At 42.3% G+C, this 288,358-nt stretch overlaps 6 protein-coding genes, 1 long non-coding RNA gene and 3 other non-coding genes across 15 annotated transcripts in view; 2 read left to right on the top strand and 8 right to left on the bottom strand.

The window, feature by feature from the left end:
• The window catches only part of LOC115101095 (torsin-1A-like), a 17,886-nt gene extending 16,040 nt beyond the window's left edge, over window positions 1-1,846 (bottom strand). Inside the window, exon 1 of the mRNA XM_065004742.1 lies at window positions 1,551-1,846. Coding sequence (XP_064860814.1) covers window positions 1,551-1,734 — 184 coding nt within the window. The 5' untranslated portion in view covers window positions 1,735-1,846. The remainder of the gene's footprint in view (window positions 1-1,550) is intronic.
• A 109,614-nt stretch (window positions 1,847-111,460) lies between these two features.
• On the top strand, window positions 111,461-141,091 carry LOC115101091 (epidermal growth factor-like protein 7). Its single transcript, XM_029620274.2, has 9 exons — window positions 111,461-111,682; window positions 124,057-124,316; window positions 125,190-125,315; window positions 134,856-134,968; window positions 135,052-135,147; window positions 135,243-135,464; window positions 138,550-138,608; window positions 138,945-139,107; window positions 139,586-141,091. The coding sequence occupies exons 2-9, from the start codon at window positions 124,237-124,239 to the stop codon at window positions 139,603-139,605; spliced, it is 879 nt and encodes a 292-aa protein (XP_029476134.1). The 5' UTR covers window positions 111,461-111,682; window positions 124,057-124,236; the 3' UTR covers window positions 139,606-141,091.
• Window positions 141,092-142,031: 940 nt separating this feature from the next.
• On the bottom strand, window positions 142,032-167,426 carry LOC115101090 (1-acyl-sn-glycerol-3-phosphate acyltransferase alpha-like). The gene is made up of 6 exons (XM_029620273.2): window positions 166,977-167,426; window positions 156,403-156,536; window positions 150,054-150,229; window positions 148,531-148,626; window positions 147,652-147,724; window positions 142,032-147,476 (listed from the first exon to the last, which is right to left on the bottom strand). The coding sequence occupies exons 1-6, from the start codon at window positions 167,150-167,152 to the stop codon at window positions 147,310-147,312; spliced, it is 822 nt and encodes a 273-aa protein (XP_029476133.1). The 5' UTR covers window positions 167,153-167,426; the 3' UTR covers window positions 142,032-147,309.
• Window positions 167,427-172,089: 4,663 nt separating this feature from the next.
• On the top strand, window positions 172,090-207,572 carry LOC115101087 (divergent protein kinase domain 1B-like). Of its 4 annotated transcripts, none has more exons than XM_065004740.1 (7): window positions 172,090-172,167; window positions 174,328-174,462; window positions 195,331-195,438; window positions 195,860-196,036; window positions 197,747-197,973; window positions 203,447-203,588; window positions 206,176-207,572. In XM_065004740.1, exons 2-7 carry the CDS (start codon window positions 174,406-174,408, stop codon window positions 206,617-206,619), a joined length of 1,155 nt encoding a protein of 384 aa, XP_064860812.1. In that variant the 5' UTR covers window positions 172,090-172,167; window positions 174,328-174,405; the 3' UTR covers window positions 206,620-207,572. The 4 variants fall into 4 exon arrangements, with proteins under 4 accessions (XP_064860812.1, XP_029476130.1, XP_029476131.2 ...); XM_029620270.1 differs by lacking the exon at window positions 172,090-172,167 and adding an exon at window positions 172,473-172,589; XM_029620271.2 differs by lacking the exon at window positions 172,090-172,167 and adding an exon at window positions 172,502-173,141.
• Window positions 207,573-208,478: 906 nt separating this feature from the next.
• LOC115101089 (uncharacterized) lies at window positions 208,479-214,725 on the bottom strand. Of its 2 annotated transcripts, none has more exons than XR_010459900.1 (8): window positions 214,658-214,725; window positions 213,717-213,842; window positions 212,722-212,795; window positions 212,329-212,458; window positions 211,358-211,432; window positions 210,972-211,103; window positions 209,239-209,278; window positions 208,479-208,805 (listed from the first exon to the last, which is right to left on the bottom strand). It is a non-coding gene; the product is annotated as an uncharacterized LOC115101089 (long non-coding RNA). The 2 variants fall into 2 exon arrangements; XR_003859253.2 differs by having other exon boundaries at window positions 210,972-211,074.
• Window positions 209,053-209,182, bottom strand: LOC115101502 (small nucleolar RNA SNORA17). The gene has a single exon (XR_003859306.2). It is a non-coding gene; the product is annotated as a small nucleolar RNA SNORA17 (small nucleolar RNA).
• LOC115101501 (small nucleolar RNA SNORA17) lies at window positions 211,170-211,301 on the bottom strand. Its single transcript, XR_003859305.1, has one exon. It is a non-coding gene; the product is annotated as a small nucleolar RNA SNORA17 (small nucleolar RNA).
• LOC115101503 (small nucleolar RNA SNORA17) lies at window positions 212,534-212,665 on the bottom strand. The gene has a single exon (XR_003859307.1). It is a non-coding gene; the product is annotated as a small nucleolar RNA SNORA17 (small nucleolar RNA).
• Window positions 214,726-216,545: 1,820 nt separating the features above from the next.
• LOC115147000 (small ribosomal subunit protein uS2m-like) lies at window positions 216,546-223,796 on the bottom strand. The gene is made up of 4 exons (XM_029688989.2): window positions 223,712-223,796; window positions 218,170-218,283; window positions 217,900-218,029; window positions 216,546-217,663 (listed from the first exon to the last, which is right to left on the bottom strand). Exons 1-4 carry the CDS (start codon window positions 223,734-223,736, stop codon window positions 217,114-217,116), a joined length of 819 nt encoding a protein of 272 aa, XP_029544849.2. The 5' UTR covers window positions 223,737-223,796; the 3' UTR covers window positions 216,546-217,113.
• A 5,046-nt stretch (window positions 223,797-228,842) lies between these two features.
• On the bottom strand, window positions 228,843-240,820 carry ppp1r26 (protein phosphatase 1, regulatory subunit 26). 2 transcript variants are annotated; one of them, XM_029620269.2, is made up of 5 exons: window positions 240,656-240,820; window positions 234,056-237,786; window positions 229,812-229,932; window positions 229,526-229,578; window positions 228,847-229,266 (listed from the first exon to the last, which is right to left on the bottom strand). In XM_029620269.2, the coding sequence occupies exons 2-5, from the start codon at window positions 237,754-237,756 to the stop codon at window positions 229,242-229,244; spliced, it is 3,900 nt and encodes a 1,299-aa protein (XP_029476129.2). In that variant the 5' UTR covers window positions 237,757-237,786; window positions 240,656-240,820; the 3' UTR covers window positions 228,847-229,241. The 2 variants fall into 2 exon arrangements, with proteins under 2 accessions (XP_029476128.2, XP_029476129.2); XM_029620268.2 differs by having other exon boundaries at window positions 228,843-229,578.
• Between the last annotated feature and the right edge of the window lie 47,538 nt (window positions 240,821-288,358).

The following is a 288,358-nucleotide window of genomic DNA, read 5'->3' as shown; positions in this document are numbered from 1 at the left end:
TAGACTATTTTATACAATGTCTCAAGTTTGCTAGTGTAACAGTATAGACTTTACGCCCGTCCCCTCGCCCCGACCTGGGCGCGAACCAGGGACGCTCTGCACACGTCAACAGTCACCCTGGAAGCATCGTTACCCATCGCTCCACAAAAGCCGTGGCCCTTGCAGAGCAAGGGGAACCACTACTTCAAGGTCTCAGAATAAGTGACGTCACCGATTGAAACGCCACTAGCGCTGAATATCTAGCAATTTCACATCGGCTACACTAGCACGAGTTTGACAGTTGACAGTTGATACAACGTTTCAAAATCGTTGCAGACAAGCCATTCGTAGCCAGTGTAATTTATAGGATATTTATTTGTATTTTCTACCTGCCGGCTGTAATGTTTGTATGTGTTGGCTTTATGTAGGTTATTATTACATAGTTGGCAAATGGAAATAAAAGTAACTTTTAGATTTGTATAATTTTCATTTAGATTTAGATAGAATGTAAATTAACCACAGACAATGATTTTGAGATACAAAGACTATAATAAATTAAATGAACCTGTTCCACAAAATTGTATATGAAAATCATAACTGGCACGGAAATTGGTAGAAATGGTAGGATAAATTGGCACTCCAAATGGAGAAGGTTGCCGACCGCTGGTATAGTCTATTACCGGCAACTTCAGGAGCATAACAGCAGAATCTGTGAAAGTCAGCAGGAGAAGGCGGGTCAGGAACAGGTTTTTTTTCTTCTGGTTAGGCTATCTTGGTCTCCGGCTCCCTTTGAGTCATTTGTGTGTCTTTTGTTTAATCAAACAGTGTGCTAAAAGCAGCTGACTAGTTCAGTACTTACAGTTGATTTTATTAACACTCATAGGGTGTGTCTATATATGGAAAAATACACGTTTAAAACATTTATTAATAGATTGCTCAAAAGAAAATACTACTCTTGGTTTATCGGGACCGGTCCTAGTAGAAATGCAGTAAATGAGCTATAAATGCCCAAAACCATTCTGAGGGAGGACCCCCTCTATGGTTATGTCCCCCCCACTTCTAAAACCAAAGTTGCACCTGATGTAAAAACTACAAGAGGCACTGATTCAGTTGTTCCTAACTCACTTCCGAGTAGAAATGCAGTAAATGAGCTATAGATGCCCAAAACCATTCTGAGGGAGGACCCCCTCTATGTTTATGTCCCCCCCCACTTCTAAAACCAAAGTTGCACCCGATGTAAAAACTATAAGAGGCACTGATTCAGTTGTTCCTAACTCACTTCACAACTTATATGCAGCCTATAGATATAAACTGCACAAGACTGAAACATTTATGGATTTAAGGTATCGTTTTCTCAAGCCGCCCGCCTACCACCCGAACTTCCTCCACACAATATTTAACGATCCTAAAGTCAACTCTCGTTTTCTAAAGTAGGCCAGCGGTATATTGGTGGAGATCGATAAGCAATTGAAAGATTAAAACGCAAAAGGACTGACTGTGTCTACACGATCAAATAGCCTAAGTAAACCACATTAACACATCAACCATTTAATATTTAGCTGTGCACATACCTGTTGAATTAAAAGTAATCCATTTTGAATCGCAACTTTCACCATATACATAATTGTACATTTTCCGCCCCACTGCTGTAAATCCCAAACCGACAAATGTGGTTGAGATTGGTTCGAACGCGTTCACAAAAACATTCGATATCAAGACATAAAATACAAAAAAGGTTTTGTATGTTGCTTTCATTTTCACTTCAAATAAACATGTAGTTAGCTACCAAGTTTGTCATTTCGGAGTGCAAAGACGTTAGAAAGAATGCAAAACAGCTATTTCCCCCTACGTATTCATTATGCGACACCAACACATCAAAAACTAATCTGTAGCAAAATTGTCGTCACCAGGTATAATCCTGCGTTTACATACTAGTCATGGGTCAAATCATTCTGCTGGTGTGTTGACACTTATTCACAAGTTTAAAGGTGACATTCTAGAATCCACATCTTCACAAGAGGGCAGATGGGTCATTGTAACTGTTAAACTTGACAATGCTATTTTCATCATCTGTAATGTATACGGACATAACTCACATGCTCCCTTTTTACCCAATGTACCAGGAAAGTACAGGATTTACACAACAAATACTCTGAGGCTTTTCTAATTATTTCAGGGGATTTTAATGAAACACCTGATGTATCTGCTGATCGTTTTCCTCCTAGAACGAGTAAGAACTTTCAAAATAGTAACATTATCATTACATTATGCAAGGATCTCTGTGTTGAGGATGGCTGGCGTTATTTCAATCCGGATGCTAAGGGATATACCTGGACCAACAAAACTATGTCACGTAAATCCAGAATAGATTTATTCCTAATTTCCCCTTTTTTGTTACAATTTGTTACAGATGTAGATCATCACTTGATTTCCCTAAATTTACAAGCTACTAAAAAATCAAAAGGTACTCAGTGATATTGGAAATTAAACAATACACTTCTTAAAGATACTGATCTCATTGAAAACATCAAATCATTAGCTAAAGATATTTTTGCTAGAAAAGACTTGGGTCATGGAAGTCGATGGGAATTTTTAAAATATAAAGTCAGAGCGGTAGCCATTAAACGCGCCAAAGATGTGATGCAATTAAAGAACAATAGAGAAAAGGAGATGATGAGCAAGCTTGACAGTTTTCTAAAGAAATATATTCTATCTGAAGAAGAGGAGTCTGTGTTCAGGTCTTTACAACTAGAATTAGAACAGACTTACACGAATCTGGCAAAGGGCGCCTTTGTAAGGTCAAGAGCCAAATGGATTGAAGAGGGGGAAAAAAACACTAGTTACTTTTTTGCACTTGAAAAGAGAAACTACAAAAAACTACAACTGCACTCAAAATGAACTATGTTTTATGCAAAGATCCCATTACAATATCATCATTTGTCAATTCATTTTATGTAAACCTTTACAACTCTCAATCTCAGGAAGATGGTTGTGAAAGTTACATTTGCCACATTCAGAATTGTGTCCCTGTAATTGAGGATGATTTCCACTCAGTTTGCGATTCACCTGTGTCAATTGGAGAAATTAGAGAGGCTCTGAAAAAGGGAAATCCCCTGGCCCTGATGGCCTGTCAGTTTAATTCTATAGACAGTTTTGGGAGTTACTAGAAGACCCGATTTTCAATATGTTTCAAGATTGCATTAAAAAAGGGAAAATGGTCACTATGAAACAGGGCCTTATTTCACTGATTCCGAAGCCTGATAAAGACCCTTCTCTCATTGACAATTGGAGACCAATTACCTTATTAAATACTGATTACAAATTGATTGCTCTGCTTTATGCCAAAAGATTAAAGAAATGAATAGATACCATTATAAATGAAACTCAAACAGGATTTATGAAGTGCTGTCACATAAGCTCTAACATTCGTTTAGTCTTGGACCTTGTAGATTATTCAGATGCAATTGACTCAGATGCGGTTGTCCTATTTCTGGACTTCTGTAAAGCCTTTGACACAATTGAACATGAATTTCTCTTTAGGTCTCTTAAACTTTTTGGATTTGGTGAACATTTTATTAAAGTAATTTGCATGTTTTACAAAGATATAAATAGTTCTGTGCTACTAAACCTTAATACTTCCAAAATATTTAGTATCAACAGAAGTGTACGACAGGGATGCCCAATTTCGCAATTTTTATTCATTTTGGTTGTGGAACTTCTATCTCTAGATATTCTGAATGATGCAAATGTGTATGGCTTAACCATTTTAACAAAGAAATTAAAATTTCCCAACTGGCTGATGATACTACTCTTTTCTTAAGAGACAAAGACCAGGTCACACATGCCCTTAATGCTATAACTGCATTTTCTATTTGCATCAGGATTAAAACTGAATGTTTCTAAATGTGAAATCTTATGTTTATTTAACTCTGATGATAAAGAAATTGAAAATATTCCTGTAAAGGACTGTGTTAAATATTTAGGAATACATCTGTCAAAAAACCACTTAGTCAGACAACATTTGAATTTCTCTCCTAAAATTAAGAGAACTAAAAATATATTTAATAATTGGCTACAAAGAGATCTTTCTATACTTGGGAGTACTTCTGTCCAAGGCAGAGGGACTGTCTCATTTTGTGTACCCCTCATTATCGTTATGTGTAAATCCAGCTACTTGTAAAGAGATCAATAAGACCTTTCTTGACTTCATCTGGAAAAATAAATCTCACAAACTAAAGAAATATGTCCTTTCTAACCAAAGAGCTGAAGGCGGTCTAGAAATGTTGGACTTTGTTGACATAAATAACACTTTCATGATAAACTGGTTGAAAAAATGTTTGCTCGATACTGATTCAATATGGTATTTCATTCCAAATAATGTGTTTAATAAATTGGGAGGTCTTCAATTTTTACTGAAATGTAATTATATTCCTGAAAAATTACCTGCTAAATTGGCTACGTTTAACCAACAAGCTTTACTGGCCTGGAAAATATGTTTCCTGCACAATTTTTCCCCTCATAAAGCTCTTTTGTGGAATAATTCAGACATAACTGTAAGGAATAAGTATTGTTCTACCCCAGCTGGCATGAGAGGAATATTGACTTTGTCCTTGATATTTTCGACAACAAGGGTAATATTCTCACATATGAACAATTTATAACATTGAAAGAGTTTCCAATACCTTTCAGAGAGTTTATTTCTGTGATCAGAGCTGTTCCCAGTGGTCTAACTACACTTATGAAAAGTCATCTTAATTTTGGGAATGATCACAAAGTTTATCCAGAACTCAGATTGGAAGGCGTGGGCTTACTTGAGAAATCTTGTTGTAATAAATATATAAGACAAATTCTTCATTCACAAAACCAACTTACACCGAGAGGAAAGTTTTTCTGGAACATGCTTATTCCTGACATGCATGGTTAAGACCTTACAAATACTGTATACCAAACAAAGTTAAGGAAGTGCACTTCAACATTTTGCATAAGATATATCCATGTAATTCTATGATGTCCAAATTTGTGGCTATTGATGATATCTGCGTTTTCTGTGAAAAAGAAGGTGAGAATCTGTCTCACTTGTTCTTTGAATGTAAATTTGTCTGAATTTTGGGAAAACCTTGCAAAGTACTTATTTACCATTATGAACACTGCCTATAATGTTAACATAAAATATATAATATGTTACTATTGCAATGATAACAAAACCACTGAAATGATTATTCTTGTTGCCAAATACTTTATGCACAAACAAAAATTCCAAAATTCTATACCAAAATTACAAATTTTACTGATTGAATTTAATTATCTTATTAAAACACCAACCCTAGTGAATAACAAAACTTTTTTTTTCATGAATCATTATAATAAGATATTTTCAGAGTGAATATAATTGCACTTAAATTGTTTCTTTTTTGTATATTATTTCTATTTTTTGTATGTTTGAGCAATGTTAATACCTGTGTTTGGTTTCCTAGACATGTTTGATGTAGCAATGTAAGTGGATTTTTGTATTATGAATAATAAAATAATAATAAATAAAATAAAATAAAAAAATACTAGTCGTAACTAAGAAATTCTGATTATTTGAATTGCCAGCTTGTATAGTTATATACGTGTAGCTTTCAATGAGACAAGTTGGGCATTTCCGAGTTCACTAGTTCCTACTAGCATTTGAGAACGGCATAACAAATGGCTAAATCCCACCTATTTATACAATTTCCACACCGATAACCCTATAACTAACCTGAAATGAAGACATTTTATTTATGAATTTTTACGATATAGCCCATTTTGCTGGTTGTCACTCATTACCCCACAGCCAGAAAAGGGATCGCATTCAACATCGGCTACGTTAGACTATGGTTTGTCACATGGATGTCATTCGGCATTTCAAAGTTAAAACAGCTAATTATATTCAAAAGCACACAATGTTAAGGGCCAGAGGTGTTCCGGCTGAGCCAGAGAGATGCAAGTAGCTAAGGAAGGACCACAATACATTTACTTACTACAAACGAGGATATGTTAAAAGAAACTAAAGCTGCAATGCCATTAATACATCTAGGAAATACCCCCCAAAATAAACCTTACCACACCGATACTAAATGTTCATATTACCTGCTGTTTTTAGGAGATCCTCTCTGGTATACAACATTCGTGAAAATAGTAAAACACATACCAACCGCTATGCTGGTACTGATGGGTTCAATCGTCGCAGTGATGTTCAACAACAGAAACCCCGGCAGAAAACTGTCGCATCTTTGACAGTGTTTACGAGCTAGCTAGCTGTGTATATTTACCTAAACAAACTTGATTGCAGACTAGGTTAAGTAAAATTAGATACAAAATGGTATCAAAGAATACAGACAACACCACCTGAGCGAGCCACAACTCTGTGGTTTGAGCTTCTTCTATGATATAATGGCGGTCCGTGTATGCCGCCACCTGCTGTAGTGTGTAGTCAATCACGATTTACAACATTTCTAAATCCTCCTTCCTAAATCAGTACTTTTGAGAAAATACAAAAGAGCCCTACTAGCATACCCTCCCCCATATCCTCCACACACTGGAGGGCTACTATTATCGGCAACAGTTCAACCGAGTATACCGAAAGTTAATCTCTTAATCTTCTACATATCTGCACATTAAATTCAGGAATGTAAACGCCTGCTCCTGTGCGCCCACTATCTGGGTCCTTGGATCCATCTGTGAAAAGAGGTAAAAAAGGCTAGAAACTTCTACCAATGTAATTGTTAACCAGTTTCCCTATATCACTGACTTCTGACCAATCTTTCCTCTTCTCTACCAAGGTTAGATCAACAACAGGATCTGGGAGTAACTATGGAATAATATCTCCTATCACCACAGAAGGGCCAACCTCCAAGTCCCTCAAACCACTCTCATGAGCAAGCTGTATCACATCCCAGCCGTGATTGGGAGTCCCATAGGGCGGTGCAGAATTGGCCCAGTGTCGTCCGGGTTAGGGTTTGGCCGGGGTAGGCCGTCATTGTAAATAAGATTTGTTCTTAACTGACTTGTCTAGTTAAATAAAAAAGCTTTTCAACTGTCCAACCAAAACCACTACCTTGTCTACTAGTATGTTCCCAACCATCATCTTGAACAGTAGCAGTGGGATTGCACAACCTCAGCCTCTCAACATAAGCCAATAAGCTAATGACCATTTTTTATGCCGTATATCCAAAGCCATCTCACCTGCCTCCACTAGTAAGGCACATACAGATGTTGATGTAAATGCACCAATGCATATCCTTAAGCTATACACTGGATTTTGTCCAGCTTCTGAAGCAAAATCTTCAGCGCTGTTCCATAAACTATACACCCGTAATCAATTGTCGTCCTGATCAGAGCTCTATAAATATCAATCAACGATTGTCTGTCGGCACCCCATTCATAACCAGAGACCGAGCGCATAAGATTCATCACCTTCTTACACTTTGTTTCAACATTGACAGTATCTTTCCATTTATATCACTCATTGAAACAATAGATCCAAATATTTGTACTTAGAAACCATCCTTATAGGCTGTCCATACAGAAACAACTGTATATTATCTGAAACTTTCTTATTCAAGAAGAACATAAAAGACTTTGCCACTGACAATTTAAAACCCCAGTCAATCAACCATCTTTGAACATCCACTATAGCTTGTTGAATAGATTTGATGACATGAGAAACATTCCTTCCCCCCCAAATAGCCACATCAGAATATAGGGAAGCCCCAATACCTCTACCTACATTCGAAAACACATTGTTAATCATAATGTTGAAGAAAATAGGACTGATAGCACTGCCTTGAGGAATACCATTGCCAACTCCATAGGCATCAAACAAAACTGCTCCAATTTTAACTTGAAAAGAGTGGTTACATAAGGCCATAGCCCAGTTATATAATCTCTCACCAATACCAATTCTTTCCATCTTATATAGTAGGCCTTTTCTCCACATAGTGGCATAAACCTTTTCAATGTAAAAAAAGACAGTAGCCATTACTTCTTTCATGACCAGAGTTTTTTCAAATTCATTGCTCACCTTTACTAATGCATCCAAAGTAGATCTACCTTTATGGAATCCACTTTGACATTGACTCAATAAACCTCTATGTTCCAGGAAATATGACAATCTACTGACTATCATCTTTTCCATCAGTTTACACAAGTTAGAGGTCAGTGCTATTGTTCTATAAATATCAGCACATGAAGGGTCCTTACCAGGCTTTACAAAAGGATGAGAAGGATGAGTACAACCCCAAGAACACCATCCCAACCGTGAAGCATGGAGGTGGAAACATCATTCTTTGGGGATGTTTTTCTGCAAAGGAGACAGGACGACTGCACCGTATTGAGGGGAGGATGGATGGGGCCATGTGTTGCGAGATCTTGGCCAACAACCTTCCCTCAGTAAGAGCATTGAAGATGGGTCGTGGCAGGGTCTTCCAGCATGACAACGACCCAAAACACACAGCAAGGGCAACTAAGGAGTGGCTCCGTAAGAAGCATCTCAAGGTCCTGGAGTGGCCTAGCCAGTCTCCAGACCTGAACCCAAACCCAGCTGAAAGTTCGTATTGCCCAGGGACAGCCCCGAAAACTGAAGGATCTGGAGAAGGTCTGTATGGAGGAGTGGGCCAAAATCCCTGCTGCAATGTGTGCAAACCTGGTCAAGAACTACAGGAAACATATGATCTCTGTAATTGCAAACTAAGGTTTCTGTACCAAATATTAAGTTCTGCTTTTCTGATGTATCAAATACTTATGTCATGGAATAAAATGCAAATTAATTACTTAATTAATTACTTAATCATACAATGTGATTTTCTGGATTTTTGTTTTAGATTTCGCCTCACTGTATATCCACAGCCTTTTAAGGCTCAACGCACCTCATGTATGGTGAAAACAGCATCCAAAGAAGAGTCAACAGTATCTCTTTTCTTATACACATTAACATGACCATTTAAAATCTCACACCTGCGTTGCTTAAATACTTCATCCAAAGTAACCCAACTACAGTATGTACCCTAGCAAATGTATTCCCTAACAAGTCAGCTTTTTCTTTATCAGTTACGGACATTTTTTGACCCACAACCATAAATGGAATTCGAGTGGACTTGCTTCTTCCAATCATTTTATTCAACATAGACCATAAATCTATCAGCTCAGTACCCTTGCCTATTGTAAAGCAAAACTGTCTCCGTGCATTTCTCTTGACAGACTTAATGACCCTACATACTAGAGGAAATCGACTAGATTCTCAGGAGTCATATTCCTACGCAACACTCTTTAAGCCCTATTTCTTTCTCGACTAGCACTCTTCAGTCCACCAAGGAATCAACTTCCTTTTCTCACCCACTTCACTCATTGGTACATATACATTCGCAGTACTCAATATCAGAGGTCACAGAGGCAGCACATACATCAACTAGCCTCTCTAAAGACAACTGTCCAATAGACTTTAAGCAATTATCTCCAAACTTTTCCCAGTCTGCTTCATGAAAGCCCCATCTTCTGAATGGTACCCTATCTGGAATAGTAACATCAAAGATCATGGTACACCAAATCTGGAAATGATCACTTCCAACAGTAGAATAATTCATTACATTACATTCACACAAAGATGCAATAGAGTTAGAAGCCGTTATATGAGGTCCAGGCAGGATGCAACCCCTCTAACAACATCAACTCTTGTACCACATCCATCTTTAAGACATACAAATGCTCTTGTTTCCATCATATCTTCCACTGTCACGTTCTGACCTTTATTTCCTTTGTTTTGTCATTATTTAGTATGGTCAGGGCGTGAGTTGGGTGGGCAGTCTATGTTTGTTTTTCTATGTTTTGGGGTATTTCTATGTTTCGGCCTAGTATGGTTCTCAATCAGAGGCAGGTGTCATTAGTTGTCTCTGATTGAGAATCATACTTAGGTAGCCTGGGTTTCACTGTGTGTTTGTGGGTGATTGTTCCTGTCTCTGTGTTTTGCACCAGATAGGGCTGTTTTTGGTTTTCCACGTTTATTGTTTTGTAGTGTTCATGTTTATCTGTTTTCATTAAACATGGATCGCAATAGCCACGCCGCATTTTGGTCTGACTCTCCTTCACATACAGAAAACCCTGACATCCACAATAGTACGATTAGCATCTGTATGTGTGCTTCCCCATAAACTACTATGTGCATTAAAGTCGCTGCACATACCTCTCTAGAGCCCAACTCTCCTGATATTTCATCAAACACCTCTAATGATAGTTGACGACAAGGGTGGTAAAAAATGGTGTAACTTAATATTACTACCTGCACTGTAGATTTCCACCATTGAGCATTCATATTCAGATGGGACAGTTATATTACGATATACAAGACTTTCCCTTATGAACGTAGCACACCCACCACCCTGTTTAGCTGATCTATCAGAGCTGATTGAACAATAACCTGGAATAAAAAAATCTAGATGTTTCTTGAACACATATCACATCAAGTTTGATCTCTAAATCTATTACATATTTCTTAAACTCCTGACAGTTAGCAATAAGGCGTCTGGAATTCCACTGAAGGATAACAAAAATCATGACTCTAATGATCATCATACTGAGACATTCCCTCATTAGTATTATTAGGAGTCAACATATCAACAATCATGGCGATAGTAACATCTGTTACTCTTAAAAACTCTGTTGCTGCTACCACAATGATCTTCAACTTGGCAGTTATTTTTTCCACAAACACAGTCAGGTCTCCTTTCTTCCGGCGCCGACAGAGATGGCCCGCCTCGCTTCGCGTTCCTAGGAAACTATGCAGTTTTTTGTTTTTTTACGTGTTATTTCTTACATTAGTACCCCAGGTCATCTTAGGTTTCATTACATACAGTCGAGAAGAACTACTGAAAATAAGATCAGCGTCAACTCACCATCAGTACGACCAAGAATATGTTTTCCGCAACGCGGATCCTGTGTTCTGCCTTACAAACAGGACAACGGAATGGATCGCATGCAGCGACCCAAGAAAACAACTCCGAAAAAGAGGGAAACGTAGCGGTCTTCTGGTCAGACTCCGGACAAGGGCACATCGCGCACCACTCCCCAGCATTCTTCTTGCCAATGTCCAGTCTCTTGACAACAAGGTTGATGAAATCCGAGCAAGGGTAGCATTCCAGAGGGACATCAGAGACTGCAACGTTCTCTGCTTCACGGAAACATGGCTTACTGGGAAGACGCTATCCGATGCGGTGCAGCCAACGGGTTTCTCCACGCATCGCGCCGACAGAAACAAACATCTTTCTGGTAAGAAGAGTGGCGGGGCGTATGCCTCATGACTAACGAGACATGGTGTGATGAAGGAAACATACAGGAACTCAAATCCTTCTGTTCACCTGATTTAGAATTCCTCACAATCAAATGTAGACCGCATTATCTTCCAAGAGAATTCTCTTCGATTATAATCACAGCCGTATATATCCCCCCCCAAGCAGACACATCGATGGCTCTGAACGAACTTTATTTAACTCTTTGCAAACTGGAAACCATTTATCCGGAGGCTGCATTCATTGTAGCTGGGGATTTTAACAAAGCTAATCTGAAAACAAGACTCCCTAAATTTTATCAGCATATCGATTGCGCAACCAGGGGTGGTAAAACCTTGGATCATTGTTACTCTAACTTCCGCGATGCATATAAGGCCCTGCCCCGACCCCCTTTCGGAAAAGCTGACCACGACTCCATTTTGTTGATCCCTGCCTACAGGCAGAAACTTAAACAAGAGGCTCCCACGCTGAGGTCTGTCCAACGCTGGTCAGACCAAGCTGACTCCACACTCCAAGACTGCTTCCATCACGTGGACTGGGACATGTTTCGTATTGCGTCAGATAAAAATATTGACGAATACGCTGATTCGGTGTGCGAGTTCATTAGAACGTGCGTTGAAGATGTCGTTCCCATAGCAACGATAAAAACATTCCCTAACCAGAAACCGTGGATTGATGGCAGCATTCGCGTGAAACTGAAAGCGAACCACTGCTTTTAATCAGGGCAAGGTGTCTGGCAACATGACCGAATACAAACAGTGCAGCTATTCCCTCCGCAAGGCTATTAAACAAGCTAAGCATCAGTACAGAGACAAAGTAGAATCTCAATTCAACGGCTCAGACACAAGAGGCATGTGGCAGGGTCTACAGTCAATCACGGACTACAAGAAGAAACCCAGCCCAGTCACGGACCAGGATGTCTTGCTCCCAGGCAGACTAAATAACTTTTTTGCCCGCTTTGAGGACAATACAGTGCCACTGACACGGCCTGCAACGAAAACATGCGGTCTCTCCTTCACTGCAGCCGAGGTGAGTAAGACATTTAAACGTGTTAACCCTCACAAGGCTGCAGGCCCAGACGGCATCCCCAGCCGCGCCCTCAGAGCATGCGCAGACCAGCTGGCCGGTGTGTTTACGGACATATTCAATCAATCCCTATACCAGTCTGCTGTTCCCACATGCTTCAAGAGGGCCACCATTGTTCCTGTTCCCAAGAAAGCTAAGGTAACTGAGCTAAACGACTACCGCCCGTAGCACTCACTTCCGTCATCATGAAGTGCTTTGAGAGACTAGTCAAGGACCATATCACCTCCACCCTACCTGACACCTAGACCCACTCCAATTTGCTTACCGCCCAAATAGGTCCACAGACGATGCAATCTCAACCACACTGCACACTGCCCTAACCCACCTGGACAAGAGGAATACCTATGTGAGAATGCTGTTCATCGACTACAGCTCGGCATTCAACACCATAGTACCCTCCAAGCTCGTCATCAAGCTCGAGACCCTGGGTCTCGACCCCGCCCTGTGCAACTGGGTACTGGACTTCCTGACGGGCCGCCCCCAGGTGGTGAGGGTAGGCAACAACATCTCCTCCCCGCTGATCCTCAACACGGGGCCCCCACAGGGTGCGTTCTGAGCCCTCTCCTGTACTCCCTGTTCACCCACGACTGCGTGGCCACGCACGCCTCAACTCAATCATCAAGTTTGCGGACGACACAACAGTGGTAGGCTTGATTACCAACAACGACGAGACGGCCTACAGGGAGGAGGTGAGGGCCCTCGGAGTATGGTGTCAGGAAAATAACCTCACACTCAACGTCAACAAAACGAAGGAGATGATTGTGGACTTCAGGAAACAGCAGAGGGAACACCCCCCTATCCACATCGATGGAACAGTAGTGGAGAGGGTAGAAAGTTTTAAGTTCCTCGGCATACACATCACAGACAAACTGAATTGGTCCACTCACACTGACAGCGTCGTGAAGAAGGCGCAGCAGCGCCTCTTCAACCTCAGGAGGCTGAAGAAATTCGGCTTGTCACCAAAAGCACTCACAAACTTCTACAGATGCACAATCGAGAGCATCCTGGCGGGCTGTATCACCGCCTGGTACAGCAACTGCTCCGCCCTCAACCGTAAGGCTCTCCAGAGGGTAGTGAGGTCTGCACAACGCATCACCGGGGGCAAACTACCTGCCCTCCAGGACACCTACACCACCCGATGTTACAGGAAGGCCATAAAGATCATCAAGGACATCAACCACCCGAACCACTGCCTGTTCACCCCGCTATCATCCAGAAGGCGAGGTCAGTACAGGTGCATCAAAGCTGGGACCGAGAGACTGAAAAACAGCTTCTATCTCAAGGCCATCAGATTGTTAAACAGCCACCACTAACATTGAGTGGCTGCTGCCAACACACTGTCATTGACACTGACCCAACTCCAGCCACTTTAATAATGGGAATTGATGGGAAATGATGTAAATATATCACTAGCCACTTTAAACAATGCTACCTTATATAATGTTACTTACCCTACATTATTCATCTCATATGCATACGTATATACTGTACTCTACATCATCGACTGCATCCTTATGTAATACATGTATCACTAGCCACTTTAACTATGCCACTTTGTTTACTTTGTCTACATACTCATCTCATATGTATATACTGTACTCGATACCATCTACTGTATGCTGCTCTGTACCATCACTCATTCATATATCCTTATGTACATATTCTTTATCCCCTTACACTGTGTATAAGACAGTAGTTTTGGAATTGTTAGTTAGATTACTTGTTGGTTATCACTGCATTGTCGGAACTAGAAGCACAAGCATTTCGCTACACTCGCATTAACATCTGCTAACCATGTGTATGTGACAAATACAATTTGATTTGATTTGATTTGATCATCTTTCCAATGAAGGCTATAAAGTCAATCTGATTAACTATTAAGGTGTCCTTTGAAACAACACATTTGCGAGAGCAAGATTTCTGAACAGGTCTTGTATCCGTGTCTGGACCAACATGCGCAACATTTCCTACAGTAGGTCCACTTATTCCAGGAGTAACCCTGATATCTCCATCATTCTGCCTTGCAGTCTCTGCATAAGAGACATTATGAGTGATTTTATATGTTTTTACTCTTTCTGCACCTGGCATCCACCAAATGCTGCACTGTGTTCCCCCCCACAATTACTACATTTAACTTTGACATGGTTCCCACGTTCACCATAATCATGTTCCCCTCCACACTTGGCACATCTTTTCTTTCCTTTGCACAGATCCGCTACATGTCCCATTCTTTGGTATTTAAAACACCTTAATAGAGGTGGGACACTCTCTAACAGTGAAAGGCAGAAAGCCCATCTGTGCTTTCTTAGGTACAGCCTTCTCAAACATGAATAATACTGACAGACTTTAACTTCTCTGCCCTTCTTTCTTACTGAAAAACCTTTTAGCTCAAGGCGGAGCTAGCATGTTGGAGTGAACGGCTGTGCGTGAGAGGCTCCTGCAACTTTTTTTGCGAAATAATCTAATTTAACCTACTTTATGGCACTTTTTACAACAAATGTTTCTTTCTAATACAAGATTGTAACTTTTTATATGAAAATGCAGAGTAATAAGCGACCAAAGGACAATAAATCCACAGTGGAGGCCTACTCCCCACTAAACAACGAGACGGACATGGCGGGAGGCACCTGCAACAACGTGACACTTACAGAACTTACCCGGGCTTTGGGGGAGCTACGTGTTGCTATAGCTGAGGATCTTAAGGCCACTATTGCTGAACTGGACACCAAAATCGAGAGCATCATTCGAACGGTCGCTTCGCATGGCCAGAGTATTGTGGACCTTGAGAAAGCTTCTGAATTCAACGCTGGTAGGATCGACGAGTTAGAGAAGCTATGCACGTCATTGCAAGATAGTGTGCAGAGGCTTTCTGTGAAAGTGGTAGACCTGGAGGGCCGATCCAGACGTAATAACATTTGCGTTGTTGGTCTGGCAGAGGGGGTAGAGGCGGGCTCTCGCCCCACCGACTTCTTCGCCAAGCTATTGAAGGATGCAATGGGATCGGATGTTTTGGATTCGGATCCCCAGCTGGACCGCGCACATCGCTCCCTTGTCCCAGTGCCTGGACCGGGCCAACGTCCTCGCCCAGTAATCATCTGTTGTCACAGTTTCAAGACCAAGGATCTTATCCTGCGTGAAGCTCGAATGAGGGGCAACCTGTCACATAAAGAGCATCCATTCCGTGTATATGAGGATTATGCGCCCGATGTGGCAAAGCATCGCGCCGACTACAGAGATGTCATGACCAAACTCTACAAACTCCATCTTCGCCCAGCCTTACTCTTCCCTGCAAGACTAAGAATTACCCCGCCATCCGGTGAGAAGATTTGGCTCTCCTGGTTTTGGACGCAGAGAAGTTTATCCGGGGATATACACCAATCCCCCGTACAGGTTAGAGTGCCTTGTCATTGCGTGTTAGGGTCTGCTCATGGACTCGAATCCATACTATACCATATTGGGTGAAACCTTATTAAACGGGCTCAACAAGGGCTACCGAACATGTAAGACGCTGAGCCGACCAATGGATGGCGGTCAGAGCTCTCATTTAACGTTAAATTCACTTTCATCCCGGCTGTGCTCAGAGCTATGCATATTTTTACTTCCAGGTTTGATCACTGACACCTTCGGATGGATATACTTATATTCCCCCACTTTTGTTTTGTTTCGTTATTTATTTTACAATCCTTACATTATTCTTACTACCATACCATTTATTTATTGCTTGCAGGGGACTGGGGGTGATGGTTGGGAAGGGGCAGACGCAGACACCTGGTTAGCAAGTTGATGTTTTGTGCCGTTCTGCCTTTGTCTAGCCGTGGGCAGATGTGTATATTTATATTTTGTGTATATTTTAAATCAGTGTAGATTGTTATTCTGGGGTATGAATGTTTGTATGTGTATATGTGCATGTGGATGTATATACATATTCTTTAAATATATATTTTTATATATGATTTTTTTTTTATGTGTGTGTGTGTGTGTGTATGTATGTATGTGTGTATGTGTATATATGTGCATGTATGTGTATGTGTGTATGCATGTGTGTGTATATATATATATATTTTTTTTTATAAAAAAAAAAATTATGGGGGGAACGTTTAATTTAGCAAATCCTTGTTCCGATCTCCTGACCCACAGTATGTAAAGGTACGGCTGACTATGTCGGTTGCGGATGGTTTATTTTTTGACCGGCAGTGCTTAGCAATATAATCTTGAGGCTATATCTTGCTTATCTCTGGGATTGACCCAGGATGACGCTTAAATGCGCAATATGTTTAAGTTGCAACTTATTCTGTTTAGGTTTATTAGATGCCAACTGAACACTTTATTCGCGGGAGCCTCCTCAGTTCATATGTTAGTAGAAGTTCTAGGATAGTGAGAGGTGAACATATAGTTGGGATTTTATTTTTGTTTAACCTCTTGTTCGAGGTCGCGCAGTGCTTTTTTGGCATCGGCCAGACAATGTGTTTATTATTTTTATATTTCCTTTTTTTTCTCCCGTTTGTGCATGCCTGTTAATGTGGGTTGATGGGGGGGGGGTAAGTGTTGGGGAAATTAGGGGAACAGGGTGGGAAGTAAAGGTGCTGGCAGGGGGAGGGGTGGGTTGGATATTGCTCGGGTGTAGGTGCTACATATGCTGATCGTGATGGTTTGGTGCGCTTTCTTACCTTTTTATCAAGTTACATGGTATGCAGGCCACCATAGGAACTACAAATGAGAGGAGGGTGGGGCTTACATTCACTTCCTGGAATGTCAAGGGTTGAAACGAACCAATGAAGAGAGGCAAGGTCCTAGCCCACTTGAAAGCACTCTCGTCTGATATTATATTTTTGCAAGAAACCCATCTGAAGAATAACTCTCATAGCAGACTTAAGTGTAGGTGGGTGGGGCAAGTGTATCACTCTAACTTCTCTGCCAAAACGAGAGGCACCGCGATTCTGGTATGGAACGGAATTCCCCTTTCTACATAAAACCACTATTGCGGATAAAGAGGGTCGGTATGTGATCGTAATAGGAGAAATCCACTCTACCTCAGTAACTCTACTAAATATCTATGGGCCAAACATTGATAACCCCTCTTATTTCAAAAGAGTCCTTGCCCTGATTCCAGATATCTCCCATACTAACCTGGTCATTGGAGGGGACCTTAACTGTGTGCTAGACCAGTATTTGGATAGATCCTCTACCCGGCGAACCCCTACCTCCTATTCAAGCGAATTCTTGAATACCTACATAAAAAATTCGAACTTATTTGATATATGGAGGATCGCTAACCCTACGGGTAGGGAATACTCCTTTTACTCTCATGTTCACAATGTTTACACTCGAATTGACTACTTTTTGTTGGATGCTAGACTACTCCCCTATACCTGTAATGTGAGGTATCATGATATTATAATCTCGGACCGCAGTCCACTCACCTTCTCCCTGAGATTGGGTGACATTGTACCAAACGAGAGGGTCTGGAGGTTGAATCCTCAGCTCCTCACAGAACCAACATTCTGTGAATATCTTAAAGACCAAATTACATTTTTCTTTGATACCAATGACAACACAGAGACCTCCCCAGCATTATTGTGGGAAACACTGAAGGCTTATCTGAGAGGCTGTATCATCTCCTTTCAGGCTGCCAGGAGTAGGCAAAACAGAAGAAAACTGGAAGAACTGGAGGGACAAATTCACTTACTGGATAGGGAGAATGCTAGCCACCCATCTATGGAGAAACATAAAAAAATTACCTCTTTAAAATTTGAATATAATCAGATTCTCTCAGCTAAAATTGCTAAATCTTTTCTCTATGCCAAGCAAAAATATTTTGAGTTTGGTGACAAAGCACACAAATTACTCGCCAGACAACTTCGAAAAAATGTGAGTGACCGAATGATTCACAAAGTTAAATCTGCATCTGGGGAATTACTCTCTTCCCCCAAAGACATCAATGACAGATTCCGTCAGTTTTATGAGACTCTATATACATCTAAAGCGGATCATAACCCCCTAATTATGCAAACATTTTTGAAGGACTGCCCTGAACCAGGAAGATTCTAACTTCCTGAATAAGGAAATATCTCTTGATGAAATTCGAGAAACAATTAAATCTCTAAAGAGTGGCAAGACCCCGGGCCCAGATGGATACCCTGGTGAATTCTATAAAACATTCAGCAACATGCTCTCTCCCTACCTGCACAAAATGTTGGTTCAGGCCAATGAGGATGGAGCTCTCCCTTCTACTTTGGATGAAGCGTTCATTACAGTTATACATAAGAAGGGTAAAGATCCAGAAGAGGTAGGGTCATACAGACCAATATCTCTCCTTAATACAGACCAAAAGATTTTAGCAAAAACGCTGGCTAACAGGCTTAGCACTTTAATTGGCAAATTGGTCCATTCGGATCAGACCGGCTTTATCCCTAACAGAAACTCATTCTTCAATCTCAGGCGCCTCTTCAATATTATGTATTCTCAGAGGTTACCCAACGTGGACCTTGCCGTCATATCTCTTGACGCCGAAAAGGCCTTTGACCAAGTTGAGAGGCCCTATCTATTCAAGGTCCTACAGAAATGTAATATTGGAGATGAGTTCATAAATTGGATCCAGCTTTTATATAGGAACCCCTGTGCCAGAATACTCACTAACCAATCATTGTCGCCCCGATTTAACCTTAACAGGGGGACAAGGCAGGGTTGTGCGCTGTCTCCTATGCTCTTCGCCCTAATTATCGAACCGCTCGCTCAGACGATTAGATCTCATGTAGCAATACACGGCTATAATACTAAAGATACTCTAAATAAGATTTCCCTATACGCAGATGACATCCTCCTCTATGTAACAGAACCCCAGGCTAGTATCCCAGCTATTCTTGATGTGATCAATTTGTTTGGTACCTTCTCGGGATACAGAGTAAATTGGAACAAGAGTGAATTAATGCCCATACGGTCGCAAAACACCTCCTGGCTAGAACATCTCCCATCTTCAGAAAAATTTACCTACCTAGGAATTGTAGTTACCAAACAATACTCCTTACTATTTAAAGAGAATTTCCCCTCTCTGATACAAAAACTCAAAGCAAACATACTATTTTGGAGAACTCTCCCAATTTCTCTGCTCGGAAGAATTAATGCCATTAAAATGGTCTTCCTCCCACAACTGCTCTACCTATATCAGAACATCCCAGTATTCATACCTAAATCCTTTCATAAACAACTGGACTCAATTATCAATCCTTTCATCTGGGATTATAAAACACACAGGATAGGTAAAAAACACCTCTGTAAATCCAAGATGGAAGGAGGATTGTCTCTCCCAAATTGTATATTTTATTACTGGGCCGCTAACCTCCGCGTTGTTACGTTTCTGCTGGATGACGCACTTCCGGCATCCAGCTGGCTTACTATGGAGCGTGAGGAGTGTCACCCCTTCTCTATTGGCGCTGTGATTTTGTCGCCTGTCAATCTGGAGATGTCACTTTATTGTAACAATCCTATTATACATAGCACAGTCCGAATCTGGAAGCAAATTAAAGTCCACTTTGAGCTTAGACCAATGTCATTCATGCTCCCTGTCGCCAGGAATCCCTCCTTTGCCCCTTCTAACCTTGATAACACCTTTGAGCAATGGGGAGAGCTGGGCATCTTCCCTCTACGTGTCCTTGTTTTGTATGTCGTGTATTGTATTATTTGTTTTGGGCCCAGAACTCTGGGTCTTGTTGTTCCTGTATGCTCTTTTATGTTTAGATAAGAATTGTATACCTGTCTTGTATACCTATACACCATTCTTGTGTGTGTTTAATAAAAAATATTTGAAGAAAAACCTTTTAGCTTCAACCACTATGCCCCCGCCTCTGCATTTATATAATCTATAGACAGACAGTAGAACCCCAGAAATGACTGTACCCAACCACCATCGCCCGTTTGACGTGTGGTGCAATCGTATTCGCCCTTTGACTTTAGCCACCGCCCCAACTCGAATTTTCAGAAAACATACGGCGGCCATGACACTTTCCCCGCATCCTATCATTGTTTACATCACACGGAGAGATAGTTACAGAGTAAGTATATTGTGTAAGCTTGCATGAAATCGATTGTAATGTTATTGCTACATCTGTGAAGTCTTAAGAACGGAAAAGCTCATTGTAAACATTATTATACAGTGTGATCTCTGGTGTCAACTACCTATGATGCACGTACAGTAGCATTGGTTTCGGCATCGGTAGCTAACTTTACCAGTTGAAACAGCCACCGCTTGTCTGCATTTTCAATCATATTTTTACAATTGTGGGGTTTTGAAAATATGCTTGGCCTAACATGAGGGTGTCTATGTGTGTTAGAAGTAACATTTTGCGACATATGGTGTGACTAGCGGAAAGGCTATGGCTAACCTTGGGTGTTATCATGAGTTGTGGGGGACACATACAGAGCATATTGTTACGAAAACAAACAGTCTTTTGTTAGACATGAACAATAACCAGATGTGTGATAACGGTATCTAGGGTATGAGCGGATAGATATTCTACACAGCAACAGTTACATCTATCAACTGGAGTGCCTGGGGGCTGGGACCATCCTGTGCGCCAACGATAGGCTGAGTGAGTTTAAACCACGCCCAGTCTCTACTCTGACAGGCCAGCTCGGAAGCAGGAACTACTTCTGTCAGAGTATTAAAGAAGATACCGTTAGGGTGTTGGCCAGTTCTCTGTTCTGCCCTGCGTGGTATTACAGCGAACCCGTATATATGAAAATTGCATTTACCAGTTATTGCTTAAGTTAATAAAAAGTGTTAATAGAATAAAATCGATGTTTCTGAAATTCACTCTCTAACCTGAAACCAGATTCAAATTGACGCAACCCCTTAGACAATCGTATCTATTTTAATGCACACTATTGCTTAAATTCGTGCTTTGTTTTATGGTATAAGACATCTGTGAAGTTGTTATAGTTGTGAGATCATGTGCATGTGACGCAGGCTACAGTACAGTAATGTTATCATGCTACAGTAGTTTATTTTCTGTTCCAGTGTATGTGGCAGTATCAGTCATGTATTAGCTAATTACCTAATATGGTGTTTGGTAGGCATTGAATTCCCTTGACATTCTGCAAACATGAATACTTTACAGTAAGGAATGATCTGCATTGCGTTAGTCTTACTATTTGCCCGTTAAATCTCACATGCATTGAATGCTAAACAACTTTACCACATGCTTTCCATAAATGCAGTGTGTACTTTGCAAAGATGAAAGCCCTTCCATGATGACACTCCCGTCCTGTATCTGTCATATAGGCCTATGCATTCTTTGTCCTATAGCTAGCTAACTAAATCTAGTAGCTGTCACTTACCATCCATGCTGCTGCTTGGCTGTAGATTTGCTCTCATGGTGTTGAGAATGATTAATACTGTAGCTGTCACTTATGTATTCTCTGTATGTATTATGTATGAACCCTTGGACGTACAAGTACCTCCAGTGCTCGCTCCTGCCTCACGGCAGGCCTGCCCTGGGTGATCTACCCCAGGCTTCTGTCTTTCCCCCGGTGGGGTGAAGACTAGCAGAAGAGGGCGATGTCCTTCTTGCCTCAGAAAGTGCTAGGGTGAGTTTTTCTATAATAAACGTTAAGCATAGAAATTGTAATTGAATATTTGCTAATATTGGGTTGACTATAAGTAGTTTAACACTCTCTCCCTCTCTCAACAAGCATCAGCAGGGGTGGATTGGCTTGACGCTCTTGACCAGGAGCAGCATGGGGAGTTCACAATTCAGCACTGACTTGCTTGAGAGACACCAGACCAACGTTGTTCCAGTGTGAACTGGCGGCCAGCAGTGGATTGCCCGACCTCCTTCTTTGCATATCCACTGTTCCTCTGGATGCCCCTGTGTATGTAGGCATTTAAGCTGACATGCCCCCAGCCTGGGTGAGGGCACAATTCATCACAGACTTGCTTGAAACACCAGACTAACGATGGTCCAGTGTCCAGTGTTGTTTTCCACATTTTGTACAGGTGTGGCATGTGGTGTGAGCTGATGTTCAATGTTCCCCTCCTGTGAAAATGTACAGTTATTTATTTTTGCAGACTTAAATAAATAGTTTTTTAAAAATTAATTACATTTCCGTCCAGTTTTTGGTCACAAGGCACCTGTCACTAATTTCGTTTTTTTTAAAGAAGGGGGATACTAGTCAGTTGTACAACTGAAATGTGTATTCCGCATTTAACCCGACCCCTCTGAATCAGAAAGGTGCAGGGGGCTGCCTTAATTAACATCCAGGTCCAGGGAACAGTTGGGCAGTATTTTGATGTTTGGATGAAAAAGGTGCCCAAAGTAAACTGCCTATTTCTCAGGCCCAGAAGCTAGAATATGCATATAATTAGATAGAAAACACTCTAAAGTTTCCAAAACTGTCAAAATATTGTCTGTGAGTATAACAGAACCGATATTGCAGGCGAAAACCTGAGGAAAATCCAACCAGGAAGTGCTGTTTTTCTGAAACCTCTCTTTTCCATTGCAAGCCTATCCTCCATTTAAAGGGATATCAACCATATTCCTTTCCCTATGGCTTCCACAAGGTGTGAACAGTCTTTAGACATAGTTTCAGGCTTTTATTCTGAAAAATGAGCAAGAATGATCACATCGCGTCAGTGGATAGCTAGGTGTCTCCAGATTTGTGCATGCGTGAGCGCCTGTAGCGAGACCTTTTCTCTCTGTCTCTCCTATTGAAAAGGCTACCGTCCGGTTGAAATATTATCGATAATTTATTCTAAAAACAACCTGAGGATTGATTAAAAAAATATTGACACGTTTCTACGAACTTTATGGATACTATTTGGAATTTTCGTCTGCCCGTCGTGACCGCACGAGCCTGTGGATTACTAAACAAAACGTGCCAACCAAATGGAGGTTTTTGTATATAAAAAGAATCTTCATCGAACAAAACAAACATTTATTGTGTAACTGGGAGTCTCGTGATTGCAAACATACGAAGATCATCAAAGGTAAGCGATGAATTGTATTGCTTTTCTGACTTTCGTGATCAATCTACTCTGCTGCTAGCTGTTTGTAATGTTTTGTCTGCTGAGAGCTGTCCTCACATAATCGCATGGTTTGCTTTCACCGTAAAGATTTTTTGAAATCTGACATGCCAGATGGATTAACAACAAACTAAGCTGTGTTTTGGTATATTGCAGTTGTGATTTCATGAAAATTAAATATTTTTAGTCATTTAATTTGATTTTGGCGCTCTGCAATTCACCGGATGTTGACGAAAATGATCCCGCTAAAGGGATCGGTGCGCCAAGAGGCTCTTGCTCAGGGGCAGAACAAGAGATTTTACCTTGGGGATTCGATCCAGCAACCTTTCAGTCACTGGCCCAACACTCTTAACCACTAGGCTACCTGCCGGTGTTTATCTGACTAGATATCTGACTATCTGACTAGACTAGAGTCTTCAACTCAACCTTACCTATTCTAATTTCTCCTAGCTGACCAATGTTGTTAACAAACATAATAAATGTAATATATCTATGCAGGGGGAGACATAATTATTATATATATATATATATATTGATTTTCTACATGTAAAAACAGTAAACTCAGTTATCAAGGTTTAAAGGGGCCAATATGACAGAATGTTTTATCACAAACAAATGTGCCACTCCTATCCAGAATATTAGGCTATTTCCTGGTATAGGGTTCTATGATTGGTTTACTTCATGTTTGTTTGATAAAAAAAAAGATTTAAAAAAGAGACAGAACTATTTAAGTCTTTAGAAAGAATATATAATAAAAGCTATGGTTGATACTACTTTTTAATCGATAGACCTACCAGAAGAGGGCATCATTGTATTGTAGAGAGTAAATGGCTTGCCTTACCTTCTCAATGGGAATTATCCTGCTGCACTACAGCCACCTTTTTAAAGTCTACAAAATCACCTATACTACACTCTTTACATTCACTATACAGTGCTTTCATAAAGTATTTTGTTACGTTACAGCCTTATTCTAAAATGGATGGGGGGGGGGGGGGAGTCCTTAGCAATCTACACACAATACCCCATTATGACAAAGCAAAAATAGGTTGTTAGAAATGTTTGCAAATATATTAAAAATGTAAAATATAAATACCTTAAGTATTCAGAGCCTTTGCTATGAGACTCGAAGTTGAGCTCAGGTGCATCCTGTTTCAATTGATCATCCTTGAAATGTTTCTACAACTTGATTGGAGTCCACCTGTGGTAAATTCAATTGATTGGACAAGATTTGGAAAGGCACACACCAGTCTATATAAGGTTCCACAGTTGACAGTGCATGTCAGAGCAAAATCCAAGCCATGAGGTTGAAGAAATTGTCCGTAGAGCTCCGAGACAGGATTGTGTCGAGGCACAAATCTGGGGAAGGATACCAAATAATTTCTGCAGCGGTGAAGGTCCCCAAGAACACAGTGGCCTCCATCATTCTTAAATTGAAGACGTTTGGAACCACCAAGACTCTTCCTAGAGCTGGCTGCCTGGCCAAACTGAGCAATTGGGGGAGAAGGGCATTGGTCAGGGAGGTGACCAAGAGCCCGATGGTCACTCTGACAGCTCATGAGTTCCTCTGTGGAGATGGGAGAACCTTCCAGAAAGACATCCATCTCTGTAGCACTCCACCAATCAGGCCTTTATGGTAGAGTGGCCAAACGGAAGCCACTCTTCAGTAAAATGCACATGACATCCTGCTTGCAGTTTGCCAAAAGGTACCTAAAGACTATCAGACCATGAGAAACAAGATTCTCTGGTCGGATGTAACCAAGATTGAACACTTTGGCCTGAATGCCAAGCATCACGTCTGGAGGAAACCCGGTACCATCCCTACGGTGAAGCATGGTGGTGGCAGCATCATGCTGTGGGGATGTTTTTCAGCGGCGGGGACTGGGAGACTAGTCAGGATTGAGGCAAAGATGAACAAAGCAAAGTACAGAGAGACCATTGATGAAAACCTGTTCCAGAGTGCTCAGGACCTCAGACTGGTTCACCTTCCAACAGGACAACGACCATATACACATAGCCAAGACAACGCAGGAGTGGCTTCGGAACAACTCTCTGAGTGTCCTTGAGTGGCCCAGCCAGAGCCCAGACTAGAACCTGATCGAACATCTCTGGAGGGACCTGAAAATAGCTGTGCAGCAATGCTCCCCATCCAACCTGACAGAGTTTGAGAGCATCTGCAGAGAGAAATGGGAGAAATTTCCCAAATATAGAAGTGCCAAGCTTGTAGCGTCATACCCAAGAAGACTCAAGGCTGTAATCGCTGCCAAAGGTGCTTCAACAAAGTACTGAGTAAAGGGTCTGAGTACTTATATAAATGTCATATTTCAGTTTTTAGTAAACATTTCTAAAAACCTGTTTTTGCTTTGTCATTATGTTGTATTGTGTGTAGATTGATGGGGGAGGAAATGTAATCAATTTTAAAATTAAGGCTGTAACTTAACAAAATGTGGAAAAGGTCCAGGGGTCTGAATACTTTCCGAAGGCACTTTATATTCATTTGTATGTCATGAATCTTTAAGTTTGTTTGCCGTTATGTGCCTCGGTTTTCAGAATGTAAAGGTGCCCACTAGAGGTCAATGTATTGGAAGTCCAGAGTGGACACATGAATAAATAAATTCCCTCGTTGTGTCGAGATCCTAACTTATTATTTATTTCATGACCACGACATAACAAAAGTTGTTTGTTGAGATCACGAGATAAACTCTATATATCGGTGGAGCGGTATTGATAATAGAGTGACAGTATGGCTGAGGTAGCAGAGCTCATGGTGGATCAGCATATACGTTTCTGTTGATTGCTACACTAAGGGATGGTACATTTCATGTTAAGATCATGCTTTAATTTGTGTTTGGAGCTCATTATCAGTTTATAAATTAGAATGTTGGCAAGCTAAATGTCCCCTACCTTGAGCTAAGAGCTTGTGGGGCATTTAAGCCCTCATGGGGCATTTAAGACCTGAACAATGCCTGACAAGCAGCACTGTCTCCCAGGCTATGCAGGCTATGCACTAAACAAACAGGTGGTAGATGTTTTCAGCCCTCTGTACGTGCTATGTGCCGTCTTTACATGAATTACCTAGTGGGGAAGCAACCATGAACAGCCATCCATGAGATGTCTTTCTGTTTGTTTGTGATGTCGTGGTGATTGAACTTTAACCATACCTGTTGCGTGTCTATGGCTGAGCTGACTCTCAGGTGGGCCATGATGTCCTTGTACATCCAGGATGCCAGCCTCAACCGTGGGCAGATCTGACCTGAAGGCAAAATCGTTCCACGTCTTGTACACTGGTGGGGGGTCCCAGCAATAGGGTACAGTGTGGTCGATGGTGCTGAGTCCCAGGGTTCTGAGGATAGGAGTTGCAAAGTACCGTTCAAATTACCTGGCTTTCCTGTCTGTCTTGTGGATGTTGGTGACCAAGTTGGATAGTCCTTGTGCCTTAATGATGTTAAGGATGTCCACCCAGTCTCAACTGCTTTGTGCAGGGTGTTGTGCTTGAATTGCTCAATCTGGCTCCCCCAGACAAAGGTGAGCATCATATGTTCGATTTTCTTGCTGGTCGCTCTCTCCGGGGGAAACAACCTGCCTAGGTACAGTAGAATGAGGAGAACGATTGCCCGTCATTGTGAGGGACCGTGCATTCCATTCGTAGATCTTCTGTTGGACATGGTGGATGGTCTCGTCCCAGCTGACGGAGCCATCTCCATCCCTCTGACCCCAAGCAGCTTTATGGTCTCTGTTTTGACAGGGAAAGAGTTGGTGAGAGAGTCTCATGCCAGTCCTGTGACAGGTACAGTTCACTCTTAACCCTGTTGATGAGGGCACCAGTGGCTGCATAGTAGTCTTCCACCACTTTTCCATAAAGAGACATGTGTTTTTCTACATCATAATGCACATAGTGTGACCTTTGGTAGGTTGGCTGCTGGTAGGCTTTAGCAGCAGACAGCAAAGCCAAGTCAGTCCCTTGCTCATGGTTCACTTCTCACAGGGTAAGTGAAATGATAGGCTACAATGACTTTGCTCATGGTCCACATCAAAAATGACATGTAACAACCCCCTGAGTTCACCAAACACGAAACCCCAATACAAATGTAACAACAGCACAACAAAATAGATCAACAAGTTCCTTGAATTTTCTTTTGCGGGTGCCTGTTCATTATAGGATAGACACTTATGGTTTAGCTGCACCAATCAAAGCAGTGAAGGAAGTAGTGAAGCAAGACTTTAGTGGTCAAAACCATTCATCTTGGGGCAACGGGGGAAGCAGGGTTGCAAAATGCAATCATATCACACAATTATACAATTTATAAAATGGTCATATATATTTTTTAATACGGACAAGCTAAAAAATGTCCTAAAATGATCACATTTTCTGGTAAAAAAGTGGAGCTGCAACTTTGCACCCTGTATTTTAATTTGCTCCATGGCTCAGGCGTACAAGTACAGGCTATGCCGAAAAGCTGTTTAGCTCAGTCGTGACTGGCAAAGAGGAAGAACTTTGCAGGTGTTTCTTTTTGTTCTTTTTTAAAATCATGCTTGTGGGAGGTAACATTAAAATAAAACCCAGCACTGAAAATAAAAGTAGACTGAAATGTATTAGCATGTCATATCGTAGAGGAAACACAGCAGAGCTGCATAAAAAAAATCAGAAGTCCCCAATTTGAATTTCCCACTTCAATTCCAGCTATAAATGAAAGACGTTGTCTTTCAGTTGAAACATGTATATTTCTGTTCTTGTGGGCTTTAAAGAGGATTAAATAGCATCCACTGGCCCTTGTGAAATGTCCCCTTGTTTACATGCTAACACTGCGCTCTGAAGTTTTGGGATTACCTTTACAGTGGTTATGACATGTTTTAACATAAAGTCAGAGAACATTGAAAGCGGTGGTTCAAGTTACACCAACAACTAAAAAAAGTATCACTCAAACATGAGTTTTGGTCTAATTGGTTCCATGTCTTGGTTGATTCCAAACTTCTCCCATTTAACAATGATGGAGGTGTTCTCGGGGACCTTCAATGCTGGAGATATGTTTTGGTATCCTTCCCCAGATCTGTGCCTCGACACAATCCTGTCTCGGAGCTCTACGGACAATTCCTTCAACCTCATGACTTGGTTTTTGCTCTGACATGCACTGTCAACTGTGGGACCTTATATAGACAGGTGTGTGCCTTTCCAAACCATGTCCAATCAATTGAATTTACCACAGGTGGACTCCAGTCAAGTTGTAGAAACATCTCACGGATGATCAATGGAAACAGGATGCACCTGAGCTCGACTTTGAGTCTCATAGCAAAGGGTCTGAAAACTTATGCAGTTAAGGTATTTCAGTTTTTTAAATTTGGAATACATTTGCAAACATTTCTAAAGACCTGTTTTCACTTTGTCATTATGGGGTATTGTGTGTAGATTGATGAGGCAAAAAAACTATTTAATCAATTTTAGAATAAGACTGTAACGTAACAAAATGTGGAAAAAGGGAAGAGGTCTGAATACTTTCCGAATGCACTGTATATCAACTATCCGTGGTCTGAGCATCTTATCAGTTACTGTTACGTGCTTCCTTTTTTGCTGTGAAAACCTTTTTTTTTGCTGTCAAAAACTATGAATCTATGGCATTATTTAGGATAGAAGCTTATACTTTACTAAATAAAACAAATTGTTTGAACAACAATGTGCAGAAAGTGTGGTGTCACAAATATTTTCAAATGAATATGCTTCCACCGGGATTCAACATTGTAAGTACGGTGTCAAGTAGAGGTCGGTGTCTGAAAGCAACTTGGAATCGAGGAAAGCCCCGGAACCACTGCAAAATCAGTGAAAAACCACTTGATCTAACAAAGCTTTGGACGTCATTGATCACATGATAATGTTATGTTGAAACAAGCATCAGTACACTGCATCAGAGCATCGGAGCTATAGTACAACGGTCTGATTTGTCTAATCTTAGCAATTTCTTCTTAGCTAGCTACATAGTCGTCGTTGTATCAAAGATAATTGCGTAATTATCGTATTTCGTCGTCTCCTATCTGCCCAACACGTTCACCGTCTACCGTAGCACTGTAGTAACTATCACACTCAACTGAACGAATTGATTAGTGTAGTATTAGCTAGCTACATAGTTGTCTTTGCTGTCTTCGTATCCAAGATAATTGTGTAGTTTAGAGTGTGTAGTCTTAGAGTGATTATCTTAATTCACCGAGGTTAGCTAGCCAGCTATTTTGTCGTCCTTAACGTAGGAGACACTCCTAGCTAGCCAATAGCCAGCCAACGTCTACTGAATAGAACTTTCGCATTCCAGTCGCATTCCGCTTCGCTCCACAGGTAGTATCACATTTTCATTTAATTTCATTACAGTCCCAACGGTGTGATTTGTTTGATCGTAGCTAGCTACATAGCCGTCTTTGTTTCAAAGATAATTGTGTAGTCTAGAGCGATTTTCTAGGTTAGCTAGCCAGCTATTGTCGTTCTCCTAACGCAACGTAACGTAACCAACACTGCTAGCTAGCCAGCTAGCTCCCGAAAAGCAGCATTGTAGAAACTTCACACTCAACGGTACGACTTGATTAGGGTAGTGTCAACAACGCAGCTAGCCTACCCCAGCAGTACTGTATCATTTTAATCATTTTAGTCAATTAGATTCTTGCTACGTAAGCTTAACTTTCTGAACATTCGAGACGTGTAGTCCACTTGTCATTCCAATCTCCTCTGCATTAGCGTAGCCTCTTCTCTAGCCTGTCAACTATGTGTCTGTCTATCCCTGTTCTCTCCTCTCTGCACAGACCATACAAACGCTCCACACCGCGTGGCCGCGGCCACCCTAATCTGGTGGTCCCAGCGCGCACGACCCACGTGGAGTTCCAGGTCTCCGGTAGCCTCTGGAACTGCCGATCTGCGGCCAACAAGGCAGAGTTCATCTCAGCCTATGCCTCCCTCCAGTCCCTCGACTTCTTGGCTCTGACGGAAACATGGATCACCACAGACAACACCGCTACTCCTACTGCTCTCTCTTCGTCCGCCCACGTGCTCTCGCACACCCCGAGAGCTTCTGGTCAGCGGGGTGGTGGCACCGGGATCCTCATCTCTCCCAAGTGGTCATTCTCTCTTTCTCCCCTTACCCATCTGTCTATCGCCTCCTTTGAATTCCATGCTGTCACAGTTACCAGCCCTTTCAAGCTTAACATCCTTATCATTTATCGCCCTCCAGGTTCCCTCGGAGAGTTCATCAATGAGCTTGATGCCTTGATAAGCTCCTTTCCTGAGGACGGCTCACCTCTCACAGTTCTGGGCGACTTTAACCTCCCCACGTCTACCTTTGACTCATTCCTCTCTGCCTCCTTCTTTCCACTCCTCTCCTCTTTTGACCTCACCCTCTCACCTTCCCCCCTACTCACAAGGCAGGCAATACGCTCGACCTCATCTTTACTAGATGCTGTTCCTCCACTAACCTCATTGCAACTCCCCTCCAAGTCTCCGACCACTACCTTGTATCCTTTTCCCTCTCGCTCTCATCCAACACTTCCCACACTGCCCCTACTCGGATGGTATCGCGCCGTCCCAACCTTCGCTCTCTCTCCCCGCTACTCTCTCCTCTTCCATCCTATCATCTCTTCCCTCTGCTCAAACCTTCTCCAACCTATCTCCTGATTCTGCCTCCTCAACCCTCCTCTCCTCCCTTTCTGCATCCTTTGACTCTCTATGTCCCCTATCCTCCAGGCCGGCTCAGTCCTCCCCTTCCGCTCCGTGGCTCGACGACTCATTGCGAGCTCACAGAACAGGGCTCCGGGCAGCCGAGCGGAAATGGAGGAAAATCTCGCCTCCCTGCGGACCTGGCATCCTTTCACTCCCTCCTCTCTACATTTTCCTCCTCTGTCTCTGCTGCTAAAGCCACTTTCTACCACTCTAAATTCCAAGCATCTGCCTCTAACCCTAGGAAGCTCTTTGCCACCTTCTCCTCCCTCTTGAATCCTCCCCCCCCTCCTCCTCTCTGCAGATGACTTCGTCAACCATTTTGAAAAGAATGTCGACGACATCCGATCCTCGTTTGCTAAGTCAAACGACACCGCTGGTTCTGCTCACACTGCCCTACCCTGTGCTCTGACCTCTTTCTCCCCTCTCTCTCCAGATGACATCTCGCGTCTTGTGACGGCCGGCCGCCCAACAACCTGCCCGCTTGACCCTATCCCCTCCTCTCTTCTCCAGACCATCTCCGGTGACCTTCTCCCTTACCTCACCTCGCTCATCAACTCATCCCTGACCGCTGGCTACGTCCCTCCCGTCTTCAAGAGAGCGAGAGTTGCACCCCTTCTGAAAAAAACCTACACTCGATCCCTCCGATGTCAACAACTACAGACCAGTATCCCTTCTTTCTTTTCTCTCCAAAACTCTTGAACGTGCCGTCCTTGGCCAGCTCTCCCGCTATCTCTCTCAGAATGACCTTCTTGATCCAAATCAGTCAGGTTTCAAGACTAGTCATTCAACTGAGACTGCTCTTCTCTGTATCACAGAGGCGCTCCGCACTGCTAAAGCTAACTCTCTCTCCTCTGCTCTCATCCTTCTAGACCTATCGGCTGCCTTCGATACTGTGAACCATCAGATCCTCCTCTCCACCCTCTCCGAGTTGGGCATCTCCGGCGCGGCCCACGCTTGGATTGCGTCCTACCTGACAGGTCGCTCCTACCAGGTGGCGTGGCGAGAATCCGTCTCCTCACCACGTGCTCTCACCACTGGTGTCCCCAGGGCTCTGTTCTAGGCCCTCTCCTATTCTCGCTATACACCAAGTCACTTGGCTCTGTCATAACCTCACATGGTCTCTCCTATCATTGCTATGCAGACGACACACAATTAATCTTCTCCTTTCCCCCTTCTGACGACCAGGTGGCGAATCGCATCTCTGCATGTCTGGCAGACATATCAGTGTGGATGACGGATCATCACCTCAAGCTGAACCTCGGCAAGACGGAGCTGCTCTTCCTCCCGGGAAGGACTGCCCGTTCCATGATCTCGCCATCACGGTTGACAACTCCATTGTGTCCTCGTCCCAGAGCGCTAAGAACCTTGGCGTGATCCTGGACAACACCCTGTCGTTCTCAAATAACATCAAGGCGGTGGCCCGTTCCTGTAGGTTCATGCTCTACAACATCCGCAGAGTACGACCCTGCCTCACACAGGAAGCGGCGCAGGTCCTAATCCAGGCACTTGTCATCTCCCGTCTGGATTACTGCAACTCGCTGTTGGCTGGGCTCCCTGCCTGTGCCATTAAACCCCTACAACTCATCCAGAACGCCGCAGCCCGTCTGGTGTTCAACCTTCCCAAGTTCTCTCACGTCACCCCGCTCCTCCGCTCTCTCCACTGGCTTCCAGTTGAAGCTCGCATCCGCTACAAGACCATGGTGCTTGCCTACGGAGCTGTGAGGGGAACGGCACCTCAGTACCTCCAGGCTCTGATCAGGCCCTACACCCAAACAAGGGCACTGCGTTCATCCACCTCTGGCCTGCTCGCCTCCCTACCACTGAGGAAGTACAGTTCCCGCTCAGCCCAGTCAAAACTGTTCGCTGCTCTGGCCCCCCAATGGTGGAACAAACTCCCTCACGACGCCAGGACAGCGGAGTCAATCACCACCTTCCGGAGACACCTGAAACCCCACCTCTTTAAAGAATACCTAGGATAGGATAAAGTAATCCTTCTCACCCCCCCCCCCTCCCCCCCTTAAAAGACCTAGATGCACTATTGTAAAGTGGCTGTTCCACTGGATGTCATAAGGTGAAAGCACCAATTTGTAAGTCGCTCTGGATAAGAGCGTCTGCTAAATGACTTAAATGTAAATGTAAATGTATCATACGTCCCATTACTCAAATTTTGTCCAGTAGGTTTTCTCAAGGAAAACTCCCCCACTGCTATGTCAAAGATAATACATCTAAAGTATTTATAACAAAGTATACTATCACATTTTTTAATATATGTGTGTGAGAGAGAGAGAGAGAGAGAGAGAGAAAATGTGATCACAGTCACACTGAATTGTGAGCACAAATTTCATATATTTTTTCAAATGTTAAAAAACAGAGCATTTTCATTATTGAAAAAGAAAACCTGTTGTTTGACTAAGCTTACAGCAGTCAGAGTTGTGTTGAGTAATAATCTAGGTGAGGGCAGTCACCGTTTGTTCAGTCTGCTTCATAAAGCTTAGCCAACATTCCCATGTCCACAGAACGAGACCCAGCTTTAACGTGGTGGCAGTAAAGTTGTAACTATAATGACTACATGTCATCAATATTGTACTTTCTTTCCACCACAATTTTTCTTTTCGGCAAATACTTTATCAGGACTAGGGAGCAGTTTCTAAAACAAGCTCTAAGGTATTGAGAAAGTCCTAAGCTTACTGATAAATGTTTATGATTGATGACACAAATAAAGGGGGAGAAGCAGTGAAGAGAGGAAGGGGACTTTCATGTGAGTCATTTTACAGAAAAAGGTGTGTGTGTGATCTATGATATTATTCATACTCAACCAATGAAATAGGTAAATATTATACACTGAGTGCACAAAACATTAGGAACCCCTTCCTAATATTGAGTTGCACCCCCTTTTGCCCTCAGAACAGCCTCAATTAGTCGGGGCTTGGACTACAAGGTGTCGAAAGCGTTCCACAGGGATGTTGGTCCATGTTGATTTCAATGCTTTCCACTGTTGTGTCAAGTTGGCTGGATGTCCTTTGGGTGGTGGACCATTCTTGATACACACAGGAAACTGTTGAGCATGAAAATCCCAGCAGCGTTGCAGTTCGGTGTGCCTGGCATCGACTAACATACCTCGTTCAAAGGCACTTAAATATTTTGTCTTGCCCATTCACCCTCTCAATGGCGTTCGTACACATGTCTCAATTGTCTCAAAGCTTAAAAATCCTTCTTTAACCTGTCTTCTCCCCTTCATCTACATTGATTGAAGTGGATTTAACAGGTGACATCAATAATGTATCATAGCTTGTACCTGGATTCACCTGGTCAGTCTATGTCATGGAAAGACATAGATGGCGCTGAAGAACATGGCTGACGTTTCACATTCTCCCAACCAATTGTGCAATTTTGTTATTTTTGTTTTGCGTTTTGTGTAACTTTAAAAAAAAAAAAACGTATTGCTCCTACCGTCTCTTATGACCGAAAATAACTTCTGGACATCAGAAAAGCAATTACTCACCACAGACTGTGAGAAATGTTTCCTTTAACGAGTCTGGCGAGAAGGATATCCTGCTCTCACCGGAACAGGCCCAGATCCATGCCTTTTGTGTGAAGAAAAGACGTCGGAAAAGGGGATGCAGATCGGGGATCCTTCTGAGAAGCGAGCGAGTAAACTCCCAATGCCTTCCATTCTCCTTGCTAACGTACATAAAATTGATGACCAAGATTAATAAAATTGATGACCAATATTAAGATTATCCTACCAACGGGACATTAAAAACTGTAACATCTTATGTTTCACTGAGACGTGGCTGAACGAAGAAACTGACAATATAGAGCTGGCGGGATTTTCCATGCACCGGCAGAACAGAGACGCTACCACTGGTAAGACGAGGGGTGGGGGTGTGTGACTTTTTGTCAATAACAGCTGGTGCACGATGTCTAATATTAAAGAGGTCTCGAAGTATTGCTCGCCTGAGGTAGACCTTATGATGAGTTGTCGACCACACGACCTACCAAGAGAGTTCTCATCTGTATTATTCGAAGCTGTCTATTTACCACCACAAAGCGAGGCTGGCACTAAGACTGCTCTCAACCAACTCTATAAGGCAAGCAAAAAAGAAAATGCTCACCCAGATGTGGCACCCCTAGTGGCTGGGGACTTTACTGCAGGCACATTTAAATCAGTTTTACCAAATTTTTACCAGCATGTCACATGTGCTACCAGGAAAAAATAAATCCTAGACCACCTTTACTCCACAATTCTATCCTCCTGATTCCTGCTTACAAGCAAAAACTAAAGAAAGAAGTACCAGTGACTCGCTCAATACAGAAGTGGTCAGATGAGGCGGATGCTACACTACAGGACTGTTTTGCTAGCACAGACTGGAATAAGTCACAGAAATACACAGCCATTTTTCCAGCCAAAGAGAGGAGTCACAAAAAGCACAAATAGAGATAAAATGAATCACTAACCTTTGATGATCTTCATCAGATGACACTCATAGAACTTCATGTTACACAATACATGTATGTTTTGTTCGTTAAAGTGCATATTTATATCAAAAATCTCATTTTACATTGGTGCGTTACGTTCAGTAGTTCTAAAACGTGGTGATTGTGCAGAGAGCAACATAAATTTACAGAAATACTCATCATAAATGTTGCTGAAAATACAAGTGTTATACATGCAATTAGTGATATACTTCTCCTTAACGCAACCGCTGTGTCAGATTTTTTTTAAACGTTACGGACAAAGCAAACCATGCAATAATCATAGACAGGGTTCAGACAACAAAGCAGCCAAAAAGATATCCGCCATATTGTGTAGTCAACATAAGTCAGAAATAGCATTAAATATTCAACTACCTTTGATGAGCTGCATCAGAATGCACTTCCAGGAATCCCAGTTCCACAATAAATGTTTTTATCGATAAAGTTCATCATTTATGTCCAAATAGCTTCTTTTGTTAGGGAGTTTGTTAAACAAATCTAAACGCGCGTTCAGGTCCAGCCGAACGTCGGACGAAAAGTTCAAAAAGTTATATTACAGATAGAAAAACCTTGTCAAACTAAGTATAGAATCAATCTTTAGGATGTTTTTATCATAAATCTTCAATAATGTTCCAACCGGAGAATTTCATTTTCTGTAGAAAAGCATTGGAACAAGAGCAAACTCTCTCGTGACCACGCCTCACGAGCTGTGGCACTCTGCCAGACACCTGGCTCAATCCCCTCTCATTCTCTCTCCCTTCATAGTAGAAGCCTGCAAGTTCTAAAGACTGTTGACATCTAGTGGAAGCCTTAGGAAGTGCAATATGACCCCATTTACACTGTATATTGGAATGGCAAAGAATTGTAAAACTACAAGCCTCAGATTTCCCACATCCTGGTTGGATTTTTCTCAGGTTTTCACCTGCCATATGAGTTCTGTTATACTCACAGACATCATTCAAACAGTTTTAGAAACTTCTGAGTGTTTTCTATCCAATACTACTAATAATATGCATATATTAGCATCTGGGACAGAGTAGCAGGCAATTTACTCTGGGCACCTTATTCATCCAAGCTACTCAATACTGCCCCCCTGTCACCAAGAAGTTAAGATTGAATCCTTCTACACCGGCTCTGACGCTCGTCAGATGTGGCGCGAGCCTACCAGATGAGCCTTTTATGCTTGCTTCGAGGCAAACAACACTGAAGCATGTAGGAGAGCACCAGCTGTTCTGGATGACTGTGTGATAACGCTCTTGGTAGCCGATGTGAACAAAACCTATAGGGGGCAGTATTTTCACTTTTGAATAAATAGTGTGCCCAATTTCAACTTCCTGCTACTCATGCCAAGAATATAAGATATGCATATTATTAGTAGATTTGGATAGAAGTTTCTAAAACTGTTTGAATCATGTCTGTGAGTATAACAGAACTTAATGGAGCAGGCAAAACCCAGAGGAATAACCGTTTTTCTTTTATTTGAGGTCTCTGTCTGTTGACTGATATTTCTTAGGAACTTGTTTTCAGTTCCTACCGCTTCCACTGGATGTCACCAGTCTTTGGAATTTGGTTGAGGTTATTCATTTGTGCAATGAAGAAGTAGGGCCATCCTGGAAAAGGGTAACGCAGTTGAGAATTGGCCAAGACTTGAAAAGTAGTGTTAGTTTCCTCTCGTCCTCTTTTGAAAACAGATAGACCCGTCTTCAATTTGATTGATTATTAACGATTAAAAATACCTAAAGTTGTATTACAAAAGTAGTTTGAAATATTTTGGCAAAGTTTCTAGGCAACTTTTGAAATATTTTGTAGTGACGTTATGCATTTTGCAAGCTGTTTTTTCTGGATCAAACGCGTCAAATAAATTGACATTTTGGATATGTATGGACGGAATTAATCGAACAAAAGGACCAATTGTGATGTTTATAGAACATATTGGAGTGCCAACAAAAGAAGCTTGTCAAAGGTAAGGCATGTTTTATATTTTATTTCTACGTTTTGTGTAGCGCCTGCAGGGTTGAAATATGCTACCCTCTTTGTTTACTGTTGTGCTATCATCAGATAATAGCTTCTTATGCTTTCGCCGAAAAGCCTTTTAAAAATCTGACATGTTGGCTGGATTCACAACGAGTGTAGCTTTAATTGAGTATCTTACTGTCACGACTCCGACCGACGGTGGCTCCCCTTCCCGTTCGGGTGGCGCTCGGCGCTCGTCGTCGCCGGCCTACTAGCTGCCACTGATTCTTTCCTACCCCTCCTTATGTGTTTATTGAGTACACCTGTTTTGAGTTGGGTATAATTAGTGAGGCTTTATTAGTCAGCCGGCCCGCCTGGTTCTTTTTGCGGGATTGATTATTGTGACCTTCTGTTTTGTATGTAGAGGAACGTGTTTGTTCCTGGTCATATATTTTGGTTGTGAGCACCCTGTGTTGCGTTTTTTGGACATTAAAGAGCACAGCATCGCACTCTGTTTCCTGCGTCTGACTCCACACCCGCGTTACACTTACATGTGTGATTTAATGAAAGTTTGATTTTTATATCAATTTATTTGAATTTGCCGCGCTGCATTTTCCCTGGTTTTTGGCCAAGTGGGACGCAAGCGTCCCCTATACCATAAGAAGTTAAACAGGTCAACATTCACAAAGCCGCTGGTCCAGACGGATTACCAGGACGTGTACTCAAAGCATGCGCGGACCAACTGTCAAGTGTCTTCACTGACATTTTCAACCTCTCCCTGACCGAGTCTGTAATACCTACATGTTTCAAGCAGACCACCATCGTCCCTGTGCCCAAGGAAGCGAAGGTAGCCTGCCTAACTGATTACCGCCCTGTGGCACTCACGTCGGTAGCCATGCTTTGAAAGGCTGGTCATGGCTCACATCAACAGCATCCTCCCGGACACCCTAGATCCACTCCAATTTGCATCCCGCACGTCTCTCTTGCACTCCACACTGCCCTTTCCCACCTGGACAAAAGGAACACCTATGTGAGAATGCTGTTCATCGGCTACAGCTCAGCGTTCAACACCATAGTGCCCACGAAGCTCATCACTAAGCTAAGGACTCTGGGACTAAACACCTCCCTCTGCAACTGGATCCTGGACTTCCTGATGGGCCGCTCCCAGGTGGTAAGAGTAGGCAACAACACGTTTGTTACGCTGATGCTTAACACTGGGGCCCCTCAGGGGTGTGTACTTAGTCCCATCCTGTATTCCCTGTTCACCTACAACTGCATGGCCCAACACGACTCCAACACCATCATTAAGTTTGCTGACAACACAGCCTGATCACAGAGAATGATGAGACGGCCTAAAGGGAGGAGGTCAGAGAACTGGCAGTGTCGTGCCAGGACAACAACCTCTCCCTCAATGTGAGCAAGACAAAGGAGCTGATCGTGGACTACAGGAAAAGGCGGGCCGAACAGGCCCTCATTAACATCTACGGGGCTGTAGAGGAGCGGATCGAGAGTTTCAAGTTCCTTGCTGTCCACATCACCAACAAACTATCATGGTCCAAACATATCAAGACAGTTGTGAAGAGGGCACGACAAAACCTTTCCCCCTCAGGAGACTGAAGATTTGGCATAGACCCCCAGATCCTCAAAAGGTTCTACAGGTGCACCATCGAGAGGATCCTGACCGGTTGCATCACCGTCTGGTATGGCAACTGCTCGGCAACCGCTCCGGCAATCACCGGAGCGCCAAGTCTAGGACCAAAAGTCTCAACAGCTTCTACCCCCAAGCCAATAGACTGCTGAACAATTCATGAAAATCGTCAACGGACAATTTACATTGGGGGGCATTGACCATTTCACGGTAAAGTCTACACTTGTTGTATTCGGCGCATGTGGCAAATAAGGTTGGATTTGATTTGACTAATGTTTTGTACTCAGTGTATGTAACACAAAATCATGTATTTGTGTATGTTGGGGACGTACATCCAACTACCTGTGCAAAACATGTATATGCCTCTATACAAATTGTATATGCATGTGTACAGTATGTGTGAGTAGATATGCATGTGTGTGTTTTAGCATGTGTACACATCTGTGTGACACTCATCTCATCTTTGTCACTGCTGTTGAGAGGTGGGGTGGCCCGTCATCAATCAACAGAATGAGAGCAGATGCAGAGACAAGACTGGAACCTGATGCCAGAGTGTCCAGAGTGTCCCTTCCTCTTCAGGGCCATGCCACCAACGACGTCCACCTCCCTCCCTCCTGTCACTGCACCAACCACAACAGTGACGATCCTCTCCCACTCTAGCGCCTCCTGGGATGGTCTAGTGGTGGTCTACCACAGTCTCGTGTCCCTGGTTGTCGGTCACACCACCGCAGAGAGAGAGAGGTGTGTGTGTGTGTGTGTGTGTGTGTGTGTGTGTGTGTGTGTGTGTGTGTGTGTGTGTGTGTGTGTGTGTGTGTGTGTGTGTGGGTGGGTGCGTGCGTGCGTACGTACGTAAATGAGTGAAATGAGGGTTGTTCTGGTTGTCTGTCACACCACAGCACAGAACACAGGAAGAAGGAAACCAGGGGAATCACTCAAACCAGACAGAGTAGAGCAGCCCTTTACAAAACTTAAACCACACTGACCTTAGACTGACTCCAAATGACTCACCAGATGTTTACTATGTTGGCCCTCTTCAAACTTTAGGTTTGTTGAAACTCAATGATAGATGACGGCACTAGAGTGTGTGTGTGTGTGTGTGTGTGTGTGTGTGTGTGTGTGTGTGTGTGTGTGTGTGTGTGTGTGTGTGTGTGTGTGTGTGTGTGTGTGTGTGTGTGTGTGTATTTGAGACCCATTCAAGTCCTACCTGAGACCATTATGACTGAGGACACATTAACAAAGATGTGCTATTGAATCAGACATAACAAGACTATTGTGGGCAAGGGGAATCGCGTTTGATGTTTTTGACTCTTCACTTTGATATCTTAGGGTTTATCCTCCTGTTCATGTTTTGGAGAAAGATTGGGTCATATTTCTGTTTTGTTACTTTAATATTAAAAGGTAATGTTCTTGTCTTGTTTTATTCCGTACCAATAACATTGCCCTGCTCGTGACCCCTTCATCTTTGACTTAATTTCCCCCTCTGGCCATTCGGATCAAGCCCATCTATTTTAAGAGAGAGAGGAGAGAGAAAGATAATGGTTTGGTTTATAGAAACCAAATGTTCCATCCCCTCCCATTCTATCCACCCTCTTCCCTCTCTGTCTGCCCTCTCCAACCCCGCACCTCAACCAGCGCTTGGTCCACATTAGCTGGGCCTGAGGTGAGGATGCTGATACTCATACTGATTTTTACTAAGGAATGTGAAGTAGGATGTGTGGAATAAATATAGACATAACAATAAAAAGTTTAAGTGGTGAAAAGAGACGGGGGGGGCAGATACAGGCAAGCTGGCCAATGTTACTGGACTGACATCCAATAAATCTTACAATATGGTCAGAACATGCAGCAAAGCAGCACAATTGTGACAATAATGTACTAAAAAGGTTTGGTATGTAGTTGAATCAGACCCTTGGGGTCCCTGACTGACTGCTATGGCAGGTGAACTGGCTGTTTGTTACACAATCTGTCTGTTCATAGATCAGTGTGCTATTTAATCAGCTGATGTATGACAGGTGAACAACAGAGCCAGAGAGATTAATCAGGATCAGCCAGGTTACCCTTCGGCAGCCCTGGAACACCCTGACTCCCACCCACTGGGCGAAAAGGGTCCATATCAGGGGATATCTTTACATGACATATTTTCGATATTCTAGAGAAAATAGACCACTTGCAATGCATATTTTGAGTTTTGTGAATATGCACCATATCCATGACAAATTTTGAATCGAGATTTGTCTTTTATGATACTGGGATTACTCCGAATATCACACATGGACATTTCCTATGGTCGGATATGGACTCATTTATTATCCTGAGATATGTGACATATTTTTCTCTCTCTTCATGTTGACAAATACTGTGTGCATCAGCAGATCTGTGTTTTCTCAGCACATTTCTCAGCACATTCCAGATATGCTTATCTTGGCTGAGGTCCATATCCGGATCTAGATATGCCTTTTGATATGCTGAAAATAAGGACGGTTTCTGATGCATTTCTGAGACTTTCAGCACATGCTCAATAATTTGACAAATATGAAATCCATATTTTCCTTTCATGCACAAATCTTTTTTGGATTCCCTCTGGATATATGGCCGGATATTGACTCAATAGATATCCTTAGGTAGGACTATGTATGTGGACATCTTATTTTGTCTATATGATGACAAATACTGACAGTAAGCATACACAGTATATTTTCTCCGCACATATACAATGCATATGCTCTTGACTGATGTCCATGTCAGGATCTTGATACACTTTTTGATATGCTAAATAAAGACAATTTCTGATGCTTATTTGAGGACATACTCAATAATATATCCAACCCATATCATTCTTTCAATCACTAGCTATAATTTTTGTATTCCCTCTGCATAAAGGTGATCGCCTTGCAACAAGAATCACGTATTTTAGAATTTGAGCACCACAAATGAGTGTGTAGCTGACAACTGGAGACACAAAGAAGTGAGAAGATGTTCGGAAAAGACCTAAAAGAAGTTAACACTAAAGTGAGAAGCTAATTTGAGAGGTTTTATTTATCTTAGTAACTAGAATCAAGAATGTTAGCTAGCTAATTTAGCCAGCAGCCAGTAGGGCTAGCTAGACTTGATAGGGGGTGAAAGCTAACTGGTAGCCTAATTTAGCTAGCTAACAAATAACAAAATTGCCTTTCCTTCAGCGAAACGTTTTTACCCCCTAACAAGCCTCGAGGTAACAGCTAATGTTTTAAAACGTTTAGGCGTATTTTGAATTACTGGTTAATATAAGCTAGCTAACTAGCAACTCGGCTAGCTAGCTAGCTTGTTATACTTAGTTTTCTCGTCATGAATGAAGCAGGTAACGTAAACTCGTACATCGCTTTGGTCCGTACAATTGCCCCAAAAACGTAATACTTCCAGAGATCAACTGTAATGTTAATAGCACAATTTCTCCCCTTTCCAACAGAATCAATTACATGACCTAAACACTGCCCGTTTCTGCATAATTCAAGAAGACAATGAGCCTCGTCGGGTCTTTTTAAAAATGGCAGGTGGGGAAGCGAAACGAATGCGTGATAGTGAGAAGGAGAGATGTTGTGTGGGAAAATTGCTTTTTTTTCACTCGATCTGTCCAACTTATCACCTTATCGCCTCTAAAATGTAAATAAAACAATATAAAGAGTTTATACAATGTGTCATTTACATACCTATTTGAAGGTTTGTGTCGCAGTTGAATCGGGTTTTTAGGGCGGTGCTAAAAGTGATCTTAGAAGTTAACAGCGGCTTTGAGAATGATGATCGCATGCAATGATGATGCAAAAAATGACTAGGTATCCCCCATTACCTCCGTCACTGTCCATTTTCTGTTTTTAAACGATGAGAGAAGTGCTATACCTGGTGGAGAGAGATTGTAAGACAGAAATAGTTGCTTTATGCGTGCTGTACGTTATGGTATGACACGTCACGACGTAACGGAGGGTCCGTTTTTTAAAAACTTTTCTCCAATACTTTAGAGCCATTACCATTTGGATCAACGCTTAAATAGAAATGTAGTTCACACCCCCGATTTTGAAGTCAACACAGTCGCTACAGTCCCATTAGTTTTTTTTATAGCCTCGTTTGAATGTTGCATTTGCGCACATTTGTACGGAATAGGGTGAGTTTACGTTAGAGTAGCTACCTTGTGGTATGGTTATGTGAAATGACAATATTTTCTTGGAGTATCGACACAATTTTGATTCATGATATGCATTGACAGTTTGTAGTAAATCGCAGACTGACACTACCACCACGTTGGGTCTGGACTGTGAGGGACCCCACTGACAACCCAATCTGCCAATAGTGTGTAATTGCAGCCTGCTATTCGGAGTGTTCCTGCATGTGGTCATTCCTGCATCTATTCCTTATATCTAATAACATGTAAGATATCCGGAAATATATAGATAGATAAAGATATCCCCTGATATTGACCCTTTTCACCTAACTACCTGCCTCTCTTCTGCCTCCTCCCTGCCTCCCTGGCAGTCCCTCTGGTATCTGGCCTGGCTGAAAATCTGTCAACAACAGAGGACATCTCTGCCTGGTGAGGGAAGAAGCCAAACAAAGGGGCATGGAGTTTTCTGCTGTTTCGGGTGTTTGCTCTTCCTCCCCGCATGCGTGTGTGTGTGTTCGTTATGTTTCAGGATCAGCGCCGTTCCTTCGAGGGCCCTGGGTGTGGCTCCTGGGGGGTGGGGTAATGAGGGCTGTGGCCCTTGACAAAGCACAGGCCTTCTTGCAGGCAGAGATAAGACGAGAGAAAGAGAGGGATTTGGGTTTCCATTGATAGAGTGGGGAGATGTGAGAAAACAAAGAAGGCTTGAAAGCTGAGAGGGCACATCCCAGTACACACTCCTCTCCGCGCTACCTTCATTCCCCTGTCCCAGACCCATCGACTCTTGGCACCCAAAGGGATCTGTACAAACACTTCTGCCAGATTTGTAAAATAAACACCCGCACTTCTCTTTTTTCTCTCTCTCAAGGAGGTCATTGAGCGACAGATTTTCAGGAGGAGGAAAAATACAGTGAAACAAGATTTGCCATCATCAGGGAATGTTTCTGGTGTGTTTTTCAGTGTTTTGTTTGTTATTTTCTTGTCAGAGCAGCCCAAGAGGTATTATTGCTATTTTTTTAATAGCCACAATTATCATGACCAAAGGCATCGACATGGCAACTCAGTAACTCATGTTCAGCATTTTGACTTGGTCTGAACACAACAACATGTTTTACATTAATGCCTTACGGTCTTTCTATATATTTTAATCCTAGTTCCCGCTTCCATTTCAGTCTTAGTTCATTTCAGGTTTTGTTACTGGCAATGGAGAAATCCATTTGTGTCACCAAAACATGTGCCACAACAACAGCAAATAAAATAAGTTTGTAACAAAATAGATATCAAAAACATCTGGGAGTCATTACATGAGAACACAAACGCGGAACCTGGAATGTGTGTGTGCTTTTGAATGTGTGTGTGCCAGTCCAATCACAACAATTTTGTCTCAGTCCAATCACGACCTCCTGGACAGTAGTAAGTCTCCTCAGAGGAAGGGGAGGACCATCCTACTCAGTGAATTTCTGAAAAAATCCCCTTTAAAATAACTAAATATATTCATATGTCAATCAATACTGATTTAAAAAAAACATGTTTTTGCAATATTGGCCTACAGTTGTCTCAGCAGCACCCTCTAGCACCATGGTGTAGCCGCAGGGCAGCTATTTTCCGTCCTCTGGCTACATTGACTTCAATACAAAACCTAGGAGGCTTATGCTCCTCACCCCTTCTATACACCTACATTGTAACTATGACACCTTCCGGAGGATGTCCTCCAACCATTCAAAGCTTTTGCAGTACGAACTAACATCTTGTCAATCCAATCAAAGGATCAGAGAATGAACCTAGTTCTTCGTATGTGTGATTTAGAAGCTTGGTGAGTTGGTGACAATGTTGGATTGATTGAAGTTGAGATAGTAAATAGTGAAAGTGATCATTTATTTCAATTTTCCTTGCTAACAATTTTCCTTGCTTAACTAACTTAACTTAACTCTAACGACAATGTAGTGGATTTTTTTTGTTGAAAAACCCTTTCATTGCCCACATCAGGTTCAATCTTCTGGGAAAAAGTCGCTTCGATAATGTAATGGACAAAGGTCTGCATATTCAAACTGTGCAACACAACGACAAGGTAAGAAGTAACAGATTTTCTCAAGCAGCTTGTCGACACTACTGCAATTTTGGGCATGTAAGAGTTGGCTTTTTAGGGGGCACGGTGAGAGGGAAAGTTATTCTGTATGTAGAGTCAATCACATTATTACACATTAATGTGATTTTACTCCTTGCTTGAACTAACGCATTCATAGCTATTTTGTCTAACTCTGTTGTGTTATTGTTTTTTGGCCTTCCCAGTCAAATCCTGTCCTGCCCTTAGTGGAAGAGTTGAGCTCTTCTCCAACACCATCCATCTATAATAAAACTGTCCTGCACTGAAGCCTCTGAACACCTCAACCCCTTTCCTGCACTGAAATCAAGCCTCTGAATACCTCAACCCATACCTCATACCCTCCTTCAATCACTGCTGTAATCCCTTCCCAGCACTGTGTAAGTAGACCCCTCATGTTTGGATAAATACCATAGCAGACTAGCAGCTAACACAATCTAATTATTACATATACACATCAATGATTTTACTCTTTGCTTGGACTAACTCATTCTTAGCTCATCTGTCTAAATGTGCTGTGTTCAGGGGTAAAAAAAACTAAAAACATTCACAATCTTTGCGTTCTGAGCAGAACTCCTTTCCAACCAGTTCAAACCCCCTAAAAGTTACGGTTCATATACCTTCATTAAGTTCATTTTTTAACCTGTGAAATCAACATTGTTTTTACATTCAACTAATTAATTTACTCCACCAATTTGCGCCGATAGTGCAGCTTGCTGTGGAACGGGTAAAATAGTTGTTTACATGTTTGTGCAGGCATGTAAGTGCATGCGCGAGATGCAACTGAAATTTCCCAGGTAGGGAGCGAGCGAGAGAAAGGGGTGTGCATGGAGGGGGCTTGGCTTGAAGCGCTGAACATCACGACTTGAAATGGAATATGTTTATGCTATAACTAGCATTATAACTGCACTGAATTACAGAATAATATAGTAGAAATGTTTTATATTTCTGAACAAAAAAATAACATTATTAACCGGTTCTCACGATTTGATCACTTTTGTTCCGGTTTCTGTTTCCGTTCCTCAATTTTATTTGGTTTTTGGTTCTGTTCTCTGAACCGGTTCCAATCCCTGGTTGAGTTATGGATTTCACTGCCCTCAGTGAATGAGTTGAGCTCTTCTCCAAAACCCTCCAGCCATGATGAGCCTGTCCTGCACTGAAGCCTCTAACCACCTCAACTAATACCTCGTACCCTCATTCAATCACTGCTGTGATACTTTCCCAACACAGTGTAAGGTATCCCTCATTTCCATTCCCCATTATATTTTACTATAAATGTTATTAAATATTTTAGGTTAAAATCATTTGTATTTGACGATATTTGAAACACTCTTTGACGTCTCTGTGCGGTCCGCGCCTATACCGTGGGTCTCTCATCCTCCTCAACTTTTCAAATCCCCAGTCCTCAGCTCTCTCTTTTGATGTGTGTGTGTGTGTGTGTGTGTGTGTGTGTGTGTGTGTGTGTGTGTGTGTGTGTGTGTGTGTGTGTGTGTGTGTGTGTGTGTGTGTGTGTGTGTGTGTGTGTGTGTGCGTGTGTGTGCGTGTGTATTGTGTTTGTGTAGAGACAGGGTGGCAGTGCCTTCTGCTCAATCAGCTCATTTTCAGATGTTTGGTAATCTGACACTTCACAGGGATTACACAGGGTCAGATGTTAGAGTGTATACGTATTAGGGAGGAACCCTAGAGATAATCCCACAATATCAACTGGCTTTACAGCTAATCACCCAATAAAGACTCATCTGGTGATAATGCATCTCTGTGATGTGACTTTTGCTTTGGAATAAAACATCAGCATCCATCTCTCATCTCGAATGACATAATTCTACAGTATATAGTCTTACTCAGCGTCAGATATAAACGCTGATATACAGCAAGCCTGTAATCGGTGAATTATGTGTGTCGTTTTACGAGAGAGGCTTCTTTCTTTGGCTAGGCTACAGTGTAGTAACAAAACCCGCCTAGTCCAACAGGTCAGGGCATCCTTTCAATAATAATAATAATAATAATAATAACATTATTTGAGCCAGTGTTCTGAATCAGTGTGTCCCAAATGGTCAATGGTCAATGGCGCTCGGTGCTGTGGAATGGAAGATGGCATCTCTGAAGGCTTCATGTTCTTAGAAGGACAGAGGACAGGTCAGCTACTAATCTTAGTTTAAACAGAGGCCACTGCCACTACAAAGCAGGGGCTGACCCCAGCTCCCCCTCTTTTCTCCTGGGTTAGCCCTAGCCTTACACTCCTTTACCCCCACCACCCCCTATCAGCCCAGCACCCCGCTCTTTTGAGAGTAAACCCAGGGCTAAAGCACATTCCTGTGCAGTCAATAATTAGGGAATCTGCCAAAAGAAGGCAAAAGGCAAAAGAAGATGGAGTGAGAGTGAAAAGGAGTAAATCGACCGAGAATAACTCTCTCCATCACGTTATCACTTGTTGTACTTGTAGATCCTCTCCCCCTCCCTGTTCATATACCGTACTGCCTCCCCTCTTGGTTAAATGTAAACATGTTTAAGAGGGGTTGGTGTTTGGCTGTGGATCTGCTTCGTAACAGTGGTCCCCTCTAACTGTAATGGCAACTCCCTGAAGGAGTGTACAGCTGGTGTACAGCTGTCTTCCCCACTTCTGCTCTCCATAACATAACTATGTATCCATACTCTTTCTCTCCCTGTCTTTCTCTTTCTCTCCCTCTCTCTCCTACAGTATGACTGTAAGTTACAATTATTCATCATGCCATACTAACAAAGGCCACCACTCTCAACGGTGAAACCCAAGCTGTCACCAACAGCACGACAGGCAGAGGCTCCTTCCCACACAGGGTATCTTACACATTCTGTCTTAGAAACGTGATCCACCCTTAGACTCAGGTCTGAGAGCATACCTCAGCTGGGGAACTACAATGGATCAAAAGAGAGAGGAAAGGAGACAACAGGTGATACTAAGTCTCGCTGTATCCCTACCCCCTCCCAAGACTACTTAGCTACAGGGATTACTCATCCTACCCCTTCAATGCACTTTACCCCCTTTTACCAAAGTGCTTGGGAATTGCAAGGGTGCACCGTGTTGCGAGTTTACAGTAGTAATAGTTTACAGACTGTACAGTACCTTAAGTCCTTACCCTTCAACACCAGCAGAGGGAATTTAATGATTTTCTACAGGCATGTCCACAGATGAAATACGCCACATGCATGCGCTCTCACACACACACACACACACACACACACATTCCATATCATTGTCAGAGCTGTGAGCTCATCAAAGGATATATTGGCATGGGAGCTGTTAGGCCCGAGACAAAGTAGATGCGACCCAGTCGTTCTAAATGTTCCATTGCCATACTGGCTGGCAACATTATTATCCCTTGCTTGCTAGCTAGCCAACTACTGCTAACTTACAGTCACGTCAGAATAACAGCAAAGTAGCTGCATTTGCATTTGCTTAAGCTGTTTTATAGTGGCCTTTATTTGGATACATCCATAACAATGAGCAAATGAGGCACGATTTCGCCTGGCATAGAACATTTGCACACTCGTCAGGACACTGTTGTTCAGAGGAGCTAGCCAACAATACAGCTAACACATTCACTTCAAACTGAAGCTGGAAAGACTGCAAAACTAGCTGCACTTCGCTTTGTTTGACCTTTTTTTAGCTGTCATTTCTTTGAATATGATGCCAGCTGATTCATGACTGGCTGAGAAAGGCTGCCTGTCGCTGATTGAGAACCATACCCGGCCAAAACAAAGAAATACAAAAACATAGAAAAAGGCACATAGAATGCCCACCCAAATCACACTCTGACCAAACCAAAATAGAGACGTAAAAAGCTCTAAGGTCAGGGCGTGACAGGAGATCGAATTTTAATATTGAAACAATGTTGCAAATGTCAAGGTTTATACACATATTTCCACTGTTGAAACTACATGTTAGTCTAAACAAAATGTGAGATAATGGCTAGAGGTTTTTATAGTGGAGATCAAGTTTATAAATTGCTTGGCTGGGCTGATGAGACTGATTGGAATAGGGTAAATAGGCATTTTAACATCATACATTTCGCCGGTGATAACTTGTATAATAGACATCGGCTTGAATGAGGTTTTATCCAATCAGTATTCAGGATTAGACCCACCTGTTGTATGAAATGGCATAACACAACACATTACATAAACTGGAATGACACCCCACAAATGGTTGCACAAAAAGAGCTCTGCGCAAACCTCGGCCAAAAATATTCGAATGAGTCGCTCCCCTACATTTGAATTGTCACAAAAGAGCAAATAACCCTTTTGAGAACTTTAAAGAAACATTGAAGAGCTCAAAGGTTTCTTTGAGTCATTATGGTTCCACATAGAACCATCACCCTTTCCAAATAACTATTTTTTTGTGAGTAGCCACCGTTACAATACTGTGAAACATATGGGACTACTATATACCAATTCAACAATCGAGAGAACTACTGACCTAATCATAGGGGCTACGACACAGCTGGCTGAGAGACACGGCTCAGAGAGGAAGGAAGTGTCGATTCGACACAGATAACCTGGAACACCTGTTCTGTTATCTATTATATGTGTACTGTAATAGACCAACATCCACTGTCCACAGCACAGTAAGGGCTGGAGCCTACCAAATTCCATTGTGTGTGTGTGTGCGTGTGTGTTTGTGACGCATGCATGCACACGCAAGTATAGTTATCTAATGTAATGTCTATCAGGCTTATGACCAATGGTTAAGACTTACTGAATACTTATGGGGCTAGATCGTATTCCTACCCACATGACCTGACAAGGAAAAACTCCAGGCCCTACTCATAAACATAAAGAGTTAACTGACCATTAAAACCTCACCGCTATTCCACTACTTGGCCCTATCTGATCCTACCCCAGGCCGACATTCTGGGAGGAATGGGACGATATCGTTCAGCACACCTTGTAAATCCTCTGCAATAAAATCTCGTACACCCAAATACTTCTCTCCAGCTGCCACCACAACAACTATTTTCTGTGATTTACGTTCCATTTTTTGCGGTACAGTTGACAACCTTGGCTATGAACACTAAGAAGCTAACTTTACTGGAACACATGTTATTCCTATTGACCTCGGCCTACTCACAGGGATCTTCTTAGGACAGAGAGAGAGAGAATAGACAATACACATCACGACAACACATGACTATATATAGGGCAGCGTTTCCCGAACTCGGTCCTCGGGACCCCAAGGGGTGCACGTTTTGTTTTTTGCCCTAACACTACACAGCTGATTCAAATGATAAAAGCTTGATGATTAGTTGATTATTGAATCAGCTGTGTAGCGCTAGGGCAAAAAAAACAAATGTGCACCCCTTGGGGTACCGAGGACCGAGTTTGGGAAACCCTGATATAGGGAAACGTTCTCCAAGCTGTTCCATTGAATCATAATGAGCTACTTTATATTAAAACGTAAACATCCACCAATACCCAAAGTCTATATTAACGCCTCTAGTTAGGAAGTGACCCAACATCCTGCTCCTTTTCCTCTTCCTCCTCTTTTTCAGTCTTCCTCTCTCGGGGTGAGAGCTGCCCATGAAGAGAATTCAGACCAGGGACAGGAAGGTCTAGGGGGTAGGGGTCAAAGAGGAGTAGTGAGGGTGTTAGAGCTTCAACAAAATAAAAAAAATTGTGCTGTACCATACAGTACACCAAGTTTACAGTTTCTCAAATAGTCGGCTAAAGCCTAGTTTGTGGTTAGAAAAATTTGATCTATATGGCGTTTCACAAGGACTTTTAAAAATGCTTTAGGTTGGTCACAAAGAAAACAAGTTTTGAAACCACTATGATATTATTGTCCTATAGTACTATATAGTTGTGGTTTGGGAGCCGCTATACTATAGAAGCCTTTATTTCATCCCTTTACATAAATTGGACTCTGGTGATATCATTAAAAGCACTGGTGATGTCATTAAAAGCACTCTGTTTTCCAAGAGAGCCAACCACAGGGAGCAGAGAGAACACATGGTGAGAGCGATCGATATGACTGGTCTGACAGCTATAAAGCTCCGTTAGGGAGCTACACTATAATGTTCAGGTTGGGTGGCAGCCAAAGCCCCTTTCCATAACTCAGGAAGGATGCCAACACCAGACCAGTTTCAGGGTCCATTTGCTTGTAGTAATTACTTATTTTTATGATTACAGTAATGGCCATAAAACCATGTTACTGTGTTTCTGGAAGACAATAAATCACTCTTTAAACACAGAGGTCAGGGTTCTAAGATGGCGCCGGAGAGGATGGCTGCTGTTTTATTGGCTCTTAACCAACCGTGCTATTTTTTAAAAAAGTGCATTGTTTGTATCTTATTTTGTACATAACATTGCTTCTACCATGTCTTAAAGAGCTTCTGGACATCAGAACAGCGATTACTCACCTCGAATTGGACGAAGAATTTTTCTTTCATGAGTCGGACGGGAATGATATACTCCAAACACCCGAACTGTCCCTCATCCTCGTCATTTGCTGGAGAAAGAAACTAAGATTTTGTGGAAAGAGATCGGGGTGTGAGGATCAGGCAACGAGTGGCTAACCTGCCTTTGCCATCCGTACTGTTAGCCAACGTTCAATCGCTGAAAAATAAATGGGACAAACTGAAACCACATATATCCTACAAAATTTGAGTGTAAAGAGCCATAAGCCAATATCATGTAAAGGTACACTGTGCAGAAACGCCATTTCCTGGTTGCTAAAATTCAAATACAATTCTAATTCTAAAACAAGCATACCATCTAAACATCTTTCAATATTGTATTTTCAGCTGTTTGAAGCTGGTGTATGAAACTGAAAATAAAAGACCAAAAACAAAACTGAAAGGGCAAATTCAAACATGTTCTACTTCATATTCATCATCGCCACACAACTCCAACATCAACATATGTGAAAATAGTGCGTTTCTATGTTTTGTAGTAAAAAAGATAGAGGAAGGTAAATGTTTCTAATGACATGATCAACCAATTAGTAGGCAATTAGTAGACAATGCATACTCACAATTGGTCAAAATCACACGATGCACACCGTTGATGTCATTGGAAGTACTTATCTTCCTCTATCTTTTTTAACTACAAAACATATAAGAGTACCATTTTCACATATGTTGATGTTGGGGTGGTGATGGGGATGATGAATAAGAAATTAAAAATTGTGAAGTTAACCCTTTATGAATGGGAAGTATAGAATTAGCGGGCATAGAACAGATCTACCGCTTCTTAGACATGCTTTCAATGAGAGTGACAAATCTATAACTAACATTTCTATGTGAATTTTGTTGGGTCGCCCAAAAATGTATATATTACAGTTTTTGTCCGTAATGTAAAGGAAAGTAAAAGGAAGGATGTAAAACACATGGGTTAAATTAATAGTTTTATGTTGGTATGGTAGTAATGGAATAGTGGTTTAAATGTGGTGGATTTCCATATATGACTGTTGTCGATATGGAGACATTTTTACATGACAATGACCTCGTGAACTAACAAAGAAGCACCATATTTACTGTTACAAGGGATAGTTGAGGCAAAATAAATATATTTTCTGAGGTTAAACACACACACCTGTTTGAACACTCACAAGGTCACTTTCCCTTCAAAGAGTATGTCATTCACAGATAAGTCAAAACAAATGTAACAACCAGGTACACAACATTAAATATCCCATCCCTGCCAATGTTGTATTATGCGGCAGAGAATGAAGTAAAAGTATGAAGTACACTTTGTATGAAGTATACTGTGAAGTTTATAAAGTAAATTATTATGCAGACAGTACAGTACAGATGCTTAAAGGATCATTGAACTGAAACAGCTTGAGACTACGTTGGTAAGCGGGAGCGAATAAGATCCCCTAAGTGTAAGTGAGGAAGTGAGATCACCTCTGAGTAGAGCGGGGTCTGTTATAGGGTCCGTACCTTCTGGGAACCCCACTGTGACAGGGGTCTTGGGAACAACCTTCCTGGGTTGGAGAAAGGAAGGTTGAGGAGAGGACACCACAAATAGATGAATGAGCAGAAACAACAAGAGGGGGAGAGAAACAAACAAACACAGGGCTAGCCTTACGTCCACCTGCCACTGACCCTACATCCTAAACCGTAAACCTGACACAACCCCAGTAAACCTAGAGCTACTAGCTGTAACTGCATGCGCACTCACCTCAATCACCAAACCAGATCTAAACTGTTAAAATACACCGCAAATATGTTTGACTCAAGGATTCATTGTTTCAATAAGAAAGAGTTTGCTTCTTGCCAAAGATACTCATGCATTTAAACTCCTTTATATATCAACTACACTAACATTTGTATTGTTCTGGAAGCCGAGCAGACTGCGAAAAGAGTTATCAGAACTTCAGGGCTTTGAGTCTTCACATCACACACACTGAGTCAGTAAATCTAAGATAATAGTTCATTACTAAAACTTTCTTTATAAAGGTCAATTTATTTGTTTTTTCCAAAATTCATTACAGTTTAAAATGTTCAATCAGTTTCAAAGGAAATGTACATTATTCAATACATCATTAAGGTCAAATTCGAAATAATAAACAATTCAAACAATAAGTAATCAATCCAACTTAGGCTAATCAAATGGTAATTCAATCAAAAGAAAACGAAGAACAAAAAAACAAATGCAATCATTGAAAACAAAGAATATAGTGGAGTGGCGTAGTTGACGGTGTATGTGTGTCTTCCTGTTGTGTGTCTTTCTGATACAAAAACTCGGAGATAAGAGTTAAGTACTAAAACTTTCTTCATGAAGACACAGGGAGAGGTTTCTGACACCATCGGTTATTAGGGCACTATGCTGCTACAAAGAGAACATTAGGAGTCTCTTCTGAGTGTGTGTTGACGTGGGCACACATACACATTCACAAAAGTCATTGATTAGGCTGTTATCAGAACACTAGACTAAAAAGTTAATAGGGATAACACAAACATTCCATTGATTTAGCTGTGAAAGAGACCCAATGCAGCACTTGCTTCTTTGTTTACACTCCCACTCATCGACAGCATCAGCCCAGACTCAAAAATGTTAAAGCACCCCATACCCTTCCTCCAACCTCTCCCCTACCCTCTCTGAATCTACACTGAACAAATATATAAACATAACTTGTAAAGTGCTGGTCCCATGTTTCATGAGCTGACATAAAATATCCCAGAAATGTTCTATACACAAAGAGTTTACTTCTCTTAGATGTGTGCACAAACTTTATTACACCACTGTTAATGAGCATTTTCTCCCTTGCCAAGATAATCCACCCACCTGACAGGTGTGGCATATCAAGAAGCTGATTAAACGGCATGATCATTACACAGGTGCACCTTGTGCTGGGGAAAACAAAAAACAAATTCTGATTGGCTGAACCTGGCTCCCCAGTGGGTGGGCCTATGCCCTCCCAGGCCCATCCATGGCTGCACCCCTGCCCAGTCATGTGAAATCCATAGATTAGGGCCTAATTCATTCATTTCAATTGACTGATTTCCTTATATGAACTGTAACTCAGCAGCATCTTTGAAATTGTTGCCTGTTGCATTTATATTTTTGTTCAGTATACTTACCATATGTTTACTGGGACACCAGGATATCCTAGGGTTCCCACTCTCTCTCTATCTGAGCCACCCAGTTGACAACACAGAGCCAGAGGGGGAAAGACCTCACACACACACACACACACACACACACACCAGAGAATGGCTTTGTACCAGCCTGGTGGTGCACTAATCTAAAGCAAGGGCTTTGAGCCTACCGAGTCCTACCTCCCTGCATTAACAGTCTTTAAATCTTACCCCCTCTGTCAGTGAAAGAGTGGAACATGCCTTTACATAGACTCTGCTGACTGGGGAGTCTGAGCAGAGGTCTGAGGTGAGGCACACTGCTCCAGGGCACGTATGTGGAAAGATAGAGAGGTTTCTTTAAATTGGGTATAAGCATTTCAGCACTCTCAGTTCAATATGGGAGAAGTGTTTTGGCCATACCCAGTAATGAAAATGAAGTTGAAAAGACATCTTTTAGAAGTATTTCCCAGATGTTGACATCACCTGCTTTTTAAGTGCTGAATAAAAGGTACAAATAAATATTTTCCGGATGTCAAAATGATGTATTTTGCAAACATTTAAAATACATTTTCAGATGTAAAATTCCAGACGTTGAAATCAGGTGCATTTTAGGTGCTGAAGTAAATATTTTCCAGATGTTGAAAATACATATTTCCAGACATAGAACATTTTTCAGGCATTGATTCAATGTTCAACTGCTGCACATTCTCAATTAAGTAAGCATTATATCACAATAATAATTTGCCACACCTCTTAATAGCAAAGAGGAGCCAACTAAAGATTGCAACAAAAAATTATTATTAGTCTTCATCAATCACATGGACTTACATATTTATTTGTCAAATGTTTTAAAACGGTCAGCAATTATGTTAAAAGCAATCAAACATAGTGAATAAACCAACATATCACTTCAACTACGATAACATTCTGAGTAACAGTTACAGAATACATTTTTCTTACTATGTTCTTGTTTATCTACCTTAGTTGAATGCACTTTCTGTAAATTACTCTGGATAAGGGTGTCTGCTGAATGACCAAAATGTACATTTAAAACCAAACACTTGCAAAGCATGCTTGGTATTATTCTAATGAGCTCCGCTCCCAAACAAGTACAAATTTAGTTGGTGCGAACCAGATCCAAATCTGAACAAATCATAGACGTCTAGTTTGAACTTCACAGTGCATTATGGCACAGTTTAGTACAGTAGAACACAGAAGAGTAGAGTACAATACAATATGGTATGGTATGGTACATGACAGTAGAGTTTTATTCAGTAGAGTAGAGTACAGTACTTTAAAGTACAGTAGAGTTTCATTCATTAGAGTACAGTAAAGTACAGTAGAGTACAGTATAGTACAATCCAGTAGAGTGCAGTACAGTTCAATTCAGTAGAGTACAGTAGAGTACAGTATAGTTTAATTCAGTAGAGTAGAGTACAGTATTGTTTAATACAGGAAAGTATTTGTATTTATTAGGGATCCCCATTAGCCGCTGCCAAGGCAGCAGCTACTCTTTCTGGGGTCTGAACTCATTAAGGCACTTACATTCCATATAAAACAAAAGATAAAACAGTACATCATATAACATTATTACACCACTACATACCTCCAATACAAAATGTATAATACCACCATACAACAATATTACAATGCATGTGTGTGTAGAGTGCGTGTGCTAGCGCTTATGTGCATATGCATTTCTCTGTACCCTTGTGTGTCACAGTCCCCGCTGTTCCAAAAGGTGTATTTTGACCAGTTTTTTTTATTTGATTCTACTGCTTGCATCAGTTACCTGATGCGGAATAAAGTTCCATGTAGTCATAGTTTAAACAGACAGCTTGGTATATTCAGCTTGTCAACACTTCTTACCAAAACAAGTAATGATAAAGTAAATCTCTCTTCCACTTTGAGCCATGAGAGATTGACATGCATATCATTAATGTTAGCTTCCCAAGTACTTTCTGCTGCCCTGTTTTGAGCCAATTGTAATTTTCCTAAGCCCCAATTTGTGGCACCTGAACACACGACTGAACAGTAGTCCAGGTGCGACAAAACTAGAGCCTGTGGGACCTGCCTTGTTGATAGTGTTGTTAAGGAAGCAGAGCAGTGCTTTATTATGGACAGACTTCTCCCCATTATAGCTACTGTTGCATCAATATGTTTTGATCATGACAGTTTACAATCCAGGGTTACTCCAAGCAGTTCAGTCACCTCAACTTACTCAATTTACACCTTATTAATTCCAAGATTTAGTTGAGGTTTAGGGTTTAGTGAATGATTTGTCCCAAATACCATACTTTTAGTTTTAGAAATATTTACAACTAACTTATTCCTTGCCACCCATTCTGAAACTAACTGCAGCTCTTTATTAAGTGTTGCAGTCATTTCAGTCACTGTAGTAGTTGATGTGCATAGTGTTGAGTCATCTGCATACATAGACACAATGGCTTTACTCAAAGTCAGTTGCATGTCGTTAGTAAAGATTGAAAAAATTAGGGGGCCTAGACAGCTACCCTGGGGAATTCCTGATTATGTTGGAGAGGCTTACACACCCTCTGTGTTCTATTAGACAGGTAACTCTTTATCCACAATATAGCAGGTGGGGTAAAGCCATAACACATGTTTTTCCAGCAGCAGACTATGATCTATAATTTGTTTTGCCGGACCGGACGAAAAATAATCGCCCATGGACGTTGAAATCAAGGCCAGTCCGGATCGCACCAAAAAATACAAAAATAAGACTGAGGACCCCCAAAAATATGGAGTACGACAAAAAAGACGTCCAAAAGACGTCGCATAACATCAAATGCTTAGTGGGTATACATTACACCCCCCCCCCTCCCCTCCCCTCACAAAAAAAAATTGTTTTATTTTTACATACACTAGATAGGTGTAGTGAAATGTGTTGTTTTACAGGGTCTGCCATAGTAGTACAGAACCTCTGGAGCAAATTCAGGTTAAATGCCTTGCTCAAGTGCCTTGCTCATTTTCACCTTGTCAGCTCAGATATTCAAACCAGTGACCTTTCGGTTTCACTAACGCTCTAACCGCTAGGCTATCTGGTCTAACTTCTAGGCCACAGATGGCCCCAAGTATAGAGGAGAGGAGGAGCTGGTGGAGGCATGGTGGAGAGAGACAGAAACATGGTTGATAAACAACATGTAGCCTGCAGTGCGTGGCTGAATCTGTGGAGTGCAACCCAATCCAGGTCCTGGGTGGTCGAGAATGAAGAATGGCTTTTGTTTTACTTGAGTCCTTTTAGAAAATAAACGGCCTGTAGATGTGATTGGCGGAGGAGATCGCATTGCATATCAAACACTAGGCTAGAATCTAGCTAAAGAGTTTGCTTCTAGCAAGCCTGCCAATATGACAAACAAATTCAAAAATAGCAGTTGCTCAAAACAGCTAGTCAAACTAGAAACATGTGGGAGGATTTGACAGCATAGCGCCACTTGCGTCATGACTGCAACAGAAGGGACAAGAGAAATTCATGTTCATTACTCACCACGTTAGGTCATCAGATGCTCCAAAAAAAACATGTCTCTGCAAGAACAAATAAATGCTAGCTAAGTTTTTCCTCGTTGGACCTGCGTTTACAATGTATCCAATTTCAGTTTGTGTGGTTGTTGGTTTAGCTTTCTGTAACTTTGTAGCAAGTATGGTCTGCATGTGTTGGCGCATATTGCATCATAATTGCAAAGTGTCCGATAACTTTTCCAAGTGGCTTAAATAGCCACCCATTCAGTCTGTTACCAACTCTTAGTAAAGTTTTGGAAAAAAATGTGTTTGACCAGATGCTATTTTACAGTAAACAAATTGACAACAGACTTTCAGCACGCTTGACTGATGATTGGCTGAGAGAAATTGATGATAAAAAGATTGTGGGGGTTGTTTTGTTAGACATTAATCGATCATAGTCTGTTGCTGGAATAACGTATGTGTTATGGCTTTACCCCACCTGCTATATTGTGGATAAAGAGTTACCTGTCTAACATAACACAGAGGGTGTTCTTTAATGGAAGCCTCTCCAACATAATCCAGGTAGAATCAGGAATTCCACAGGGCAGCTGTCTATGCCCCTTACTTTTTTCAATCTTTACTAACCACATGCCACTGGCTTTGAGTAAACCCAGTGTGTCTATGTATGTGGATGACTCAACATTATACATGTCAGCTACTACATTGGCTGAAATGACTGCAACACTTAACAAAGAGCTGCAATTGGCTAAGAACAGGGCAGTACGGCTGACCCTTGGATGTACACAGAGAGCAAACATTAAAAATATGCATGTCAATCTCTCCTGACTCAAAGTGGAAGTGATATTGACCATCACTACTTACATTTGTGAGAGGTATTGACATATTGAAAACACAGAGTTGTCTGTATAAATGACTGGCACACAGCTCACACACCAATGAATACCCCACAAGACATGCCACTAAAGATCTCTTCAGTCCCCAAGTCCAGAACAGACTATGGGAAGCGCACAGTACTACATAGAGCCATGACTACATGGAACTCTATTCCACATCGGGTAACTGATGCATGCAATAGAATCAGATAAATATATATAAAAATACACCTTATGGAACAGCGGGGACTATGAAGCAACACAAGCATAGGCACAGACACATGCATACACACACATGATAACATATGCACTATACACACACGTAGGCATGGATTTTGTGTTGTAGATACAGTGCCTTCGGAAAGTATTCAGAACCCTTGAATTTTTTCCACATTTTGTCAGGTTACAGCATTATTCAAAGTGATTCAAATGTTTTTTTCCCCTCCAATCTACACACAATACCCCATAATGATGAATCTAAAACAGGTTTTTAGACATTTTTGCTAATTTATTGAAAAAAAAAAAAACTAGAATATGACATTTACATAAGTATTCAGACCCTTTACTCTGTACTTTTTTTAACACCTTTGGCAGCGATTACAGCCTTGAGTCTTCTTGGGTAAGACGCTACAAGCTTGGCAAACCTGTATTTGGGAAGTTTCTCCCATTCTTCTCTGCAGATCCTCTCAAGCTCTGTCAGGTTGGATGTGGAGCGTTACTACACAACTATTTTCAGGTTTCTCCAGAGATGTTCGATCGGGTTCAATTGGGGACTCTGGCTGGGCCACTCAAGGACATTCAGAGACTCCTAAGTCATCTTGGCTGTGTGCTTAGGGTCGTTGTTCAGCTGGAAGGTTAACCTTCGACCCAGTCTGAGGATCTCAGCTCTCTGGAGCAGGTTTTCATCAAGGACCTCTCTGCACTTTGCTCTGTTCATCTTTTTCCCTCGATCCTGACTAGTCTCCCTGTCCCTGCCGCTGAAAACATCCCCACAGCATGATGCTGCCACCAACATGCTTCACCGTGGGGATGGTGCCATATTTCCTCCAGATGTGACGCTTGGCATTCAGGCCAAAGACTTGAATCTTGGTTCCATCAGACCAGAGAATCTTGTTTCTCATCATCTAAGAGTCTTTAGGTGCCTTTTGGCAAACTCTAAGTGGGCTGGAATATGCCTTTAACTGAGGAGTGGCTTCCGTCTGGCCACTCTATCATAAAGGCCTGATTGGTGGAGTGCTGCAGAGATGGTTGTCCTTCTGGAAGGGTCTCCCATCTGCACAGAGGAAGTTTATAACTCTGTCAGAGTGACCATCGGGTTCTTGGTCATTCTCTGTACAAGGCCCTTCTCCCCTGATTGCTCAGTTTGTCCAGGCGGCCAGCTCTAGGAAGTCTTGGTGTTTCCAAACCTCTTCATTTTAAGAATTATGGAGGCCACTGTGTTCTTGGGGACCTTCAAAGCGGCAGAATTTTTGGGGTACCCTTCCCTAGATCTGTGCCTCGACACAATTCTGTCTCTGAGCAAGTTCAGTTTCAAGTTAGTATACATTTCATCATTGGTCTAAAAGGTTGAAGGGCACCTGGTCATCTACATGATTCAATAATTCCTATGTACATACAGTACATCATGATCCATGAACATTATAAGCACCTATGCTAATGAAACTTGGGACAAATTACTTTTTATAGATATTCTTAGAGGTCCTCGGCATCCTGAACCACCTCCCAAAGGGGAGCATTTCAAACTCTGGGAATAGGGGATGAGAGGGGTCATTAGCAATAGTTAGTGCATTCCGCTGAGTGCTCGGCACATACAGTACATGTTATACTGAGCAGCCTTTGAGATTTACCAACTATCTTGCTGCCCATATATACTACTCTGGACAGTTTTTTCCTGTTCTTGGCACTCAGGTTGCCTTAACATATAGTCATGTTGAAGTAAGAAAGACTTCCTACCAGACTTTAGTACACTATTTCAAGAATATGATGGCTCACACCAAAGCTGTTTAACTTCCTGAACAGATAAAAATATAGTCAGTGTTCACAGTCAAATTCAAAGAGTTGTCACAAAACAAGTAGTATTTAAACGGTCGACAGGTTGACATTTTACCAGATGCTCTTCTCCAGATCAACTTACAGGAGCAATTATGGTTAAGTGCCTTGCTCAAAGGCAAATCGGCAGATTTTTCACCTAGTCAGCTCAGGAATTCAAACCAGTTACTGAAATACGGGAAGTCCTTTTGTTCACCCCATCTAGATTACTTCACTATAAAATACCGACCGCGTTACCTCCCGAGAGAATTCTCTTTGGTCATCGACGGCTCTCAAGTAACTACAATGGACTTTGTGCAAACTGGAAACCGCATATCCTGAGGCTGCATTTATTGTAACTGGGGACTTTATGAAAGCAACTCTGAGAAAAATGCTACCGAAGTTTTATCAACACATTGCCTGCGCTACTCGCTCATCAAGAAAATTGACCTTTACTACTCTCCCTGGCTACAAGGCCCTATTACAATTACACCTCTATTCTGCTCCTTCCTTACTATAATGCAGAAACTCAAACAGGAAGTACCTGTGGTAAGGACTGTTCAATGTTGGTCTGACCAATCAGAATCTATGCTTCAAGAGTGTTTTGATCATGCAGACTGGGAGATATTACAGGTCGCCTCTTAGAATAACATTGATGTATACACTGACTCAGTTCATCAGGAAGTGCATAGAGGATGTTGTTCTCACTCTGAAGATTAGAATTGACCCAAACCAAAAACCATGGATAGATAGCAGCATTTGCGCAAAACTGAAAGCGGGAACCACCGCATTTAATCACGACAAGGTGACTGGGAACATGGACGAGTAAAAACAGACCAGCTAGGCCATCCGTATGGCAATCAAACAGGCAAAACGTCAGTACAGAGACCAAGTGGAGTTGCAATTCAACGGCTCAGACACAAGGTGTATGTGGCCTGGACTCCCGACAATCATGGATTATAAAGAAAACCAGCCATGTCGTGGATACCGACACCTTGCTTCCGGACAATCTAAACACCTTCTTTGCCCGCTTTGAGGAAAACAAAGTGCCGCCTACCTGGGCCAGCGCCGAACACGAGGACGTGTTAACCCTCGAAAAGGCTACCGGTCCAGACGGCATCCCTAGACACGTCCTCAGTGCAGACCAGCTGGCTGGCGTGTTTATGGACATATTCCATTTCTCCCTATCCCAGTCTGCTGTCCCCACATGCTTCAAAATGTCCACGATTGTTCCTGTACCCAATAATGCAAAGGTAACTGAATTAAATGACGATCGCCTCGTAGCACTCACTTCTGTCATCATGAAGTGCTTTGAGAGACTAGTTAAGGATCATTTCACCTACACCTCCACCTTACCCTACACCCTACACCCACTAAAATTTGCATAAGCCCCAACAGATCCACAGATGATGCAATCACCATCACACTGCAAACTGAATTGGTCCACTCACACAGACATCATCGTGAAGAAGGCGCAGCAGCGCCTCTTCAACCTCAGGAGGCTGAAGAAATTCGGCTTGTCACCAAAAGCACTCACAAACTTCTACAGATGCACAATCGAGAGCATCCTGGCGGGCTGTATCACCGCCTGGTACGGCAACTGCTCCGCCCACAACCATAAGGCTCTCCAGAGGGTAGTGAGCTCTGCACAACGCATCACCGGGGGCAAACTACCTGCCCTCCAGGACACCTACACCACCCGATGTTACAGGAAGGCCATAAAGATCATCAAGGACAACAACCACCCGAGCCACTGCCTGTTCACCCCGCTATCATCCAGAAGGCGAGGTCAGTACAGGTGCATCAAAGCTGGGACCGAGAGACTGGGGCGGCAGGGTAGCCTAGTGGTTAGAGCATTGGACTAGTAACCGGAAGGTTGCAAGTTCAAACCCCCGAGCTGACAAGGTACAAATCTGTCGTTCTGCCCCTGAACAGGCAGTTAACCCGCTGTTCCTAGGCCGTCATTGAAAATAAGAATTTGTTCTTAACTGACTTGCCTGGTTAAAGGTAAAATAAAATAAAACAAATAAAAAAAACAGCTTCTATCTCAAGGCCATCAGACTGTTAAAAAGCCACCACTAACATTGAGTGGCTGCTGCCAACACACTGACACTGACTCAACTCCAGCCACTTTAATAATGGGAATTGATGGGAAATGATGTCAAATATATCACTAGCCACTTTAATTCTTAGGGACTTGGTTCCTGTGGCGGGATCAAATCGCCACCTATAGTTTTCGATAAAACTCAAACTTTCATTAAAACACACATGCAAGGTACTGAATTAAAGCTACACTCGTTGTGAATCTAGCCACCAAGTCAGATTTGTAAAATGCTTTTCGGCGAAAGCATGAAAAGCTATTATCTGATAGCATGCACCCCCCAAAATACTGGAACGTCACCTAAAACAACAGATTTTGCGGTAGCCGGCGCTACCCAAAATGCAGAAATAAAATATAAAACATTCATTACCTTTGACGAGCTTCTTTCTTGGCACTCCTATATATCCCATAAACATCACAATTGGGTCTTTTTCCCGATTAAATCCGTCATTGTATAGCCAAAATGTTGTTTTCCTTAGACCGGTCTGATCCAGGAATATTCCATTTTACAAGACGCAACGTCACGTTTTAAAATTACAAAAGTTGCCTATAAACTTTTACAAATAACTTCAAACTACTTTTCTAAACCAACTTTAGGTATTAATAAACGTTAATAATCTATCAAATTGATCACGGGGCGATCTGTATTCGATAGCAGCAAGTCTTGAAATCATCGTCCATTGTTTTCAATTTCACAACATCCTGTGGTGAGACTAAAACAGGAAGGGCCAAAACGTCATCCAACCAAGGATTAAGCAGACTGGAAATGCCAGTACTGGCGACATCGTGTGGAAGCTGTAGGCATTTACAGGGCATCCTCATTTATTTTCGGTCGCCTTAGACAATACATTGACTGGCGGATTAATATATTTTTTGTGTTTTTGGTGAACAGTTTTTCGAGGGATTTTTACTCCCAAACACGTTATGTTATAGCCACAGACACGATTCAACCAGTTTTAGAGACTTCAGAGTGTTTTCTATACACACATACTTATCATTTGCATATACTATATTCCTGGCATGAGTAGCAGGACTTTGAAATGTTGCGCGATCTTTAACAAAAAGCTGCGAAAATTCGCATGATCCCTAACAGGTTTTAAACAATGCTACCTAATATAATGTTACATACCCTACATTATTCATCTCATATGCATACGTATATACTGTACTCTATATCATCTACTACATCCTTATGTAATACATGTATCACTAGCCACTTTAACTATGCCACTTTGTTTACATACTCATCTCATATGTATATACTGTACTCGATACCATCTACTGTATCTTGCCTATGCTGCTCTGTACCATCACTCATTCATATATCTTTATGTACATATTCTTTATCCCCTTACACTGTGTATAAGACAGTAGTTTTGGAATTGTTAGTTAGATTACTTGTTGGTTATTACTGCATTGTCAGAACTAGAAGCACAAGCATTTCGCTACACTCGCATTAACATCTGCTAACCATGTGTATGTGACAAATAAAATTTGATTTGATGATTTGATTTGAACTGTCCTATCCTATCTGGACAAGAGACTACAGCTCAGTCTTCAACATTTTAGCGCCCTCCAAGCTCATCACTAAGCTCAGTGACCTGGGGAGGAACCCCGCTTTGTGCAACTGGGTCCTGGACTTCCTGACGGGCCGACCCCAGGTGTTGTAGGTAGGCAACAACACCTTGACTACGCTGATCCTCTAAATAGGGGCCCAACAAGGGTGCATGCTCAGCCCACTCCTGTACTCCCTGTTCATACATGACTGTGTGGCCATGCACATCTCCAACTCAATCATCATGTTTACAGACGGCACAACAGTAGTAGGCCCAATTACCAACAACGACGAGACAACCTATAGGGAGGAGTTGAGAGCCCTGGCGGAGTGGTGCCAGGAAAATAACCTCTCCCTCATTGTCAAAAAAAAAATTAAGCTGATTGTGGACTTCAGGAGACAGCAGAGGGATCACGCCCCTATCCACATCGTCAGGGCCTCATTGGAGAGGGTGTAAAGTTTAAAGTTCCTTCGACGTACACATCACTGACAACCTGAAATTGTCCATCCACACAGATCGTGTGGTAAAGAAGGTGCAAGAGTGCCTCTTCAGCCTCAGGAGGCTATAGAATTTCTGCTTGACCCACACAAACTTTTACAGATGCACCACATAGAGCATTCTGTCGGGCAACTGCACCGTACGCAACTGCAGGCCTCTCCAGAGGGTGGTGCGGTCAGCCCAATGCATCACTGGGGGAACACTGCCTGCCCTCCAGGACATCTACAGCATCCGGTGTCACAGGAAGGCAAAGAAGATCATCAAGGACCTCAGCCAATCGAGCCATGGCCTGTTAACTACGCTACCACCTAAAAGGCGGAGACAGTACAGGTGCATTAAAGTTGGGACCGAGAGACTGAAAAACAGGTTCTATCTCCAGGCCATCAGACTGTTAAATAGTCACCACTAGCTGGCCTCCGCCCAGTACCCTGACCTGAACTTTAGTCGCTGTTACTAGTCGGCTACCACCCAGTACTCAACCCTGCACCTTAGAGACTGCTGCCCTATGTACATAGTCATTGAACACTGGTCACTTTAATAATGTTTGCATACTGTTTTACCCACTTCATATGTATATACTGTATTCTTGTCAAGGGTCATCCTATATAACTACTGCTGTACATGCCTTTTCTATTCATATACTGTCCATAATGTCTATACACACCATCATATACATAAATATTTATATTCCAGACTCTGACATTGCTCGTTCTAATATTTCTATATTTCTTAAGTCAGAAATGGGAATTTTGGGGATCTGTGTGTATGGTTAGGTATTGCTGCACTGATGGAGCTAGGAATATAAACATTTCACTACAACCACGATTACATCTGCTTAATATATGTACGCGACCAATAAAATTTGATTTGATTTTGTTAGCATAGGTAGAAAATAATACGGGTGATAAAACACATCCTTCAGGTGCCCTGGTGTTTAAAACCAGCTGCTCTGACATGGCACCATTAGTGGAGACCCTTTGTGGCCGGGTAGAACAGGGCTTTCCAACCCTGTTACTGGAGAGCTACCATCCTGTAGGTTTTCCCTCCAACCCTAATCTAGCGCACCAGATTATAATAATTAGCTAGTTGATAAACTGAGTCAGGTTAGTTACAGAAGGGTAGCTTTCCAGGAACAGGGTTGGAGAGTGGTTAGAGAGGAAGTATCTGATCCAGAGAATGAGACCACCGTTCACCCACCGTTCAATGAGCCTTTACAGGAGAATGTGTATTTTCATGGCGTTAAAACCAGATCTAAGATGTATGAATACAACTCTGGCATAATAAGCCTTGGATTTCTGGAGATGTTTGGCATTTTATTGCATAATGTTAGAGTTGCATCAGTGACTTTTATAAGCAAACTGGATTATCCACAGAAGCTGTAAGGTGATTAGTTCTCCATGCGTTTGTTCAGGATGGAGGTGAGTGCCACTGGTCTAAAATCATTCAAGAGTAGCTCCAGGCTTCTTTGGTACAGGTATAATATTGGATAGTTTCCATGAATTGTGTACAATGCAGGTGGTCAACCAAAACAAACTTCTTTGGGATCGGTGTCCCTTCCACGGGACGGTTGAGCTTACGTAGGCTAATGCGAGTAGCATGAGGTTGTAAGTAACAAGAACATTTCCCAGGACATAGACATATCTGATATAGGCAGAAAGCTTAAATTCTTGTTAATATAACTGCACTGTCCAATTTACAGTAGCTATTACAGTGAAATAATACCATGCTATTGTTGAGGAGAGTGCACAATTTTGAAAAATAAAAAGTTATTAATAAACAAAATAGGCATATTTGGGCAGTCTTACAAAAGTTTGAACAGAAATGCAATGGTTCATTGGATCAGTCTAAAACTTTGCACATACACTGCTGCCATCTAGTGGCCAAAATCTAAATCACAGCTGGGCTGGAATAATACATGATGGCCTTTCTCTTGCATTTCAAAGATGGTACAAAAAATACATAAGAACGGTTGTTTTTTTCATTGTTTTATCTTTTACCAGATCTATTGTGTTATATTCTCCTACATTCCTTTCACATTTCCACAAACATCAAAGTGTTTCCTTTCAAATGGTACCAAGAATATGCATATCCTTGCTTCAGGGCCTTACAGGCAGTTAGATTTGGGTATGTCATTTTAGGCAAAAATTGAAGGGGCAGATCCTTAAGAGGGGAATATTATCTTTAAGGACAGGCCCCCTGATGTAGCTTGCATGGTGCTGAACGACAGCTCCTTCTGTCCAAGAACCTTAATTCTCGGGTGGTTGGGATGAGGAAATTGAAGTAACTGCTCCTCAGGAGAATGTAAATGATGTGCATATTTTATTGGGTTGTTTGGAGATGATTTTGAATGAGCTTGAACATTGTTTGCATTTAAGTGAGTGTGACCAAATCAACAGTCAAAGGGAACAGCCGGTCTAATTTAAGGCCTACGTAATATTAGTGAGTAGCTGAAGCTACATTAACATATTACAGACATGACATCCTTTACCCGCTGCTGCTTCCGCTCTTCCTGCCTGCCTGTGATCCCCACGGCAACACCTTACATAATCTAAAGGCCACAGATCACAGCAGGTTTAGGTTGGATCAAACCCAAACGGGACCAGGAAATGTGATTCAGAGGGGTTGGGTTAAATGCAGAAGACACATTTCAGTTGAATGCATTCAGTTCTATAACTGACTAGGTATTCCCCTTTCTCTTTTCTTTATCCATGCATCCTCATACTTCTCACCAGGAATACTTCAATCAACTGCAGCAGGAAACATACAGTTGAAGTCGGAAGTTTACATACACCTTAGCCAAATATATTTAAACTCAGTTTTTCACAAATCCTGACATTTAATCCCAGTAAAAAATGCCCGGACCTAGGTCAGTTAGGATCACCACGTTAGTTGAAGAATGTGAAATGTCAGAATAACAGTAAAGAGAATGATTTATTTCAGCTTTTATTTATTTTCTTCATATTCCCAGTGGGTCAGAAGTTTACATACACTCAATTAGTATTTGGTAGCATTGCCTTTAAATTGTTTTAACTTGGGTCAAACGTTTCGAGTAGACTTCCACAACTTCCCACAATAAGTTGGGTGAATTTTGGCCCATTCCTCCTGGCAGAGCTGGTGTAACCGAGTCAGGTTTGTAGGTCTCCTTGCTCGCACAAGCTTTTTCTGTTCTGCGCACACATTTTCTATAGGATTGAGGTCAGGGCTTTCCAATACCTTGACTTTGCTGTCCTTAAGCCATTTTGCCACAACTTTGGAAGTATGCTTGGGGTCATTGTTCATTTGGAAGACCCATTTGTGACAAAGCTTTAACTTCCTGACTGATGTCTTGAGATGTTGCTTCAATATATCCACATAATTTTCCTACCTCATGATGCCATCTATTTTGTGAAGTGCACCAGTCCCTCCTGCAGCAAAGAACCCCCACAACATGATGCTGCCACCCCCGTGCTTCACAGTTGGGATGGTATTCTTCGGCTTGCAAGCCTCCTCCTTTTTCCTCCAAACATGAAGATGGTCATTATGGCCAAATAGTTCTATTTTTGTTTCATCAGACCAGAGGACATTTCTCCAAAAAGTATGATCTTTGTCCACACGTGCAGTTGCAAACCATAGTCTGTTTTTTTATGGTGGTTTTGGAGCAGTGACTTCTACCTTGCTGAGCGGCCTTTCAGGTTATGTCGATATAGGACTCGTTTTACTGTGGATATAGATCTTCACAAGGTTCTTTGCTCTTTTTCTTTGATTGATTTGCACTTTTCGCACCAAAGTACATTCATTTCTAGGAGACAGAACGCGTCTCCTTCCTGAGCGTTATGATGGCTGCTTGGTCCCATGGTGTTTATACTTGCGTATTATTGTTTGTACAGATAAATGTGGTACATTCAGGCATTTGGAAAAAAAACATTCAAAGGACTTGGCTAATTTATTTAGATTTTCCCATGATGTCAAGCAAAGAGGCACTGAGTTTGAAGTTAGGCCTTGAAATACATCCACAGGTACACCTCCAATTGACTCAAATGATGTCAATTAGCCTAACAGAAGCTTCTAAAGCCATGACATAATTTTCTGGAATTTTCCAAGCTGTTTAAAGGCACAGTCAACTTAGTGTATGTTAACTTCTGACCCACTGGAATTGTGATAAAGTGAATTATAAGTTAAATAATCTGTCTGTAAACAATTGTTGGAAAAATTACTTGTGTCATGCACAAAGTAGATGTCCTAACCAACTTGCCAAATAATTATTGTGCAGATAATTACAATCAGTCTGTCTGCTGTTATTGGCCAAGGATTAGGTGAGGGAATAAAGTCTGGCTGTTGACTGGTAGTTTCTGCAGGGGGTGTACATGGGTTGGCGAAGGCTGTTTTAATGGAGTGCAGAGTCTGGTGTTTGACAAGGTGTGTGTGTGTGTGTGTGTGTGTGTGTGTGTGTGTGTGTGTGTGTGTGTGTGTGTGTGTGTGTGTGTGTGTGTGTGTGTGTGTACGTGTGTGTGTGTACGTGTGTGTGTGTGTGTGTACGTGTGTGTGTGTGCGTGCATGCATCCCTGTATGTGTGTGTTTGGTTGCCGGGTGGGTGGGTGTTAGGTTGTGGTAGCCGGTTGTTCAGGGATTCCAGTTTGCAGGGTCAATATAAATGCAGAGAGAGGAGGGGGAGGGCGGCGGATATAAGTCCTCTCACATCACTTCCTGTCTTTGTTCCAACCGCTCTATTTTCAAGGCTTGGAATGTAAATCCTGTCAAGAGGTGAAGGAATTTAAAACAAGTTCATTATCTCCTATGTCGGGAGTCAGGGGTGGCACAGGCTTCTGTGTGTGTGTGTGTGTGTGTGTGTGTGTGTGTGTGTGTGTGTGTGTGTGTGTCTGTGAGTGAGTGAGTGAGTGAGTGAGTGAGTGAGTGAGTGAGTGAGTGAGTGAGTGAGTGAGTGAGTGAGTGAGTGAGTGAGTGAGTGAGTGAGTGAGTGAGTGAGTAAGAGTGGGAATGGGAATGGTCTGGTACCACACCCTTTCTGTATCCTGTACCACCCCTTCAGTCCTTGTGTCTCAGGCCAGGGCACTGAGGCATGCCAAGCCCCACAGTCCCACAGCGCGCTAATATAAACACCCTTTAAAAAAGTGTCCCTTAAACCATGTAAAATAACAATTTTCACATGTTGAGCTTAAATCTCTCATGTTAACACCACTTTTTCACATGTGAGAAGAATAAAATGTTTTCACATGTTAAAAACTTTCACGTGAAAATCAGATATGCAGTTTCACTTGTGAAAAACATTTACATGTGAAAATCGAATTTGCAGTATGACATGTAAGAAAACTCACTTTCACATGTGATTTTGCAGATTCACATGTGGATACATTGTAAACGCAGGTCCAACGAGCAATGTTTCCACCAGTGGAATTAGAGTGACCACATCTAAAATGGCCAAATGTGGGACAAGGGAATGATTTTGCGGGACTTTTGCAGAACAGTGGACAGAATACATTTTTGTGGGGTAGGTTAATGGAACACGTTCAAATGACAACATATTTCTGCTATATGAAGGTCACTGCCTGTTATTAAAGAGGCAATCCTTAGTTGCTACATCCATATTTTGACTTATAAATGTATGATAAGTACCCACTGATTCTTGAAGAAAATAACCTATAAATACCTCATGACCTTAGTTCAACTGTTGTACCCCATCAGAACCCAAAATATACACTTGTTGTACTCCAAGGTAGGACTGCTCTCCTACTGTATGATTATATATTTTTAAGTGGGTTTGTCTCCTCGGGGACGTCTGACAGGGACCTGTCTCGGGATGAGGCTCAGCGCTCGACGGAGGACAGATTTCCGGTAATCCTCCACTCCTCTCCAGAAAGACCTCAATCACCCTAAAGACTCTCTAGGAAACTGCTGTCTTTCAGCAGCACAGGGATGTGTGACTTGAGGCAGGATACATGGATATACTTTTTCCAAGTTTAGTTCACATTGTGGGAGAATGTGTGTTTTTGTGTGTGTGCCTGTGTACCATGTGAATTTGCTTAGCATATTGTGTATGCATCCAGTGTGTGTGAGTTGTAGTCATGTTCTTCTATTTTAAGTGCATTGTACTATATGAGCATTTTTGACAGTGCTTATTTTCTATGTGAGTATGTGTTTGACTGTGTGTGTGTGTTTGTTTGACTGTGTGCAGGGCTCTAAAGTGCGACTATTGTCTTCAATATTTTGCTGTGCGGCCTGATATTTTAAATTGGGAACCCAGTGCGACTACAAAAAAATCTGCCAAAATTATAATTGTTGTAATGATTAGGCTTCGCTGTACCTCTGTTTCCGAGTGCCCTAGATACATGTTTAGTGCATATTCGTTACCGTTGTGGTTGCACCATTACTATAGAGAAAACCGCTTGTCTGTGGCCCAAACCGTTAAAATGTTGTTACCAAATTACCACCGCTAAGTTTTAAAGTGGTTCAAATGTCCAAATATTTGGGGGCACATAAAGAATGGTAAAGGTATACCTTCTTCAGGAGATCAGTGATCATAGTGATTAATGAATGACAGATTTGCATGTCATGTCAACACACACAAATGTAACACTCTTAAAGGGACAGTCGACAATTTTCAACACTTGCTTTTTACTCAGTGTAGAAACCTAATATTCCACAAATTACTTTATAATTTCAGTGACAGGTATTTGTATAAACATTTGAGCTTTTACAATAAACATATGTCTTGACAGAGTTACATATTAGTTTCTAGCGCACAACATAGTAGCTAGAATTCATATAGGCCCAATAAAGTCTGTATCTCAATCATTAAAAAAAATCTTATTTGACGGTGCTCCTAAATTTTATGTGGTGCTCCTGACTTTTTTAGGTTTGGAGCCACCAGTGCTACCAATGAAAGGTTTTAATTTAATTAATTTCTCTACCATAAGAGCCCTGACTGTGTGTGTGACTGATATAGCACGTGTTATGACCCATGATTTCTGTAGGATTAATAGTCCCTCGGGTGAACAACCCCACATGGAAAAACCCTGTGGATTTAACAATCGCTTGGCTGATGGCTTGTTGTTCTTACCTGTAGGGGTCAATCAGCCTTCCCTTGTTTTTACCTCCTTCCCTCCATTATCTACGCTCCCTCCTGCCCTCGCTTACCAGCCCTCTCTCTTTTCCTCCCCCGTTTCCTCTCACTCTCCCTGCCCTCCACAGTGTGCTCGCTAACAGCCAGCGCTTGGTATTTGAGGTGTATTTGTTGACAGCCTGTCACTCACACACTGTGGGCGTATTAGGTCCAGGCTGCTAATGTCTTTGACATGTTTAAGAGAGCGCCTCGCCCCATAAACGGACTGAGTAGCAGGCAGCTCTGGTCAGGATCACTGCCATGACAAAGAAGGCCATTTGTCAGGCTTGTTTTCCAAGGTGTTTTGCTACTGTGTACCCAGCCAGGTCATCTACTTTAACAGTCCTACCCACTGACTGACTCAAGGTCTTTAGGCTCTGTGTGTCAGAGAGGCCTTTTCTTCTCCACCAGAGAAGCCATGGGGGGTACGCCTGAAATGGCACTATTTATAATTTATTGACTATTGACCTGGGCCTGCATAGGGCTCAAAAGTAGTGCACTATATAGGGAACATGGTGCCATTTCAGATGTGATCTGCATCAGCAGTACCCTCTGCTCACTTTACTTTACTTTCTTTTTGGAGGGGGGAGTAGATCAGCTTTAATATTGCAGATAGATTGTGGCTTCTATCAATGTAATTGTCTGCATCATTTCCAATCCCCCATATGTTTTTTTTGTAAATATATATATACACTACCGTTCAAAATTTTGGGGTCACTTAGAAATGTCCTTGTTTTTGAAAGAAAAGCAAATTTTTTGTCCATTTAAATAACATCAAATTGATCAGAAAGGTAGACATTGTTAATGTTGTAAATGACTATTGTAGCTGGAAACGGCTGTTTTTTTAAATGGAATACCTACATAGGCATTCAGAGGCCCATTATCAGCAACCATCACACCTGTGTTCCAATGGCACGTTGTGTTAGCTAATCCAAGTTTATCATTTTAAAAGGCTAATTGATCATTAGAAGACCCTTTTGCAATTATGTTAGCACAGCTGAAAACTGTTGTCCTGATTAAAGAAGCAATAAAACTGACCTCTTCAGTCTATTCTTGTTCTGAGAAATTAAGGCTATACCATGCAAGAAATTGCCAAGAAACTGAAGACCTCATACAACACTGTGTACTACTCTCTTCACAGAACAGCGCAAACTGGCTCTAACCAGAATAGAAAGAGGAGTGGGAGGACCCGGTGCACAACAAGCAAGAGGACAAGTACAGTAGAGTGTCTCGTTTGAGAAACAGATGCCTAACAAGTCCTCAACTGGCAGCTTCATTAAATAGTACCTGCAAAACACCAGTCTCAACGTCAGCAGCGAAGGGGCAACTCCAGGATGCTGGCCTTCTAGGCGTACAAAAAATGCTGATGCTCCAGATACTCAACTAGTCTAAAGAAGGGTGATTTTATTGCTTCTTTAATCAGGACAACAGTTTTCAGTGCTAACACAATTGCAAAAGGGTTATCTAATGATCAATTAGCCTTTTAAAATGATAAACTTGGATTAACTAACACAACGTGCCATTGGATCACAGGAGTGATGGTTGCTAATAATGGGCCTCTGTCCGCCTATGTAGAACATCAGCCGTTTCCAGCTACAACATTAAAACCTGTTATGGCTGCATCCCTTTGTTCTCAATTTCCTCCTGAAGATATACCCAAATCTAACTGCCTGTAGCTCAGCCCCAGAGGCAAGGATATGCATATTCTTGGTATCATTTGAATGGAAACATTCTGAAGTTTGTGGAAATGTTAATTGAATGTAGGAGAATATAACACAGTAGATCTGGTGGAAGAAAAGAGAAAGAAAGAGCATACGTTTTTTATTGTTGTAGTATCATCTTTCACATGTACTAGAATAGCCACACAGTCACATAGGATGCTGGAGATAATTTTGATGGATAACACAAGAGGGCAACTGTAGGTGTGCAAAGTTTGAGACTGATAACTTCAGGAATTGGTGAGCTACATGACATTTAGCATGAAGTCACCCAGGTGTCCCACACAAGTTGCCCAAATGTACCCAAGTGGCCAAATTGGTGAAATGACCTATAACTATATACAGCAGTGCAAATAACTATTTACAACATATCAAAAAGCAATTCTAACACACACACACACACACACAAAAAAATGTTTTAAAAAATATTAGAAAATAAATATAAAAAAAAAAAACAGTACACACCCCTTGGAAGTCATCGTCATATTTTGCTGCCTGTGCCATGTCCCATAGCAGTCTCTTTCTTATGTAAAGCAGAGGCAAACTGAACAAGTGGTGCATTTCATGCGACACAGAACACGCCTCCATGCTGTGCCCTTTTGGCCCTGAGGCACAGTCATGCCTGCAGTAATGAACTGTGGCATATGAACACCACTGGGGGCACAGGTAGAGCGGGCAGCTTGTCACCGGGGCCTCCCAGTCGGAGTCGCTATCACTGTGAAAGAAAACATTTTAAAAATATTTGTATTGTATGAGCCTTTTATCATCACATAAAATAAACAGATATATATTGATTGTATAGAGCAGAGGGAACAGTCACTAAGGTGTTCCATTCAACTCCGGCCATTGTTGTATATATATATATATATATATATATATATATATATATATATATATATATATATATATACACACACACACACACACACAAACAAACTACACATTTCATTGCAAATTTTTATAATTTTTTTTTATATATAATATATATATATACTTTTATATTTCATAAAACGGCATTGGCACTTACCCGTCCAGAAGTACGTCCTGTCCTTGCAGAAACAGCTGCTCAGTTCGTTTGAATCATAACACTCCAAGATTCCTCAAACAAAAAATCTGTCTCACTTTCACTTTAGAGTTTGACTTCGCTTTACATGATGTATTCGCCATGATATCTTCAATGAAATCATTGAAACTACAACTTTCCGAAATACAGCTGCGCGTAAAAAGCCTTACAGCAACTCCTCTGATCGTCAAGGCGAAAATGGCATTTATCATTGTCTTCAAATCAGCTCACTTCAGTCAATACTACCCGCAAAAAAAACAATGACGTTTGACTGTGTTGCAAACATCCAGAGGAATGCACTGAAAACCACCATGACTAGATAAACGATTGTTTACAGGGGCGAATCACGCCGCATGCTCCGTAAAAAATTGATAGAGATGGAATTCACGGCACAAACAGTTTACAAAATGTTTTGATTTAGGCTATAAAAATGGATTTTATCAAAGAAAACGGCACTTCATTTGATCAATGGGACACTCAAGAAGAGAAAAAAGAGCAAGATATCAGAATGTAAGTCATAATTTTACCTTCAAATGTGAATGTGTAAAAACTGTCATGGCGGAAAATGTTTCTGTTCTTGATTGCTCTTCTCAAACAAAAGCATGGGATTTGATCTCTGTAATAGCTATTTTAAATTGGAAAACGTAGTTTGATTACCAAGATTCTAATCTTTTGAAGGGTGTAAGACACTTGCATTTTCAAGAATGTTTAATGTTACGAAGTTGTATTTTTAGTTGTCACTCTGAAATTTCCCCTGATGTTGGTCCCTGTACGGGGATCGCAGCCATAACAGGTTTTAACAATGTCTACACTATATTTCTGATCAATTTGATGTTATTTTAATGGACAAAAATGTGCTTTTCTTTAAAAAACAAGGACATTTCTAAGTGACCCCAAACTTTTGAACAGTAGTGTACAGCCGTGGCCAAAGGTTTTGAGAATGACACTAATATTAATTTCACAAAGTCTGCTACCTCAGTTTGCATATGATGGCAATTTGCATATACTCCAGAATGTCATGAAGAGTGATCAGATGAATTGTAATTAATTGCAAAGTCCCTCTTTGCCATGCAAATGAACTGAATCCCCCCAAACATTTCCACTGCATTTCAGCCCTGCCACAAAAAGATCAGCTGACATCATGTCAGTGATTCTCTCATTAACACAGGTGTGAGTTTTGACGAGGACACAGCTGGAGATCACTGTCATGCTGATTGAGTTCAAATAACAGACTGGAAGCTTCAAAAGGAGGGTGGTGCTTGGAATCATTGTTCTTCCTCTGTCAATCATGATTACCTTCAAGGAAACACGTGCCGTCATCATTGCTTTGCACAAAAAGGGCTTCACAGGCAAGGATATTGCTGCCAGTAAGATTACACCTCAATCAACCATTTATCGGATCATCAAGAACGGTTCAATTGTTGTGAAGAAGGCTTCAGGGAGCCCAAGGAAGTCCAGCAAGCGCCAGGACCGTCTCCTAAAGTTGATTCAGCTGCGGGATCGGGGCACTACCAGTACAGAGCTTGCTCAGGAATGGCAGCAGGTAGGTGTGAGTGTATCTGCACGCACAGTGAGGCGAAGACTTTTAGAGGATGGCCTGGTGTCAAGAAGGGCAGCAAATAAGCCACTTCTCTCCAGGAAAAACATCAGGGACAGACCGATATTATGCAAAAGGCACAGGGATTGGACTGCTGAGGACTGGGGTAAAGTCATGTTCTCTGATGAATCCCCTTTCCCATTGTTTGGGGCATCCAGAAAAAAGCTTGTCCAGAGAAGACAAGGTGAGCGCAACCATCAGTCCTGTGTCATGCCAACAATAAAGTATCCTGAGACCATTCACGTGTGGGGTTGCTTCTCAGCCAAGGGAGTGGGCTCACTCACAATTTTGCCTAAGAACACAGCCATTAGAATGGTACCAACACATCCTCCGAGAGCAACTTCTTCCAACCATCCAGGAACAGTTTGGTGACGAACAATGCCTTTTCCAGCATGATGGAGCACCTTTCCACAAGGCAAAAGTGATAACTAAGTGGCATGGGGAACAAAACATCGATATTTTTGGGTCCATGACCAGGAAACTCCCCAGACCTTAATCCCATTGAGAACTTGTGGTCAATCCTCAAGAGGCGGGTGGACAAACAAAACCCCCAAAATTCTGACAAACTCAAGCATTGATTATGCAAGAATGGGCTGCCATCAGTCAGGATGTGGCCCAGAAGTTAATTGACAGCATGCCAGGGCGGATTGCAAAGGTCTTGAAAAAGAAGGGTCAACACTGCAAATATTGACTCTTTGCATCAACTTCATGTAATTGTCAATAAAAGCCTTTGACACTTATGAAATGCTTGTAATTATACTTCAGTATTCTATAGTAACATCTGAAAAAAATATCTAAAGACAATGAAGCAGCAAACTTTGTGGAAATTAATATTTGTGTCATTCTCAAAACTTTTGGCCACGACTGTATATTGTTATTATTATTATTATTATTATTATATACTGAACAAAAATATAAACTCAACATGTAAAGTGTTGGTCCCATGTTTCATGTGCTGAAATAAAATATCCACAGTAAATTTTACATTAATTATATTTTTTTGTTTGTTTATTGTCCAACCCTTCAGCTACCCTCAACCCCTTCCATCTATCTATGAAGACCATCCAGTTTTATTTCTAATTGGCATATATATTTCCATTGTGCTGTTCACACCAAAATCTGCAGAGCTGAGATGGTTGTATCCCCCCCCCCCCCCCCCATATACTCTATATACATCATTATGTTGCTTGCAAGAATTTTGTATAGTAATTTAAATGGTAAACCTCTTAAGTTTTGAATCTGTCGCCATTTTGTGTATCAGTTCATAAACCATGTGCCATGGAATCGGTACATCGAAAATCTCTTCCCAACTTTATTGCAACCTGTATGGCACAGCTGTCCATTTTTTGGTCCTTAAAATAAACTAGTATACTTTTTTATTTATCACAATTTATTTTAACCAATTTTGGTCTTTAATGCAGGGCCGACAGACAAGTTCCTTACCTCCTCCCCCCTTCCACTTGCCTCTTCCATTTTTGCGGTAATGCTGCATTCAGTTGGTTGTAATTTTGGATAGAGCAGACATTTCTATATATTTTTTTTTTACTGCATGTGTGACATACTGTAACTCAACCAGTCCTATTTATGATATAATTTACAAAGATTATACCTTTTTTTTAATAATCTTAAAACATTTTTTTTTTTTTTAATTTTATCAATTATTATATTTGAATTTAACCATAATATTTGTTGTAATATTTGTTTATATTTTCTGGTGGATTAAACTGAAATTGCAACCAGCTTTCTATGGCTTGTTTTAAATAAAGCAATATTTTGGAGACTATTTCATTTTAAAACAACTGAAGTGGGAGTTTGTAATCGGATTAAAGGGGAAAAGGCCATTCTTGAACACAGGGTGAGCCATTCATACTAATCTGCTGGAGAACCATTTTGAATTTAAGTATAACTTTTGTATGACTGAAGCTTTTAGTGAGAGGTCCAATGCTTAAATATTTAATTATTTCTGCCCTCCAAATTCATTATTCATTGTATAAATAGGTCCGCTTAATTTTGTCTGGCTTGACGTTCCAAATAAAGTGGAATATGTTTAACTCGTATAATGCAGGGCCATAAATAGATAGATAAACTGGGATATGAGTAAAGAGTTATTTTCCCACAAATAGACAGGTATTGTCCTTTCCATGGTAGCAATATCTTATGTAATTTTGGCTAACTTTCTATAAAAATGTATTGTAGTTAGATTATTTATTTATTTCAGGATATAAGTACCGAGTGTGTCCACATCACTGTCAGACCATTTTATTGGTAAACTACAAGGTAATGTAAAAGTTGTATTATGGCGATTCAATATGTAATATAGTGCACTTATTTTTAATTCATTTGTAATCCAGATTTTTTAAATGTAAATTATGTAGATTCTCTATGAGGCTGTGCAGCGATCCAAATTGCAGATTTAAGAGAAAACATGAATCGTCAATGTACAATGACACCTTTGTTTTTAAGCCCTGGATTTCCAGCCCCTTGATATTATTGTTGGTTCTGATTTTAATAGCTAACATTTCGATGGCCATAATAAATAGATATGTCAATAGTGGACAAGCTTGTTTTATTCCTCTTGACAGTTAAATACTTTCAGAGAAGTAGCCATTAGTTACATTTCACACCTGGGGTATCTATACATAACTTTAACCCATTGTATAAGATTCTCCAAAATTAAAATAGTCGTACTTTAAGGCCTTTTTTAAAGTCAGCTATGAATACCAGACCTGATTTCCCAGATTTTTCATAGTGTTCTATTGTTTCCAATACTTGTCTTATATGTATCGTCCATATAAAAAACCTTTCTGATTAGGATGAATAACATCCGACAATACCATTTTAATTCTATGCGCTATGCATTTTGCCCAAAAAAATCACAACACTGAAGTGTAAAGGGTCTCCAGTTTTTTAGGTGGACTGGATCTTTATATTTACCAGCTGGGTTCTGTTTCAGTAATAGTGAAATCAGACCTTTATGCTGAGTATCTGATAGTATACCATTTTTATAGGAGTATTTAAAACATGTTAATAACGGACCTTTGAGTACATCGAAAATGTTTGATAAACCTCAACTGGTATGCCATCAAGCCCTGGAGTTTTCCCAGACTTGAAGGCTTTAATTGTAAATCTAGAAGTTCCTCCTCTGTAATTAGGCCTTTCCATGACTCTTTCTGTACAGCTGTTCATTTTACACTATTAATAAAAAAAAATCTTTACAATTAACTTCAGTTAGTGGAGATGGAGGAGACTGAAATGAAAACATATGCTTAAAGTACCTTGCTTCCTCTTTCAAATGATCATTTGGTGAATGACTGACATTGGACAGGGAGACATTTTTTATGAACCACTTTTCTGTAAATGACTCCAGAGGTATCTGAGGTATCTGAGACGTCCCATGTCGGATCAATCATCAGGTTAATTGAAATCTGGCACAATTTTTTCTTTCAATAATAAGTACAGTTGCATAATCTAATTTAGAGGCAATGGCGGATGGGGGCCTGGAGACTATAGCGTAACTGTCGCTCGGGAGACAAGATGCTTGGTTTCTAACTGTGGTTTGGCGTAAATCTCTTTCTGAGTGTCTCCAACTGTCTGCTGTGGATTTGTGTGTGGATGTGTGTGTGTGTGTGTGTGTCCTAACCCATATGTCCTCAGTTAGAGATCCAGGCTTGACAGTCCACTAACGAGGGAATAATTAAGACATTGACAGACAGTAACAGCATCAGGCTGGTTGGTATTCTCTCATCTACACATTGACGCTGCTAAACTAACACAGCGCCTCATCTAAATACACTGATCCCAACTGAAATCAGGCTGTACAGTAAATATTTGTGGGAGTATGCCGGGTCTATGTAATCACTGGCGCAGCTGTATACAATTAGGATCCTACGCTGCCAGACTGCTCCCTCCAATAGACCTACTGGTTCAGGATATGGATATATATCATTGGTTACGCCCATCACAGCAAAGACTGCTATCTGTCAATGTGACCACGAAACTAAGACACAATTCTCATCTTGACTCTTATAGCTTCTATAGATAAGGTGGAGGAGTTAGCACAATATTATGCCAGACAGCAAGCATTCATTCCACTGTGTCACAGACTAGGAAACAGTTGCACTAAGATCAGTCTTGTGTTTACTCCCCTAATGGTTAAGGTTACGATTAAGGGAAAATAAGCTAATCCTAGATATGTGCCTAATTTATAAGGCCCAATCAGAAGCAGACCTGAGGAATGCCCCTAGCTGTCGCTCTATACTCTCTCTGTAACAGTCGTCAGTCCCATGGTCAGCTCAGGCAGAAGAGATGCAGCACTCTACGGCACGTAGCAGCAGTATAATAAACCTCTCATCACCAGCAGCAACCCCGCTACTCCTCTGACAGTCAATCCTGGGTCTACAACATACTCTCCTGGAGGATCCATTTAGTTTAGACTCTGGCTTCAGCGCCAGCTACTATCATTGCAGTCTGAGTGGAGTGTAGAGTTCCTCATGTCTAGTGGAAACCACTGATGTGCATCTCTGGACACCTTATCTCCTTACTCCAAACATGTTCCATTAGTCGTTCTTCAACTGCTGCCCAGCCTCTCCACATAACTGCCACCAATCCTGTATCTATAAACCATAACTGAACTTATCAACTACCTATCTGGATTTGATCTCTAGCCTGTACATATACAGAACCCCTCTTTGCAACACCTGCCATTGATACACAACAGCTTTTCTATTCCCCATACTGATACTGAAAGTGTTGTTCTAGTTAAGGATACATTGGTCTTCAAAATTATTGTAATTACAACAATTTTATGATATATCTCTGACTATTTGGATAGTGCCAATACAATACTACAAACACAGTACAACACAGGAAAAGTGACTAATTATTTCTACAGTATTTTACTGTAAGTACAGGGGATTAGAGCAAGCAGGTTGGCTCTGTGCATTTCCATATTAAGCAATACTAGGTGTTTTATATCACTTGCACATCTAGAGGAGAGTGGTTGACGGTGTATGTGTCTTTCTGTTGGGGGAGGGGCTGGGGCTGGCAGTTGCTGAAATGAGGTGGCAGTTGTGGTTTGTCGGTGCTGTGTCCAGGTTTGGGGCTGGTGTTGTGGCTGGAACTGGGAAAACCTGGGTTGGTACTGATGCTGGGGATGAGACTTCCAGTTGTGCTGGGACCAGGACTGGAGATCAGGGGCCGGATTCACAAAAGCTTCTTAAAAAGAAATTTCTTCTTAACTGCCATTCTTTCCTGAACTATAGACTTAAGAAGAAATTTAAGCAAAGTTGCTATTCCTCATTAAAGTTATTGGAAATGTTCTTAAGTTTTTTTCCTGTTTCTTCCTAGGAAGAAAGTTAAGAAGAAATGGGATTCTTGAATATAATGCTTTAGGATTTCTTCTTGGAAATGTACTTAACTTTAGGACAGCTAAACCCTTCTCTTGTGCAGACTGGGCCCAGGGGAAGAGCATTTTAAAAATAAATTACTAAAATAACTAAAATAAAATAATAAAATAATAACTAAAAACATCAATGTAAACCTTAATTTGAAAAGCTTTTAATGACATATTTGACAATAATTAATATAATAATAATACTTTTTGAAATGGTCATAAAATCAAATGATGACAAAGCTAAATGTATTGATTAGAAAAATTATTAAAATAACAATAGTCAAAAAACAGAATAATCAAATAGGAATATTTAGTGATTCAAAACTTACCATGACACTGTACATTAAAGGATGTCAATTCTTTGGGTAGCTGCTAGAGAGAGGGAGAACCCACAGAGGCCTCTCAGAGACCGGATGGATCCTCTACATGTCCCTGACCATGTTCTACTGAGGCAATATTGACTACCACAACACTCTATCATGTACTTGGCTGAACTTTAAATGAAAACTTAAAAAGAAAGTCCATGAGATCTAGCCCTCTTTCAATCATCCTGCAAATCATGATTGCCCTGAGATTCCTAGCATTGGGATCCTTTCAAGCCTTGCTTGCAGGGACAGTGTGAGTTAGTCAGTCCTCTGTGAGTCAGGTGGTTTGTGCAGTGTGTGATGCACTGTGTCGTCATGTGCAAAGATTCCTCAAGTTCCCATAAACTGTAGCTGAACAAATAAGCACCAAACAACTATTTTTTGAGGTGGATAACTTCCCCAATGTCCTTGGTGCTTTGGATGGGACCCATGTGACAATAAATGTCAGTGACGATGACTAGCTTCTGTCAAAACATGTCTACATAAGTAGAGTTTGCACCCCACCAAAATGTATTATTTCAGTAGGTTTTATACGTATCTGATGTAGTCTTACCATTTATCCTGATTAGGGTCCACGTGGTGAGGAGGAAATGTATGTTAAACGAAATAACTCCCACTCTATCAATGTGCAAGTAGTCTGCAATGCCACACTAGCCTTCACAAATGTTGTTGCCAAATGGCCCGGGAGCAGACATGACTCCTTCATTGTATCAAATTCAGCCCTGGGAATCAAGTTTGAGGAAGGTCACATTCCTGATGGATGGCTATTAGGTAAAGAAATCAGAAATCCCTAACCCTTTCTTTACCTGACACCTGTGGAATTGTTTTATGGTCCACAGCACACTTAAAATAGTGTTGCTTCTTATGATATCAATTTACTACTTTGTGTGTTTGGGGTTTTAGGTATAGTGGCTATGGACAAAAAAACATTGCTCATGACACAAATCCTACACACTAACAATGATGCAGAAGAGAACTACAACCATGCTCAGATGAAAACAAGGAGTTTAGTAGAGAGATCTATCGGAGTCCTAAAAATCCAGATTCAGATGCATTGACCACTCTGGGGGAGTTATTTTATACAGCCCAGAAAAAACATGCAAGATCATAACCTCAGCATGTATCTTGCACAACATCTGCATACAAAACAGGATGCCACATCCCAATATATCTGACATTCCACCAGCTGTACCTGACCAGGATGTTGCCGCTGATCACAATGCTGCTGGTAGATGCAATGCTGGCCTACAAGCAAGAAATGACCTCATAAGGACGAGATTCACATGAAAAAAAAGGTTTGTATATCGAAACAGATTTATTTTAGAACAGTAATCTTCAAGTCTTCGCTTCTCCATGGCAAACTTCTCCTTCTCCAGGGCCTTCCGCCTGCTGTGATCTCCCCCAGGAGCATCCTCTAGAGAGCCAACACCTCCTCCACACCAGCATGCCTCCTTGCCCGTGGTGGCACTGGCTCGTACATTGGGGTGTCATGATGGATAAGGATCTGAGACAGGCACATCTCCCCTGTGTCTTCAGTGATGATCTGTTGAGATAATACAATGAATCTGTTATGGGAATGATATGTGTTGTAGGCATATTATATAATAATAATAAACTTATTAAATGAGAAATCAAAACAAACACCTACCTCTGCTTGTTCTTATGTCAAATGATCATGATTTTCCATGGCTCCCACATCCGGGCACAGGGGCATATGGATCAAGTCCAGTGTTATTTATGGTAGGTCAAAAACCGTGTTAGCATGACAACAACGTTTCAAGAGCTGTAGGCTCAATATGATGAGAGAAATAAACCAGTGTAACGTTAGCTGCACGGCTGGATACTTTTGTAACCATGAATGTTTTCTTGCGCCACTGCCACAGATGGCTACCGGACATTTCAATACAGCAAGAAAACAAATTAAACGTGAATTATCTAGCTATCTAGAAATGAACAATATATTACAATATTCTAGAAGTGTTATATAGCTAGAGTTAGCTCGTTAATTTGCAAAGAAGAACTTGTCTGACTTTAACGTCAACGTCGTTAGCTATGTTGGCTAATTAGCTACTGTTAATGTTGTTACAAGTTAGCTAGCTAACTTACCGGCCGCGCAGTCTGAGTCGATGCCCGACCGCAGTCCAATTCATGGTCAATCCGAATTCTGCAGTGGCCGTACGGCATTTACAACAATGCGGCCTCCGCAGAAGTTAATTCATACTTCTTGAGCTTCGGTGAGCTGTCATACACAGCCAATAAATCGGTCTGCACCGCACCACTCGTAGTGATTCAGGGCTAATTTCTACAGCCATTCAGCTAATTATGAGCAACGGGCTAAACGAAAAAGTAAGACCTTATCTCTTCTGAGATGTTGGAGTTTGTTTCCCGGTGCTTGACATAAGGAGCTCCGCCAAGATAGCATGAAGTAAAAAGGCTGCATCTCCACCCTGAATCTCCCCATTGCCCCCCAGCAATATCAGCCTCAATTTAGGCTATTGGTTTATATGTGTATTTCACACTATGTTGAGGTAAAAATGTGAGTATAATGCTTGCATGGATGTCAACAGCAATAAATGTTCATGTCATCACCATCAATCAACTGCATTACAGTTAAAAACAACTTTGACTACCACCCCTGATTTCTGTATGCTAGCTATGCTACCAGCCTATACGAACGGGAGTAAGCTGACAACTTCTAAATGTTATGCAGCAAAATATATCCAAATTCGATTTTGGTAACCACGTTGTGGGCCTGTTACAATTCATCAATCATTACGGATTTGACATATATCCACTTTGTTAGATCAAATTTGTTGAATGTGCACCAATCGAGTGTCCTTCTATCCCTCACGGTCTGCATTCCATTGACCTCTTTACCGCATCTATCTACATCACCTCCCCGATGGGGATAGTTTTTTGTGTCTTTGAAATGCCAACAAGAGGTATCATAAAGATGTATTTTATTTGTGAACTTACTCTGATAGCCTTTCATCAAAGTTCTCCATGTTTGTTGTCAAGGAAGCTTTCAAGGAAGTGAGTTTGTGTTCATACAGGATGTACCACCCCCACCTACCAATCATGTCAATATAGAGCTATAGGGAGCTATGCAGAGCCCCTCTGCATTGTTATAAAATTTTAGCATGTAACTCTTGGTGGGGCAAAAAACAACAAGTGGAATGCATGCCAGCAAAGCCACTACACAACACAACACTAAACAATACATTAATTGGACTATAACGGTGACAAACGGTGCCCACAAACTGTTAGGGCCTACATAAAGCTGTCCCAACATCTTACCACTGCTACACCTGGCTATCAGCGGAGCCTTGTCTGGCAGCAAAACAGTTAATTCAGCCTCATATACTGCCTTTTTTTTAAACATATTGATATAGAAACAAATGTGGTTTCTAAAGCCAATTGATATGTACAAACTATGGCATAAGGGGACAACAAGTTGATAAGAGGCAATCCGTCATTTCGATTAAGACATTAATGAGCGAGCTAGGATGGACGTAACGTTAGTCAAAATAACTATTTGTTTAGCACTTTTGAAATGTACAGAGACAGAATTCAGAACATGGGCCATTCTTACAGTGTTCTCCCTGTACACCAAGTCAGAACCGTAGGATAAATAAAGGGGGCATATAAGCAAACAATGAAAGCTCTTATAATATTCGATGAAACAGGTTATAGGCTACATTAGAACAGTCAGAACAGTAGGCAAAATGAAGAGGGGTAAATATACCAAATTATTAGGGTGAGGCACATGGGCTACTAACATCTTACTAAACAACATTGTTACAGGAATTAAATTCCTCTGTTTTAATACCCAATTAAAATCAAACACTCTGTCAATTCATAAGTATTTGTATGACCCTTATTTGTATAAAATGGACAGAGCCCAGTCTTAAAGTCAACCAGCAACGTTTATTCACGAGAGTACTGCCCATTATACATTTTACCACAGGTTATAAACTGAAAATGACATCATTAGTTTTAGTACTAGCCCGTGTCATCTCCACTCCAGTACAATGGCTGTATGGTTCTCACATCGTCTCCCCCTATTAAGATAATTTATGACCGAGCCAAGGCCAGCTTGTGTAGATAAGCCTTCTAGCCAGTCTGGCTATAAGTTCATTCATTTCTACCAAGGTACAGACAGTCATTGTTCTAATTCTTGATTATATTTACACACATTATATTCAGTACTAGGATTAAAAAGAAAATTCATACATATACAGTAACATAATAGTATTCTGATTAGTACATATACAGTAACATATTAGTATTCTGATTAGTCCGTCCTGATTTGAAATGTATACATAATTAGTCATTATTGATAAAAATTCCCTTAACAAACATCCACTTAGTATTACTTTCTTAGCTACAGTACACATATCTCTCTGGCATATTACATCATTTATCAAGAGCACACAATACATTTTCGGACTCGCATTGTTCTTGCTGTGCTCACTTGAACATGAAGGTGACACGGTGGTCCTCCGAGTTAACAGTTGTTTTGAGCGCTAGCTAAAATTGTGATAGTATGATGTTGACATGATCAGTCCAATCAAAGCTACTGTACATATAACGTGATTTGACACCATTTTATCTGTGGTCAATGACCTTCAGCTTTCTTTGATGGGCACTGCTATGGCAGCAGCCGATGGGCTAAAATCTTCAATGTCTCCTCTTACACTTGGCGTAAAGTGACGTAAAGTCCCAATGAGTGACAGAACACTGAGCCAATCACGACACAACGCTCCGTATTTTCTTCTGGCTTGCCCTACCACCACAGAAAGCACTGAGCTAGGCTGAAATACCTGCATTTTGGAGCTGCCTTACTCAAGAAAACAAAAAAGAGACCATGATTGTATGATATATATTATTTTTACATTATTTGCAAACTGATATGTGACACGTATTACTGCCAAAAATAACAAGCAAAACAGGCAAGCCCCCCCAAAAAAGTATTGTTATTATTTTTCTTGTATTTATTTTTTTGCAAAAAATGTGGGGCCCAAAACAGGTGGGGCTCTGCCCTGCCAAGGTACAAGGGAATGGGGAGAATGATTGAACAATTGCCTTCAGGACCAGGATCTTATCCATCATTGTGAGGGACCGTGCATTCCATTCGCAGAAAGGGAAAGAGGTTGTGAGAGTCTCATGCCAGTCCTGTGACAGGAACAGTTCACTTTTACCCCTGTTGACAAGAGTGCCAGTGGCTGCACAGTAGTCGTCTACCACCTTTGTTGCTGTGGCAATGGAGTGACTATCTATGCCAGGGGTGTCAAACTCATTTCATGGAGGGCCGAGTGTCTGTGGGTTTTTGTTTTTTCCTTTCAATTAAGACCTAGACAACCAAGTGAGGGGAGTTCCTTGCTAATTAGTGACCTTAATTCATCAATCAAGTACAAGGGTTGAACAAAAACCCGCAGACACTTGCCTGACATCTGGTAGCCACAGATTTAGAGGCTCTAGGTAGATGACGTACAAGGGCTAGGGGGCAACCTTGGCGTACGCCGAATCTGATGGGGAATGGGTCTGTGAAACTGTTGTTTACCAGAACTCTGCATGTGATGTTCTCGTAGCAGAGTTCGGTACACTGGATGAGATGTTGGGAGAATTTCATCTTGGTTAGCAGCCTCTGCAAGAAGCCATGGCTAACCCTGTCAAAGGGTCTAGGCTGAAAAGGCCTAAAGGGGACCTCTGTTCCTGAGAGTGCAGGATGAGATCTCTCACCAGGAGCAGGTTGTCATTGATGGACCTACCGGGGATGCTGCAGGTCTGGTCCGGGGCTGTTAATGAGGGGTCATGGTCATGGTTTTGTTGTCGACAGAGAGGAGGTTGATTGGGCACCTGTTTCGGAGGTCCATAAGGTCTCCATGTGACAGAGACCGTACTCTGTCACATGGACCCACCCAGTCTCTTTTCCCTGTATACTACTCTGAAGACCTTCGCCACGTCGTCCTTGAGGAGATCCCTACCGTAAAACTCCCTGGCCACCCCCAGGATTTTGTCACCGTTGGTCACAGTGTCCACTTCGTTGTTGTACAGGGACAGAATGGGTTTTTGCTTTGACCGTGCCCTGCGAAAGAATAATTTCTCCTGCTCCTCCAGATCCTGGAGGGTGGAAAGATGTTATTTGGTTTTGGCCAGCTCTCTGGCCGTGTCCCACCCCTCTAGCTGGAAGAGGCTAAGACACTGGAGGCTAAGACAACTGCCTTGTTGTGGTGTTCAAGATTGGCCCTCTTTTCCCTAGCTTTCCTCTGCGCTAATTCCCCCAAATAACCATGGGTCAATGCCTTGACCATTTCTCACCACTCTATCAGGGAGTCAAATATTTATTTCAAGGTCATCCACTCCAGGTAGCATCTGGAGGAGAGCTTGACTGCTGGGTCCTAAAGGATAGATCTATTCATCCACCAGGACCCATGCCTACTCTCACTAGGCCTTTGCAATCTGAAGACACAGTCAGTATCCTGTGGTCTGAGAAGTGCACTGCTTAGCTTGTCAGGGAGCATATTCTCAGACCTGGCGAGAGCAAGAATATGTCAATCCTAGAGTAAGATGCAACGGAGGAACTCACCCACGTTGGTGTCGGAGGGGAGGTGCCACCGGCGTCTGTCTGTAAGGGGGAGGTCATTGATGATTGATTGTAGTTACTGAGTGCTATGGTCTCTCTTCGGCCTGCTGCGGTCTTTGTCTCGGAGGGCACAATTATGTCTCCCCAACCAGGACTGGTGTGGGGGTGAGCAGGAGTGATTGAAGCTGTTTGAAGAGGGATACTCTCTCGGCCATGTTGGTGGGGCCATACACATTGATGAACCTCAGGGGCGAACCCTGAATCTTGAGGTCTAAGACCAGAATTTGCCCGCTCTGAACTACCCTGATGGACTTCAGTTGAAGGTAGGGGTTGGTCACCAATATGCCAACCCTGTCTGCTCTGCCGATGTTGGAGGGTCATAATGGGTTATGAAGAGGATCCGGGTCCAGTGTTGGCCATGTCATTGCAGATTTGGATGAGGGTTTCTAGTGGATCAGTGGTGCTGGATGGTGGCCCCCCCACTGACTGCCTGGTGGCCCAATAAACTTTCCGGATGAAGGGTTATAGGAGTGTTGAAGATGGTGAAGGTGGCTCAGATGGTCCGGGGGTCTGGACTGAGGCTGACTGGCATGCTGCTGTGCGGAATCAGGGGCAGGAAGGGCTAAGGGGGGTGGATCTTGGTCACTTACGAGCAGGGGGAGGAGTCCGGGGAAGTTGGTGGCGGGAGTGGGGATCAGGAATGCTTCCTTTATATTCACGCCAGACTTGGTGCAAAACTACGCCCACAGCAAACTTAGCAACATTCAAAGATGTGCTGATTGGTCAGAGTTTGGTTGTTCACTGTGAAAAGTAATGGCGCGTGAGAGAAGAAAGAACGCTAGAGATGGAATCCCCACCAAAACAAAACATTGCCATCCCATACCTTGCATTTTCCTGAATTTGGATATGAAGTTGCATTAAAATATGTAGCTTTTTAGTGAGTGATTGCAGCTTGCCTGACTGGTCCACTGGATAGCATCTAGATCATGGATAGTTGCATTGTTTTTGGAGGTAAGTAAGCTGTGAATTATATCAAGTGTTATCGCCATTTAACAACAGCGATTGGAATGAAGCTGTCTATTAGTGTGTGTCGTCTAGCGTTAGCTTAGTGTGGTTATCTATATGTTTACGAAAGGACTATTGAGATCTTTACCTACATGAAGTTTGTGCTACTTGGCAACTAAAAGAGATGCTGCATAGCTCGCAGTAGCTGAATGTGCAAAGCTAACTCCATTGATTCACTATTACTGACAATCATGTAATGTTAGCTATCTACAGAGTCACTTGTTTCTTGCCTTTCGTTTAGATCATTTCAAATGAAACTGTATGAAATGCACGAAACTGTGCATCTCCTGCAGTTCGTGGCATTGCAGGCACGAGCAAAATCCGAACTCCCCGTTCACGGGGATTCCCTCTCTAGCGTTCTTCATCTCTCACTTCGTTACAGGGAACTTCCCAAACAAACTCTGACCAATCAGCAAGACATTGTATGTTGCTAGATTACTTTTGGGATCTGTAGAAGTGCCCCTCCCCTTTGCACAGGTTGCAGGGTTGTGATTGTTTGCATTCTGATGTGGGGTGGTTGCCTTTGCAGTTTTTACAGCGGATGGCTCTGCAGGCACTGCGGCCAGATGGTCAAGTTAGCCGCAGTCCCTGCACAGCTTGGGCATACCGCAGTAGTGGATGGCGCCCCTGTTGTTAATCAGCGTGATGGTGCTGGGGTTATGTTGGTATAACTGAACAAGCCATTTTCTTGCCCAAGTCCAGAGAACTCCAGGACTCTCCTGGCCGTTGATTTGATCAGGGCAAACCTGCCGAGCCAAACCTGGATGTCAAAGTCTTTTGAATAGAGTCGTTGTGGAGTTGAACAGTGACTATCTTGTTTCCTGTGTCTGAGAGAGGGTGTGCTCTGAATTTGTTAATCGTGGGTACATTTTTGAAGTTCCTAAATGTTACCCAAAATTGGAAACTGCCCATACCTCTCTGGAGAACTGCCCTGCTGAAGCCAGGAGGGTCATGCTGTTTCCTGGTCTGTTGGTTCCGGTTGCTGCTGTTGCTCCATATCCGTTTGTGCTCGACTGTGGCACTCCCCTGTGGCCTGCTCGGTCTTGGAGTAGATTGGTTTCTTTGGGTCCTTCCTCCGTGATTGTAGCAGGGTCCTGGGGGTTGTCTAGTCACTGGTCTACTCTGTTCCTTTAGGGGGAGGAAGGACAAACTCAGAGTAAGCAGTCACACCTGGTAGCCCATGACCCGGAGATCAATGGCGGATCTCCCCTATGGTCTGCTTGCTCCAGGTGTAGGTTTGTGTCTTTGGTCCTTCCTCTGCACCTTTGGTTCTTTTGGTGAGGGTGTCTGGTCTGGTCTCTCCTTCTGTTGGTCTGCTCTGGATGGTTGGCGGTCAGCTGGTCCTGCTGGAGTCAGGCCGTGTTCAAGCCCTTCCAACTTCCCCAGTCCTTCCGGCGATTCCGGCATTGTCTGCTGGAACAGAGAGACAGCGCCAGCCACGGTCAAGCCATTGTTAGTGTTGCTGTCTCCAGGCTCTGTCCAAAGAAAAGGCTAGTGAGAAAAGAGGGTAGAGAGTGGGACACAACCCTGGAAAATCTCCAGCGCACAGGCTTGTGCGTAATGAAGAGAAACCAGAGTTAAATATCTTTAATTACATGTTTCTTTTCATGGGAGAAACATTAACATACATACAGGGAGTCATGCAACAAGGCAATACGTACATGAACTAACACTCATTGACTTGGGGGCAGTTACTGTCTATCATTCAGACGTAGACATATGTGGAAACACTAAGAAATCTAGAAACGAAGAAACAAAGGGCAGGGAGGGAATGAGTTTCAGATGGCTTCTTAAGGGGGGTGGAGGTTCTAAGGAAAGACAACACAACATAATACAACACTACATATACGATATTAACTGTGGTTTATAAATGGGGTGGCATTATGTTGGTAGGTCAAATTGCAGCAATGATCTATTGGGGGAAGAGAAGGGGAGGGGCTGAAAAATAAAATAAAATAAAGTATTTGTGTCTGATGGCTACATTGTTCCATACTGTTGTGCTTTGATCAGTGGTCAGTGGGGGGGGGGTGACTGTGTCCCTGTCTGTGATGTGCTTTCTGAGGGTATTTGAATGACCAGTACTGGCTTGTGTTAGTGTCTGGTGCTGTAAGGAGGTGATTACTTTTTTAAGGTCTTTGTAGTGTTTCAGGGAGTCCCATGAGTAAGGGTTCGTATGGTCAATGGTACAGAGCCCTAGTAGTATGCTCATGGTGGAGAAGTAGAAAGTGTTGAAGATGCTGGCCTTACTGTGTTTTTTCTGTATTTTGGAGATAATGTAGCTAAGGCCCTGCACTGCTACCATGAGTGGGATGTTAGGGATCCCCTTACTCCCTTGTCTAGTGTCTTCCACATAGTCATATTTTTACCTGTTGCTGGCTGCTGCTCCAGAGGAAGTGGAAGATGACCAGATTGATGCATCTGGCTGTATGTTTACAATGATGACAAAACCTAACCTATGTAGGCCAGGATCAGGTATAGGATGGCTTTGATCAGTAATCCCTTCCCAGTCATTGAGAGAGATCTTCCAGCTTTGGTCTCTGGGGCGAGTCCTGCTAAAACAGATGCTCAGAAAGTTAACAGAGCTCTTGATTGGAAAAAAGATGTGCAGGATCTGGTCGACTCGCCAGTTTGGTGTACGCAAACCTCACACTTGGTATCATTCACTATTGTGCCTGTGGTTTTACAGAAGGAGTTGATGGACTGGATGACATTGGGGATAGACTGTGGGTCTGTTGTGACTATCGTGACATCATCCATGTATAACTGTTTTTTTTAGGGTTGTGCCTTGTGCACCTGGTAGGGGGTAGCCTGTGATTAGAGGGTGGTTGTGGATGCTTGCAGGGAGTGGTTATATTGTGATGGTGTAGAATAGGGCCGATAGTGGGCAGCCCTGTCTTACTCCAGCATGAATGGGTATGGGATGGGAGGGGGTGCTGTTGATCAAGACTCTACTGGTGTGGTGTTGGTAGATGATGTATTCCCAGTTTCGGAGACCGAGAGTGTGGTTACTTCTGGCCATTACCCTAAGCATGTATGGGTGGCACACTCTGTTGAAGGCCATGTCAATATTGAATAGACAGAATGTGGATGTCACCATTCGACAGACTGAGCAAACACATCCCTGATGGTGGAGAGGTTGTCAAAAACCGACCTCCCCGGAACACCACGTCTGGTTGGACCCAGCTGCCTGCGGGAGCGACCTTTGTATCCTAGTCATGACTGCTTTCGCTAGTGTCTTGTAGTCTGAGCCAGAGTTTCCGTTTGGAAAATGTGGCACCGGACATTTGACCAGCAGCATTTTAATTTACCGGACATTTGAGAAATGTATAGGACCCATATGCATTGGGTGTGTAACCTGATTAGGATGTCCACCCATGGCGCTCAGAAATCACATTTAGATTACGTTCATTTATATTAACAGAACATGCAAGTTGAGGATGTGGTCCTTCTTACCAAATTCTGATGTGCACTTTGAAGATGTTAAAATAACTGTCCACATTTACTTTTTCCTCAGCCAACGAGACCAGCAATGAACAGCAAGATCACTAGCCTATGTCAATCTACTATCCCCCATAGTAGAAAAGTTGACCTATTCTATTGGTCAGCTTGTGGAGAAAGAAATAGCCTATTCCAAACAGACTCTGGGACATTTGTGGGACTACAGATCCCAAATTCATACAACCAGTAGGCCTAGGCTATATAAAAAAAAAAATCAAAAATAATGAGTCTGATGCAACAGATCAGAACGTTTAGTTTAAAATGTTGATAAACAATTATTTATTGTTATAGCTCAGAAATGCAAACAAGGCAGTAGGCTAGGTGCGACTGTTCGTTCCATAATGCAATTAGTGGGAAAACACTGTAGTCAAAAGCTCACCACACATGCGAGCGGTTTCATGTGACAGAGAAGAAAATATCCATTAGAAATGTAGAAGGTGCAAATAGTCTGGGTAGCCATTTGACTAGGATTGTGCCTTGTGGCTACTGGAAAGTGAAAGAAAGTTGATAGAAAATCATTTCCACCACCGATATGGTCTGGTTTTGGCTAGGCTACTTTGAAGCAAGGTAAGACATGTCTCATAATATGTAGTAAAACTTTCAGGTTTCAAATAATTAAGTACAGTATAATGCATACTACCTCCAGCTCATTGCAAAGTTGTTTGTGACGCACTGATAAAGCCTGCCTTCCGTTGCCTATGCATTTGCTGTTTGAGATGCTGTAGCAGCAGCTCAAAGGCATTGTATCTGTATGCTATGAGCTACATGTGTGATACATAGGATAGGCCTACATAACGAATATACTGCACACATGCGGCAATTTATTTACAGTAAATTATACAAATGAACCTATAGACCGGTAAGCATGACTCGTCAACTGTACACTATTTCCACCGACTACTATTTTCATCAATGAATAGGCTAATGGATTTTTTCTTGCAATTTTATTTATCAACTTTTCTATTTTTTCATCTGCCAAAAGCCAGCTATTCCCGGCTAATGGGAACCCTGGTCTGAGCCCAGGAGACTGATACGGCGCCAGTTCTTGAGCTCAGTAGCTTCTCCCTTTCCCTTGTACAGGAGAGTGGTTGCACTCTCCCACACTGAAGGAGCTAACCTTCAGTGTGGGTGAGTGCAAGCTAGCCATCCCTGTACATGCTACTGTAAACTGTCCCCAGACTGACTTAGAGGTGTTTCCAAAATGCTACGTAAAACTCAGTAGGGAGCCCAACTGGACCTGGTGTCTTACCTTTGTTTAAGGAGTGCACGGCCCGGATGAGCTCATCCAGCGACAGGCCCATTTCCTCCTACAATGTCGTGTTTTGTGGGATTGGCGCTAATGTTGCCGAGGAGTTTGTCATCTGTCGTCTTAGGTGAGTACAATTTAGCGTCTGCTAAATGACTTAAATGTAAATGTAAAGACTGTAATGATGTTATTGATGGCCTGATCGTCAGTAGTGTCTGTTGGTCATCTTTCAATGCATCTATTGTCTGTTTCTTTCATCTGATTTGTTTGAAAAAGTATTTGGTTCATTTCTCTTCCTCTTGTAGGATTTTGCTATTGTGTTTGATTTTCTGCTGTTTCTGCCTGTGTAAGAGTGCGAGTCTGTGTTTGGTGTCTGCTATTTCGTGTGCCAGGTCGTTGGTTGAGTTTGTTCAGTTATTCTCTTTTTACCTTTTGCTATTGATTTGCCTGCCTTGATGTAAAGGTGTTTAGTTCTCCTCTTGACCATTTCCCACCACTCAATGGCGGAGTTCAAAAGGTCAAGGAGAGAGGTCCAGTTCTTCAAATGCGTGATGCATAGGTTGTTGAGTCTGGTGTTCAGTAAAGTGGTGTTCAGTTTCCATAGTGCCTGTCAGTCTGTGTCGCTGGGAGGTGTACAGTCGTACTGAGTTGTCGGTGGTCTGAGAGGAAAGTGGCTGATGTGGTACCTGATGCTGTGGGGGTCTGGTCCAGGAGGAGAAGGTAAATACTGGAGTATGACTGGTTGTCAGAGCTCACCCAGGTGTAGCAAGGCACCAGGTCCTGATCTATTAGCCCTGATCCTTTAGTTGGTACTCATTATAGACTTCTACAGTAAGTCCAGAACAGACTATGGGAGGCGCACAGTACTACATAGAGCCATGACTACATGGAACTCTATTCCACATCAGGCAACTGATGCAAGCAGTAGAATCCAATCTAAAAAACAGATAAAAATACACCTTATGGAACAGCAGGGAATGTGAAGAGAAACCCACACAGGTACAGACACACGCTTATGCACACACACGCTAGCACACGCACTCTACATTTACATTACATTTACATTTAAGTCATTTAGCAGACGCTCTTATCCAGAGCGACTTACAAATTGGTGCGTTCACCTTAAGACATCCAGTGGAACAGCCACTTTACAATAGTGCATCTAAATATTTTAAGGGGGGTGAGAAGGATTACTTTATCCTATCCTAGGTATTCCTGAAAGAGGTGGGGTTTCAGGTGTCTCCGGAAGGTGGTGATTGACTCCGCTGTCCTGGCGTCGTGAGGGAGTTTGTTCCACCATTGGGGGCCAGAGCAGCGAACAGTTTTGACTGGGCTGCGCAGGAACTGTACTTCCTCAGTGGTAGGGAGGCGAGCAGGCCAGAGGTGGATGAACGCAGTGCCCTTGTTTGGGTGTAGGGCCTGATCAGAGCCTGGAGGTACTGAGGTGCCGTTCCCCTCACAGCTCCGTAGGCAAGCACCATGGTCTTGTAGCGGATGCGAGCTTCAACTGGAAGCCAGTGGAGAGAGCGGAGGAGCGGGGTGACGTGAGAGAACTTGGGAAGGTTGAACACCAGACGGGCTGCGGCGTTCTGGATGAGTTGTAGGGGTTTAATGGCACAGGCAGGGAGCCCAGCCAACAGCGAGTTGCAGTAATCCAGACGGGAGATGACAAGTGCCTGGATTAGGACCTGCGCTGCTTCCTGTGTGAGGCAGGGTCGTACTCTGCGGATGTTGTAGAGCATGAACCTACAAGAACGGGCCACCGCCTTGATGTTAGTTGAGAACGACAGGGTGTTGTCCAGGATCACGCCAAGGTTCTTAGCGCTCTGGGAGGAGGACACAATGGAGTTGTCAACCGTGATGGCGAGATCATGGAATGGGCAGTCCTTCCCCGGGAGGAAGAGCAGCTCCGTCTTGCCGAGGTTCAGCTTGAGGTGGTGATCCGTCATCCACACTGATATGTCTGCCAGACATGCAGAGATGCGATTCGCCACCTGGTCATCAGAAGGGGGAAAGGAGAAGATTAATTGTGTGTCGTCTGCATAGCAATGATAGGAGAGACCATGTGAGGTGACTCTACACACACGTACACCGTCATATTGTTGTATGGTGGTATTATACATTTTGTATTGTAGTGTATTGGTGTAATACTATATATGATATATGATGTACTGTTTTATCTTTTGTTTTATGTGTGATGTAAGTGCCTTCATTTGTTTGAACCCCAGGAAGAGTAGCTGCTGCATAGGCGTTGGGTAATGGGGATCCCTAATAAATACAAATACAAACTTTTACAGTTTCCCACAATACACCATCATTAATACTGTAAAACAGATGTATGGTATTTTACTGTGCAGTCTACAGTGTTTTACTGTTGAAATTACAGAATGGTCTTACAGTGTACTGTAAAAACAAATGTATGGTATTTTACTGTGCATTCTAGGGTAATTTGCTGTATTCAGTTCATAGAGTATCATACTGTTGATCAATACAGTACATTACTGATAAAATTACAAAAAAGGCCAACAGTGCACATACACTGCACAGTCTTTCTAATGAGGGGTTTGTAAACAATGGAATACACCTCCTGGAAATAATAACACACAAAGCTGCAGAGTGCCAGCTAGTATTGATGACAAACCACTACAAAAGTTGACAGACAATGGCATATTGAATAACCAACAAATACTGTACGTCTTTATGTAACTTCATACCTTGCCTAGGTGCCTTAGCATCTCATAACAAATATTTGGACAAAAAATATACATTAAATAATTATTCATCTGAACTAGAAGAGAACATTTAGGACTATTGTGGTGTGAATGTCCACACTTCACACTCACACAGCCTCCTGAAACAACTTTGGGGAATGTTTTGGCTCAAATTCAAGATGGCTGCCACTGTTCCAAACGCTAGCCTCATGGAGAGAGAATGGATTACTATGGTAAATAAGCCTATCACTGTCACATGTGTTTCTGAGAGAGCAGTTTGGGAGGAATGTGTATAAAATTCCATCTCTCCCTGGCCGTCGATGACAGTTTCTGACGAGGACCGTTGGCAACGGCAACAAGGGGAATTCATGTGAACGGGACAGGAGGGAGGCCATAAAAAGGCATGTTTAAAATATGTGCTCACATTCTAGCTATGCACAGAGCTAGGGACTAAATTAGTCAAGGCTATTTTCATGTATTTGTATGAGGTCTAAGCACTTTACTGTAGGGGTCCTAGGCATGAATGGTAAAACCAACATTGCAACTGAACATTGATACACTACTGACAAACTTCTCCATAGTACTACTTCACCGGTTTACTAGTTTCCCTCACCCTATCCTAAAGACGACAGAGAGGAAGTAAGATGGATAAATGAGGGTACTTCTACACTCAAAAAACTGCTGGGTTAAAACAACACAGTACTGGGTAAATAGTGGACAGAACACACATTGGATTATTTTTGACTCAGCCAGTTGAGTCACAGTTGGGTTATTGAGCTCATCGAGTCAGATCAGAAGACTGGAGGCGTGGCTTAGTAAAGGTGTGGCTTTCAGATGGTTCCTTTTGGCCACCTGTGAGAGTTAATGTCATTCTGGTTCTTCTGTTCTTTTGTATTGTCTACACCTGTTAAGGTTGAGCACCGACACTTTTGTAGTTTTAACGCTGGGCTGTAAAGTCTCCTGCTTAGGAGATCTGCTTGGTTCTGTTAATGACTGACATTTTTGCTTGTAAATCAATCTGTGGAAATCCGTAGATCCAAATGGCTTGCGTTGAGCGATAGCCCTGGTTCCCACGGACACAGAGCCTGGATGTGGATGTGAAATCTGAAACCACTTGATGCTGGGATGTCCCTCCTACCATTTAATTCGCTCTTCCGACTGTCCATCAACTCCTGGCTGAACCCTACGTCACAGCCACTGACAATCCTTGCATCGTGGCGCAGCAGGAGAGAGTGGTTTCACCTCATTCAGAGATCAATCTATAAACAAAAAACACTTTCTGTTTGTCATAGATGGACTAGATATGAAAGGTGAGTTCCTACAGAGTTCAGGAAGCCAAGCTAGAGCTCTGTGGGATGTTCACAGCGGTGGGGCCAGATGTTTTGATCAAGAGAGACATTTAGAAAATATGCACATTTTCTCTAACACTAAACATACAAATATGTATTTTACAGTTATATAATTGAATAATGATGTAATCAAATCAAAATCAATTCAAATTTTATTTGTCACATACACATGGTTAGCAGATGTTAATGCGAGTGTAGCAAAATGCTTGTGCTTCTAGTTCCGACAATGCAGTAATAACCAACAAGTAATCTAACTAACAATTCCAAAACTACTGCCTTATACACAGTGTAAGGGGATAAAGAATATGTACATAAGGATATATGAATGAGTGATGGTACAGAGCAGCATAGGCAAGATACAGTAGATGGTATCGAGTACAGTATATACATATGAGATGAGTATGTAAACAAAGTGGCATAGTTAAAGTGGCTAGTGATACATGTATTACATAAGGATTCAGTCGATGATATAGAGTACAGTATATACGTATGCATATGAGATGAATAATGTAGGGTAAGTAACATTATATAAGGTAGCATTGTTTAAAGTGGCTAGTGATATATTTACATCATTTCCCATCAATTCCCATTATTAAAGTGGCTGGAGTTGAGTCAGTGTCAGTGTCAGTGTGTTGGCAGCAGCCACTCAATGTTAGTGGTGGCTGTTTAACAGTCTGATGGCCTTGAGATAGAAGCTGTTTTTCAGTCTCTCGGTCCCAGCTTTGATGCACCTGTACTGACCTCGCCTTCTGGATGATAGCGGGGTGAACAGGCAGTGGCTCGGGTGGTTGATGTCCTTGATGATCTTCATGGCCTTCCTGTAACATCGGGTGGTGTAGGTGTCCTGGGGGGCAGGTAGTTTGCCCCCGGTGATGCGTTGTGCAGACCTCACTACCCTCTGGAGAGCCTTACGGTTGAGGGCGGAGCAGTTGCCGTACCAGGCGGTGATACAGCCCGCCAGGATGCTCTTGATTGTGCATCTGTAGAAGTTTGTGAGTGTTTTTGGTGACAAGCTGAATTTCTTCAGCCTCCTGAGGTTGAAGAGGCGCTGCTGCGCCTTCTTCACGATGCTGTCTGTGTGAGTGGACAGTTTGTCTATGATGTGTATGCCGAGGAACTTAAAACTTGCTACCCTCTCCACTACTGTTCCATCGATGTGGATAGGGGGGTGTTCCCTCTGCTGTTTCCTGAAGTCCACAATCATCTCCTTAGTTTTGTTGACGTTGAGTGTGAGGTTATTTTCCTGACACCACACTCCGAGGGCCCTCACCTCCTCCTTGTAGGCCGTCTCGTCGTTGTTGGTAATCAAGCCTACCGCTGTTGTGTCGTCCGCAAACTTGATGATTGAGTTGGAGGCGTGCGTGGCCACGCAGTCGTGGGTGAACAGGGAGTACAGGAGAGGGCTCAGAACGCACCCTTGTGGGGCCCCAGTGTTGAGGATCAGCGGGGAGGAGATGTTGTTGCCTACCCTCACCACCTGGGGGCGGCCCGTCAGGAAGTCCAGTACCCAGTTGCACAGGGCGGGGTCGAGACCCAGGGTCTCGAGCTTGATGACGAGCTTGGAGGGTACTATGGTGTTGAATGCCGAGCTGTAGTCGATGAACAGCATTCTCACATAGGTATTCCTCTTGTCCAGATGGGTTAGGGCAGTGTGCAGTGTGGTTGAGATTGCATCGTCTGTGGACCTATTTGGGCGGTAAGCAAATTGGAGTGGGTCTAGGGTGTCAGGTAGGGTGGAGGTTGATATGGTCCTTGACTAGTCTCTCAAAGCACTTCATGATGACGGAAGTGAGTGCTACGGGGCGGTAGTCGTTTAGCTCAGTTACCTTAGCTTTCTTGGGAACAGGAACAATGGTGGCCCTCTTGAAGCATGTGGGAACAGCAGACTGGTATTCCAACTAATTAATTGTAGTGATGTTACGATTGATACCGGAGCTCCAAGGCATGTGTCGAAATCTCTAAGCAGCTAACTTCGAAGCAGTGTGCCAATGCATGTATCACTTTATCAGAAGTACGTCATCAATGACGTCCGAAGCTTTGTTTGATTGCATGCTTTTTATTGTTGCAAAATGCGAGATTACACTGATTTCAACGTGGTTCCGTTGGTTTCTTTAATTACAAGATGGTTTCAAACACCAACCTCTACTGGACAACGTACTTACAAATATAGTTAGGATTTTGTATATGTAGTTTCACCTGACAGGTAGCTTAGCAGGTACAGGAGGGAACTCAGGGACGTGAGGATATGAGGTCAAATCCTGTCAAAGTCACACTATGGTATTCCAACTGTATATAGGCTATTAAAGCCAACAACTTACCATTGAGCCACGGAGTTCAAATGAAAACAGTGGAGAGAAAAAAACGTCTATCTGATAATCGCACTCAGCTATATATTTCTGACCAGCAGACGTCACTAATGTGCATTGTGAACCGATAATGAAGCGCACTTTTCAGCACAATTTGGTGTAAGCTCCAAAGAGTTCAGAAAGCCTTGGTTTCCCATCACTAATTAATTGTATATTAAAATATGATTTTGATGAAAATGAATTACATTTACTCTCACCGGTGGCCGAATATACCTATCTGAAAGCCACAACCCTAATAGGCCAAGCTTCCTGAAAATAAAGGATTACATTAAAAAGACCCATCCCTGGGTCAACCCCAATAAAACCCCAATAAACCCACAACCCCAACTGATGGTTAAATTAACCCATGTTTGGGTAATCCAAAGGTGTGGCCTATTGGGGGCCTGGCTTTCACCAATATATCCGTGAGAATAAATATCATTCATGTTCATCATTTTGTATACTGCAAACTTCAAATTTCCTTCAATGTTTTTGCACATTACATATTTTAATATACAGTTGAAGTCAGAAGTTTACATACACCTTAGCCAAATACATTTAAACTTGACATTTAATCCTAGTAAAGATTTCCAGTTTTAGGTCAGTTGGGTTCACCACTTTATTTTAAGAATGTGAAATGTCAGAATAATAATAGAGATAATTATTTATTTCAGCTTTTATTTATTTCATCACATTCCCAGTAGGTCAGAAGTTTACATACACTCAATTAGTATTTGGTAGCATTGCCTTTAAATGGTTTAACTTGGGTCAAACGTTTCGGGTAGCCTTCCAAAAGCTTCCCACAATAAGTTGGGTGAATTTTGGCCCATTCCTCCTGACAGAGCTGGTGTAACTGAGTCAGATTTGTAGGCCTCCTTGCTCGTACACGCTTTTTCAGTTCTGCCCACAAATTTTCTATGGGATTGACAGAACGCGTCTCCTTCCTGAGCGGTATGACAGCTGCGTGGTCCCATGGTGTTTATACTTGCGTACTATTGTTTTGTATAGATGAACATGGTACCTTCAGGCATTTGGAAATTGCTCCCAAGGATGAACCAGACTTGTGGAGTAGGCCTACAATTTTTTTTCTGAGCTCTTGGCTCATTTCTTTTGATATTCCCATGATATCAAGCAAAGAGGCACTGAGTTTGAAGGTAGGCCTTGAAATACATCCACAGGTACACCTCCAACTGACTCATATGATATCAATTAGCCTATCAGAAGCTTCTAAAGCCATGACATCATTTTCTGTAATTTTCCAAGCTGTTTAAAGGCACTGTCAACTTAGTGTATGTAAACTTCTGACCGACTGGAAATGTGATACAGAGAATTATAAATTAAATACTCTGTAAACAATTGTTGGAAAAATGAGTTGTGTCATGCACAAAGTAGATGTCCGAACCGACTTGCCAAAACTATAGCTTGTTAACAAGAAATTTGTGGGGTGGTTGACAAACGAGTTTTAATGACTCCAACCCACGTGTATGTAAATTTCCGAATTCAACTGTACATTTAGAAACATTCTTATTTAAATATTGTAACAAAGCTGTAACTATTTCAATATAGGCACTTAAGGAACTCATATTCTTGAGTGTGAGGGTTCAACATTAACATGCATTTACAATATGACAGAACAGATTAACTGGAATGACATTTACTCTCACACCACTAGTACCCCACTAGCTTTAAGCACCAGCTGTCAGAGCAGCTCCCAGATCACTGCACCTGTACATAGCTCATCTGTAAATAGCCCATCCAATCTACCTCCTCCACACACTTTATTTATTTATCTTGCTCCTTTGCACCCCAGTATCTCTACTTGTACATTCATCTTCTGCATATTCTACCATTCCAGTGTTTAATTGCTATATTGTAATTACTTCGCCACCATGGCCTATTTATTGCCTTACCTCTCTTATCCTACCTCATTTGCACATGCTGTACATAGATATTTCTACTGTATTATTGATTGTATGTTTGTTTATTCCATGTGTAACTCTGTGTTGTTGTATGTGTCGAACTGCTTCGCTTTATCTTGGCCAGGTCGCATTTGCAAATGAGAACTTGTTCTCAACTGGCCAACCTGGTTAAATAAAGGTAAAATAAAAAAAATAGTATGTCACACCTCCAGTCTTCTGATCTGACCCAGTGGATAATAGCTCAATAACCCAGCATCAACAACCAATCTTAAAGAAAACAATGGGTTGTTTCTGACCCAACTGGCTAGGTCAAAACAACCCAATGTTTGCTCTGTCCAATATTTACCCAAATTGGGTTGTTTTTAACCCAGCATTTTTTTTAGAGGGGTTTAAGGCCTTGGATGCAGGACTTCCTGTTTGGCTTGACTGAATGGAAAACATGTCATCACTGTGGTAGTGGTGGAGAGATGTATGGAGCACAGGGAGAGGGGGTTTAAGTGTGTGCATGTGTGTGTGTGAAGGTGGGGTTCCCAGAGACTCTTCCTCCTATCTTCCTTTCTTCTTACTCATCCTCTCTTCTGTCTTATCTAAGCAACACACATTGTCATGACGTGTGTGTATGCAAGAATTAGTGTGCAGGATGTGTGGTTTTATAACAATGTGTGTATGCATGATTGAATAGGGATAATAGGTGTGCTTTTGCAACTTTGCACATATCTGTCTCCTCCACACATGCTCGTAAGCCTTACAGTACAAATCTCCACCGCATCCAGTCTAGCCTCATCATTCTAGTGTCCAGCATGTAGACAGACAGACATACACTACATGGCAAAAAGTATGTGGACACCTGCTCGTCGAAAATCTCATTCAAAAATCATGGGCATTAATATGGAGTTGGTCCCCTCTTTGCTGCTATAATAGCCTCCACTCTTCTGGGAAGCCTTTCCACTAGATGTTGGAACATTGCTGCAGTGACTTGCTTCCATTCAGCCACAAGAGCATTAGTGAGGTTGGGCACTGATGTTGGGCGATTAGGCCTGGCTCGCAGTCAGAATTCCAATTAATCCCAAATGTGTTCAATGGGGTTGAGGTCAGGGCTCTGCGTAGGCCAGTCAAGTTCTTCCACACCGATCAAACCATTTCTGTATGAACCTTGCTTTGTGCATGGGGGCATTGTCATGTTGAAACAGGAAAGGGCCTTCCCCAAACTGTTGCTACAAAGTTGGAAGCACAGAATCATCTGTGTCATTGTATGCTGTAGCGTTAAGATTTCCCTTCACTGGAACTAAGTGGCCTAGCCCGAACCTTGAAAAACAGCCCCAGACCATTAATCCTCCACCACCAAACTTTACAGTTGGCACTATGCATTGGGGCAGGTAGCGTTCTCCTGGCACCTGCCGAACACAGATTCGTCTGTCGGACTGCCAGATGATTTAGCGTGATTCATCACTCCAGAGAACGTGTTTCCAATGCTCCAGAGTCCAATGACGGCAAGCTTTACACCACTCCAGCCGACGCTTGGCATTGTGCATGGTGATCTTAGGCTTGTGTATGGCTCCTCGGCCATGGAAACCCATTTCATGAAGCGCCAGACGAATAGTTATTGTGCTGGCGTTGCTTCCAGAGATTTGGCATCCTATGACGGTGCCACGTTGAAAATCACTGAGCTCTTCAATAAGGCCATTCTACTGCCAATGTTTGTCTGTGGAGATTGCATGACTGTGTGCTCGATTTTATAAACCTGTCAGTAACAGGTCTGGCTGAAATAGCCAAATCTACTAATTTAAAGGGGTGTTCACATACTTTTGGCCATATAGGGTACTGTACATACATTTTGAAACCCCATTGCCCTATGTACACTATCGTTAAAAAATGTGGGGTCACTTATTCATTTCCTTGTTTTCCATGAAAACATCCATGAAATTAGTTGCCAAATTAATAGGAAAAATAGTCAAGACGTTAACAAGGTTAAAAATAATGATTTTTAATTGAATTAATAATTGTGTCCTTCAAACTTTGCTTTCGTGAAAGAATCCTCCATTTGCAGCAATTACAGCCTTGCAGACCTTTGGCATTCTAGTTGTCAATTTGTTGAGGTAATCTGAAGAGATTTCACTCGATGCTTCCTGAAGTTGGATTGGCTTGATGGGCACTTATTACGTACCATATGGTCAAACTGCTCCCACAACAGCTCAAAAGGGTTGAGATCCAGTGACTGTGCTGGCCACTCCATTATAGACAGAATACCAGCTGACTGCTTCTTCCCTAAATAGTTCTTGCATAGTTTGGAGTTGTGCTTTGGGTCATTGTCCTGTTGTAGGAGGAAATTGGCTCCAATTAAGTGCCGTCCACAGGGTATGGCATGGCGTTGCAAAATGGAGTGATAGCCTTCCTTCTTCAAGATCCCTTTTACCCTGTACAAATCTCCCACTTTACAACCACCAAAGCACCCCCAGACCTTCACATTGCCTCCACCATCCTTGACAGGTGGCGTCAAGCACTCCTCCAGCATCTTTTCATTTTTTCTGCATCTCACTAATGTTCTTCTTTGTGACCTGAACACCTCAAACTTAGATTTGTCTGTCCATAACACTTTTTTCCAATCTTCCTCTGTCCAGTGTCTGTGTTCTTTTGCCCATCTTAATCTTTTATTTTTATTGGCCAGTCTGAGATATGGCTTTTACTTTGCAACTCTGCCTAGGAGGCCAGCATCCCGGAGTAGCCTCTGCATTGTTGACATTGAGACTGTTTTGCGGGTAATATTGAATGAAGCTGCCAGTTGAGGACTTGTGAGGCGTCTGTTTCTCAAACTAGACACTCTAATGTACTTGTCCTCTTGCTCAGCTGTGCACCGGGGCCTCCCACTCCTTTTTCTATTCTGGTTAGGGCCAGTTTGTATTGTTCTGTGAAGGGAGTAGTACACAGCGTTGTACGAGATCTTCAGTTTCTTGGCAATTTCTCGCATGGAATAGCCTTCATTTCTACAAACAAGAATAGACTAATGAGGTTCAGAAGAAAGTTATTTGTTTCTGTCCATTTTGAGCTTGTAATCGAACCCACAAATGCTGATGTTCCAGATACTCAACTAGTCAAAAGAAGGTCAGTTTTATTGCTTCTTTAATCAGAACAACAGTTTTCAGCTGTGCTAACATAATTGCAAAATCATCAATTAGCCTTTTAAAATTATTTTTACAATTATTTTAAAAGGCTATTTAGCCAATTATCCTTTTAAAATAATAAACTCGGATTAGCTAACACAACGTGCCATTGGAACACAGGAGTGATGGTTGCTGAAAAATGGCCTCTGTACTCCTATGTAGATATTCCATTTAAAAAAATCTGACGTTTCCAGCTACAATAGTCATTTACAACATTAACAATGTCTACACTGTATTTATGATCAATTTGATGGTATTTTAATGGACAAAAACTGTTATTTTCTTTTAAAAAACAAGGACATTTCTAAGTGACCCCAAACTTTTGAACGGTAGTGTATGTAAATGCTATAATTACAAGACACATGACTTCCCACTTGCAATTTGCCAAAAGGCACCTAAAGGACTCTCAAACCATGAAGAACAAGATTCTCTGGTCTGTTGAAACCAACATTTAACTCTTTGGCCTGAATACCAAGCGCCACATCTGGAGGAAACCTGGCACCATCCCTATGGTGGTGAAGCATGGTGGTGGCAGCATCATGCTGTGGGGATATTTTTCAGAAGCAGGGACTGGGAGACTAGTCAGGATAAAGGGAAAGATTAAATGAGCAAAGTACAGAGAGATCCTTGATGAAAACCTGCTCCAGAGCACTCAGGACCTCAGACTGGGGCGAAGTTTCACCTTCCAACAGGAAAACGACCCTAAGCACACAGCCAAGACAATGCAGGAGTGGCTTCAGGACAAGTTTCTGAATGTCCTTGAGTGGCCCAGCCAGAGTCCAGACTTGAACCCGATCGAACATGTATGGAGAGACCTGTATATAGCTGTGCAGCAATGCTCCCCATTCAAACTGACAGAGCTTGAGAGGATTTGCAGAGAAGAATAAGAGAAACTCTCCACATACAGGTATGCCAAGCTTGTAGCATCATACCCAAGAAGACTCCAGGCCGTAATCGCTGACAAAGGTGCTTCAACAAAGTACTGAGCAAAGAGTCTGAATTACTTATGTAAATATAATATTTCTGTGTTTTTTAAAAAGAAATTTGCCAACAAAACCTAAAAACATGGTTTTGCTCTGTCATTATGGGCTATTGTTCCCAGGCCGTCATTGAAAATATGAATGTGTTCTTAACTGACTTGCCTGGTTAAATAAAGGTAAAATAAAAAAATAAAAAATTGTGTGTAGATTAATGAGGGGGGAACTATTTAATCAATTTTAGAATAAGGCTGTAACATAGCAAAATGTGGAAAATGTCAAGGGGTCTGAATACTTTCTGAATACACTGTACATACAGAGAGACACATTCTGCTGACTTTGTTTCTATCCTCACATTCCTCCATTACTGGTGTGGACAGGCCAACCGTCTTAGTATTGGCCAGAGATTCTAAACACAGTACAGATCCACAACTATACTGAACAAAAATATAAATGCAACATGCCAAAATTTCAAAGATTTTACTGAGGTATAGTTCATATAAGGAAATCAAGTTGAAATATCTTCATTAGGCCCGTCTCAGACGATCCCACAGGTGAAGAAGCCGGATGTGGAGACCCTCGGTTGGCATGGTTACACATGGTCTGCGGTTGTGAGGTCGGTTGGACGTATTGCCAAATTCTCTAAAATGACGTTGGCTGCGGTTAATGGAAGAGAAATGAACATTCAATTATCTGCCAACAGCTCTGGTGGACATTCCTGGAGTCAGCATGCCAATTGCACACTCCCTCAAAACTTGAGACATCTGTGGCATTGTGTTGTATGACAAAACTGCACATTTTAGAGTGGCCTTTGTCCCCAGCACAAGGTGCACCTATACAATGATCATTCTGTTTAATCAGCTTGTTGATATGCCACACCTGTCAGGTGGATGGATTATCGTGGCAAAGGTGAAATGTTCACTAACAGAGATGCAAACAAACTTGTACACAACATTGGAGAGAAATAGTTTTTTTGTGCATATGGAACATTTCTGGGATCTTTTATTTCAGCTCGTTTATATTTTTGTTTAGTATAAAGATAAGGAAGAAATTGAGAGTGAGGGAGAAAGAAAGAGAGAGAGAGAGAGACCGATGGAAGAGAGATTGAGATTGTATTTTTAATCAATGCTCCGTTTAAAGATTCATGGTTTTAAAGATAAGCAGATATCAGTGGTGCATCTAAGAGCCTGCAGGCACAAAGACAGCCTGCAGGCACAAAATCTGTAAACACACTTGGGATGTCATCAATACTTAGTGACATGGAGGGAGGCATTCACTATATGAGTAGCCAGAGAGACACACACACATGGCGACACACACACATGACTGCCTGCCCGTACAACGTACACACACACTGGCACAACCAATGCCTTCTACATAAACACACTCCTATGCTTTTGTGTAGACAGACAATAAACACGAGGCGGTACGCTCCAGACCTATTTGTTTGTCAGCCACAATAATATTTACTGTATGGTATGCCCTCCTCTACTCTACTCTACCCTACCCTACCTCCACCCCCCCAACCTCTCTCTCTCTCTCTCTCAGCATTCCCATTCTTTCCATCTCTACCACCTATCTCCTTTCTTTCCCTCTCTCTTATGACACTTTCTCTATAACTATCTCTCACCCTATCCTCTCTCCTATACTCGCACCTCTCAGGGCTCATCACGAAAGTTAGTTCACGTTTCATGACATTCTTCAGACCATAGCATGGGCACAGCGACCCTTCTCTCATACCCTCTCCAGGGTCAGTGCTTCTGCCCTTAAGCCAAATCTGTCAGGTTACATTTTGACGCAGGTCCGCTTCCTGAACAAGTGAGATTTTAATTGTTTCAAGGGACACGACTCCAGAATCTCACTTCCACAGCCATTTCCTGCTTCCTTTCTGGCAGGAAGTGCTGCTTTGCGTCAGTTTTTTTTTGGTCTCAGCAATCGGCATCTTTTCCTGGGCCAAATCTGCAATATGCCACAGACTACAAAACTTTGCTTGCGTCGGACCAAGCCTTGATTTCAAAGAACGAAAATAATTCCTGTCTGAGAGAAACAGACACACACTCACACACTTGTACTTTTTGCGTCTCAAGTTCCTTTAACCTTTCCTGCTGCTCACCCTTGACAGAATGTCCTGAGTGTGTGTTGGTGTGTGTGGTCACCTGCAACCCCCAGCCATGGTGCTACAGCACGTAGGCTTCTCTGTTATCTCAGTAAAGGGTCACATCGCTAGGCTAAACCCCCAAATCGCTGGGCCTTTAAACTTACCTCAGGAATAAAAACATGGCTAACCCTAGCAAGTTTGGTCTTTCATTGAACTAATATGTTATTCTATTACTCTGGTGGTTTTGTAACATATATGTTAACCAATGTAAAATTATTACCAGAGAAAATGTGTACCAAATGTTAACCTCTGAACAACTTTTAAATGTACCTTTGATGTAAAAAAAAGCAAAAAAAGTACAAATAATCTATTCAGCATAGATAAAGACTGAGTAATTCAAATTCATGGGTTTTTACAGTCTTTGCAGCCAGTGAGTAGCCTATGGTCTCTACTGATTTTATACCCAGTCAGTGTGTATGACACGGTGACAGATGAAACACACACTCTCTTTCTTTTCTGGTTCATTGTAGCCACTCAATAGCTTTAGCCACATGTTGTGAGTACACATTATGAGAAATTGTTTAGAGTATTTATGTGCAGCGTGTGTGCGTGCGTCTGTCATTTTGTACACTTAGCATGACAAATGAAGACTGGATGTCAAACTGACTAATCATAACCTCAGCTTCAAAGGAAATAGATGAGAGTGCTCTATCTTTAACATGCTACTGACACACACTTCCCATTTACCTCCAAAAGTTCTGGACCACATCAAATGAACATTAAATACCGTGTTTCCTCTCCCTCTCAGGCACACATTTATCTGAAAAACACATCTCAGATCCCATAACTCTCTCACACGTCCTCATCCACCCAGTTGGAGTCAAAGTCAAAGATGATGAAAATCAGCAAATTCACCATGAAATCTAAAATATGATTCATAGACTACGTTATGACACGTTTAAGCCAATACAAAATAGAAAGCAGCAATGGAGAGTCCTCATGTGCTCCTGACACCTAATAAGAATGTCAGTGAATACAGCACTCAGCTCTTACCCGGGATGAACGCAATTGTTTTCACTCACTATAATTCAATGTTTATTCTTCATGTGTCGTTGTTTCCATATTTCTGTGTTATACTGTCCTCTATTTGATGTATCACTGTGCTGATGTGACTATATGTTCCGGAGGCTTTGAGAGTGACTGTACAGTATGTTTTGGAGGTGTTGAGAACGACTACAATCATAACTTATCAAGACCGATCCAACTCCAAACAAAAGCACAATAATCCATTGTGATGGATTATGGTTGCATTGGGACTATTCATTGGTTGTCATTCCGTGTTCTCTGCAACTCTGAACACGAATTGTCTGTATTTTCAGTAATAATGTTGCTATGCTGAATTAGCCTCTGTTGTAATGTAATAAAACATTCTCTGGGTTAAAATCTGATGGCTACAGTCCAGGGTTGGGGTCAATTCGAATTGAAGGGAGTCAATTCAGGAAGTAAACTGAAATTCATTAATTGAAACGATGTAATATATTTTCAATGATTTATTAATTATTAAACAAAAGATGAAGCTGTAAATTCAAATCACTTCATTGGACGCTTTTTCTTGTCCCTTCAAACTGTCCGTAGGCAGAGAATGCTTGAAAAGGTGATTCACATAGCGGTTTGAGCAGGATGGAGAGTGTTTGTGCAGTAGAAGGGTTTTATCAGCGCGAAACACTCACAGGAATTCCGGTTTGGGATTGTCCATCCAATTCCTGCGTTCCACAGGAAGCTCTGCATAAAAAGCAACTGAAAAACGCCCAAAGGCATTCCATTTTTCGTCAGTCGGTTCACGGGGAGCATCTAGAAATTAGCCGAAGTTTTGTTTTAATAAAAAACCGTGGGTACGAGTTTAAAATAAATTGTGTAACGATGGAAGATTATTCTAAACTGCCTGCCAAGTGGTCGGGGGTTAGTTCCTATGGCAGCATCCATTCATCGCGCGCGCAGAGACGCACAACCACATGACCTCATACGGAGGGGGTAAGGAGAATTACTTTTTTTCGTTGATCTAAAAAAAAAAAAGCAGAAATTATGATAATTTCATTCACTTTTGAAGAAAAAATATATACATATTTTAACTTGTTTGAGATGTTTGAGTGTGATTTGAAGGGTTTAATTGAGCCATCCTTACTGCCAGCAGTAAAATTACATTCTGGCCTATTTGGATGTAGCCTGATATTAGATATACATAACCTAACCTTACCCTGGTTCAAAGATGCCACATATCTCCCATCAGGGCCGGCTCTAGCCCTTTGGGGGCCCTAAGCGAGAGTTGGTTGGGGTGCCCCCACACCTCACTGCAAAACATTTCAGTGGCCCCCCTCATGATGGTGGAGGAAAACAATTTCTGCAATTCTACACATTTTGCCATGGGGTGTAAAGAAAATGTTACAGTTTTAAAGGTGCAATATGCAGAAATTGCTCTGACATTTCCTGGTTGCTAAAATTCTAATAGTTGATGTGTTTATGTGACAAAACAAGCAATGTATAGTGTAGAGAATCATTGTACCATCTAAACTGCTGTGAAATATATTTTCAACAACCAAAAATATTGTATTTTCAGGTGTTTGAAGCTGGTGTAAAAAATTTTAAGTAAAAGATGCAAAAACGAAAATTAAGAAATGGAAACGTATAAATAGTGCACATAGAACATATTTACTGCTTCTTAGACTTGCTTTCAATGAGAATGACAGATCTATAACTCACATTTCTATGTGAATTTGGTAGGGTCGCCAAAAAGTAACATATTGCAGCTTTATCGCAAGTTTTCTGCAATTTGACAAATCTTGCCATGGGGCGAAGAGAAAACTTTGCAATTTTACAATGTCCTGCGCTCTCTTTTTCACTTCAACTTTCATGCAATTCTACTCATTTTGCCATGGGGCAGAGAGAACATTTTAGCAGTTTAACAGCTAATTTCTTGCAATTCTACACATTTTCCCATCGGGTGGAGATAATGTGATGCAGTTTTAAAGCTAATTTCCTGCAATTCTACACATTTTGTAATGACTTATGTCATGTTGATATGATGTCTGAGTGAGAATGACAAATAAAATCAATGTGGGCCCCCTGGAAGTCAGGGCCCTTGGTATTCAGCCATTATTACTACAAGTTTAGATAGCTGGCTAGCTAGAATAATGCTGCATTCACATGCTATAAATTATAGGAAGCTCCTAGTTCCCGGTGGGAAATTTCACTTGAACTACCAATCTAGAAATGTTTAACTGGCATGGCTAATTGAGTGACTGTCAGTGACTGACATAACAAGTGAAAAACTGCTGGTGCACAACCAAATTTCCAAATTGCACCTGGTGTATTCTACTATTCTTGCTCTCACCAGTAAATTGAGCCCCTAACTGAGTTTTATGCCTAAAACCGCTTATGACTGGAACCGGCCCTGACTCCCATAGCAATGGAATCCATTCAGATAAAGCCACAGCCAACTATGATAGAATTCTAAACTATCCATTCACATGAACCATATTAGACTAGGCTACTTTCTTTGCATGCATAACAATTATATTTGTCATATAATTGATTATCAGCTGATTGCAAAAATATATACATACTTTTGTTAAATGCCTGTTGTAGTCAGAAACGTGATTTTCATCAGTTTTATATATATTTCCATGCTATGAGGTTGGAATAATACTGTGAAATGGGTTAAAATTATGATAATGCCCGTTTGGTGTAAGAGTTGTTTTAAACGACTGCCTGACATTTCAGCCTGTTTTGGTGGGATTGAGTTTTGGCCTTCCGTGGTGACCTAACTTTGCGGTTAATTAGTTAATAGACCGATAAAAAAGGGAGTTCCAATCTTCTCTGCTAATAACACCCGATTTTCAGATTTCTCCTCCCCACTCAGACCACTCCCAGACAGTCCTAGCACAATCCTTGCTTGAGAAATTTCCCTTTGCTAAGCAGCATTTTTTATTATGGTTTTTTAAAACCGAAATCACACTACGGTACTTAATTGTTACCCAGAAATTATTTGATATTGAGATCTCCGTATGCTGACGTCACGAAGGGTGCCCCCCCCCTGACACCCTGCTGACAAGAGCTAGAGGAGGTGCTGTTTTGGATAGGCTACCTACCCCCAAATGCGCGCTTTGACGTTAGGCTACTCATAGAGACCTAACCTGCATGTGAGCTGGCTGAGTGAGATATTACTACTAGGCTATAAACACAGGACGACTCATATGGGATGCTTACTACTCAAGCGAGTGGAATATAACTTTATGTTGAGGATTTCGTCTTATACAGAAAGGGTTTTCTGTTTTGCTGGGAATATCACATTTTGGTAAAGAGAACATTGTGTGGCTACTTTGCTGCACATGGAACAGTTGTGAGTTTTGTGATTGGATTTGACAACATTTTACAAAAAAAGCCCAGTGGAATAAGTATTCAGAGAACTTGCTTGTGAGTTGCACGTTTTTATTTCTTTTCAGTCCATTACGCACATTCAAAACCAGTATGCATGCACTCACCTCAATTTCGTTTTGATATGGACATAGCCAGCATGCTACAGATTTTTCGGGGCAATAATTGAGTTGCACTGTGACTATTAATCAATGTCGATAACTTTAGCTTATTGTTGTATTGAGAAGAGGATAGGATGTCATTCTCTCTCGCTCTGTGTGTGCGTCTGTGCCCACGTAAGTGCGTGCGTGCATGTATGCAAGAGTGAGAAAGAAAGAAAGAAAGAAAGAAAGAAAGAAAGAAAGAAAGAAAGAAAGAAAGAAAGAAAGAAAGAAAGAAAGAAAGAAAGAAAGAAAGAAAGAAAGAAAGAGCGCAAGAGCATCTCTGGCTGAGGCAAGTTTGCGGTGTGTGATCTAATGATTAAAGTATTGTAAAACACTGCCGTCTTTTGGCCACTGTACGAAATGTGCCTGTGCCAACTGCTTTATTACCATGATGCGTTGACTAGACCAGGGCAATGAGGGCGCATGCTCTATCCATTTACTGTGTTGGCATAGCTGGTCTTGAATTTGACTACCAATCTCATTTGCAGCAATAACACTATTTTTATTTCTCAGCTAGATCAATATTTAACTGAGCTCAGGGCACTTGATTATCCCATTCATCAGTCCAGGTGTAGCTGTTCAGCTTTGTTTGGCTTGGCCATGTCTGATTTAACTCAGAGTAGTGTGTTCTCAGCTAGGGAGAGTTTTGGTTAGATGGTGCTTTGTGTGAACTGAGATTCAACCTACATGTGTATTTTGGGGCTCCATCCAGCAGGGAGATACACATACGTTATCAGTCAGAGTCAAGGGCTTTGAATTGCTGTAGGATTCTGCCAGTTTCAAATCCCCACCTCATGCACTCACACACACATCCCCAGGGCTAGTGACATCAACCTCTTAAATAATCCATTCAGGAAGGTAGAGGTGTGTGCTCTTCACCCTACAACTCACTCACTTTTTTCACTGTACCTGGAAACGGCAGTAAATATTTGTGCTGCCCTTGTCCTCCCCACCGTTCCACTACCATCCCCTCTCTCCCCTCTGAGGAGAGACCCTCAGACACAGTGGTGATAGTCTGTCTTCCCGCCCAGCCCACCTCCATAGCCCCTCATTTGGCCCGACCTTGGTAACCCCCTGACAGGCACATTGTGTAAGTTGATCCTACTGTCTGGTCTGTAGCCATTAGAGAGATATCCTCCCCTCTACACAGGGCTCCATAGAGCCTCGCCCCTTTTCAGACACACACTTAGACAGATAGACAGACAGACACAGCCTCCAGGTCTCCTCTGCACTCCACTCTCAAACACTATCATCATCTGTCTGTCTGTCAGCATAGACCTCATTGCACCCTCTCTAGCTGGGTGGGGTCACCTGGGGCTGGGACACAACCAGGACGAGAGAGGTGGAAGGGGGCACTGAGATATTGGGCTATATATGGGGGAAGGGAAAGTGTTTTTTAATGGTATTCATTGCCTGGATGACTTTCCCATTTAGTTCTTTATCACCTGTGGAGTGGAGTGTCATGTTGAGTCTGTTGTACAGGTAGAGTGAACCCAGGCATTAGCTGCTTGGCTCAGTATATTTCTAGAGGGGATTATGTTTGTAAAAAATATTGTATGGAAGTGCCAGAGTTGTGGATTCAATTCATTAATCCCCAAAATCACTCTTTGGCTTCCAAGCAAACAACTATTTCTTCAACCAGTGTGACACCCATTCTATCAATTTAAAGTCAGCAAAGATATACGCAGATATACAGTACCAGTCAACTTTGGACACACCTACTCACACCTACTCATTCTACATTGTAGAATAATAGTGAAACTATGAAATAACACATATGGAATCATGTATTAACCAAAGAAGTGTTAAACAAATCAAATCAAAAAATATATTTTATATTTGAGATTCTTAAAAATAGCCACCCTTTGCCTTGATGACAGCTTTGTACACTCTTGGCATTCTCTCCTCCACAACTTAACTATCTTCTTATACCAACCTTGTCACAAGACAACTTATTGGCTCAAACGCATCAAGAAGGAAAGAAATTTCACAAATTACCTTTTAACAAGGCACACCTGTTAATTGAAATGCATTCCAGGTGACTACCTCATGAAGCTGGTTGAGAGAATGCCAAGAGTGTGCAAAGCTGTCATCAAGGCAAAGGGTGGCTACTTTGAATAATCTCAAATATAAAATATATTTTGGTTAACACTTTTTTGGTTACTACATTATTCCATATGTGTTATATTATAGTTTTGATGTCTTCACTATTATTCTTCAATGTAGAAAATAGTACAAAATAATGAAAAACCCTTGAATGAGTAGGTGTATCCAAACTTTTGACTGGTACTGTATCTCGCCCAAAGAGGTTGTTACTGTATATGTCCTGTACTGTATTCCCTTTAGGGAGTGTGACTCAGACTATTAGAAGCAGTAACCAGTCTCAAAGACTTACATGACCTACAATCTAATCATCAGCGTTACGGCCTGCCAGCAACAAGACAAAGCTATGATAGCTGCACACCCTAAGGTCTTCTTTGATTTCATTGATCTACTCTAATGATAAGACACACACATACGCACGCACACACACACACACACACACACACACACACACACACACACACACACACACACACACACACACACACACACACACACACACACACACAAGCCCCTGTCTCCCAAAGTGCCCCCCTGCAGAGCAGACTGGAGTTATTGGCTATTCAGGGATTGTAACATACTCTGTTTCACGGATACATGGCTCTCTCGGGATATACTGTCTTTGACCATCCAGCTAGCTGGACAGGAATTATTAACTCTCAGGGAAGAAGAAAGGCGGGGGTGTATGTTTCATGGTTAACTACTCTTGGTGTGATTGTGATAACAAACAGAAACTCAAGTCCTTTTGTTCTCCCGACCTAGAATACCTCACAATCAAATTCCAACTGTATTACCTCCCAAGATAATTATCTTCGGTTATAGTCACAGCCGTGTATATTCCCCCTCAAGCCGATACCACGACTTGCCCTCAAAGAACATCACTGGACTTTATGCAAACTGGAAAACACATATATTGTAGCTGGGGATTTTAACAAAGCAAATTTGAGGAAAACGCTACCGAAGTTCTACCAACACATTGGCTGTAGCCCTCGCTCTGAGAAAACAGCCCACTGCTACTCAGCTTTTCGAAATGCGTACAAGGCCCTCCCCAGCCCTCTCTTTGGCAAATCTGATCACGACTCCATTTTGCTCCTCCCTTCCTATAGGCAGAAACTCAAACAGGAAGTACTCGTGCTAAGGACTATTCCACGCTGGTCTGACCAATTGGAGTCCATGCTTGAAGATGGTTTTGATCACGCGGACTGGGATATGATCTGGGTAGCCTCTGAGCATAACATCAACGAATACACGGATACGGTGACTGAGTTTATCAGGAAGTGTATAGGAGATGTTGTACCCACTGTGACTTTTAAAACCTACCATAACCAAAAACTGAATAAATGGCAGCATTCGCGCAAAACTGAAAGCGTCAACCACCGCATTTAAACATGTCAAGGGCACTGGGAATATGGCAGAATACAATCAAGGCAATCAACCAGGCAAACCGTCAGTATAGAGACGGAGTGGAGTCGCAATTCCACGGCTCAGACACGGGACTTATGTTGCACTGTCTACAGGCAATCACGGACTACAAAGTGAATACCTGCCACATCGCGGACAAGGACTGTGGGCTGTCCTGCTCCGTGGCCGACGTGAGTAAGATATTTAAGCGGCATCCCTAGCCGCGTCCTCAGAGCATGCTTTGGACCAGCTGGCCGGAGTGTTTATGGACATATTCAATCTCTCCCTGTCCCAGTCTGCTGTCCCCACTTGCTTCAAGATGTTCACCATTGTTCCTGTACCCAAGAAAGCAAAGGTAACTGAATTAAATGACTATCACCCTGTATCACTGACTTCTGTCATCATGAAGTGCTCTGAGAGGCTAGTTAAGGAACATATCACCTCTGCCTTACCTGACAACCTAGACCCACTTCAATTTGCTTACCGCCCCACAAGATCCATAGACGATGCAATCGCCATTGCACTGCACACTTTCCTATCCCATTTGGACAATATAAATACCTATGTAAGAATGCAGTTCATTTACTATAGCTCAGCCTTCAACACAATAGTACCCTCCAAGCCTATCATTAAACTCGGGGCCCTGGGTCTGAACCCCGTCCTATGCAACTGTGTCCTGGACTTCCTGACGTGCCGCCCCCAGGTGGTGAAGGTAGGAAACAACACATCCACTTCGCTGATCCTCAACACAGGGGCCCCACAACGCTGCATGCTCAGCCCCCTCCTGTACTACCTGTTCACCCATGACTGCGTGGCCACGCACGCCTCCAACTCAATCATCAAGTTTGCAGACGACACAACAGTAGTAGGCCTGATTACCAACAATGACAAGACAGCCTACAGGGAGGAGGTGAAGGGGTGTGGTGCCAGGAAAATAACCTCTCACTTAATGTCGACAAAACAAAGGAGCTGATCGCCCCTATAATGACAGGACCACAGTGGAGCAGGTGGAAAGTTTCAAGTTCCTCAGCGTACACATCACTAACGATCTGAAGTAGTTCACCCACACGGACAGTGTGGTGAAGAAGGCGCTACAGCGCCTCTTCAACTTCAGGAGGCTGAAGAATTTTGGCTTGGCACCTAAAACCCTCACAAACCTTTACAGAAGCACAACTGACAGCATCATGTCGATCTGTATCACTGCCTGGCACCGCCCGCAACTGCAGGGCTCTCCAGAGGGTAGGGGGTCTGCCCACACATCACCAGGGGAAAACTACCTGCCCTCCAGGACATCTACAGCACCCGATGTCACAGGAAAGCCAAAATGATCATCAAGGACAACAACCACCCGAGCCACTGCATGTTCACCCCACTATCATCTAGAAGGCAAGGTCAGTACAGGTGCATCAAAGCTGGGGCCGAGAGACTGAAAAACAGCTTCTATCTCAAGGCCATCAGACTGTTAAATAGCCATCACTAAGGAGGCTTCCACCTGGTTACGTAACCCTGCACCGTAAAGTCTGCTGCCCTATATACATACAGTTGAAGTCGGACGTTTACTTACTTAGGTTGGAGTCATTAAAACAAATTTTTCAACCACTCCACAAATTTCTTATTAACAAACTATAGTTTTGGCAAGTCGGTTTAGATAACTACTTTGTGCATGACACAAGTAATTTTTCCAACAATTGTTTACAGACAGATTATTTAACTTATAATTCACTGTATCACAATTCCAGTGGGTCAGAAGATTACATACACTAAGTTGACTGTGCCTAGAAACAGCTAGGAAAATTATAGTAAATTATGTCATGGCTTTAGAAGCTTCTGATAGGCTAATTGACATCATTTGAGTCAATTGGAGGTGTACCTGTGGATGTATTTCAAGGCCTACCTTCAAACTCAGTGCCTCTTTGCTTGACATCATGGGAAAATCAAAAGAAATCAGCCAAGACCTCAGGAAAATAATTGTGACCACGCTGCCGTCATACCGCTCAGGAAGGAGAGGCGTTCTGTCTCCTAGAGATGAACATACTTTGGTGCGAAAAGTGCAATTGAATCCCAGAACAACAGCAAAGGACCTTGTGAAGATGCTGGAGGAAACACGTACCAAAGTATCTATATCCACAGTAAAACGAGTCCTATATCGACATATATCAACAGTAAAAAAGTCCTATATCGTCCTATATCAACAAGGCCGCTCAGCAAGGAAGAAGCCACTTTTCCAAAACCACCATAAAAAAGCCAGACTACGGTTTGCAACTGCACATGGGGACAAAGATTCTACTTTTTGGAGAAATGTCCTCTGGTCTGATGAAACAAAAATAGAACCGTTTGGCCATAATGACCATCATTATGTTTGGAGGAAAAAGGGGGAAGCTTGCAAGTCGAGGAACACCATCCCAACCGTGAAGCATGGGGGTGGCAGCATCATGTTGCTTTGCTGCAGGAGGGACTGGTGCGCTTCACAAAATAGATGGCATCATGAAGAAGCAAAATTATGGGGATATATTGAAGCAACATCTCAAAACATCAGTTAAAGCTTGGTCGCAGATGGGTCTTCCAAACGGACAATGACCCCAAGCATACTTCCAAAAAATGGCTTAAGGACAACAAAGTCAAGGTATTGGAGTGGCCATCACAAATCCCTGACCTCAGTCCTATAGAAATTTGTGGGCAGAACTGAAAAAGTGTGTGCGCGCAAGGAGGCCTAGGAACCTGACTCTGTTACACCAGCTCTGTCAGGAGGAATGGGCCAAAATTCACGCAACTTATTGTGGGAAGCTTGTGGAAGGCTACCCGAAACGTTTGACCCAAGTTAAACCATTTAAAGGCAATGCTACCAAATACTAATTGAGTGTATGTACATGTCTGACCCACTGGGAATGTGATGAAAGAAATAAAAGCTGAAATAAATAATTCTCTGTACTATTATTCTGACATTTCACATTCTTAAAATAAAGTGGTGATCCTAAGTGATCTAAGACAGGGTATTTTTACTACGATTAAATATCAGGAATTGTGAAAAACTGAGATTAAATGTATTTGGCTAAGGTGTATGTAAACTTCCAACTTCAACTGTAAACTTTAAATCAATGGCCACTTTAATAATGGGACACTAGTCACTTTAATAATGTTTACATATTTTTGCTTTACTCATCTCATATGTATATACTGTATTCTATTATACTGCATCTAACAATTCACAACAAAATACACAATAAACACAACCCTAAAAGTAAAAGAATGGAATTAAGGAATACATAAATATTAGGATGAGCAATGTCTCCAACATTGAGCAAAAGTAGTGCACTATATAGGAAACAGGGAGCCATTTGGGATGCAGAATAAGGCTGGAAGTGCCGCTAAGCCCTGAGACAACAGTCACCGTATCCGACATTGCTCATCCTAATTTCTGTATTTCTTAATTCCATTCTTTTACTTTTAGGGTTGTGTTTATTGTGTGTTTTGTTGTGAATTGTTAGACATTACTGCACTGTTGGAGCTACAAACACAAGCATTTTTCGCTACAACCCGCAATAACATCTGCTAATCATGTGTATGTGACCAATATGATTTGATTTGATTTGATACTCTGCCATAGCTGTGGCGATTTGTGAATGAACACAGGCTGAGTAAGGTTTGCCTGTCGGTTCTCTGGGCGTGGAGCCAGTAGAGGATCAGAGAGACATGCACACTGTCAGCCAGGGCTTAGCGGCACTTCCAGCCTTACTCTACATCCCAAATGGCTCCCTGTTTCCTATATAGTGCACTACTTTTGCCCATGGCTCATAGGTTTGTAGCAAAAAGTGGTGCACGGTGCACTGTATAGAGAATATTTGGGACGCAGGCTACCTCATTGTTACCTGTCAGGCTAGCTGCTAGCCCAAGCCCAAGGCTAAGAGCAACCCTTCAGGGTAACATTAGTATAATGCTATAGGCTAGAAGAAAACCCAAGGCCCCTGCCTATAGTATCAACTCCAGGTTAACTGTAGTGCCATCGTACTACTCTCTTAGAGGCTAAATCAACTTTTAGAGTCAGAGTACCCCCTTCTCTTCTGAAGGTTAACCAAACTCCTGCTTTTGCTCTCCATACATCTAATCGGAGTAAGGGAGCAAGGAAGAGAGTATGGGCCAGAGCTGGAGGGAGATCTATCTTCACTTTATGTTCTGAGAGACGACTCAGTGTGAGTTCAGCCCTGCCTCACACAGGATGTATGTGTTTGTGTGTGTGTGCGTGTGTGGGTTGGTTCGTGCTTATGTTTGTATGTGTGTACATGTTGCCTTGGTGAGGGTGTGGGTCAATAGACAATATAACAGAGCTATAAAAATGTACTGGGTAATGTGGGGGTTAATGCACCCATGGCACCCATGATGCCACTACCCATGATGCCACCTCTCTCCCTGTGGCCCTGTGGCCCTGTGGCCCTGGCTGTGGTGTGGCGTGACTGATAAACGGTCCTCTAATTAACGGTCCTCATCATTCTGCGACCGTAGGGGTCCAGCGCCAGTCTACATAATGGGAGTTAGCAGGGAACATTAACATTAACCCAGCAGAGAGAAAGGTCAATGTTTATACACAGACACAGACAAAGACGCAAGCGCACACACACACATACACACAACCTACCGCCTTGAGCATCCGACAAACAATCTAGCTCAGACGCAGTGCATAACGCACAAACATGGCTCATAGCATCTTTACAGTTAGTCGTGAACTGTATTCTGAGTGGAGGGGGTATAGTAACCAAAGTGCTAAATCTGGTTACTGTACCCCATACTGCTACCTATCGTCTGAACTCCTTCACTTTTACGACCGCCATGTTTAAAAACAAACCACCAAGGAAGCACACTCAAATCTATTTTAACCAAAGCTTGGGGGGGTCGTTATACGTCAATAACTGGGTTGATTATGTTAAGCTTTTCAAGATGAGGGGCTCTGTCGTTCATACAAATAGCTGCGGTAGGGAGACTAGAGTCACGTAACAAACAGAAGAGAACATACATAGCTACATGTTATGAATACAGTGAAAATATGACCTGTTGTGAATGTTGAACGAGTCATTTGAAGTCAAGTGAAATGAATTTCAGTGCTGCTATGTTAATCACTGCCACATTTTTTTATAGTACAGTGGAGAGAGTCTTACTGTTCCTCTGAGTCTCTGACTTTACCTCTCTCTCTTTCTTTCTCTCTTTCTTTCTCTGCGTGTGCGTGCGTGTGTGTTTGTGTGTGTGCTTGTACAACCCCATTCCATTACAATGTTATAATGTAGTAACAGAGCCATACCCTTCACTGCAGATTTAAACTTTGCACAGTATTACAACAGTATGTGTATCAGCTGTTTTAACGTAGAGTTTTAAATTGTCCACGTTACACTGTCACTCCAGAACTTTATTTGAGGTGCAAAGTCAAGCAGTAAATCTAACTTCTCAACGTGCTCAACCCTACCTGCCCTTTTAAGCTAATTGTTTATGACTAAGCTGTGTAGGAGGGTTGAAATCTGGACTTTGAGACTGTTTAATGTCCTCTATCCGGATGTTTGACTGCAGCACTTCATCTAATGGTCTCTAATGCTTTCTAACTCAGGGTAGCTCGGGGTAAAGCTCTTGAGATTTGGAGGAGTGAGAGGGGAGAAGGAGGAGGGTGGCTTTAGTGTTCTCGCTGACACGACACAGCTAAACAGCATGACAGTGTTCATTGGTCAGAGTGAGTCTATCTCAAGTGGCTCATATGCTGCTATAGAGGTACAGTATGTTTGCTTGGAATGGTGTGGGAACTGAACTTAGGAGTGTTTTTAGGAGATGGATTGCCATGAATTTCACATGTGATCACACGCGGAGTGTTCCAAAAACACGCTTTCATGTGATCACGTGATCTTATGTGAAGTTAATGTGATAACGTGACGTGTGAAGAAACGTGGTAACGTGGAACTACACGTGAAAACGTGATCACGTGAAATCGTGTTTTTGGAGCACTTCACTTGTGCTCATTTCACATGAAACATTGTGATTTTCCCACATGTGAAATCATGTGGTTTTTCCGTAAGTGTGTGTTTGCGTATGTCTGTGGGGGTAACACGGAAGTCTTCCACATGAGATATGAGAGTGGAGAAGTAAGCTGGTCGTGTCTCTGAACGTATTTCTAACATGGTTTCTTTCAAATGTGCAAAATGTTACTATGACCAACTGGGGTTCAAACTAGTCTTCTGTGCATCACAAGTGGAGCGGAAACATGAAGTGGAAATGCATGAAAAAAAAAGTGAGCAGTTACTCTTCTCTTTCTAACACCTAACCTCTGTGTTTGTCTCTCTCTCTGTGTCGCTACAGGTAGCTGGCATCATCCTCCTGGAGATCAACACAAGGAGCCGTAACATCAGAGAGAGAGGAAGCCCTACCACAGCCATTCTCCCCTCCTCCCCCCCATCCTCCCTTCTTCTCCCATCAGACTGACAGAGAGAGAGAGAGAGTGAGGAAAAGAGCGAGGGAACGTGGGAAAAAAGGGGAGACATGTACCAAAAACTCCTCCTCTCTTCCTCTCTCTTCCTCCTCCATGTCGCGGCCACTCCACAGTTCCACGGTCATCACGGGTAACCGCTCCCTCATTCCACTTCTTGTGCTTGTTATTGGCTGTCACTCATTGGTCGGTCAGCCTTGGTCCTTGGGACGGCTCGGCTACATGGGTGGCTAGCTTCAGTTACAGACTAGCCACTTACTTAATTGGGAGCTGTTTATTTTAAAAGGTTATTTGCTTCTCTTGACATTCTCACCCTGAGTAAATGTGTACTGGTTGGCCAGATAACAGTTCTTAGATTATTAGACTTAGGTCAACTCTGAGGAGATGCAGGTCCTATTTTTGAGGTCTCAGTTGATTTTTATAGAGACCAAAACAGAATTAGAGCCCTCACGAGAGGTCAAAGGGCGATGAAAGGTTAGAAGTGACTCTCAACTCTGACACCTTCAGTGGCGATTACATCGGCCAATCAGCATCAATTACATGTCAGCTAACCTCCACTGACTAATAGAGACCTCAAGGTCACGTCCTCAATTGAGAGTTAAAATGCTTGATGGACTGTTTAGTTTCCAGACTGGTTAAGAGACCACATAGACTGGTTCAGATATCATATAGTAAGGTTGAAACCCAGTCTTAATTAAATTGTCCCCTGATGCAGCACAATCTATAGGTGAATGCTTCAGAGGTAATAGTATAAGTGGTGTAATTTCCCATTTAAACCATGAAGATTCCTGTCAGTAATTTAACTACCAACATGATGTAAATGGTTCATTTGATGTCAAATAATTATGATTATGATGAATTTCATGACTTGGTGTGTAGCTAGCTGTTAAACTGATACAGTAACAGACTGATTTAACAACAGAGACAGTCATCATATGTCCCAAAGAATACCTCTCCAGTGTGTGTGGTCTCACCTATGTGTTCCTACGTGTGTGTGCGATTTAAGGAGGAGGGTGTGTGGCAGAGATGTCCGTCACAGCAGTGTAGTCAAGATGACAGAGTCGTTCGTCCAGCCCGTTCACAAGCCCTACATCACCCTGTGTCAGGGGCACCGCTTCTGCAGCACCTACAAGTAAGAGACATAGCCATGACTGTCATGATCATGATCACTGTTACTATCGATGTCACTGCAAACATGGTAGCTGACTCTATAGCCACTCCTATCTGTCATATCTTTAATCTGAGCCTAGAGGAAAGTCTTTGTCCTCAGGCCTGCAGGGAAGCCAAAGTAATTCTGCTACCCAAGAGTGGTAAAGCGGCCTTTACTGGTTCTAACAGCAGACCTATAAGCTTGTAGCCAGCTCTTAGCAAACTGTTGGAAAAAATGGTGTTTGACCAAATACAATGCTATTTCTCTATAAATAAATTAACAACCGACTTTAAGCTTGCTCATAGAGAAGGGCACTCAACACATACTGCACTGACACAAATGACTGATGGTTGGTTGAAAGTGTGGTTGGTTGACAATATGGTTGGTTGATAATAAGAAGATTGTGGGAGCTGTACTTTTAGATTTCAGTGCAGCCTTTGGTATTATTGACTATAACCTGTTGTTGAAAAAACGTTTGCGTTATGGCTTTTCAACCTCTGCCATATTGTGGATTCAGAGCAATCTATCGAAGAGAACTCAAAGGGTTATCTTTAATGGAAGCTTCTCTAATGTCAAACATGTAAAGTGTGGTGTACCACAGGGCAGCTCTCTACGCACTCTATTTTCAATTTTTACCAATGACCTACCGTTGGCATTAAACAAAGCATGTGTGTCCATGTATGCTGATGATTCAACCATATACACATCATCAACCACAGCTAATGAAGTCACTGAAACCCTTAACAAAGAGTTATAGTTGTTTTGGATTGGGTGGCCAGTAATAAACTGGTCCTGAACATCTCTAAAACCAAGAGCATTGTATTTGGTACAAAGCCTTCCCTAAGTTCTAGACCTCAGCTGAATCTGGTAATGAATGGTGTGGCTGTTGAATACGTTGAGGATACTAAATTACTTGGTGTTTCCTTAGATTGTAAACTGTCATGGTCAAAACATATAGATACCAATGGTAGTAAAGATGGGAGAGGTCTGTAAATAATAAAGAAATACTTTTTTTGACACCACACTCCAAAAAGCAAGTCCTGCAGGCTCTAGTCTTCTCTTGATTACTGTCCAGCTGTGTGGTTGAGAGCTGCAAGGAAAGACCTAGTTAACCTGCAGCTGGCCCAGAACAGAGCGGCACATCTTGCTCTTCATTGTAATCAGAGGGCTGATATAAATACCATGCATGCCAGTCTCTCTTGGCTAAGAGTTGAGGAGAGACTGGCTGCATCACTTCTTTTTATAAGAAACATTAATGTGTTGAAAATCCCAAATTGTTTGCATAGTCAGTTTACACACAGCTCTGACACACAGACTTACCACACCAGACATGCCACCAGGGTTTTTTCACAGTCCCCAATTCCAGAACAAATTCAAGTAATGTAATGTAAGAAAGTGTACAGTATCATATAGAGCAGATATTGCATGGAACTCCGTTCCATCTCATATTGCTCAAATAAACACCAAACTTTGTTTCAAAACAGATAAAGCAACACCTCACGACACAACGCTTTCTTCCATATTTGACCTAGATAGTTTGTGTGTATGCATTGATAAGTAGGCTAGGTGTGCCTTTAATTTTTTTAATGTAGTTCTGTCCTTGAGCTGTTCTTGTTTATTAATGTTCTGTATTGTCATGTTTCATGTTTTGTGTTCTGTTGCTTTTGCAACAGCTAATGGGGGATCCTAATAAAATACCAATACCTAATCTTATCATAATACCATGCTAATGCCACCAAAAGGTCCATATCACTTCCCATTCAACTCTGCCCAAACTACCAAACTGCCAATACATAACCTATTAACTCTGCACGAGCAAGGGCCAACGTCTGGTCTGCTCCCAGCTGTACCATATTTAGAATTGGGTCTATACAGTCTTGCCTCAGCCAACCTCATGCAACACATTCATCTCTGAGACAGATGCTACAGTTTATACAATGTTATTCAATGTTTATTTGTTAGTTGGGCTACACTCTAAAGACGGTAAATTGCTCCTAATGTGTTTTGACTGAGAGTTGATGAGCAGAGTAAAGGAGCCTTACCCATCCAGTAGAAAACAAGGCACTGTCCTTTCTCATTCTCTGATTTCCTCTCGCTCTCTCGCTCTCTCTCTCTTGTTCTCTCTCGCTCTCTCTCTCTCTCCCCACATGAACAAATACTACAGTCTACTATATAATACCACAGTTAACTGTAGTATACTGTAGAATACTATACTACACACTGTATTATCCCTCGATCATGTGTCGTACTTACTATATAATTGTGTAGTATAATGTAAATAGTAAATACTAGTAAATAGTAAATACTACGGTATACTACAGACTAGGGTTGCACATTTTGGGGAATATTCAGAGGTGGAAACTTTCTGTGAGAATTAACGGGAATATATGGGAAATAATGGAAATATATGCAAATGTATATTAATAACATTTAAATGTAGATGTTTTTTGCATTGGATATATTTACCATATCATATGGAGACAGAAACATAAACCTTTAACTTATCATAAGTAGACATACTTACAAATTATTATATCCTTCCAATAGAAATAAAAAACAATTTAGTTATGAATTTAACTTTTTAATTGAGTTTACTCTTCACATGGAATGATTTCACTGAACAACAAAAGAAAGGGAATATTGAATGATCCCCAATGATCCATCTCCCAAAAACATTTTCAACATACATCTGTAAAATTATAGTCTAGAAACTAAAGCTTTGGTTGTCTTCCATGTCTTCTCTCTGGACCTCCTCAATGTCCACCTCTTGAACATCAGACTGAGGCCCCATCTTCACTGTCACTTTCCAACCTTGTTGAGGATGGCTCGTTGTCAGGCTCAAAAAGCCTCAAATTTGCCCGGATGATCACCAATATTTCAACCCTTGTATTGGTCAGCCTGTTGTGTGCTTTGGTGTGTGTGTTCCCAATCAAGGACCAGTTGCGCTCTGAGGCGGCTGATGTTGGTGGGATTTGGAGGATGATGGAGGCAACGGGAAAGAGCCTCAGATCCACAAAGTCCTTTCCACCAGGTGGCTGATGAAATATGCACGACTGCCATATTGCCTCTCCATCCCAAAGCCCTCGCTTGGAAGTGTACTTTGCCAGACTGCCAAGAACCTTGCCCTCATCCAGGCCAAGGTGGTGAGACACGGTAGTGATGACACCATTGGCCTTGTGGATCTCTGCACCAGACAGGATGCTTTTGTCAGCATACTTGGGGTCCAACATGTACGCTGCAGCATGTATGGGCTTCAGGCAGAAGTCTTCACACTTTTTGATGTATTTCAGAACTGCAGTTTCCTCTGCTTGGAGCAACAGTGAAGTGGGCAGGGCAGTATGGATTTCTTCTCTTACATCTGTAAGCAGAGTCTGTACATCAGACAGGATGGCATTGTCTCCCTCAATCCGTGCCATGGCAACTGCTATAAGTTTCAGGAGTTTCAGGCTGCTTTACCACTCTCTCCCAAAATACATAATCCAGGAGGATCCTCTTGATGGGGCTCGGCAGACTGTGATATGGCCATTTCTTGCAGAGACTCCTTCCCCTCCAGGAGACTGTCAAACATGATGACAACACCACCCCAATGGGTGTTGCTGGGCAGCTTCAATATAATGCTCTTATTCTTCTCACTTTGCTTGGTGAGGTAGATTGCTGCTATAACTTGATGACCCTTCACATACCTAACCATTTCCTTGGCTTTCTTGAAGAGTGTATCCAATGTTTTCAGTGCCATGATGTCCTTGAGGAGTAGATTCAATGCATGAGCAGCACAGCCAATGGGTGTGATGTGAGGGTAGGACTCCTCCACTTTAGACCAAGCAGCCTTCATGTTCGCAGCATTGTCTGTCAACAGTGCAAATACCTTCTGTGGTCCAAGGTCATTGATGAATGCCTTCAGCTCATCTGCAATGTAGAGTTTATGCAATGTAGCTCATCTGCAATGCCTTCAGCTCATCTGCAATGCCTTCAGCTCATCTGCAATGTAGGTGTGTCTGTCCCTTGTGTCTGTGCTCTTGTAGAATACTTGTTGAGGGCTGGAGATGATGTAGTTAATTATTCCTTGCCTACGAACATTTCGACCACCCATCAGAGATGATTGCAATGCAGTCTGCTTTCTCTATGATTTGCTTGATCTTACCTTGCACTCTGTTGAACTCTGCATCCAGCAAATGAGTAGATAAATGTCATGTCTGGTTGGAGGGGTGTATGCTGGGCGAAGAACATTCAGATATCTCTTCCAATATACATTGCCTGTGAGCATCAGAGGTGAACCAGTTGCATACACAGCTCGAGACATTCATCAGCATTTCTATGACTACGTTCCTCCATTGAGTCAAATAAACTTCTGATTCCAGGAGGACCATGAGCTGTTGCTATCGAAACTGTGTCTGATTCATCATTTTCACCTCGAATAGAAGTAGAGGGACTTTTGTCAGAGGTTGCTTATGGTGAACACTGAGGGAACCTTATGCACCTGGCCAGATGATTCTGCATCTTTGTTGCATTCTTCACATAAGATTTGGCACAGTATTTGCAAATGTACACAGCTTTTCCTTCTACAATAGCTGCAGTGAAATGTATCCACACACCAGATAGTGGCCGTGGCATTTTCCTGTAAAGATTAGGGACAAAATGAGTTTAAAAATAAATATATTCATTTCCATGTACAGATAAATGGTTAAGCAGTTAGATTTAAACAACTCCTTTATAAAATAAATGTTTTAAAATGAAACATGTATGCAAACAAGTGAATTAACACTCCTCAGTTAGCAGGCTCAAGAAAGCTAAAACCCACATGGTAGCATAAACTAACTAGCAGAAATTGTTAACATGTTAGAAATTATTTAAACACACTTTGCTGTAGGCTACTATTTACTAGTTAACAAAAGATAATGTATGTCATATATATATACATTCACCTCACCCAGTATTGTAATCCAAAGCATTAAGTCCTTAGCTCAGTGTAGTAGTGTGGGCTCAATAGCATCTTGTTAGTGTGCAAGATCTTGAGAATCAGCTGTACATGTGTTGGAAGAGTGCAGTGCACATGTGATTCCATTGAATTAGGGATAGTTTAACCAAAATATGCCACAAGACCTAGAATTGCCTTGTGTATCCCACAAAAAAAAGGTTCACTGTTATAAACTGACTTTTTAAAATGAATTTAAGCCAAATTCCCGCGCTTAACTTCCCATGGAAAATTTCCGGAAAACATCCACAACTTTACCGGAAAGTTTCCGACCCTTTGCAACCCTACTACAGACCACAAAAACACTGCAGTAAATACTACAGTAATATCCGCAAAAACACTAGTAAATACTACAGTCCGCAAAATTTTGTATGTATTTTTAACTACAATATTTATATTATAGTAAACTGTAAATACTACAGTAATGTCCATAAAAATACTACAGTGAATAATGCAGTAAAGTCCTCAAATACAGTACAATGAATAGTATAGTATTTATCCCATAGTACACTATAGTATTATTATATATTATATTATTATATTAATATAGTATTGTTTCATGTGTGATCACTCTCTTATATCATATACTCATACACAGAAGTGGGTCACGTCACATTTTGGTGGAATCCAAATATCAAGCACTTTGTATAACTATGTGAAATGACCAGTCAGCCCACAGAGCCCACTGCTGTGTTTATCTTGGGCAACCTCTCCCTCCGTACGTACGCACTCTTTCTTTTGTTCTTTCTTTCACTCCTATATTTCTCTCTCTTTCTCACTCTCCCATTCCCTTGTTCTCTCTCTCTCTTTCTCTCTTCCTGCACAGTAATGTGCCCACATTAAAAAATACTATACTGTGATTTAAATACTAAAGTATTCACTGTAGTGTTTTTGCTGACTTTAATGAAGTATTCACTGTAGAGTTGTACTTTACTGTAGTATTCACTGTAGTGTTTTTGCGTACTAAAATCAGCAAAAACACTATGGTGAATAATGTCGTATTTACTGTAGTATACAGTATTATACTGTAGTATTTACAGTTAAATATAGTATGAATACTGTAGTAAAGTCAGAATGTAGTATATACTATATTAACTAATATAGTGTTTTTGCGGATTGTAGTATACTTTCGTATTTACTGTAGTGTTTTTGCACACTGTAGTATAATGTAGTATTTACTGAAGTGTTTATTCAGACGTTACTGTAGTATTTACTGTAGCATTTTTGTTTTATTATATTTGACATAGAAGTGGAGGCTTTCTCTTTCAAGAAACCTACTTGAGAAATACTATTCCATTACCGGTAGATAGGTAGGTTCAGCTCTTTTCTATATACTGTAGGAAATACAATATAGTCTATACTTGGCATATAGGTTTCTCACTTATGGGGAGCACAAATTGGGATTTGGGGGAGGGGAATAGGCAGGGTATATGCAAATAAATACTGTAGTATTTTCTCAAGTTTAAAAATATAGTGTTTTTGCGGACTGTAGAATTTACTATACGTTTTTTTGCAGACAATGCTGCAATATTTGCTGTGGTATAGTCTTGTACAGTATACTACAACATTCTATAGTAAGCACTACACATGATGTGGGTGGGCAATGCAGCAGACCTCTCATAGCCAACAACTATAATTATAAACTTTCCTTCCCACCATGAGGCTGTTATGAATTAATGTGTTTGAGTCATCTTTTGTGAGGCAATTGTTCTCCTTTCCTCCCTCTTTCCCCCTCCTCCCCTCTCTCCCTCTCTGATGTATGTGCCCGCACACTGAGAACAATGCCAGGAAACATTTCAGCACATTTCAGTGAAGCAGCTGAACCCAGGACTGGCTTGGTGTTACCCCTTCTCCCCCCCCCCGCCACCCCACCCTCAAGCACTTTGTAACCAGTGGTCCATGGTCTAGCCTAATATTACAGTGAATTCCCATTATCTCATCTACAATATACAGTGGGCAAAAAAAGTATTTAGTCAGCCACCAATTGTGCAAGTTCTCCCACTTAAAAAGATGAGAGAGGCCTGTAATTTTCATCATAGGTACACTTCAACTATGACAGACAAAATGAGAAAAAAAATCAGAAAATCACATTGTAGGATTTTTAATGAATTTATTTGCAAATTATGGTGGAAAATAAGTATTTGGTCACCTACAAACAAGCAAGATTTCTGGCTCTCACAGACCTGTAACTTCTTCTTTAAGAGACTCCTCTGTCCTCCACTCGTTACCTGTATTAATGGCACCTGTTTGAACTTGTTATCAGTATAAAAGACACCTGTCCACAACCTAAACAGTCACACTCCAAACTCCACTATGGCCAAGACCAAAGAGCTGTCAAATGACACCAGAAACAAAATTGTAGACCTGCACCAGGCTGGGAAGACGGAATCTGCAATAGGTAAGCAGCTTGGTTTGAAGAAATCAACTGTGGGAGCAATTATTAGGAAATGGAAGACAAATGGAAGACAAAGAATGCTGAGTTGCATCCAAAGAACACCATACCTACTGTGAAGAATGGGGGTGGAAACATTATGCTTTGGGGCTGTTTTTCTGCAAAGGGACCAGGACGACTGATCCGTGTAAAGGAAAGAATGAATGGGGCCATGTATCGTGAGATTTTGAGTGAAAACCTCCTTCCATCAGCAAGAGCATTGAAGATGAAACATGGCTGGGTCTTTCAGCATGACAATGATCCCAAACACACTTCCCGGGCAACGAAGGAGTGGCTTCGTAAGAAGCATTTCAAGGTCCTGGAGTGGCCTAGCCAGTCTCCAGCTCTCAACCCCATAGAAAATCTTTGGAGGGAGTTGAAAGTCCGTTATGCCCAGCAACAGCCCCCAAACATCACTGCTCTAGAGGAGATCTGCATGGAGGAATGGGCCAAAATACCAGCAACAGTGTGTGAAAACCTTGTGAAGACTTACAGAAAACGTTTGACCTCTGTCATTGCCAACAAAGGGTATATAACAAAGTATTGAGATAATCTTTTGTTATTGACCAAATACTTATTTTCCACCATAATTTGCAAATAAATTCATTAAGAATCCTACAATGTCTGTCATAGTTGAAGTGTACCTATGATGAAAATTACAGGCCTCTCATCTTTTTAAGTGGGAGAACTTGCACAATTGGTGGCTGACTAAATACTTTTTTGCCCAACTGTATATACAAAAGTATGTGTACACCCCTTCAATTTAGTGGATTCGGCTATTTCAGGTGTATAAAGTCGAGCACACAGCCATGCAATCTCCATAGACAAACATTGGCAGTAGAATGGCCTTAAACAAGAGCTCAGTGACATTCAACTTGGCACCGTCATGGGACGCCACCTTTCGAACAAGTCAAATTTCTGCCCAGCTAGAACTGCCCCAGTCAACAGTAAGCGCTGTTATTGTGAAGTGGAAACGTCTAGGAGCAACAACGGCTCAGCCACGAAGTGGTTGGCCACACTAGCTCACAGAATGGGACCGCAGAGAGCTGAAGCGAGTAGCGTGTAAAAATAGTCTGTCCTCGGTTTCAACACTAACTACCGAGTTCCAAACTGCCTCTGGAAGCAACATCAGCACACAAACTCTTCGTTGGGAGATTCATGAAATGGGCTTCCATGGCCGAGCAGCTGCACACAAGCCTAAGATCACCATGAGCAATGCCAAGCATTGGCTGGAGTGGTGTAAAGCTCACCGCCATTGGACTCTGGAGCAGTGGAAACGTGTTCTCTGGAGTGATGAATCATGCTTCACCATCTGGCAGTGCGATGGACAAATCTGTGTTTGGCAGATGCCATAAGAACGCTACCTGCCCAAATGCATAGTGCCAATTGTAAAGTTTGGTGGAGAAGGAATAATGATCTGGGGCTGTTTTTCATGGTTCTGGCTAGGCCCCTTAGTTCCAGTGAAGGGAAATCTTAACGCTACAGCGTACAATGACATTCTAGACAATTCTGTGTTTGCAACTTTGTGGCAACAATTTGGGGAAAGCCCTTTCCTGTTTCAGCATGACAATGTCCCTGTGCACAAAGCAAGGTCCATACAGAAATGGTTTGACGAGATCGATGTGGAAGAACTTGACTGGCCTGCACAGAGCCCTGACCTCAACCTCATCAAACACCTTTGGGATGAATTGGAACGCAGACTGCAAGCCAGGCCTAATCGCTCAACATCAGTGCCCGACCTCACTATTACTCTTGTGGCTGAATGGAAGCATGTTCCAACATCTACTGGAAAGCCTTCCCAGAAGAGTGGAGGCTGTTATAGCAGCAAAGGGGGGACCAACTCCATATTAATGCCCATAATTTTTGAATGAGATGTTCGATGAGCAGGTGTCCACATACTCTTGGTCATGCAGTGTACATTCTTCTCTGCTTACATGGAGAAAACTCTAGGAGCTCATCACACACAACATTGACAGATAGGGGAATCTGACTAAATGCTACTCTACAGTGTAACAGACCAGTCTCAATTTCTTAGGATCATTATTCACAGCTAACTGACTCTATGTCGGCAGCACAGACCCTGTCTAACCTCTCACTCTCTTTTGTGTGTTTTCTTCAGGACAGTGTACAGGGTGGCTTACCGTCAGGTGACCAGAGCGCCGCCATTCTCACACTCTTATCCAGAATGCTGCCCGGGCTGGCGACAACTCCACTCACACAACTGTAACCAAGGTAACGGCGGCTGACGCTCTCCTAGCATCCCATATGTCGTGTGTGTGTTTGTTTCTTATGCTATTTCTCTCTGTCCTAACCAGCGGTGTGTGTCCAGTCCTGTATGAACGGAGGAACGTGTTTAAGACCCAACCACTGTGCCTGTCCTCTGGGCTGGATAGGACGAAACTGCCAAACAGGTACACGCATACACACACCTACACACTCACACACTAATGCTAGCACACTTAAATAAACAACATCGTCGGTGACTCTCCCTCCCTCTCTCAATCAGATGTGGATGAGTGCAGTGAGCAGCAGCCCTGTTCTCATAAGTGTGTGAACATGGCAGGCAGCTACCGGTGTGTTTGTAGAGAGGGCTACAGCCTGGCAAGGGACAGACACTCCTGTGAGAGCCTTCCTCCTCCTCCTCCTACACCTCCTGCCCCTCCCGCCTCTCCCACCCGCCCCGGCCAGGCAGCAGCAAACGATTACAGACCCCCCTCCAGTGATACAGGTACACCTACCTCCTCTCACTATTCATCCACAGGCATAGTAATCAATTGTGTGTGTGTGTGTGTGTGTTCCAGCAGAGCTTCCAATGGGAGTGAAGAGGAGACAGGACAATAGCCAGGCTCGCTGTCCATTATTACTTTTGGTACGCGCTATTACCAATCTCAACTCGTACCGTGAGTAATAATGCACTGCGACTGGTACTAACTGCAAGTGGACCACAGGCGCACAACAACCAAGTGTGTTCATGTACAGTATGGTATGACCAGATGAACCATGCTGATAACTGCTGTTTCAACATCGATTGATGTAGACTTATCTTCCTTATCCTTTGCTTAGGAAAACGTCCCACGTGTACAGAACTTTCGTTTAGTATTGAGTGAAGCATGCTTCTCTCCCGCACTTTCACACACTCAAGCTTTTCTCTAAACTGCTGCATATCACTCGGACAAATAGGAAACCATGTTTCCTTTCACAGTAAAGTCATACCGCCTAAAAAAAAATTCATCACAACAACTGTGATGGAAACAGGTTTCGGTACAATTTTATAAATACCGACAGATCATTTGTTTCGTTCGACATGGTGAGACTTTTTTGATCTTGCATAATAAAATGTACTATGCGAGAAATGGCGGCGAAACGCCTTTAAGGCGCAAATATTGATATAATAACCATCATATTGAAGTAAACTTGGAGTAACATGATGATATGCTGTGTGGTCCTCCCACTACGACTCGGGAAAGCATGCAGATTATTAGGCGACAGATGAAATAAGTTATGAACTTCACAGTGTGGTGAATGTGCAAGGTGAAGAGCTTGTTGCTCCTTTCCAATAAATATTGAGGCTCTTATTCTGGTGATATGATGATCGATGCTTGACAAATAAAAATTATTCTCGCTACCGGCACTGTATCTGAGAGCTGTTGACTAGAGCACATGTACCAAGACCATAGTTGCACATATGCAATTTAACACTACGGTTTTTGTGACAAAACTATTGGTAGAGTGGAAAAAGCATTTTGTGTACACTACGTCATCACGCACTGATTTCTATCCGCAACAAATCAGTTTGGTGGAAACACACCACTGGTGGGAAAATGTGCATATTTTCTTTATGCAGATTTAGAACATTTGCATGAAAATCTGTAGCCAATTGGATGGAAACCTAGCTATAGATGTGCTTTGTTTGGCGTAACATAGCAACGAGCTAAAATAACCTCTTGTCTAGAAGTGTCTGGACAATACATGAGGAAATTCCCTTTCCTCTCCTCTGTGGAGTATGATTAACATACCGTACACTCAACCTCTCAAAAGACTAATCATGTTCCCCCTTTTCCTCTGTCTAGACCAGTGTTTCCCAACTCCGGTCCTTGAGGACCCCACCAACAGTACATATTTTTGTTGTGGCCCCGACATGCACACCTGATTCAACTAATCATAAAGCCCTTGATAAGATGAATCAGATGTTTTTGTCTGGGGCTACAACAATAAAAATGTGTGCTGTTGGGGGTACTCGAGGACCGAAGTTTGGAAACACTGGTCTAGATGGAGGGGAGATATACAGGAAAGGTTGTCTTTCATGTGTTAAACACACTTAAAGACATAAAAACTGGTAGTACTGTACATAAAGTAGAAGTGGCAGCGTTGCCAAACCAATGACCTCTTTCTCCTAACCGCTTTCAGTCCATCTGTATTTGTGTCCAGAGGAAAGGAAAATGTGGTTAGGACCAAATTCACACAAGATGGCTCTTCTCAGCTAAACTTAGACAGGCTGTTCACCCCCTGAGTGTGGCTGAGGATGGATGTACGGTGGAGTGTGTGTGGAGTGTGGAGTGTGTGTGTGTGTGTGTGTGGATGAATAGGGGTTAGGGAGATCTTTTGCTTAATCAGCACAAAGTGAGAAAAACAGCAGGAAAAAAACATATGACAGATCTCTGTACTTGGTGAAAGTGACGTGGGTGAGGGGAAGTTAGTTGGGGGAATGTGTGCAGGCTCAGTACAGAAGTGTTCTCCTTGGCCAACCGAGTGCAAGGCCAGCAGGCAGTCGCAGCAGCAACATCAGTGTTGTGGTTAATGGCCCTATTATATCCTTTAACTGTTCATATCCAGGCTGACGTCTGATGTTGATGAAGATCACAGAGATAAACATGGGAATAAATGCCCTGCTCAGACCGTAGCAGCTCTCGTCTGACCCCCTCCTCCTCCCCCCATTTCTGGAGCCTTTTTTTCTTCCTTCTCTCTCCCTCTTCTTGGCTGGGACTAGCACTCTCATTCCAGCTCCATCAACCTCGTCTGCTGGGGGTCATCGCTCCCCCCCGTCCTCTTGTCTCAATAATAGGCCACATCTGGGAGAGATAAAACTGTTCTCAGTTTGACCCTAGCTCCAAGACGCGGGTTCCTACCCCAGCTCTGAACCCCTAGCTCTGGGGACCTGTCGTGTGGAGCAGGGGGACACTTGGTGACTTGTTGGACTCCAGCCCAGCTCACCCCTCCTTGTCCTGTAACCGATAGGACGACACATGTTTAGAGAAGGCATGATGGACTGTTTGTCTGTTCATAGTGCCCTCTATGTCAGTTATATGGTGTGTGTCTGTCATTTTCCCATATTCTCAGACCCTTATGCAGACTAATTTATGGATTTGTCACCGGCTTCACCCAAAGAACTGAATTCCCCAGCCAGCTTGTGGTTCTTCGGTTCTCTTCCCGTTTGTTTCATAGCTCTGCTTATGAATCACTCTGTAGCAGGATCAGAGCAAGATGCTAGAGGCAATATCTATCTCAAAGACATGTCACAAGTCCAAGCGTTTGATAGAATAGGAAGGATTAACCATTACACTCTTTCCCCCTCTGTTGAACCTCTCTGTAAGCTAACCCTCCCGGGTCATATTCTGTAGGTTTCATCGTATCAAAACGTTTGGCAACAGAAAAGGAAAATTCTTATCGGAAAAGTCCAGGCAGTAACCCCTCGTCTTCAAAATGTTTTCTCTCTATAAGCAACCTTGGTGTGCAGTTGGAGGGTGTTTTAGATCATGGTGATCCACATTCTATTTTCATGTGTGTGTGTGTGTGTGTTTGTGTGTTGTCTACAGGTGGAAGGGTCACAGAGGAGGTACAGAGCCTGAAGAACAGAGTAGAGCTGCTCGAGCAGGTACAACTGCACTCCTCTACCATCACATGAACATACACACACTGTCGTGAACGGTGTACACACGGGTGTAAAGTCCCCCTTTTAACCATTGCTAATGCCCCTCTAGCATCCACCACTCACCTTGACCCAGCCCTGGTAATATCAAATACCACTCACAATGTAATCATGAACCTTTGTTAAACGACAGAGAACACACACTCACAAAACCCAGCATCCTTTGAAACACTAGACTGGTAGTGACCTTTTAAAAGCCTTTATGAGTTTTTCATTAGAATACATGTTGCTAATGCTCCGTGGATTACAGTAGAATTGAATCTCTCTCCCCCTTCCCTCCAGAAGCTCCAGTTGGTCCTAGCCCCCTTCACCAGTCTGTTCCCCATGTCGCTGGACGAGGGCATGTCTGAGAAGACCAGCTTCCTGTCTCACTCCTTCCAGCAGCTGGACCGCATCGACTCGCTCAGCGAACAAATCGGCTTCCTCGAGGAACGCCTCGGTACCTGTGAGTGGATAAACACACAGTTAAAAATGTATTTTCGTTGTACTTCTCTTGTTGGACAGGACAAATTGGCCATATTTAAAAAAAAAAAAATGTACCTTTATTTAACCAGGCAAGTCAGTTAAGAACACATTCTTATTTTCAATGACGGCCTGGGAACAGTGGGTTAACTGCCTGTTCAGGGGCAGAACGACAGATTTGTACCTTGTCAGCTCGGGGGTTTGAACTGGCAACCTTCCGGTTACTAGTCCAACGCTCTAACCACTAGGCTACCCGGCCACCCCTATATAGAGGCTTGAAGTGGATGTGAAATGATTTGTTTGACTATAGATAGTAACACCCCACCGGGCACACACTGGTTAAATCAATGTCGTTCCCACGTCTTTTCAATAAAATTACGTTGAACCAAAGTGGACTAGACATTGAATTGGCATATGTGCCCAGTGGGACTGATTTTTCCACTTTTCTGTCCTCACTACAGGTTCCTGCCAGGAAAATTAGACACAGAACATGACTGGGTGAAAACCAACCAGACATCTCCACAGTCTGAATCCACAACACAATAACAATAGGAATGGAATGATTGCCCCAGCCCAGGGATATGGTAGGAGGAAGAAAGTTAGCAGAACATAGGCCTACTCAACGTTTCTGCATTCATGTTCATGTACCAGCCCAAAGACTTGCTCTCGAGAACCCAAGGTATTAACAAGACATTCTGCCTTATCTCAAGGGTTCTCAGCTATAAACACTAGTTACCGGTAGCACCATGTGAACTACAATCCCAACGCTGTTTTAACATTTAGAAACGTCCATAATCATCGCTTCCGATACGGTTTCTGAAACATGGAACACGTATCTTTCATATCAGCGGGAATGAATCTTTCAAATAAAAAAGATACTTACTGAAACAGGTTTGCCCAGATCTTTACGTCTGTGTGCCTCCAGCCTTCAAACTACACTTCCTCCCCAGTTACGCTTACACACTCTAGATAGCTAATTAGCACAGGTGGTCGTCTCTGTCCACCATCTGTCTTCCGCAAACAAGCGCTGCAACATGGAGATATGGCTGTGTGCCTGGGAACACTCACCCTAACCATATAAAAGGTGTGTAGTAATTTAACCTTTTGTTTTTTTTAACAATTATTTCTCGCTGATATGAAAGATCCTTATGTTTCCCAAACCGTACCACAAGCGATGTGCGTTAACATTCAGAACGAGGCTCTTAACAAGAACGGGGCTCTAACAAAGCTCCCCTGGCCAGAAGATACCGCCATGAATAGACGCTAAAAGTAGTTTGTGTGTATGTTTCAGGGTTCATTGAGTGGCGCAGCAGTCTAAGGCACTGCATCACTACAGATCCGGGTTCGATCCCGGGCTGTATCACAACTGGCCGTGATTAGGAGTCCTATAGGGCGGCGCACAATTGGCCCTGCGTCGTCTGTGTTAGGGGAGGGTTTGGCCGGGGTAGGTCGTCATTGTAATTACGAATTTGTTCTTAACTGACTTGCCTAGTTAAATAAAAGTTAAAATAAATGAGCTAGCCAAAGACTAGCTCTATGATGGGCAAACCTGTCATGTGCTGAGTCTCTTTTCTCTCCCAACAGCATGATTTCATGTCTTTACATTTCTGTTCTACCAAAAGATATAGAATAGCGTAACATCAGTACCTGTGGCAGGGTTACTGGGGCCTCGTTCTCCCATTACCACATTACTGGACAATCTGAGAGTCTAAGGTCAAACAGCCATTTTGACTATGATGTATCTGGTTTCCGTGTCTTAGGTTCACATCAGTGCAGCTGGTTTCACTGTCAGAGCCCCCATGGTGGGTCTCGCATGGACATCTGTATTTATCTATTTAAGTTATAATTCCTTGTGCTGATCTCAGAGCTACAATAGACAGTTGGCTTTTTAAAAATCTTTTTTTTTTTTTACATAGCTTTGTACCTTTTGTAATAAAATGGATCAATTAAAAATGTCTAGTAGAGGATTTATTGTGTGTGAATTTAGATTTTTTTTAAATGTGAAGCCACTTGGAAGAAAAGTAACTATACAGATCAATATCTCATTATGACCACTCAAACACAAATCCATATACTAAACAAAAATATAAACACAACATGGAAGTGTAGGTCCCATGTTTCATGAGCTGAAATAAAAGATCCCAGAAATGTCCATATGCACAAAAAGCTTATTTCTCATAATTTGTGCACAAATTTGTTTACATCCCTGTTAGTGAGCAGTTCTCCGTTGCCAAGATAATCAATCCACCTGACAGTTTTTCATCTCAAGAAGCTGATTAAACAGGATGATCATTACACAGGTGCACCTTGTGCTGGGAACAATAAAAGGCCACTCTAAAATGTGCAGTTTGATCACACAACACCACAGATGTGTCAAGTTGAGGTAGCATGCAATTGGCATGCTGACTGTAGGGATGTCCACCAGAGCTGTTGCAAGGGAATTTAATGTTAATTTGTCTACCATAAGCCGCCTCCAATGTCATTTTAGAAAATGTTGCAGTACGTCCAATGTTGCAGGACCTTCATCTGGATTCTTCACCTGCTGGATCGTCTGAGACCAGCCACCCCGACAGGTGATGAAACGGAGGAGTATTTCTGCCTATAATAAAAACCATTGTGGGGAAGAAAACTCATTTTGATTGGCTGGGCCTGGCTCCCTAGTGTATGGGCCTGGCCCCAATCCATAGTATTTCAATTGACTGATTTCCTTATATGAACTAACTCGACAAAATGTTGCATTTATATTTTTCTGAACAAAAATATAGTTCCAATGTCAATTCAATGGAGAGTTAGAAAAGAAATTGTATTGCCGGAGCCATCCTTAATCTCATCTGCAAAGCCTGAGTGTCCAAGGATAAAATGATAATTTAAAATGAAATAACGCACACGGCAATAAAGTAACAGCTCTTTAAGAAAGAAACAAATGACATTTATTTATCATTTCCCAAGGCATTCATCAAACATCACACACAGAAGGCTCACCAGGATGTCATAAGACAAGACACTTTGGCGAGCTCAGTTGAACATAGTTATCTTAAGCTACGAACAGATTACACTTTAATAGCTTTGGTGAAACTCATAGAATATTTTGAGATCATTTTTATATACCACCCAAACTCACCATGAAGTGCTTAATTAATAATTATGAATATTTTAAATATTTCTCCAATTTAATTGTAAAAAAAAAACACCAGATCAACCAACACTGTTGTGTTGCAGAGCCTGTCGAGTTATCACGGTCATCGAGTCGATGACGCTATTAGCTGACACACTAGGAAGTTGAGCTATAAAATGCCCATGAAAATAATCATAGGCCAACTCTTGACCATTGTCTAAAATCATTGACAGTTTACATTTGGTTAGTGCCAAATTGGTAGCATCTTTAAACATTCAAAACATCTTTGTTGCAGGATTAAACAAATGTAACACTCCCACATGAGGATAAGCAAAAAAAAACAAAAAAAATACTCATAAATATTCTCTGCTGTGAACAAAAACAGATGTCACAGATTAATTGTATGTATCGGGACCGACTGGCGTATGTATTTTACTTAAATGGTGTTTTTGGTCTTCAATAACAAAGATGAGGAAAGCCCAAGGGCCGAGTTGATTTACTCCTAGGAGCCAAGTATAAGCCAAGAGTCCAGCAGGTGACACTAAAGCTCTTGCAGCCACTTGACTATGAAGAGGCGTAGTAGTATACAGGTTTATTGCCAGACGAAACACAATGTTTTCGCTCCTACAAACGGGAGCAATTTATCAATACCATTTCAGGAAGTAAACAAATTCTAATTCCATATTTGTGACATAGAAGAATTAAGGATAATTGGATCTGTAAATTCAATTTATTTTCTGAATTGATTGACCACAAACGTTGCTCCCCAGGAAGTTTAGGTGCACAAGATATAAATAAAAATGCATTCCAGAGGTTAATTTAACACTTAATTTCAAATAAATACATTTCAGACACATTTTGCAGTGTCAGAAACCAACATTAATGCAAGATAACATTCTATTGGAATATGTTATACTTGAAAGAAAAAAAAGTTACACGCAATTAAGGCTGCATATACACAGGTAGCACAATTCTGATACGTTTTTACTAATTGGTCTTTCAACCACAGATCAGCTTTTGCCAATAATTGGGCATGATATAAGAAGTGGGCAGCGTTTAGAGTAGCACACAAATAAATGATGAATGCTGAAATACATTCTCACACTGGTGTTTTTGACAGGCAAAAAGCGGCAAGCGACATTTGATCAAACTGTAAAGTAAAAGCAGCGAATACAAAAATGTTAAGATCTTTACGCAATTGATAAGAAACTGTATTGCCATAAATAAAAAGTATCAATAATGTACTGTAAGACGTCATCTGTCTATTAATTACAAAATATAAACCTCAAGTTTAATTACTTCACAATCCTAAATTTGATGATTACTGTACCACCTTTTGACAGAAAGCTAAAACGTCACAAATCTCAGCCATTTTTTAAATAGCCCAAGCCTTCTAAACTGCAGTCAGACTTTACATATCATACACCATCCATCGATAAAATAAATGTATTCTTAGTTCAGTTTTGCGCATCATAAATTGGTCAGAAAACTACAGTAGGTGTTGAGACATTCCCTTAACACATATCCTTATTCCTCATTCATCTATAGTATAAACAGGACCCGTTTCTCAAGTATAAAGCTAAGGTAACCACTCGGACAGCAGCCCTCCTAGTTACCAGGTACCAATAGGGAACATTTGGCCAAGCAAAAGACTTACAAGAGTCGTTACTGTGCTGTTACGATGCCAAGATTGTTTTAGAGCAATTGACAATTGCTCAATTTATTAGGCTATATTTTACTTCTTAACTACGGGTATCACAGGGGTTGGCAAAATACAGGTTTGTGGTGTTCAGTTTGAGGAGCATTTGATTCCTATTTCACCTCTTCAGATATGTATTTTTTGGGCTAGGCTGAAACGAGCAGAGTTTATTAGTAGTTAGTTATGGTGCTTTTCCATTAAGACTTAACCCCCACACCAATGGGTTGCCAGTGTTGGTTAAATGGAAGCTCTAGTGTAATTGTGTTTACATCAAGAGTGACTTGGGACGTGCAGAATCAAAAACATCTGCATCATTCAAGACAGTTGTTTCGTGGGAAGGCGTTACATTTCAGTTAGCCATTGCTATGTAAATGCCAGCGGAAAAGTTCCTAGGGCCTTGCGTCCAAGTTAGAGCAGGTCTGCCGGAGCCATGGCCCAGTGAGACAGCTGCTGGATCACGTAGATAGAAACCGAAAAGTGTGAGCCTTGGGTAAATCACTGCGGTAAATCCTCATTGGAAATGCACCATTAGTAACAAATTCTAGTTAAGAGGACCATAAAAACAACTTCGTGTCAAACAATCGATTTGAAATGTGAAACCTGGCGACTGTCTCTACCGTCATCACTGCAGTGCAGCGAGGATGAGTAACAGATGTCATTGGAAACCATGAAAAACGATCAATCACTAACAGATCACTTGTTACATTTAAAACACGTTGTACTGTAACATCTAGATCACTCCCCAGTGGTAGTTTTAAAAACACTCCCCCTCAGTAAAACCTCTCTCCACTGTGTAACGTTTAAAACACTCCCCCTCAGTAAAACCTCTCCACTGTGTAACGTTTAAAACACTTGCACACTGACATGGCACAAAACGGAATCTTGAACTTCATGAAATCATCTGACACTTCTTTAAATAGAGTGATATTTGAGAAGACAAAAAAAGTGTAGGCCATTTAGCAGACACTTTTACCCTACAGCGATTTAGTCATGGCTGCATACATGTTACGTATGAGTGAATCAAACCCACAGCCCTAGTGTTATAAGCATCACCCTCTACCAAATGAGCCCGTTGTTTTATTACAAACAAGCAAAATAAACGATCATATGTAGAAATATATATAAAGCAAAATATATAACACAGCTGAAGAAAATACACTTTTTGTACAATGTTATTTCTAAGCTGTTGGGGGAAAATAATTAATAATAATTTGGTGGGTGCTTGTTTATGTCCTATTTCACACATGTACAATGTGTATTAATACATATGTGGAAATGTGTATTTTTGCATATCCCAACTCCCGAGACACCCTCAGAGAGAGGTCACGGCCAGGGTCTGCCATTATCAACAGCGGCCCTGGCGCAATTAGGTTTAAGTGCCTTGCTCAAGGGCACAGACAGATTTTTCACCTTGTTGGCTCTGGAATTCAAACTAGTTACCGTCTGGTTACTGGCACAATGCTCTAACCACTAGGCTACCTGCCAGCCTAGTACACCAACAATGCACAGTGTTTGTAAATCGTTGAGTCCACTAGAGTCCATGAATTCACTGATGATTGTTCTCATCGTCGTTGTACTTTGTATAGCTTGTTGTTTGGCGTCGTGACAGTATGTCATTGAGCTATTTTGATCACATGGATTGAGAAGCAAGTGTGGTATGTACAGTGCATTCAGAAAGTATTCAGACCCCTTGACTTTTTTCACTGTTACGTTACAGCCCATTCTAAAAACGGTTTAAAAAAAAAAAAAAAAAGAATCCTCATCTACACACAATTCCCTAATTGTGACAAAGTGAAAAACAAGTTGACATTTTTGCAACTTCATCAAAAATAAACAGAAATGGCTTATTTACATAAGTATTCAGACCCTTTGATATGAGACTTGAAATTGAGCTCAGGTTAACATGGATCATCCTGATGTTTCTACAACTTGGGAGTCCACCTGTGATAAATTCAATTGATTGGACATGATTTGGAAAAGCACACACCTGTCAATATTAAAACAGTTGACAGTGTATGTCAGAGCAATAATCATTCCATGAGGTCGAAGCAATTGTCCGTAGAGCTGCGAGACAGGACTGTGTCGACGCACAGATCTAGGCAAGTGTACCAAAACATTTCTGCAGAGCTTTTTTTTTTCTTAAAAAAAATTTGCAAACATTTCTAAAAGACCTCTTTTTGCTTTGTCATTACGTGACGATTGAAGGGAAAAAATGATTTAATCATTTTTAGAATAAGGCTGTAACGTAACAAAATGTGGAAAAGGGTCTGAATACTCTCCGAATGCACTGCATGTAACGATAGAGTTGAGACACAGATGAAGAACAAGTCCCTGGTCAACTACTGACCTCTCCTTTCGCTCTGTTGCCCTCCATCTCCCCTCAAGACCCATGGTCCAGACCCTGGTTCCCTACTCCTTCAAAAGATGCAAGAGGCTGGTATGCACAACAGAACAGGGGAGGATATACTGGGGTTGGGTGGGGTGTTGGGGGAGGGGGTACCGTGGTGTGTTGTGCGTGTGTGTTAGCGGTGGGAGTGGTTTGCGTGTGTTAAAGCAGGGTGGTTGTGTGCTGTGCGTGTCTTTTATAGCACATTAAGAAAAAAAGTTAAGGCAGCACCAGAGGAAAATAAAAATATCCACCGTCAACATATGAAAAAACAAAAAAGTTGAGCCAGAAGGAAGGGGAAAAAGCGAAAGTACCACCACTGAACGGTAAACAATTTTTTTTAAAATAAAAATAAAAAGACAACAATAAAGCCTCTTTTAAAAAGGTGGAGGTAGAAAAAAGGTATCCCCAAGCATGCATGATGAACGCACATTAATAATGTATTTTGTTTTGCTTGCCGTCGGTCCGTCACTCTACTCATAACCTGCAGAGCCAACAGGTCTTCTGTCGTGAGGAGTCAGGACTGCACTGTATGGGGGCTGGCTCAGAGCAGGAGCCAACCAGAACCAAACTATACCAGGCCAAAACAACAGATGAGTTCATGACAGAGGCCTGGTGTGTGCGTTGTATCCTGGTACAGATGTGGTCAAATATATTGGCACCCTTGCACAATTCTCTATTTCTTCAAAAACAAGTTGAAATTGAAAACTGTGTTTACAACTGCACATTTCAAAGAAAAATGTCCTGGACTCTTAAGAGGCAATATCTCGTTGTGTAATTTATCTCACACCTGTGGTAAGTTGCAGGTCCATTCAAACAGTTTTGAAAAGAGAAAATGGAACATTCTGCACCTTAAGGGTGCCAATATATTTGACCTAAACAGTAGGTACGTAGGTAGGGAGCTGGGACGATGCGGAGGATGGGGGAGAAATAAACATTTTAAAATGGGTGGGGTAGGTTTTGGTGTCTCGGACATGGGAAATGTTCAGTGGTGTGAGGGGGGCCCGTTGTTCTGGGTTATGGGGGCGAAGCCAGAGATGCTCAGGAAGACTGAGCGCATGAGGTCGTAGGACTTGTCGGAGAGGCCGGCCACGTCGTCTGACGTCATGCCCTTCGTCTCAATCTTCGGAAGGATCTTCAACTTGATGGTCCCTGGTTTGAGCATAGCATCATCATCAGTCCAACCATCATTATCAGCACATCCCTCATTCATCATCAACGTGTTTGCATGCAACCAAAAGACATCTTTCTATGCATGGCATGAGCAGTTCATTTCAAGAGTAGCTGTGTATGAGCAATTTCATTATGAATTAAAACTGATCTGTACCCGAGTTGAACAGCTTTTCTTTACGTAGGTAGAAGTTACTGTAGGATGAGAACACAATGGGGATGATAGGAGCCTAGGAGAGAGAGGAAGAGAGTGAGAAAAAGCTAATTGAGGGAGAGAGCGAGAGTTACCATGACAGTTCGTTCCACATTCGATTCAAGCCTTGGGTACCTAAATACCATTATTTTTTCCAAGATAAGTTTAATCTTTTCAATGATTTTTCCTTTCCTCGGGCAAGACAAATACAAACATGAACAATCAGATACAGACAATAACATGCATGGCTGACCCAGCTGCACAGACTGTCTGTACACACATCTACCTCCCCTCTGTCCACCCCGCCGTCCTTCCCTCACTGACTGGCACTGAGAGACAAGAGCATGAACAATAGTGTAGAGAGAGATATCCGACCTTCAGTACCGACAGCAGCTTTTGAACTGAGAGATTGAAAGCTTGGCCCTGAAGTAGCAACACTAAAGACTAATCCTTTGTGTATCCCCCACTCTTCTCACCTCAGAAAACCTACCTGTGTCTCTCACACCAACACTCATCCTATCACCCGCTCTCGGTTACCTCAAACCCTTTCCATCTCCCTCCATCCCTCTCTCTCTGGCTATTTCTTTCGCTCTCTGACAAATGTAGTGAAAATATCATCTGAAAATCAGATCATGTTCATCAGTAACCACGTTAGGTTGTTAGCTCCCCCTTGTGTCCTAAATAGGTATAATACCCACGACCACAACCCCATACTACCAGAGTCCCAATACCCAGTAAACACCAAAATCTAAATCCAGATCACCACACACACCAACTGCCTCCAAATAGAGTGACCACTGAAATATAGGCGTGGACATAAACGGACACAGCCATGTGGCTCACCTGAGCCTGCACTGCCAGGTGGAAGGCTCCCTTCTTGAAGGGCAGCAGGTCGCCCCTCTGGTTCCGTGTGCCCTCAGGGAACACCCACAGCCGGATCTACCGGGGGCAAAGGTCAGGGGTCAAAGGTGAGGCCCATGAGGAAGCATGGACACAGTATGTAAATATCAGTGGTGGAGATAGACCTAGATACTAGAGGTCGACCGATTATGATTTTTCAACACCGATACAGATTATTGGAGGACCAAAAAAAGCCAATACCGGTTAATCGGACGATTTAAAAAATATATATATTTGTAATAATGACAATTACAATACTGAATGAACACTTATTTTAACTTAATATAATACATCAATAAAATCTATTTAGCCTCAAATAAATAATGAAATGTTCAATTTGGTTTAAATAATGCAAAAACAAAGTGTTGGAGAAGAAAGTAAAAGTCAAATATGTGCCATGTAAAAAAAAAAAAAGCTAACGTTTAAGTTCCTTGCTCAGAACATATGAAAGCTGATGGTTCCTTTTAACAGGAGTCTTCAATATTCCCAGGTAAGAAGTTTTAGGTTGTAGTTATTATAGGACAATTTCTCTATACAATTTGTATTTCATATACCTTTGACTATTGGATGTTCTTATAGGCACTTTAATATTGCCAGTGTTAACAGTATAGCTTCCGTCCCTCTCCTCGCTCCTACCTGGGCTCAAACCAGGAACACATCGACAACAGCTACCCTCGAAGCAGCGTTACCCATCGCTCCACAAAAGCCGCAGTCCTTGCAGAGCAAGGGGAACAACCACTCCAACCACTGATGTTTATGGTTAGGTACACATTGGAACAAGACAGTCCTTTTTTGCGAATATGCACCGCATCGATTATATGCAACGCAGGACACGCTAAATAAACTAGTAATATCATCAACCATGTGTAGTTAACTAGTGATTATGATTGATTGATTGATTGTTTTTCTAAGATAAGTTTAATGCTAGCTAGCAACTTACCTTGGCTTCTTACTGCATTCGCGTAACAGGCGTGGAGTGCAATGTAACAGGCGTAGAGTGCAAAACTCCTCGTGGAGTGCAATGTTATCAGGTGGTTAGAGCGTTGGACTAGTTAACTGTAAGGTTGCAAGATTGAATCCCCGAGCTGACAAGGTGTACATTTTTATTTTATTTTTTTAAATAAAAAAATAATAATTAAGAAAATAATAAAAACAATTATTTTACTTATTTTAAAAAATCGGCCCTAATTAAATCGGCCATTCCGATTAAATCGGTCGACCTCTACTAGATGCTCAGCAAGAAATTAGAATAGAAAAACACAAATATCAAGTGTTCAAACTTGAATGGGTTAAGTTTCAGTATATATTGGCTTGGGAATGTTCAAAATCAGTCGCCTCAGTGTTCTCACTATCTGGCATAATTGCCAATCAGGTTGGAGTTAATCATGACTTTGGCAAAGCCCAGAGTACAGCAGAGGGCTACATGTATAATCATGCGGTCCTATAGATTAGTCCTGTAGAATTACCTGGTCGTCCAGCATGGTCTTGGCAGCGTCGGCCATGACGCTCTTGGCATCGCTGGTCTTGTTGCGGTTGATGAAGACGATGCCGCCCAGCCAGGACACAATGCCCACCGTGCCCGCGTACACCAGCTCCTTCTTGGCAATCATGGTGCAACGATCTGGGAGAACCTCCATTAGACCTGGGGATTGGAGAAGATCTGTTAGGATCCGTTACAGGATCTGGTAGGATCTCCATTAGACCGGGGGGCTGAAAAGGATCTAAGGGGATCTGTTAGTGGATATCACGCCCATTAGATCCTTTAGAGGATCTTTTAGAACTGATAACTCTGATATTTTATGTTCTGTATGAACCCAGTCATGTGGGGTTGAATCTAACGGAATTTTTTGCACACCGATTCCATTGACACCACTGAATGATTTGGAATGAGACTTTAGGACATTTTTATGACCTTGAATGGTGCACAGCGTCTCTCTCCTGGGGCCTCATTTGTAAACATTGTGTAAATTCCACACTAAATATCTGTGCGCACTCTGAAAAAAAACATTGAGATTTCTTAACCTGGCGCACATTTGTCCTGTCAGATATCAGTGCAGATGGCCGTCGTCGTGTTAACTAGCAAACACTCATGGGCTAGCTAAAGAGAAGTTTGGCCACAATATGCTGTCCTAACATTTGAAAATGTTACCAAGATGATGACATTGTCCACTCAACTCTTTCTTCATCAAAAAGAACCTGTAGCTAATATTCAAGTTTTTTTTTCATGAGCAAGTTTTCACCACTTAATTCTACATCTAGCTAAGGTGTTGTGGTGGTAGAATCAGAACTTGTGAAATTGGAAATTTGCACAAAAAAAATGTAGTGTCTGCTTGCTGGCTGAACCCGGATCAAATCAATCCATATGAAAAGGCAGGCATGCTAACAATGCCAGTTCACTCACTCAATGCTGAACACTCCCTTAAGCTAAGTGTAGTGAAGTTTTGAGTTACGATATCTGTTCTGCCGTGATTAGTGCGCAGAGTTCTACAGCGCGGCTAATTGCACTGTGGAAACGAGGCACAGTGCCAGCTGTCAGAAATATGCTGATTTATGAGAACAGTCCCATAACTTGTCAGAACATCATCAACAAGCTGGCAAACAGGCGCACGAGGTTGCTAGCCGGCGCATTGTTTGCCATAGTAGCCAGTGCGTCAGAGAGCTGAGTGATTTTCAGAATTAGGAACTAGTGTAAGGCGGATGAGCAAAATCTTTATTTTTAGAGAGGAGTTGCTCATCCTACAAGAGGTCGGTTGAGGGATGAGTGTTCCGCCATCTGACGTGAGACAACGCTTGGAGCACTCGTTTTAAATCATGCCCTCCTAAAACTGTGTGCGCGTATTATAACTCGGCCCCCGAAAAAACACCCATCATACACCTTTTAAAAAGGTGATAACGCCCTTTATTTACAATTTGGAACTATTGGAATTAGTCCACGGTCAAAACTAAAAGAAAAGAACAATGACAGATTTGATCAAAAATGTTTTTGAAGGCTTTGGCAGAAAGTAAAAATGATGCTGGGTTTGGCAAAGGACTGACCGTTTCTGAAAGAGAAAAAGGCAAATGGTTGTGGACCTGTCAGCTGAACGTTTTAATTCAACAATGTTTTGCATTGACTTTAGCCCCCAGCCTAAATGCTGGACTGCCCGGAATTCTGAAATAATGTAGGCTACTCAACAACAAAATTACAGTAGGCGTACTTAGTGGTAGTTTAACCGATGTAAAATGGCTAGCTAGTTAACGGGGTGCGCGCTAATAGCGTTTCAAATCAGTGACGTCACTCGCTCTGAGACCTTTGAAGTAGTTGTTCCCCCAGCTTTAATGGAGCGAAGGTTAACGATGCTTCGATGGTGGCTGTTGTCGATGTGTGCATGGGGTCCCTGGTTCAAGCCCAGGTAGGGGCGAGGAGAGGGACTGCAACCTCAGTCAATTAATTGTGGTTCACCTTTATCAATGGGTTCAAGTGGCGCATGGATATATTTTCCCATTTTCAGTGATCCGTTTTTCCTGTGCTTTTCGATGTAAATGCCGTTCTGGTAAAGCCACAGCAGTGATTTAACCAGTTTTTTAAACGTCTGAGTGTTTTCTATCCACACAGACTAAGCAAATGCATATACTATATTCCTGGCATGAGTAGCAGGGCGCTGAAATGTTGCGCGATTTTTAACAGAATGTTCAAAAAAGTAGAGGGTCGACTTAAGAGGTTAAGAGCCGATAAGATGGCAGCCCTACCATCCGGCGCCATCATCATGTGTGCTATTTAGAGAGTGAATGGCAAGACAAAATATTTAATTGCCTTTAACGGGGTATGGTAGTAGGTTCCAGGCGCACCGGTTTGAGTGTGTCAAGAATTGCAACGCTGCTGGGTTTTTCACGTTCAATGGTTTTACTGTGTATCAAGAAAGGTCCACCACCCAAAGACATCCAGCCACCTTGACACAACTGTGGAAATCATTGGAGTCAAAATGGTCCAGGATCCTTGTGGAACGCTTTTAACACCTTGAAGACTCTACAAGGTCTCGGAGCAAGTGACGTCACCGATTGAAACGCTATTAGCGCGCACCACCGCTAACTAGCTAGTCATTTCACATCGGTTACACCCTGATGAATTGAGACTGTTCTGAGGGCAAAAGGGGGGTGCAACTCAATATTAGGAAACTGTTCCTAATGTTTTGTACTCTAAGTTATGTATGTATATATATACATACATACATACATACATACACACACCCTGAATCACTCTCACACACAGAGGTCCAGCAGCAGCATATGTATAACAAATCAAATCTAGATGGTTATCAAATCGTCTTGAAAGGGAAAGCACACCTTTACCAACCGCCCATCATAGATATGAACTACTGCTCCATCTGCTGATCCCAATCCTGTAACGAACAGCCCCGGCCTTCTGCCATAGCTTCATTCTCTGCCCCCTTCCCTCAAATAGCCTTTGTTTGACTGGGTGCACCTCAGTCACGCTCAAGGTCCTAAATTAGATCTTAACCACCACCGATAAATGACAATACTGTGCAGAAGTCTTCATCAACCTGGCCAAGGCTTCGGCTGTGTCAATCACCGCATTCTTATCGGCAGACTCAACAGCCTTGGTTTCTCAAATGACTGCCTCGCCTGGTTCACCAACTACTTCTCTGATAGAGTTCATTGTGTCAAATCGGAGGGCCTGTTGTCCGGACCTCCGGCAGTCTATGGGAATTCCACAAGGTTCAATTCTCTTGTCTCTGAAAACATCAATGATGTCGCCCTTGCTGCTAGTGATTCTCTGATCCACCTCTACGCAGACAACACCATTCTGTATACTTCTGGCCCTTCTTTGGACACTGTGTTAACAAACCTCCAGACGAGCTTCAATGCCACTCCTTCCGTGGCCTCCAATTGCTCTTAAATGCAAGTAAAACTAAATGCATGCTCTTCAACCGATCGCTGCCTGCACCCACCCTAGCATCACTACTCTGGACGGTTCTGACTTAGAATATGTGAACAACTACAAATACCTAGGTGTCTGGTTAGACTGTAAACTCTCCTTCCAGACTTACATTGAGAATATCCAATCCAAAATTACATCTAGAATCAGCTTCCTATTTCACAAAAAAGCATCCTTCATTCATGCTGCCAAACATACCCTTGTAAAACTGACTATCCTATCAATCCCTGACTGCCTCGATGTCATTTACAAAATAGCCTCCAACACTACTCAGCAAATTGGATGTAGTCAATCACAGTGCCATCCGTTTTGTCACCAACGCCCCATATACTACCCACCACTGCGACCTGTATGCTCTCATTGGCTGGCCCTCATTACATATCCGTCGCCAAACCCACTGGCTCCAGGTCATCTATAAGTCTCTGTTAGGTAAAGCCCCGCCTTGTCTCAGCTCACTGGTCACCATAGCAGCACGCTCTCCAGCAGGTATATTTCACTGGTCATCCCCAAAGCCAACACTTCCTTTGGCTGCCTTTCCTTCAAGTTCTCTGCTGCCAATGACTGGAACGAATTGTAAAAAATGTAATTACAAAAATACAATTACATTTAAAAAAAAATACATTTCTGAAGCTGGAAACATATCTCCCTCTCTAACTTTAAGCATCAGCTGTTATAACAGCTTACCAATCATTGCACCTGTACACAGCGCATCTGTCAATAGTCCACCCAACTACCTAATCCCCATATTGTTTTTTTGCTCCTTTGCACCCCAGTATCTCTACTTGCACAGTCATCGTCTGCACATCTATCACTCCAGTGTTTAATTGCTAAATTGTAGTTATTTCGCCACTGTGGCCTATTGATTGCATTACCTCCCTAATCTTACTACAGTGTGTGAAAATGTACATAGATTATTCGATAGTGTTATTGACTGTACGTTTGTTTATCCCATGTATAACTGTGTTGTTTGTGTCGCACTGCTTTGCTTTATCTTGGCCAGGTTGCAGTTGTAAATGAGAACTTGTTCTCAACTGGCCTACCTGGTTAAATAAAGGTGAAATTAAACATTAAAAAGCATAATGCATTTCATACTGATCCTGGCTTTTCGCTACAGTCAAATACACCTGTAACCTTATCTACAAAATAATACAGTCTTAAAATAGTGCTTAATAGTGATTGATTACATGCACCAGTCTGTCCTAGAGTTATTTTATTTATTTTTATCTTTATTTAACTAGGCAAGAGAGTTCAGAACAAATTCTTATTTTCAATGACGGCCTAGGAACAGGTTAACTGCCTGTTCAGGGGCAGAACGACATATTTGTACCTTGTCAGCTCGGGGGTTTGAACTTGCAACCTTCCGGTTACTAGTCCAACGCTCTAACCACTAGGCTACCCTGCCGCCCCAGTTAGGCTACAGTCCAAATCCAACGGAGACTAACTTCTTTAGACAGCCATGTCAGTGATCACATCTTGTGTGATGCTATACCAACTGGCAGTTATCGGTCTGTACCCACTGAAACCATGAGTGTAGCCCCATTATACTGTTCTCTCAGAATAGTGCCCTGTGACTGCACTCAAACCATTATTAGAGGATTCCCTTAGGACGTGAGCTATGGAGGGTAAAGTGAAGTTAGTGGGAGGGGAGACAACCAGCACTTGCACTTCTGTGATATGTGGTTGTCGCACCTAGCTATCTTAACCTCTCTGGGATATGTGGGACGCTAGCCAGGGAAAATGCAGAGCGACAAATTCAAATAAATTACTATAAAAATCAAACTTTCATTAAATCACACATGCAAGATAGCAAATTAAAGCTACACTTGTGAATCCAGCCAACATGTCAGATTTCAAAAAGGCTTTTCAGCGAAAGCAAACGATTCTATTATCTGAGGATAGCATCTCCGTAAACAAAGAGAGAAACCATTTTTCAACACTGCAGGCACGACAAAACGCAGAAATAAAAAATATAATTCATGCCTTACCTTTGACGAGCTTCTTTTGTTGGCACTCCAATATGTTCCATAAACATCACAAATGGTCCTTTTGTTCGATTAATTCCATCGATACATATCCAAAATGTCCATTTATCTGGCGCGTTTGACCCAGAAAAACACAGGTTCCAACTTGCGCAACGTGACTACAAAATATCTCAAAAGTTACCTGTAAACTTTCCCAAAACATTTCAAACTACTTTTGTAATACAACTTTAGGTATTTTTTTACGTAAATAATCGATAAAATTGAAGACGGGATGATCTGTGTTCAATACAGGAAGAAAAACTGTAGCATGCTTTCTGGTCACGCGCCTCTAACAGTACACTTCAAGTGACCCTTGTTCAAGATGGTCATACTTCTTCATTACACAAAGGAATAACCTCAACCAATTTCTAAAGACTGTTGACATCCAGTGGAAGCGATAGGAACTGCAAGAAGGTCCCTTAGAAATCTGGATTCCTAATGAAAACCCATTGAAAAGAGTGACCTCCAAAACAATTCTGAATGTTTGTCCTCGGGGTTTTGCCTACTAAATAAGTTCTGTAATACTCACAGACATGATTCAAACAGTTTTAGAAACTCCAGAGTGTTTTCTATCCAAATCTAATAATAATATGCATATCTTATCTTCTGGGGATAAGAGCGTCTGCTAAATGACTAAAATGTGAAATGTTAATGTGTGTATCAGCGCATCTGTGTGTGCAGGCACATCCATCTCTGTGTGTGTCTGTCAGCAGGTCCGTCCGTGTGCGTATGTATGTGGTGTGAGCGCGTGTCCGTCCTTGCTGTCTGTTTGTGTAGCCAACCGACCGACCGACCGTGTGTGTGTGTGTGTGTGTGTGTGTGTGTGTGTGTGTGTGTGTGTGTGTGTGCGTCCCATACCCAGAACATCCAAGGAGCTCTGGTGGTTGGAAATGATGACGTAGGGTCCCTCTGTCTGCAGGTGTTCCAAGCCACTCACATCGAACCGCAGACCCAGGAAGTACTTAACATGACGAACCAGAGCACGGACCACCCTGGAGACAGGAAAGAACACAGCAATGTTCAATTCAATCTTGATCTGAAAACCATGCGTGTTAAAACGATTGGAGTTCAAACAAAGCACCAATGCATCCATGACAGTGTTTCAGAGCATCAAATCTGCTCTGTCAGCGATCAGCAACAGAGCAGAATGAATGCTCTCAAATACTGCGACCGTCTCTAACGAAGGCGGTGAGAAAATACAGCTACGTACAGACAAATCTTGTACGTTGGACTCAACAAAATGTGCTCAATAAGCAACCTTGATCTAAGGTTTAAGGTTAAAGAGGCCGACACGTTAGCTGTAATTAAACAAGTGACACGAGCAAGAGCAGTGTGCAGATCTCTTTTCTTTAAACTCCATAAGTAACCTAACATATATTTGAAATGTTTTGCCTGGTGTCAACAGTACAGGCTGGTGGTGTAATGGTGTGGGGAATGTTTTTCTGACACTGGCGATCATATTACGCTCAAAGTTGTTTAAGTCAATCATTTTGCCCATTCTAATGGTCAATGAACAGTAACTGAATGCCTCAATGCCCGTCTACCTGCTTTATATTTCAAGCCACAGCGACTCACTGTCTGTAGGAGCCAACACCATTTGTGAACAGGGTGGTGTTCCTAATTAAACTATATTCAGTCAAAAAAAAAAGCCATTTAAGATTAATTTATTGAAACGTAACAATTACATCTTCAAAAAGGCCATTATCGCAGCAGTGGCGCCTGCTTGTAGAAGCCTATGAATGTGCAATGGCATAGCCTTGTATTGTTAATTTAGCAGACATAAGGACTCAGGAAATAAGAGCGTTAACACAGTCAAGACACCCAATTTATAGAAAAAAACAATGTAGAACAGAATAAAATAGAACAAAATATTTTCCAAATTACAAAAAAAATTGCCAGTGCAAAGTGCTGCACGTCTGGCACAGTTTTTGAAACGGGGCTTAATTTGGCGCTTTGAAATACCATTTTTTTTCATGGCTACAAAACAAAATGTCTTATTTTCGATATAGGCCAACAGATGTAGTTTATTCTGTCTGTTCTGTGGAATTTTCTAAGTGGTTTAACAATTCCACATTGAACACGGCACAGTGATTAATTACAGCCACAGCATCTGTTGGATGAGTTATAGGCCTACACCGAATGATTCTGATGAAAAAACCCATCTTTACCAAACGACTGTTTTTGCATATTTTCAGTGTGGAACCTGTCAATGTTTAGGGGGGGGGGGGGTTATAGCCTAGGCTAACCAATTCTAAATGGAACTAGCGGAAAATAGACAGGATGCAATTATTCCAAAAGTTACAGCTAGTTGTTGGAAAGTCACATGTACTCATTAACACTTATACTTTTTTCCCCCTTGTAAAGTTTTTTAGGCATGCATTTCTTTAGGCCTAATGGGAGCTTGTGCTCGAACTCGGCCTGTGTGTGTGTAGAGGGAGCGGTCAGAACACGAGTGAGACATGGAGAGGAAAGGGAGTTTAGGGAGAAGAACTGTGTGATGCTTGCCTTGGCTTCTTTTTTGTGTGGCTCGCAAATGCACATGTACAAATGGAACACTAGAGTCAAAACAAATGAATGTTTTCAAGACTATTTATTTTCTTCCAAGAACAAGCCAAAATAGTTTTACAGAACTCTTTTTTAAATATTTTTTTAAAATCTCTGGTTCAAAGATTGAGTACTCAAAACGGGTGACAAACCTATTACTCATGCTCATCTCTACAATAACGTAGCTAGAACATTGTCTGCTGGTGGCATCACATGTACCATTACATTCAATCACATGACTAGAATGTTGTCTGCTGTTGGCATGACATTCAAAACATGTTTAGGCTAGATGTAGAACATTGTCTGCTGTTCTTACCCAACCACAATAAGGGGAAGGAAATGGCTCTCTTTGGGTTAGGCTCTCTCTGTGCCCTGTCAGGAAAGCAATAAAAATCATGGCCGCCAATCCCAACAGTCATTTTTTATTTATTTATGGAAGATAAAACGTTTGTGTAAACTTAAGACTAAAACCAGATAAAGTATGTAGAAAATATACTGGCGCTATACACATGTTTAAATGAGCTCATCTTTGGAGAACCACCCAAATAAAAACTAGACCCAAATAAAACCTAGACATTTCCAACGACGTCATGACATGGGACCCTCATTGATTTTGTTTTAACGTTTGAGTGATTCCGATAATAAGAACATGGCATACGTCATGGCAAAATGTGTAGAATTGCAGGAATTTGAAAATGTCGTGTTTTCAGATTCTTATTAAATATGACCTATAATTAATGGTAAAAAAATAAGATAATGGAGTGTCAAAGTGAAGCTTTTCTGTGTTTATTTATTTGTACTCCATTAACTTTTACAGAAGCAGCAGCTATTCGCCCTGGGGTCCACAAAACATGACAAGTAACAAAACACTGGAAGACAAGGACAGCCACATTAAAATACAAAAATATTATACAAACAATACAACTCAAAAATAGTGATAGTGTGTGCACGTTAGAGGTCGATCAATTAATTAGGGCCAATTTCAAGTTCAGTATTTTTGGGCACCGATTTTTTTTTAAATATATTTTTTTACACCTTTATTTAATCTTTATTTAACTAGGAAAGTCAGTTAAGAACACATTCTTATTTTCAATGACGGCCTAGGAACGGTGGGTTAACTGCCTTGTTCAGGGGCAGAAAGACAGATTTTCACCTTGTCAGCTCGGGGGATCCAATCTTGCAACCTTACAGTTAACTAGTCCAATGCAATAACGACCTGGGAGACTGCCTATTACGCAAATGCAGTAAGCCAACGTAAGTTGCTAGCTAGCATTAAACTTATCTTATAAAAAACAATCATAATCACTAGATAACTACACATGGTTGATATTACTAGATATTATCTAGCGTGTCCTGTGTTGCATATAATCTGATTGAGCATACAAGCATCTAAGTATCTGACTGAGCGGTGGTAGGCAGAAGCAGGCGCGTAAACATTCATTCAAACAGCACTTTTGTGCGTTTTGCCAGCAGCTCTTTGTTGTGAGTCAAGCATTGCGCTGTTTATGACTTCAAACCTATCAACTCCCGAGATGAGGCTGTTGTGACCGAAGTGAAATGTCTGGCTAGTTAGCGTGCGCTAATAACGTTTCAAACTTCACTCGCGCTGAGCCTTGGGGTGTTTATTTCCCTTGCTCTACATGTGGTGGCTGTTGTCGTTGTGTTGCTGGTTCGAGCGAGGAGAGGGACGGAGGCTATACTGTTACACTGGCAATACTAAAGTGCCTATAAGAACATCCAATAGTCAAAGGTTAATGAAATAAAAATGGTATAGAGGGAAATAGACCTATAATAACTACAACCTAAAACTTCTTACCTGGGAATATTGAAGACTCATATGTTCTCATGTTCTGAGCAAGGAACTGAAACGTTAGCTTTCTTACATAGCACATATTGCACTTTTACGTTCTTCTCCAACACTTTGTTTTTGCAATATTTAAACCCAATTGAACAGGTTTCATTATCTACATGAGGCTAAATTGATTTTATTGATGTATTATATTAAGTTAAAATAAGTGTTCATTCAGTATTGTTGTAATTGTCATTATTACAAATACATTTTTTAAAATATATATATTTTTATATAAAATCAGCCGATTAATCGGTATCGGCTTTTTTGGTCCTCCAATAGTCGGTATCGGCATTGAAAAATGATAATCGGTCGACCTCTAGTGCACGTGTCCCCTCACAGTCCCAGCGTTCCATGAGTTGTTTAAATTGTTTTTTTTAAAAAAGGTACTTTTGCTGTTTGGTTGAGTAATTGGAGATTCATTGCCGTGAATTTGTTTTGAACTTCGAGACTGAAAAAACCTGTGGTGGCATGTATGGGTATCTGAAATAAATGTTATTTGATCACGCAATTGAATTTGTCACAGTAATATTCAAACAAAAAAAATATAAAAGAGAAGCAGTTCATCTCTATTCAACCCTCAACCAGGAAAGCCTGGCATGCATGTTGATGATAGTTCTGTACGTACAGTTAAGGGAAAGCCATGCTGCTCTGTTTTGAGCTAGCTGCAGTTTGCTACCTCTTTCTTCGCTGCAGTTGACCATATTAACAGACAGTAAATCAAGATGAAACACGACCAGAGCCTGAACTACTATAGTTTTTTATAACACCCTCCCCATCTACACAACAACTCGTCGATATGACTTGACCAGCCAATGTTATACCTAGGAGTTAAGCTTTCTGTTGGAATGGTGTGGGCGTATATAGGGTCGTGGTGTCATGAAATTCTGTCCGCCAGTAATTAGAATGCAGAGACTGTCAGTCTCACGGTAATTGACCGTTAATTAACGAACATGTTTAGCATCTCCTGGTTTCATGCGCCCTAGGAACATCTACATTTTAAAAAGTAGAATAAATCCATTTCATATAGCCTACATGTCACAATAAAAATCCATTATTTATTTCGTTGTGATAGGCCTATAAACTTCATAGAAATCAAAACATAAAGGGGCTGTATGGTGGGACTAGATTGAGTATTTGGGAAACGTTTCAATAAAAGGCATGCGCTCTGATCCTTGTGCTTGCCATGGAGAGAAAAATAATTGCACCGCTGCTCTGCTTGTCAATGGAAGGTGGAATTAAAAATTAAATGAGAATGAAGAGCCAGAAGGTTGGCTGCTATTTACATTATAACCTGAATAGAGTTGTGTAGGCTAACTAGGACGGTGAGAAGCGCAGTAGCGTTATTGCTAGCCTCAATTAGCTAGCGTCTTTCAGTTTGATGCAGTCAAGATAGTTATTTATCATCCCATCCGGTTACATAGTACCTATCAAGAAGTAAGTCTAGCAAGAAATAAGTGGTTGCGGTCTCTCCCACCGTGCCTGCGCTGGCGCTTTGAGCTTTCCATGTCTTACTCACATGCACCGCACGGCCTCCGCTCCCTAATATCCTTCAGCTGATCGCTCTGTGCCTCTCCCCCTTTCTCCATGGCTCCAGTTTAACAAAAATGTGTTTTTCTGCCACTTCCCTCACTCGGATCGAACCAGTTGTTTTTTTAGCATTGTTTGAGTTACAACAGACAAAAAGTGTAAAGGTTCCAAATCTAACTGAACAATCAGGGGTTTGTTTGGACAAGGCTGTAGCAGGCATGGAAACAGGAGCAGGCTGACAGTGGAGGGGGATTTGAGTCTATTCAGGAGAGAGAGTTAACATAACCCAGTGAGAAGGGTTGACAAGAACACACTACACAGCAGCACGTCATGGTTCACGAACACACCGACAGGTCTGTAATACTGTTGGCACTTCGCATCATAAGCCACTCCCCTTGAGCAGCTAGGAGACCGGTTAGTTAGGGTCTAAATCTCCTGTTTGTTTTCATCCCAAAACTCAGTGTGAAAATTCATGATGGAATCTTGGCGACTGTTGACAGCAGCATTACGATTTGTTTGGAACGTCAGACAGGGGACAAAAAAAAACTCAGACAATTCCGTCCCTGTTCCGGCTGAGGTGACACTTTAGTTCGCTTCAATGTTTGCTACGTTGCGTGACGGTTCGTACTGAATGACAGTTTTCCACAAAACGGTGCACAATATTCTTCAACAGCCTTTAAGTTCCATTTAAACCTGTTTGGTGGGTGTGGCAAGGTAAATCCTGATCAATATGGGTGACCGTCTGAAATCATAACACTCCGCAGCACACCAGGGATCATCAACTAGATTCAGCCGTGGGTCGATTTTTTTTCTTGAGCGGGTGGTGGGGGGCTGGAACATAATTACAAATAATTGGTAGACTGCAAATTGACTGCATGAAACCCAAACAGATATAATATTTGACTAAAACAATTTCAAACCTTGTTTACATTGATATATGATCACGTCTCTCAATTATGCATGGAAATACTTGAGAAAAGATTTATGGGGTCTATTTCACACCATATGTATTGAATTGAAAATGAAATCATGAATAAGTTGAGAATGTAAACATTTCAGGACCGCCACTCCAAAAACAGCAAACCAATAGAGACTCATTGTCTACACCTCGCCCTAAACCCCGCCCTTCACAGAAAAAAGAATGCCAAAACTCACCCTCAAAAAGACTGGCAGTGAAAGCAAAGAAACGAGTAGCGTAACCAAAAGGTCATACATGCAGGAAAGATCGTAGGCAAAATGTATTCAATATGATTGGTTGCTGTGAAAGTTGAACCGAAAATGATTTTTGCATTCCTTTTTTCAAATATATACACATACACACACTGCTCAAAAAAATAAAGGGAACACTAAAATAATACATCCTAGATCTGAATGAAATATTCTTATTAAATACTTTTCTTTACATAGTTGAATGTGCTGACAACAAAATCACAAATTATCAATGGAAATCAAATTTAGCAACCCATGGAGGTCTGGATTTGGAGCCACACTCAAAATTAAAGTGGAAAACCACACTACAGGCTGATCCAACTTTGATGTAATGTCCTTAAAACAAGTCAAAATGAGGCTCAGTAGTGTGTGTGGCCTCCACGTGCCTGTATGACCTCCCTACAATGCCTGGGCATGCTCCTGATGAGGTGGCGGATGGTCTCCTGAGGGATCTCCTCCCAGACCTGGACTAAAGCATCCGCCAACTCCTGGACAGTCTGTGGTGCAACGTGGCGTTGGTGGATGTAGCGAGACATGATGTCCTAGATGTACTCAATTGGATTCAGGTCTGGGGAACGGGCGGGCCAGTCCATAGCATCAATGCCTTCCTCTTGCAGGAACTGCTGACACACTTCAGCCACATGAGGTTTAGCATTGTCTTGCATTAGGAGGAACCCAGGGCCAACCACACCAGCATATGGTCTCACAAGGGGTCTGAGGATCTCATCTCGGTACCTAATGGCAGTCAGGCTACCTCTGGCGAGCACATGGAGGGCTGTGCGGCCCCCCCAAAGAAATGCCACCCCACACCATGACTGACCCACCGCCAAACCGGTCATGCTGGAGGATGTTGCAGGCAGCAGAACGTTCTCCACGGCGTCTCCAGACTCTGTCACATGTGCTCAGTGTGAACCTGCTTTCATCTGTGAAGAGCACAGGGCGCCAATGGCAAATTTGCCAATCTTGGTGTTCTCCGGCAAATGCCAAACATACTGCACGGTGTTGGGCTGTAAGCACAACCCCCACCTGTGGACGTCGGGCCCTCAGACCACCCTCATGGAGTCTGTTTCTGACCGTTTGAGCAAACATGCACATTTGTGGCCTGCTGGAGGTCATTTTGCAGGGCTCTGGCAGTGCTCCTCCTTGCACAAAGGCGGAGGTAGCGGTCCTGCTGCTGGGTTGTTGCCCTCCTACGGCCTCCTCCACGTCTCCTGATGTACTGGCCTGTCTCCTGGTAGCACCTCCATGCTCTGGACACTACGCTGACAGACACAGCAAACCTTCTTGCCACAGCTCGCATTGATGTGCCATCCTGGATGAGCGGCACTACCTGAGCCACTTGTGTGTTGTAGACTCCGTCTCATGCTACCACTAGAGTGAAAGCAGCGCGCATTCAAAAGTGACCAAAACATCAGCCAGGAAGCATAGGAACTGAGAAATGGTCTGTGGTCACCACCTGCAGAACCACTCCTTTATTGGGGGTGTCTTGCTAAATGCCTATCATTTCCACCGGTTGTCTATTCCATTTGCACAACAGCATGTGAAATTTGTCAGTGTTGCTTCCTAAGTGGACAGTTTGATTTCACAGAAGTGTGATTGACTTGGAGTTACATTGTGTTGTTTAAGTGTTCCCTTTATTTTTTTTGAGCAGTATATATATATGAATCATTTGTCATAGAGTTTTGCTCTCACTTTAAAATGATTTGCTTACAAGTTCTGGGGTTTTGCTTTTGATGTCTTATTTTTGTTACAATTTTATACATTTTGCATTCAATATTTTTTTAATTTTTTTTTATTTCAACATCCATTATTTCACCCGTCCTCAAAAATAGAAAATGTTTACATTCTTAACTTTAATTTTTCATATTCACAATTTATATTGTATTCAATACATATGGTGTAAAATTGACCCCATACAGATTACCCAAACTAAATTCCCGGTGAGGATTTCCTGGTGTCAATTTATTTTATAATAATGTTAAAATCAGTGAACTCTTTCTAATATGGCCTGTCCCCCTCTGTGTCACTGTGTCTGGGTCCCTATTGCTTTCTCTTCATCTTGCACACTCACTCTCTGTCTGTCTGTCTCACACAACACTCACATTAACGACAGTGAATAGGGTCCCACGCCGGACACCCTTTAGGGTGAGAGAGAATGCTGCCTGGCGCAACATGACACCACTGATCTGCACGCCTGGCTGTGAAACAGTTCAGTTATTCCAAGAGCACTGAGTCTGAGCCAGGTCAGTCTGATAACACAGGGCAAGACACTAAACTAACAAGGACAACAGGCAGCACAGGCTGGGGGAGGCCATCCATTGATTTCTAGGGGACCTTTCGGAAGACATACCCAGTCAGTAACATGACCCCAACCAGGAGGGAAATTCAGTTCTATCTGACCCCCACTCTTCTCTGAGTAATTATCCGATAATATAGTCACTTGTGTCCAATAGGCCACGTCTCTGTCCACAGTACAATACCCAATCCCTCTGGCCTATTGACAAGTGGACTGAGTTGCACATTGACACAGGTGTAGTTTAACTCCACCAAGGGGAGTATTAGGTGGAAGTTGACCCAGTAAGAAGAGAGGTGTACAATGTACATTTCTTGTGTAGAGAATGCCAGGTGGGATTTTCCTCAATTAAATAGGCAGTTGGAACTTGGCAACAATCCTAAACACTGTAAAATGATTGAATTGTCGATTCCAACATGGAAGTGGTATTGGTTTCATTTAGACTAAAATCATTGACATTTTGATTTGCTTGCATTAGCCTTCCACATAAATTACCCAAATGACAATTTCATAGACATGTGTAATATGTGGGGCTAGCCTAAAGAATCGAACCTTACGGTCACTGTAAGTAGGCTACATCTTCCCTGTAAGATTAGAATGACAGGCTGCCATGATCAGGACACAGCGGAGCCAGTGTGAGATATGGCTCAGAAAACGTACCTCAATCCAGGGATAGGAGATAGCGCTTTACTCTTACTTATCCCATATGATGCATCGAGAAGATTTAATTTAAAAAAAATCTTAACTGCCTTTTTAACAGTATACTAGACTAGCTAAAGAAACCCCTTGGAATCGACTAGACTTCCAGTAGTTAACCACCCAAACGCTAGGTATCACATTTTAATGGAATCCAATGGGCTGCATCAGCTAGCCTAGCATGTTGACAAACACAGCTTTTTTTTTTTTAACTGAGTAGTATTCCAATCTTCTCGATTCATTGCTCAGGAATAATGAGTACAGCGACATATTCCATTCCTGGATTGAGGTACACTTTCCAAGCCATATACCGCGCCGGGTTCCGCTGTCCACATTCTGGCATAGAAACATTCTTACAAATTCCGAAACATGTCGATGTCTTCAATTGTGTAGGCAACACCGTGTATATTTACATAGGAAAAACCTAAACGTCCCTCGTCTGTCATGAACGTTGAATAAAATTACATTTTGACTTACTCTGCCAATGTCAGTTTTTGAGTCAAAATATTTGGTCTCAAATTTCGAGCAGCTGAATGACAACTGGTAAATTTAATAAAATTACATTCAAACATACTGGCTTGGAAGGAAAATGTCCACAAAAGTGCAGTGGTTTCTTTGATTGTATACCAATAATTGGTATCAAATACAAGTCTTTAGACTAGGCAATGTTCCGAATAGCGAGAAGAAACTAACGAAAGTCGGATTCTTATGGCTAGTATGGGTCATGACTCTAAACTGAAAGGAATTCAGTTGACATTAAATTAACTGATGAAACCAAACATCCTCTTTTCTTGGCCCTGTTAGGACTTGAAACATTGACACAATCTATGCAACAACAAAAAATGCATAGATTAAAAGTGGCATTTTCTGCAATCTATTATTAGTTTTACATCTGTGCAAAACACACGCCTGTTGGATATGTTGTTCCGAACTGGTTTACAGCGACGAAAATGTCGGACCCAGAGGCCATGTCCGGATGCGAGGTGAAGCTAACGTTAGCAAGCTAACTAGTATTAGCCGCCTGATTCAGAAAGTCCCAAACATCTGGCAATGCATTTGAAGCTAACTAGCGTAAATGTGCTTTATTTCCACTGCTGGATAACTACCTCGCATTTCGTTATAAAAATGTTGCAACCAACCGTTGAAAAATATCAGCAACATGGCTTATGATAAATTAGGGTAAAGCCACAGATCGATGCTGTGTTTGTAACATTTCAAGATTTGGCAAGCTAGCCATTTTCCATTCTAATGAGCAAACGAACCATTCGCTAGCAAAGCATCGCTCGCGCGGTTGAGCAACCTGGAACTTACCTCATGTTTTCAACGTCCCTGCCTCCGCATTTCAGAATACTAAGCGGAATCGCAATCGCACCCAAAACCATCATATAAGCCACGTAGAAACACTTTTTGAAATAAAAAACAAAGGTGCTGCTAGTCCATAGCAGAAGTGGGACCAGCAGCATTAGGAATACCCAGAGCGCATCCATACTGATTCCTGCGAGGATATTGGCAGCAAAAGATGACGTTACCGTGGCTAGTGAGAAAGCGTGAGCGGCACTGTGGCACCGGCTGACATTTCAACTTCCAAGGCCAGCTCGTTCTCTGGGTTAAAATAACGCGACCGTGAACGACAAAATATGACAACACTTGTCAGTCGACGATGGTGCAGGCAGGCAGCCTCGTGTAGTGGTTCCGATATGAAATTCAATGGTTTCCGGTGGCACAAGCGTTTAAGTTCCTCTGCAGAGATGGGCAGTATAAAGCGCCACAGTGGAGTTGTAATAATACCCATAAAACCTAGCGGGCAATTGGGGAAATGGTTCCAATCGTTTTTCTACCATTAATTTCTCCCATTGGGAATTTTAGAAACACTTAAAATAAAGGGTTGGGTTTCGTGTAGACTTATCCTGGCGTGACATTTTGATAACCATGCAAGTCTCTCTCAGACAATATGACTTTTATCAATCTATTCAGCTCTATTTACTCTCAGATTCAAAAATGCTTAGCATCAAAGTAGACATCATGCAAGACTACAAATCCCTGCAAGCTCCTACACATCATCTCTAGCTGACACTTTTGATAACATGTATTGTGTCAATTTAAAACTTGCACAAGACAGTTCACAGAATTGTCAATTAATGTTTTAAACAATTTAGCTAATGTTAGATAGTTAATGCAGAGATTCTTACCTTTACCTTGATTCGGCAGTCTCGTCCAGATATAATGGAATACCACTACCATTAGTAGTTCATTACAATTAGCAGCTAATGATTAGCAGCCACATTAGCAGCTAATTTGCATTTGGGGGGTAAATACAGGTGAATGGTATTGATAAAACTCACCTTGTCCGAGAGAGATCTACACGGTTATCAAAACGTCATGCCTGGGATAGTCAACACGAAACACAGCCCTTATTTGAAGTCTTTCTAATATCCCATATGGGGAAAAATGACTGGTGGAAAAACGATTGGAACCATTTCCTTGTTTGACAGCTATGTTTTATGGGTATTATGATTCATACTGTGGTACTCTATTCCTGTTACATTATTTTGAAATACATATTTGAATTACTTCTGTTTATTTTGTCATTCAAGTTACACTGGGCTGAATTATACTCCAATGTATTTTCAAAATGCAAACTACTTTACCATAAAAATGTTTTATAGCAGTTCCCATTTTGTGGTCCACCTTTCAAACTGCATTGATGGATCGGTGAGATAAGAGCATCCCCTAAAATAATGAAATATAAAAGTATGTGTAAAAATGTTGATAAATACTTTGTTGAATGTACTTAATATGTATTGAATGTACGATTGTTATGTTGTTGTCTCACCTAGCTATCTTAAGATGAATGCATTAATTGTTTGTCTCTTGTTTGTCTCCCACAGCCTGGGGGGTTGGCAGTGATGTAAAGTACTTAAGCAAAAATACTTTAAAGTACTAATAAAGTAGTTTTTTTGGGGATCTGTAATTTACTTTACTATTTATATTTTTGCCTACTTTCATTTCACTACATTCCTAAAGAAAATATATGCAAGTTAACAAACAGCAGATACACCGGTCTGAGACCTTCCGGTTACTGGTCCAACGCTCGAACCACTAGGCTACCCTGCCGCCCCAGTGTTTATTAGGCATGTGTTTCCAAAACAAAGCAGCTACCACATTTTCTGATTTGATTACAAATATATTTCCAAAGGAAAACATAGCGGCACATTGAAAAATGCATTATTGCCGTTGATGCCTGGGGTCAAACTAAAGTTCAAACTCAAGTTATTTGTGAGCCTCTTAACATCTTCATGAGATATTTGTTGGGCTGTGCAGCATATTATTCTCTCTCCCTTTCCTGCTCTCTCTCTCGTGGCTAGTGGTGACTGTTTAACAGTCTGATGGCCTGGAGATAGAAGCTGTTTCTCAGTCTCTCGGTTCCTGCTTTGATGCACCTAGTTGGTAGCGGGGTGAACAGGCTGTGGCTCGGGTGGCTGAGGTCCTTGATGATCTTCTTGGCCTTCCTGTGACACCAGTGCTGTAGATGTCCTGGAGGGCAGGCAGTGTGCCCCTGGTGATGCGTTGGGCTGACTGCACCACCCCCTGAAGAGCCCTGTGGTTGCGGATGGTGTAATTGCCGTACCAGGTGGTGATACAGCCTAACAGGATGCTCTCAATGGCGCATCTGTAGAAGTTCATGAGAGTCTTAGGCAAGAACTTCACAAAGCCAAATTTCTTCAGCCTCCTGAGGTTGAATAGGCACTATTGTACCTTCTTCACCACGCTGTCTGTGTGAAGGGACCATTTTAGGTTGTCGGTGATGTGCAAGCCGACGAACGTGAAGCTTTTGACCCTCTCCACTGAGTCCCTGTCAATATGGATGGGGGCGTGCTCTCTCTGCTGTCTTCTGTTGTCCAGGAGATATATACAGTGCATTCGGAAAGTATTCAGACCCCTTGATTCTTTCCACATGTTATTACATTACAGCCTTATTCTAAAATTGATTAAATACTTTTTCCCCCTCATCAATCTACACACTTAATACCCCATAATGTCAAAGCGAAAACAGGTTTTTATACATTTTTGCTAATTTATTACAAGTAAAAAAGTTTTCAGACCCTTTGCTATGAGACTCGAAATGGAGCTCAAGTGCATCCTGTTTCCATTGATTTCTTCAACTTGATTGGAGTCCACCTGTGGTAAATTCAATTGATTGGACATGATTTGGAAAGGCACACACCTGTCTATATAAGGCCCCATAGTTGACAGTGCATGTCAGAGCAAAAACCAAGCCATGCAGTCAAAGGAATTGTCCGTAGAGCTCCAAGACATGATACCAAAACATTTATGCAGCATTGGAGGTCCCCAGGAACACCGTGGCCTCCATCATTCTTAAATGTAAGAAGTTTGGAATCACCAAGACTCTTCCTAGAGCTGGCCTCCTGGCCAATTTGAGCAATCGAGGGAGAAGGGCTTTGGCCAGGGAGGTGACCAAGAACCCGATGGTCACTCTGACAGAGCTCCAGAGTTCCTCTATGGAGATGGGAGAACCTTCCAGAAGGACAACTATCTCTGCAGCACTCCAACAATTAGTCCTTTATGGTAAAGTGGGCAGATGGAAGCCACTCCTCAGTAAAAGGCACATTACAGCCCACTTGGAGTTTGCCAAAAGGCACCTAAAGGACTCTCCGACCATGAGAAACAAGATTCTCTACTCTGATGAAACCAAGATTGAACTATTTGGCCTGAATGCCAAGAATCACATCTGGAAGAAACCTGGCCCCATCCCTACGGTGAAGCATAGTGGTGGCAGCATCATGCTGTGGGGAATTTCTTTCAGCAGCAGGGACTGGGAGACTAGTCAGGATCGAGGGAAAGATGAACTGAGCAAAGTACAGAGTTCCTTGATGAAAACCTGCTCCAGAGCGCTCAGGAACTCCGACTGGGGCGAAGGATCACATTCCAATAGGACGACTCTAAGCACACAGCCAAGACAACTCAGGATTGGCTTTGGGACAAGTCTCTGAATGTCCTTGACTGGCCCAGCCAGAGCCCGGACTTGAACCCGATTGAACATCTCTGGAGAGACCTGAAAATCGCTGTGCAGCGATGCTCCCCATCCAACCTGACAGAGCTTGAGAGGATCTGTAGAGAAGAATGGGAGAAGCTCCCCAAATACAGGTGTGCCAAGCTTGTAGAAGACTCAAGGCTGTAATCGCTGCCAAAGGTGCTTCAACAAACTACTGAGTAAAGGGTCTGAATACTTATGTGATATTACATTTTTTATAAATTTGCCAACATTTCTAAAAATCTGTTTTTGCTTTATCATTATGGGGTATTGGGTATAGATTGATGAAGGAAAAAAATACTAATAATCCATTTTAGAGTAAGACTGTAATTTAACAAAATGTGGAAAGAGTCAAGGGGTCTGAATACTTTCCAAATGCACCGTACATACAATATCTGAAGTAAACAATGCATTAGACATTCATACAATGTTGTGCATTTCCTCTCATACAGAAACATCTACTTTGATTTCGATCACGTTTGACTGACATTTTGGACTGTGCTGAGGTGGACATGTTGGTGGACTCCCTACCAGCACTCAATACATTCAGCGAAATGGACCTGATGGTTTGACGTCTTCAGTGCAAAGAGGTAAGCAAAAAAAAATGTGTATTGTTTGTTTCGCTTGTACAATAAAATCCTTGTCAACTGTGGTCTAAGCTTAACCAGATTTCATCATTTCTGACCGTGAATAGACATGTCACGTTTATCCCTCTCATAAATCAAGTTGTTCAGGAGTCAATATGCCAGATTTAGACTACAGATATAACAGGATTAGATGTGATAATCTAGGAGTGTAATCCAGCCCTGCCCGGCGCCTCAGGTCTCAGACCGGTGTATCTGCTGTTTGTTAACTAGAAGCTTTGGACCGATGCCAGATAATTAACCCCTGAGTGACTGTGTTGTACCACTACTACTGTTCTACTCAATCAAAACCTGTAGTTTTTGACTGAAGGTTTAGATTGAGTGGTGCTGCGGTCTAAGGCACTGCATCTCAGTGCTTGAGGTGTCATTACAGACACCCTGGTTTGAATCCAGGCTGTATCACAACCGGCCGTAGGGGGGGTGCACAATTAGCCCAGCGTCGTCCGGGTTTGGCCGTCATTGTAAATAAGATTTTGTTCTTAACTGACTTGCCTAGTTAAAAAAAACTAGAAAAATAAAATAAAAAACAGCAGTTTCAACAGCATTGAAACACAGCATTGATTCATTATGATTGTCTTTCACTGTCATTATTTACACAGTCAACATTGTATAGTTTTTATAAAATCATTAGGTGCAGTAATCTGATGTAAATAGTTGCAGTGATATGATTGGAAGAAACCTCACAGGAAGTAAATGGCTGATTTATATTTATTTAGGGATACTAGTGGGGCAGCAGGTAGCCTAGTGGTTAGAGCATTGTGCCAGTAACTGAAAGGTTGCCAAATCGAATCCCTGAGCTGACAAGGTAAAAATCTGTCGTTCTGCCCCTGAACAAGGCACTTAACCAACTGTTCCTAGGCCGGCATTGTAAATAGGAATTTGTTCTTAACTGACTTGCCTAGTTAAATACAATATAATTGTATGGTTTTGGACAAGAGCCCAGATAATACCGTATACATTTAGTGTTGCTTATGCATCTATCAGTTTTGGGCATATTGAATTCAGTTGTGATTTTAAATGATTTTTCTCTTCTCATCATATAAAGAGGGGGAGGGGGCGTCTATTTATACCGGCGGTCTAAAAACTGCGAAGCCAGATGAGATTTGTAACTTCCCCTTTTAAAATAGCGCTCACATGAATCGCTACAACAGCGCTGTAACGAACGAGGTTTGGTCGGTGGAGTCGGAAGGTGTAGCATATAAGAAGGCTACTATATTTGGAAAACAGGTTATCTAACGTTATACATTATTTGTTGAAATAGAGGATCAGGACAGGATTTTTCTGCTGTCCTAATCGATTGCGCCTCGGCAGCTGAAAACGTGTGGCCAGAATGTCATTCTGCATGATCTGAACGAAATATCGCTGCACTTCGTATTTTCCCCAAGGACGGGTGAACGCTTTGGATCGGTTTTTATTTTCTGCAAAAATAATGGCGTTCTTGTTAAATAGGATTATGAAACGATGTCCTCTGTCTCGCTGACCCGACTCCTCGCCGTCGCTCTGGACTGTTTATGATTTTGTTTCACAAAATATCTTTGCCCCTCATGCAAATATCGCACGACAAATGCGCACAATACTGAATGCTATGGGGTTGAACGAGTGATGTCAGTTTATTGTGCTCAGACGGGAAATGCTGGTCTCAAGGATGTGACTCGACGGGAATACGGTTCAGTGATTTGCCATTCCAGCCCGAGCGCGTCCTAATCACTCATGATGCGCAGAGGTTTAAGGAGACTCGTGCACCTGGTGCTGTTTTGCCCTCTGTCGAAGGGGCTGCAGGTGGGACCAGTACCTATGAGTTGGCTGCATTTTTGTGCCTTAGGCCATCAGATAATCACCATTTTAAGAGCTCTCTCTGTATAATTAGGTAGGCCCAATAACATCATAAACCAGTGTGTGAATTTTATTTTGGCTGAACAAAGGTGAAAACAGGTTGACTTGTGGACAATGAGGTGCTATTGAATATCAATGTGGAAAGATTTGAGTGATATAGCCTCCGTTTTTGGCTGCGGTCATGGCGCAGAAACTGAATGTTGGCTTGGCAAGTTGCATGAAAATCGAGAAGTTACTACCCCCAGAGCATATGGCCTACTTCACTTATGTATCAAAAGTTATTGTTCATATGTCATATTCATATGACAATCAAGCTGTTTGAGGAGTAAAAGAATGGTGCCAGGAATGGCAAGGCTAGTTTCACGTTTTTAATTTCACATGCACAAGTACAGTGAAATGCCTTTCTTGAAAGCTCTAAACTTTAACACTGTAATACTAAAAATAACAAGGTAGAACAAAAACACGAGAAATAAAAATATCAAATAAGGAACATGAGAATGTAAGTAAGCATACTATATACAGCGGCAGTCAGTTTCAGTAACCTATTTACTGTGTGTGTGTGTAAGATGACGAGCCATCAGGATACATGATAAACAGAGTAGCAGCAGCGTAGAGGATGATTCTGTGAGTGCGTGTGTGTAGAGCCATTATTAATGTATGTGCATATTATGTTGGAGTGAGTGTGTAGGGGCCCTGTCAGTGTGCATAAAAACAGTGCAAAAAAAATAGGGTAAACTCAGTCTGTGTAGCCATTTTGTTAGCTATTTAACAGTCTTATGGCTTGGGGTAGAAAATGTTAAGGAGCCTGTCGGTGTCAGACTTGATACACCGCTTGCCTTGCGGAAGCAGAGAGAACAGTCTATGGCTTGGGTGGCTGCAGATTTCTTTGCACATGAGATGGTTCAACAACAGGGAATCTGTTAAACATAATGTGTACTTTGTTAATATCCCACTCTGGCACGGCACAACAGATAACAGTAAATACAGGTGCCAATGGCTCTGTAAGTTAGAGCATGCTGCTGGCAATAAGTTGATTCCTGCGTGGGCCACATACAATGCTGACACTTCTGTAAATTGCCTTGGATAAAAGCATCTGCTGAATGACCATGGTCTCTTCCTCTGTCCCATGTAGAGTCGTCTCCCGGTGTTAAAGGTGAAGTACCTGCTGCTGGCCTGGTTGGGTATCCTGGTGGCCAGCTGGGTCCTCTACATGCAGTATGCCTCCTACTCCGAGCTCTGCCGAGGACATGTCTGCCACATGGTCATTGTAAGTATGAGTGTGCTCACAAGAATGGATAGCTTACTTTCTAAATGTAATTCATTACAGTTAATAGTTACCTGTCCAAAATTGGAATCAGTAATGTAACTTTTGGATTACCTTCTGTTACTTTTAGACTACTTTCCCCGAAAGAGGCGCAGGTTAGTATCTGACAGAGCAACAAAGTTATAAAATCTGATTTTAAACCTAACCACGCTGCTAACCCTAATGCCTAACATAACCTTACATTTTTACAATATAGCCAATGCAAGTAGTCTTACTCCCATCGGCTACGGAGAACGTGATCACAAAGTCGTCCGGAACAGCTGATGCTCTCATGCATGCTTGTGTTGCTTGCCTCGAGATAAAATAATTTAGCTCATCTGGTAGGCTCGTGTAACTGGGCAGCTCATGGCTATGCTTCCCTTTGTAGTCTATAATATTTAGCAGGCCCTGCCACACCCGAAGAGCGTCGGAGCCGGTGTAGTATGATTCAATCATAGTCCTGTATTGATGCTTTTCCTGTTTGATGGTTCATCAGAGGGCATAGCGGAATTTATTATAAGCGTCTGGGTTAGAGTTCCGCTCCTTGAAAGCGGCAGCACTACTCTTTAGTGCAAATGTTGCCTGTAATCCATGGCCACTGTTTGGGGTATGTTTTTATTTATTTATATTTATTTTTTATTTAACCAGGTAGGCCAGTTGGGAACAAGTTCTCATTTACAACTGCAACCTGGCCAAGATAAAGCGTGACACAAACACAGAGTTACACATAAACAAATGTACAGTCAATAACACGATAAAAAAATCTATGTACAGTGTGTGCAAATGTAGAACATTAGGTAGGTATAAGGCAATAAATGAGCCATAAAGGCAAAATAATTACAATTTAGCATTAACACTGTGGTGAAAGATATGCAGATGATAATGTGCAAGTAGAGATACTGGGGTGCAAAGGAGCAAGAAGATAACTAACAATCTGGGGATGAGGTAGTTGGGTGTGCTATTTACAGATTGGCTGTGTACAGTGATCGGTAAGCTGCTCTGACAGCTGATGCTTACAGTTAGAGAGGGAGATATAAGACTCCAGCTTCATTGGCAGCAGAGAACTGGAATGAAAGGTTGGCCAAAGGAAGTGTTGGCTTTGGGGATGACCAGTGAAATATACCTGCTGGAGTGCGTGCTACGGGTCGGCGTTGCTATGGTGACCAGTGAGCTGAGATAATGCGGGGCTTTACCTAGCAACGACTTATAGATGACCTGGAGCCAGTGGGTTTAGCGACAAATATGTAGCGAGGGCCAGCCAACGAGAGTGTTGGAGGCTATTTTGTAAATGACATTGCCAAAGTTAAGGATCGATAGAATACTCAGTTTTACGAGGATTGGAGATGCTTAATGTGAGTCTGGAAGGAGAGTTTACAGTCTAATCAGACACCTAGGTATTTGTAGTTTACACATATTATAAGTTGGAACCGTCCAGAGTCGTGTCGCTGGGTGGGTGGTTGCGGGCAGCAATTGGTTGAAGAGCATGCATTTAGATTTACTAGAATTTAAAAGCAGTTGGAGGCCACGAAAGGAGTGTTGTGTGGCATTTAAGCTCATTTGGAGGTTTTGTTAACAGTGTCCAAAGAAGGGCCAGAAGTATACAGAATGGTGTCATCTGCATCGAGGTGGATCAGACAATCACCAGCAGCAAGAACAACATCATTGATATATAGAGAAAAGAGTCAGCCCAAGAATTGAATCCTGTGTCACCCCCATAGAGACTGCCAGAGGTCTGGACAACAGACCCTCCAATTTGACACACTGACCTCTGCCGATAAGAATGCGGTGATTGACAGAGTCGAAAGCCTTGGCCACGTCGATGAAGACTGCTGCACAGTACTGTCTTTTATCGATGGCGGTTATGATATTGTTTAGGACCTTGAGCGTGGCTGAGGTGCACCCATGACCCGCTCGGAAACCAGATTGAATAGCGGTGAAAGTACGGTGGGATTCAAAATGGTCGGTGATGTGTTTGTTAACTTGGCTTTCAAAGATTTTAGAAAGGCAGGGCAGGATGGTTATAGGTCTATAACAGTTTAGGTCTAGAGTGTCTCCCCCTTTGAAGAGAGGGATGACCGCAGCAGCTTTCCAATCTTTGGGTATCTCGGACGATATGGAAGAGGTTGAACAGGCTAGTAATGGGGATGGCAACAATTTCGGCGGATCATTTTAGAAAGGGTCCAGATTGTCTAGCCCAGCTGATTTGTAGGGATCCAGATTTTGCAGCGCTCTCTTAACATCAGCTGTCTGGATTTGGGTGGTGGGGAGGGGGCTTGGGCAAGTTGCTGCAGGGGGTGTTGAGCTGTTGGCCGGGTAGGGGTAGCCAGGTGGAAAACATGAGCAGCCGTAGAAAAATGCTTATTGAAATGATTATCGTAGATTTATCGGTGGTGACGGTGTTTCCTAGCCTCAGTGCAGTGGGCAGCTGGGAGGAGGTGCTCTTATTCTCCATGGACTTTAGTGTCCCAAAACCTTTTGGAATTAGTGCTACAGGATGCACATTTCTGTTTGAAAGCTAGCCTTAGCTTTCCGAACTGACTTTGTATATTGGTTCCTGACTTCCGTGAAAACTTGCATATCGTGGTGGCTATTCGATGCTAATGCAGAACGCCACAGGATCCTTTTGTGCTGGTCAAGGGCAGTAACGTCTGGGGTGAACCAAGGGCTATATCTGTTCTTAGTTCTACATTTTTTTGAATGGGGCATGCTTATTTAAGATGGTGAGGAAAGCACTTTTAAAGAGCAACCAGGCATCCTCTACTGACGGGGTGAGGTCAATATCCTTCCAGGATACCCGGGCCAGATCGATTAGAAATGCCTGCTCGCTGAAGTGTTTTAGGGAGCGTTTGACAGTGATGGGGGTGGTCGTTTGATCATGGACCCATTACGGACGCAGGCAGTGATCGCTGAGATCCTGGTTGAAGACAGCAGAGGTGTATTTAGAGGGCAAATTGGTCAGGATTATATCTAAGAGCGTGCCCATGGTTATGGATTTAGGGTTGTACCTGTTAGGTTCCTTGATAATTTGTGAGATTGGGGGCATCTAGCTTAGATTGTAGGACAGCTGGGGTGTTAAGCATGTCCCAGTTTAGGTCACCTAACAGTACGAACTCTGAAGATTGATGGTGGGTGATCAATTCACATATGCTGTCCAGGGCACAGCTGGGGTCTATAACAAGTGGCAACGGTGAGAGACTTGTTTCTGGAAAGGTGGATTTTTAACAGTAGAAGCTCGAAATGTTTGGGCACAGACCGGGATAGTATGACAGAACTCAGCAGGCTATCTCTGCAGTAGATTACAACTCCGCCCCATTTAGCAGTTCTCTCTTGTCAGAAAATGTTGTAGTTGGGGATGGAAATTTCAGGATTTTTGGTGGCCTTCCTAAGCCAGGATTCAGACACGACAAGGACATCAGGGTAGGCGGAGTGTGCTAAAGCAGTGAAGAAAAAAAAAACTTAGGGAGGAGGCTTCTGATGTTAACATGCATGAATCCAAGGCTTTTACGGTTACAGAAGTTTAAAAAAATGAGAGCGCCTGGGAAATGGGACTGGTGCTGGGGGCTGCAGGGCCTGGGTTAACCTCTACATCACTTGAGTAGGATAAGGGTATGGCTAAAGGCTATAAGAACTGGTTGTCTTGTGCGTTCGGAACAGAGAGTAAAAGGAGACTATTTCTAGGCGTGGAAGAATAGATTCAAGGCATAATGTACAGACAAGGGTATGGTAGGATGTGACTACAGTGGAGGTAAACCTTGGCATTGAATGACGATGAGAGGTTTTGTCTCTTGAGGCACCAGTTAAGCCAGGTGAGGTCACTGCATGTGTGGGGGGTGGGACAAAAGGTTTATCTCAGGCAAATAAGACAATCACTAACCAAAACAGCAATAGACAAGGCATATTGACATTAGGAAGGGGCATGTGTAGCCGAGTGATCATAGAGTCTAGTGAGCAGCAATGGGTGAGTCAGGGAGCCGATTCAGTAGTCGCTACTACGCTAGGCGAGCTGGAGACACAGCGATTCAGACAGCTAGCGGGCCGGGGATAGCAGATCGGCCTTTGGTGACGTCGCAACGGAAGAGCCTGTTGAAACCACCTCGGACGATTATGTTGGCAGACAAGTCGTGATGGATCAGTGTGGCTCCGTTTCGGCAGTGAATGGTCCAGGCCAATTTGCAAAAGAGTTATTGTAGCCCAATAATTAGCTTGTGGACCTCTTCAGCAAGCTGGAGATGGGCCTAGCTCGAGGCTAATTGGTGCTTGCTTCAGGACAAAGATTTCCTCATTCTGTAGAACGTGGAATCGAGCATCTGGTGTGAACTCCGAATGGGAGGGGAAATAGTCACTGTCTTAGCAGAATGCAATTTCCCTGTGGCGCATTTGTCTGTTGATGTCACCGTCGTTCCATTTGGCTGCAGATGAAAACGTATGATCCAGTTGGAACGTTATTGGATCTATATGAAAATAACATCCTGAAGATTGATTCTCTACTTAGTTTGACCAGTTTATTCGACCTGGAATATATATTTTTGAAGTTTTCGTCCGAGTTCTCCTGGACCAGCGTCAGCTTTTGGGCACGTGAGCTGAAAGGGCTAGCAAATGCAGCTAATTGGACACTAGTATTGGACATTATGGAACAAAACAACAATTTATTGTGAAACTAGGACTCCTTGCAATGCATTCTGATGAAAGATGATCAAAGGTAAGGGAATATTTATGATGTAATTTCTTATTACTGTTGACTCCAACATGGCGGAAAAGTCTGAGCGCTGTCTCAGATTATTGCATGGTAGGCTTTTTTCGTAACGTTTTTAAAAAATCTGACAGCGGTTGCAAGAAGAACCTGTGTATCTTTAATTATATGTAGAACATGTATCTTTAGTCAAAGTTTATGATGAGTATTTCTGTTATCTGGCGTAGCTTTCTATAATTCCTCCGGCTATTTTGGAGGCATTTCTGAACATGGTGTCAATGTAAACCAAGATTTGTGGATATAAATATGCATATTATCGAACAAAACATAAATGTATTGTGTAAACATGTCATATGAGTGTCATCTGCTGAAGATTTTCAAAATGTTAGTGTTTCATTTTATCTCTAATCCTGCTTTTGTGACGCTATCTTTGGCTGGGAAAAATGGCTGTGTTTTTTTGTTTTTTTGATTTGGTGGTTGTCTAACATAAATATATGTTGTGTTTTCGCTGTAAAACATTTTTAAAAATCGGACATGATGGGTAGATGAACAATATGTTTATCTTTCATTTGCTGTATTGGACTTGTTAATGTGTGAAAGATAAATATTTCTAAAGAATATTTTTGAATTCCCTGCACCACCTTTTCAGCTGAATGGGGGGGGGGGGACATCCATTTATGGCCAGTTTAAATACCGATTTAATCGGTATCGGCTTTTATGGTCCTCCAGTAAATCGGTATCGGCGTTGAAAAATCATGATCGGTCGACCTCTACTTCTAATGCATCTTAAGCAGGTTGACAAGTCTTGTCCTTAAGAGACAGTGCAATTGAGCAACTTCCTTTGTAAGGACCCGACAGCGAGTGTGTAATCTGCCTCTACCATCAGTCCTATTAGCCAACGTACAATCATTGGATAACAAAATAGACGAACTACGATCCCGAATATCCTACCAACGGGAAATTAAACTGTAATCAAATCAAATTTATTTCTATAGCCCTTCGTACATCAGCTGATATCTCAAAGTGCTGTACAGAAACCCAGCCTAAAACCCCAAACAGCAAGCAATGCAGGTGTAGAAGCATGGTGGCTAGGAAAAACTCCCTAGAAAGGCCAAAACCTAGGAAGAAACCTAGAGAGGAACCAGGCTATGTGGGGTGGCCAGTCCTCTTCTGGCTGTGCCGGGTGGAGATTATAACAGAACATGGCCAAGATGTTCAAATGTTCATAAATGACCAGCATGGTCGAATAATAATAAGGCAGAACAGTTGAAACTGGAGCAGCAGCACGGCCAGGTGGACTGGGGACAGCAAGGAGCCATCACGTCAGGCAGTCCCGGGGCATGGTCCTAGGGCCCAGGTCCTCCGAGAGAGAGGAAGAAAGAGGGAAGGAGAGAATTAGAGAACGCACACTTAGATTCACACAGGACACCGAATAGGACAGGAGAAGTACTCCAGATATAACAAACTGACCCTAGCCCCCCGACACATAAACTACTGCAGCATAAATACTGGAGGCTGAGACAGGAGGGGTCAGGAGACACTGTGGCCCCATCCGAGGACACCCCCGGACAGGGCCAAACAGGAAGGATATAATAATATCTTATGTTTCACCAAGTCGTGGCTGAACGACGACATGAATAATATACAGCTGGCGGGGTTTATGCTGCATCGGAAAGACAGAACAGCGTTCTCCGGGAAGACGAGGGGTGGTGAACTGTGTGTATTTGTAAACAGCTGTTGCACGAAATCTAATTGTAAGGAAGTCTCGTGGTTTTGCTCACCTGAGGTAGACTATCTCATGATAAGCTGTAGACTACACCAGTTACCAAGATAGTTCATATATATTTTTGTAGTTTATTTATCTTTTTCGTAGCTATCTATTTACCACCACAAACCGATGCTGGCATGAACACCTTACTCAATGAGCTGTAAACGGCCATAAGCAAACAGGGAAACGCTCATCCAAAGGCTGTGCTCCTAGTGGCCGGGTACTTTAATGCAGGGAATCTTAAATCCGTTTTACCTCATTTCTACCAGCATGTTAAATGTGCATCCACCTTTACTCCCCACACAGATACACGTACAAAGCTCTCCCTCGCCAATCATTTGGCAAATCTGATCATAATTCTATCCTCCCAATTCCTGCTTACAAGCAAAAAAGGAAGCAGGAAGCACCAGTGACTCAGTCAATAAAGTGGTCAGATGACGCAGATGCTAAGTTACAGGACTGTTTCGCTAGCACAAACTGAAGTATGTTCTGGGATTCTTCCAATGGCATTGAGGAGTACACCACATCAGTCACTGGCTTCATCAATAAGTGCATTGATGATATATCATCCCCACAGTGATTGTACATAGTGCGGAGTTCCAAGATGGCGTAGCAGTCGGACGTGTTTTTTGTCTAGCCGTCCTTTACCTTGTAAATATTGTTTTCCTTGTTTTTTTTCTGTATAGACACTGCTCAAAAAAATAAAGATAACACTTAAATGATAAACGGTTTCCGTAATTAATACACCCCTGGTTGCCAAAACAATGATTGATAGGCAGCTTGAACTTCTTCAATTCAATCGTCATTTGTAAAGTACACATACATTTGTCAACAGCCATCCACAACAACCACAGTCCATAAGGCACTATGTAGCCTAGATATCAATAATAATTTGCATCACTATTGCCCGTAGGCTACGTACCATTTGCTGTTGTCCTTACTTCCAAGCAGTTATTCACTTTGGATGCCTACAGCAGTCGCAACATTGGAAGACATAGCTTGGACCTGTAGCCTACAAAAGCATATTCCTGTTATTTTCCCGCAATCCATGAATCGCATTTGGTGTGTCATCACAGTGGTCTCAGATTTGTGGTCAGACTCGCTCAGGAAGAACAAACTTAAATTTGTGCCTTTTTTCAATGTCATTGACAAAACCGAAAGATGTCAAATTAATTTTTGCTCAAACATCCTTTCTGAATTTAAAAGTAATCATCACATGTTTTAAGTATATGTAATCTGATTACAATATTTTAGCTGGTAACTGATTTGTTTTTTTTTCCGTTACTCCCCAACACTGTCCACACACACCTTTTGATTATTCACAGGTGCATCCACCCTTTATATGGCGACAGAAACTGTCAGATGGAAAGCATTAAAGAGGATAAGGGAATCTGTATTGTATGTGTCAGTAGCTGCTGAGGGAAAGGTGGTTCCTTTTTATAATATTGTAGCAAATGGGGACCAGTTAAAAGTAATTAACAGAATGCCTGACAAGAGTAATTAACACTGGATGAGAAATCAGTGATGTAACAGAGTGACTGTGTCCGAAATGGCATCCTATTCCCTCTGGTCAAATGTTGTGCACTAAATAAGGATTAGGATGCCATTTCAGAGGCAGCCTGTATCTCTGGCTTGTCTGATAGCCCCGCCACAAGAGAAGTGTGACTCCTCTAGCTTCATTGTTCCCTCTGATAATCAGTGATGAGAAATAACCAAATATTACAGTTCCTTCAGAAAGTATTCATACCCCTTGATTTAATCCACATTTTGTTTTTACAGCCTGAATTCAAATTGGATTAAATCAACAACAAAACATCACACATCTACACACAATACCCCACAATGACAAAGTAAAAACATGTTTTTAGATATGTTTGAAAATGTATTTTAAATTAAATACAGAAATATTTACATAAGTATTCACACCCCTGAGTCAATACTTTGTAGAAGCACCTTTGACAGTGATTACAGCAGAGTCTTTCTGGATTGTGCAACATTTGCCCATTTTATTATTTTCAAAATTCTTCAAGCTCTGTCAAATTGTTTGTTGATCATTTCTAGACAACCATTTTCAGGTCGCCATATATTTTTCAAGCGAATTGAAGTCAAAACTGTAACTAGGCCACTCAGGAACATTCACTGTCTTCTTGGTAAGCAACTCCAGTGTATTTTTGGCCTTGTGCTTTAGGTTATTGTCCTGCTGAAAGGGGAATTCATATCCCAGTGTCTGGTGGAAAGCAGACTGAACCAGGTTTGCCTCTAGGATTTTGCCTGTGCCTCCATTCTGTTAATTTTTTTTATCCTGACAAACTCTCCAGTCTTCAACGATTACAAGTACAGTGCCTTGCGAAAGTATTCGGCCCCCTTGAACTTTGCGACCTTTTGCCACATTTCACGCTTCAAACATAAATATATAAAACTGTATTTTTTTTGTGAAGAATCAACAACAAGTGGGACACAATCATGAAGTGGAACGACATTTATTGGATATTTCAAACTTTTTTAACAAATCAAAAACTGAAAAAATCCTTGTTCTTCATGATGCTTTCTGCGCTTTTAACGGACCTCTGAGACTATCACAGTGCAGGTGCATTTATACGGAGACTTGATTACACACAGGTGGATTGTATTTATCATCATTAGTCATTTAGGTCAACATTGGATCATTCAGAGATCCTCACTGAACTTCTGGAGAGAGTTTTCTGCACTGAAAGTAAAGGGGCTGAATAATTTTGCACGCCCAATTTTTCAGTTTTTGATTTGTTAAAAAAGTTTGAAATATCCAATAAATGTCATTCCACTTCATGATTGTGTCCCACTTGTTGTTGATTCTTCACAAAAAAATACAGTTTTATATCTTTGTTTGAAGCCTGAAATGTGGCAAAAGGTCGCAAAGTTCAAGGGGGCCGAAAACTTTCGCAAGGCACTGTATACTCGTAGCATGATGCAGCCACCACTATGCTTGAAAATATCAAGAGTGGTACTCCGTAATGTATTGGATTTACCCCAAACATAACACTTTGTATTCAGGACAAAAAGTAAAATGCTTTGCCACATTTTTTTGTTGTATTACTTTAGTGCCTTGTTGCAAACATGATCCATGTTTTGGAATATTTTTATTTTGTACATGCTTCCTTTTCATTCTGCCAATTAGGTTAGTATTGTGGAGTACCAACAAGGTTGTTGATCCATTCTCTGTTTTATCCTATCACAGCCATTAATTAAACTCTAACTGTTTTAAAGTCACCATGGGCCTCATCGTGAAATCCCTAAGTGGTTTCCTTCCACTCCGGCAACTGAGTTTGGAAGGACACCTGTATTGTGGTAGTGACTAGGTGTATTGATACACCATCCATTAATTACTTCACTATGCTCAAATGGATATTCAATGTCTGCTTTTTTATTTTATTTTACCTATCTACCAATAGGTGCCCTTTTGTATGAGGCATTGGAAAACCTCCCTGGTCTTTGTGGTTGAATCAGATAATTACAGATAATTGAATGTATGTGGTACAGAGATGAGAGTTGTTCAAAAATCATGTTAAACACTTATTGCACACAGTGATTCCATGCAACATATGTCATTTTTAAGCAAATAATGACTTATTTGGGTTGAATACTTATTGACTCAACATTTCAGCATTTAATTTTTCATATAAAAAACATCTTTGGTAAACATAATTCCACTTTGTTTATATGGGGTATTGTGTCGGCCAGTGACCCCCAAAAAATCATTCTGTAATAGAACGAATTATGGAAAGTCAAGGGGTGTGAATTCTTTCTGAAGGCTCTCAGAAGTGGTTGGGAGTGCTTGTGTGTGTTGCTCAGCTGTCAGCACACACATTGAAGTAGTAAAGGATCATGAGAGAAAAAGAGACTTAGTGTGAAGATTAATGGACAGCCTGAGGTGGTCCTGTTTTGGTTTCTCTATCTTTGTATTGTGATGAATACGGCAGCACTGTTGTGCCCAACTCTTCTTTGTGCTGCGAGAGGAAGGCCGGCTCTCCCGGGACATACAAGACATTGAAAACAGTGTCTGAGAGAAGAAACAAGGGAGCAAGGGAAGGAGGATTGTTCTGCCTCAAAGCACAAAAAAGATTTCGACCCCCACCATCTCAGATTGTGCTGAGTTTGTTTCTGTAGTTAGAAACATTGACATTAGTATTCTGACGGTATTCTAACAGTATTTTGTTGCAATGTAATTTGATCTCTGCGAAATAAATCTAATTGCACCCAAATTGGCCATTTTAATTTATAAGGTTCATATAATCTTCAATAAATATAGTACCGGACATCCGATTTGGAACATAATTCTTCCTATCAATGAGTAAGACATGCGGAATCCAATAAAATGCTCAAAAGCCAACCACGGACCCTCCATACCCCACTCTAATCCCACCCCAAATGATATTAGATCGAAGTTTACACAAGGGAACGTTACACAAAGTAGTGTGGTGCAGTGGCAAGGAGTATTTCTCCTTCATCCTTTGTAATGTATTCCCTGTGAATATGTTGTTGTTTTTTCGCTGTTCAGAGAAATGAGCCATTGAAGTCACATGCATTATTTACCATATATTAGTGTGGAAGTACTAGGTTTTGCTCACTATATGCCGCTGTTTCTGCTATTGCCACGTCCTTTTCCATTTTGCTGGTCTCTTGTGTTTTATTAAATGGATACCTCTACCCAACATTGAGCAGAAAACCAATAGCTTTTTCTCATGATGAAAATAAATTGGGGTCATCCTCATTCAAGCCAGTCCTCCGTGAAAGCAAATCAGTTTGTCCTTCTCTTAGGTTTAATCTGTGTCAAGGACTCGGCCACTCTGTGTGGTTTATTCCCTTCAAAAATATCTGGATTAGTTAGACCATCCCTGGTGAACAAGCAAACCATTAGGCTACAGCAGTTGTAAATACATTTACATTTGAATCATTAAGCAGATGCTCTTATGCAGAGCGACTTACTGGAGCAATTAGGGTTAAAGTGCCTTTCTCACCTGGATACTATATTTGTTGAATATTATGCAAATCCTATAAATTAAAAGGGCCAATTTGGGTGTGATCAATAAGCTTAATTTGTCAGCTATCAAATACCGTCTTGTACATAAAACATCCTCCGCGAATATGGCAAGCAGGCATTTTTTTAAATAAGGAAAAATAAGCATACGGTCTTCATAAAAGCACAATTTTCCACCAAAATGCTAGAGTGGCTAATGGTACTTCCTGATGTTCAACCAATCCGGTTGCAGCAGTCTTATTGTTTACCCCTGGCTCAACCCCGTGTGTAACATCAGGAAGTAGCATTAGCCACTTTAGCATGGTGGTGGATTTCAATTTTTTATTAAGACAGTACACATGTTTTTTTGTTCGGTGGCTTGCCAATAAAGCTAGTTAAGGAGGAAATTGATGCCCTTGCAGCCTGAATGCAAAATGTTTTATGTACGAGCCTGTCACCAGGGGACACGTGTATAGCTGGCTGCATACATTCCGGTTAGATGCAGATGACAAATGACGTAGAAGGAATAATAGAGCCATCGTCCGGCCGGTTGGGCTACTTGACTTGAATGATGCAATTCATATTCCACTTTCAAAAAATATAACATGACATTCTAATGAACAAATCCCCCTGTCATTTTACAAGATATAAACCACAGTAACATTTTAATTTGGGAGGTGTTTCATGTTTTACATATGTGAAGTCTCAATCTGACAAACAAATGCACGTAATTAGGCATGCTTTTCCATTTATTTTGTGTGAAATTGCACAAACTCAAAAATAACAGTGCTGGGATTCCATTTTGTTCTGGAGCCGGCAGCTTTGCTGGCTCGGTCTGAGTTGTTATTGGAGGGTCTAATTATCCCCTACACCCTCCCTAATTTTCACTCCCTTAGCTTTGTGGACACTTGTGCATATGGCTGAGGCGAGGGCCGAGGATAAGGGGGTAATTTGGGATTCCGTGTGTGTGTAAGAGTGTTGGCAATCTTGTGCGTACTCCCAGTGTATTCTGCACATTACTGCGACATTAAGGACAGTAGCTGGGCCTGCAGAATTTAACCCCCCAAAGGAAGATAAACAAATACTTTAAAAAAGTCCTTTAATTGGTTTGCTCGCAATCCAAAGTGTCCAAAATGAAGTCTTATTACCATAGCAACCACCATACAGTGGAGGAGGTCACAGCCTATGGTCTTTAGTCTTTCTTTGTTTGGTATGATTCATGCTGTTTGGGTGGATCTCCTTTTACTGGAGCTAGCTCTTAGAACAGTGGAGTTAGCTCCAGGCTGGCAGGGTGCCTGGATGTTTCCCAAACAAGATTATCTCACACCCCACAGCTATTCTATGCTGTGGTTAGGGTTGCAAAGGGTCAGAAAGGTTCCGGTAAATTTCTGGACATTTTCCATGGGAAGTTAAGCCTGGGAATTTGGGGAATTTTTCTTATACACTACATTTTTTTATGATTTTAACTGTGAACCTTTTTTTTGTGGGATACACAAGGCAATTCTAGGTCTTGTGGCATATTTTGGTTAAACTATCCCCAATTCAATGGCATTGCAACCCTCTGCATGCACAGTGCATTCTTCCATCACATGTGCAGCTGATTCTCAAGATCTTGCACACTAATGAGATGCTATTGAACCCACACTACTAAACTGTTTTTTTTGTTAACTAGTAAATAGTAGCCTACAGCAAAGTGTGTTTAAATAATTTCTAACATGTTAACAATTTCTGCAAGTTTTTGCTACCATGTGGGTTTTAACTTGCTTGAGCCTGCTAACTGAGTGTTAGTTTACCTGCTTCCATACACGTTTCATTTTAAAACATTTATCTTACAAAGGAGTTTTTAATCTAACTATTTATCTGTACATGGAATTGTATTTCTTTACTCTTTTTTTTCCTAATCTTTACAGGAAACTATCTGATGTGTGGAGATATTTTACTGCAGTTAATGTAGAAGGAAAAGCTGTGTACATTTGCAAATACTGTGCCAAATCATATGTGAAGAATGCAACAATGGTGCATAATCTTCTGGCCAAGTGCATAAAATTCCCTCAGTGCTCACAACAAGCAGTCTGACAAAAGTCCTTCTACCTCTATTATGAGTTGAAAATTATAAATCAGACACCTTATCGATAGCAACAGCTCATGGTCCTCCTGGAATCAGAAGTTTATTTGACTCAATGGAGGAACGTAGTCAGAAATGCTGATGAATGTCGAGCTGTGTATGCAACTGGTTCACCTCTGATGCTCACAGGCAATGTATATTGGAAGAGATATCTGAATGTTCTTCGCCCAGCATACACCCCTCCAACCAGACATGACATTTATCTACTCTTTTGCTGGATGCAGAGTTCAACAGAATTCAAGTGAAGGTCAAGCAAATCATCGAGAAAGCAGACTGTATTGCAATAATCTCTGATGGGTGGTCGAAATGTTTGTTGGCAAGGAATAATTAACTACATCATCTCCAACCCTCAACGAGTATTCTACAAGAGCACAGACACAAGGGACAGACACACTGGTCTCTACATTGCAGATGAGCTGAATGCAGTCAATGACCTTGAACCACAGAAGGTATTTGCGCTGGTGACAGACAATGCTGTGAACATGAACGCTGCTTGGTCTAAAGTGGAGGAGTCCTACCCTCACATCACATGCATTGAATCTGCTGCTCACGGATATCATGGTACTGAAAACAATAGATACACTACAAGAGAGCCAAGGATATGGTTAGGTATGTGAAGGGTCATCAAGTTATAGCAGCAATCTACCTCACCAAGCAAAGTGAGAAGAATAAGAGCACCACATTGAAGCTGCCCAGCAACACCCATTGGGGTGGTGTTGTCATCATGTTTGACAGTCTCCTGGAGGGGAAGGAGTCTCTCCAAGAAATGGCTAGATCAGTCTGCCGATATGGACAGCCCCATCAAGAGGATCCTCCTGATGTATTTTGGGAGAGAGTGGTAAGCAGCCTGAAACTCCTGAAACCTGTAGCCATTGCATGGATTGATGGAGACAATGCCATCCTGTCTGATGTTTAGACTCTGCTTCCAGATAAAAGAGAAGAAATCCGTACTGCCCTGCCCACTTCACTGTTGCTCCAAGCAGAGGAAACTGCAGTTCTGAAATGCACCAAAAAGCATGAAGACTTCTGCCTGAAGCCCATATACGCTGCAGTGTACATGTTGGACCCCAAGTATGCTGGCAAGAGCATATTGTCTGGTACAGACATCAACAAGACCTATGGTGTCATCGCTACTGTGTCTCGCCACCTTGGCCTGGATGAGGGCAAGGTTCTTGGCAGTCTGGCGAAGTACAAGGGCTTTGGGATGGAGAGGCAATATGGCAGTCTTGCCAACATATCTCATCAGCCACCTGGTGGAAGGGACTTTGTGGATCTGAGGCTCTTTCCACTGTTGCCTCCATCCTCCTAATCCCACCAACACCAGCCACCTCAGAGCGCAACTGGTCCTTGTTTGGGAACACACACACCAAAGCATGCAACAGGCTGACCAATACAAGAGTTGAAAATTGGTGTCCATCTTGGCAAATTTGAAGCTTTTTGAGCCTGACAACGAGCCATCCTCAACGAGGTTGGAAAGTGACAGGGAAGATGAGGCCTCAGTCTGATGTTCAGGAGGTGGACATTGAGGAGGTCCAGGGAGAAGACATGGAAGCCTAAGAGGATGACAATGAAAGTTTTAGTTTCTAGACTATGATTTTACAAATGTATGTTGAAAATGTTTTTCGGAGATGCGATGGATCATTCAATATTCACTTTTGTTGTTCAGTGAAATCATCCCATATGAAGAGTCCACTCATTTAAATTGTTTTTTAAATTCATATTGGAAGGATTTAATCATTTGCAATTGTCTGCTTATGATAAGGTTTCTGTCACCATATATGGTAAATATATCCTATGCAAAAAAAGCATCTACATTTAAATGTTATTAATATTAATTTGCATATGTTTCCGTTAATTCCCATTTATTTCCTACAGGAAGTTTCCACCTCTGAATATTCCCCAAAATGTACAACCCTAGCTTTCTTTTTGCGGCTTCTGCAAACTTTCTTTTTAGTGTGGGTGTTACATCACTAGTGTCAACATTGAATCTCAGTCCTGGGACGAATACCTATGGACGGGTTTGTTGTTTAGCAACAAAACCAACTTGTGCGCAACCTTGGGGTAAAATAGACTGGGTTGGATTAGATTGTGTAAGATATATTTAGTCTCCAGTGTTTATTGAAAACATAAATAAATGAGCACTTGTTGTCTCTGAAGTACATTGTTAGCAAAAAATTTGCTAAGCAACAACTCTGTTAGCATTGACATGAAATAAGTGAGAACACCTCAAAACAAGACATCAAATAAAACATGACAATTTATTGGGCACATGCGCTGAATACAACAGGTGTAGACTTTACAGTGAAATGCTTACTTACGAGCCCATTCCCAACAATGCAGAGTTAAAAAGTAAGACAAATATTTGCTATATAAAAAAAGAAATAGTAACACAAAAACAATAACGAGGCTGTATATAAGGAGTACCAGTACTGAGTCAATGTACAGGGGTATGAGGTAGTTAAGGTAATACAATATGTACATCAGTGGAGGCTCCTCAGAGGAGGAAAGGGAGGGCCATCAATAAATTTCAGAAAAATGCTAATATTGAAAATGTATTATTTTTAGATACAATTTTACTAAATATATTCACATCACCAAATAATTTATTAAAACACGCTGTTTTGCAATGAAAGTCTACAATAGCCTCAAAAGCACTCTGTAGTTTCCATGCTCTGGGTACATTTGACTTCAATACAAAACCTAGGAGGCTCTGGGTTCTCACCCCCTTCCATGGACTTACACAGTAATTATGACAACTTCCGGAGGATGTCCTCTAACCTGTCAGAGCTCTTGCAGCATGAACTGACATGTTCTCCACCCAAACAAAGGATCAGAGAATGAATCGAGTACTGAAAGCATAAGCTACATCTAGCACTGCAGTGAATAAAATCTGGCGAGGACTTGACTCCAAGAGAGAAAGACAATAGTTAAACAGTTGTAAACAATAATTTCTTCAGAAATGAAGCGAGAGCGAGAGAGCTAGCTATATTTTTGATAATTTACTTAGGGAATACATCTAGCTAGTTTAGCCTACTCAAGTACCTGGCTCAAACCGAGAGGGATGCTATGTTCGCTAGCTGACTATGGCTATCCAACACTGGAACTCTTCCAAGTCAAGGTAAGTTTGTGGTTTTATAAATTTGGTGTAACTGCTAAACTGTTGGCTAACTGTACACTGTGATCGTAGCATATTTACTAAAGTGTTAGTTCTAGTAGCTATGTTGACATTAGCTAATATGGTGACAACATTGTAGGCTGTGGTTAGCGGTTATGATATGAAGGTTTGGCTTGGAAGTCCATAAGTGAAGGGAAAAGTTGAGCAGAGGAGAGCGTGTAGATGCGAGAAGGAATTATCTAACGATCAAAGTGGTCATGCTGTTTGTATGTGGCTGCTATGAAAATTTACTGTATTTACGTGTGATCAATGGTGCATTCTGTTGAAAAACGTTTCTTAACATACCTGAATTTGTGCAATAGAAACACTTGTTTGTAACTGCTGGACTACTGATTACACCCTAGGTCAGCTAGATGCAGATAGATATCAGCTAGATGAAAGTGTCAATGGCTGCCACATTGATTACTCATGTTTCTGTCGACCTGTGCACGTACGTTGTAAACTTTCATTCATAGGCTAGGTTGTAGCAACGTCATGGGTATAGGGAACATTAGAGTATCATGTAGTAGCCTAAACCTATTGATGTTTCATTGAGCTGGGTGAATGGAATATGAATGAGTCATCCAATATGGTGTAATAGAAATAAAGCCATGCTCATTAAAAAAAGTATTGTCCTCCATCTTAAACATCACCGACCGCCACTGATGTACATGTGGGTAGGGGTAAAAGTGACTAGGAAATCAGGATATATATAATAAGCAGAATAGTGTGAGAGAGGAACTGTTATTCACAATGGATGTACAAAAAAAAAAGACGAAAAGAAAATGTGTCTCCTTGCCTATGTAACAGACATATTTGGGAAACTGAACGCAAGCATGCAGGGGAAATACAAAAATATTAAATAGATGACACGAGTGATGCCCGCTCACCTCCAACATTTGGAAGAGCACTTTGGGACCTAAACTCAGCAAAAAAAGAAACGTCCTCTCACTGTCATGGTTGAGCAGGGAGTACAGGAGGGGACTGAGCACTTACCTCTTGGGCGGTATGCGAATTGAAGTGGGTCCTGGGTTTTCTGGGATGATGGTGTTGACGTGAGCCATGACAAGCTTTTCAAGCGTTTCATGGCTACAGATGTGAGTGCTATGGGGTGGTAGTCATTTACAGGTTACCTTGGTGTTAGGTGGTTTGCTTGAAATATGTAAGTATTACTGACCGGATTAGAGAGCGGTTGAAAATGTCAGTGAAGTCGCTTGTCAGCGCATGCTCTGAGTGCGTGTCCTGGTAATCCATCTGGCCCTGCCGTCTTCTGAATGTTAACCTGTTTTAAAGGTCTTACATCAGCTACGGAGTGTAAGCATACAGTTGTCCGGAACAGAGGGTGCTCTCACGCATTGTTGTTTTGCTTACTTCGAAGCGAGCATAGAAGGCATTTGGCTTGTTTGGTAAGCTTGCGTTAATGGGAAGCTCTCGGCTGTGTTTCCCTTTGTAATCTGTGATGGTTTGCAAGCCCTGCAACATCTGACGAGCATCAGAGCCGGTGTAGTAGACTTCGATTTTAGTCTTGTATTGTCGGAGTGCGTAGCAGGATTTCTTCTAAGCGTCCGGATTATGTCCTGCTCCTTGAAAACGGCAGCTCTAGCCTTTAACTCAGTGCGGATGTTGCCTGTAATCCATGGCTTCTGGTTGGGATATGTGCTGTGTAAAAGTATTCAACACCTTCTGCGTTTTTCCTACTTTGTTGCATTACAACCTGTAATTTAAATGGCTTTTTATTTAGATTTCATGTAATGGACATACACAAAGTAGTCCAAATTGGTGAAGTGGGAAAAAAATTACTTGTTTAAAATTGTATTTAAAAAAAATTTAAATGGAAAAGTGGTGCGTGCATATGTATTCACCCCCTTTGCTATGAAGCCCCTAAATAAGATCTGGTGCAACCAATTTATCTTCAGAAGTCACAATTAATTAGATTGCACACAAGTGGACTTTAAGTGTCACATGATCTGTCACATGATCTCAGTGTCTATATACACCTGTTCTGAAAGGCACCAGAGTCTGCAACACCACTAAGCAAGGGGCACCAGCAAGCAAATAGCACTATGAAGACCAAGGAGCTCTCAAAACAGGTCAGGGACAAAGTTGTGGAGAAGTACAGATCAAGGGTTGGGTTATAAAAACATATCAGAAACTTGAACATCCCATGGAGCACCATTTTAAATACATTATTAAAAAATATAAAAAAATATGGCACTACAACAAACCTGCCAAGAGAGGGCTGCCCACCAAAACTCACGGACCAGACAAGGTGGGCATTACTCAGAGAGTCAACAAAGAGACCAAAGATAACCCTGAAGGATCTGCAAAGCTCCACAGCAGAGATTGGAGTATCTGTCCATAGAACAACTTTAAGCCGTACACTCCACAGAGCTGGGCTTTACAGAAGAGTGGCCAGAAAAAAAAGAAGCAAACATGTTTGGTGTTTGCCTGTGGGAGACTCCTCAAACATATGGAAGAATGTACTCTGGTCAGATGAGACTCGAATTGAGCTTTTTGGCCATCAAGGAAAACGCTATGTCTGGTGCAAACCCAACACTTCCCATCACCCTGAGACGATCATCCCCACAGTGAAGCATAGTGGTGGCAGTATCATGCTGTGGGGATGTTTTTCATCGGCAGGGACATGGAAACTGGTCATAATTGAAGGAATGATGGATGTCGCTAAATACATGGAAATTCTTGAGGGAAACATGTTTCAGTCTTTCAGAGATTTGAGACTGGGACGGAGGTTCACCTTCTAGCAGGACAATGACCCTAAGCATTCTGATGAAGCAACCCTCGAGTGCTTGAAGGGGAAACATTTTAAATGTCTTGTAATGGCCTAGTCAAAGGTCAGACCTCAATCCAATTGAGCATCTGTGGTATGACTTAAAGATTGCTATACACCAGCGGAACCCAACCAACTTGAAGGAGCTGGAGCAGTTTTGCTTTTGAAGAATGGGGAAAAATCCCAGTGGCTAGATGTGCCAAGCTTATAGAGTCACCCCAAGAGACTTGCAGCTATAATTTCTGCGAAAGGTGGCTCTACAAAGTATTGACTTTGCGGGGGTGAATAGTTACGCATGCTAAAGTTACATTTTTTTTGTCTTATTTCTTGTTTGTTTCCCAATAAAAATATGTTGCATGTTGGGTAAATTAAATGATACAAACCCCCCAAAAATCCATTTTAATTCCAGGGTGTAAGGCAACAAAATAGGAAAAATGCCAAGGGTGGTGGATACTTTCGCAAGCCACTGTACGTATGGTCACTGTGGGGACAACATCGTCGATGCACTTATTAATGAAGCCGGTAACTGATGTGAACTCCTCAATGCCATCGGATTAATCCCTGAACATATTCCAGTCCACTCCATTGGACCCCTTCCGTATTGAGTGCGTCACTGGTACTTCCTGTTTGAGTTTTTGCTTGTAAGCTGGAATCAGGAGGATAGAGTTATGGCCCTCTGTATGCGTCTCTGTCTGTGGAGTAAAGGTGATCTAGAGCTTTTATCCCTTTTTAGTTGCACAGGTGACATGCTGGTAAAATGAGGTAAAACAGATTTCAGTTTCCCTTCATTAAAATCACCGGGCGCTAGGCGCGCCGCCTCTGGATGAACATTTTCTTGTTTGCTTATGGCCCTATACAGCTCATTGAGTGTGGTCTTAGTGCCTGCATCGGTTTGTGGTGGTAAATGGACAGCTGCAAAAAATACAGATAAACAGCCTTGGTAAATAGTAAATAGACATGGTATCAAGAACAAGAAGAAATGAGCTGAAACGAGCCACTTACGATTCCCCAGTTGTCATTCTTGCTAGCAATCAGGCCATTCAGAATCACAAAAGCATGCTGGCTTCTGCCCCATGGAAGCACAGCTAACCCATCCATAACTCACTAGAACAGAGAATCTCACGGGGTGAAAATAAAAAAATCCTAACTACATCCATGTGGGAATCTTGAAATTCCCAATTGACATCTACAGTATACATGATTTGCATGCGGTTGGGATTTGGGCCATAGTACATATGAGCAAGAGATTGTAGGATCCTTGGGTCCTCTTCCTGTTGATTAATGTATTTCTGGTTTCATGTCTGTCTGTGCCAGTGTGACCACTACAGAAGTGGCATTGTCTCAGGGTCGTCCTGCAAGGCCCTATGTGAGGAAAGGACTCTGACCCTGCAGCGATGCATGTCCACCTCCTCCACACATCAGGTAGGTAACACACACACACACACATCAGGTAATATGCACACACAGCCCTACCAGCTGCCAACCACACCTCACAAGGTACAACCACCTTACACAGGCTAATCTTGCTCGCCAGACTTGACAGCTGGTGTAAAGGTAGCCGGAGTATATTTCAGTAAACATACACATGCACGCATACCACTTGACAAAACCACACACACTACTACCTAATGACTGTCTATCTGGGGCGGCAGGTAGCCTAGTGGTTAGCGCGTTGGACTTGTAACCGAAAGGTTGCAAGATCGAATCCCCAAGCTGACAGGGTAAAAATCTCGTTCTGCCCCTGAACAAGGCTGTTAACCCCTAGGTCGTAATTGAAAATAAGAATTTGTTCTTAACTGAGATTACATTTCAAAATGAAGAAAAAAAATATCTGTGTTTGTAGGTGTACAGTGGTGTGTGGAAGGAGAGGCCTGTGGTCATTAAGTGTGGTCTGGAGGAGCCTCTGAAGGGAGACGGTGCTCCTGACTCTGTACTGAGACAGGAAATGACCCTGTTTGACAAGCCCACCCGTGGGACCTCCATGGACGAGTTCAGAGAGATGCTGCACAGCTTTCTGAAGGTCTGGCTGCTCATTTCCCTTCATCTCAGTCCTCACAGTTTGATTAGATATAATAACTTTCCACAACAGAACTGGTGTTTTTTTGGTCAGGCAGTACAGGCAGTATTACAGACAGGCACATTTCAATACAATACTATCACACAAAATAATGCTACTTGTAGTATTATGAGGAATTTTACAGATGTAAAAAAATGTACTGTAATTTACTCATTGCTATAATAGAAAAGTGAGGTGAGGACCATAATTGGAAATTAGTTTGACCTTGTGGCGGAGGGAAATTAGGGTATGTTGATACAGTATATTGAGTCGGAAGCTAACATAACATGGTCACTGATAATCACTGTGAAGCTGAGTCTCCCTGAGGGACGGTTCCTCTGTAGACAGGCTTCATGTAGTTGGTGCTGGAAATGAACAAAGGCAGGGCAGAGTGACCTTATTACTAGTGTGTGTGCTGTCAGAATGCTGCTGGCTCCCCAGAGAGAGTGAGATGGGAAAAGAAAGAGAAAAGAGGGAGGAGGGGTTAGAGTGTGATGGAAGGAGGCAGTAGACGTAGGGGGAGAATCTCAACTGCATACTCGTGTCCTCTCACCTCATTCTCAAACCCCATTGGAGGAGAATGTCAGAGGGTAGGGACCTCTGGCTTTCTCGTCCAATGGGTTTTGAGAAGGAGGCGAGGAAAGAGGACACGAGTATGCAATTGATATTCTCCCATGGAGTGTGCGTGATGGAAGGAGGCGGTAGGGGGAAGTGAGCGCGAGAGCATGAAGCTAGGGGTTAAAGCCCTGTGTCAAATATAGAGCAAGACAAGGTGCTGAAATAGCAGTCATTTTCAGCACAATGGCTCCACCCAACTGTAGTGAGATCGAATCATATTAGTGTCACCCCCTGCCAATTATCTAATGGAAGTCACATGGAAGAAATACAGCACATTTCAATCATGCCACAGTCTTGTTTTTATTATAGTGTGTATGACTCTATGAACTAAAAAGTGACCTGTTTTAGTTTCTCTCTTTACATAGCATTATATACAATGAGTGTATAAAACATTAGGAACACCTGCTCTTTCTATGACAGACTGGCCAGGTGAAAGCTCTGATCCCTTTATTGATGTCACTTGTTTAATCCACTTCAGTCAGTGTAGATGAAGGGGAGGAGACAGGTTCAATGATTTTTAAGCCTTGAGACAGTTGAGACAAGGATTGTATATGTGTCATTCAGAGAGTGAATGGGAAAGACAAAATATTTAAGTGCCTTTGAACGGGGTATGGTAGTAGGTGCCAGGCGCACCGTTTTGTGTCAAGAACTGCAATGCTGCTCGGTTTTTCACACTCCAAAGTTTCCCGTGTGTATCAAGAATGGTCCACCACCCAAAGATATCCAGCCAACTTGACACGACTGTGGGAAGCATTGCAGTCAACATGGGCCAGCATCCTTGTGGAACGCTTTCGACACCTTGTAGAGTCCATGCCCCGATGAATTGAGGCTGTTCTGAGGGCAAAACGGGGTGCAACTCAATATTAGGAAGGTGTTTGTAATTTTTGTACATTCAGTGTATATTTAAACTTGTTTTCTAGTCTTAACTGGCTGATACTTACCCCCCTTGCGTAGTTGACGGAAAGTATAACATTAGCTATTGCAAGGTTTGAAATTTTACTGTCACCTGTAAACATTTACTCACTTCATATTTTCTTCTCTCCATCCTCCCTGCAGTCTAACCTAGGGGAGCAGCCCTCTCTCACCACCTTGGTAGGGCGTGTCATCACCCTGGCTGACGTCAACAAGGACGGCAAGGTGTCCCTGGCTGAGGCCAAGTCTGTGTGGGCTCTCCTCCAGATTAACGAGTTCTTGCTGATGGTGGCTCTGCAGGAGAAGGAGCATACCCCTAAACTGTTGGGCTTCTGCGGGGACCTGTACGTTACTGAGCGCGTGAGCCACAGGTGAGGACCATTTTGGAATCAGAATGCTTTATTACAATGCAACAAATATTGTTCCGGTTTTCTCTTGGCTTTGTGACCAACAAGTCAGTCCAATTTATGTTTTAATTTATGCTTTCAAGTGATATCCTCTGGGATCAAGTGCACGTCTTGTTTATGTAGACCCATTTCCCGGCCGCATCATCAAAAAATTGCACTCGCCGTTTCGAATCAGAAAGGGTTTAGTTTACATTCATGGGAGTGGATACAGAATCCTCTGACTTCAAATGCAGCTCGCGCAAGTTAACAAACACGTAATCAGATGGTTATCTGATGGTTATTGTCTACATACATAACCGATGTCATCGGAGGATGGATTACCGAGCAAATTAGCAAGGTGCAATATCACAAATGGAGCTCGATAAAGCATAATAGACCTGTTGAACATAGCCATCAGACTTGCGTGTTCTCATGGTCATCACTAACTCACTGCTAAGTTTATCAAGGTCCCGACATCAGTTAGCTACCCTGCTAGAGCTTTGGTGTAAGGATATGCATGCATCCCTCCAACTTGACATTTGCTTGTAAACAAAAAACAAATGATAGCCCCACTAAGTGCAAGCCAGATGGGATGCCGCATCGCTGCAGAATGCTGTGGTAGCCATGCTGGTTAAGTGTGCTTTGAATTCTAAATACCGTAATTGCTGGACTATTAAGCGCACCTGAATATAAACCGCACCCACTGAATTATTAAAAAATATGTATTTTGTACATAAATAAGCCGCACATGTCTATAAGCCGCAGGTGCCTACCGGTACATTGAAACAAATGAACTTTACACAGCCTTTAAACGAAACACGGCTTGAATCAAAAATAAATAGGCTTTAACGAAACACGGCTTGTAACAAAAATTAAAACAGTAGCCTACCAAGAAAGTCATTGGTCACGATCTTCCTCCTCCTGTGCACTGAAACCACTGGTCATCTCCTTCGGTGTCCATAAGATGCTCTTCGCCTGCGGCCCGTTTTAGTGAAGGATTTCTCCCCACTTGTCATCCAAGCCTCTCACTGAACAAGGAGCTCCACCTTAAATGCACGATTTACACTGATGTCGAGTGGCTGCAAATAATTTGGGCCATCTGGGCCATTTCTTCCCTCTGACAGCTTTTGCTGTGTTTCTGCACTTGAGTCAGTTCCTCACGCTGCTGTTTCCAACGTCTTATCATCGACTCATTAAGGCCAAGCTCCCATGCAGCAGCTCTATTTCCTTTTCCAACAGCCAGATTTATCGCTTTCAACTTGAAAGCTGCATCATATGCATTTACATTTACATTACATTTAAGTCATTTAGCAGACGCTCTTATCCAGAGCGACTTACAAATTGGTGCGTTCACCTTAAGACATCCAGTGGAACAGCCACTTTACAATAGTGCATCTAAATCTTTTAAGGGGGGTGAGAAGGATTACTTTATCCTATCCTAGGTATTCCTGAAAGAGGTGGGGTTTCAGGTGTCTCCGGAAGGTGGTGATTGACTCCACTGTCCTGGCGTCGTGAGGGAGTTTGTTCCACCATTGGGGGGCCAGAGCAGCGAACAGTTTTGACTGGGCTGCGCGGGAACTGTACTTCCTCAGTGGTAGGGAGGCGAGCAGGCCAGAGGTGGATGAACGCAGTGCCCTTGTTTGGGTGTAGGGCCTGATCAGAGCCTGGAGGTACTGAGGTGCCGTTCCCCTCACAGCTCCGTAGGCAAGCACCATGGTCTTGTAGCGGATGCGGGCTTCAACTGGAAGCCAGTGGAGAGAGCGGAGGAGCGGGGTGACGTGAGAGAACTTGGGAAGGTTGAACACCAGACGGGCTGCGGCGTTCTGGATGAGTTGTAGGGGTTTAATGGCACAGGCAGGGAGCCCAGCCAACAGCGAGTTGCAGTAATCCAGACGGGAGATGACAAGTGCCTGGATTAGGACCTGCGCTGCTTCCTGTGTGAGGCAGGGTCGTACTCTGCGGATGTTGTAGAGCATGAACCTACAAGAACGGGCCACCGCCTTGATGTTAGTTGAGAACGACAGGGTGTTGTCCAGGATCACGCCAAGGTTCTTAGCGCTCTGGGAGGAGGACACAATGGAGTTGTCAACCGTGATGGCGAGATCATGGAATGGGCAGTCCTTCCCGGGAGGAAGAGCAGCTCCGTCTTGCCGAGGTTCAGCTTGAGGTGGTGATCCGTCATCCACACTGATATGTCTGCCAGACATGCAGAGATGCGATTCGCCACCTGGTCATCAGAAGGGGGAAAGGAGAAGATTAATTGTGTGTCGTCTGCATAGCAATGATAGGAGAGACCATGTGAGGTTATGACAGAGCCAAGTGACTTGGTGTATAGCGTGAATAGGAGAGGGCCTAGAACAGAGCCCTGGGGGACGCCAGTGGTGAGAGCGCGTGGTGAGGAGACAGATTCTCGCCACGCCACCTGGTAGGAGCGACCTGTCAGGTAGGACGCAATCCAAGCGTGGGCCGCGCCGGAGATGCCCAACTCGGAGAGGGTGGAGAGGAGGATCTGATGGTTCACAGTATCGAAGGCAGCCGATAGGTCTAGAAGGATGAGAGCAGAGGAGAGAGAGTTAGCTTTAGCAGTGCGGAGGGCCTCCGTGATACAGAGAAGAGCAGTCTCAGTTGAATGACTAGTCTTGAAACCTGACTGATTTGGATCAAGAAGGTCATTCTGAGAGAGATAGCGGGAGAGCTGGCCAAGGACGGCACGTTCGAGAGTTTTGGAGAGAAAAGAAAGAAGGGATACTGGTCTGTAGTTGTTGACATCGGAGGGATCGAGTGTAGGTTTTTTCAGAAGGGGTGCAACTCTCGCTCTCTTGAAGACAGAAGGGACGTAGCCAGCGGTCAGGGATGAGTTGATGAGCGAGGTGAGGTAAGGGAGAAGGTCTCCCGAAATGGTCTGGAGAAGAGAGGAGGGAATAGGGTCAAGCGGGCAGGTTGTTGGGCGGCCGGCCGTCACAAGACGCGAGATTTCATCTGGAGAGAGAGGGGAGAAAGAGGTCAGAGCACAGGGTAGGGCAGTGTGAGCAGAACCAGCGGTGTCGTTTGACTTAGCAAACGAGGATCGGATGTCGTCGACCTTCTTTTCAAAATGGTTGACGAAGTCATCTGCAGAGAGGAGGAGGGGGAGGGGGAGGAGGATTCAGGAGGGAGGAGAAGGTGGCAAAGAGCTTCCTAGGGTTAGAGGCAGATGCTTGGACTTTAGAGTGGTAGAAAGTGGCTTTAGCAGCAGAGACAGAAGAGGAAAATGTAGAGAGGAGGGAGTGAAAGGATGCCAGGTCCGCAGGGAGGCGAGTTTTCCTCCATTTCCGCTCGGCTGCCCGGAGCCCTGTTCTGTGAGCTCGCAATGAGTCGTTGAGCCACGGAGCAGGAGGGGAGGACCGAGCCGGCCTGGAGGATAGGGGACATAGAGAATCAAGGGATGCAGAAAGGGAGGAGAGGAGGGTTGAGGAGGCAGAATCAGGAGATAGGTTGGAGAAGGTTTGAGCAGAGGGAAGAGATGATAGGATGGAAGAGGAGAGAGTAGCGGGGGAGAGAGAGCGAAGATTGGGACGGCGCGATACCATCCGAGTAGGGGCAGTGTGGGAAGTGTTGGATGAGAGCAAGAGGGAAAAGGATACAAGGTAGTGGTCGGAGACTTGGAGGGGAGTTGCAGTGAGGTTAGTGGAAGAACAGCATCTAGTAAAGATGAGGTCGAGCGTATTGCCTGCCTTGTGAGTAGAGGGGGAAGGTGAGAGGGTGAGGTCAAAAGAGGAGAGGAGTGGAAAGAAGGAGGCAGAGAGGAATGAGTCAAAGGTAGACGTGGGGAGGTTAAAGTCGCCCAGAACTGTGAGAGGTGAGCCGTCCTCAGGAAAGGAGCTTATCAAGGCATCAAGCTCATTGATGAACTCTCCGAGGGAACCTGGAGGGCGATAAATGATAAGGATGTTAAGCTTGAAAGGGCTGGTAACTGTGACAGCATGGAATTCAAAGGAGGCGATAGACAGATGGGTAAGGGGAGAAAGAGAGAATGACCACTTGGGAGAGATGAGGATCCTGGTGCCACCACCCCGCTGACCAGAAGCTCTCTCATTTCTCTGTGTCTTTGCCATGATGAGGGTGACAAAATTACTACCGTAATCAGAATGATGGGAAGTTTGAGCGCGCTCGATTTATGTGACGGTGCTCAGTTTTTTGGCGACATGAATCTTGTGAAAGCGGGGAAAATCCATAAATTAGCCGCGTCATTGTATAAACCGCGAGGTTCAAAGTGTGGGAATAAAGTAGCGGCTTATAGTCCAGAAATTACGGTAAGTGTCACCAGCAAAGCATCCCCACAACATCACACCTTCTCCCCAATGCTTCACGGTGGGAACCACACAAATAAAATAACATGTTATTGTTCAAATACACATGGTTAGCAGATGTTATTGCGAGTGTAGCAGAGATCATCCGTTCACCAACTCTGCGTCTCACAGAGACACGGCGGTTGGAACCAAAAATCTCAAAATTTGGACTCATCAGACCAAAGGACAGATTTCCACCTGTCTAATGTCCATTGCTTGTGTTTCTTGGCCCAAGCAAGTCTCTTCTTATTATTGGTGTCCTTTAGTAGTGGTTTCTTTGCAGAAATTCGACCATGAAGGCCTGATTTCACTGATTTCACGTCTCCCCTGAACAGTTGATGTTGATGTGTCTTTTACTTGAACTCTATGAAGCATTTGGACTGCAATCTGAGGTGCAGTTCATTTCTGATTTCTGAGGCTGGTAACTCTAATGAACTTATCCTCAGCAGCAGAGGTAACACTGGGTCTTCCTTTCCTGTGGCGGTCCTCATGAGAGCCACTTTCATCATAGCGCTTGATGGTTTTTGCAATTGCACTTGAGGAAACCTTCAAAGTTCTTGAAATCTTCCGGATTGACTGACATTCATGTCTTAAAGTAATGATGGAATGTTGTTTCTCTTTGCTTATTTGAGTTGTTCTTGTCATAATATGGACTTGGTATTTTACCAAATAGGGCTATCTTCTGTATACCACCCAGTAGGTAGCCTAGTAGTTTGAGCGTTGGGCTAGCAACGGAAAGGTTGGTGGATCAAATCCCGAGCTGACAAGGTAAAAATATGTTGTGCCCCTGAACAAGGCAGTTAGTTCCTAGGCTGTCATTGTACATCTGTTATGTTAATTCAAATGCATTTCAGGTGACTACCTCATGAAACTGTTTGAGATAATTCAAAAAGTGTGTAAGGCCGTCATCAAGTCCAAGGGTGGTTACTTTGAAGTTTCTCAAATATAAAATATATTTTGAGTTAACACTTTTTGGGGGGGGTCACTACATGATTCCATATGTGTTATTTCATAGTTTTGATGTCTTCACTATTATTCTACAATGATGAAAATTGTATACTTTTGACTGGTACTGTGTGTGCATATCTTTTTTTTATTTTTTTTAACCCAAAATAACATTCAATTCACAGCTCCCTCTACAGGCTGGAGGTCCCCAGCTACCTGCAAGCGTTAGTCCCGGAGGCCCTAAGCTCCAGCATGAACCAGTGGCTGGCCCCGGCGTGGCCCCGGAGGGCCCGCATCACCATCGGCCTGCTGGAGTTCATAGAAGAGGTAAAGATAAGATACTGACAGTGTCTGAATGCCCATATACCGTACTACATACCCTGTACTCAATGTTGCATACTATTTAGCATGTACCATTTAGTAAAAGGTATGCAGTATGCCACGGCTGAATAAAGAGCATGATCATTACACAGGTGCACCTTGTGCTAGGGGCAATTAAAAGGCCACTCTAAAATGTGATGTTGTCACAACACAATGCCATAGATGTCTCAAGTTTTGAAGGAGTGTGCACTTGGCATGCTGACTGCAGGAATGTCCACCAGAGCTGTTGCTAGAGAATTGATTGTTCATTTCTCTACCATAATCCGCCTCCGTCGTTTTAGAGAATTTGGCAGTACGTCCAACCGGCCTCACAACCGCAGACAACGTGTATGGTGTCATGTGGGCGAGCGACCCTTGGTGACGGTGGGGTTACAGTATGGGCAGGCATAAGTTACGGACATCTAACACAATTGCATTTTATCAATGGCAATTTGAATGCACAGAGAGAAAGTGATGAGGTCATGAGGCCCATTGTCGTGCCATTCATCCGCTGCCATCATGTTTCAGCCTGATAAAATCACGGCCCCATGTCGCATAGAAAATGGCAGTTCTTCCATGGCCTGCATACTCACCAGACATGTCACCCATTGAGCCCGTTTGGGATGCTCTGGATCGACGTGTACGACAGCGTGTTCCAGTTCCTGACCATATCCAGCAACTTCGCACAGCCATTGAAGAGGAGTGGAGTGGGACAACATTCCACAGGCCACAAACAACGGCCTGATGAACTCAATGCTAAGGAGATGTCGCGCTGCATGAGGCAAATGGCGGTCACACCAGATACTGACTGGATTTCTGATCTATTCCCCTACTTTTTTTGTTTTTAAGGTATCTGTGATCAATGGCCCATTGTGTCAAGTCACTCTGGTTCACACTGACCGTGTGCAATGCCATAAGAATCATATTAAGCTTTAGCCCCCATCCAAACTCTGACCATTTTACTCGCTCTGGCACACTGACGAGAGTGCTCTGAAATAGTTGTTGCAGTGACATTCTATTGAAATGGATACTTTTGTTTTACTACGCGATACATTTCATAAAAAGCCTCTTTAAGACATGATTACCTACACATACTGACCAGCTCAAATAGACAGAAGTGTGCTATATGGAAGACCAATCCAAACTCCTCTCTCAGCATGTCCAGCCCACTCATTATGGGACGGCAGGGTAGCCTAGTGGTTAAGAGCGTTGGACTAGTAACCGGAAGGTTGCAAGTTCAAACCCCCGAGCTGACAAATCTGTCGTTCTGCCCCTGAACAGGCAGTTAACCCACTGTTCCTAGGCCGTCATTGAAAATAAGAATTTGTTCTTAACTGACCAGGGACCTTCTGCACACATCAACAACAGTCACCCTCGAAGCATCGTTACCCATCGCTCCACAAAAGCCACGGCCCTTGCAGAGCAAGGGGAACCACTACTTCAAGGTCTGAGCAAGTGACGTCACCGATTGAAACGCTATTTAGCGCGTACCACAGCTAACTAAGCTAGCCGTTTCACATCCGTTACGAAGGCACCTGCAAGTTCCCGGACATTTCTGGGGGGGAATGGCCCTAGCTCTCAACCTCCGATCCAACAGGTCCCAGACATGCTCAATGGGATTGAAATCTGGGCTCATCGCTGGCCATGGCAGAACACTGACATTCCGGTCTTGCAGGGAATCACGCACAGAACGAGCAGTATGGCTGGTGGCATTGTGATGCTGGAAGGTCATGTCAGGATGAGCCTGCAGGAAGGGTACCACATGAGGGAGGAGGATGTCTTCCCTGTAACGCACAGCGTTGAGATTGCATGCAATGACAACAAGCTCAGTCCGATGATGCTGTGACACACCACCCCAGACAGTCAGTAGAAAGGCCTATTTAGTGTCCTAAGTTGTTATAACTGTGACCTTAATTGCCTACCTTCTGTAAGCTGTTAATGTCTTAATGACTTTTCCACAGGTGCATGTCCATGAATTGTTTATGGTTCATTGAACAAGCATGGGAAGTGTTTAAACCCTTTCCAATGAAGATCGGTGAAGTTATTTGGATTTTTACAAATTATCTTTGAAAGATGGTCCTGAATAAGACGTTTCTTGTTTTGCTGAGTTTATTTTACCAGATGAAGAGCCGAAATGAGTATACATCCGGGCATTTAAACCATACTCCATTTTCAAAAATTCACATACTATGAAGCTTTCTATTTTCGCATACTGGTAATGCGCAATTGCGTTGTTTCCCGTTATTCGATGATTTCAGTAGCGCATCCCCATATCTTATTGATCAACTGTTGTCATAGCCGAAATCAGTATGACATCTGGCATTTTAAAGTATACTCGATTTTCACATACTCAAACGGTCTACTATTTAGAATAGGTATTCGGATGCGACCACTCTATTATCCCCATGACATTTTGTTTTGCAGCTTTGTGCATGCATAAAACATAGACAAAAGGACAGACAATTACAGGGACTAAATGCAATCATTGGGATTAGAAAAAGGTCAGTTAATGTGTGATTCATAGTTAACTAATTATATCCCACATTATCAACAGGTGTTCCACGGGGCATATGGCAGCTTCCTGATGTGTGATGCCAGCCCGCGCCATGTGGGCTACAACTTCAAGTACGACTGCAAGATGGCTGACCTGCGCAGTGTGGCGTCTGAGACAGCGGTCCGCGGGTTCCTGCGGGGGCGTCACTGCGAGACCAACGCTGACTGCACCTTCGGGAGTGACTGTACGGCTACCTGCGATCGGTTGGTGAAGCAGTGTAACACAGAAGTGGTCCAGCCCAACCTGGCCAAGGTGTGTGTGCTGCTACAAGACTACCTGCTGTTCGGGGCGCCCCAGGACCTCCGTACAGACCTGGAGAAGCAGCTCAGCACCTGTGTGACGCTCAGCAGCCTGGCCAGCCAGATGGAGGTGCACCACTCACTGGTCCTCAACAACCTCAAGACCCTGCTGTGGAAGACCATCTCCAACACACAGTACTCCTGAGGACCACAGAGATACTAGGATCCTGCCTCAGACCTGAGTCATATTCATTAGACCTAACATTAATTTGTGGATGTCCATCTATTTCATGTTACAAATTTCAATTAGAGTCCAATGTTAGCCAGGTGGCAGTTATGCTAAGTATTTGGACATTAGCATTATACGCACACCCAGCCACCTTGTTTTTGCCTGGCGTGTCCTAGATTTGTTTACTGTTACATCTAGTCAGGAACGCTGCGCTCCTGAGTGGCACAGCATCTGTGCTGGAGGGAGGGGAAGTCACTAGGCAACCTGGTTGGAGTCCCATAGGGCAGTGCACAATTGGCCTGTGTCGGCTGTCATTGTACATGAATTTATATAAAGCTAATTTGACTTAATGTTGAGTGTGCCCTGATGAATACAACCCTGAAGTTCCCCCAATAGAACTTCAACCAGGGCGAAACTACAGGACCTGCCGATAAGGGAAGCATGTCCAAACTACGTCATTTACTCGAGGTACTTGTACTTTTCGTAGAGCCATGCTGAAAACTTAAATTGGAAGGATGATGTATGCTCTGGGCCTTGCGATAATTTAACTACTCCACTTTTAAGAGAAGTCGTACTGAATAAAATATCTGATGTAGCTGTATGGTGAATTTCTATACATTTCCTGTCCGGAATATGGTCCATTCAGACAGCTAGGGACAAAGGATTTCTCGTGACCAATCTCATGACCATATCTGGAACAAGTAGACTGCACTCCAAACCATGGCCAATATACAGCCACTTATGGGGAACTTTGAAAGCCATCCTGTTAAAAATGTAAAGTTTATTTGTAATGACAATTTCACCAATACTGAATGAACACTTGATACAATCAATTTAGCCTCTAATGAAACATGTTTAGTTTAAATAATGCAGTAAGTGGAGAAGTGCAATATGTCCCATGTAAAAAAATAAAGCTAATGTTTAAAGTTCCTTGCACAGAACATGTCTTCAATATTCCAAGGTAAGAAGTTAGGTTATAGGACTATCATTGACTATTGGATGTTCTTAGTTACACTGGCAATAAAGTGCCTCTATCTATTCTGCCCCTACCTGGGCTCGAACCAGGAACAGCCACCCTCGACGCAGCGTTACCCATTGCTTCGCAGAGCAAGGGTTTCAGAGTGACGGCAACTATTGAATCACTAGCTCGAACTGTTACAAGTGACAAGTTCCCTAGTTTAATATTGCCTGCTATCATGAATTTATTTTAACTAGATATGCAGGGTTAAGAGCATTGTTTATAGGTATGATTGTGCTTGTTAAACTTCAAACGGGATGATTTATTTCTTCCTAACAAAGACAGTCTTCACAGTTCGCAACTGCATATACCCTGACGAGAAGTGACAATTTCCCTAGTTAAGTCATGTTTGCAGGCAATATTAACATTTAAACTTGTATGGATTTAAAGGTGTTTACGGTTAGGTATACATTTGTGCAACAGTGCTTTTCACAAATACACTTATTAAATCACCCATTTGGCAAAGTAGGCTAAAATTCAATGATAAATTAACAGGCAACGCAGGAAATAACCCATGTGTAGTTAACTAGTGACAATGTTACGACTTATAGAACATGTGTTTAATGCTAGCTCCTTGATGCAATCGCGTCGGCCATGATCGGTGTCCAAAAATGCCGATTGTTATGAAAACTTGACGTCTGCTATTCCGATTAATCTGCCGACCTTTAATCCTTTTACCATTGTGTAGTTTGTCCATCCATTCCAGCAGACCTGTGACTTCACACTGGTTTGTCAATTCAGTAAGTTCACACATCAACATTCAGTTCTGTAGTTGTCAGTGAAGGGCATCTGAAGAAAACAGCTTAAACAAAAAAGCCACTGAGATCAGCATGAGTTTATTCAAATTAAACAGGGCAAGTACATTGTTTAATTAGTATTTGTTGAGCCAATTTCACCTAGGTCACACCGAGTGAAGGGTTTTCGTGTGATAACCAGATTCAAACTTTAAACTGAGCTCGCTGTGATTAACGGCATCTAATGGCTATAATAGTGGCAGCTGCATACACAAAATCAGACTGCACCCTAGTCTAGGACCGGCAACTGCACTATCTGCTTTCTTCTAAGGCACAACCCATTACTGCCACCTTTCATCTTCAACTGAAACAGGCCACAATCTTCAGTTGTTCTTCAGCACCTGCCCCATCTATCAATGAATCAGGAAATTGGTGAGAATGTCAAAAAAAACCTGGCAACCCTTAAAAAAAAGTGACCAAGTCATAAAACCTCAGGTTAGTTGAATCAACTAAGTATTGGCCCAATGGAAATTACCAGTCAGTAATAATTGGTTTTGGCAAAACAAGCTAAACTACTGAGGGAGCTTAAATCAAGCACTCAGCCACCTGTTCAAGCACTATAAGATAACATTTGTCTGCTGGTCTAAAATGGGTCCCTATATCGGCGCCATAGTCACACAAAGTACCCACTGTCCTGGGTCCTTGGCGTAGACATAGCCCTGTTACTCTCCGCCCCTCATGACACAGGCTCAACACATAGTCGGACTGCAACACCTCAAGGGGCAGATTTCAATGAGACCAATATACATTTAGCCAGTGTGTAACCAAATGAGGCAGACTTACAATGACCTGTGGCTCCATGTCAACCCCACACGGCCAGACTCTGAAAATAAAGATGTAACCGGTAAGTTTGAAGTGCAACATATCAAGGCAACAGCATACACATTAAGTAGTGTGGGTCCAAATACATTGATGCTAGTTCTTGACTATTGCACTAAACGTGCGTGATTAATAGGTTAGGACACTCTGCCCTCCTGGTGAGGGTCTGGGTACCTGGGACTGTGCAGTACCTGCTTCCCACTGAAGCGGGCAGTAAGTCATTGTGGGTCAGTTTGTCATGCAATTGGAGCCACAAGTACATCAAGGGGTAGGAAACACCATTAATACATATGTGCTGAAAAACAAACCTATTATACATTGGTGCCTACATGGATTCTCCAGTGAAAGAGCTTTAGTCCATGAGTAGGTTTTAATCTATACCGAACGAATTTCAAATTTTCAGAGTTAAGTCACAAGGTATTCAGGCTATGGTACTAAATCCAGTAGGCCCTAATCTATAGATTTCACATGACAGGGAATAGATTTTGGTAACAGATAAAGGCTCGTGCAACAACCATTTACCCCAGGCATCACAACATTCCTTCGCATAGAGTTGATCAGATGATTTAGTGTGGCCTGTTCCACTTAAAATGGCTGTGTGAAGTCGATGGATATTGCAGGAACATGCCATCATACAAAGAATCATAAACATGCTCGGTGTATGTAAGCCATGGAAGAAACGGGACATTTCAGCTCACAGGAATTGTGTACAGATCATTGAAACATAGGGCCATGCATTAGCGCTGAAACACGAGGTGAGAGATGGCGGCAGGATCTCATCACAGAACCTCGAACACATGTTATCGACGGCAATTTGTATGTAGTTGTTCATAGCTTATGCCTGCCCATATCGTAACACAACTGCCACCATAGGGCACTCTTCGCAACTTTGACATCAGCAAACCGCGTACCCACAACACTGGACGCTGCCTGCCATCTACCCGGTACAGTTGAAACTGGGATACACCTGTGAAGGGCACACTCAGTCTCCTCGCGTTCCAACTCCTCCAGCAAAGGTGAGCATAGTCAGGTCAAGACAAGTGTCCTGAGACTGTTTGACAGTTAGTGCAGAAATTAGTGTTGAGCAAACCCAGTTACAGCTGTCCGGGTAGCGGTCTCAGATCCTATAGGTGAAAATACAGAAGTCCTGACAAATTCTAAAATGTTGGGAGGCTGCTTATGGTAGAGAAATTAATATCCAAATCTGGCAACAGCTCTGGTTGACACTCCTGCAGTCGGCATGCTAATTGCACTCCCTCAACTTGGAGAGATCTGTGGCATTGTGTTGACAAAACGGCATACTTTAATTTTCACAGCACAAGGTGTAACTGTGTAATGATCATGCTGTTTAATACAGAAGCTTATGTAACATCAGGTGGATGGATCATCTTGGCAAAGGAAAATGCTCACCAACAGGTATAAACAAGTTTGTGCAAAACATTTGAGAAATAAGGTTCTTGTGCGCATGGAAGATTTCAGCGAGCTTTTATTTAATCTCATGAAACCAGCCCGTTCGTTTGCTCAGTGTAGCATTAACAAGCCTTGTGTGAATTTGTAACCATGTCTCTGAAGGTCTCAGATAATGTGGTAGAGGTTATCCATCACAAGTTCAGCGTGGTGCATGATTTCTCATCACAGACCTATTAAACATTTTCTTTTAAGACTTAAAAGGTTAAAATGCCATGGATGTTACTTACCGTTCTGTGCACAGCATTCTTTCAGGGAGGAAAGGCGGCAATCATTCTGCTACTTCCAGGTTACATCTTCTAGGACACCAATATACCAATTTCTCATTGGCAGCTTCACATCCGAAGGACAAAGAGAGAAAACTGAACGTTACATGTATGATATGAACCCCAGTCATTTACCCGCATTACATAGCATACACTGCTGCCAATGTTGGCGCTATGATCACTCCAAGTACCCACTGTTATGGGTCCTTGGCGTAGACATAGCCCTGTCACTCTCCGCCCCTCATGACACAGGCTCAACACGCACAGTCGGACTGCAACACCTCAAGGGGCAGATTGCTAGGAGAACAATACATTTAGCCCGTGCGTAACCAAACGATGCAAGGACTTACCATGGCTTGTGGCTTCACGTCAGACCCACTTTAACTAGCAGGTCAGCACTGCTGCACCTCCAGACCATCCTTTATCTGAAAGTAACAATACGGTAACAGTTACAGAAACAAAACCAACAAATAGTCAAAGTTGTATCTATTAAGTTAGTCCAAGTAGATCACTGCTAGTGCAACAGCCCTCAAGGTCTGGACCTCAAAGCCAGTTCCACTGAGTTTTACTCTAAACCGGGGACTGATTTAAAACTGGGATCCCAGGTAGGTGCAATTATCAGCTAGGACAGAACTCCAGCAGGTTCCAGACTTTGAAGGGTAGCGTATTGGATTTTGCACCAACTGATTAAAGTGATCAAAGCTTGATTAGTTAATTTAAATCAGCTGTGCTTCAACAAAAGCAAAACGTGCACCCCTTGGGGTCAAGAGGACATTTTGGGAAACCCTGTCGTATGGCAAGGGTTGAATGACCCCGTTCTAAAGCATCAGCCATATCAAGAGCAAATGTGCTTGATTAATAGGTCATAGACATATCCTTTCCTCCCGGTGAGGGGGATGGATACCTGGGCCAATTGGGCCCGGTTCCATGCCCACTGAACAGCACAGCCGTGCCATCATTGGTTATTTCAGTCTGCCCGTTCATTGTCACAGTGGCATTGCAAAGGGCAAGAAGTACCATTAGTAACTGGTCTTCTGAAAAACAAGCCAATTAAAACTGTTAGGGGTACGGAATATGGATTCTCCAATTAAATTACTTTAGCCCAGAAGTAGGCTTAATCCATATCTGGGAAATCAGAACCAAGCATTCACAACCCAGCCTTATGAACCAGCATTTATTTGTAACCATGTCTCTGCAGGTCTCAGATTATGTGGTAGAGGTTATCCATCACAACTTCAGCGTGGTGCATGATTTCTCATCACAGACCTATTACACATTTATTTTAAGACTTAAAAGTTTAAATGCCATGGATGCTGCTTACCGTTGTCATGTGCACACTGCACAGCATTTTTTCAGGGAGGAAATGCGGCAATCATTCTGCTACTTCCAGGTCACAGCCACTAGGACACCAACCAGCGGTATACCAATTTCGCATTGGCTCGCTTCACATCCTAAGGACAACCAGAGAAAACGGAACGTTAAATGTATGATATGAACCCGTCATTCACCGGCATCACATTTCATACACTGTTGCCGCTATGATCACTCCAAGTACCCACTGTTCTGGGTCCTTGGCGTAGACATAGCCCTGTCACTCTCCGCCCCTCATGACACAGGCTCAACACGTACAGTCGGACTGCAACACCTCAAGGGGCAGATTGCTAGGAGAACAATACATTTAGCCAGTGCTTAACCAATTGAGGCAAGGACTTACCATTGCTTGTGGCGCCACATCATGACCCACTAACCAGTAAGTCAGCACTGCTGCGCCACCAGACCATCCTTTATCTGAAATTAACAAGATGGTAACAGTTAAGGAAACTGAGCAAGGCAAAAAAAAAAGCCAACAAATAGTCAAAGTGTAGCTATAATAAGTAGTTAGTCCAAGTAGGTAGCTGCTAGTGCAACAGCCCTAAGTCTGGACCTCAAAGCCAGTTCCACTGAGTTGGTTGCCTCTAAAATCACTGGGACCCCGGGTGGGTGCAATTATCAGGTAGAACAGAACACCAGCAGGCTCCAGACATCGAAGGGTGGCGTTTTGGTTTTTGCACCAACTGATTCAAATTTTCAAAGCTTGATGATCAGTTGATTATTTAAATCAGCGTGCTTAGACAAAAACCAAACTGTGCACCCCTTGGGGTCAACCGGACATTTTGGGAAACCGTCCTATAGCAAGTGTTCAATACACCTGTTCTAAAGCATTAGTCATACCAAGATCAAATGTGCTTGATTAATAGGTCATATATCCTGTCCTCTCAGTGAGGGGGACGATACCTGGGCATATTAGGCTGGTTCTATGCCCACTGAACAGGGCAGCCGTGCCCTCATTGGTTAGTTTCAGTCTGCCCACTCATTGTAACAGTGGCATTGTAGACATTTACATTACAAAGGGCAAGAACCACCAAGAAGTACCAATGGTAACTGGTCTTCTGAGAAAAAAGCCCACGAAACTTTTAGTAGGGGCCTATATGGATTCTCCATTTAAATAGCTTTAGCCCAGAAGTAGGCTTAATCCGTGTGGGGGAAACCAGAACCAAGCCTCATGAACCAGCATTTATTTGTAACTATGTCTGTGCAGGTCTCAGATAACGTGGTAGAGGTTATCCATCACAAGTTCAGCGTGGTGCATGATTTCTCATCACAGACCAATTACACTTTACTTTTTGAAAAGACTGGACAGAGTTCCAAATACCACCTGGTGTAGCTTACCACTATATTATTTCAGGGAGAAAAGGCAGGCCTTCCTGCTACGTTCATGTGCCATCTGCTTGGACAGTGACACCAATAGGTCATGGTGGCATCTAATGTTCCTCATTGTACTCTTCATCTCGGAGACTATAAAAGAGAAGACAGGACATTAATGATTCTTAACACTTAACGAGCAACTCCGCCACAAATATATTCACGATCTCCAGCACTAAAACAGTCGACATGTGAAAATGGCAGCTAGGTTTTAGCAGATGACAAAAGTAAAAAAAAAAAAAAATTAAAAAAAGTCTAAAGACTGATTTTCAAACACTGATATTCGCAGATCATGGGGAGGAAGAAAAGAGACTCCCTCTGGTTAAAAGCTACTCACATATATAATAAACAGTTTCTTACTTCTAAGCCTACCGTGATGTTAGAAGCATTTAGGACCTTTATCTTTTAACCACAGAAACGTAAACGTTTTCGCATATGTAGACATTGGTTTGGTGCTGGAGATGATGAATGAGGTTGGAAAGTGGAGGAGTTGCCCTTTAGTAGTGTACATGTACACCTACATAAAATGTAGAGCCACAAAATATGTGCGCGCCCACCGCAATTGAATAAACCGAAACGCCACAAACCGAGCCTGCAAGGCCTCTAATTAACAACAGCCAATGTCAGACTAAGTTACATGCGTTAATTGAATCAGCAACATGTTACTTCAAATATTTTTCAGGACGTTCCCGAAACATCGTTGCCAACCGTATCAGAAACTACCTGTACAGTGGTACGGAACCACGTGCGTATGGTTACAACTCAATTTTAGAGTGGAAATAAAAACATATACATACACAAACACACGCTGCTGCACTAGACAACAAGTACTCAAATACTCATGTTTGACATGTACTACAGTAGGTTGGCCTGAAACTAAAACACGTAAACCAAAATGTGCTACTCACCATGCTCAGACTACTGAGTGAGAACAAGAGAACGAAAAACGGGGTGGTGTCTATTTATAAGGATCACCTACGGAATCTTTGAAGGACAATTTAAGGCAAGCAAATATGCATTCGAGTGGTTTCATTCAATCGCATACAGGTCGACTAGCTAGGTTTCCGTCCAATTGGCGGCAGATTTAAGTGAATACTGCAGAATAACCTAAAAGTAAATATGGGCCTTTTCCACACCAGTGAGGTTTCAACCAAATGTACTTTTTTTTGCGGATCAAAATCAGTGTGCTAAAAAAAAGCTTATAGTTCAAATGTTTCCATCGCATTTTCAACTCTACCGATAGTTTTTTCCACTAAAACTGTTGCATTAATTCAATAGCAAATATGCCTACTCTGGCCTTGGCATGTGCACTCTAGCCCAAGGTTTCCCATAGTCGGTCCTGGGCCCCAGGTGAATGTTTGGTGTTTTTCCCTAGCACTACACAGCTGATTCAATTTACCAACGCATCAATCTTTGATTGTTTGAATCCGCTTTGCAGTGCTTGGGCAAAAAAACAAAACGTGCACACAGGGGATTGGAGCTCCAGGACCGATTTTGGGAAACCCTGCTCTAACCAACAGCTCACAGTGCTGGTAGGCTGTTGACGCCGTGGCCCCAATGTATTTATTTTTTAGGAACTGTCTGGGTCTCAACCTACTGTTGAGAGTCAGCATAATAGAATACACAAGGTGCAATTTCGAAATTTGGTTGCGCATCAGCAGCCGCTAAATGTATTTAGATTGGTAAATTAGTCTAGAGGCCAGCTATCTAAACTTGTAGTAAGCATGGTCGAATTACCGACCAGGGTGTGGCCCATTGATCGCAAACAGTTTTTAATTGTAGAATTGTAGGAAATTACCGGTAAAACTGCAATTATTTCTATCCTCTCCATGGCGAAATGAGTAGAATTGCTTTCAAATGGCAACATTTTTTCTACGTCCCATGGCAAAATTGTAGGAATTATTTTCTCTTCGCTTGCACGAAGGGGGCTATAAAATGTTTTGCTCACAGAGGGGAGGGCAGGGATGGGGTACGCAGAGCCACTGCAGCCCCCATGGTGAGTTCAGTTTTTTTGTGGCCCCCACCCCCACTAAAGTTTCCCATTCCCGATCTACATGAGATTATTATGGATAAATGAGAATATTTGTGTTTGTCAAACGGCAGTCAAGCATCAATCATCATGTCACCAGAATAAGACCCACAATATTTATTGGAAAGGAGCATCAAGATCACAGTGCACCTTCACCATCCTGTGAAGTTCATCATAATTTACTATATTTAATCTGTAGCCTAATAAACTTCATGACTCTCGCTAGTCGTAGTGGGAGAAACACACACCATATTAACACCACTCCAAATTTACTACGATAGGATGGTTATTATATCAATATTTGCGCATAAAGGTGTTTCCACTGCCATTTCACACATAATTAACTTTACAGACACAAAAAGATCCCACCATGTTGAACAAACAAATGATCTGTCCTCATAAAATTCAACTTAAATTTCCTGTTTCCAAAACAGCGGTCCTGATTTTTTAAAATACAATATGACTTTACTCACATAAAAACTGTGGATGGAAACATGGTTTAAGTTGATCAAAACTAGAAGCTACGATGAAGACATCTGATATGTTGATTGCTATACAGTGGGTGCAATAACCCTTCCACTGGAGTCACCATGATCACTCTGCTTGGTGTAAGTCTCATGTTTTCATATGTAATAAACATGCATGAATTTAGTCATTGCCAAAATAATAGTTTTTTTTTTGCACTTGTTGGACATGACTTGTACACTAAGATTTTAGCCCAGTATTAAAATTCACTAGAAAAATGCATACAAAAGAGACCAAACAAATTTAGTGAAAATAAAGTTTACTTGATAAATAGAATGAGTGTAGTGCAATCATGTCATTTGATACAGAAATGCTATTTTTTCATTGAATTTGACCAGACAATGAAAAATAAGCTGAGATTTAGCATTAATATGGAAACATGCTGATCAAACCTGGATCAGTTGATGGAACAAACATTGGAATTACACATTTTGTACACCAGTTTCTCCAGATACATCTAGAAAAAGAGCAACAATTCTGTACAAATTCACCAAATCTGTTGCTGAAACATGATGCTTCATAGAGTATTCAGAATATTTGAGCAGTAATGTCCTTGATTCATTTTCATTATTTGAACATGGACCCTCTATCTTCTCTTCTTTGTCATAAATCCATAATCTGATATCCATATGTTGGGGCAAACTAAGATGTGGAACACTTGCCTCCAGATACTACTCTCTTAGCCAAAAGTTAAAGATTTCACCTATCCTGTTACTTTAGATCAGGTATTACTTCAAGGAAGGGAGTAAAGAAGAATGCATTTTCAAATAACTCAAACAGGGGCCCTTCATTCCCCCTTGTTGCCGCTCACTAGGAGCCTGGTGTGAGGCCCACTGCTGATCGACCCTGCAGCAGCTCCATCTGTCTCCTCTTGTCCTTGGCTCGGTTGATGGTCATCTTGAACAGGCGGCAGTACAACTCCATAGCGGCTGGTGTGTCGTCATTCCCAGGCACCGGGTAAGTCACCAGGCTGGGGTTGCAGTTAGAGTCCACCAGCCCCACTGTGGGTATATTCATTTTGGCCGCGTCGCGGACCCCCACGTGCTGCTGGAAGACGTTGTTGAGCGTTGAGAAGAAGACGATGAGGTCAGGCAGCCGAACCCCCGGGCCATACTGGATGGGTGCATTGGTGAGCAGGCCGCCCTGCCAGTAGCGTGTGTGGGCATATTCTCCGCAGTCTTGCGCCGTGCTCTCCACCAGGTGACCAAACTGGCGGCGGCGTGAGACGAAGAGGATGACGCCGCCACGGTAGGCGATGTGGGCAGTAAAGTTTAGGGCGCTCTGGAGGTGCTCCACTGTCTGGTCTAGGTCGATGATGTCTTGGTCCAGACGACTGCTGAACAGGTAGGGCTCCATCAGCCTACGAGAGAGGGAGGGAGAAAGAGTGGGAGCAAAGAAGAGAGAGAAACCAGAGATTGTTTGTGTGAGAACGTCAGTATGTTTATACTTACATGTTGTCTCTAATATCTGAAAGCTGACAAACATTTTGTCCAATGGAGATTCTTTATTCTACTTCTCTGATCCAAGATGGTAGATCAGTCATAAGTCTAATGTGAAGCACAATGACAAGTTGACAAAAAATCATAGTCAACACACCTGTGTCTGCAGCCTTTCTTGTGGCCGAGGTGAACTCTGGCATTGAATAGATCTTTCAAGGAGAACAGTTCTGACAATCGGAAGAAATCTGGCATTTCAAGGGGAAGGTTCAGGATCTTGTCAGTGACATCTACAAAAAAAAAGAGAGAAGAGATTATCTCCTTGTGATGGTGAAGTAGAGAATTTTTGTGAATGAGTGTGAAACTTAATAGCCATACCTATAACTACTGTAAGACAGCTAAATGTACATGTTACTTGACAACTGCCTACCTGTGCTTTCAGTTTGCAAGGGGAGTGTTTTGACGGCCGCAGCAGTCGCACAGAGCGGTCCACTACAGGAATATCCGGCTGCAACAAGCCAGGGGTGGTGGAGCTCGCACAAACCTAAGGAACACACCGGCATAAAGTTAGCTAGCAGTCATAAAATTACGACAGTAGCTAAACTACAACATATAAGCGATTACATTGTAACGCTGACCATCCCACTTGATTTGAATGTGTGATGTAGAGGGCTGCATTCCCGATGGACCCGAGATCATTGCGGTGCGCCAGGAGCGGGCAGTCAGACAGATGACTTTGGCATTAAAATATTTATTGTCCCGCAGATTATTTGAAAATGTTTGTCTTGCTGCTTTGCATGCATTATTTTAAGCCTACCTATTGTATTAAAAGCACTTTTTTGTTGTTGCATTATTCACACACTCAGAATTCACTGGTTCAACTTCAGTAGCCTACCTCTCCTCTATAGTTGGGTATGTAAGTTCAAGTGTGCCTAGTATGTCTGGTCTCATTGGAATAGAGTAGGCTGCCTACATGGGTGGAGAATTAAGTGGCAGTTAAATATGAAATTAACTACATATGATTAGACTGTAGTTTACTACAGTGCCTGTAAATAAATATTGATAACGGAAAGTGTAGGGAGCTCAACCGTCAGTCGAGGTGCAGTAAAAAAAAAAAATGTAAAAATTAAAAGACATAACTCATTGATTAGGCTACAATGGTGAGCAAGTGTTTTCATTTTCAATAAGTATTAATTACCCATTTATTCATCTCTGCCTGCCACTCATCCTCCTAAAAAGGTAGGCTACAGTGCATTCAGAAAGTATTCAGAACCCTTGACTTTTTCCACATTGTTACAGCCTTATTCTAAAATTGATTCAATTGTCCCCGCCCCCCTCAATCTACACACAATGCCCCATAATGACAAAGCAAAAACAGGTTCTTAGCAAGTTGCCCTAAATCTTGTGAGATGCTAATTGTTAGCCGCTAAAGCTAATAGCTAGCAAATAAATGTACTGAGTAAGAGCAAACTTAGCTAGCTAATACAGCCTGATAATACCAGTGATGGTGTAGACCTAAATCTGCATGTCGTTTGTGCAACAGTATCTTCTAAATCAAAGGAATATGCAAAGCAAGAATATGTTAGCTACATTAAGTAGCTAAGAGAAAACATGCAATGTAGCCAAAGCTTATAGGGTCCCCTAGGAAACACTTAAGTTCCTACCATGTCACAATAACTTATCCCTGGCATTTTCATTAATTGTCATCTCAAACAACACTGTATTTAAAGTGTTCACTATTATAACAGTAGAATTAGAATAGTCATTCTATTTCCATGATTCCAACAGTTTTGCTCTAATTCGCAAGTCAAATCACAATTGCAACATTCGGTTAAAAAGAAGTCCTCGATTATTTGCCCATATCGTGGAGCGCTACGTGGCAGTGTGGAAATTCTCTCAATTGAGTAGAAATACTTTCAAGTACTACTTACATCTTTTTTTGTATCTGTACTTTACTAATTTTGACAACTTTTACTAAACTACATTCCTAAAGAAAATAATGTACTTTTTACTCCATACATTTTCCCTGACACCTAAGACTACGCGTTACATTTTGAATGCTCAGCAGGACAGGAAATTGGTCCAATTCACACACTTGTCAAGAGAACATCCATGACATCTACTGCCTCTGCTCCAGAGGACTCACTAAACACAAATGCTTTGTTAATAAATTAAGTCTGAGTGTTGGAGTGTGCACCTGGCTAGCCATGAAGAAAAAGAAAAATGGTGCCATCTGGTTTGCTTAATATAAGGAATTTGAAATGATTTATACTTAAGTACATTTACTTTTGACACTTAAGACCAAATACTTTTACTCATGTAGTATTTTACTGGGTGACTTTCACTTGAGTAATTGTCTATTAACATATCTTTACTTTTACTCAAGTATGACAATTGGGTACTTTTTCCACCACTGCAATTGAGTGCAGTAAATGCAGAAATGATAAGTGCTGAAATTTGTTTTGTTTGAATTGAACAGTGTAAAACAATCAGAAAGAAGAAAGACTCACTGAAATCACTTAGAGTGTACATGTTGCCACTCTAGGATCACTCACTACTCAAAGCAAATGTAGAACTTTTATTATTCAAAAACTAAAAATATAATCAAATTTTTTTTTAAATACTGTGATATAATATTTGGGCCATATCACCCAGTCCTACTGAAGAGTGGCTTCCATCTGGCCACTCTACCAGAAAGGCCTGATTGGTAGAGTGCTGCAGTGATGGTTGTCCTTCTGGAAGGCCCTTCTCCCCCGAATGGTCAGTTTAGCGGGGCGGCCAGCTCTAGGAAGCGTCTTGTGGGGGTTCTAAACTTCTTCCATTTAAGAATGATGGAGGCCACTGTGTTCTAGGGGACCTTCAATGCTGCAGAAATATTTTGGTACCCTTCCGCAGATCTGTGCATCGAAACAATTCTGTCTCGGCGCTCTACGGACAATTCCTTCGACCTCATGGCTTGGTTTTTGCTCTGGCATTCACTGTCAACTGTGGAACCTTATATAGACAGGTGTGTGCATTTCCAAATCATGTCCAATCAATTTAATTTACCACAGGTGACTCCAATCAAGTTGTAGAAACATCAAGGATGATCAATGGAAACAGGATGTACCGGAGCTCAATTTCGAGTCTTAATGCAAAGGGTCTGAATACCTATGTATTATGTATCTGTAATTTTGGGGTAAATTGTGTATAGATTGAGGAGAAAAAAAAGAGAATTGTACAATAAGGCTGTAATGTAACAAAATGTGGAAAAGGGGAAGGAGTCTGAATATTTTCCCAAATTTAAATTATATCCTATATGCAAAACGTAGCAAGTGTTGCTGTCATCATTCTTGTTGCTTTAAGTTCAGTAGCCATACGTGAGAGTGTAGGTGCGTGTGTAGTCTCAATTAAATAGAGAAAGATATAGCCTATGCATGGGCGGAGAAACACGGGGCAGTCATCTTTCCAAGGAAATGTACTTCCTAAATACGATTAGGCTATAGTTTACTCCGTCTGAAAATCTTCCCAACTCTGCGCTCTTCAAACTACATCTTGCATATTGGGCTGATATAAACTCAGCAAAAAAATAAACGTTCTCTCACTGTCAACTGCGTTTATTTTCAGCAAACTTAACATCTGTAAATATTTGTATGAACATAACAAGATTCAACAACTGAGACATAAACTGAACAAGTTCCACAGACATGGGACTAACAGAAATGGAATGTGTCCCTGAACAAAGGTAACAGTCTGGTGTGGCCACCAGCTGCATTAAGTACTGCAGTGCATCTCCTCCTCATGGACTACACCAGATTTGCAAATTCTTGCTGTGAGATGTTACTCCACTCTTCCACCAAGGCACCTGCAAGTTCCCGGACATTTCTGGTGGGAATGGCCCTAGCCCTCACCCTCCGATCCAACAGGTCCCAGACGTGCTCAATGGGATTGAGGATCTGGGTTCTTCGCTGGCCATGGCAGAACACTGATTTCCGGTCTTGCAGGAAATCATGCACAGAACGAGCAGTATGGCTGATGGTATTGTCATGCTGGAGGGTCATGTCAGGATGAGTCTGCAGGAAGGGTACCAGATGAGGGAGGAGGATGTCTTCCCTGTAACGCACAGCTTTGAGATTGCCTGCAATGACAACAAGCTCAGTCCGATGATGCTGTGACACGCCGTCCCAGACCATGACGGACCCTCCACCTCCAAATCGACCCTGCTCCAGAGTATAGGCCTCGGTATAACGCTCATTCCTTCGACGATAAACGTGAATCTGACCATCACCCTTGGTGAGACAAAACCATGACTCGTTAGTGAAGAGCACTTTTTGCCAGTCCTGTCTGGTCCAGCGACGGTGGGTTTGTGCCCATAGGCAACGTTGTTGCCGGTGATGTCTGGTGAGGACCTGCCTTACAACAGGCTTACAAGCCCACAGTCCAGCCTCTCTCAGCCTATTGTGGACAGTCTGAGCACTGATGGAGGGATTGTGCATTCCTGGTGTAACTCGGGCAGTTGTTGTTATCATCCTGTACCTGTCCCGCAGGTGTGATGTTCGGATGTACTGATCCTGTGCAGGTGTTGTTACACGTGGTCTGCCACTGCGAGGACGATCAATCCTGTCTCCCTGTAGCTCTGTCTTAGGCGTTTCACAGTACGGACATTGCAATTTATTGCCCTGGCCACATCTGCAGTCCTCATGCCTCCTTGCAGCATGCCTAAGGCACGTTCATGCAGATGAGCAGGGACCCTGGGAATCTTTCTTTTGGTGTTTTCAGAGTCAGTAGAAAGGCTTCTTTAGTCTCCTAGGTTTTCATAACTCTGACCTTAATTGCCTATCGTCTGTAAGCTCTTAGTGTCTTAACGACAGTTCCACAGGAGCATGCTCATTAATTGTTTATGGTTCATTAAACAAGCATGGGAAACAGTGTTTAAACCCTTTACAATGAAGGAGTTATCTGGATTTTTACGAGTTATCTTTGAAAGAAAGGGTCCTGAAAAAGGGACGTTCATTTTTTTGTTGAGTTTATGTGCAGACAGAGCTCCCTGCCATCCAGGACCTCTACATCAGGCGGTGTGAAAAGTACGCCTGGAAAACTGTCAAAGACCCCAAGCCATAGACTATTTTCTCTACTGCAGCATGGCAAGAGGTACCGGTGCATCAAGTCTGACACCAAAATGCTACTGAATAGCTTCATCCCCAAGCAATACAACTGTTAAATAGCTATAAAAAAAGAGCCACACGGACTCTTTACCTTGTATCTTTATTGGCCTTTTATTTCAATATTTGCGCTGTCTCTATGCACACTCACAGGGCCCTACGCACTCACTGTCACTCCAACACTCACTGCAAAATTTGCTCACTCACACATAATTTGCACGTACATTTATACTGACTCTACACACCCACTCACATACAAGCTGCTGCTACTGTTCTTATATCCTGTTGCCTAGTCCCCTTACCCCTATACATGTGTATCTCCATCACTCCAGTATCCCTGCACATGTAAATATGGTATTGGAATTGACTTTTTAAATATTTCCTGTATATTGTATGCTTGCTTACTTACTTGCTTTGTGTATTTCATATTTTCTATTCCTCGTCTTTTTTTCTAGTAATACATTGTTATTGATTATTGGAATGTTGGGTTTTGAGATTGCAATTAAGTCATTTCACCGTACTTGTGCATGTAAAATACTAGTATACTGTAGCCCAGTAATACAGATAGCCTAAAATAATGGGCCACCTGAGAATCTCGGGTAATTTAACCAATTTCTTAAATTATTTTTGCGCATTTGTTACTGCCTATAGGGTGTAAAATTGCTGGGACTGGGTCGGGTTTTGGACAATCCTTGCGGTAGTGGGTGGGAGTCGGACAGAAAGCCAGAGGGTGCGGGGGGAAGCGAGACAAAGAAATCAGGCCCACGCCTATTTTCTTTAGAAGCATAACCAACGTACATAAATGTATTGTATAATGTAAATAAACTGTACCTTTGGTAAAAACTCCGGCTGCCATGCTTGATTCGGCTCTGTACCCTCCCACTGAAGGTCAAATAAAAATGTGACTGAGTACTTGTAGTCCATTGGATGTTTCGTGCGCGCTAGATCAAGCGTCAATAATTTCTATTGGACCACAACTCCCACGAACACTCATTCATTTGAATGTTTATTCAAAGACTTTATTGAAATGTGTTACAAAATCAATGTACAGGTAACTTCCACATTTTTTATTTATTTTTCCTTTACTTAACTAGGCAGGTCAGTTAAGAACAAATTCTTATTTTCAATGACGGCCTAGGAACAGTGGATTAACTGCCTGTTCAGGGGCAGAACGACAGATTTGTACCTTTTTATTTATTTATTTATTTCACCTTTATTTAACCAGGTAGGCAAATTGAGAACAAGTTCTCATTTACAATTGCGACCTGGCCAAGATAAAGCAAAGCAGTTCGACAGATACAACGACACAGAGTTACACATGGAGTAAAACAAACATACAGTCAATAATACAGTATAAACAATGTGAGCAAATGAGGTGAGAAGGGAGGTAAAGGCAAAAAAGGCCATGGTGGCAAAGTAAATACAATATAGCACAATAAAACACTGGAATGGTAGTTTTGCAATGGAAGAATGTGCAAAGTAGAAATAAAAATAATGGGGTGCAAAGGAGCAAAATAAATAAATTAATTAAATACAGTTGGGAAAGAGGTAGTTGTTTGGGCTAAATTATAGGTGGGCTATGTACAGGTGCAGTAATCTGTAAGATGCTCTGACAGTTGGTGCTTAAAGCTAGTGAGGGAGATAAGTGTTTCCAGTTTCAGAGATTTTTGAAGTTCGTTCTAGTCATTGGCAGCAGAGAACTGGAAGGAGAGGCGGCCAAAGAAAGAATTGGTTTTGGGGGTGACTAGAGAGATATACCTGCTGGAGCGTGTGCTACAGGTGGGAGATGCTATGGTGACCAGCGAGCTGAGATAAGGGGGGACTTTACCTAGCAGGGTCTTGTAGATGACATGGAGCCAGTGGGTTTGGCGACGAGTATGAAGCGAGGGCCAGCCAACGAGAGCGTACAGGTCGCAATGGTGGGTAGTATATGGGGCTTTGGTGACAAAACGGATTGCACTGTGATAGACTGCATCCAATTTGTTGAGTAGGGTATTGGAGGCTATTTTGTAAATGACATCGCCAAAGTCGAGGATTGGTAGGATGGTCAGTTTTACAAGGGTATGTTTGGCAGCATGAGTGAAGGATGCCTTGTCAGCTCAGGGATTTGAACTTCCAACGCTCTAACCACTAGGCTACCTTGCAGCCACCACTTTCAAAAATAATGGAAACACCTACATAAAGCATCTTAAATTGCACGAAGGGCCACCATGAGCCGCCAGAACAGCATCAATGCGCATTGGCGTATATTCTACAAGTGTTTTGAACTCCATTTGTGAGATGTGCAGTAGCGGTGCCTGTGTAAAATCACTGGGGAAGTCAAGCTAGTAAAAAAGCCATATTACAAGTTAGTTTGTGATAATTGTGTTGTTTGCATTCCTTCATAAGCCACCGTGAGACAACAAAAAGACAACTGTCACACAGTGGCAGAATTAATTGAATGACACATACCTTTGTTTAATCACATAACCGGAGAGCAATCTGTCAGGTGAAGTCCACAAAACAAATATTGCATGTAAAAACAGTTAGACCTACAGCGTGATCAAACAAGTTCATGTTTTTAACCGCTTCCTAAACAACCATACTGAACAAAAACATAAACGCAACATGTAAAGTGTTGGTTTCATGAGCTGAAATAAAAGATCCCAGAAATGTACCTTTCACACAAAAAGCTTATTTCTCTCAAATTTTGTGCACAAATATGTTTACATCCCTGTTAGTGAGCATTTCCCCTTTGCCAAGATAATCCATCCACCTGACAGGTGTGGGATATCAAAAAGCTGATTAAACAGCATGCTCATTACACAGGTGCACCTTGTGCTGGGGACAATAAAAGGCCACTTGAAAATGTGCAGTTTTGCCACACAACACAATAGCACAGATGTCTCAAGTTTTGCTATTGGCATGCTGACTGCACAAATGTCCACCAGAGCTGTTGCCAGAAAATTGAATGTTAATTTCTCTACCATAAGCCACCTCCAACGTGGTTTACAAAAATGTGGTAATACTTTCAACCGGCCTTACATCCGCAGACCACGTGTAACCACGCCAGCCCAGGACCTCCACATCCAGCTTCTTCACCTGCGGGATGTCTGAGACCATCCACTCGGACAGCTGATGAAACTGATGAGTATTTCTGTCTGTAATAAAGCCCTTTTTTGAAGAAAAACTCATTCTGATTGGCTGGGCCTGGCTTCCCCAGTGGGTGGGGGCCTATGCCCTCCCAGGCCCACCCATGGGTGTGCCCCTGCCCAGTCATGTGAAATCCATAGATTAGGGCCTAATTAATTTATTTCAATTGACTGACAACAAAGTCAGTCAATATGAACTGTAAATATATTTTTTAACTGTAAATAATAATATATTTAAATGTATAAAATCATTGAAATTGTTGCATGTTGCATTTAGATTTTTGTTCAGTATAGAACCACCGAGTTACCAGCAAGTCAGCACAAAGACAACAGGAGCACTGACTCCGCTATTCCAGCATCATTTCATCATCATCAAATCAACTGGGCTATATATCATTAGTTTAATAACGTGAAAACAAACTTAAAGATACCAAAAACGATTTAGTCCAATCATTGTTGCTAAATATCATGTGGCTGTTCATGGTAATGATTTGTTTCGTGCTCAAGTAATAAAAAACAAAAACAAGTTGACTTTTATTTAATTTTTTATTTCACCTTTATTTAACCAGGTAGGCTAGTTGAGAACAAGTTCTCATTTACAACTGCAACCTGGCCAAGATAAAGCACAGCAGTTCGACACATACAACAACACAGAGTTACATGGAATAAACAAACATGCAGTAGAAATACAGTAGAAAAAATAAAAATATACAGTGAGTGCAAATGAGGTAAGATAAGGGAGGTATAAGGCAATAAATAGGCCATGGTGGCGAAGTAATTACAATATAGCAATTAGACACTGGAATGGTAGATGTGCAGAAGATGAATGTGCAAGTAGAGCTACTGGGGTGCAAAGGAGCAAGATACATAAATAAATACAGTATGGGGATGAGGTAGTTGGATGGGCTGTCTACAGATGGGCTATGTACAGGTGCAGTGATCTCTGAGCTGTTCTGACAGCTGGTGCTTAAAGCTAGTGGGGGAGATATGGGTCTCCAGCTTCAGTGATTTTTGCAGTTCGTTCCAGTCATTGGCAGCAGAGAACTGGAAGGAAAGGCGGCCAAATGAGGAATTGGCTTTGGGGGTGACCAGTGAGATATACCTGCTGGAGCACGTGCTACGGGTGGGTGCTGCTATGGTGACCAGTGTGATGAGATAAGGCGGGGCTTTACCTAGCAGAGATTTGTAGATGACCTGGAGCCTGTGGGTTTGGCGACGAGTATGAAGCGATGGCCAGCTAACGATAGCGTACAGGTCGCAGTGGTGGGTGATATATGGGGCTTTGGTGACAAAACGGATGGCACTGTGATAGACTGCATCCAATTTGTTGAGTAGAGTGTTGGAGGCTATTTTATAGATGACATCGCAGAGGTCAAGGATCAGTAAGATGGTCAAGTTTTACGAGGGTATGTTTGGCAGCACGAGTGAAGGATGCTTTGTTGCGAAATAGGAAGCTGACTCACTCTACTTCTAGACTAGTTGAACGCCAATGCCATCCTCCTCTTTCATGTTGGCAAAACGGTCTATGGCTCTGTCATACAGTACACTTTTAGTTTTTGTTGTCATAGGCTACGAAGCTAAAATGCTTGCTAGCCTAACTTCTTCGCATGGGCAATAATTAATCAGCTATGTTAACTAGCTAGTTATGTGAGTCTACTAGGCTACATCTATGCTACATATTGAACTTCAATCGTCTCAAGCCAATATTAATCCATGGTTAGATCAGAATCGCCATCATAATCATTTTCCTGTACAGATAATTAAGTCAAAACCTCAAGTCCAAATCCACATCTCCACCGATGGCTTAGAAAAGGGTTGATTTAGCAAGCTAGCTACTGCAGGACATCAACACAAGCAGACCAGAAACAGACACGTTGTTGACGGATGTGATTTGATTGTTGTGAAGCCAAATCCATACTGGCCTCCCTTGGGGGGGGGGGATGCTGCAGCAGGACAACCCACAGTTGAGCTCAGCTGAAAGCTGATTGGCTAATTATTTTATATAAACTATTTTATCAATCAGAGGCCAAACGCTTGTTCAATCAATGAAATGCTACGGCGGCAACATGTCATACTTTTTTAATCCAGACAGCATCAGATAAATGGGCTACACACACTGAGACAGAGGGGCGCAGTTTCCTTTGCTCTACACTATTATTCTACAATGTAGAAAATATTACAAATAAAGAGTTGTGCCCAAACTTTTGACTGGTACTGTATATATTTTGTTAACTAGTCTAATATTTGGGGAAGCCTGGCTTTCCTTGACATCCATGAATATACACCACTGGGGATGCGACACCATTCATCCACAAGAAATTCCATCCACTTGATATTTTGTTGATGGTGGTGGAAAATGCTGTCTCAGGTGCTGCTCCAGAACCTCCCGTAAGTGTCCAATTGGGTTGAGATCTGGTGACTGACATATATTTGTTTTACTATACTTTGAGGACCAACAATTGATTCCCATTAAAAATAATTTCCCCTAACCTTAACCCCAAACCCTAAGCCTAAAATAACTGTTTTCCTTGTGAGGCCCTGCAAAATGTCCTCACTTGTTAGCATCTTCCTTGGTGTACAATTGTGAGGACTTCTGGCACTCAGCAGTATAATAAAATACACATACTTTAAACCCCCTATGTACCTTTGAGACCCCTCGTTCAAAGTCATTGAGATCTCTTGTTCTAGCCATGGTAGCCAAAATAATGGGTAGCTGGGCATTTTTACACATGACCCTAAGCATGATGATGTATTAATATGCTTAATTAACTCAGGAACCACACCTGTGTCAAAGCACCTGCATTCAATATACTTCGTGTCCCTCATTTACTCAAGTGTTTCCTTTACTTTGGCAGTTACCTGTACATTCCTCTTTCTGGTCAAATTCTAGCCAGATTTTCTGGATCTGTTGATTTCATAACCTTGTTTTTACCAAAAGTGTCAAGAAATTATATTTCAACATTAATATGAACATGATGTAGAAGAAAATTTATTGATATTTAAAACATTCAACAACTCTCAAACGGTTAATATTGAAGATCAATGGCCTAATCAAAATAGCCTACTATGCAAATATGAAACATATATAAATAATACAAATATTGTTGAACAAACCAACAAAGAGCTGAAGTGCAATTTCAACACAACTAACATACTTCCCAATCAAACAATTCAACCAACAATAACAGTTCAACATTTCAATATTTGATAAGAAATCTTGAAGATGTGCTTCACTTCCAAGTTGATTCATTTTTCCTGCAAAGCAGAATCCTTTATCATTACACAAATTTTTTTCTCTCTGCATTGTTGGGAAATGCCCATAAGTAATCATTTCACTGTTAGTCTACCTGTTGTTAACGAAGCAGGTGCCAAATAAAATTTGATTGGACTCAAGGAACTCTAATCATGATTGGACTCTAATCATGTAATTTCCTACTCCTTTATTTATCTCCTTATTGTACTATTGTGTTATCAAGTATGGTAAATATGACAAGATGAGACTGACAAAATGTACCTGGATAGTGGTAGAAATTGGAGCACTCTCTTGACAGGTTTTTTAATCTTGGTCTAATGAAAAAAAGCAACCGAAAGATTCCATTGTCAACAAACCAAGCCAACAAACCCCAATGCATTCCAAACCTATTCCAGATAAATCAGAACACACACTAAAGCCCATTGCACAATGCCCATGCAATACCCAACACATAGACACACCTAGCCAACTCAGTTTCTGTTGGTGTTTGTTTGGCATTGTATGGGCAGTGTGCAACAGGCTTAACTGTTCCTGTATGTCACTGTACCTTTGGCTGCTTTACAGCGACTGCTTTATACATCAATCCTCTCCTCTTGCTCCTCTCCTCTGTGTTCAGTGCTATGTAAGGGCTGAGGTCGACACCAGGGTCAATGGCGCTGGATAGAGACCTGGGGCAAGGTAGGGGAAGTAGCATCAGTGCATGTTTAAGACTGGCTACATTGCAGCCGGCAACAGCAGACTGACTGACCTACACATCACCCTACATCTTCAATGACTACTCATTATAATTTGGAGATCAGACAATCTGCTCAAGAATAATCGAACACAGCCTAATTTCCATACTCCTTAAAACAGTGACTGCTTATGCACTACACGTTATGAAAAGTATGATCATATCATTCTCAATCTCAACATTAGAGAAATCGAAATAGTCAGGCCGCAGAACAGAATTGCATGCGGTTGCCAGAGGGAAATGATAAGAGATCAAGCAGAGACCTTGGAGTTTCTCAATCATGTCTTCCAATCGGTCTGACTGATAAAAATGTTTCTGGGCCCAAGGTACTGCTGTACTAATCACCGCTGAGTAACTTTGATTTGATACGATAATGAAAGGAGAAGTAGGAGGAGACTGAGGCCTTTAACATTAGCTAAATGAGTCATGTACATGGACAATATAGCAAGGGTTACATACAGTGCCTTCAGAAAGTATTAGCAACCCCTTGACTTTTTCCAAATTTGGTTGTGTTACAGCCCTTATTTAAAATGGTTTACATTGATATTGTCTGTCACTGGCCTACACACAATGCCCCATAATGTCAAAGTGAAATTATGTTTTAATGTCTACACAGTAACTAAAATTAAAAAGCTGAAATGTCTTGGGTCAATAGGTATTCAACCCCTTTGATATCGCAAGCCTAAATAAGTTCAGGAGTAAAAATGTGCTTAACAAGTCACATAATAAGATGCATGAACTCACTCTGTGTGCAATAATAGTGTTTAACATGATTTTTGAGTTACTACCTCATCTCTGTACCCCACACATAAAATGATCTGTAAGGTCCCTCAGTCAAGCAGTGAATTTCAAACACAGATTCAACCACAAACACCAGCAAGCTTTTCCTATGCCTCGCAAAGAAGGGCACCTATTGGTAGCTGGGTAAATAAAGCAGACATTGAATATATCCCTTCGAGCATGGTGAAGTTATTAATTACACTTTGAATGGTATATCAATACACCCAGTCATTACAAAGATACAGGCGTCCTTCTTAACTCAGTTGCCAGAGAGGAAGGAAACTACTCAAGGATTTCACCATGAGGTCAATGGTGACTTTAAAAAAGTTATGGAGTTTAATGGCTGTGATCGGAAAAAACTGAGGACGGATCAACAACATTGTAGTTACTCCACAATACTAACCTAATTGATAGATTGAAAAGAAGGAACCCTGTACCGAATAAAAATATTCCAAAACATGCATCCTGTTTGCAACAAGGCACTAAATTAATACAGAAACAAATATGGCAAAGCAATTAACTTTTTGTCCTTAATATAAAATGTTATGTTTGGGGCAAATCCAATACAACACATTACTGATTACCACTCCATATTTTCAAACATACTGGTGGCTGTATCATGTTATGGGTATGCTTGCAATTGTTAAGGACTGTGATGTTTTTCAGGATACAAAAAAAAACAGAATGGGGCTAAGAACAGGCAAAATCCCAGAGGAAAACCTGCTTGAGTCTGCTTTCCACCAGACACTGGGAGATGAATTCCCCTTTCAGCAGGACAATAATCTAAAACACAAGGCCAAATCTACACTCAAGTTGCTTACCAAGAAGACAGTGTTACTGAGTGACCGTGTTACAGTTTTGATTTTAATCTGCTTAACAATCTATGGCAAGACCTGCAAATGGTTGTCTAGTAATGATCAACCACCAATTTCACTGAGGTTGAAGAATTTTGAAAAGAATGGGCAAATATTGCACAATCCTGGTATGGAAAGCTCTTAGACTTAAGACGTCAGTATGCTTCAGTTCGGGTGGTGCCTAGCCGAACGGAACGAGTCTGCTTGCATACTCCCTTTAAAGACCTTTGCTTGTATAATGAGAAAAAAGTGGCAATAGTATTGTTTGTCGATTTTGAGAAGCGGTAAACAGTACACACTTCCTCAAAATAGTATGTATTAATCTAAGATAACTCAAGAAATCTGTCATTACTTTCAATGTTTTTGCCCAGGAGATTTTAGTTGCGCAATTGTATATCTAAAATGTTTGGTGCAGGACCGTAGACTTCAGCTCCAAACTTTGCCTCCACCCAAAAAATTGTGGGCTTGAACAGCCAAAAAACCCCTCACCAAAACCGTCACAAAATGTTATCATAATATATGCATGAACTCTTCCGAACTGTTTTGGCTGGGAAGCATGCGGATGCCTTTACCCAGGAAGACTCACAGCTGTAATCGCTGCCAAAGGTGCTTCGACAAAGTATTGACTCAGGGGTGTGAATACTGAAGTGATATTTCAATAAATTGGCAAAAATGTCTAAAACCATTATGGGGTATTTTGTGTTTGAATTCAGGCTGTAACACAACATGTGGAATAAGTTACAGGGTATGAATACTTTGAAGGCACTGTAGATATGGCTGTTTAACAGTAATCCACATTCCTTGAGGGGCAAGTGTCCTGAGGAGTAACAGCTGGTAGGTACATCTTGAAGAACTCTTCTGTGATGTATGCATGGTCCTTCTCGGTTGAGCAATAATCAAGTTATGATTCTTATATTGTTGAGGATACATTTTAATTTTAAACTATATAAAAAAAAATACCATATTGTCTTTTGACATTTTCTCATTGGTTCACAATTACATGCGCGCGCACGCACACACTCATATTGACCATATCAATCTTGAATTGTTAAATCAGATAGAGGCACCACTGTTGTTGAAATTCACTCTTTATTATACAGTTGCACTTTAAAGATACAGTCAAAGTATCCTTCCTCTGACAGGGAAAACCAGTGAAAGTTCAATTTTTGCAAAATATTTATGAAAACTGGCGATGCACAGCATGTTCAGCAAGTATTTTTTCCTCCTTTTTTTCCCCATAAACAAAAATAAATAATTCTTTTCACATATGAAAATTCAAGAAAACTACTGGAACATAAAACAAGCAAACAAAGAAAGAAAGAAAAAAAACCCATACCAAATGGCAAGTGGAGACATCCGAAGAGCCCGATGAGTTTGTGTGTGCTGTTGACAGCTTGTGAGCGGGAGATGAACCATTGATATGGGCAATGTGCCTATGATTGTATAGAGGACAATCTCTTCATGATAGGCCACAAATTCAGAAAGTATTTGTATATTTTCAGACACAAAACAGAGCAAACATACAAAAAGCAGGTGTAAAAACAGCATCTGAATGGGTGTTAGTCGCTTTTGCTAATTTAACCGCTGCTGACAGGATCCTTCAGAACAGAAACGTAGCTTATGGTAAGGGCTTGTTATGACAATGATACTTTTTGTTTCCGTGCATTTGTGTCATTAAAATGGGGAAGACTGTTAGAATGCACAGGGAAGATTTTAGTCTATTAAAACATTACAAAGAGGGAAAGGGAACACAGACACACACATGGGAATATTAGGCTAGTTGAATGCAGAGTATGAAGTATTTGCATTATAAAAAAAGAGTCCCTTAAGCCATTCATCCATGGAGCTACAAAACACTTCTACCTCACTGCTCCCTGTTAAAATTGTCTTTATAATTCTGTATTTGACCTAACATTTTATAGTACTAGTGTAGTATTTTAGTGGTTAGGTTTATATATTTGATAGGGTTTGAAAGTTTTTTTTAAAATGTCAAGGGAGACAAAAATAACCAGTTCCTGTATTAAATGACCAGACACACACAGCTGTGCATTGGTGGTATGAGCCTTCATGCACGGGGCTCGTTGTTTCAGGGTGGTGATTGATATTGCTTTTAAGAGCTTGAATGATAAGAACGTAACAGAAAATGGAATCTCACAGAACTGAAAAAAAAGGTAGGTTTGTCTTAAATCCTTGATGACATTGTGTTATAGTATTTTAAATAGATGTATAAAATGTACAAACATATAAAAATAAGCTTTGCACTATGCTCATTTTGTGTATCAACAAACAAACTATCCCTTGGAACCGTCAAATGAAAGAATGCACATGATTTCCACTAGGAAGGAGGGCACACGCAATAGGTAAAAAAAAAAAAGGCTATGTGATGCTACTATGTGAAGTTACAAGGAAAAAGCCTGAACTTACAAAGTAGGAAAGCCCTGCTTCTTCTCTGGGCTCGTCCTCTCGTCTGACTCGCTGACATCGGTCTCATCTACACACTCCTCCTCCTCTCCTTGTCTTTCTATCTGCTCTCCTCCTCTCTCCTCTGGCTTTCTGCCCTCCCTTTCTTTTTCCTTCTCTCCTGCTGGCAAGTCACTTCTCCTTTCCTTCTTTCCCTCAATCACTGTCACCTCCCTGCTCCTGACTTGTACATGATTGGTCTTGTTCTCAGACAGTTCGACTAACGTGGTCTGGTTCTTGGCCACGTGTACCACGCTGCTCTCCGACGGCCCTGGGGTCAGGGTTGGAGGTTGACCCCAGCGGCTGCCCGGCCCTGACCCATGACCCTGGAGGAAGTACCTCCCGGACGGCCCAGTCTCCACAGGTCTCCTGGTTAGGCTTGGGAACGGAGAGCTGAAGACGACGGCTGTCTCTGAGGATGAGGGGCAGTGGAAAGGAACCAGTGGTGATTTGACGATCCTCCCAATCCGTACAACATCAGGACAGGTGGAGACAGGTGTGTCCAATGCAGGTGCAGGCTCAGCTCTCCTATGTTGATAGATACTGGCTGGTACTCCACACTGATACGCATGCGTGGTGGCTGTCTTCTCACCAAAACTAGGTGAGCTGTACTGGAATGGGTTCCGGTTATGGATCTTCTCTTTTGTCTCAGTGGGGGGGAACGCTTGGCTCTTAAGCCACTGCTCTGAGTCAGTCCTGGGCAAGTGGGTGCTGGGGCTTGGAAATGACCTGTGGCTGTGACCCCTTGCCATCTCTGAGCTGGCATACTGGTGGGCATTACCGCTTCCTGAACCCAAACTCCTCTTGTCAGCCCCATCAGCAGGCTCCAGGGCTGTAGGATAGGAGCTGGGGGTGAGGGCTGAAAGGAGGCACGATCCCCTGGCTGGTCCTAGGATGGAGGTGGGGTTTCCTGGGGGTGTGTTGGGAAAGACTCCTCTGTCCGGAACTCTTCTCTGCTCAGAACTGCTCTGACGAGGCGGGTCAGGGAATTGGGTAACATCCATTCTTGGAATATCAGCCAGCTGATTTTCCGTTTTGATGCTTTTCTCTGTGAGAGGGATTGTAGTTTTGCCCTTGCCGTTCCCAATCTCCTTTCCATCTCCCGTGTTCCCTGCGGTAGTAGAAACTTTAGCCTTTTCCGCCAGGAACTTTCTGATCTCCTGTTCAATGCCGTCGTCACTGTCCACTGAACTACTATCTTCCTTTATCTGAAACACCCCTGGGTCATTAACTCCCGACAGGCATTCTACACATTTTGTCCCTTCAGACCGGTCTGTCTCATATGCCTGGTTAAGTGGCTCTTTCTTTTTATTGCTCTGTGGATGCTTTGACACATTCTTACTCACTTTGCACTTCTCTCTGTTGTCGTTGCCACTTCGGGCTGTAGTAGTAGTGACTTTAAGGGTCGTTTTCAAAAGACTGCTGGTCTTGGGCTCAGACTCTGTTCTGAGCTTCTTTAGCGGTGATGCTGTTTTTCTAGACAAATACTCATCATCCTTGAGGCCCTTCCTTGACTTCAACTTCATATCTCTAGTCTTCTTTTTCAACTTCTTCTTTGTCTTGAGCAAATCTTTTATTGCAGTGTCCAGGTCTTCGTCACTGTCCAGTGAGCTACTCTTCTCTCCACTCTGTTCCCTCCTCCTCTCTGAGCCCTTCACTGACTTCAGTGGGGCTTTCTTCAGGGACGACAAGGATGAGCCTGACCCTCTGTCATGCTCAGTTAAGGGTTTTGTAACGGCCTCTTCTTTCATTCCGAGATCAGTCTCTCGTTCCTCCTTGGAACCGTTCCTGCTGCCGCCTTCCTCTTTGCGCTTTCTTCTCTGCGTCAAAGACAGCCTCAGTGTTTTCTTCTGGGCCAGACTCAGTTTGGTGTTTTTCTCTTGTTCAGTCATAGTGTTAGTTCCACCCTGACTTGTAGTACCAACAGCTGAACCAGGCAACAGTTTGTGCATTTGGGCCTTCTGCTCGAGAAACTTCCGGATTTCCTGTTCGATCCCCTCCTCACTGTCAACGGAGCTCTCATCATTACTTTTATTATTATCATCATCATCATCAGGACAGTTTGTGGAGATGAGGGAAGTGGTGGACTCTGTGGAACTGCTGTTGATATTGATAAGGTCCGCTGCATTAGGGTTAAAGGCCTCTGGAATTTTAATGACAGCTTTAGAGATGTCCAGAATGGCCTCAGCACACATCAGCTCAGCTGTGGTGGTAGTGATAGTGTTCACCTTCAGGGTGGCTGGGCCTGGGGTGGTGTGCTGCTCCTGCTCCCTCTCTCGCAGGGGCTCCACATGAGTCAACAGGAGGAGGCCGTTCCCCTGGGGACTGCTAGCTGCTAATCTCGTCTTGATAAGAGAGAATGAGGAACCTGGAGTTTGGGAGGGTAGATAGGATTTTACATCCCTAGTCTCAGGTTTCTTTTTTTTATTTTTAGACAGTTTGTGTTTTTTCATGGCCCCTGCTGGAGAGCTGATGCTCTCTGGACAGTACAGGGAAGCGGCTGCTTTACTGACTTGCTCATGTTTAGGGGGTAGAGATAGAGAGAGTTTGGGGACACTCTTTTTCTCTTTCTGCTTCTCCAGCTGGTAGTGGCGGATCGCCTCCTCAATTCCGTCATCGCTGCTGCTGGAGTCGGACTCCTCTTTGAGGAGAAGAAGGGGCTTGGAGGACTGTCTGCCTCCTCCTTCATGTCTCTCTCTCTTCTTCTCCTGCTGGTAGCGTTGAATAGCCTCCTCTATACCGTCATCACTACTGCTGTCACTGTCAGACAAGTGTTCCTCAACTGCTTTCACCAAGGGACACTTCAGTTTGCCAGAAAGAGGGTTCGAAATAGAGGGGCCTCTCTTCCGTTCGAAAGAGGACAGTTTTTGGACCACCGCTGCTTTGCTTGTTGTGCCCAATTTCTTAAAGGGATTCTCTTTGCAGGTGGGTGTCTTACTTTTTACACGTTTTTTCATGGCTGGGGGTGTGGTGTCCTGCGTTTCTGTTTTGACACTTTTCGGGACCTGGTTGCTGGCAGTTAAAACCTTATTGCTGTCAGATTGTGGTTTGGGAGGTTCTGGAACGGTTGGAGGAGGCTCCCTCCGTGGCATCTTGGGTGGCTGTAGAATATTAGTGGATGGCTCTGGCTCTGCCTTGCGTTTGTGGTCGTCCTTTTCCTTCAGGTACTCCTGTATGGCCTCCTCGATCCCTCTATCCACAGAGTCATCGCTGTCAGAACTCTGGCTCTCCGAATCAACATTTGAGGAAACTTCTGGCACTGCCAGCAAGTTATTAATGTGAGTGGCAGGAAGAGGTCCTCTGAATTTGGGCCCCATCACCACAGGAAGCCCCCTCCGGGCCTTGAAGCCCTGGCCCTGGGAGCTGCGGGCTCCGACATCCTGTCCTGGTTGTCCTGACAGCACCTGGTTCCCCTCCGTCTCATTGCCCATGTCGAGTGAGGAATGGGTGCTCCTTAGGCTCTCTATGATCATCTGGACCTTCTCTGGGATGGGTGTTCCAGTGGTGGACAAGTCGTTGTCAGAGTCATTGAAGCAGATGGGCAGACCGCTAAAGCCTCCGGGCGGACCGCCACACGATGACTTCCATTCTGTGTGAATAGCCGCAACTGGAGGCACGTTCATCAAGTACATTCTAGTGTGGTGCTGGGGTGGGTGGGAGCACATCTGCCTCTGACAATACTCACATTTTTACATCTGAAACAAAGAGAAATGAGAGGGGGTCAAAATACAGCTTTTGTATGCATATCATACAACATTCTTTATATACAGTTGAGGTCAGAAGTTTACATACACCTTAGCCAAATACATTTAAAACACAGTTTCACAATTCCTTACATTTAATCCTAGTAAGAATATCCTGTCTTTAGGTCAGTTAGGATCACCACTTTATTTTAAGCATGTGAAATGTCAGAATAATAGTAGAGAACATGATTTATTTCAGCTTTGTCTTTCATCACAGTCCCAGTGGGTCAGAAGTTTACATACACTCAATTAGTATTTGGTAGCATTGCCTTTACATGGTTTAACTTGGGTCAAACGTTTTGGGTAGCCTTCCACAGCTTCCCACAATAAGTGGGAAGTGGGTGAATATTGGCCCATTCCTTCTGACAGAGCTGGTGTAACTGAGTCAGGATTGTAGGCCTCCTTGCTCACACACGCTTTTTCAGATCTGCCCACAAATGTTCTAAGGGATTGAGGTCAGGACTTTGTGATGGCCACTTCAATATCTTGACTTTGTTTTCCTTAAGCCATTTTGTCACAACTTTGGAAGTATGCTTGGGGTTATTGTCCATTTGGAAGACCCATTTGCGACCAAGCTTTAACTTCCTGACTGATATCTTGAGATGTTGCTTCAATATATCCACATAATTTTCCTGACGCCATCTATTTTGTGAAGTGCACCAGTCCCTCCTGTAGCAAAGCACCACCACAACATTAAGCTGCCACCCCCGTGCTTCACAGCTGGGATGGTGTTCTCCGACTTGCCACCCTCCCCCCTTTTCCTCCAAACATAACGATGGTCATTATGGCCAAACAGTTATATTTTTGTTTCATCAGACCAGAGGACATTTCTCCAAAAAGTATGAACTTCGTCCCGATGTGCAGTTGCAAACCGTAGTCTGGCTTTTTTATGGCGGTTTTGGAGCAGTGGCTTCTTCCTTGCTGAGCGGCCATTCAGGTTATGTCGATATAGGACTCGTTTTACTGTGGATATAGATATTTTCTACCCGTTTCCTCCAGCATCTTCACAAGGTCCTTTGCTGTTCTTCTGGGATTGATTTGCACTTGTCGTACTAAAGTACATTCATCTCAAGGAGACAGAACGAGTCTCCTTCCTGAGCGGTATGATGGCTGTGTGGTCCCATTGTGTTTATACTTGCGTACTATTGTTTGTGCAGATGAACGTGGTACCTTCAGGCGTTTGGAAATTGCTCCCAAGGATGAAAAAAAAAATCCTGAGGTATTGGCGGATTTCTTTTGATATGCCCATGATGTCAAGCAAAGAGGCACAGAGTTTGAAGGTAGGCCTTGACATACATCCACAGGTACACCTCCAATTGACTCAAATTATGTGAATTAGCCTATCAGAAGCTTCTAAAGCCATGACATCATTTTCTGGAATTTCCCAAGCGGTTTAAAGTCACAGTCAACTTAGTGTATGTAATATTCTGACCCATTGGAATTGTGATAGTGAATAATAAATGGAATAATCTGTCTGTAAACAATTTTTGGAAAAATGACTTGTGTCATGCACAAAGTAGATGTCCTAACCGACCAAACTATAATTTGTTAACAAGACATTTGTGGAGTGGTTGAAAAACGAGTTTTAATGACTCTAACCTACGTGTATGTAACCTTCTGACTTAAACTGTATATGGTTCAGATAGTTACTGTAAGCTATAGGCTATCATTGTATTTTGACTATGGACCTATAAAAAGGACTACATCACATTAATGCTGAAATGCTCCTTTATTGAATATCATGATTATTACAATGTTTTTTAGAGCTACAGCAATGCAGTAAGGGCATAGGCCGAAATTGGCACAAAAAAACAACCAAATCTGCCAGAATATGAATTGCTTATAATTTAACTCAACCAATTAGGGTTATTCTACAGAGACTATGGCATACACAAATACACTGTATTAAACTAGCAGCAGGTGGAGGGGCGGTAATGTGTAGCGCGATACTCAAACCCGCCATACTGTATCTCCCACTGTCTGAAGCCTACCAATGAATGATAAACAACGTTGCCGACTTCCAAGGCTGCAGTAAAACCGCCGAAGAAGGGCCGCAAGCTCGAAGACCAAGCCTAGGCTACTGTTTAATTAAATAACACTTCACAAAAACGCCAATATCATGGGATACACGAATAGAACTGGGATATATTAGTCAATGTACAGCCAGTGTATGACGGTAGAAAGTCAAAATAGACGACAATCTGTCCAAATTGTGATGGCCATGATTATCATATATAATTTAACACGACTTCACACTGGATCCAAAAATGATTTATTAAAATTGAACTTTACCTGTGACAACATTAACTTAGTCTGCATAAGGCTATACCTGATAAATAGGACGGTTTTCTTTCCAACAAAATCATTCACGGACGTCGAGGGCATTCTCTCCGTACCTCAATACATCGGTTGTCGCAACGCCACCCCCGGCAGTCCCCGTATCCCTCTAGCGGCCCAGGCTGCACTTATGGACGGTGTGTATCACTAGGAGACACCGCAGACCAACCAATGTTCCTTCGCTACCCGGCCACTGATCTTCCAAACCTTCACTTTACGTTGTCGTCTTCTCAACGGACACGGGTTACTCGACAATATGTTTTCTCACTGACAACGATATGCATTTAAAAATGTATAAAACAGGCGGGATTGGGAAATCTCATTGAACCTATTCGTTGTCTTGAGAAATAAGATACTTGCGGGCCTCTTCTGAACAACCGGCATTTGTCTGCGAAGAAAACCTTTGTATTGTGCTCCTCAACAACCTCTGTAGTCACACGGAACTGTCGTTGTCGGCTCAAGATATATCAGGACATCAACTTACCTGGTTATGGTTGAATCGCTCGTACGCGTTAAATGTCCACCAGTTTCGCTAGTTTTCCTAGTAGCTATTAGCTAATTCTATTGATTTCAGCAGTATTCACACACAGAACTGACACAAGCAAACAGTGAACGGTCTCTAGCACCCCTTCCTCTCCACCTCGGTCAGCTTTTTATTTTAAAGGAACAGTAAAGGAACATAGCCTAACTCTCAAAGTTGACCAATGACCGTAAGGACTATGTTAGCTTATGTAACAGCGCCTCCTGATATTACACTACAAACCATTTTTTATTCAGATTTAATTGATATGGACAGATATATGAGACATTAAACAGGGAGGCCTAATTTAATTATAGTATGAGTTTACAAATTATATCCACAGAGGGGTTGGCTGTTTAGCATGCACAATTTATGGTGTAAAACGTATGGCGTTGGCTTGGGTTGTTGACAACGTGTATGCTATATTTTGCCTCCCAATGTTTATTGAAAACATAAATAAATTGGCACGTTGAGCACTTGTTGACTCTCAAATACATCGTTAAAGTTGTTGGTTAGCTAGCTAAAAAATGTTTTGCCATATTAGAATAGACTTGACATCAGTCAAAACACCTCAAAACAAGACATGGTAGATATTAATAACAAGATAAAACGGTCTGAAACGAGCCACCCACGATTCCCCACATTGCAGATTTTTGTAATTGTTGCTACCTGCTGCTATCATGCAGAATCACAACAACAACACGCTGACTTCTGCCCCATGGAAGAGTGCACGATGTACTTACATTTTAAGAAATATTGTGGCTAATTATATTTTGTAATAATTACACCTTCTTCAATGTGAAAAGCACATCACAACACCTCAAGTTAAAACGTAAAATAATCATAATAGTATGATAAATTGATTCCACTTTTATTCCAACAAAGCTGCAGGGTCAAACATTATACAAGTATACATTCAGTGCAATTCAAAGTAGTAATAGTAGCCTAATAGAAAGTAATGGTTAATCCTTGATGTTTATAATTCATTAAAAAATGGAAATATGTCATGTCTATTATGTTCCATGCATTTACTGTAGGTTGTTGAAGGTACAGTGGGTAGATGAATACTACATTACTCATCTCATATGTATATACTGTACTCTATACCATCTACTGCATCTTGCAATCTTGATGTAATGTATCACTAGCCACTTTAAACAATGCCACTTTATATAATGTTTTCATACCCTACATTACTCATCTCATATGTATACACTGTACTCTATACCATCTACTGCATCTTGCCTATGCCGTTCGGGCATTACTCATTCATATATTTTTATGTACATATTCGTATTCATTCCTTTACACTTGTGTGTATAAGGTAGTTGTTGTGAAATTGTTAGGTTATATGACTTGTTAGATATTACTGCATGGTCGGAACTAGAAGCACAAGCATTTCGCTAGACTCACGTTTAACATCTGATAACCATGTGTATGTGACAAATACATTTGATTTGATTAGATTTTTATACTACACATATTTTGTATCTGCAGTTGTTTCAAATGCCACAAGATGGTGCTATATGCAAACATAAAACATATCTTATTTTCTTCTCATCCGCTCCGCTCCCCTCTCCTCACCTCTCCCCTTCCTCTCTTTCTCTCTCTCCTCCAGCTCTTCTCACTTCCCTCTCTTCCCACCTTTCCTCATATCTCCTCTGTTTTTCTTACTCCATCTTCTCACCACACTCTCTTCCTCAGGTGCAGTTTCACCTCATGTTCAAAATACTGATTCTTCTAGTCTCCTTTAGCTTCTTTCCGCTAATTTCTTAATGTCTGTCTGCTTGTCTTTCTCTCTGGGTGCATCCCAATAATCTCTCCTTCTTTGTGAAGTGAACACTTGTTCACTACTTTGCACACATTTAGAAGTATTTGATTGGTGTAGGCATGGTCTAGACTTGGGGGACTTCCTATACAAATCAAATGTATTTATATAGCCCTTCGTACATCAGCTGATATCTCAAAGTGCTGTACAGAAACCCAGCCTAAAACCCCAAACAGCAAGCAATGCAGGTGTTGAAGCATGTTGGCTAGGAAAAACTCCCTAGAAAGGCCAAAACCAAGGAAGTAACCTAGAGAGGAACCAGGCTATGAGGGGTGGCTCGTCCTCTTCTGGCTGTGCCGGGTGGGGATTATAACAGAACATGGCCAAGATGTTCAAATGTTCATAAATGACCAGCATGGTCAAATAATAGGTCTGGGACAGGTAGCACGTCCGGTGAACAGGTCAGGATTCCATAGCCGCAGGCAGAACAGTTGAAACTGGAGCAGCAGCACGGCCAGGTGGACTGGGGACAGCAAGGAGTCATCATGCCAGGTAATCCTGAGGCATGGTCCTAGGGCTCAGGTCCTCCGAGAGAGAGAAAAAAAGAGAGAAAGAGAGAATTAGAGAGAGCATACTTAAATTCACACAGGACACCGGATAAGACAGCAGAAGTACTCCAGATATGACAAACTGACCCTAGCCCCCCGACACATAAACTACTGCAGCATATATACTGGAGGCTGAGACAGGAGGGGTCAGGAGACACTGTGGCCCCATCAAATGATACCCCCAGACAGGGCCAAACAGGAAGGATATAACCCCACGCACTTTGCCAAAGCACAGCCCCCACACCACTAGAGGGATATCTTCAACCACCAATTTACTATCCTGAGACAAGGCCGAGTATAGCCCACAAAGATCTCCAGTCCTACCAGTCATTTACAGTACCTTGCGAAAGTATTCGGCCCCGTTGAACTTTGCGACCTTTTGCCACATTTCAGGCTTCAAACATAAAGATATAAAACTGTATTTTTTTGTGAAGAATCAACAACAAGTGGGACACAATCATGAAGTGGAACGACATTTATTGGATATTTCAAACTTTTTTAACAAATAAAAAACTGAAAAATTGGGCGTGCAAAATTATTCAGCCCCCTTAAGTTAATACTTTGTAGCGCCACCTTTTGCTGCGATTACAGCTGTAAGTCGCTTGGGGTATGTCTCTATCAGTTTTGCACATCGAGAAACTGAATTTTTTTCCTATTCCTCCTTGCAAAACAGCTCGAGCTCAGTGAGGTTGGATGGAGAGCATTTGTGAACAGCAGTTTTCAGTTCTTTCCACAGATTCTCGATTGGATTCAGGTCTGGACTTTGACTTGGCCATTCTAACACCTGGATATGTTTATTTTTGAACCATTCCATTGTAGATTTTGCTTTATGTTTTGGATCATTGTCTTGTTGGAAGACAAATCTCCGTCCCAGTCTTAGGTCTTTTGCAGACTCCATCAGGTTTTCTTCCAGAATGGTCCTGTATTTGGCTCCATCCATCTTCCCATCAATTTTAACCATCTTCCCTGTCCCTGCTGAAGAAAAGCAGGCCCAAACCATGATGCTGCCACCACCATGTTTGACAGTGGGGATGGTGTGTTCAGGGTGATGAGCTGTGTTGCTTTTACGCCAAACATAACGTTTTGCATTGTTGCCAAAAAGTTCAATTTTGGTTTCATCTGACCAGAGCACCTTCTTCCACATGTTTGGTGTGTCTCCCAGGTGGCTTGTGGCAAACTTTAAACAACACTTTTTATGGATATCTTTAAGAAATGGCTTTCTTCTTGCCACTCTTCCATAAAGGCCAGATTTGTGCAATATACGACTGATTGTTGTCCTATGGACAGAGTCTCCCACCTCAGCTGTAGATCTCTGCAGTTCATCCAGAGTGATCATGGGCCTCTTGGCTGCATCTCTGATCAGTCTTCTCCTTGTATGAGCTGAAAGTTTAGAGGGACGGCCAGGTCTTGGTAGATTTGCAGTGGTCTGATACTCCTTCCATTTCAATATTATCGCTTGCACAGTGCTCCTTGGGATGTTTAAAGCTTGGGAAATCTTTTTGTATCCAAATCCGGCTTTAAACCTCTTCACAACAGTATCTCGGACCTGCCTGGTGTGTTCCTTGTTCTTCATGATGCTCTCTGCGCTTTTAACGGACCTCTGAGACTATCACAGTGCAGGTGCATTTATACGGAGACTTGATTACACACAGGTGGGTTGTATTTATCATCATTAGTCATTTAGGTCAACATTGGATCATTCAGAGATCCTCACTGAACTTCTGGAGAGAGTTTGCTGCACTGAAAGTAAAGGGGCTGAATAATTTTGCACGCCCAATTTTTCAGTTTTTGAAATGTTAAAAAAGTTTGAAATATCCAATAAATGTCGTTCCACTTCATGATTGTGTCCCACTTGTTGTTGATTCTTCACAAAAAAATACAGTTTTATATCTTTATGTTTGAAGCCTGAAATGTGGCAAAAGGTCGCAAAGTTCAAGGGGGCCGAATACTTTCGCAAGGCACTGTACTTTAAATCCATGAAGGTAAGCGAACAAGTGCATACTTCAGGAGAAAATAGAGATTATGGGAACAACCCCTCTCTCCTTCTATCCCCTTCCTCCCTCCTTCCTTCCTCCCTCTTTATTAATGAATCACTGGCTGGATACTACTAGCAAAGGAAGGCAACGCTTCCTTGTTGTTTACAGAATGAAAATACAAAAATAAAAAACATTGCTATCACCCCTTTGTGAATGGGAATGGGACCGGCGAGGATATCATGTTACCAAAAGGTGTTCTCTACTCCAAAAATCCCACTCCTCCCACGTGCAAGCATGCACGTAGATCAACAGAGTGGAGCTTGTAGTAACCTTAACATGCTTCTATCACAGTGATTCTCAGTGGAGTCGGTTACTTTCTCTCTTCTCTGTAATTAATCACTGGTGTCTCCTAAATGGCACCCTATTCCCTACAAAGTGCACTACTTAGCCCTCTCGTCAAGTAGTGCACTTTGTAGGGAATAGGGTGGCATTTGTGAGGCAGACACTATCTCACACACCAGCTTAAAATATCTTAAAGCTACAGTCTGGGATCTGGGAATCTTTACAATTCTTAGCCAAAACCCATTGATTCTTGAATACTATAACAAAATATATGCCTCATGACTCATGAGATTAGCAAAGTCCTTGGATCTAGAGTGATGTCTTTGAATTTGAGAAGGGTTACATTTCCCACCTAAACCCCTTCTCTCAGATGAATACCAAAATAAGTGCCGGCGCTGCAATTTGGCTGAAATACGAATCCCAGATTGTAGCTTTAATGACGACAAATTCCGATTGGTTCCCAGGAACTCAGTAGTGAGTATGTGTCCCAAATGGTAACCTATTCCTTATATAGCGCACTACTTTTGATCAGGGCCCATAGGGAATATGGTGACATTTGGGAAAAAGAGGGCCTGATTAGGGAGTTGGGAGCAGTTTTCTATCTTTAGGCCCAGTATGAGTAATGTTTCATATTCAGGTCGAGCAGTTTCTTGAGTTCCACTGTTAGTATCTCCATTTAAAACTCCTCAAAGTCTCCTACCGCCCCAAAACCTTTACCCCTTCTGTATATTTTCCCGAACTGTGTTTGTGAGATCCACCAAACATTGTATTGATGCAGTCTTAAATAACAAATGGGTATTCTAATACTAAGGCTCATGAATTTTCAGGAGGATGAGCCTTAGTATTAGAATACCCATTTGTTATTTAAGGCTGCATCAATACAATGTTTGGTAGGGAGTCACATTGGATGTAGCAGTGAAGAGGCAGACATATTTTACAAAAAAATCTGCTCTAGTCGAGGCGGTTATTAACAAAAGTGGAAAAATAAATAGGCACCAAACATCCAAACATAGGCTACTACTTACAATATTTACAAAATTATAAACAGGATGAAGAGCAACAAGTCATAGCACGGACTTAATCCAGGCCTCAGTAATGCATTTGACCCATAATGCATTTCACCATGGGATATTCCATTAGGCATAAATTAGCAAGAACATCATTGAATGAAAATATAAATAATAATATAAACTTCAGACAATACACATAAGCTTACATACCAATAGCACACACTTCAATCAAGGTGCTAAACCATGCTTTAATAAGCTACACATTTCCATGTTTTCCAATCACACTGTCACGCCCTGACCGTAGCTTTTTATGTCTTTAATTTTGGGTTGGTCAGGGTGTGATTTGGGTGGGCATTCTATGTTCTTTTTCTATGTGTTTGTATTTCTTTGTTTTGGCCTGATATGGTTCCAATTTGTAAGTCGCTCTGGATAAGAGCGTCTGCTAAATGACTTAAATGTAATGTAATGTAATGTTCTCAATCAGGGACAGCTGTCTATCGTTGTCTCTGATTGAGAACCATACTTAGGTAGCTTTTCCCCACAGGGTGTTTGTGGGTAGTTGTTTTGTGTCTTTCTGCACCAGACAGACCTGTTTTAATTTTTGTTCAGTCGCTTTGTTATTTTTGTTAATCAGTGTTCAGTTCAAATAATAAAGATGAACACGGACCACGCTGCACCTTGGTCCTCCACTCCTTACAACAGCCGTTACACACACCTGGAGTATCATGGTGATGATTTAGTCAAATTTGCATTTTTCTCTGCTCTGAATGGGCTCTAGTTAAGGAGTTAAGTTGCTGTGTTTATAAGAATGCAACACACACATTGTTGCAATTTCCATTACTTGTTAGTGTGACACCACAGAAATAATATTTGAGGATAGCATGCCATCAGCATTAATGAATTAATTATTCATTAAATGTATAAATTACATAATGGATTAGTTATAAAATGTTTGCTCCTGCGGACTTGTCATTGTTTGTTGACAAGGACGCCCTTGAAAATCCTTGATGGCCGTTAGTGAATTAATGAGTTTGCACATCGAGCGAGAAAACATACATTTATTTTCCTCTCTCGTGGACAGATGACTTTGTTGTAGGTCACTCAGAGACAGATGTGAGAAGGGCTGATTTAGCAAAGTTCAATTTATTTGCCCAAAGTTTGCAAAAAAATTGTCAAACATACACACAAACAAAAGTGACCCTTGGCTGGCTGTGAGGACAGTTTCATGTCAGATAAGAGGCAAAGTGTCTCTTCATCCCACTGTGTGTGTGTTTCACCCCACGGCCCTCTCCTTATGGCTCCTCTCCCAGTCCACTCCCTGCCCCACAGTGTGATATTGATCGTTGGAGAAAATACAATTAATTTCTCTCACAGCAGGTTGTCTGTTGTGGCCAACTGTCCTTGAGGCCCCCATTTGACTTATTTTAATAGAATATTACACAGAGAGAGGGAGAGGGAGGAAGAGATAGGCAGGGAGGGAGGGAAGGAAGAAAGGAGAGAGTAGGAGAGAGTGAAAAAAAGGAGAGAGAGAGCGAGAGAGGGATATATGCCCCCTAAACATGTTACTCTCCAGTGGAAATATTGAGTTGATAGGTTTTTGTCCAAAAAAGTCATGATGCACTTTGTAGTGTATCCAAGACATTGTCATCTTCCAAGATGGCGTAGCAGTCGGATGTCTGTTTTGTTTGTCTTTTCCCGTCCCGTGTATATATTGTTTTTCTTCGTATATATTTCGTACATATTTTTAATCTCAATTTCCATCTACCGACTGAACATACTTTCCTGCAACTCGCCTCACCCAATGTGGTTTGGATCTGCTATTTTTTATACTTTATAACCGGAAACCCTTACAGAAGCTAGCCAGCTAACACTCTACTAGCTAGCAGTCAGTTAGCAGAGCATATCAGACTGCTTTTTCTCTGCAACATCTCCGGATTCCTACCGCAAGCTCTGAACCTTTACTCCAGATTATCGCAGCTAGCTAGCTGCTATCCGAGTGGCTACTCCTGGCTAACGTCTCTGGCCCGAAGCAAGCATCAGTTAGCCTAGGCCCATCTACTGGCTAGCCGAAGAGATCCATCAGACATTTCCTGGGCTTCAGTACCTCTTTTGCCAATTGGCCTGGAGCCTTTGCTGCCGACACGGAGCCCCGCTGATCCATCACGTCAGACTCTTCAGTTGCGACGTCCCCCTGAGGCCGATCTGCTAGCCCCGGCCTGCTAAATGTCTGAATCGCCGTGCCTCCAGCTCGCCTAGCTACTCACTGAACCCTATGATCACTCAGCTACACATGCCTCTCCCTAATGTCAATATGCCTTGTCTATTGCTGTTTTGGTAAGTGATTTTTGTCTTATTTCACTGTAGAGCCTCCAGCCCTGCACAATATGACTTAGCTAGCCCTTTTGTTCCACGCCCCACACATGCGGTGACCTCACCTGGCTTAAATGGTGCCTCTAGAGACAAAACCTCTCTCATCGTCACTCAATGCCAAGGCTTACCTCCACTGTACTCACATCCTACCATACCCTTGTATGTACATTATGACTTGAATCTATTCTTCCGCGCCCAGATATCTGCTCCTTTTACTCTTTGTTCCGAACGCACTAGACGACCAGTTCTTTAAGCCTTTACCGTACTCTTATCCTATTTCTCCTCTGTTCCTCTGGTGATGTAGAGGTTAGCCTAGGCCCTGCAGCCCCCAGCATCACTCCCATTCTCCAGGCGCTCTCATTTGTTGACTTCTGTAACCGTAAAAGCTTTGGTTTCATGCATGTTAACATCAGAAGCCTCCTCCCTACGTTTGTTTAATTCACTGCTTTAGCACACTCCGCCAACCCAAATGTCCTAGCCATGTCTGAATCCTGGCTTAGGAAGGACACCAAAAGTCCTGAAATTTCCATCCCTAACTATAACACTTGCTGACAAGATAGAACTGCCAAAGGGGCGGAGTTGCAATCTACTGCAGCAATAGCCTGCAGAGTTCTGTCATACTATCCAGGTCTGTGCCCAAACAATTCAAGCTTCTACTGTTAAAAATCCACCTTTCCAGAAACAAGTCTCTCACCGTTGTCATTTGTTATAGACCCCCTTCAGCCCCCAGCTGTGCCCCATCTTCAGACTTCGTACTGTTAGGTGACCTAAACTGGGACATGCTTAACACCTCGGCCGTCCTACAATCCAAGATAGATGCCCTCAATCTCACACAAATTATCAAGGAACTTCCCGGACAGGCAGGAGACTCCGGCAGCGCCGGACAGGCGGGAGACTCCGGCAGCTCCGGAGTGAAAGGCGATTCTGGTATCGCCGGCGTGACAGGCAGCTCTGGCAGCTCCTGGCTGATTGATGGCTCTGGCAGCTCCTGGCTGACTGATGGCTCTGGCAGCTCCTGGCTGACCGACGGCTCTGGCAGCTCCTGGCTGATTGACGGCTCTGGCAGCTCCTGGCTGATCGACGGCTCTGGCAGCTCCTGGCTGATCGACGGCTCTGGCAGCTCCTGGCTGATCGACGGCTCTGGCAGCTCCTGGCTGACCGACGGCTCTGGCAGCTCCTGGCTGACTGACGGCTCTGGCAGCTCCTGGTTGACTGACGGCTCAGGACAGACTGGCGGCTCTGGCGGCTCAGGACAGACGGGAGACTCCGGCGGCTCAGGACAGACGGGAGGCTCTGGCAGTGCTGGAGAGGAGGAAGGCTCTCGCAGCGCTGGACAGGCGGGAACACCTGTAGGCAGAAAAAGGAGAGACAGCCTGGTGCAGGGGGCTGCCACCGGAGGGCTGGTGTGTGGAGGTGGTACTGGGTAGACCGGACCGTGCAGGCGCACTGGCACTCTTGAGCACCGAGCCTGCCCAACCTTACCTGGTTGAATGCTCCCGGTAGCCAGGCCAGTACGGCGAGGTGGAATAGCCCGCAATGGGCTGTGCTGGCGAACCGGGGACACCATGCGTAAGGCTGGTGCCATGTACGCCGGCCCAAGGAGACGCACTGGAGACCAGATGCGTAGAGCCGGCTTCATGGCACCTGGCTCGATGCCCACTTTAGCCCGGCCGATACGAGGAGCTGGAATGTACAGCACTGGGCTATGCACCCGCACCGCACTCCACAGCATAACACGGTGCCTGCCCGGTCCCCTCTCGCTCTCCGGTAAGCACGGGAAGTTGGCGCAGGTCTCCTATCTGGCTTCGCCACACTCCCCGTGTGCCCCCACCCAAGAAATTTTGTGGGCTGACTCTCGGGTTTCCAACCGTGCCGCCGTGCTGCCTCCTCATACCAGCGCCTCTCTGCCTTTGCAGCCTCCAGCTCTGCTTTTGGACGGCGATATTCCCCCCAGGGTCCTCTCCCGTCTAGAATTTCCTCCCAAGTCCATGAGTCCTGTGTCTTCGGCCGCTGTTGCTGCTGCCCATTACCACGCCGCTTGGTCCTCTGTTGGTGGGTGATTCTTTAACGGCATTCAGAGGTGGAAGAAGGAGAGGACCAAAGCACAGCTTTGTTAGTGTTCATCTTTTTAATAAACAACTGAACACTTAAAAAATAGAAAACAACAAAGTGACAACCAAAACAGTTCTATCTGGTGCAGATACACAAAGACTGAAAATAACTACCCACAAAACACAAAGGAAACCAGGCTACGATTGACAGCTGCCTCTGATTGAGAACCATAACAGGCCAAACACAGAAATAGAAAATCATAGAAAAACTAACATGAACAATCCACCCAACTCACGCCCTGACCATACTAAAACAAAAGACAAAACAAAGGAACTAAGGTCAGAACGTGACACTGTAGCACTAATTCCAAAAAGTTTTGGGACACTGTAAGGTCCATGGAGAATAAGAGCACCTCCTCTCAGCTGCCCACTGTACTGAGGATAGGAAACACTGTCACCACCGATAAATCTATGATAATCAATAATTTCAAGAAACATTTTTCTACGGCTGGCCATGCTTTCCACCTGGCTAACCCTACCACGGCCAACATCTCAGCACCCCCTGCAACAACTTGCCCAAGCCCCCCTCCCGCTTCTCCTTCACCCAAATCTAGATAGCTGTGGTTCTGAAAGAGCTGCAACATCTGGATCCCTACAAATCAGCTGGGCTAGACAATCTGGACCCTCTCTTTCTAAGATTTTCCACCAAAATTGTTGCAATCCATATTACTAGCCTATTCAACCTCGCTTTCGTATCGTCTAAGATCCCCAAAGATTTGAAAGCTGCCGTGGTCATCCCCCTCTTCAAAGGGGAGACAATCTAGACCCAAACTGTTATAGACCTATATACATCCTGCCCTGCCTTTCCAAAATCTTTGAAAGCCAAGTTAATAAACAGATCACTGACCATTTCGAATCCCACCGTATCTTCTCCGCTATGCAATCTGGTTTCCGAGCTGGTCATGGGTGCACCTCAACCACGCTCAAGGTCCTAAACGATATCATAACCGCCATCGATAAAAGACAGTAGTGTAGCCGTTTTCATCGACCTGGCCAAGGCTTTCGACTCTGCCAATCACCGCATTCTTATCGGCAGACTCAATAGCCTTGGCTTCTCAAATGACTGCCTCGCCTGGTTCACCAACTACTTCTCAGATAGAGTTCAGTGTGTCAAATCGGAGGGCCTGTTGTCCGGACCTCTGACAGTCTCGTGTGGGTGCCACAGGGCTCAATTCTCGGGCCGACTCTTTTTTTCTGTATATATCAATGATGTTGCTCTTACTGCTGGTGATTCTCTGATCCACCTCTACGCAGACGACACCATTCTGTATGCATCTGGCCCTTCTTTGGACACTGTGCTAACAAACCTCCAAACGAGCTTCAATGCCATACAACACTCCTTCCGTGGCCTCCAACTGCTTTTAAATGCTAGTAAAACAAAGTGCATGCTCTTCAACCGATTGCTGCCCGCAACCTCCCGCCCGACCAGCAATCACTACTCTGGACGGTTCTGACCTGGAATATGTGGACAACTACAAATACCTAGGTGTCTGGTTAGACTGTAAACTCTCCTTCCAGACTCACATTAAGCATCTCCAATCCAAAATTAAATCCATAATTGGCTTCCTATTTCGCAACAAAGCCTCCTTCACTGATGCTGCCAAACATACCCTCGTAAAACTGACTATCCTACCGATCCTTGACTTCGGCGATGTCATTTACAAAATAGCCCCCAACACTCTACTCAGCAAATTGGATGTAGTCTATCACAGTACCATCCGCTTTGTCACCAAAGCCCCATATACTACCCACCACTGCGACCTGTATGCTCTCGTTGGCTGGCCCTCACTAGATATCCGTCGCCAAAACCACTGGCTCCAGCTCATCTATAAGTCGTTGCTAGGTAAAGCCCCTCCTTATCTCAGCTCACTGATCACCATAGCAACACCCACCCGTAGCAGCGCTCCAGCAGGTATATTGCACTGGTCATCCCCAAAGCCAACACTTCCTTTGGCCACCTTTCCTTCCAGTTCTCTGCTGCCAATGACTGGAACGAGTCTTATATTTCTCTCTCTAACTTTAAGCATCAGCTGTCAGAGCAGCTTACCGATCACTGTACCTGTACACAGCCAATCTGTAAATAGCACACCCAACTACCTCATCCCCATATTATTACTTACCCTCTTGCTCTTTTGCACCAAAGTATCTCTACTTGCACATCAACCACTCCAGTATTAATGCTGAATTGTAATTATTTCGCCTCTATGGCCTACCTCACTACTCTTCTACATTTGCACACACTGTACATAGATTTTTCAAATTGTATTTTCTAATGTGTTATTGACTGTACGTTTGCTTATGTGTAACTCTGTGTTGTTGTTTTTGTCGCACTGCTTTGCTTTATCTTGGCCAGGTTGCAGTTGTAAATGAGAACTTGTTCTCAACTGGCCTACCTGGTTAAATAAAGGTTAAATAAAAAAATATTTAAAAAAAATAAAAATAAATTCAGGATTCTGTCAATTCCAAAATAACAGGCACAATTTGTTCACCGCTACGGCCTATAATGTTTATAATGAATCATCTGCATAGCTATACGTGAACTGCATAGCTGTATGTCAAGGATCTCAAAGCACTTTGCTAAATGATAAGTAACCTTATCACGAGTCTTTACATGGAAATGTGCGTCAGTAAGTCACACATATGTAATAACACCAAAACAGATAGACACACAAGTAAGTTATTATCAGAGACATAATTATAAGGTTTCATTTAAATGACAGGTTGTGAGAAAAATGAAAGGTAGACTTAGTCCATAAAGCTTTCAATAGCAATTGTCTCTCAGTTTCCCCTAGGAGTGGTTGTTAGTTTCCAAAGCCCAGAAACCAGGTTCCCAATGGGTCTGTGTCCCCCAGATGTCCCCAACATGTTCCTGGCAACCCCTCACCCCTGCAAACCCTCTCCGCTGGCAACCCCTCTCTACTGGGTTCCAGCTGGAACATCATACCTCATTAGGGACAGAGGATGACAAAATCAATGATAATTTCCAACCTCCCGTAGGGTTCTTTGGTTCTCTTCCTCTATGGTTCCTTCATGGAACAGCTGAACATACAGGGGAGTAGAATAGGTCTTTAGGGAATCCTAATGCCATAGATTTAAAAAATAAATAATTGGTAAACTTGAAGGCAAAAAAGGGAAGCATGATGTAAGATGCAAACCTGGTATTCCAACTGATTATAGGCTACCAACAATTTACCGCTGCGCCACAGTGTTATAATGGAAACAGTGGAGAAGAAATACCTCTATCTATCTGATAACCACACTTTATTGCTGACCAGCAGATATCACTAATGTGTATTGTGAACAGATAATGAAGCTCCAAGTAATTCATTACTTTTCGACACAATTTGGAGAAAGTACCGAAGCCTTCAGAAAGCCTCGGTTTCCCATCACTACATAGAACCATATATAATAATTCCCAGCATGCTCAATTGCAGGGATAATTTAAGAATAGTTTGTTTTACTGTAATATATGTGTTTTTGCATGTACGTTGATTAATTTTATGCTACACAAAAATAAATAACATACCGTTTTCTTAACTAATCCAATGTGTTGGATTTATATCATCCGCTACTGAGATGGTTGTTCCAGTTTATATTATTGAGCAATGGAGGCTACTGAGGGGAGGTAAGCTGTCACGTTCTGACCATAGTTCTTGTGTGTTTTCCTTGTTTTAGTGTTGGTCAGGACGTGAGCTGGGTGGGCATTCTATGTTGTGTGTCTGGTTTGTCTATTTCTATGTTTGGCCTGATATGGTTCTCAATCAGAGGCAGGTGTTAGTGATTGTCTCTGATTGGGAACCATATTTAGGTAGCCTGTTTTGTGTTGGGATTTGTGGGTGGTTGTTTCCTGTCTTTGTGTTTTATGCACCAGTTAGGACTGTTTCGGTTTTCACGGTTATTGGTTTGTATCCTGTTCATGTTTGAGTTACCTTATTAAATTAACATGAACTCTAACCACGCTGCGTTTTGGTCCACCTCTCCTTCCCAGGAAGAAAGCCGTTACATAAGCTCACATGAATTGCTAAATTGCAGTCAATGTTATGGTATCAACCACATGGAAACCACATGTTTGATACCACTCCATTGACTCCATTCCAGACATTATTATGAGCCATCCTTCCGTCAGCAGCCTCTACTGTGATTGAGGTAGTCTCACTATTCAATCTCCCCTACCATGGCAGTCATTTTTAATTCAGGTTGTGGGTGATTAACATTTCCACTTGTTGGTAGTGATAGGGAAACAAAGCTTCAAGAAGCATTGAGGCTTTCCAGCCAATTGTGTCGAAAATAGGTTCATTAGTCAAGGCTTTGCTCAACCTAGTGTACACTGGTGGTAAAAAGAATGTAGAGCAACCAAATGCTCTCTATAGCGCGTGCGCAGAGTAGCCTTTTTGTCTTCTACTAAGACCAATACCAAATAACAGCTGTAAGGCGAAATGAAGCTTCGGAGGTCATTGATCACGTTTTGCTTTAAATTCCTCAAAAAAGTTAGCGTACAACAGTGAAACCTTTTTGTGGGATACACATAAGGAAATTCTAGGTCTTGTGGCATATTTTTGTTAAACTATCCCCAATTCAATGGAATTGCAACCCTCTGCATGCACAGTGCATTCTTCCATCACATGTACAGCTGATTCTCAAGATCTTGCACACTAATGAGATGCTATTGAGCCCACACTACTACACTGTCTGAGCTCAGGACTACATCCTTTCTGGTAAGTTTTGATCACAATACTGGGTGGGGTGAATATCTTTTACTTGGCATACATTATTTTTTGTTAACTAGTAAATAGCAGTGTTTTTAAATAATTTCTAACTTTCTGCAAGTTAGTTTTTGCTACCATGTGGGTTTTTAGCTTGCTTGAGCCTGCAAACTGAGGAGTGTTAATTCACCTGTTTCCCTACCATGTTTCATTTTAAAACATTTATCTTACAAAGGAGTTGTTTAACTTGTTGAGTGTAGGGAAGGAAGTGCTGTTTTTCCCGAAAGCTCTCTGTTCCATTGCATGCCTTCCCTCCATTTAAAGGGATATCAACCAGATTCCTTTTCCTTTTCCTCTGACAGTCTTTAGACATAGTTTCAGGCTTTTATTCTGAAAAATGAGCGAGAAAGATCCCATCGCGTCAGTGGATGGCTGGGTGCCAGCAGCGTTTTGCATGCGCCAACAGAGTGGAGCAGACATTTTCTCTCTCCTATTGAAGAAGCTACAGTCCGGTTGAAATATTATTGAATATATATTGTAAAAACAACCTGAAGATTGATTATAAAAAACGTTTGACATGTTTCTAAGAACTTCACGGATACTATTTGGAATTTTCGTCTGCCCCGTCGTGACCGCTCGAGCATGTGGATTTCTGAACATAAAGCGCCAACCAAATTGAGGTATTTTGGATATAAAAATAATCTTTATGGTACAAAAGTAACATTTATTGTGTAACTGGGAATCTCGTGAGTGCAAACATCCGAAGATCATCAAAGGTAAGCAATTCATTTTATTGCTTTTCTGACTGTCATGACAAATCTTCTTTGCTGCTAGCTGTTTGTAATGTTTTGTCTGCTGAGAGAGATGTCCTTACATAAACGCTTGGTATGCCTTCGCCAAAAAGCTTTTTTGAAATCTGACATGCCAGGTGGATTAACAACAAGCTAAGCTGTGTTTTGCTGTATTGCACTTGTGATTTCATGAAAATTAAATATTTTTAGTAATTGAATTTGAATTTGGCGCTCTGCAATTCAGCGGATGTTGACAAAAATGATCCCGCTAATGGGATGAGTGCGTCAAGAATCTAACTATTTATCTGTAAATGCAATTGTTTTGGGGTTTTTCTTTACAATTTTTTTCAAATCTTTACAGTAAAATGCCACAGGCACTATCTGATGTGTGGAGACATTTCACTGCAGCTAATGTAGAAGGAAAAGCTGTGTAAATTTGCAAATGCTGTGCCAAATCATATGTGAAGAATGCAACAAAGATCCAGAAGCCGATATGGACAGCCCCATCAAGAGAAACCTATAGCAGTTGCCATTGCATGGATTGCGGAGACAATGCCATCCTGTCTAATGTTCAGACTCTGCTTACAAATGTAAGAGAAGAAATCCGCACTGCCCTGTCCACTTCACTGTTGCTCCAAGCAGAGGAAACTGCAGTTCTGAAATACATCAAAAAGCGTGAAGACTTCTGCCTGAAGCCCATACACGCCGCAACGTACATATTGGACCCCAAGTATGCTAGCAAGAGCATCCTGTCTGGTGCTGAGATCAACAAGGCCTATGGTGTTATCTCTACCGTGTCTTGCCACCTTGGCCTGGATGAGGTTTTCTGCAGTCTAGCAAAGTACACTTCCAAGCAAGGGCTTTGGGATGGAGAGGCAATATGGCAGCCGTGGCAACATATTTCATCAGCCAGCTGGTGGAAAGGACTTTGTGGATCTGAGGCTCTTTCCCCTGTTGCCTCCAACATCCTCCAAATCCCACCAACATCATCCGCCTCAGAGCGCAACTGGTCCTTGTTTGGGAACACACACACCAAAGCACGAAACAGGCTGACCAATACAAGGGTTGAAAAATTGGTGACCATCTGGGAGAATTTGAGGCTCTTTGAGCCTGACAACGAGCCATCCTCAACAAGGTTGGAAAGAGACAGTGAAGATGAGGCCTCAGAGTCTGATGTTCAAGAGGTAAACATTGAGGAGGTCCAGGGAGAAGACAACGAAAACTGAGAGGAAGACAACCAGAGCTTTAGTTTCTAGACTACAATTTTACAGATGTACGTTGAAAAAGTGTTTAGGAGATGCGATGGATCGTTGGGTATCATTCAATATTCCCATGTGAAGAGTCAACTCATTTAATTAAAGTTTCATTTGCAACTAAATTGTTTTAAACATTTCTATTGGAAGGATTTATTCATTTGCAATTATGTCTACTTATGATAAGGTAAACGTTTTATGTTTCTGTTTCCATATGATATGGTAGATATATCCAATGCAACAAACATTTACATTTAGATGGTATTAATATACATTTGCACATATTTCTGTTAATTCCCATACATTCCCATTAATTCCCATGGAAAGTTTCAACCTCTGAATAATCCCCAAAATGTGCAACCCTACACACACCTATCTATATAAGGTACCACAGTTGACAGTGCATGTCAGAGCAAAAACCAAGCCATGAGGTCGAAGGAATTGTCCGTAGAGCTCCGAGACAGGATAGTGTCGACGACAGATCTGGGGAAGGGTACCAAAGCATTTCTGCAGTATTGAAGGTCCCCAAGAATACAGTGGCCTCCATCAATCTTAAATGGAAGAAGTTTGGAACCACCAAGACTCTTCTTAGAGCTGGCCGCCTGGCCAAACTGAGCAATCCGGGGAGAAGGGCCTTGGCCAGGGAGGTGACCAAGAACCCAATGGTCACACTGACAGAGCTCTAGAGTTCCTCTGTGGAGATGGGAGAACCGTCCAGAAGGACAACTATATCTGCAGCACTCCACCAATCAGGCCTTTATGGTAGTGTCCAGACGGAAGCCACTCCTCAGGAAAAGGCACATGACAGCCCTCTTGGAGTTTGCCAAAAGGCACCTAAAGACTCTCAGACCATGAGAAACAAGATTCTCTGGTCTGATGAAACCAAGATTGAACTCTTTGGCCTGAATGCCAAGCATCACGTCTGGAGGAGACCTGGCATGATCCCTATGGTGAAGCATTGTAGTGGCAACATCATGCTGTGGGGATGTTTTTTCAGCAGCAGGGACTGGGAGACTAGTCAGGATCGAGGAAAAGATTAATGGAAAAAGTGCAGAGCGATCCTTGATGAAAACCTGCTCCAGAGTGCTCAGGACAACAAACTGGGGCGAAGGTTCACCGTTCAAACTGGACAATGACCATAAGCACAGCTTGAAGAACCATACATAGAGGGTTCCAGAGGGAACCTTCTGCAAAGGGATCTACCCAGCACCAAAAAGGGATCCTCTATGGGGACAAACCTAGGAACCATGTATGGTTTCACTTAGCACCTTTTTTTCTAAGAGTGTAACATTCACAATGGCAGCCTCAGCCCTCTGTTCCACAACAACAACAACAGGGAAACACTGGTGTATTTTCAACACCAGGAATCCTCTCACACCATCTCCCCAGGTTCCAGGTGAGATTTCCTGGGAAGGAGAAAGACATTGGACAACCCATGACAGTGATCTTCCCTGTCTCACTCTTCACCTGAGACTCATTTTAAATATCTGGATTAGGGATATCCAAGTCTTGGCCTTGAAAGTAGAAGGGATTGTGAGGAAACAGGGATGAAGAGCAATTGAGAGGCAAGAACAAAGCAGAAAAGGAAAGTTGAGATAACAAGAGGAAGTAAAAAATGGGGAGGAGATATCAACAAGCTAGAGTGGTGTTGGAAAATAATGGAAGGCTATTTTTGGGTCACCAGTGTGAGTGTGTTGCAGCTTGTGAAGCACTAGCAGCTCACATCCACCTCATTCACACTCCACACAAAGCACAAGCCAATCTATTTCAGTCATCTCCACTGTAGCCTAGTCTGTAGCTCCCCTCAGCCTCTGACAGCCCTTGTCTGTGTGTGTGTGTGTGTGTTCTTGAATAGGGAAGGTAGTTGGACTTCATTATAACTGCCTTGTTGTTGTTGACTGAACTTCGGAACTCCAATAAGATGAAGGACTTGGAGAATAGGTCAACAACGTCATAAACAGTAAACTTTTACGTGGAAGTTAAAGTAATGGTGTGAACGTCCTCACATCGCATTTGTCTCCTTTAATACATTTATATTTGTCCCATCCCTCCCTCTCTTATTGTTCAAGGGAGAAAAGCATCCAATGTCTGGATGAGCTTTGGGAAGTCCAGGGGTAATAGAAAAGTTTCTAAATGACGAAACTCCCCTGCCTCCAGTTCTAAAACTACCTTGAAAATGCGATCGATCAGTTATTTTCCAACTAGTTTCATAGCCTCATCATACCATTTTTTTTTCAATCTCTCCTCATTTTCCCATCTTGATTGACATCTCGAAGTCAATATTTAATTTCAGAAGTCAGTGAGAATATCAACCCTCTGTTGGTGTGGCATTTCACACACAGCAACTGTCCGATCCTTTATGACAGTTGCTGTATAAATGGCAGGATTAACATTGATGGGAGTTTATGGCACATCCTGCTGAGTTCTCGGCAGTCGAGAAGAAAATGTTTGCTTATTCGATGTGACTTTTACCCAGAATAACCCCATGGGGTTCAGAGCTGGGATCAGAGTGAAAGGTTGTCTATAAAATATGCATGCTACGGGAGGGAGGGCCTGAAGTAAAGTGTGTGTCTGTTTGCGTGTGCGTGTTTGCGTGTGTGCATGTGTTTCTGAGTGTGTGTTTGCATGCTGGCATGTGTTTCTCTTTGTGTGTGTGTGTGTGTGTGTGTGAGGGGCAAGGAGACTTCCATAACGAGTTATGCTATGAAACTGATTTAAAAGGGCTTTCAGAGGTGCACTTAGCCAAAGCCTGAGAGCTAACTGCTTATGTCATCCACAATTGGCCACTGGAACTAAAATATAACACACTCTAGTCTGTTAGCAGAACCACACACAGCACTGACAGGAAGGTTCTTACAGGAAAACAAAGAGACCTTCATCTGACTTGGCTTGAACCACCCGTCTGTGGTTCTCACTATTTGACAAAGTGGTAACATACAGACAGTAAACGAACCATGCATTGCATTACAGTGTTTTAGAGCACTGATGTCTTCAAAAGTGAAATTTGAAATGACAGTTTTGGTTTGGTGTACTATATATAGGCTACTTGGTATTGAAAACAGACTACTAAATCAATGAGCTATGGTTAGAACCTCTTACTTGCATAATTTTTCTTTTGATGAACACTGGCTAGAAAACATGCATTTGTGACTACTAGTGTAGTCTAGAGTAGCCTAGGAGGTAACTAGTTAGAGTATTTAGCACTGTCTTGTAGGAACGTCAGAGAATGATACTGTGACGTGTACCACCGCCTATCACTGGTTATTTGGTTCAAAGTTTCGAGCAGAGTGTTTCGGGCTCGAAGCAGGTCCAAAGGAGGGAGGAGGGGGACTTAGAGAACATCAAATAAACATGGGCAGTGTCTTAAATGGCACCCTATTCCCTATATAGTGCATATAATCCTGGTCAAAGATACACAGGGAAAAATATCCTGAAATGTTTACAGTAAATTACAGGCAGCACGGTAGCCAGTAGATTACTGTAAATTTACAGTAAAATACTGGCAACACAAACACCAGTAAAACTGGAGATTTACAGGACCTTTACTGAAACACAAATTGAAAGCATATTACTCTAACACCTGACTACAGTGACATGCTCTATTTCTATCATTTTCAGTGAATTACTGGTAGCACAGTGGTCAGTAAACTGTTGCAAAATTAAATTGCAGGTTGCACAGCGTCAACGATGGGCAGTATTTCTGTTACATGGATTTGATGTAGGTATTTCGGCCCCACTTTATTTGAAGTGCACCTTCATATAGGCTTCATACGCACTACATAGATTCTTCACAAATCCTCTATAAATATAGATCATGCTCGATAAATATTAATAATGTGGCATAACTGTGTAACATAACCATCAATTTATTTGTTCACATTAATTCATATTTTATAGAGCATGAAATACGGTTATAGATGATTTGTGACCCATTTATGCAGTGCTTATAAAGCCTATATGAATGCTTTATGAAGCCTTCATAAGATGCACTTCAAATAAAGCAGGATCAGTATTTCAATAGTTTTAATTCCTATTTTGTAATTTTACTGACCTGCAGTACAATTCATGTATTTTGTCATCAGTTTAATTATATATTTAACAAAAATATAAATGCAACATGCAACAATTTCAGTTACAGTTCATATAAGGAAATCCGTCAATTTAAATAAATTCCCTAATCTATGGATTTCACATGACTGGGCAGGGGCACAGCCATGGGTTGGCCTGGGAGGGCATAGGCCCACCCACGGGGGAGCCAGGCCCAGCCAATCAGAATACATTTTCCCCCACAAAGGGGCTTTATTACAGACAGAATTACTCATCAGCTGTCTGGGTGGCTGGTCTCAGACGATCCCGCAGGTGAAGAAGCCAGACGTGGAGGTCCTGATCTGGCGTGGTTATACATGATCTGCAGTTGTGAGGCTGGTTGGACGCACTGCAGCTTATGGTAGAGAAATTAACATTCAATTCTCTGGCAATAGCTCTGGCGGACATTCTTGGAGTCAGCATGCCAATTGCACGCTCCCTTAAAACTTGAGACATCTGTGGCATTGTTGTGTGACAAAACTGCACATTTCAGAATGGCCTTTGATTGTCCCCAGCACAAGGTGTACTTGCGTAATGATCATGCTGTTTAATCAGCTTCTTGATATGCCACACCTGTCAGGTGGATAGATTATCTTGGCAAAGGAGAAATGCTCACTAACAGGAATGTAAACAAATGTGTGCAAAACATTTGAGAGAAATAAGCTTTTTGTGCTTACGTAACATTTCTGGGATCTTTTATTTCAGCTCATGAAACATGGGACCAACACTTTACATGTTGCATTTATATTTTATGCAGTATAGTACATTTACTTCGTATTTTCTAATACAAAAAGACGCATGCAAGTGGCCCACTTAACTACAACAACATTCTCAGTAATGGTAATATAATCTTTCTATTTGCTATGACTTCTTGTTTATCTACCTTAGTTTAATGCACTGCTAAATTACCAAAATGTACATGTAAAACATTGAAATGTCTTGGAATGGCTTAGTCAAAGCCCAGATCTCAATTCAATAGAGAATCTGTGGTATGACTTAAAGATTGCTGTGCAACAGCGGAACCCATCCAACTTGTAGGAGCTGGAGCAGTTTTTCCTTGAAGAATGGGCAAAAATCCCAGTGGCTAGATGTGCCAAGCTTATAGAGACATACCCCAAGAGACTTGCAGCTGTAATTGCTGCAAAAGGTGGCTCTACAAAGTATCGACTGGGGAGGTGAATAGTTATGCACGCTGAAGTTTTCTGTTTTTTTGTCTTATTTCTTGTTTGTTTCACAATAAAAATATTTTGCATCTTCAAAGTGGTAGGCATGTTGTATAAATCAAATGGGAGCAACAGGAACTGGGAACCAGGAACTCTGACAGGGTCAGAGTTGGGATCTGGGCCTGTAGAGGGGAGGAAGAACAGATCCAGAGGTCAATAGTGATACTTCCCTATGTCCTGCTCACTCTGGATGAAGATGTGGTCTTTGGTCCCTCTTCTGTGCCTCTTCTGGTGGTCTGGTTCTGTGACTAGTGCTGTGACTGGGTCAAGTGCTAGAACTGGGACTGGTGTTGGATCTGCAGAGGGAAGGAAGGACAACCTGAGGAACTAGCATGATAGTACTCCCCTGTGGCCTGCTCTCTCCGGGCATATGTCTTGATCTTTGGTCCCTCCTCCACGCCACTTCTGGTATGGTGATGAATGGTGCCTGGTTCTGGTCTGGTTCTGGTTCTGGTTCTGTGAGAGGGATAAGTGTTGAGGGAGGAATGGGGAAAGTGATGTAGAGGAAGCAGGGGGGTAGGGGTGATGGAGGGTATGTCCATCGGCCTGGGCTGGTGTTGGAGGAGGAGCGATGTGGTTGCAAGTGTGGACGCTGGAGGCTGGAGGGAACAAACAGGGCCCAGACCCACCTGGTCACAGAGCACTCACAAACAGTTGGTGGGTGAGTTCAGTGCGAGTGCCTCCATGAGGGCAGTTCTCTGTATGTACCTTGTGCCATCGATAGATGAATTTCCTAGTGGGAAGGGAACCAGGAACATATGTCTGAGCAAAATCCTTCTCTTCTGAGTTTGTTTTCAGGGTCATGATGATGGGTTATTGGGTGGGTCCAGGTCTTATCATTTCATTGCAGAGGGCATCTAGCAGGTTGTTTGTGTTGTTGGGTGGTTCTTGGCTGTTCACAAGTCTTGAGATGCCTCCCCACTGACTGCCTGGTGGCCCCCTGTACTGACTTGGCAGTAGACTGGGGTGCTGGGAGCGGTGAAGGTGGTTTGGGGTGTCCGGGGGGTCTGGACTGAGACTGGCTTGCTGCAGAGTGGGATCATTGGCAGGGAGGGCTAAGGTGGGTGGATCTGCGTCGGTAAGGATCAGGGAGGAGGAGTCAGGGGCAGTAGGCTGTATTGGAGGGGGGTCAAGGGCAGTTGGTAGTGGGAGATCAGGGACAGAGAGGAGCGATCAGAAGAAGTAACGGACGGACAGGGGCAGGGTGTGGTACGATGAGGGGTGAGGGGGTTTCTGTACAGTTGGCTGTATTTCCTGCACAGTTTGGGCATGCCGCAGTGGTGGACTGAGCTCTGTTTCCCAGTGTGATGGTGCTGGGAAGGTGTTGGACTCCGGTTGGGTCAATACCCAGTCCAGATGTTGTCTTTGTCCAGGACCCTCCTAGCCGCTGACTTGAGGGTGGCGAACCAGCTTAACCAAACTTTTATAGTCCTGGATGCATTCATTTTGAAACAATACTGTAACTGCCTTGGATTCTGTGTCAGAAAGGGGGTATGCTTGGAGTCTGTTAAACAGGGCTGAATCTTTGCACTTTCAGAATTTTTCCCAAAAACTGTTTGAGCAACTGGGGGGTCTTAAAACTGGCTTCAAAGGATTCCTGTGAACCTCGGTGGTTTCACCAGTTAGTTCAGGTCAGACGGCACAAACCCCATACCTCTCTGGAGAACTGCCATGCTGAATTCCATGTGGGCCATGGTTTCTATATATATATATTTTTCTTTAACCTGTGTTTAGCCAGGTAGGCAAGTTGAGAACAAGTTCTCATTTACAACTGCGACCTGCCAAAGAAAACGCAAAGCAGTTCGACACATACAACAACACAGAGTTACACATGGAGTAAAACAAACATACAGTCAATAATACAGTACAAAAACAAGTCTATATACAATGTGAGCAAATGAGGTGAGATAAGGGAGGTAAAGTCAATAACAAGGCCAATATAGCAATTGAAAACACTGGAATTGTAGATTTGCAGTAGGTGAATGTGCAAAATAGAAATACAGAGGTGCAAGGGAGCAAAAATAAATAAATACAGTAGGGATGAGGTAATTGTTTGGGCTATTGAGATGGGCTATGTACAGGTGCAGTGATCTGTGAGCTGCTCTGACAGCTGGTGCTTAAAGCTGGTGAAGGAGATAAGTGTTTCCAGTTTTAGAGATTTTTGTAGTTCGTTTCAGTCATTGGCAGCAGAGAACTGGAAGGAGAGGTGACCAAAGGAGGAATTGGCCAGTAAAATACACCTGCTGGAGCGCATGCTACGGGCGGGTGCTGCTATGATGACCAGCGAGCTGAGATAAGGTGGGACTTTACCTAGCAGGATCTTGTAGATGACCTGGAACCAGTGGGTTTGGCAACGAGTATGAAGCGAGGGCCAGCGAACGAGAGCGTACAGTCGCAGTGGTGGGTAGTATATAGGGCTTTGGTGACAAAACGGATGGCACTGTGATAGACTGCATCCAATTTGTTGAGTAGGGTGTTGGAGGCTCTTTTGTAAATGAGATCGCCGAAGTCGAGGATCGGTAGGATGGTCAGTTTCATGAGGGTATGTTTGGCAGCATGAGTGAAGGATGCTTTGATGCGAAATAGGAAGCCAATTCTAGATGTAATTTTGGATTGGAGATGTTTGATGTCAGTCTGGAAGGAGAGTTTACAGTCTAACCAGACACCTAGTTATTTGTAGTTGACCACATATTCTAAGTCAGAACCGTTCAGAGTAGTGATGCTGGGTGGGCGGGCAGGTGTAGGCAGCGATCAGTTGAAGAGCATGCATTTAGTTTTACTTGTATTTAAGAGCAGTTGGAGGCTACGGAAGGAGAGTTATATGGCATTGAAGCTCGTCTGGAGGGTAGTTAACACAGTGTCCAAAGAAGGGCCTCAAGTATACAGAATGTTGTCGTCTGCGTAGAGGTGGATCAGAGACTCACCCGCAGCAAGAGCGACATCATTGATGTATACAGAGAAAAGAGTTGGCCCAAGAATTGAACCCTGTGGCACCCCCATAGAGACTGCCAGAGGACTGGACAATAGGCACTCCGATTTGACACACTGAACTCTATTGGAAAAGTAGTTGGTGAACCAGGCGAGGCAATCATTTGAGAAACCGAGGCTGTTGAGTCTGCTGATGAGGATGTGGTGATTGACAGAGTCGAAAGCCTTGGCCAGGTCAATGAATACGGCTGCACAGTATTGTTTCTTATCGATGGCGGTTAAGATATCGTTTAGGACCTTGAGCGTGGCTGAGGTGCACCCATGACCAGCTCGGAAACCAGATTGCATAGTGGAGAAGGTACGGTGGGATTCGAAATGGTCGGTAATCTGTTTGTTAACTTGGCTTTCGAAGACCTTAGAAAGTTAGGGTAGGATAGATATAGGTCTGTAGCAGTTTGGGTCAAGAGTGTCCTCTTCTAACTGCCTGTGTATATTGGTTTCTAACTTCCCTGAAAAGTTGCATATAACGGGGGCTGTTCGATGCTAATGCAGAACGCCACAGGATGTTTTTGTGCTGGTTAAGGGCAGTCAGGTCTGGAGAGAACCAAGGGCTATATCTAATCCTGGTTCTAATCCTGGTTCTAATCCTGGTTCTACATTTCTTGAACGGGGCATGCTAATTTAAGATGGTGAGGAAGGCATTTTTTGGTGGTGGCCAGAGGCGGGCAGATGGGGAAAAAATGAGGTGAAAGAGGGCTGCAGGCCAAGGGTAGAGGGAGTAAGGCTCACCTTGGAAGCACTACTAGCCTCGATGGCCTGCAGTCCGTCGTTTCCTCCTCAGGCAGTTGATCGGGCCACTGTTACCCTTCTGTGTTCCCCAGTCCTTCAGGCGGTTCTGACTTTATCCGCAGGACCAGAAAGACAGCGCATGACGCTGTCAAGACACTGACACCGTTGTTGTCTTCTGGTCCGTCCAAAGAAAAGGATAGAAGAGAGAGGGTAGAGAGAGGGACACAACCACAGAAAATCTCCACCACGCAGGGTTGTGTGTAATAAAGAGAAACCAGCGTTGTTGGTACTGTATATGTTAATGAGCAAGTGATTCTTCCTCTCCCAAAAATGTTTTACACAATGCACCATCATTTACAGAACGCTGCTGTAAATATGCAGCAAAACATGTAACACAATACTTTCTGTAAAATTGTTTTGGAACATTTGCAGAATGCCACTGAGCCCCCATAATGCATCTCTCTTTACAGTACTGTACTGCAATTTAGAGTATCTAACTGTAATTTTTTACTGTGTATTTACAGAAATGTGTTACAGTGTAGTGCACACTATATATTGAATATGGTGCCATTTCAGACCCTGTATAGACTTCAGAGGATGGAAGCTTAGCATGGAGGCTATTTATACAATTATCTTTCACACAATTATCTTTCACACAATTATCTTTCACAGTGGGAAGTGAACTCTAAAACCCCTAGCTATTTCTAGGTTTAACAACCGACATGCAGGGGAAATGAAAAATAAAATCTAATCAAATCTACAATGAAGGGTGGCGAAGATTTCTTATGATTGTATGAGAGAGAGAGAGAGAGAGAGAGAGAGAGAGAGGTAAATAATGAGTGGAGCAGTGAGCCATGTACTGTACAGAAAATACTGTCATGCAGTATCATTTTCCTTTTACATTCTCTGGCCACAAGAAACAAGTTCAACATCTGCAATTGGATGGGGAATTCAATGTCTCTATTAGATCCTACTGACTGTGGAAAAAATGTTTCAACAAAAAACCAGCAGACGGTACACTATCAAATGGTACATTATTGAACCCATGTATACTGTGAGAGAAGTATGACTCTCCCACTGCCAGCAACCCAATTTTCTCAGAAACAACAGAACACAACAACCCCAAAGACAGTAACAAACATTAGAATGGCACTTTGAAGTACACAGTAAATCAAGGAGAGTGGAAATCACACAGTAAAAACATTTAGAGTTAAATTGAGTGTTGATAACTTAAGTTGATTGGGACTGAGTACTTTTAAATCCATTAAGAGTAAACAGAGACAGTGGCCGTGTCCGAATACCCGTACTTGTGTCCTAAATAGTAAGCTGTTTGAGTATGCAAAACAAGTATGTGACATTTTCTAAAATCAAATAAACTTTAAATGGTGTTATACTGATGTCGTACGGCAAAAGCTGATATTCGTATATGGGGGATGTGCTACCGAAATGAACTCATAATGCGAAAACGTCATTCTCTCTGAGCCTCTTTACTGTGTCGCCACCATGCTCGATGCGAGGTACAAGGACCGCTACTTCGATGCAGACAAGAAACAGGGTTTACGTGAAATGTTTCATACACAGCTGGACAAGATGGAAACGGACACAGTGACAGTGCGCGCCGATTAAGAGAGGCCCCGGACAGACAGAGCTGAAACTTCACTGCTTGACATGTATGATGAAATCCTGGTTGAGCCTGAACAAATGAACAATGAAACAGCACAGCAAGTAAATAAAAATGTTTTGATTATGTTTAAACTGGTAAAGGGGAGATACTTAAATGCCAACAAAATAACTTTTTGGTCAGTGTGGTATGGTATGTGTGTGGTGAGTGTGTGTGTGTGTAACCTTTATTTCTTGTTTACAATGGCGGCCAAACCCGGACGACGCTGGGCCAATTGGGGGCCTCTCTATGGGACTCCCAATCACGGCCGGATGTGACACATCCTGGAATCTAACCAGGGACTGTAGTGATGCCTCTTGCACCGCTGTGTCCATGTGTGTCTGTGTGTGTGTGTGTGTGTTAACTATTTAACTGTACTAGAATGCTTAAATATCGGTTATCAGTATAGTTTTATTTGGCTAGGAAAATATTGGATATCTGTATCAGCCAAAAATGTCTTATCGGTGCAACCCTATTTAGAATGCAATTAGTGTCCTGTCCTCCCAGGCTTCCGGCCCGGTGTAGTATCAGATAGGGCCAAGTAGTGGAATAGTTATTTTACAGGGTGAATGGTTAGTTGTTTTTTTCTCCCCTTTTTGTGTCACAAAGTGTAATGAAATTACCCTCCAGAACAGTAGGTGGCAACACAGGGCTAAAAAAGAGAAATTGATAAATAGGGAGGCGTGACACTCCAGTACCGTAGGTAGCGATGTATCCACCTCTCGTTGCAATCTGCCAATACAAATGTAAAGAAGAATAAGTACTCTCCTCTGTTCTGACATGCATTCTAAATGTAAGTTGTGTGTGATGTAAAATTGCTGGACAATCCTCCCTCTTAAATGGATACCAATAGAGATTGGATAACACACTGCAAGGCACCTTAACATGACACATTAAGGAATACGTAAATGACTTCACACCTTTAAATAGGGCCATATAAACCCCAAAATAGTGATGAGTTTGACTCCACAGGAGTTGAATTAACTCTTGCGATTATATTGTGAGAGTAAACATTACTATAAATAATTAACTCTAGAATATTGAACAACACAGCAGAGAGTTAAAAAAGCAAGAGTTATTGTCAATTAATACTATACAGAGTGAAACGCAATTACGCAGAGTTAAATATCAACACTAAATTCGGAAAAAATAACTCTGTAGCCAGAGTACGTTTGACTCTTTTTAGACAGCATGGGACCAAATGTTATCTGTGGAAGAGCAACATTTTCTTCAATTAGAGTAAAATTTACTCTGTAATTTGTACTGTGTACCACCACAAACAGAACAATATTTTGTGATTGGTTGCCAGCAGAGATTCTAGGGGCACTAGACATATGAACTATTACAGACTAAATCATTCTACTAGGACAGTCTTACTTCTCTGTGGAAGCTGTATTACCTTGCCATGGTTGCTAGGAGACTACGGGGCCTCAGGTATCTAGGCTCTACTTTCTGTCATTCTGGAGGCCTCCTGACTTCACCAGGGGAATTAGAGCTAAAAGTCTGAATGTTGTGTTGTAAGGACTGATTCCAAAATTGAACTGCAGGAAAATCTGCTTTCCGTCAAATATGTGCAGCTGCTGAATGGAACATTTAGTACTATAACATTATTTGGTTCAAGTGTTGGAATGAATGTGTAATTTATTTGGGATTACTACTTAGAATAGATTATCCAGCACCCGCTCATCCCAGTCAAAGCTGTTCTCTGTCCTGCCACCCCAATAGTGGAATGAGCTTCCCCTCATGTTATGATAGCAGAGTTCCTGTCCATCTTCCAAAAACATCTGAAAACCTAACTCTTCACAAAGTATCTTGATTAAATCCCACAAAAAAGGGAATAACACGCACTTGTCTTATCTTACTAGCACTGACTTTGCTGATGTCTACTTGATTGAGTAAAAATGTTCTTACTATGACTATTGGTTAGAGCCTGTAAGTAAGCATTTCACTGTAAGGTCCTGTTGTATTCGGCATATGTGACAAATAAACTTTGATTTGATATGTGGTTGTCTCACCTAGCTATCTTGAGATGCATGCCCTAACTGTAATTCACTCTGGATAAGGGCGTCTGCTAAATTACTAAAATGTCAATGTAAAATTTTGATTTTACATGTGAAAGTATGTACATTTCGTAAGTGGTTTGAGGAGAAGAGAAGAAGAGGTTTAGGATAGATGGAAAGAGAAGATTGTGTGAGTAAAGAGTGACTAGAGAGAAGAGCCACCTAAAGGATCATTTCTGCTACATGTTAGATTTGCCTGATCTATTGTTTCACAGCAGTTCAGATCTCAGCCAGACAGGGCCAGTAGTGTTCTGTCTCTCAGGTTGCCCCATTGAGCACTGCATTACCTTCGCATCACCTTCTCTCTCTTCTCATGCCTTCTCTCCTTTCTTCTATTCTCATCTCTTTCTCATTATAAGGTTTCTACGTCTGTGAACAAAGACGTTGACAGTTTAGTTTTACCCCATGCATAATCCCAAATAATGTATTTCCAATAGGGGAGTGGGGCGTCGTCAATGAAATGGATTTGTAGTGCCTGTGTAGATTATCCGATCCCAGACTCCTTCGTTTCGCAAAAGGCCTTTGACTCGTTCATTAAAACTGGCATTGGCGGTGCGATTGAAACCTGTGAAAGAGACAGTGTGCGTGACGTCAGACAGACAGTAGAGGCTAAAAACACTCATCTTATGTCTTTCTCTCTCTCTCTCGCTCTCCATTTCTGTCTTTTGCCGCGGGGCATTTTTGTTTTTAGAGAAAGGTGTCACCTACCTGGCTCCCTGTGTAATACTGTATCTGGTCTGCAACCCATTGGTTGAGGGCTCAGGAAGGGCTCGGGTGCTAAGGAAGGCAATGCTTAAGGCTGAGAAAAGGCCTTCTTGGCACCTCCTGTTCCCTCTGCTGCGTTGGGACTTGCTACAGGAGACTTTCTAGCAGAGGCACCATGAAAAAGATGCTCCGAGCTAATGACCTATTCATTTTGTGGTGACAGGCAGAAGGAATGTGTCTGGACTTTGACCATGTGGGCTGCTTTAGTTCTGTGTGTCCCACTAGTCCTGCTTTTTTCTAGAGGGACATAATTAAAATATACATTATCCCTGAAACATACTGATCTGAATGTTTTCGAGCCCTCAAACTCAACTCTAGACCACAAAGCCAGTTCCACTGTATTTTTTCATTGCTCCCCTCTAATCAGGGACCGATTTAGACCTGGGACACGAGGTGTGTGCAATTAATTATCAAGTAGAACAGAAAACCATCAGGCTCCAGACCTCGTAGTGTAAGAGTTGAATACCCCTGTTTTAGAGGACTCACATCTATGATGAATGTTTCTATGATGTAATACCCCACTACCTCTAGCTGTGATATAATATTCCTGTATATGTCGGCCTAGCGCACCTCTTTGAAGCTCCTCTATAACGCCACCAGCCATGTAACACCCCTGTATGTATAGTGAACAAAAATATAAAAGTAACATGTAAAGTATTGGTCCCATGTTTCATGAGCTGAAATTAAGATTCTAGACATTTTTCATATGCACAAAAAGCTTTTCTCTCAAATTTTGTACACAAATTTGTTTGCATCTCTGTCATTAAGTATTTCTCGATGGCCAAGATAATCCATCCACCTGACAGGTGTGGCCAATCAAGAAGCTGATTAAACAACATTGATATCTTTCTTGTGATGATGACAACTGCGTTGGAGTTTTTAACGCCACTTCCCACCCTTTTGTTCCATGCTGGCTGAAGACCTAGCTAGCTGAAGACCTAGCTAGCTGAAGACCTAGCTAGCCAGTAACTAGCAAACACCAGACACAGATGAAAGGGGAAACATACAGTATCGGTATCCATAGATGAATAGGGTAAACTTTTAATTATATTTGCTGACACCTACAGTTACATTTTTTGCATCAGTAGAGTAGCTTTATAGCTATATAAACCACGTCCCTCTGCAAACACACCTTCTCCGATGTTGATTACAAGACAATACTTACTTAAATTAGGTAAGAGAATATCATGTTACCATTAATTTTGTTAATCTGTTCCAAAGTATTCCCATGCAGAATAGAGAGATATGCGCGATGGTATAAAAATGTACGCAAGGTTGAAATCATTCTTTTTTTGTCAAATATTATATCTGTTTGGGATTCTTGCATCAATTTGTAGTTATGTGCCGGCCCCCTGAAAATCTGCTCAAGGCCCGCGGCTGAAACTAGTTGATGATCACTGCGTTACTAGTTACCTGTCAAAAATGTTAATCAGTAAGGTAACTTTTGGATTACCCAAACTCAGTAACAATTTGATCTCACTCCAATATGTTTTAATAGACAGTTAGCAAAAAAAGATAAGATCTTGCTACCGTGGAAAGGAAAATACCTGTCTATTTGTGGAAAAATCACCCTGATTAATTCTTCAGTCATATCCCAGTTTACCTACAGTATTTGCTTATGGTCTTGCCTACACCTAGTGAACAGTTATTTAAATTATATGAGAAAATAATATTCAATTTTAGGCTTACACTTAAGGCTTCAGTCATACAAAAGTCATACTTAAATTCGAGTGGGGACTATAGCAAATTAATATGAATGTCTCATCCTATGTTCAAAAATTGCCTTTTTCCCTTTATTCAGATTACAACCTCGCACTTTCAGTTATTTGAAAAGGAAATCATCTACCAAATACCGCTATTTTTAAAACAAGCCATAGAAAGTTGGCTGTAATTTCAATTTCATCCACCAGAAAACAAAAACAAATAATACAAATAATACTGTTATTAAACTCAAACATACTAATAGATAAAAAACGACAACATTATTTTTGGAAAAAATGTTTAAAAAAGGTACAATCTTTGTAAATGATATCATTAATAGGACTGGTGTAGTTACTGTCACGCCCTGACCTTAGGAGAGCCTTTTTATTACTCTATTTTGTTAGGTCAGGGTGTGATTTGGGTGGGCATTCTAGTTTTCTATTTCTTTGTTGGCCAGGTAGGGTTCCAATCAGAGGCAGCTGTCTATCGTTGTCTCTCTGGGAATCATACTTAGGCAGCCTGTTTTCCACCCTAGTTTGTCTTTGTATAGGTGCTGTTTAGCGCTACAGAGCTTTACGTTCGTTTATATAAAACAAAATATTTTTTTGTTGTTCATTTAATAAAGTACGATGAACACTTTCCACGCTGTGCTTTGGTCTCATTCAATTGACAACGGACATAACAGTTGAAGTCGGAAGTTTACATACACCTTAGCCAAATTCATTTGAAATCAGTTTTTCACAATTCCTGACATTTAATCCTAAAAATTCCCTGTCTTCGGTCAGTTAGGATCACTACTTTATTTTAAGAATGTGAAATGTCCGAATAATAGTTGAGAGAATGATTTATTTCAGCTTTTATTTCTTTCATCATGTTTCTAGTGGGTCAGGAGTTTACATACACTCAATTAGTATTTGATAGCATTGCCTTTAAATTGTTTTACTTAGGTCAAAGGTTTCGGCTAGCTTTTCACAAGCTTCCCACAGTAAGTTGGGTGAAGGCCTCCTTGTTCGCACATGCTTTTTCAGTTCTGCCCACACATTTTCTATAGGATTGAGGTCAGGGCTTTGTGATGGCCACTCCAATACCTTGACTTTGTTGTTCTTAAGCCATTTTGCCACAACTTTTGTAGTATGCTTGGGGTCATTTGACAACCAAGCTTTAACTTCCTGACTGATGTCTTGAGATGTTGCTTCAATATATCCACATAATTTTCCTGCCTCATGATGCCATCAACTGTGAAGTGCACAAGTCCCTCCTGCAGCAAAGCACCCCCACAACATGATGCTGCCACCCCCGTGCTTCATGGTTGGGATGGTGCTCTTCGGCTTGCAAGCCTCCCCCTTTTTCCTCCAAACATAACGGTGGTCATTGTGGCCAAACAGTGTCATCAGACCAGATGACAATTCTCCAAAAAGTATCATCTTTGTCCCCATGTGCAGTTGCAAACCGTAGTCTGGCTTTTTATGGCGGTTTTGGAGCAGTGGCTTCTTCCTTGCTGAGCGGCCTGTCAGGTTATGTTGATATAGGACTCGTTTTACTGTGGATATAGATATTTTTGTACCTGTTTCCTCCAGCCTCTTCCCAAGGTCCTTTGCTGTTGTTCTGGGATTGGTTTGCACTTTTCGCACCAATGTACATTCATCTCTAGGAGACAGAACACATCTCCTTCCTGAGTGGTATGACGGCTGCGTGGTCCAATGGTGTTTTGTACTTGCATACTATTGTTTGTATAGATGAACGCGGTACCTTCAGGCGTTTGGAAATTGCTCCCAAGAATGAACCAGACTTGTGGAGGTCTCCATTGTTTTTCTGAGGACTTGGCTGATTTCTTTTGATTTTCCCATGCTGAAAATTCCAGAAAATGTCAAGCAAAGAGCCACTGAGTGTGAAGGTAGGCCTTGAAATACATCCCCAGGTACACCTCTATTTGACTCAAATGATGTCATGGCGTTAGAAGCTACTGATAGGCTAATTGACATCATTTGAAGGCACAGTCAACTTGTTTAAAGGCACAGTCAACTTAATGTATGTAATCTTCTGACTCACTGGAATTGTGATACAGTGTGAAAAGTCTGTCTCTAAACAATTGTTGGAAAAATTACTTGTGTCATGCACAGAGTAGATGTCCTTGCCAAAACTATAGTTTGTTAACAAGAAATTTGTGGAGTGGTTGATAAACGAGCTTTAATGACTCCAACCTAAGTGTATGTAAACTTCTGACTTCAACTGTATATGTTGCCACTTTCCCCCTTAACTTATCCCCTCTTGGTCTGCTGAATGCAATTTGTAAGATGCAGCTGCAAAGCATTTTTGATGAAGTGTGCATTGCTTTACTATTTTGCACACTGCCTGTGACTGTTGCTGGTGGCGAGAGAACGTTCAGTAAGCTAAAACTGATTCAAAAAAATAATTTGAGGTCCACTATGTCCCAGGACAGAATTTGCGGTCTTGCCATGCCGTCTATTGAAAGTCAGTTAGCTAGAAAGCTGGACTTCAACGACTTGATCAGTGACTTTGCTAGCAAGAAGGCTCAGCGCTGGGTTCTTGGTGAGTAAAGCTGAGCAAGGGCCAGTGAAAACTGTTAAATGGCATGGCTATGGATATTGGATCACGACACACATGATTCCCACAGGCTGAGAACAAGACTAAGACTTGCCATGAAATTTGTTGTGCACAATCAATTAACTTAAAATAAATATAAGTTAATCATTAATGTTAAGAGAATTCCATTCCATTCAAAAATTGTAACATTAAACTTACATTTAGACTGTCAAAGATGGCCTTTAGCACATTTCTTATAGAGTGTATCAGTCTTGCATCAAATAGTGAATTCCACTGTATGCAGAATGTTACATGCATGTCTGCACAGTGTTATATTATCACTGCTCACTGTCAGTAAATATCGTAGAGTAAGTATTGGACGACAAGAGAGTTGCAAGCCTGCAAAGGTAGAGTTATTTAAAGCTTTACATGGGTTGATTGGGTTCTGGAGGTGTGTGGTTACAGCAATTGCACAGGGTTGGTGTGGCCTGTGGTGGTGGGGCCAAATGTGATATCTTTTCATGGGGCCCAAAATCCCTGGCGGCGCCCCTATGCACAAGTAACGTAATATTAATCAAACAATAACTTTATTGAAAGAATACGGTTAGGGGCATACATTGTCTCATTCCCCTTATGGAAAAAACACATGAATTTCACAAGTGAACACGTGATCTTGTGTTATCATCCTATATTATTATTATTATGATCTCATGTGAAGTTAATGTGACAATGTGGAAACATGTGAAGCAACATGTGATAACAAAACTACACATATGAAAACACGATCCCATGTGAAATAAAGGTGGCAACATGGGGATGCACAATTTCAACACGTGATACCATGACACGACACATGTGACAACATTTGAGCAAGTGTGAAAACCCAGGTGTCAAATGCAATTTAGAATATTTTACTTTGAAAGGCATAATTTACATTGATTCAATTTAAACAGTCATGGTCCCCTGCAGGGTTTGTCTAGTTTCCAGTTTGTTCCAGGGACGTCCCCAATGACAATTTTAGGACTGTCTTAGAATGTTGTGTCATGGTCCCCTGGAGGTTTTTGTCTAGTTGCAGTGAAAATATGGTAAATCTACAGCTAAAACCAGGTGTTAAAGGACAGTATACTTCAGACTCAACCTCACTTGGGATTTGAACTTACAACCTCATGGTTGCAAGCTACAGTGCATTCGGAAAGTATTCAGACCACTTGATTTCTTCCACATTTTGTTACGTTACAGCCTTACTCTAAAATGGATTAAATAACACATTTCCCTCATCATTTTACAAACAATACCCCATAATGACTAAGTGAAAACAGGTTTATAGACATTTTAGCAAATGTATCAAAAATACCTTATCTACACAAGTATTCAGCCCCTTTGCTATGAGACTCGAAATTGAGTTAAGGTGCATCCTGTTTTCATTGGTCATCCTGTGGTAAATTCCACCTGTGGTAAATTCAATTGATTGGATATGATTTGGAAAGGCACGAACCTGTCTATAATAATGTCCCTCAAAACCAAGCCATCAGGTCGAAGGAATTGTTCGTAGAGCTCCGAGAGAGAATTGTGTCGAGGCACAGATCTGGGGAAGGGCACCAAAACATTTCTGCAGTATTGAACGTCCCCAAGAACACAGTGGCCTCCATCATTCTTAAATGGTAGAAGTTTGTAACCACCAAGATGCTTCCAAGAGCTGGCTGCCAGGCCAAACTGGTCACTCTGAAAGAGCTCCAGAGTTCCTCAGTGGAGATGGGAGAACCTTCCAGAAGGACAACTATCTCTGCAGCATTCCACCAAATAGGCTTTTATGCTAGTGGCCAGACGGAAGCCACTCCTCAGTAAAAGGCACATAAAAGCCTGCTTGGAGTTTACCAAAAGGCAGGTAATGGACTCCCAGACCAAGGGAAACAAGATTCTCTGGTCTGATGAAACCAAAATTGAACTCTTTGGCCTGAATACCAAGCATTACGTCTGGAGGAAACCTGGCATCATCCCTATGGTGAAGCATGGTGGTGGCAGTATCATGTTGTGGGGATGTTTTTCAATGGCAGGGACTGGGAGACTATTCAGGATCGAGGGAAAGATGAATGGAGCAAGTACAGAGAGATCCTTGATGAAAACCTGCTCCAGAGTGCTCAAGACCTCAGAATGGTGCGAAGGTTCACCTTCCAACAGGACAACGACCCTAAGCACACAGCCAAGACAACGCAGAAGTGGATGCGGGGCGCTGTCCTCAGATAATCGCATGGTGTGCTTTCGCCATAAAGCCTTTTTAAAATCTGACACAGTGGCTGGATTATCAATAAATTAAGCTTTGTTTTGATGTATGACACTTGTATGTTAATGAATGTTAAATATTTATATTGGATGTAGTCAATCACAGTGCCAGTCGTTTTGTCACCAAAGCCCTATATCCTACCCACCGCTGCGACCTGTATGCTCTCGTTGGCTGTCCCTCGCTACATGTTCGTCGCCAAACCCACGGGCTCCAGCTCATCTGTAAGTTGTTGCTAGGTAAAGCCCCTCTTTATCTCAGTTCACTGGTCACCATAGCAACACTCACCTGTAGCACGTGCTCCAGCAGGTATATTTCCCTGGTCATCCCCAAAGCCAACACTTACTTTGGCTGCCTTCCCTTCCAGTTCTCTGCTGCCAATGACTGGAACGAATTGCAAAAATCACTGAAGCTGGAGACTTATATTTCTCTCTCTAACTGTAAACATCAGCTGTCAGAGCAGCTTACCGATCCATGTACCTGTACACAGCCAATCTGTAAATAGCACACCCAACTACCTCATCCCCATATTGTTATTTATGTATTTGCTCTTTTGCACCCCCAGTTTCTCTATTTGCACATCATCACCTGCATCTGTCACTCCAGTGTTTATGCTAAATTGTAATTATTTTGCCTCTATGGCCTATTTATTGCCTTACATCCCTAATATTCTACATTTGCACACACTGAACATAGATGTTTCTATTGTGTTATTGACTGTACGTTTGTTTATTTGTAACTATGTTGTTGTTTTTGTCGCACTGCTTTGTTCCATCTTTGCCAGGTCTTGGTGTGTTTGGACCATGATAGTTAATTGGTGATGTGGACACCAAGGAACTTGGAACTCTCACTCCACTACAGCCCCATTGATGTTAATGGGGGCCTGTTCGGCTCGCCTTTTCCTGTATTCCACGATCAGCTCCTTTGTCTTGCTCACATTGAGGGAGAAGTTGTTTCCCTGGCACCACACTGCCAGTTCCCTGACCTCCTCCCTATAGGCTGTCTCATCATTGTCGGTGATTAGGCCTACCACTGTTGTGTCATCAGAAAACTTAATGACGGCGTTGGAGTCGTGCTTGGCCATGCAGTCGTGGGGGAACAGGGAGTACAGGAGGGGACTAAGTACACACCCCAGACGCGCCACAGTGTTGAGGATCAGTATGGCAGACGTTGTTGCCTACCCTTACCACCTGGGGGCGGCCCATCAGGAAGTCCAGGATCCAGTTGCAGGGGGAGGTGTTTAGTCCCAGGGTCCTGAGCTTTGTGGACACTATGGTGTTGACTATGCTGAGCTGTAGTCACTGAACAGCATTCTCACTTACTGGCCCCGCGGCTTTGTGAATGTTGACCTGTTTAAAGGTCTTGCTCACATCGGCTACCGAGAACAGCTGGTGCTCTCATGCATGCTTCAGGGTTGCTTGCCTCGATGCGAGCATGAAAAATGCTAAGGGGGGTGAATACTTTCGCAAGCCACTGTATATATCCTCATTATTGTTATTTTATTGCGTTAGTTTTTTTTGTTGCTTTAGTTTATTTATTTATGATTATTATTATTTTAAAAATCTATTTTCTTAAAACTGCATTGTTGTTTAACCTCTCTAGGGTATGTGGGACGCTAGCATCCCATCTGGCCAACATCCAGTGAGGTTGCAGAGCATCAAATTCAATTACAGAAATACTCATTATAAAAATTCAGAAAACAAAAATATTTTACATAGGTTTAAAGATTAACTTCTTGTTAAACCAACCACAGTGTCATATTTATAAAATGCTTTTCGGCGAAAGCATAAGCCCAGAACACACCTAGCCCAGAACATAGCCCAGTTGACAAATTATTACAAACAGTAATCAGCCAAGCAGAAGCGTTACAAAACTCATAAATAGAGATTAAATTAATCCCTTACCTTTGATGATCTTCATATGGTGGCAACCAGAAGACATTAATTTACTCAATAAATGTTCCTTTTGTTCGATGAAGTCTCTTTATATCCAAAAAACGTTTTGTTAGCGCATTTTCTTCAGTAATCCACAGGCTCAAACTCAGTCAAAACAATCAGACAAAAAAATCCAAATTGTATCCGTAAAGTTCATAGAAACATGTAAAATGCTGTTTATTTTCAATCCTCAGGTTGTTTTTTTAGCCTAAATGATCTATAATATTTCAACCCGGACAATAACGTCCTCAATATAGAAGGTAAACAAGAAATGCACATGCACCTGACAAAACTCTGCGTCACTTTAGGATCCACTCGTTCAGTCTGGTCTTACTCCCTCATTTGTAAGAATACAAGCCTGAAACGATTTCTAAAGACTGTTGACATCTAGTGGACGGCATAGGAACTGCAAATGGAGTCCTAAGTCAATGGATACTGTAATGGCATTGAATAGAAAACTAGAAAACCACCAAAAACTACTTCCTGAATGGATTTTTCTCAGGTTTTCGCCTGCTAAATCAGTTCTGTTATACTCACAGACACTATTTTAACAGTTTTGAAAACTTTAGAGTGTTTTCTATCCAAATCTACCAGTTATATGCATATAAAATATTCTGCGCCCGAGTAGCAGGCCGTTTAATTGGGCATGCTTTTCATCCAAAATTCCGAATGCTGCCCCCTACCCTAGAGAGGTTAAGGGCTTGTAAGTAAACATTTCACGGTAAGGTCCACACCTGTATTGGGCGCATGTGACAAATTACATTTGATTTTATTTGATCATCTGCACTCAATATCTTTTCCTCTCTCTTGAACTCTAAATCAAGTTGTAGAAACATCTCAAGGATGATCAATGGAAACAGGATGCATCTGAGCTCAATTTCGAGTCTCATAGCAAAGGGTCTGATTACTTATGTAAATAAGGTATTTCTGTTTTTTTTAGATTGATGAGGGAAAACAAATATTAAATCCATTTTAGAATAAGGCTGTAAAGTTACAACATTTTGAAAAAGTCAAGTGTTCTGAATACTGTCCGAATACACTATGTCAGGAGAAGTGCAATATCATTATAAGGAGACGCATACTTGGAATACAGAGGAGGAATGGAGGGAAAAAGTGAGATAGAGGAGGTCGAAGAGAGAGATGGAGAAAGAGGGTGAACTTGAGCCTGTTAAAAATTACGGAGTAAAGAGAGATGATTTGTTAAAGAAGCATGGTAGAAAGTGTAAGCAGAGTGATCTGTATGCCAGATTGAAGCCAGGAGGAGAAATGGAAGTGAATGAGGGCAAAGTATCACAGCTGGTAGGTTTGGTGAAGTTCTCAGAGCCCGAGGCTTGCACCGAAGGTCAGGAAGAAGATGAATCTGTGACAGTAGGACTGCAATTTTTTGGAAAAAGCATACCCTTGCCTTTTGGCTGATCAATTTGTGGTTTCAGGGTGGGTGAAAACAGGTGCTGTGGAATCAGTGAAGGTAACCAGAAGTGGTCTTGTGATAATTGTTTTTGTTTCTGCTGGTCAGAGTGAAAAGAATGGGGACAAAAGAGGTGCATTTTTTCCCTCTCAAGGAAAGGGTGCCATTGAGAGGAGTGATTACTTGGGTAGGGATAAATATGAAAGTTGACCAACTGAAGAGGAAGATTCCCTGTGTTTGTGATGCTCGCTGTTTGGTGCAACGCAGGCAGGGTGGCGTGAATGGTGAAACACAAGTCGCTGTCTGTCATTTTGAGTTTTGATGTTGAATCTTTGCCCAACAAAAGGATGTTAGGATGTATAAGTTATCTCGTACAACCTTTTGTACCGAATACATTACGCTGTTACAGGGTTTAAGCTTATGGGCATGTGGCAGCAGTGTGTAGGATGGAGGTTCATAGGTGTGAGAATTTTGCAGAAAGGCATGAGACAAAGGAATGTGTTGCATTAGGGAAAAGTAGTGGTATGTGTTAATTGTAGGGGTGCCCACGGGGCTGGGGATCAGAAATGTCTGGTGTGAGTGAGGCAGGTTAAGGTTTCCAGGATTAGAGTAGTGCAGAAGTTGTCGTATGCTCAGGGATCCTGAGAAGAGTGGTGTGAGTAGTAGAATTCTACCAGTACAGAAGGATAGCCCAACAAGTGATATATGTTTCAGTAAGATTGGATTTTTTGCATTTATGGCAATGGTTATCAATTGTACTGCAGGGATGGAACGTAAGTCACAGAAAATTGAGGAAGTGGTGACAGCTGCAGAGATGTATTTGGGTGTGCGAGACTTGATGTCAGAAGAGTTACAGGGTGTGTTAAGTGGTGGTGTCCCATCCTTTCAGGCTGTTGGCCTGAAGTAGGAATAATTTGATTTAAATAGTGGAGTAGGATGGTGTGTAGGGTTAGATGGTAGGGTATTTTTTGTTTTAAGTAAAAATTATTATTTTTCAAGCAAAGTATAAGGGAGTTATACTCCCGTCTAGTAGGTAGTGGCAATGCAACATTTATTGGATGCCAACCACTGTTAAACCTCATTGAAGAAGAAGAAAATGTTTCATTTGATGCTGCAGCCACAGGGGGGTGCCTCTCCCCTATTCAATCTAACAGGATATGACCAACATTGGCAGCTCCATCATTCAGATTTGGACAAGAATTTCAAGGTAAGAAACTGTCATTTGTTTTTATGGTGGTAATGATCATATTTACATTTTCAAGTATTTATTTTGATTGATGAGATGAGTCTGTGAAATCAACTTGTGAAGCCTGGTGAGCTAACTAGCTAACGTAAACTCACCCCATTCCGTACAAAACATCTCTCCTTCTCACTATCACGCATTAGTTTCGCTTCCCCACCCGCCATTTTTAAAAAGACCCGACGGGGCTCATTGCCTGCTTGAATTATGCAGAAATGGTCTGTGTTTAGGTCACGTAATTGATTCTGTTGGAAAGGGGAGAAATTGTACTTTACAATGGTATTAACGTTACAGTTGATCTGGAAGTATTACGTTTTGGGGGCGCTAAAATAAGGTCAATTGTACGGACCAAGGCGATGTACAAAAGTGAGTGAGTTTACGTTACCAAGCCAAGTAGAATTAAAAAGTATAATCAGCTTCAAATCAAATCAAATCAAATCAAATCAAATTTATTTGTCACATACACATGGTTAGCAGATGTTAATGCGAGTGTAGCGAAATGCTTGTGCTTCTAGTTCCGACGATGCAGTGATAACCAACAAGTAATCTAACTAACAATTCTAAAACTACTGTCTTATACACAGTGTAAGGGGATAAAGAATATGTACATAAGGATATATGAGTGAGTGATGGTACAGAGCAGCATACAGTAGATGGTATCGAGTACAGTATATACATATGAGATGAGTATGTAGACAAAGTAAACAAAGTGGCATAGTTAAAGTGGCTAGTGATACATGTATTACATAAGGATGCAGTCGATGATGTAGAGTACAGTATATACGTATGCATATGAGATGAATAATGTAGGGTAAGTGACATTATATAAGGTAGCATTGTTTAAAGTGGCTAGTGATATATTTACATAATTTCCCATCAATTCCCATTATTAAAGTGGCTGGAGTTGGGTCAGTGTCAATGACAGTGTGTTGGCAGCAGCCACTCAATGGTGGCTGTTTAACAGTCTGATAGCCTTGAGATAGAAGCTGTTTTTCAGTCTCTCAGTCCCAGCTTTGATGCACCTGTACTGACCTCGCCTTCTGGATGATAGCGGGGTGAACAGGCAGTGGTTCGGGTGGTTGATGTCCTTGATGATCTTTATGGCCTTCCTGTAACATCGGGTGGTGTAGGTGTCCTGGAGGGCAGGTAGTTTGCCCCGGTGATGCGTTGTGCAGACCTCACTACCCTCTGGAGAGCCTTACGGTTGAGGGCGGAGCAGTTGCCGTACCAGGCGGTGATACAGCCCGCCAGGATGCTCTCGATTGTGCATCTGTAGAAGTTTGTGAGTGCTTTTGGTGACAAGCCGAATTTATTCAGCCTCCTGAGGTTGAAGAGGCGCTGCTGCGCCTTCTTCACGACGCTGTCAGTGTGAGTGGACCAATTCAGTTTGTCTGTGATGTGTATGCCGAGGAACTTAAAACTTGCTACCCTCTCCACTACTGTTCCATCGATGTGGATAGGGGGGTGTTCCCTCAAGTCCACAATCATCTCCTTAGTTTTGTTGATGTTGAGTGTGAGGTTATTTTCCTGACACCACACTCCGAGGGCCCTCACCTCCTCCCTGTAGGCCGTCTCGTCGTTGTTGGTAATCAAGCCTACCACTGTTGTGTCGTCCGCAAACTTGATGATTGAGTTGGAGGCGTGCGTGGCCACGCAGTCGTGGGTGAACAGGGAGTACAGGAGAGGGCTCAGAACGCACCCTTGTGGGGCCCCCGTGTTGAGGATCAGCGGGAGGAGATGTTGTTGCCTACCCTCACCACCTGGGGGCGGCCCGTCAGGAAGTCCAGTACCCAGTTGCACAGGGCGGGGTCGAGACCCAGGGTCTCGAGCTTGATGACGAGCTTGGAGGGTACTATGGTGTTGAATGCCGAGCTGTAGTCGATGAACAGCATTCTCACATAGGTATTCCTCTTGTCCAGGTGGGTTAGGGCAGTGTGCAGTGTGGTTGAGATTGCATCGTCTGTGGACCTATTTGGGCGGTAAGCAAATTGGAGTGGGTCTAGGGTGTCAGGTAGGGTGGAGGTGATATGGTCCTTGACTAGTCTCTCAAAGCACTTCATGATGACGGAAGTGAGTGCTACGGGCGGTAGTCGTTTAGCTCAGTTACCTTAGCTTTCTTGGGAACAGGAACAATGGTGGCCCTCTTGAAGCATGTGGGAACAGCAGACTGGTATAGGGATTGATTGAATATGTCCGTAAACACACCGGCCAGCTGGTCTGCGCATGCTCTGAGGGCGCGGCTGGGGATGCCGTCTGGGCCTGCAGCCTTGCGAGGGTTAACACGTTTAAATGTCTTACTCACCTCGGCTGCAGTGAAGGAGAGACCGCATGTTTTCGTTGCAGGCCGTGTCAGTGGCACTGTATTGTCCTCAAAGCGGGCAAAAAAGTTATTTAATCTGCCTGGGAGCAAGACATCCTGGTCCGTGACTGGGCTGGGTTTCTTCTTGTAGTCCGTGATTGACTGTAGACCCTGCCACATGCCTCTTGTGTCTGAGCCGTTGAATTGAGATTCTACTTTGTCTCTGTACTGACGCTTAGCTTGTTTAATAGCCTTGCGGAGGGAATAGCTGCACTGTTTGTATTCGGTCATGTTGCCAGACACCTTGCCCTGATTAAAAGCAGTGGTTTGCGCTTTCAGTTTCACGCGAATGCTGCCATCAATCCACGGTTTCTGGTTAGGGAATGTTTTTATCGTTGCTATGGGAACGACATCTTCAACGCACGTTCTAATGAACTTGCACACCGAATCAGCGTATTCGTCAATATTTTTATCTGACGCAATACGAAACATGTCCCAGTCCACGTGATGGAAGCAGTCTTGGAGTGTGGAGTCAGCTTGGTCTGACCAGCGTTGGACAGACCTCAGCGTGGGAGCCTCTTGTTTAAGTTTCTGCCTGTAGGCAGGGATCAACAAAATGGAGTCGTGGTCAGCTTTTCCGAAAGGGGGGCGGGGCAGGGCCTTATATGCATCGCGGAAGTTAGAGTAACAATGATCCAAGGTTTTACCACCCCTGGTTGCGCAATCGATATGCTGATAAAATTTAGGGAGTCTTGTTTTCAGATTAGCTTTGTTAAAATCCCCAGCTACAATGAATGCAGCCTCCGGATAAATGGTTTCCAGTTTGCAAAGAGTTAAATCAAGTTTGTTCAGAGCCATCGATGTGTCTGCTTGGGGGATATATACGGCTGTGATTATAATCGAAGAGAATTCTCTTGGAAGATAATGCGGTCTACATTTGATTGTGAGGAATTCTAAATCAGGTGAACAGAAGGATTTGAGTTCCTGTATGTTTCCTTCATCACACCATGTCTCGTTAGTCATGAGGCATACGCCCCCCCAGCTTGAAAGTGAGTTGACAATTTCTATCTGAGGTAAAATATAATATAATCTGATCAAGGACATCAATATTTCTAAAGTACATGAAAAGCTCTATGAAGTAAATCAGAGATGATAAAAAAATCTCCTCAGATAATGCTAGCTATCTAACTAGATTGCTAGCTAGCCACCTAGCTAACTATGATGGTTAGTTAGCCTGTGTTGGTCAAGTCAGCCACCCAAGACGGAGCAAGGTAGCCTACTTGATTTTGCTCCTGTCTTGTCTTTTTGATATAATGTTTTCTTTGGTAACTCTACAAAATAAAATGCATTTGTCATTAGGTATTAGAGCTAAAAAAACAAACTGGCCAGTGATTATATTTAGTCTCTAGCTAGCCAGCCAAAATAGAGAAGGGTGCTGTGAAGGAAAATTGGATGGCTATATTTTACTAGCTAGTCATATCCCCTCGTCTGTTTATATGTGATATTATTCCTGTGAAATATTAAGCATTGTGGCTGTTGATTGCAAGAATGAATGTAACGTTATAGCTTAAACCTTATGATAAAAGCTTATAAACAATGCCTTAGTGGTGGTCAGCTTGGTAACTAAATTATCCTGGTCTAGCTGGTTAGTGATTTTGCTACTTACAGGCAGATTATTTCAGTTATAGATTATCAGATATGCAATTGATAACTTGTGGATACACTATTCACTTTCATTGATTCTCATTTTTATGTACTGAAGTGTATTATGAATATAACTTTTTGTCACTCCTGGGCTATTCTTTGGAGGGGCTGTCACTGGTTTACATTTGAAATGTTAATTTTCATGCTTTGTCTTTATGTTTTAGAAATGTACCAAAGGATAATGCAGTTGTCCTTGAGCAGGACACTGACAGCAGGCTGTAACCTAACAGAATGTGGAAACAGTCAAGGGGTCTGAATACTTTCTGAATGCACTGTACATACACAGAAATCAGTACCATGGACAGCCACATCACATTTAGGTTGATTGGACAAAATTGTTTTTGATATCTTTTAGTTGTCACTGTATTAGCATGGGTGATTAGATGATGTTGAAGCTGAAATAGTGCTGGAAATAGTGGAGGCAGCTCCTGTTTTCTTTGCGACTTTCGGTAACTCGCCGTGGTTCTAAATCAATAGTTGTTTAATAGTCCAAAAATGATTGAAAAATGACCTTGCCTGACCATACTGTATGCCATGTAACTGTTTGTTACATGCAATATGTTTAGTGGACTTCACCGAACAGATGTTGCATATTTGTTTCCGATGAAAGAAATATGTGGTTGAATTCATTCTGCCTCCATGTCTTCTTATCGTCTCGGCGTTAGGTCTATATATCAAAGTTTCAAGGCATATGAACTAACGGGTTATAGAGCAAACAACGCAATTATCACAACACATAGGTTGTAATATGACTTTTTTTCCATGAATTGGCTGCCCCAGTGATTCTAGCCACACACTATTACTGGTTACTTGATACACTGATAAACTCTGTGCCATACAGTTTAGGACCCAACATTTTTTGCTAACTACATATCCTGACCAGGAAACACTCTGGGCCATAGCTATAGATTATTATAGTGTCGTCCACAGTTTTTCCTGGCAGTAGGGCACTACCATCTCCATGTTCGGCCCCCAGCCAGCTCCATTCAACATCCTTTAGTACCCTCACAGGGGGAGTCTGGCCTGTGTCACTAGTCCCCCTATACCCCATTCAGAGGGCAGTCTGTAGTGGGCCTGGAATAGTAATAGGAACATACTGGTACCTACTCCAGTGAGTCCCAATTGGCTCAAAGCCTCATTAAGGCTGCTAAGGGCTCAAAGGCTGTCACACTGCATCTCTCTGCCCATTTGTCTGACTAGCACTCAGGCCTGGGTATGTGGGTGTGCGTCTGTGTATATATATGTATGAGAGGTCAGTATGCCAAAGGAACAATTTCTCTATCCCTCCATTTCCCTCTCTCCCACTTTGGTGTCCTATTTCATTCAGATAGTGGGATTCTGCTTGGCTATGTGTGGCTGCCTATAAATGCATGAAATACAAACTCACATAAAACACTGCTATGTTTCAACAGCAAGCAGCTGGCAGAGAAGGTAAAAAAAACGGGTCCATGCTGAAACTGTTGCTAAAGGCGGATAAATACCGTAATTTGGAAACCTGACAAGAAATGCTGTTTATTTTCAAATGGTATCTTTTGAGGGCACTACTAACACCTGCACACACACACTAACCCACCCACCCACCCACTCACTCACCCACCCACCCACTCACACACACCCACCACACCCACCCACACACACACACACACACACACACACACACACACACACACACACACACACACACACACACACACACACACACACACACACACACACACACACACACACACACACACACACACACACACACACACCAACTCTTGTACATGGACAGAATGTCAAAGATAACCACAATATGGCTGTGCATGGCAATTAACACTTGAGGCATACTGGAGATTCTGTGTGTTTTCTCTCCCAGCTATCTTAAAGTCGCTGCCACTCATTAGAATTCCCTGCAGGTGTAATCCAAAAACAGCCCTGTTCTCAGGTGCATCATATTCAACTGTATATCAGGACACATCTCTGATATGAGTGAGTGAGAGTGAGGGAGGCTGAGCAATGCTCCCTCCAATTTTTTTTCTAGCTCTGAGCAAAATGTACCCGCTTTCCTCTTAGATGTAATGGCAAAAATGTAATTTTTGCCTAAATAGACATACCCAAATGTAACTGCTATTCA

Source organism: Oncorhynchus nerka, linkage group LG19 (genome assembly GCF_034236695.1).
Source record: "Oncorhynchus nerka isolate Pitt River linkage group LG19, Oner_Uvic_2.0, whole genome shotgun sequence".
Taxonomy (NCBI): domain Eukaryota; kingdom Metazoa; phylum Chordata; class Actinopteri; order Salmoniformes; family Salmonidae; genus Oncorhynchus; species Oncorhynchus nerka.
Note: the sequence above shows the minus strand (reverse complement) of the source record. Positions and strands in the feature narration are given on the sequence as shown.

Coding starts and splice junctions, on each gene's coding strand:
- LOC115147000 (XM_029688989.2), bottom strand. CDS start 223,736: ATGGCAGCCGGAGTTTTTACCAAAG. Junction 218,284..223,711: donor AGCCGGAGTTTTTACCAAAG/GTACAGTTTATT, acceptor TGTGTTCCTTAG/GTTTGTGCGAGCTCCACCAC. Junction 217,664..217,899: donor AAGAAAGGCTGCAGACACAG/GTGTGTTGACTA, acceptor CCTCTCTCGTAG/GCTGATGGAGCCCTACCTGT.
- LOC115101091 (XM_029620274.2), top strand. CDS start 124,237: ATGTACCAAAAACTCCTCCTCTCTTCCTCTCTCTTCCTCCTCCATGTC. Junction 125,316..134,855: donor CGCTTCTGCAGCACCTACAA/GTAAGAGACATA, acceptor TGTTTTCTTCAG/GACAGTGTACAGGGTGGCTT. Junction 138,609..138,944: donor GAGTAGAGCTGCTCGAGCAG/GTACAACTGCAC, acceptor CCTTCCCTCCAG/AAGCTCCAGTTGGTCCTAGC.
- ppp1r26 (XM_029620268.2), bottom strand. CDS start 237,756: ATGTGCTCCCACCCACCCCAGCACCACACTAGAATGTACTTGATGAAC. Junction 229,933..234,055: donor AAGCAGGGCTTTCCTACTTT/GTAAGTTCAGGC, acceptor ACCTTGCCCCAG/GTCTCTATCCAGCGCCATTG. Junction 229,579..229,811: donor TCGCTGTAAAGCAGCCAAAG/GTACAGTGACAT, acceptor TTTTTTCATTAG/ACCAAGATTAAAAAACCTGT.
- LOC115101087 (XM_029620270.1), top strand. CDS start 172,497: ATGAATCGCTACAACAGCGCTGTAACGAACGAGGTTTGGTCGGTGGAG. Junction 174,463..195,330: donor ATGTCTGCCACATGGTCATT/GTAAGTATGAGT, acceptor TGTCTGTGCCAG/TGTGACCACTACAGAAGTGG. Junction 195,439..195,859: donor CCACCTCCTCCACACATCAG/GTAGGTAACACA, acceptor CTGTGTTTGTAG/GTGTACAGTGGTGTGTGGAA.
- LOC115101090 (XM_029620273.2), bottom strand. CDS start 167,152: ATGGATGCGCTCTGGGTATTCCTAATGCTGCTGGTCCCACTTCTGCTA. Junction 156,537..166,976: donor AGGGACGTTGAAAACATGAG/GTAAGTTCCAGG, acceptor TCCTGTCTCCAG/GGTGGTCCGTGCTCTGGTTC. Junction 147,477..147,651: donor AGAAAAGCTGTTCAACTCGG/GTACAGATCAGT, acceptor TGCTCAAACCAG/GGACCATCAAGTTGAAGATC.